The sequence below is a fragment of the Meriones unguiculatus genome, chromosome 20 (assembly GCF_030254825.1).
Source record: "Meriones unguiculatus strain TT.TT164.6M chromosome 20, Bangor_MerUng_6.1, whole genome shotgun sequence".
In the NCBI taxonomy this organism is placed as follows: domain Eukaryota; kingdom Metazoa; phylum Chordata; class Mammalia; order Rodentia; family Muridae; genus Meriones; species Meriones unguiculatus.
Window position 1 is genome coordinate 36,855,808 of NC_083367.1, and position 288,358 is coordinate 37,144,165.

Sequence of the window (288,358 nt, forward strand, 5' to 3'; positions counted from 1 at the left end):
ACTTTTTTTTTCTATAAGAATCAGGAGAGCAGGAGGAGGATTCAGAAAAAAACACTGTTCCATAGCACACTGAAAGCACAACCACTTTTTTAAAAGCTATGCAAAGCAATATTCTAAAAATTTTAAGCAGTTTCCTTCTTAAAGGTCTATGTATTTTGAATTTTCCATGATAAACATAGATGATACATTTATGATAGGAGTATAAAATAATTAAGCGGCAAGAGGTACACAAACACCAATTCAAGAAAGAAGAAATGTAATTTTCGTGGAGGAATGAATACTGTGCCCATGCAGAATCAAAACATAGGATGCTTTGGTATTGATATTCTCAAAGGATCAAAAGACAGCGATTTCTGCTTTGTTAGAATCAGTTGAACACAGAAGACTCTGACACAGAGGTTCTTCTCTAAATGATATTAGATCCTAGAAAATATTAGTATTTCTCTTAAAATAGACCATTAAAATCTGTAAAATATTTTAACTCTCTTAAGACATATAGACGCTTTATCCACTTGTTGTATTACTATAGCACTGGGATTCTGGTGGTAGATTCTCCACGTGTTCTCAATGCATTCTCCATCAATAAGGACAATAATATTATGAAATTAAATAGTTTTAATCGTGGTAAAACAAGTATTCATTGTGATGCCTCACTGCTATACCATCCTCCAGTATACACAGATATCTATTTTGGTTTTCATAATCATTTCAGTTGAAAGAAATCCCAGGTAGTTTCAGAAGAAGCTTTGTCTTCTGATCGCTAAGCCAACTCCTGTCTCTGATCATTTTGCTTACAAGCCTGCATACCACAATCAAGTTCCTCCTGGAAGCATCTTGATTACCATAATGTGGGAAGGTACAGTTAACAGGAGGTTTCCATGCATCAAAAATGTGACTGGCATTACTTGTCTATGCTTTATTTAATAAGGATAGGTGTACAGCATGGAAGCGATGCGCAGCTTTAAAGTACTCCCTTGCATTGACTATTCCACAAAGATATGCATTTCTCAATCTGAGAGAACGGTGATTTCTCCTGTCTGCGGAGATATTTCTTTACTTATTAGTTCTTGGACTGTGGCATGTAATTTCTCTATTTAGATATGTCATGGTTCTGAAGATTTTATAAGCCAGTTCTGAAAGAAAAATATTTTGAACTCTTACCGAACTACAATTCACATATAAACACCTTTCTAAAACTGAAGAGATGTTTTAACGTATTCACTGTCATCACTGTCCATGAATCCTTTCTTCCTTTAGTGCTGACGGGCCACCTTTCCATCCAGTCTGTCCTAGACACCCAGTCATTGACTTCCTATCCCTGTGTATGCCCGGATTCTAGGCATTTTCTGTGGTCTTTGTGAACAGCATCTGTTCTGTGGTATGGTCAAAGTACAACCTTGTTCTGTGTGTCACTACTGCAGTCCTTTTTTGCTGAATAACTTTTTCTTGTATGGATTTACATTTGTTTGTCCATTCATCAGTTAGTGGACATTTGTGCTGTTTCCACATTTTGCCTATCATGAATAAGGTTGCCATGAGCTTTCATACACAGACTTTTGTGTGCACATATATTTTCAGTTCTTTTGGCTGTATACCTAGGAGTAGAATTGCCAGATCATATGGTAACTCTATATTTATCTTTTTGAGGTGCTGCCAGACTGTTTTCCACAGCAGCTGCACCATTTTACATCCCTAAAGCATTTATAAAAGAAATGGAAATTATGAAGCCACATAAACTTAATAAAATTTGCTAATGACACACTATATGTAACTTTATAGTAACAGAAAACCTTCACATACAAGTGTTTCTTGCTTTTATCATAATTTATTCTATAATACCCATGTAATAAATAAAATTAGTTTAATAATTCTTTGTAATGCTAACTTTAACTATATTAATTAATTTCTTGCTGGATATACACATGGATTTTAATATTAACTATGCTAAATGAATGGCACTTAGGGGCACTTGATTATTTTCATTTCTTGTTGATTACTATTGAGTGCATCATAGTATTATAATAATAGAATGTATTATATCCATTTAATATGTGGGATAAACTTGAGTACTTAATGAGCTAATGAGTTATATTAATAATACAGTGATTTTAAGAAACTTATATATGAAACTTATATATGCCATTTCCAGCCAATTTAATCTATGAGACACATGGGTTATTTGAACTTCTTTCCTTTGCTTTTCCTATGGTAATCTCTCTCCCTTCCCCTCTCTCCTCTCTTTCCTTCCCTTCCTCCTACTCCCTCCTCCATTCCTCCATCCCCCGTTCCCATCATCATAGTGCAGAACAGTCTTCACTCTACCAAATGAATAGTTTACCAGCCACACATTCAGCAAGTACAATCTGCTCAGGCACCCACCTGCAACACACATGCACTTTGGCTTTATCTCTAAATGAATCTATATGTTGCAGAAGACAGGAATGAACCAAATGAACTTGAAAAATAAGCCGTAGCGGCAAAGAAGCACAAGCGAATTCCTAGTCACAGAACCCAGTCAAGGTTCTGTCTTCAAGGACAGTAAGAAAGACTGCACATGCTGTACAAACTGTTTATTTTGCAATGAAAGGAGGAAGCCAAGTGTTCTCATGTCATCTTTGTAGATAATTTCTTCAAAATAAGAACGGGCACATGTGCTTTCGTTTCATTTTAGTTCTTGAAAACATTTCAGTTGGACAGAATAATGTATCAAAAGTTACTTCATTTCTGAGTTTTATTTTTCTATTTTTTTTCTGGAACAGCATATGATCTTTTTCTGAAACAGACTGGAGTGAATGTTATTTTTAAAGAAAAACTATTTTAAAATATTTCTAATGTATGGAAAACTAAGAAAGGAAAAAATCATCTTTCTCTAGTCTTGGAGGAATACTTGTTCTTGTTTTGCTCTGTTAAAACAGTAAATTCTCAAATCAGAAAGTACAAGCATTTCATGAACAAGGGTCTGTAATGGTTGCTGTTAACATCCCCTATGAAGACTTTTCTGCCCTGAAATTAGTGCTAGGTTTAACACATTCTTCATAATGCCTACTTTAAGTACATTAATTTCTTGCTGGATATATACTTGGATTTTAATATTAACAATACCAGTGAATTCCATTTAGGGACACTTGATTGTTTTCATTTCTTGTTGATTACTATTGAGGGCATCATAGAATTATGATAATAGAATGCTTTATATCCATTTAATATGTGGGGTAAATTTGAGTACCTAATGAGTCCCTGATTTTAGACTCTTCAAGCACTGCCATGAATGTGATTTTGTTTAATTTGAGTCTTTCCCATCACTCACACTTTTTTAAGGTTTTTGAGAGTCTTAGAATTGCCCCTGCTTATACAAATAGTGGGGTGCTACTGTAGAGTGCTCTCCAAGGCACACCTGTGTGGAAGTGCCCATGGAAGTAATTCTTAGGATAGGAGTTGAAGAATGAAATATCCATACTGTCATTCGTCCCCAACACTTTGGATCTTCCCTGCAAGAATCCTACCGGTATCATTCTTTCACCACTCCTAACATTTAATTCCGTTATGAGGGAAAGGGAGAAATTTACTTAAACTCCTTGAATGCCTACTGTGCCAGATGCTACTTCAAACATTTTGCCTAAGATCCACAGCAATACTGCAGGTAAAATATGAGAATCACAGAACACAGGCAACTCATGTATCATGGTCACACACGAAGGGCATACAGTGTCATCTATAACACATTCCTCACTCAAACCCTTGCCCAGGCACTGGAGAGGCTTATTTCATTCAGACCCTTTGTTACTCTCTTAAAAACTACATCTGAGAACTTCCATACATCATTCTCACCCTGCAAGGTGCTTTAGAACTTCTCGGAGACTATCACTACATCTGTTGTTTCAAATTACTTTGGCTTCAAGCCCCAATTTCAAAATGAATGAAAACCTCTAATTTAATGCTACATTGACTATTGGCATTGCAACAGTATTTTACCTCAACACTTTAGACTTCTGCAGAGCCCTAGATCTTCATAGCCGAGACTGGTGAGACAAGTACCATTCACAACTTCCTTTCTATGGAGAATTCCAGGGGAAGTTCCTTAAAGCCAATTTGCAAATATTTGCACTACACAGTGTCTTAAAAGTGGGGCCTGCTGGTATCTACAAACAAGTGTTGAAAACAGAAACAGATGTCCCAACATGCCCCTGCAGGGTCAAGGTAGGCATAAGGAAGAATTCAACCCTGCATAGCTACTCCTTCTCTTCCTGTTTCCAAAAGCAATGGGATTTCTAAGAAAGTATTCTACTGCTCTAGACATCCCAAAGTAAATGTAGGGGAGGAAAAAACCCATGACATCACAAATAGACTATAGATTCCAGTTTAAGTACCGATATTACCGATAGTTTATTTTAAGCCTTTAATTAATTTCTTTGTTAAAGTTAATGTAAAATACAAGATTGTCCATTGAAGTATCAAAATGTCAAGATTAACAATCACAATAAATTATTCTTTTCATATTGCATTTCACTTTTAAATAGAAGCCAAGAGCCATTCCGACCTGGATTTGAAGTGAATTAGAAACTTTATTAATCAGGGATTCAACTTGTTATGAATATTCAGTAATTGTTATCTAGATTAAACTTACTTATTCATTGAGCTGTATTTTATTTTTAAACCCAAAATAAATATTAGTATCTTTAAAAGAAATCTGTCCTAGAATCCTAACTTAAAGATTGTAAATGCCCAAGAAAGGTTTTGGGGCTTTAAATTGTAAAAACTCAACAATTTTACCAACTTATTTGAAAAAAAAAAAAAAGAACCCTGGAATTCAAGCAGCCAAATTAATCAGAGATTGCTTTGACTGTTTTTAAAAATCTCGAAACACAAATATGTACAAATTGCTTAAGAAAGACACTGAAAAAAAAGTCTGAAAGGGGGATAAAGTGAGAATTACATTTATAGCCAAGTGGCCAACAGTACAAGGCAGCTGTACATCAGAAAAAAAAAATCGCTGATCAAATTAGGGAAAAAGAAAGAAAGAAAGAAAGAAAGAAAGAAAGAAAGAAAGAAAGAAAGAAAGAAAGAAAGAAAACGAAGCATGAGGAAGATAATCTCACAAAATGCTAAGGTTGCCAAGTTTATACTAGCCCGTTCTCAATGAGCAAACAGCAGTCCTGTCAAAACCACTCCATTCACAAAGATCAAGGCATTCCTTCAGATAGGTAAGCTGGAGCCTTCACTGAAGGGATGGATCTAGATTCATGGCTTGAAAAAACAAAACCAGTCACATTTATTTTCCATTTGCACATTATTTTTTTTTTCTTGAAGGAAATGATGAAGAGCTTGGAGTACTGAGTGCTGAGTACAGGGCACAGTGCCAGCCTGCCTCTGTATCGTGCTCATTCCTACCTGCTGTCTGTCCTGCTTCCTCCCTGGTTACCACACATACACGGGGCCTCGGGTGGCTATTTAAAGAGGTTTGCAAGGCAGATTTGATTAACATATGTCTTAAAATAACTTCTCTGTGAGTTTGTTTTAATCTTGCTATTGCCCAATATGGGTATTCCCATCACATTCTCAACGTGCTTCACAGATGGGCATCCTTGAACTTGGACTTATATTCCACCATACAAGTTAACTTTTCACTTAGCAAATTACCAAAACCAAAACTTGATTACAGTAAACCTGTGTCTAATGATAAACTGGGCAGGGGTGAAGAACCCTTAATGTAAGCTTCATAAAAGTGAACCAAAAAAAATTTTTTTAAAAAAACAGTCACTTAAAAAATTTAGAAATAACGTAATAACAACACACATCTCAAACTTAAATTTCTAAGGGGAAAATCAACCTTTAATTGTTATGCTAAAATTTTAATGCATCCGCTACAGGCAGTATCCTAAATGTCCAAATTAATTTGATGTTAAGATTAAAGAGTTTAGAAACAGAATTAGTTATCACCTCTCTGTCATATTCTAGTGCATGTACTTACAGGTGGATTTTGCTGTTTTCTGGAGTACATACTTACATCAATTTAAAAAGATGTTTCTATCAATTTAAAATAGGTATTTCTGTCTTTGTAGAAACGATTCCATTCTTAAAACATAGTCGGAAAAATAATGACCACCACAACCACCACCAAATGACTGGACAGCAAGCAATTGGGTTCTTCAGGAGTTAGCCCCAGTTGTCACGAGGTAGCTCGGTCTCAAGAGTCTGGTTGGGAATAAACACTGTTATTTCACGGTGATTACATTTTTTTCAGCCTACCCACAACCTGCAAATAGACTTTGAAATAAATTTACCTTTCCTTCATTAAAAGAAAACATTGTTGCTTTCATTTTTAGAGTGAAATCTATTACCCTGTTTGGATATGCTGCACTCTTCTGGGCATAGAATTTCATAGCAAGTATCAAAATAATCAAGTCTTGAAGTCAGATTTATCAAGCCACAGTTTCTTATTAGCCAGGACTTCAAACGTGTGACCGGCCCATTTTGAAAAAGAAAAAAAAATACACAACAAATAACGATGGCTAAAATTAATATTTAAGCGAAAACTGCCGCAGGATTTCTGACTTGGTTTTCTGTTTTTTTCACACAGCCCAACACCTGGAAACAACTGTAACGGTGGGCGCTCTCCTGGAAGGTGCCAACTATTTTCCTCTGGTTTAAGGCAACAAGTAGAGGGCAAACTAAAATCACGTTTCAGGAGAAGGCTGAGGGTGAACACCGCAGCTACAAAATCAGCTTCCAGGGGTGGGAAGTCAGTCACATTTTCCTCTCTGGCAACAGTTTCTTTGGGGAGCAACAGGGGATCCATAACACAGTTTGTGAAATGTTTTCTCGTCCCTTCACCCAGAGGCTGGGGGTTCCGGGCCAGGTCAAAATGTTGACTGTGTGCAGCCTGAGCAGGGCATTCCAAGCGCTGTCATGGGAGGTGGAGCCAGTCTCCATGACATTCCATGAGGCTGAACACTGCAAGGCTGTCTTGAAAGCAGTCTCGGTTGGACCAAGTCTTTCCTTTGCTGGGAGTTGTCGCATCCAAGACTTAATTTCAACAGGGTTCAATTTATTGCTTGGAGCTCTGGCAGCATAAAAAAAAACTGTCTTCTTCGGATGGAAAATTTGACCAACTGCGATGAGGTAAATGAATTTCGAAAGTGGGGGAGTGTGAGGGAGGCATACAACTTTTTTTTTGGGGGGGGGGAAGAAGGGGATGAAGGTGCATACTTAGAGCCCCAAGCGTCCCCTAAACCCCGAGTGTCCATGGATGTAGAAGGGTGCAAGCGAAGCAGAGCCGAGAGCCCAAAAGCTCTGTGGGGAGCCCAGAGACTCCGGGTTTGAGAGTTACTGGGCACCGGGGAATCCCTGTCTTAGGTAAGGAGAAGTGACTTGAGAAAAGACGCGATTCAGAACTATCCATTGCCCAGCGTTCTCCCCGGGATCGCCAATTGCGAGTGCTGGGGCACGCTCCCGCCTTAGTCGCGGTCACTCGAGGATCCACCACCTTCGGGGCTCCTGCCCGAGGGGGACTTGGGGCCGAGTAAACTCCAGGCTCTGGTCCTCAGGGCGAGTCAGACCCGGCTCCTAGGCACAGACCCAGCCCTCCCCGCGCCCTGGGGAGCCGCGACCTCCCCGCCTCTGCCGGGCCCCCGCGAGGCTGCGCTTCCCGTAAACTCCCCGCCCCGCGCGGCCCCCTCCCCGCCTCGGCTCCACCCCCGCGGGACCCTGGGAGGCGTGAGATTGGCCCGGACGCGCTGTCACTCTCCGGACGCGTCACCGCCCTCGTTTCCGACCGCCGGAGACCGGCAGTGCTATCAGTGCACCGCGGGGCCGCGGCGGAGGGCAGCACGGCGCCTGGTTAGCCGGAGCTCGCCTGCAGGTCAGCGCGCTCGCTCACCTGAGCCGGGTCCCGGGGCCGCAGAGCCGCCGGGCTGCGCGCGCGCCACCGCCCTCCCGGACGCGCTCGGAGATGGGCGGAGGGAGAAGTTGACGAGCCCCCGACTAACGCGGCGCCCTTGCTGCCCGGAGGTGCGCCGCCCCTGCCACCGAGGGGGTCCCGCAGCCCTGACCCAGATGTGCGCGGGACAGCCAGCCTCCGCGACTGGAAAAACTTCACCCCAAGTCCTAAGTGGGCTCCTAGGGAGGTGCCAGCCGCTGGACCGCGGGGCTGCCAGCCGGGGAACTGTCCTGCGGCTCCCGGGGCCAGGGGAGGGCGGGGACCAGCTGGAAACTTTCTCACCCTCTTCCTAACCACTGCGTTTTGCCGTCTCCTCTCCCCGCAGGGGCTGCCGCCAGCGGTGTGTCGCGCGTGCCTCTTTGCCAAAGGAGCTGCCCCGGCGAGGAGAGCCGGCGGGGAGCCGCTTGCGGCTCGGAGACCCGCCACCCAGACACGCGCTTTGGGCGGCCTGGATGCGCAAGAGCCGGCCCCGCAGCCGCTGACGACCGGCGGCGGCGAAGTTTGGCTGCTGAGCGGCTCGGCTCCCGGCCCCTGGACAGACAGCCGACCGGCGGCCGCAACGAGCGGAGCGATGCCTGTGGGGGGCCTGTTGCCGCTCTTCAGTAGCCCTGGGGGCGGCGGCCTGGGCGGTGGCCTGGGCGGGGGGCTTGGCGGCGGTAGGAAAGGGTCTGGTCCCGCCGCCTTCCGCCTCACCGAGAAGTTCGTGCTGCTGCTGGTGTTCAGCGCCTTCATCACGCTCTGCTTCGGGGCAATCTTCTTCCTGCCTGACTCCTCCAAGCTGCTCAGCGGGGTCCTGTTCCATTCCAATCCTGCCTTGCAGCCTCCGGCAGAGCACAAGCCCGGGCTCGGGGCGCGCGCCGAGGATGCCGCCGAGGGGAGAGTCAGACACCGCGAGGAAGGCGTGCCCGGGGACCCGGGGGCTGTACTGCAGGACAACTTAGCCAGGATCCGCGAAAACCATGAGCGGGCTCTCAGGGAAGCCAAGGAGACCCTGCAGAAGCTGCCGGAGGAGATCCAAAGAGACATTCTGTTGGAGAAAGAGAAGGTGGCTCAGGACCAGCTGCGTGACAAGGATCTGTTTGGGGGCCTGCCCAAGGTGGACTTCCTACCCCCTATCGGGGTAGAGAACCGGGAGCCCGCCGACGCCAGCATCCGTGAGAAGAGGGCAAAGATCAAAGAGGTGAGTAAACCCTGCCAGAAATCCGACCCACGCCGTTGTTTTCCAGGGAGGTTTGATAAACGGTTGGAACTTAGGGCTTCCACGTTATCACACAGAGGCAAAGGAGGTCTCCTCTCCCACCCTTTGCCAAGGGCTGCACGTTTTCCCTTTACTATCTTAGTAGTTAGGCTGTGAGGCTGAATCCGGTTGAACTTGGTTGCTGCCTTGGTGACCTTAAGCTGTGAGAGGCAGGTGTGAATGGGTACATGGGCAGATGGCTGAAGGGAGTCCACTCTGAAAACAGCCACCGTGCAGGTGTTGAGCAGCCCTCCTCGCGAAGGCTTGCAGGTGGTTTGGAGTGGAAGCTAACGGGAAACGCAGGGCATCAGCCACGCATGCCACAAGCGTTGTAACAGCTAACCAGTGCACCCTGGGTTCAGTCGTGTGGCCTTCTCCTGCCAGGTGGCGTTCTGTGTGTATGTAACAGGCTGTAAACTTGGAACTTGAGACTTCCTGTCATGGGCCACCTGCTGTCTTTTACTGCTTTAAAGCCTGAGAGCTACGCACACACACACACACACACACACACGCCTACTGCTTCTTGCATGTCTAGAACATTGTCAGAAAAGGGGTATTCTCTATGATGCAACAGGTCGACCTTCAAAGCGGTTCAATAATAAACTTGACCTAGAGCAAACATGGACTTTGATAAAAGTCCTGTGTAATTTCTTTCTGGTTATTTTCACTTGTAGCATGTGATTCTTCTCTGGCAAGCTTAAAGGTGAAGGGACCCTAGGAAATCCTTCCAGGCTATCATTTCAAAGGTGAAAGCTGAGGGCCTACAGCTCATGAGGCAGTTAGTGACCAAGTCGAGACCCTAATGAGGAAGCAGAAGCTTCCCAGTCACCAGGCCCTGGGGACATGTCTCCTTCCAGGCTGCTTCCCCGTGTTTTCCGGGAATCCAGACCTGTAGAGTTCTGGTAAAATCGTGGCATCCCAACTCTGGGGCCATCCTCTAAACTACTTTGTGAATGGATGTAATATTTTTTAGAAAATGTTGTTTTGATATTGGGCCCATTATGAGGAAAGGGTCATGATAGCATTTCCAGGGGGTAAACAGAATTTGGAGGCTGTAAAGAAATTTCAAGTGGTTGGAGAATGGAGGCAGGATGAACGTAAGACCATATGAAATGAGGTAAGATGTTATTGAACAAGTTTAAGGGGACTTAGGTCCCTTTCAGCCTTCTCTGAGAATAGTTCCTGTAGTGCTCCAGGCCCATGGCTTTTCTGCTTTACAAAAAAACCCCTCCTCAGGCATAGTGGGGGAATGGGTTCTGCTATCCCAAGCAACTTCCTCCAACAGTTTTTCTTCTCAGTGAAATCCCAACAGCACTGCCCTTCCTGGAGAACAGGACACACTTCTGCCTCTTAAACAACTTCCCAACCTTATGTATTAGGCTCCTGAATCATTACAGACCATTGGAAAATTTACTCTCGAATGATCGGTATCTGCTGCTGTAGCTGTTTGGAGAGAGGCTGTCGTACAGGGCATGCTCCTGAATCCATATGCACAGCCAGTTAATGTGAACTGTAGTTTTTAGAAGAAGAAACTGTAAACACTAAAGCATTAAGCCGACCATTAATAACTGAAAGTGGATTTAGAGTAGACACAGTGACTAGTACAGTTCTCTGAGAACAGCGTGTTAGCAGTATGTGTATCCATCAGCAATCAGACCCTCCTTCTCTATGTCTCTAAACCAAAGGAACTTCATTTACCAGGTCAAGGAAATGTATGTAGCCTCTGTCATGTTGTGCCAACATCTTTGAACCTAGTTCAAACTGTCCTGTTTTACATAAAATGTTAGAACTAGCATGTTCTTTACAATTCCCTGCTGTTATGAGAACCCCAAGTAGTCAGCGTGATTTGCTTCAATATTTAGTCAAAGACCACCAGGACTAGGGGAGAAATAGGGGAGAGATGAATTATGATTTTCCGTTAGAATAGTTCAAGTTCTTTGTAAACCAAAATCATGAATAACTCATGATATTCTCTTTTGCTACTCTTGGATAGCTTAATGCATGGATATAATAAATTTTAGTACCCCACCTCCAGCCCCTTATCCTTAACTGAAGTTGTTCTAAAGGACCTAGTGGTGTTTGCTCATGGAAAAGAACAGTGGTTGATGACTCATTAGGCTTCAACTTTTTACATTTATATTTTATTTCCTGCACTTTAGTCTACTCGCTGTGGCCTAGTAGCCCTTTGCTTTGGTTCTGTTGTTTTGTTTTTCTATATGTTCTAGTTAAGTTCTTTAACATACTTGAATGTACTAAAAGTTTTATAGTTAAAAGCTGGATGCTATAGAATTGAATTTGTAAGTTTGGTTCAAAGGGAATTCACATTGTTTTTATAACACTGGCATAATTGTGTTGTCGGTACCATACTGGACTTTTAATAACTTTGTTTCTTAGGGGAGGTAGGCTAATAATTGGAAACAGGACGCTACTTGAATGAGTGAATTGAATGAATTCTACCAGTTCCATAAATGATGGATTTGATGTAAACTTTCCTCTTTCCACCCATGTGAAAAGCTTGTGAAAACATTTATTCTGGAATTTTCCTGGCTTGTGATATATGCCAAACGCATATTATTGTCGTGAATTTGATACCCAGAAAATTGTACTGAAGTTACCCTGAGCTTTTAAGAAAGTGTTAGAAGTTAAATAGCCTCATGGAATTATTAGGAATGTACTCTATTTCCCCTTCCACTCTTCCTTTTTTTTTTTTTTAATAAGGTTTTTTTAGGAGTTGTTTTTTTTTAGGGGGGGATGGGAGCATTGTGGGCAAAGTGGTGAGCCTATGGTGTACCTTAGGATGAAGGCTCTAATTTACTTTGAACAATGAACATTTTATTTTTCATTCTCTGAAGTTATGGGGCATTGTGAGTGTCAAAAGAAGACAAAGTGACTCCTCTCATGCTGGAATCCCTCACAACATCAGAGCAGCATCGAGTGCTGCGAGCTGGCAGCCTTGGGTCTCTCAAATGGGGTCACCTATAGCTACAGTTGTCATGTTGGTTTCTAAAGAGAAGGCTTTTTCATTCCAGACCTATTTAATTATAGGCTCAAGCATATAAAGAAAGATGCATGTTGATGCTAATGATTAAAACACATTTTATTACACTTTACACTAGCACTAGTTGTGTGTGTGTGTGTGTGTGTGTGTGTGTGTGTTGTGCGAGTGTGCACAGGCATTTCAGTAGAGTTTACAGTTTATGTTAAATATTAACTATTTGCCCTTTGGCCAAAGATCAGATGTCAGAATAAGTTACCTTGACAAACTGAAACAAAAACACTTTTATTTTGAAACTTAACTTCCCAGGTGACTTTTATGGGTTTTAGTGTGGAAAAGAACATTTACAGTGTAATGAAGCTATCCTTTGAAGTCCTAGCCCAAGGGGCTGCTATACTTTTCAGTTGTTTTCCTGTCCAACAGCCCCTGCTCCTTTATTTTCTTTATTAAATAGATGCTAGTGTAAACTGCCCCATTCAGGGATCCCAAGGCAAGGAAGCTGTAGAGATGAATAAGTCCTGATTTCAACAGTGTAAATACTAGAGTAGGTGCTAACTGCTGAAGTTATATAAACAAGAAAATATTGTGGATAGAAATGAACCATCTTCAGTTTAATTTTCTGCAAGCCATTCTGTAAGTTTGATGAAGCGAATACCTTGGCTCCACTGTATCAGGCAGGTAGAGTCACATAAGGGAGTCCTGTGTAGGGCTTACATCCTTACATCCTTACCCTAGGAAAAGCTGCGCAAGACAGCTTGAAAATGTGCATCTTGCCTGGAAACCTCTGCAGCAGCCCTTAGGTGAGCTAATCAGCTAAACAGTCTTGAGAAATGGATCCTGGTGCTTCGAGTATGTAAAAATGCTTTTCTAAGAGAGCTTAGCTTCTTCAGATTTCCTGTGGAACTCACATACTTGAAGTATAATGTTTTTATAGCCTTGATGTATAGATTCTGTACTAAATGGGGCTTTTGGCATGTGTGTCAAGGGCACAAGGCATGAATATGTACAGATGTCTATGAGGGATGAAGGTTAAAATATAGAGAAGATGCGAAGTCCCTAGGACCTTATAATTTCTTTTATACCACATAGGAAGCCAAAATAGGATCCCAGAGGTAACAGAAATGATTGACACGATAACCTAAATAGATAAAAAAAAAAAAAAGGAAGAGAAGAGTGTGTTCCGTAGTGTAAAGATGCTTGATTATTTGTGTGCGGGGGGAAGGGGTGTCCAAACTTTCCCCCTTTGCTTTTCCTGGTGGTCAGTGCCTGAGCGACCGGAAATCACCTTCCTGCCTCATGCTCTCTAAAAGGAGGTTTGTACAGGCTCTAAAAGTTCTTTTTTGTTATTGTTGTTGTTATAAAAAATATGCCAGGAAAATGCTAGCCTCATGTTTTTGTTTTGTTTTTAACAAATTTTTAAACCTCAACATATATATTATATCATAAAATATCACAGCTGCATGGGATTTGAGTGGTGCCTTAGTTTGTGTTACTTTATGGTGGAGTGTGCAAAACACCAAGATTTTTTTTGGAAATCACCACTTAGTGGCAGAGTTGAATTGAGAATAGAATTCCTGGTATTGGCAGGCTGACCAGGTTTGTTCTCTACAGACCCTAAGACAGAAAGAGCAAAGAACAGATGTCACCTAGCTCTGCCCTATTATAGATTATACTTTATTGGTTTTTGAGTAAACTATAGTGAGGTTTTAAAACGTTACTGTGGATGTGACTCAGGAAATGGTTTTTAAAGCTACATAGGTTAAGTGTGATGTGATGTGGTTTTCTATGTTTATAAAGTTCTCTACGAGAGTAGACGTATTTGTAACCACCACACTGTACAGCTCTGTGTAGAGAAAAAGTGGCAATGGAGAACCAAAGAAGGTCGTAGTATATAAAAGGATGTGGGTGTCTAGAGAAGAGAGGTGCCATGATTCAGGAGCTCTTTGAACTATAAAGGTATGTGCTCTAAACCCATTGCATTGTAGACAGCAGAATTCACAGGCAGTGAGAACTATAAAGGTTTTGGGGGTATATATACATTAAACACACACATACACACTCATACACACATCTGTGGATCTTTCTGTCTCCTTGAGGAGGTCCTGGAAAGTCAACTTGGGTACCTTCCCCTCTTCTCTATCCACTTGCAGTGACTTGAGAGGTAAAACCCTGGGTACTGGACATAATTACCCAGTTCTGGGTCCGGTCATCACTACTCACTAGCTTTGTGACCTTTGCCAAGTTCCTTAATCTCTCAGAAGTTCATTTTCCTCATTTGTAGTGAAAGCTTTATATTAATACTTATGTTTTGGACGTTGAGGTTTAAAAGTGACCTTGTGTGTGCAGCTTAACATGGTGACAGGCATGTTACTTGTATACAGTAAATGATATTGCTTTATCACATTGCTGTTACTTCCAAGGGTACTTCATTTTATATGCTGAATAATAAGATACAGATATAGTGATAAAATTTCAAAAGACAGTTATAATAATAGTTAACAAAGAGATACTTGTATAGTTCACCCAAATGTTTTGTCCAGATAGGTGGTGGTTTTTTTTGTTTTTGTTTTTGTTTTTTTAATTGTGCTATGGTCAATTCTAATTCTCTTAGATTACTAAATTACAACAAACCTTTATTATCTTTGAACTTATTACTCAGTGCAAATACTTCTGTTTCTGTGCTTCAGAGCATGTGTGAAACATGAACTCATTTCTCACTGTCAGATCCACTTGCTCTCAAGTACAGTCTTCAGGGTTGTCATGGTTAAGCTGCCCCCTTAAGTACTGAAATCAGTCCTCAAGATAGAGTTAGTAAAGTGGGTTTTTACCTTGTCTGGTCCTTAGAGGGGTGTTATAAAGAAGTAAGAAGAAAATATATTTTAGATTTGGCAAAAAAAAAAAAATGTGTAATTATAATAAACTCTGTAATGAGAGTTTGTACAAATTAGTTAGATTTTGTAGCTCTTGGCCTTTTTCTTTTTTCTTTTTTCTTTCTTTTTTTTTTTTTGAGAATTTCGTATTGAATTTAGTTGTATCAGGTTTTAGATTCAAAAGGTCCTCAGGCAGCTTGAGGTCCATTTCTCACTTTACATATTACCCACAGGGCCCCATTGGATTTCATGAAATGTCCTTAGTGTCTGAAGGATGGGGTATGGCAGTGCAGATCAGTGCCTGACTGGGCCAGTTCGCATGGTGATACACGGACTCTAATGGGGACTGCACCCAGGAGACTGGTTGGTCCAGCTACGGCTCGCTTGCCTCCTCAGTCACGACTGGCAGGCCAGCATCCAGCAGCCCTGCTGAGAACATCTTGGAGGGAGATGGAACAGCTTCTGGTATACCCTGAAAAAGCAATGCTGGCTGATATTTGGCTCTTAAGACAGCAGAGGCCTCCCCACCACAACTCCACAGTGTCCTGATAAGGATTTCTGTGATCATTAGGTACCTGAAAGAAAACCAAATGAGATTAAGGCAGAAGAGCATTTAGGAGTCAGTGCTCATCTGTCAGGAATCCTCTACCAGCTGCTTGAGGTAGATCAGAGCCCGGCAGTCCTACATGTAACTCAGAGAGATAAAATTAAAAACCCTGAGTAACCTTTGTGTTTCCTTGGCATTTGTGATGAGAATAGCTAACTCCCCTTCCCCGCCCCTGCACTTGACAGTCTGTCTTCCTAGATTATAACTAAGCAAATACCCAGCCTCCATGTTGATGTAATGTTCTCTGATCTCGGGCAATATGATACTAACTTTTATTTGCATTTTAATGTATTGATGCATGAGTTTTTTTCCTATTAGATTGTCTAGTCTCCAGGCCCTCCTGTGAATGTTTATCAGGAGAACTTGGTGTGAAGGTAAGTTTGAAAAATGAGATGGAAACCAAATGAATAACACACAGTTAAGAAAGAATATGGTTTAATAATACAGTACAACATACTCTAAAATATTTTCTTGTTGCCACACTTCTGGGGAAGCCTGTTTGCATATGCCAAGAGTTTATGGGAAAGGGTGTGGCAGTAATTGATACACAGGCTTATGAATGACTGTGGTTGAGACACTGTGGCATGCAAACACCACAGGTCTTGCTGGAGCCTCTGTTTCTGTCAGATCCTTCCTCATTGAGTGATCTTTTCAAGCTGTCTCGAGGAACATTGGGTCTGAAGGGACAAGAGAACCTGGCAATTGACATCCAGAACTCCTGGCCCTTTCTGTGGGTAACAGTCTAGATTCCCTGAGCTGAACCTGACAGTCTGAATTTAGCTTTTCTTTCATATAAATATATATATGCCCGAGCTGTCAAATGCCTGTGCTTGTTCAAGGTTTTTGTTTTTGTTTTGGTTTGGTTTTGGCCAGGGCATAAGTGAAGACCACAGAGTTGTAGATGGTTAAGGTGTGGACCTCATCTCAGAGTCCTATTTCCAGCCGATCAAATTTTTCCTTTTTCAGATATGAAGCACGTAGATATCTACACCATTGAATGTGCTCAGTAGAAATTGTTGTTCTTTGAGGTTTGCTTTAACAAGGGAGAAAATGAGTTTTAGAAGCACTAGTCCTTTCCTACATGCTTTCTCATTGTAAGGCTAGGCCTCTGCTTTCAAAGACAGTTTAAGTGTAGGCCAATGTCGTAAGTAGATAGACCACCCCCATCTCTGACTAATATGTTAACTCATTCACAGTTTTGACTGTATTGTAGATAAATGTTTTTAATTATTTAATTTCTTTTCTGTTGTTTTATGAAAGCATATTTGGTCAGATAAAAGCATTATGATTTACCATTTCTTTGGACCTGAGCATTTACTTTTTTTTTCATATAAAAAATATTAAGCTCCCTCTGAAAGGCTCTACCCTGCAGGGCATCAAGGCAGATGCTGAGACTCATAGCCAAACTTTGGGCAGAGTGCAGGGAATCTTTTAAAAGAAGTGGGAGATAGTAAGACTGGGAGAAGACAGGAGGAGCAACAGATCCAAAAAGTCTGGGCACAGGCTTCTTTTCTGAGACTGATACTCCAGCCAAGGACCACTCATGGATGTGGCCTGGAACCCCTGCACAGAGGTAGCTCATGGCAGTTCAGTGTCCAAATGGGTTCCATAGTAATGGAGACAGGGACTGTCTCTGACAGGAACTGATTGGCCTGCTCTTTGATCACCTCTCCCTGAGGGGAACAGCCTTACCAGGCCACAGAAGAAGATAATGCAGCCACTCCTGATGAGACCTAATAGACTAGGGTCAGAGGGAAGGAGAGGAGGACCTCCCCTATCAGTGGACTGGGGTAAGGGCACAGGTGTGGAAAAGGGAGGGAAGATGGGATTGGGAGGGAGTGAATAAACTGTAATTAGTAAAAATAAAAATAATTTTAAAAAATACTAAGCTAAGCCTTTGCCTGGTAACTTTACCTCAGTTTTCCTGTAAGTAGGTTGGACTGAAAGATCATAGTACATTCTTGCAGCGTCCCCTGAACCAACTCTCCTTTCACCCATGGCACTGAAGGCATTCTACTTGATCATTATATTTCTGTAGGCGATGAGACTGTGATTGGCTTTGGATTTTTCCACTTTCCAAAAGCTGAGCCTCAGTTTATCAGCTGATCTTCACTTTTATATTGAAGTTTTGGAATTTCTTCATTAGTTCCCTGGTAGTATCCTTGCCCCTCTGCAGATCTGTGGGTGGTGGAAGAGAGCTTCTTTGGTTTAGATTCATTGGCATGTTAATATTTCAAATAATACTTGAAGGTTAAAAATAGTCCAAACACACTTAAGAAATGACTTGTTTGATACCCAAAATGGAAGGGCTTCCAGAGTTGAATTCTTAAGAAAACTTATCCAAAGGACACCTTTTATACCTTGTAACCACTTATCTTTTTATTTGTGAAAGAACAATCTAATCATTTTTGAGTTAGAGAAGTTTGGTGATGTAAACAGACATGTTTTTATCTAAGCTCGTTTCAAGTAAAAGGAAAGCCTGGTATTGATGGAGTTGGGGAAATCTGTGTTTTGATTTTTGGCTGATTCCTTCAAATCAAATGTTGTGTTTGCAGTATATAGGGTATTTAAGAACTGTGTACTTGAAAATGCATCTGTATTTGGACTTTGAATAGTCTGCTAGACACCAGGGCTATTGAAATTTGGCTGAGACTGTGTGAACATGATGAATAACAATTGATATAAATGTATATTATTTTTATAAATAGTGGGTTGAGATGGTGGTTATTTTATAATATTTAAGATGCTGATCTTTGAAACATGTTATTTTTGTAGTCAACTGGCAGTGTTGAATGTTATATCTCATCAACTATAGGTTTTCAGCTCATAATTAGAATGCCAGAATAGTCCATATTCTGACTTAAGAAGTTATTAACACAAGTCAGCAATTTTGTAAAGGATTCTTATTAAGAAATGTAAGGGAGGCCTTATGTAGTACGAAGGATGCTGTCTTTGATGGTTGGCTCAGAATTAATAAACTGTATGCATTCACTCATATTAAGCACTTTGGCTAGTCTTCATTATGTAATCCTCCTGGGTTTACTCAACATAGAATGTGTGTAGAAGAACTCAGTAGCTTTAAATGGGGAGGTCAGTGGATTTGAGGAGCAAAGAAATGAAGATGATTTATTAACTGCTATTGGAAACTGCATTAGCAGATAGAGTGAATAAAATTATGATTTATTAGGTATTGTGTGAGTAATAAGATGAAGTCAGTACAGGTTAGAATTACTTGTCTTTGTCTTCCTTTAAGAATACAGAATTTCTGTGGCATGGCTCTTTATGGTCATTAATATATTCTAGAACTATCATGCTGGGAGAAGGAAAAGATCCATTCCTTATTCTAACAAATGACAGCTGTGTCACCAACTCTACACCTTGCCCTAACTAGGACCCATCAAAGACTTGTTAATTGCACATATGTTTTTAAACAGTTATAGCAGCAGGAATAACTGGTTAATTGACCTCCTTTTAAGGAATCACACAAGTACTCCTGGGCAACCAGCCACTGTCTATTGAAGAGGACTTGAATTTTGCTTTGTTTTTCCCGTCAACGTATAAGAATCATATCTAGTGGATGAAGAGAATAATGAATATAGAAAATGACCTTTTCCAGTTTTAAAACTGTTTCTCAGAATGATTTATACAGTGAAAACTGTATTTGTTTTATTATGTGACTTGTAAACTAGCTGTGAAAGTGGTTCATTTAAAAAAATCCTTTAAGTAAATGTAACATCATTGGAATAAATGTAAATGACTGTGGGGTTCTGTTAAAGGTCAATTTTTTTTGGAGTAAAAAAGTTATAGTCTCTTGAAAAGTCACTCAGCCATCTGTTTTACCCTCAGACATTTTGTTTTTCAGGTGTGTGGCTCTCATGGGCTCCTCAGTCATTTCTGTTCATTGTTTTCTAAGGTAGTGACTGTATTTAGTAAGAGTTGTCATTTTCCTTATGTTTTGATTTTACACATGATACAGCTAATTAAAATCTTATTTTCCCTTCCTACAAAAGTTCTTGAGACAAAGGTATTTTAATAAGCAGTGCTTACAATATCACAGTGTTATTAAAACGAAAAAAAAGTTATAGGTGAGGGTTTTTTCCACCAGAGAAATCACAATTTCATCAGTGTGTTCTTCCTGTAAGAAAAGTGTAGAAGAGAAAGACTGTTGCTATTCTCCTTCCCAGAAAAAAAAAACAAAACGCTGTCTCATTTTCCCAAATGCATGACAGACCTCTGTGAAGTATACAGATTTGCAAATGGTTTCTTTTCTAATCTATTCTGCAAATTCATCTTTCTAAAATATCATTTCACTCCAGTTGCCCCACTAAGGATTCCAGTAACCCTTCGTTTTTCTTAGAGGAGTGATTCAGACTGACATACATCAGAATTCCTTGGAGAATGTGTGAAGGCAGGGTCGTATGACTGGGCTCTGTCTCCTGAGTTTCTTACTCAGGGGGACTGGGTAGGTAATTTTAGCATGATACCAGGGTAATGCTGTGACTTGAGTCTGAAAATATCATTCTTGAATGTTGCATTTTGTGTCTGGGTATCATGGTCACAGTTGCGCCTTTTCACTTCTTTGGTTACTAGGCAGGAGTCTGGCTTCATTGACCTAAGTTACTATCACCAGAATGTGCCTTATTTAAGATTTTGTTTTATTTCCTTCCTCTCATGAAGAGAGCATCCCTTCACTTGCTCAGACTCTGTTTTGTTAGGAAGCCCTTGCTCCAGTGTATTTAATAAGGTCTCCTATCTCCAAGTTGCCACATCATTTATTCCTTTTTTGCCTCGAGCCTTCAGATGACAACATCAGCTCTACAGCACTCACCCTCTTGTGGACTTCAGAACTCCCACAAGTGGAGACACCTTTTTCTCTTTCCAGTAGGTTCCTGGCCCTACTGGTGGGTGACAGAAAGCAGCTCATCACAAATGTAACCAGAATGAGGAACAACTTAAGCACAGGGCCAAAAATCTCCTCCATCTAGTGAGGCTATGTGCTGGAGGGAAAACCCCACATAGCCCTCCTTTCCCACACCTGTGAAATGAAGCTAATAGTTCTCTCTTACAGAATGGCTATGAGCACTAAAATAGAGAAATGTATGGCTCTCTCAGCATGATGCTTGTTATTTAATAAACGGTGTTTATTTGTCAGCAACTAGGAATTGCTGGGAGTAATCAGTGCGGACTTTCATTAGGAAAAATATTTAGAACCCAGGAGCATGACTCACACCTGGAATCCCAGCCTTCCAGGAGGCTATGGGAGGCCAGCTGTTAGGAGGTTGAGGGCAACCTGGACCTCAAAGTGATGCCTTGTTTCAACACACACATACAGGCACACAGAAACATACATATACACACACATAAACACATACACAGATACATAAACACACAGACACCATACATAGACACATATACACACACATAAGCACATACACACACACACACACATGCCCCTACTTAGTAAGGACATTGTAAATAGAAAGCTAATTATAAGATATAAATGCAACTTTTTGCTACCATGTTACTTTACTGACAGAAATCTTGGATCTTCCATTCTCACTTTCATTTTATTTGCCCTTGGCCAAACCCTTGCTTCCCATGGCAGGAAATGAAGGCACTGTTTGTCTTGATTCTGTTGCTATCCTACGGAAACGATGCTCATCCTCAGGAAAACCTGAGTGCTGAACTGAACAGTTCTCATCCGTTCATCAGTGTCCAGTCACCTCTAGTTCCTTGGCCTCATGTTCATGTCTGTAGACAGAAGAGAACGCTGGGAGAAGGGTGAATCTGGATGAAACTGTATGAGCACTGGAAGAAATATTTTGTGAACTGAAAAGCTGAGAGTATTTCAGCTCTGTGCATAAATTTAGCTCAGTAATTAGGTCTGTGTGCTTTCAGTTTAGGGTGTGTCTACAGCCTCGGTGATAATGCACATTGATTATTGGCGAGGCTGCAGCTTCAGCTGCACTGGCAGCAGAGGTTCCCGGTACCTTGAAAATAGGAGTTAAAGAGTAAAACGGAAAACTGCATTGATGATTTGGTTAGCCTTAATCTGCTCATTATTAACCTTGTGCTTTGTGCCTAACAGACTGGATTTGAAGACAGGGCATCAGCTAATACTCTCAAAGTTTACTTCTTCATGAGCTTTATACTCTTAAAGACTTTCTGAAGAACATTCAACTCCTTTGTGTCTTGACGTAAGGAGGGACATACACGTACTTCAGATTCAACCTAAAATAGCAGAGAGCTCTTAACCTATGGGATCATTTTGCTTTTTGTTTTGTTTTGTTTTTTGTTTTTGTTGTTTTTCAAAAATATTTGGTATGAAAACCCCAAGCAGGAATTTTAAAAATGAAGACTGACACAGAAAAGCAAAAGGTGTTGGTTGGTTGGCGACAACTGCATTTGCTCTCTCTCTCTCTCTCTCTCTCTCTCTCTCTCTCTCTCTCTCTTTCTTAGCTGTATTGGATCCCTCTACCCTGAGTGTATGTTTTGGAGGCTTAAAGCTTTGAATGTTTGTCCTCAACAGCAGGGGAAAGAATAAGAGCTGAAATCAAAGTATGTCTCTAGTTCCCTGTCCTTTGGTAGTGCTGAATTTTCATAAATTAAGGGAACAGTTTTGATTCTGAACGCAGCATGATAAGATGAAGTGAGACATGACGGTTTAGAAAGAGTTGCAAGGGGGAAGGGCAATGCCATCCCTGTCTCTCTCCATGTTTCCGGAAAGGCTGTCTACGCGAAGACCCTTGCCTACAGGTCTAGCACTCTGTGAATTCAGTTCTATGGTTATAGTTCTCCACCCGCCTGTGGTCAGGAGAATTGCACTGCAGGTTTCCTGAGGAAAACATTACAGTCTGGGGTCCACAAAGGATATTTTTTGAGGAGTAGCAACACACATTGCAAACTGACATACCATATACGGGTTTGAATTAACCAGTTGTAGATTCTTCATTAGGGAAGACACTCTGGATGTATGTGTTCCTGAAAAGTTTTCATCAAATCCCCAGCTTTTCAGTGATGTAAAGAGATCAAGGGTTTATAGCCCAATATAGGACAAATGATTATGCATTAGTTTTCGTTTCCCTAATGCTGTGTGATTTCATTCTAGCTTCCCTGATGTATCATGCTCTCCCCATGTTGTTCATTGCCTTCCATCCTTCTGCATTGTCTGTCAGAGAGAGGAGAGGAAATGGCTTGAACGCACAAGCCAGGAGTAGCAAGGATGAGATGTGTCTTTTACCCATGTCAGATGTCTGGTCACCTTAATAATAAAGGCCCCCCTCCAGTTCTCAGCGGGGGTTGAGCAGTGCTTTCCTTCCTGGAAGCCGGAGAGGGGAATTCCAGACATGAGATTTGTACAAAGACAGATCACCATTCCCTTGACCTGCAGGGCACTCTCTGTGCTTTAGAATTCCAGAGGGAGAAAGCTGTCAAGGTACATGATTGGTTAGCATAGCCGTCGGCCTTTTCCTTTCCATGCAGTCGCTTAAAGGCCGTTTTAGGAAGCAGTGCCTCTGATTGATTTCAGGTCTTAGGCATCACCATACTGTGCTTGGTGTTTCCCAACACACAGGGGGATTTTAGCAGATGGAATGTTCAAGGGCTGGTGTGAAAAGGCAAACAAAACTGGCAGGTAGGAAAGGGTTTGCTGTTTGTTTGTTTTGGGTTGGGTTGGGGTTTTTTGTCTACCTTGCGGGAAGCCTAAGACCTGTACTCCACTCTGAAGTGTTTCACAAGCCCCAGGGAGCACCAGGTACATTAGGGGCCATGAAAAAGAGTATCTGTGTATGTTTCCTGCATTCTAAAATTTTCTCATTGTTATAGAACAGGAATCCAAGTTGGATTTGTTTATTTTGAGGTAAAGGTTTATGCAGTCCAGGATGGCCTCACAATTAGTATGTAATCAAGGACAACCCTAAATTTCCTTGTTCCTGCTTTCATCTCCCAAGGGCTACCATCCAGTGTGGGGTACCATGCCTTATTAATGAGACGCTGGGGTTTGAACTGAAGGTTTTGCTCATGATTGGAAAGCACACCACCTGCAGAGCTCCATCCCTAGCATTACGCAGTTCTTTTTTTTAAATATTTTTTTAATTGGAACAGAATTCCATCACTTCCCCCTTCCCTTTCTTCCCTTTCAGCTATCCACCCTGAAACTCTGTGACATCACCCTTCAAGTTGATAGCCTCAATGTTATTACATAAATAAAGTTATGTATTTATGTATACACACACACATAGACACACACGTATATAAAACTTGCTGAGTCTATTTTTTTTGCAGTGTGTGTGTGTGTGTGTGTGTGTGTGTGTGTGTGTCTACTTCCAAGGCTAACCATATAAGAAGCTCATCCCTCACAGAGGCTCATTCTTCCTCTCCCAACTGTCATTAGTTGCTTTGTCTAGGGCTGGGACCCTGAGAAATTAAACATCTTGTCTTAATGTTCTAAAAGTATTTCTTACTCGACTGATAAACCTCAGCTTTTACTTTGTAGGCATGTTTGGTTTAAGAATCACAACAGCGGCATCGCCTGGCATCTCTGTGCCTGGTTAAAGAGCCAGGCAGCTGTTAGTACCACATACCTAATAAAAATGGCTTTTCCATCAGGCTCCCCAGCACGCTCCCTACTCTCCTAGCCAAATGTTCCTGTTTTCTTAACTGATGTTCTGTGTAGTATCATCTATATGCAATGAAAGCAGCTGGTGTGTAGATTTTAAATCTCATCTTTGAATAGACTTGTTTCCTTTATCTTCTGTCTGAGAAAGGAGGAAGGGAAGTCAGGCGTAGAGCGGCAGCACTGTCTCCACCCCATGTTTTAATTACAAAAGGAAAACCCATGTTTGGCCTGTCTGGAAAAGCCTCTCGAGAGTAATAACTTGTTCAATATCCAGCATTTTTATCGGTATGAATACATATATATGCATATTAGACCTTAATGATATGCATATACATAGTAGATATGTGGGCTACGTATGTGTGTAGTAAATGCATGCAGTCTAACTCTGCAGTGGTACAGATTAACCAGGTAATGGCTGGGTCCCATTTGTTGAATGTTTATGGAGGCGCTATGCCAGGCTCTTTACATTTCTCATTTCATTCTTAGAAAGCCCCATGAGTTTTGTAGTATGTTCCCCTTTTCACACAAAGGAAGTCAAAACTGAGGAAAGTCAAGCAAGTTGCACATGGTTACCTAACTCCTGTGTGCCTCACAGTATATTCGTCTGGCCCTGACGAATTCGTCTCTCCTAAGCACTGACTTCTGTTGTCTCCCCTCAGCACCAGGGCTTGGCTCTCTCCAGGATCTTATGTCAGTCACCTCTGCTTGAGAAGTGAGAAAGGGTAGTCAGACTGGGAGGAGTGGCACTATCTCCATGACATATGTTAATTATAAAAGGAAAACCTATGTTTGGTTTGTCTGTAAAAGCCTCTGTTGAGAGCAGCAGCTGCCTCATCCAGCATGTTTATTAGTGTGATACATATATATTTATATGCATGTGTATATCTTAATGATATGTATATGTATAATAAATACATGACTATGCATGCATATATTCATTTAAAGTAATGTTTTAGACATTAATGAAAGTAATTAAGTGCCCTGGAATGTTGTTTACATCAAAAGAAAGAGAGACAATAGGCACTGGAAGAAACATAATGGGACAACTATGATTCTTTAATTTTAAAAATATATAATCTGGTGATTATTGAAATTTCAACCATGAGAATCATTCTGTAAAGTATGATCATGTTAACCCAAAGTTCAAAGCTTAAATTTATAATGAGGTATGTTAGCTCCTACCTCTTAAAAAAAGTCTCCAAATTCAAGAGATAATGTTATGGGTTGGTGTTGCAGTTTTGAATACAGGTGGGCTGTTACTTGGTAGAGCATGTGTCTAGTGTGTGCTGTTTTGGGATCCATCCCTGGCATTTGCATAGAAGCAACAGCAAAGACCACATTCAGTTCCTCTTAAGAGACACACCCAGACATTATGGCACTTTTCAAAATGTGTATAGCAAGCAATATAGTAACCATTGTACTCCATTCTTTTTGTTTGTGTGTTTAAAATAAATCAGATTAGGAATCAGTGCCAATACTCATGCAAAGTTGAGAATTACCACTTCTCAAGTGCCACTCAAAGGCACTGGGAGTCTGTGGTAAACAAGAGCGAGGCTGCCGCTACCTCCATGGAGTGAAGAGGGCAGAGGGCACAAAGGCAGTGTAGGAAGTGCTGTGTTGGGGCAGGTAGATGATGCTGCGAGTACCCGCAATAAGGAGAGAGGAGTGAGATTTGTGTTCACTCTCCAAGGTCAGAGAGACTGGTGCCTAAGTTAAGTAAAGGACTGTAGAGCCCTGCGAGTGAAGAGGAGTTAGCCAGCGGCAGGCATGAGGAGTGTGTTAGGTGATGGAAGGGTGCTATGACATGGTCACAGCAGTTGAAGGGTCATTACCAGGTCTTCATCCTTTATCCTGAGAACAGTAAGAGCCCTAAGATGGTTCTAATGTGAGAATATCATGGCTTATTTTTTTTTTCCTATAAGACCTAGAGTCAAGGATGTGTTCAAAGATTTGGCATTGATACAGATGAATGTGACAATATATAACTGGGTGGTAGAGATTGAGAAAGTCACGTATTCTTGGACTATTTAAAAATCAAAATGCGTGGAACTTTGTGAACACTAAAATGAGAAAATGAAGTGTGTCAAGCTGACAACCAAGATGGTAGACATCATATATGGTCACCATTTAACCCCTATCCTATTTCTGTTTCATAATGGGCTGGAAAGTGTGAACTTTAATGGTGGACAGTTAATGAGAACATGAGGAGTTATGTGTGAATACCCACAGCCCTGTTTATTCCAACTTTACCAAATAATCACGCCTTATCACTCATATTCTGAAACCCTAATTGTCAGGATTAGATTTAAATCTCATCCGTTCCCATGAGTTTTTACCTGGGCTTTTCACCAGGGAATACGTTCTCTCTTTTTGTATTTTAGACTATTCTTTGTTTAAATACACATACACACACATATGAGTATACATACATACACACATACAAACATGCATCCATATTTGCCATTCTTACTATTCAAGGCAGCACTTGCACAGGCAGCGAGAAGCAAAGCTAATGCTTGACCTGGTCACTTTATTAGCACTCCAGCCTTGTCCACTTGAACGCTACTGAAGCTGGGTGTCTCGTCTGTGAAGTCATACTAATACCTGTTTCAGGAAATAGATCAAGGGTTTGGCAGATCAAGAATCTAAGCCCCTGTCTGCCATGTTGACCACATACATGAAATGGCAGCTGACGTGTCATTTACTTGCCTCTTGTCTTGAGCATGTTGTGCGGTATGACTGTTCTATCACTGAGGCAACAGTCATCAGAGCTACACTGGCTTTGAGCAGTATGAATTACTGCTCTGTGGAGCAGGAGTGGCTCATTTGCTTTCTCTGTACTAGTTCTCATAAAGCTCAAAGCAGGATGTCATTCGACATGACTTCTCAGCTGGAGCTTAGGGGGAAGACTCTGCTGAAAAGCACTTTTGGGCACGATCTATTTGTTTTTGTGTTGTGAGCAATGAAAAGGTGTTTTAGAAGTTTGTATGGACAGCACAATTGTTAATTAAAGTCATCATCCTGTACTATAAATCCCTTCAGAATAGTGGGATGCTCCACACATTTCTGTGTGTAGGGGCTGTGTTGCACCTCCATGCATTTTTCCACTCATGTGTAGGAGGTGCAGAAGTGAGCATTCCCCTTCTCTTTTCAAACCGCAGCCAGACCCCTTGGATTTTGCTTCCTCTCTGTCATGTATGTATCTGATACCCTGCATTCTCATCTATAAAACAGAAGAAAACATAGGTCTGAATTTATGCAGTGTATGTGTGCACCCACACAGTACTTAGGAGTGATTAGAACTGTGACGAGTGGTATATAGTGTGGGCTTATTATTGGAGTTGAACAGTTTGCTTTGTCTCTCAACAAGGGCTATTTTGACCTCCAGATTACATTTGACAATGCCTGTATGTAATAGTTGTCCACGGGATGAGATGGGATACAGGCATCTGTCGTCTACAGGCCGGGGAGGCTGCTAACAAGCCATCTGACATTACATAAGCCTGCTGCTCACCCTCAACACTGAATGCACTCACAAACAAAACAAGAAATCCCTCCCCCCCCTTCAAATCAAGCGTCAGTTGTGGTGAGAATGAAAAAGCCTATTATAATCTAGCAGATTATGATACTTTTAGTTATTAAAAGTATTTCACTTGCAAATAAAATTTTCAGGTATCCTGAGTGATTTTGAATAGTGCAGATGTTCCTACCTAAAGTCACAAGGTACCGAGACCTATGATAAAGTAAAATAGCAGAAAAAAATATTTTTGTGGCTAAAAGAGTAATTTCCTCTGTGTAGCTAATTTTGTGTATGACACAGATAGCATAGAACAAGAGTATTCAAGTATTCAAGTCTCTTGAATACACATATAGGGGTTAGAATATTCTGCTCCTGAGAGACATTGAGTGGAATGTCTGTTTTCCTTAATTTCCTAATCTTCCAGTGAGTTTTCTTCTGAGGATCGTAAGGAAGGAAATTCCTCGGACTTGAAAACTCGCTGTTACTCTGTGTTTTGTGCTATAGTCAAGGTAACTATCACAGCTAGGACAATAGTAACTTAGAGCTTAGGGTGTTGTTCATGATTTACGAGGTCTGAAGCATTTCGAAAAGTTCATTATTGCTTTTCAAATATTGTGTAAGGCTTGTGTTTGCTGTCTTCATGCCCTCTCAATCATGGGCTTATGTAATGAGTTAGAGGCATATTCAGCTATGCCTTTCTCCAAGCACCATCTTTCACTCCTGCCTTCCCTACCTGCTCCTTTGACTTCTCACCTTACCTCAGGCTTAGCTGTTCCTGCTACTCCATAATCTCCAGACTGTTCATCCATTCTTGTTCCCATAGCTCTGTCTTCTAGATGACTGGTCAGTTAATCATCAACACCTGCCATGACATAGAGTTCAGAGAACTGGTCCAGGCATGTCCATCCTGCCACCCATGAACCACATAGCTTTTTTTCTTCTCTATTTTTTCTCCTTTTTTTTTTTTGAATCCAGTTGTGAAGTGTGAGGTTTTTCATTTCTAAAGTGTAATCACTCTGTTGTGTCACAGTGCCAAAACTTTGAGTATGCCTGACAGACCAGTGTCTGAGGAGGGTGGGAGAAAGCCTAGCACATATCATTATCTCCCATGCAGTTGTCTACTTGAGGACACGAAAAACCACAAGATGCATACACCACAGTGACCTGCACTTCAGTATAGTTACGGATCCAAAAGAACCCTGATGTGCTAGGCATCAGTCACGTGATCAGGTATGCCCTGATAGTTGTGAGCTATCAATATACTATATAATTTTGTGGTTACAAAATAATAGACTTTTGTATTATGGTATTTAGCAAATTCTTGGCTTAAAAAAATATTCTCAGGAGGAAAGTGTTGTGACAATTGAGAAGACCAACATGTGGAACATTATTGCCAGTTTTGAATCTAGAGGCATAAAGGGTTACAGGCCACCCACTTAATTAAAAAATAAATAAAACATGTTTTTAATTTAAAACATTTCTATTGTGTTTTAATATCAGAGTTAGTTGAGAAAAACACTTAGAGCTTCATTTTGTGACAGGATCCTTGTTAAACCTCTTAAGCTTGGTTTTGTGACGCACTAGAATGATAATAGTGATAACTGCTTCCTGATGGAATGTATCATTATGAAGATTCAGGTGTAAATGTATCCAGCATCTTCCAAGGATTTTTGCCAAGTCTAGCTTGTTTCCTGTGATCTCAGGCTGTTACAGTGGAGATTTTCTTCTGTCAGTGGCCACCTTGCCACAGGTCCAGCTGCAAAGATCTGGCCACACAGAATCTGAAAACTAGTCAAGGCCCTCCTGCAGTCTGTATTCCAGTCTTGTTTCACTATGTCACCATTTAGCACTTGGTGAAAATAACTTGGCTTCCACAAATGCCACCATCCAGAATTGGTTGATTGGGGAGAAGAGGGGACTTCTATTGCAATGAGTTCACATCAAGTAAGCTCTGCTATAGTAGTAAGTTTTACAAGCAGGATGTATCTGGTGGCCAGCATCACAAAGCCTGGGTAACCTGCCTCCTCTAAGTGCGCTACTTAGTGACAGCCTGGGCCATTGGCTAGAGTGCCTAGAAAGAGACTGTGGTAGAGGGCTGGAGAGATGGCTCAGCCTTAAAGGCTAGGCTCACGACCCAAACTTTAAGAGACTGTGGTAGAAAGACAGACCTATTATAAGTGGTCACTTGTTACCAGTGGTTCTGGGATGAGACTTGAGATAAGGGTTTCAGTTATGACTATTCAGACATAGCATGTAATCATGAGTCTGTGCTGAGTGGAGCCCAATATCACCAGATGCTTGAAGTTGGGGAGCAGGAGAAGGAGGAAGCACATCTGAAGTTGCTTAGTAATGCTGAGAGATCTCAGACACACAGCTGTGCACCATAGGCCGGTGGGACAGGATCAAATGCCTGGTGCCTGTAGATGTTTTGAAGACACAGCAGAATGAATGGTGCACCTTGGCATCCCAGCAGAGATTTAATGTAGCCTAGAAAGTCTAGTACTAAGGTAGGTTTCACTGCCACAACTCAGTCTCTTTGGAGGTTTGCATTTGGCCTGGCTGATGACTATGTGGTCTGTTTCTTCTTAGAAGAGCGTGTTCTCCCAGCCTCTGTACTGGAGGGCAGAGGGCCCAGGAACAAAACAGCACCATGACTCAGCATAATCATCTCTGTGTCATGTATTTAATCCATTGTATTTCAGGACTTAGGTGACTGGTCAGTAAAATTCAGAGGTGAGGAGTTAGTTCCTGGGAGAGTGACCTCAGATGGAACCAAGAGAGTAGGAAGAATGGACAGGGCCCACATAGATTCTGAGAGTCTCCTGGTAAAAAACAAAAAAGACTGAACTGCTTCGAAGGAACATTTTAAACAAAGATATTTTAAGTCCAAGTCGGATTTCCTAAGCCAAGGACAATGTTTTTTATTCAGTGCTGGGAAGGGAGATTCTGTCAGTAGTAGAAGGTCATATTTCTCTATTTGGAACAACAGCACTGCTTCCAGAAATGAAGGATATGGAATTCAAATATCATTCAAACAATGAAAACACAAAGTCTAAGAGTATCGGCTTATATGGAAATCAACAGTGCGACATCGAAAGTCTACTGACCTACTTTGAATAAGACATAATGTGTTTATAATAAAATTTTGGAGAGAAAGTTTTTTTCCTTTCACACACACACACACACACACACACACACACACACACATATATATATATATATGAAGGAGAGAAGTTTTACATCTATGAGAAAGCAAAATTTTAACTCTGCTATGACATTCATAAGAGTAGATGACATTAAATATTTCAGCTAATGCTATCAGTTTTACTAGGAGAAATACAGTGCTTATAAAGGCACTGGGTTTGCTGTATGTGTGTGCTGCGGTGTGCTTACATGAACATATGTGTTTATATGTGTAGGTACGTGTGTGTGTGTGCAGGTGCACATGTATGTGTGGAAGCTTGAGGATTCCTCTAGGTGTCCTCAATTGCTCTTCCTCTATATATTGAGGTAGGGTCATTCTGCCCCATGGCTCCATTTTGACTAGTCTGGCTAGCCAGCTCTGGGGTTTCCCCATCTCCACTTCCATTACCGAGATCACAAGTAGGTCCCCATGTCCCCCTGCCTTTTCATGTGGGGTCTCGAGTTCTGAGCTTTCAACTTCACATGTCCACAGCAAGCCCTCTATGCACAGAGACATCTCCCCTGTTCTAGAAGTACTATTTTAAAAATTAGCTTGTCTTTTTTCCATGACGCTAAAGCTGTTTAACAAAACAGGATGCAATTAGGGGGTACTTCAGTTGTTACACCATCAGTGTGGGTAGATTTTAGTACAAAAAAAATGATTTAGTTAACATTTAAGGTTTTCATACCCAAAATATAACATAGGCTGCATCTTTGGTAAGAGGATTTTCTTCAGTAATTTATTCCATTTTGAATGTGTATTTTATTTTTTCCAACAAGGTAGAGGAAGACTGCTAAGCTTGTTCCATGATGATTACTGAGTGAATCCAACTCCATATCCCTTTATTAAATCATGTGCTTCCCCCAAGCCCCACACATCAGCCATTTAAAACTTGATCAGCCACCATGATTTCTTTGGCAAATCAGACTTTGTTGTTGTTGTTCTACAACCCAGACCTTAAAAGTAGCTCCAGAAATGTAGCAGAGAAAAATTTCCTATCTTTCCAAATAGGGGACATGGATAAAGTCCAAGTTTGACCTGGCCACTCAAATTTTACAGAAATCCAAAGGATTACTACTCAAGTTCAATAGTAACAAGTGAGCTTCCATTTGAAATTTTGATGTTGCCATTGCAATTCCTCTGGCTTTTTGCACCTTTTATGGGAGCTGAGTAGTCAGCGTGATGGCACATCTAATCTACATCAGTTTGATTCAAGGCAAAAGGGCAAATGAAATCAACACCTGAAGACCTTAGCTAATGGCCCACGGCTAGAACCTCTAGCACTAGAGAGGCCGAGAAGGAAAATTTTAGATGATACAGATTTTGTTCCATTCAAGGGATAACAAGGGATAGGGAGCCATAGGTGTAAAGTGACACAATCCTATTTGCAATAGGTGAATACACACACACACACACACACACATACACACACTCTTCCCATTTTATTATTATTATTTTACATATGGTGGAGCCTACTTGAGCAGTAAAATAATTTGGCCTCTCCTGACAAACTTGGCATATTTTCTTCTCCCTAAATTTCTGAGACCTCTGTCTGGTTTTAAAGCAGAACAAAACCGGAAGCTGCTGCACGCAGAGTTAATATGAAGCAATGCAGTCTATTCTAACAGGTCACTTACTATGGTGTACATTGAATGCTGGGTACATGTCACCCAGCAAAAGTGAAAGGAGGGGTGGTTTTCTCTTAGATAGGCTTTATCAGATTTTAAAGCTCTAACGGAATGTTTATAGTGCTGCATTTTTAGGCTCGGGCATGCTGTACACTCATGCAAAGAAGATCTCCTGTGAACTGTCATCCCAAGAAAACACCATTTATAAGGCAATAGCGACACAAGTGGATTGGTTATTAGTGCTTGCCTTAAAAAAATGATGCCATCAAAAATAATTAGCTACTTTCAGTAATCTCAATAACGGTAGATGTGTTAAAATACTGAAGTTTTAAAAGGTAGCCTAAATATGTAGTGTATTATTTTTAGGATCAATTTTAGACTGCTATTAACATGTAGTCTATCAGACAATGAGTCTCCCCCCCTTCCCCTAGGAAGGGGTTAGCAACAAAAATGAAAACATCAGGCTGTTATGTTGGTGATAAGATGTGACCTGTAAGAAATGAAGAATAAAGAGTATAAAATAACTGGGAAAGTTGTCTAAATACAGATAGAAAAATATATTTCAAGGGAGAAAAGTTTTCATTGTTGAAGTGGTATAATGAGAGTTCTTTTTTCAGTGTATGTGAGATGACCCACATTCTTTCCTTAGTCCATCAACAGGTTTAATGTTTCTCTATCCACAAAATTTTCAAAACAAAGAAGACCCGAAGCTACCTCCCCATGCCATGTCTCTGAAAGTCTCACTCTTAAATGTTACATTTCTTCCAGAATAACTAGAGTAACAAAAACACAAAACCATGTATAGCAACATCATGTCATCACTTCATCTGGGAGTTTCTTTGGAAGGCACAGGGTTAGTCTGGCTCAGGACAGTGAAGAAGTTGCAGGCTCAGGGTTCAGTCAGAATCCAGAGCCAACCTCCAAAAGTGCTAGTAGAGGTGCGGGCTTGATAAATCACTCAGCCTCTTGATTTCCTTCCTGGATGTGTTGTGTGAGACTGAGGGAAGAATGTTTCATATGCTTCCTGCCGTGTAATGTCAATAAGTGCTGGCCGTGTTTATTGTAAAGGGGATAAGGAAACCACATCAGGGAGTGCCAGCTAATAAGGGTGTTAAGTTTTATAGCACTATCCATTGCTACTCCAAGATCATACTTTGGAATCAGAATATCTAGTTATAATACTTTAATACTACATTCGGCAACTGATTTTTGAATACTTGCCTTTAATGCATTTTACTTTATATCCAAACAACAGTTTCTAAAACTGTTATATATAGATTATTGCCAGACTCTTACATGATATGGATTCTAGGAAAACAGTAAGTATTTTATTAATAATGAACAGTTTGGAGAATAATTATTTCATAAACTACAAAAACCAAGTTTTCTAGAATATGTGAGATTTTATAACTAATCTAGCTTAACATATTAGTGATAATTCATAATCCTTTGGTTTGGAGAATGCTGAATTCTGGTGTGAATTTGACAGAGAAATGCTTGTGCCCTGTGACTCTGCTTTTAATAACAACTCTATTTTTGTCTAACAAAACCAGGAAGCAACTAGGATATTGTTCAATAGGTATCTGGGGTAAAATATGGTTGATACAGACAGTGGAAGTTAGTCGTTTAGTAGCTATTCAATACTAAAAAGAAATGAGCCAGCCAGGCACTAAAAGCAATGGTGGAATCAAACATGTATTACAAGTGAAGGAAGGATCCCAAGGATATCATATTCTGAACAGAGCAACAATGAAGACAGTAAGATAAGTGGTGGCTTTAGAGTTTGGGAAGATGAGGAGATAACAGGCACAGTAAAGGGGATCTTAGGGTCAATGGAAATACTTATATACAGTAAACACATGCCATTGTAGGTGGCCAGAGGCCGTAAAATATTCTCAGAGGGAGTCCTAATGTAAACCACAGAGTTTGGGTGCTAATGGTATGTCACTGTAGGCGCATCACTTGTAATGAACGTGGTTGATGTTGCAGAGGTTGTATGCTTGTTGGTAAGGGGGACATATGGGAACTGTGTACTTTTCTTCTTAGTACTGCTATGACCATAAAACTGCTCTTAAAAAACCCTTCATTTAAATAAAACATAAAACATTGGAAAAAAATGAAATAAACACTTGTACCCTTCTTGAAAGCAAAAGAACAGAGTTTGGTTCTCTAGGGCTAGTTGTTTTTTGTTTGTTTCATTTTAATTAATTATAGGATTTTTTTAAAAAATGAATTCAAGTTATTTTTCTTGAATTTATTATGACTACTTTCATAACAAGTAACTTTATTGGAAATAACTGTTCTCAGTTGTATTTATGACATCACAGTATTTGTAAAGTTTAAAAAGGAATCTAAATGAACAGAAGTTTAGTCTCTTATGAACTTGACAAACCCATAAAATTTTTTCTTTAAAAATCGTATATTTCAGTGTGTGTGCCTATGTGCTCGAGTACCTTTGTGAGCAAGTGCATATATGTGTGCCCACACAGGAATGTGAGTATGTGTGTATTATCAGTCCCAGGTACTCAGAATCAAACCAGGGGCTTACACATGGCAAGCAAGAGCCCTACAATTGAGTAACATCCCTGACCTAAATATTTCAGTCTTGCAAAAAGTAATATGCCATTACTGGAAAAGACGGCGTCTTGATGGTTGCACAAGGTGTCGTGCATGCTAGACATGGTTGAGCTCATATTTACATGTGTATGCTTCAGTGTGCATGCATGTGAGTGAAGGTGTTTATGCACATTCATGCGGAGGACAGGAGTCCACAATGGGTGTCTTTCTAGATTACTCTCTACCTTATCTTTTGAAACAGGTTTTCTCACTTAAACCTGGTGTTTGCTGATTGGTTGGACTGGCTGGCAAGCAAGGTGGGATGTTCCTGCCTCACCATACTCCAGCCTCCAACCCTCATCCTCGGGTTATAGACATTCATGGTCTAAAGTGAGGTCTTCATGCTTGAGGGAAGACACCTTTCTGACTGAGCCATCTCGCCAACCCCAGACTTACATTTGCATTACAAATTCAAGAACTAAAAAATAGATTATCTTTTGCTATGAAACTAGTACATATAAAATAAGTTTTTAGAGCTTAGAATAAAAAAGGAGGACCATGGAATGGGAACAGAGGATACCAATTTCTATGGATTGATAAAAGAAAGGTCTTCAGTTACTGATACTTCCCACAAACCATCCTAGGTTTGGTTTAGGAAACAGATAACAAAGGTCAATTGGTACCCTAGCCCACGAATGGCCCCCTTCATTGACTATAGAAGTGTTAGCTTGGCTAATTTAATAAGCACACTTTTAGTGTTAATTAAAAATAAGCTAGATAAAATGACCAAAAGCCCTGAGGATGAACCATTAAACTCAAGTGACAAACTTTGTATAATGAGAGCAAGGTCATTAATCAGTAGGTAGGTGTCTTGACAGGAAATAGTGTGAGTGACAGCGGCTTCTCAGCTGATACAAGATTAGGTCATAGACACCAACTATTCTCAGCAGCAGTGCTTTGCTCCAAAATAATTTAGTAGACGTTCATAGGTGACCAAGAGGGTTGCTGGTCTCTAACTTTGAAGGTGCTAAATTATTATCCCTTGAATATATATATATATATATTTTTTTTTAATTTACTTGTATGGTACTAAAGTTTTTTTTTAATTCTTGTGTGTTTTGTTTGTTGTTTTGCTTTGCTTGTTTATTTATTTTGTTTATGCTTTGAAGTCTCTTAAACACTTTTAAAATAACTTTAGAATTTTATCACAAAGAGAGTTCTTCAGTATGCATAGCCCTTTTTTTATGCTAGAACTATAAATGTTGGCTTTTTCTTAGGAGATAGAGATATTTCTTAGAAACCACCAGGCAATCTGTCCTTCATAAGTAGTGATTACTAGAATTCTCTTTTTTTACCGGCTTTATCTGGCATTCTCTTTTTAAAGAAATTGCTGTTACTAACCCACTCTCCTTTCCCAAGGGGATTAATGCACGGTAACCCATTAAGATTCATGCAGTACCATTAAGTAATTATTCGTTTATACATTTCCTGCTGCCTTCCTAAGAAAATGTATATTAATGTTAGCTGGGAAAGTAGTCAGGATATAGAAATCTGAAGAAAATTCAAATGCACATAATTCAGCAAGTGCAGAGGCAGCCCAGGATAGTAAACAAATGGTGCCCATGGCAACAGAAAGAGGAAGTAGAGTTCTATAGGAAAAGTAAAGACAAACTAGTAGATGTTGGCCTGATGTTGGTGATTAAAGCTCAGGAAATACCATAGATGAAAGGAACTGTACTACAGCGGGCAGTCAGCAGCTTGGCAGGGAGACAGAGTCCTCACTTTCTTCAAATGCATTGCCAGGCATGCTGGTGTAGAGTGAAGCCATTTGGTATGTCTAAGTAGCATGAGGCCGGGTCAAGAGCTGGTTCCTGCTGGTGTGGAGCTGGAACCTTGAGCTAAAATGGAAGGAAGTGGAGCCTCCTAAGAGTTGAAAGCATCCAGACAGGAAGGGGAGGGTCATGGTACAAGTCTCTTTCCTCCAGCCTCAGCTTTCAAGCTGATATGGTATGGGTATTATGTTGCCAGTCTTGACAACAGTCCTCCAGGCCCTCCTCCTGTGTGGGAGCAGAGGGATTGCTCAGCAGCTGTGAAGGTTCTGAAAGAGGTCAGGGTTCACAGCCTTACTCTTCCTCTGTGCCATGCTGGGCCTCAGCTTCTGCAGCTGTAAGAAGTAAGATCCCACGGGATGTGGCGAGGCTTCTCTGTGCCAAATTCAGTCAAATGCCTCTCACAGTTCAATATGGTAGGTGTGTGACAAAGCTTATTCACTTCCTTTGCAGCTCTCCAACTCTAAAACCCACAGCGATGATGGCTCTTGCAGTTTTATTTGTAGAGCAGCCTGTTTTAAAACCCTAAATGCTATCTAAACTGTGAAACTGCTACTCATCCACAGAAAAGCGAGTTGCCGAGAAGTCTGTGCACAGTGCTGCACACACATCAGATCTTAGGGACTTTACGAATTTATAGCAAAGAGCCCACAGTAGGGCCAGAGCAGTCCAGGAAGCTGGCACCATGGACAGCCCAGGCGAGGAGCAGATGAAAGCTACTCCCTATGGGCATAGGTGTGTGGAAAGGTTCATGTATTTGTAGGTGTACACACAGATGCATGTATATGTGCACATGTATGTGGCAGTGTATGTGTGTTCAGGTAAGTAAGTATTCACTCTGTGCATTTGTGTGCAGAGGCCAGATCTTACCCACTTGTATTGCTCTCCGGGAACCTCTAACGTTGCTTTGCGTTTTGAGAGTAGGTGTCTCATTGGTATGGAGCTCACCCATTGGTTACTCTGGCCTGTCAGCTAGCTCCAGGGATCCTTCCACTTCTACCTTAAGATTACAAGATTGCAAGCATGCACCACATGCCTGACATGGATGCTGGGAATTTAACTTGAGTCCCCCTGCTTGTATGACAAGTATTTTAGTAACTGAGCCAGCCAGCCAGCCCGAGCATAGTGTGTTTAAGTGGCTTGAGCCTTTGCTCCCATTTTTGCTGCATTACCATCATTTATAGTTATTCTGGACCAGACCATTCTATCTTACCTGGTCCTTTGATTTTAGCATCTTTCTTGATCCAAAGCTGGGCAAGGGTAACAAGCCTTGGATCTTGAAGAAGAAACCAAGTTGGGTTTTATCCCTGGCCTCGGCAAAACACAGTCCTCTCAATTAAATTGAATTCTGATAAACATTTTTTTTTCCTTTTTTAGTGTGATATGTGTAAATTTGCCAGCAGTTACTGTGTTCCCCAACTCTGGCAACCCTCCATTTACAATTCTTGTCCTGGCGTCACTAGGTACTCAATAAGCTGAATTGTCATTGTAGTACTGGGAAACAGAACGTTGGAAATAGATTTTAGTAGCCTTAGGGAAAGGGAGAGACAGCTAATGTATTTCAGAATTTCAAAGAAGAACTGAACACAGCATATGAATAAGTGTTTTAATCTAATGCAAGGTTAAATTGGAAACTACCCTGGCCAGGAGGGGCCTTCCTCTGTACAGCATGATGATTACTAGAAAGTGACATGGGTGGGGCCTCTCTATTGGAGAGCCTTCTCAAGACTCATAGGCGGCATCTTGGTATCTGTTAAATGAGGGTGCTAAATGCTTCTGGATGTAACCATGATAGACTCCAGGCAACAGTGGCAGAATGCAGAGTCATACCATGCTCTGCATTCCATCACCTCCAAGCGACATTGGCCTCTTTTCTTTTCTGTCCCATTAATTTACTTCTCCTTCAATTGCCCTGACGGCCCTGGCTCTGAGCTTCCTAAATGCCTGCCTGCCTTTCCTGGACCTTTCTGTCTTATCTCTGCTCAGCTCCAGAAGCCTGGGAGGAGAGTAAGGAGCTGGGGTGAGTGGATAAAGGTGAGCATGCCCAGGGACTGTCGTCTACGAGTCAGGTCACTCCTACTTTTGATTCTCACCTATGCTCTCAAGGAGATTCATAGCTGCCCCCTATAAAATAGCAGCTTTAGATTCATAGCAGAATTGAGCAGAAGGCACAAAAAGTTCTCACTTTGACCTCTCCTACAGTCAACACCTTATACTACCCATCGCTTGTTATAATTGATTCTTCATTGTTTTTCTTTTTCCATTCAAGATCCCTATGTAGCCAGACTGGTCCCAACTTGTGATCCTCCTGCCTCAACCTCTCAAGCATTATAATTTTCAGCTTGCACCAAAACACCCAGACAGGATTACTCTTTTTTTTAAGAATGAGAAAGCTAAAAGGTTAAAGCCGTAGACAACAGGGCCCAGACTCACTGCTCAGGCCACTCTGGGTTTATCTGCGAAGGCTGTGCCTCTGCACCTGGTCTCCTGCTTGCCAGTGCCTCTTCTGTTTGATAAGTCTTGGCAGGTGAAAGGAGAAGGCGCAGAGGGGCTGGCTGGTTTGCTGCCTCTCGCTTCCTTATCTAGGATGTCCTTTCTGTGGAATAAGGAAGCTGAGAAAAGTTACGCACTCATGCCCTCCAGTTACTCTATAGATTGTTCTCTTTCATTTCCCTCATCTCGTTTTCACCAAAGGCTGAGAAGACGTTGACACAAGGTATTCTCTGAGCGTTCTATAAGTTATTTTTATAAGGCAGTTGAGTCATTTCTGGCAAAATCTGGGAGCAGCTACGGTCCTGATTTTATTTTACTTTATTTTATTTTTATTTTTCCTACTGGCAAGATTTTAAGTTATGTGTTTGTTTTTTTTTGTTTTTTTTTTTTTTCCAAAGAATCAAGCCTAAGCATAATTTAAAACAGGGCTTGAAAATAGCTCAGTCCACAGAGGCTTGCTGTGCAATCATGAGGACCGAGGTTCAGTCTCTGGAAAACTCACTCTAAAAGGCCTGTTGTGATGGTGTGCGTTTATAATTCCAGACAAAAGGATCTATGGGGCTCCCTGGTCAGCAAGTCTCCCCTACTCAGTGAACTCCAGATCCCAGCAAGATATCCTGCTCAAAACAAACAAACAAAACAACAACAAAAAACCCACCACCAACAAACATGCTTATTATCTGGTTTCTGCATGCCTGTGCATGCAGATAGCCACGTACGCTCTACCCACCTCATCCATGAGCGCACAGTGGCACATAGCTTTAGCTGTAACAATCGGGAAATTAAATAGATCTCTTACCCTCCACCTCACCTAAGCCACAGCCCTGTGTAGTTTCTAGAACAACGGGGACAGGAGTATCACCAGACTGCAGCACATTTCTTTACTGCCACACAGCCAGCTGACTTACAAGTCCGTGAGGGTGGCTTTGGAACCCATGCTGCTCTTCATTCACTGATAATGCTGACACCCATTATCTCAAGAGCCCACTGGCATGAAACAGGAATTTTTTACACATGTAATTATTTTCTAACTAGACCAAGCAATTTGAGCCCCTTGGACCCTGCTTGCTCCACATAGTCTGGGAAACTTTACCCAGCATCTGTTGGGTGTTGACAGACACAGCTGTTACTGCCTTTCTATGTTTTCTAGTTCAGAGATTACCACCCTTCTAATGGGCTCCCTTTCCTAGCCTTTCCTCAGAATCCCCTCTCCCGAAAGAGTTTATCTACTTGCTTCTTCTGGAAGGGCTCTAGCCCTAAGCCTCTGGATAGCCTCATGCTGTGAGAGTTGTTCTCTCCAGAAACCCTGTCCAAGTACATGTGGTCCCTTACCCAACTTGTGTTCATACCTTCTTCCTATATCAGCAGACAAAAAAAAAAAAAAAAAAAAAAAAAAAAAAAAAAACACCATCTCTTAGAACACGTGTCTTTCACAGGCTTACCTAGAACAATGAAGATTTCATGGAAACAAAGAGTTGGGACTTCCAAACTAAAGACTCTCCCATTGCCCTACTCTATAAAGGGCCATTTCCATTCTTTGTCATTCTTTTTGTCACCTTTTGGGTAGCAAATTGTTGTGTGCATTTTTAAATGTATATGTTTATAGAAAACTCAGGTGAAGTGCACATTTGCCTAGTTTCTGTTTATGTACTAGGAACAATTATGAAATTTTGAGTTTAACAAAAGTTTCTCTTTTTCATACAAATGATTGTATGAAATGCATCAGGTGCTCATGGTGTGCTGGCCTGTATGTTCTTTACATGTGTGATTTTATTTGATCAGCACAACCAATGAACTTTTGCTCACTCATGTCTGATGGGTACAGAAAGGGGGATCAGAGAGAGTAATTACCTTACCAGGAATACATCCGTGTTGTCAACGCTGGCATAAGAATCTAGTCTGTGAGATGCTTATGACCTGTTCTTATGTATCACTTCTGAACAGCCTTTGCTGTAAGGACACACAGGGAAGTAAGCAAACAGCCCAATTAGGCAAAAAAACAAAACAAAACAACAACAACAACAAAAAAAAACGGCCATGCCTCATAGAAGAGAGGAAGATGTTTTGTCAACATTCAAGGATCAACAGCATCATCTGTAACTCTAAAATTGCTCTGCACACAGGGCACCACACTTAGGACTGAACACTTCTGAACACTTACTACATTTTCCTCTCTCAGGTTCCTCTTCCTTTCTCTCAAGACCCTCTGTTTTACCCTGGGGTTTGACTGCTTTGTGACCCCATTTTATAACCTTTATGTGTGTGTGTGTGTGTGTGTGTGTGTGTGTGTGTGTGTGTGGATTGATACATCACTGCTTCAATACCAAGTATCTGCCCTCCAGATTCTCTCTCAGAGTGTCTCCCAATCAAACTTTCCCAAATAGAAATGTTCGGCTCAGCCTGGCTTCACCCATGAGTAGTGACAGTGACTTACTAGTGTACCTCACTTTAGAAGCTTGTGGCTTGCCCTCAGGTATATCTCTTTAGATCAAGCTCCAGACCCTGGATCACTTGGTGTGCCAGGATCAATGAGAATTTACAAAGTGATGCCAGGTATGATAGCACATACCAGATGCAGGCAGATCTCTGCGAGTTAGAGACCATCTTGGTATCCCTAGAAAGTTCCAGACCATCTAAGGCAACATAATTAGACCCTTCCTCAAAACAAACAACAAAAAGTAATGAACAAAATGGGGAGGGGGAGCAGCTTTAAGTGTGACTGAAATGACAAGTGTTGTAAAGGAACAGTGATAACTCAAAGTTTGTATAAGCCTGACTAACAAAAATGGGGAGATTTTTGAAAAGATAATTTTAATATGCCTATCATGAAAAATTTAAGACTTTATAAACAACAGAATTACTTGCTAAGGTAGTTCCGCCAACAAAAACACAGGTATGAAATCTACCTATTGCTCTGGGGAAATACAAGCTTATTTAATGTCTTTCTACTGTCCTTGGAAAGACATAGCCTTTAAAACAAATAATTAAGTACAGCTATAGAGCTGTACATGCCATTTTATTAGTCGCTTATTGTTCTGTATTTAAAAACTTTCATTGAGGATGTATATGGGACTGTTGAGCTTACACACATTATCTGTTAGATTATAGGAGAGATAGGCTTGTCTGTGCCCCTTTGAGTCCTTTAGCATCTTATTATTCATGGAGTAACAGACACTCAATAAATGACATTGGCTAATTACTCAGCTCTGATGCCAACTGAAAAGAATAGTACAAATTGAGAAATCCTTTTCAGAGCAGAGAGTCAAGGAGAAGTAAATGCTTTTTTGCATATCTTACACTTCAATTCCATCCTTTCTGGGTCAGGACAATGGATTGCTGTTGTGGATTTTTGTGTCCTTGCTTTGTTTCTATCTACACACTGTGTTAGCTCTGCTGTGCAGCAATGCAAATTCAAGTCTGGTTTGCTACGCACCCCTCTTGTGAGAGCTTCAGCACTGCATTTGAAGTCCTAATCAACCTTTGGTTTAGCCCAGTTTTAATCCTTCTTCTTAGACTGTCAAGCTATAGAACCCTAATTAAGTATATAAAAGGCTACAAAGGAAAATAAGAGGCCTGGGAAGAGGAGTGGGGGGATCAACTCTATTCATGGACTTCTCTGGTGACAATTAAATTTTAGAGGTGACTTTGTCTTGTCAGCATGCTTTAACACTGAGTCTGCGGAGATTGAATGTCTTTGTCGCCATGGTCCCAAAGCTGGCTGTGGCAATGCTATAGAATGACAAGTATTTTTGTGTTTCCCAATATCTATATAAGTCATGAATCTGAAAAAAAAAATGACAAGTTGATTTTACGTATGACTTGTGAATCCAGAAGCATGGTTATGCTATGCATGCACACCCCTTGCCCCCCATAATCTTACAACTTGCTGTATATGGCAGATCATTTCAAACTAAGATAAACAACCCTGGAGCCTGTCAACAACATGGTTGTCTCCCTTCACTTTATGGAACACTACAGAAAGCACTCATGCTGTTCCTTTCAGGACATTTGATCACATTATTATATTCTTCTTTTCTAACCTTAACTCATGGAAATCTCAAGAGATGCAAAACCCATGTTGGCAAACATGCAGCAACTTATGAAATATCAGCAGCTAAGCAATTAACATCAGATCTTCCCTTGGGGGAAAAGGATAAGGAAAGCTGGTAGGTAGGTAAATAGATAAGTAGATAGATAGGTAGATAGATAGATAGATAGATAGATAGATAGATAGATAGATAATGATGATGATGGATAGATAGAAAGATAGATAATGATAGATAGATAGATACATAGATACATAGATAGATACATAGATACATGGATAGATAGAGAGAGAGAGAGATAGGTAAAACTTACAGGGATTATGTGATACTGTACATTGTATAAATGGTAATTCTTCAAGGCAATAACTTCTGTAGCCAGTAGGCATCAAACTTATTATGTAACCAAGCATAACTCTGAACTTCTAATCTTCCTACCTGCACCTCCCTGTAATGCTGTTGGGATTACAGATATGTATCACCATGCCTGGTTTTCATAATTTTTGACAGGCAACATTGATTTCTGTGGGCAAGCTATATGCTGTTTTTAAGCCATTAATGGTATATAATATTAGTTTCCATTCAGATTCAAAGCTGAAACAATTATTAACTGTAACATGTTTTTGTTTTGTTTTTAATGAGGACTGTATTCAAAAGTTTTTGAAGTTCTAAAGTATATTTGGAAATGCACAAATTTGTAAATTCATAAAATGTAGAGTTTACCAAAATGCATTTGATATGGGGTCGGAGTGATGACAAAACAAGTAAAACTGGAGCACAATCTCAAAGTGTTTTATGGATTTCATATACCCATTCTTTCCAAAGCTCATTGGTTTATATTTTCTCTGATATGCACACAAATGGCTTTTGATATAGACTTAACATTTATAAACACATAAATATATATCATTTTCCAGGCACTATGCTAGGTACAAAGGCACAAGCCATGCTTCTAGAGTCCTACCATGAACCCTGTGAGAAACTGTGATCCTGACTTTCCAGATAAGCAATGGAAGCCTCACAGAAGCCAGCTCATTCATGCATCAGTTGGCAGCATGGGCAGAAGTCCAGTTACCTGACCTTAAGTCCATTGCATCTTCCTGTAAAGTTACTCTATACAAGGAAAACCTTGAAAAAATTACCACATTTCCCGACTGCAGACTTTTTAGAGGAAGGTGATGAACTGTGCTAGTTCCTGCCCGACCCAGCTTTGGAGCCAGCCACGTCACTGTGCGCATGCATGCTGCATCCTTGGCTGTAATGACACGATTCTGAGTCAAGTTTTATTTTGGTTTTAAGTTCTGAGTTTCAGTCTCCTCATCTACCAAACTAATATGAAGATATATTTTAGAGGGTTCTGGCAAAATTGGAGCACCATGCTGAAGGGAAACATTTAGTCAGTGTCCCCAGAAGCGCATATGGATTCTTGGTAGGTGGACGTAGTAACATGAGTGTGTATGAAAAATAAGAGAGAAGACAGTGAAATGAAGGTACTTGTTACTTTGCTCAGGGACAAGTATAGACTGTTTTAAGTCAGGCTGATCTTGGTAAAGATTTTTCATGAGAATTAGCTCTCAAAGAGTACCAGAAATTTTATGTATTACTGTATAAAAACATTTAGATTTATTTTATTTCATGTGGGTATTTTCCCTGAATGTATGTATGTCTGTTGTGTCCATGCATCCAATAAGGTCAAAAGAAGGCACTAGGTCCCCTGGAGGTAGAGCTGTGAATAGTTGTGATCAACTGTGTTGCTGCTGGATGCTGAGCCTGGCTTCTCTGTAAGAGTAATAAGTACTCTTAGCTGATAAGCTCTGTTTCTAGCCCTGTGTGTGACGTTTCTAATGATCTTATAAAATATGGAGCCAGATGGGAACATTTCTGTATCACATCTATATATTTATGACTGTTACTATAAGATAATGGTATATGTAATCTCTTGATAATTAAGGGGTCTTTAAAAATTCTGTATGAAAATAATTATAATCCAGGCCCAGTAGCCCAGGACTATAATCCTAACAATTTAAGAGGCTGAGTTGAAGGATCATGAACTCAGCCTGGCCTACATGGTAAGTTCAAGTTTAGTCCTGGCAACTTAGTGAGATCCTATTTCAGAATAAACATAAGAGATCTAAGAAAATGGATCAGTGAAGGAGTACTTGTCTGTAATGTGTGAAGCCCTGGATTCAGTTTTCAGTCCTTAAAATAGTAATTGTTACACATAGTCTTTGAGTCATAATTTTTTTTTTATTCAATCACTTTATGGGACAGCTGGTTGTATTTAAAATATTATTGGTCTTTAATTTCTGAATAAAGAGGCTCTATCTCTAGTTAGCAAATGTGTATACAAATACGCATTTTTCTTAAAGATTGATTATAATACATGAAAGGTTTTCAAACTCCTGGAATAACTATAGAGTTTCTTTTTCTTTCCTGTACCTACTTTTAAAATACTTTTTAATGTTTCTTAGTCAAAAAAACACTGAAGTATCTAAAAGGATAACCTTGAATATTTATTTATCTGCATAAACAAAATAGGAGGGACCTTGTGCAGAAATATGAATTTAAAGTTTCCAGATCTAATCTTCTATGAGAATGAAATAGATAAATATAGGAATGATTCATCACTATAGCTTAAAATTTCTGTTGTCAGGTACTGACTTTTGAAGCTCATCAGTATATCTATATATGGTTAAATGGACTCCAAAAAGGAATATTTGTATTTGTAAGCATAAAGAAATAATGCATGTGTTCTCTTCATAACTGCCCTAATTTATTCAGCCAAGTAATGCATGTGTTCTCTTCATATCTGCCCTAATTTATTCAGCCATCACCCTCTAAATAGTCAGCCTTTTCGACCGAGCACTGAACTTTAATGCTGTAACCTTCAAATCGGAAGTATATGATCTATCTCCTAACAAAAACATCCCAGTTCAAATTGTAATCTTGTTTTTTATCTCTTTTTAGATGATGAGCCATGCTTGGAATAATTATAAACGCTATGCCTGGGGCTTAAATGAACTAAAACCTATATCAAAAGAAGGCCATTCAAGCAGTTTGTTTGGTGAGTATGATGTGCTTTGATTTGAGGGTTTGGTTTTGGCCTGGCTTGGTTTGGTTTTGCTTTTGGTTTTTGAGATGAAGTCTCTCTCAGTTGTCCTTCCTGGCTTGGTCATGGTCTATTGCCCTGACCAAGGCAATTTATAGAATAACGCATTTAATGGAGGTTTACAGTTTCAGAAGCTGAGTCCATGACCATCATGGTGGAGAGCATAGCATAATGCAGGCAGCCATGGCATTGGGCAGGAGCTGAGAGATTATGTTCTTATCCAAAAATAGGAGGCAGAGAAAGACTAACTAGAAATGGCTTGGGTCTGGAAACCTCAAATCCAAACCCCTAGTGACAGATATACCTCATAATCCTTGCCACCCAGTTCTACCAACTGGAGTCCACAGATATACCTCATAATCCTTGCCACCCAGTTCTACCAACTGGAGTCCAAATATATGGGTCAGTAGGGGCCATTCTCATTCATACTACCATACCTTCCCAGAGATTATAGTTGTCAACAACTACTCCTGGCTTTTTATTGACAGGGCTTTTCTCTGAGTTGCCTTAACTTACTGATGGTCAAAAAGCATATGAGGTTCTGTGTTTCTCCAGGCCTTCTACATTGCTATGGAACATTGAACCCCTGCTGGCAATAGGGAAAGATTGCATATAATGTATCTTTTAGAAAGAACACCAACTCTATGTCAGAGATACCTGTATAACTGTTTTAAAAAAAATGCAGATGCCCAGGCTGACTTCCAGCAATGGAGTACATAGCAGGGTTTTTAGGTCTGGGGTGATTCCTGTAGAAGAGTATTTGATTACCTGCATTAAGGGATTCCTGCTGCATAAAAGCCAGTTCTTTATAGCTAGGCTGGCTGAGGTCACAGCCTCTGTGATCCCCTCTGTAACCCAGTTCTGGATATACCTTTCTGCTCTTTGTTCAGTGGAAGACAAGGCAAGTGGATTAGGTCAGCTGTTTGAATGTCCATCTATCTGCTATTTGCTGAATCACACTTGGTCCTCACAGCAACACTTTGTGACTGGAACTGTGAGCATTAATATTGTTCCTCCTGTGGAAAGAAGGGAATATTTGATGGATTCCTCTGAGCAAATACCTCCCCAGGGCCCACCTACTAGACTTGATTTCTTTTTCCAGCTTCCAAAACTGTAACTGTTTATAATGGGGGTAAAGGAAAAGAAGTATTCTGTGACTGCTGAGCTAACTTCCCATGCCTTAACTGAACACATTAAATGGTACAAATTCATATAGTGGGCAACAATTGCTGGTGACACTTATGGAGAAGTTATTGTATAATGGCTGTCTGCCACATATGATTTAATCTCATTCTTATGTACATTTGGGGGGAGGAGAAAAAAATGAAGCATAGAGAAGCATTTTCTCAGAGATAGGGACTCCGGCATGACTGACATCAGACTTCATGTCCCTACTACTGGTGGTTCCTCGCTTTTCTGTCTCTTTAGGGCTTTTGATGAACTCAGTTCCAGTTCTGACATTGGTGTTAAAGGAGATAATCCAAGTCCCTGTAAGAGTTGAAGGTCTAGTGCAGCCAACACATATGCAAACGGTGAATTGTCAAAGCATAACGTGGTTCAGTAGATACATGGAGTTCCAGAAACCATTGGGGTCTCCCCAAGAGAGAAGGGCCTTGCAGGCCAGTGTGTGGAAGGGGCTGTGCTGCCATGACGATGATTCGGTTCAGAGACAGAGAACTTAGGCTGGGAGTGCCTGTAGCAGTAGTGGCTTCAGACATAATTAAAGTAATGCTTCCAGAACTCAGTGACTAGGTCCCATGAAAGCAGAGGTACAAGGTTAAGAGAGAAACTGAAATTTCATGGTAAGTCAGAAGTCTTTACCTTTTTAATGTTTTACTGTTATAACATTAAAAAACAAAACAAACAACAAAAACTGATTGGGCTAGATGGCTCAGCAGTGATTGCACTTCTTTTGGAGAAGGCCTGTCTTCTTTTGGAGAAGGTTCCTGAAAAGGCAGTTCACAATTGTCTCTTACTCCAGTTCTAGAGGATCCGATGCCTCCTTCTGACCTCCACAGCCACTGCACACATATAGTTCACAGACACACATGAAGGCAAAACACCTGTACACATAAAATAAATAAGTAAATCTTTTTTTTAATTACCCGATTTTTACTATCCTCTTTGTGAAGGTTGATCAGAAAATTCTGTTATGTGTTAATTTGCCATAATTCTCATTGATAATAGATCAATAGTTTTAATAATAAACTAAAAACATACCAAGTCTTTTGTTTTGACACTTTCCACTGGATTTATTAGTTAAAAAATGATTTTTATAACCCAGAGAAGTACTTATTCTTTATCCAAAAAAGTATTAAATATTAATATAGCAAAATGAACTGTTAATAATTACCTGGTATCTGTCTCCATTTTCAAATTAGAATAGGCTACAGAGGATTTTCTTGTATAATAAAATCAATACCTGGGACTTACTGCAAAATTAAAACTTCTCATTTTTGAAGGTGAGGAAAACTTTGAATTGGCTTCTTTAGACATAGCTGAGCCAGATTCTTTGTTTGCAAGTAGTATGTCAACCTGTGTGTTCTTTCAGCAAACCACAGAAGAAAGGAAGATTTTTATCCCCTTCCCCTCTGGGTTTTCAGGGTACTTTTTGTTTGTAATGGCTTGTTCAGAAGTCAGTTGGTAAGCACAGCCTGTTTGTCAGGAGGACAGTCTTCTCTGTGAGCCTCGTTTTTATCAGCCATTAGCATCTGGGGAGCCCTTCAACACTGATGCCTCTTTCTCCTGTGCTATTTCTTCCCAGTTACCTGAAACTCACCTGTTTGCCAGGGAAAAGAAACCTGGCTCCCACCTTAGCTTAAACCGATGCTAATGAACATGAGAAGTGACCCTCAGTTCTTCACCTCCCATCGCACTTTAAAGAAGAAAGCAGAACTAGCGTTTTTGAAGAATTCCTCCTCAAAGAGAACCGTTTATGTTTGACAGGGATAAAGTACAAAAAAAAAAAAAAAAAAAAACAGCTCTCAGTGACTAAGAAATTAGAAATCAATGATCATTTAAAGCTGTTACCATGTATCCAAATGTGGCCTGAAAACATTCCCTCTAGTGTTTCCCTTGATTCCACAGTTTTGTCTCAAAAAAAGAAAACAAACAAGAAAAACAAAACAAACAGAATTTTTTTAGAACACTGGATTAGAAAGTACGAGGTTAAAAGTATTCTAACTTTCATGTCCTCACCATAAAGTAAGATTTAAATTTACTCTGCTTTAGAAAATTTAATATTTCAGCAGTCTCTTCTAGTTTCCTAATGATAATTTCTCCACTTACTAGCTGAACAGTGTGTTCATTGAAGTGTGTTCCCTTTCTATTTATGGTTCTGCATTGAATAATGTAGTTCCTAGTCTTTCAACAGCCATTCATTGACTATCACTACTATAGTCATACAAGGGCACCATGGAGCTTGTGAAATGAACAAAATGTAACCTCTCTCTGCTAAGAAGGTTTGTAGACTAAAGGATGGCAGAAAGTGATACATGCCTGAGAAATGTAAAATCCCCATGCAGTGGAATCTCAGAGAGAATAAACAGAACCCTGGGCCTAGCTGGGCAAAAGAAGGGAGTTGGAAGCAGTCACACTCTTACAGACTGTGGATTTCATGTCAGAGTACAGAACTCCTCCTATTTATCCATGCTTTCGATCTCTAGATTTTAGTCCTGTGGCCAGCTGCAGTCTGATAATGTTACGGAAGATTGTAAAAATAATCCTTATACTTTAGATGGTACACAATCCTGAGTAATGTCCTAAAATCATCATCACCTCTAGCCCTATCCTGCCCTGGGCATTACCATCCCAGCATCCACACTTCGTGTAACCCAGCTGTCAGTCGTTTCGTGGCCATTTCGCTCCATATCTCTTGGTGTTTCATTACTTGTATCCAAGTCACTGTTATTTCACTGATGGTCTGTAAGTGCAAGAGTACCATGCTGCCAATTTAGGCATATCAAAGAGAAACCCAAAAATATTTCCTTTAACAATAAAAGTACCTGATACTCAATTAATATGGAAAAGACAAGGAGACACATATGCCAAGGTCACTAAGAGCTATGATCAGATTATGATCTGTCCATGGAACTGGAAAAGAGAAAAAAGAAATCTGTGTTGGTTTTGTAGTTCCACATCAAACTTCAAAAATTATGGCCACAGTGCTTAAGCGTTAAGATGGGGAAGGCATAAAATGTATTTATGCTTAAGAAAAATGGTGGTACATATGAGGTTCAGTGCTATCTGCTATTGCAGGCATCTCCCAGGGTTCTTTGAACATATTGCCTGCTGCTAAAGGGCGACTACTGCAATGATTTAAAAGAACTGGCATGGTGATAATTCTACATCTAGCAAATTTCACACAGGTGCACTCTGGTGCAACTACACAAAATTTAATGACAACTTCCCCTTTGCTTCAGGCTTATTCTTTCTTTTCTTGTTAGAGAATGCAATCACAAACGAAGTTTTTAAGAGGCTTAGTTTATACAACTTGGAGCAAATGTTAAAGATGAGTGTTCATAGCCTGTAGCCTATAGAAAAAAAATTGGTGTGGTGTATTCTTTATATTTTATTTTTCTGGAAGAGGTTAATACTTTATTCAATGTTATTGTTTATTAATAAGTTGAGGATTACTCTCAGTTTTTCCTAGGTGTGGTCAATTTGTGTGTATATATGTGTGAGTGTATGTATATATGTGTTGAATAAATATGTATATATACATATATTGAAAAGATATATTCTGGTATTTTTCAGGCAACATCAAAGGAGCAACAATAGTAGATGCCCTGGATACCCTTTTCATTATGGGAATGACGACTGAATTTCAAGAGGCTAAATCATGGATTAAAAAATATTTAGATTTTAATGTGGTAAGTTAACATTCTTCATGAGTCCTTGAGTTTTAGCCCATCTAAACCCTGGATTGGACATATTATTTATTATAATCTGTGCCAGTAAAAACAAATTGATTTTTTTATGTATGTGTGGGTGCGTGTTGGTATGTGTACAGGTGTGTGTGTGTACACACAGGACCTAGAGGATTATGTCGTAACTCCTCTGGGGTCACCCACCTTTTTTTTGTCCTTTGTTTTTGAGGCAGGGTCTCTTACTACCTAGAGCTTGGCACCTTAGGCTAGTTAGCCAGAAGACCCAAAATTCTACCTATTCCCAGCTCTCCAGTTCTGGGTTTACACATTCAGGCCACCACATCGAGCTTTTTGATGTGGGTTGTAGGGATCACGCTCAGGTCCTCCTGCATGAGAGGCAGAACCTTTGAGAGTGATTCCTACCTCTCCAAATGTTGCAGCCTTAAATAGTAAAGGCGCTGTTGCGCTCCATCCTTGTTCACTTGTTGTACATGTGTATATGTGCTTTTTTGCCAAATTAAAGGTAACTCAAAAGAAATAAATATTTAAACTAGTCTGCACTATCAAGTCCTCTTGTTCAAAGTACCACAGCAACCCTGCAAGATGGATGTTGAAGCCCAAGGTTTATTCCTGAGCATACAGCTGGCTGTGTATTGGAGTCATGACTCTGTCACAGGGCTCTGTCCCCAGTGCATAGTCTTGACATTGTTCAAAGCAGGCAACATTGGCAGCCACTGCCACTTAACTAAGGCTTCAATTTCGTGGCTCGTGTACTCCTATTAGTTAAGGAAAAAAAAAAGAAAAAGAAAAAGAAATCACCTACATCTGGGTCTCTGTGCACAAATAACATAGTTTTCAGCTTTTTGTATATGTGCATTCTTGGCAAATAAGCAGATTCCCAGTGCACTCTCAGGGAACAGTGCGATTAGGGGAAACAGCTCCAGTGCTTGACTGTGTCTCCTTGGATCTAACCAGACAGGCATTGTTTTGCCTCATAAGGATGTTGGCAAGGAACTTACTCTAAGAAAAGGAAGCATGTCCTCCCTAACTTTTTAAAAGTCCTTGACTTCTGGCTGCATTTTTGGTATTCTTTTCCATCAGAGATTACTTTGCAGAAGTCTTTGTAAGCCTCTTGTCTAGCTAAGAAGCATTCAGAGTTATCTGTGACTCCCTCCCTCCTCCAGCCAAGGTAGAAGAAGCATACTTCATGCTGAAATGAGATGGAGGAAGAGAGTGTTCCTGCCTACCCTGCTGTGGTGTCACTTCTCTGTCCTTTGGAGAGTGGACAGCAGCATTAGCCAGAGCATTAAAGATTAGTACGAGCAAACCTTTGTCCATCACTTTGAATTTAAACAAGTTTAAAGACTTATAAAGTACAAGTCTTAATATTTTGTTCCTCCTTCTTTGATTAGTTGCTATCCATGCTCTATTTACTAGGTCTTACAGAGAGACTGAGGTTTATGCTCAATCTTCCTGATAACTGATTCTAGAATATGAGGGGGACAATAGGCTGACACTCCAGAACTTTGGGAATCAGTGTGCCAAACTCTTGTATTTGATTTTAAATTTATTTAGGTTTATTTATTTTCCTGTGTATGGATTTTTACTTACATGTAAATATGCTTATTGTGTATACATGCTTGGTGCCCAGAGATGGTCAAAGGAAGGTGTTGGATGCCTTGGAACTAGAGCTTAGATGTTTGTGACACATCATGTAAGTGGGAGGAACTAATCCTGGTTCCCCTGCAAGACCAAGTGCTTTTAACTGCTGAGCTACTCTCCAGCCCCAAGCTCTTTTAATTTAAATGTAGGGGGAAAAAGTGGGTATAAAGAGCTGGTGGCTCAAAATGTACAGAGCTGCTTGAAGGGACATTATGGGGTAGTTCCAACAATCCAATAGAACTAAACATAAAAAAATCAGAGTACAAAATTTTATCTTTTTATGTTTATTGCCTTAGTAATATTCAGTTTCCTTACTTGCTTTTGTGGTGCCAGAGATCAAATCCAGGGTCCCACATGTGCCCAGGAAACACAAATTTCGGATGCCTTAACAATGCGTGTTAGTAGGAATGACTCCGGCTGCCTACCCCAGCTACTCATCTTCCAGCTTTGGTGATATGTTTCCCATACCTACAAACCTTAATAACACTAGACCTGTGAGCAGTTCCAGGCTCCTTTTCTGCTTCTTGGGTTGATCTGTCTTTGTTGTCCCAAGCCTCCCCAAATCCCATAGCCATGCTTTGCTTTCATGATCAGGGTATCCCAAGCTCTGAACTTGAGGGGCAGAGAGACTTGGAGGATAGGAAGTGTTTCATTTTTCAACTCTAGGTACAGAGGCCTCTCAAGGTAAGAGAGAAAAAAAAATGTCGCTGGAGTAGCAGCTGGATTGGCTGGCCTCAGGCCACTAATTAGGTGAAAAGAGTATTTCTGTGGGCCACAGGAACCCCTGAGAAAGCAAAGTGAATCTAAATAAGTAATATAAACCTCTTAGAAGCTAAAAAAAAAAAAAGTGTTAGTTGGCCTCCTTACTCATGGGGTAAAGAAGTTAAGCTATCATTAAATGTTTGTTATGATGCTGAGTTTTTATAGTTTTAAATTTTATCTAAAAATATGCATTTTAGTACTATTGATAATCTATGCTTTTCTAAAAACTGTAGCAATGTGTCTAAATTTTCTGTTTATTGTGTTCTGTGTGTGTGTGTGTGTGTGTGTGTGTGTGTGTGTGTGTGTGTGAATGTGCATGTGTGTGTGCCTGTGTGTGTGGTGTTGTGGGTGGTGTTGTATATGTGAGGGGGAAGCTACACATGAGAAGCTACAGCAGGACATTGAGTGTTTTCCTCTATCACTTTCCACCTTATTGCCTTGAGACAGGGCCTCCATTGAATGGGCAGCTTGCCGTTTTGGCTAGGCTGCCTGACCAGCAAACTCCTAGGATCCTGGCCCTACCCCAGCCCACCCAGCCCTACACTCTGAATACGCTGCTAACAGGTGTGTGCATCAATGCCCAGATTTTTATATCGATGCTTGAGATTTGAACTCATGTCCTGATGGCTTGCAAAGCAAGTGCTTTCCCCACTGAGCCATCTCCCAGCCTTATTATACTATTCATAGCAGGAGCAGACTTGAAACATTTACTGAGACTCTATAAGCATATTTTTCCCATAAAAAATATGCTAACAGGTTGAAAATAATGCTCATTTGGTAGAGTGCTTGCTTAGCATGCAGAAAATCCTAGGTTCAATCCCCATCACCATACAAAAACGGGCTATGGTGGCATATGCCTGCTAATCCTAGCACTGCACACAGGAGGTAGAAGAAGGAGATCAGAAGTTCCAGGCCAGCTTCAGTTACATAAAGAATTCAGCTTGGGCCAAATGATGCTTTTTGTTTTGTTTTAACATATGTATGAATAGTATAGAAATAGAACTTCTCATTTTAAAAAGAGTAATACGTAAGTTCAGAAAAATTATATGGATCTTCTTCTTACTGCATGATACAGGTCTTTACTCTGTGTTTCTGGTTGGTTTTATAAACCGCATGAGAGACTTTGTCTTACATTTTCAGTCTACACTGAGCTTCAAGTGATTGTTTCAACAACTGCTTGATTTTCCTTCAAAAAGCTCTGAGAATTTACTTTTGCATTCACATATGGGGAGAAGACTAAGCTTTACCTAAAACAGAAAATAATGCATTTCATTTTTCGAGATAACACGTAATATTCTAGCCTAGAGGGGACATCATTGCCTCCATTTACATTAACACCTCTTCCTTATAAAGTATTTTAACAGAAAGGCCAACAATTCATTGTTTTGTTGTTGTTGTTATTGTTCTGTTTTTTAATTTTTAAAATTTATCTCTCTTTTATTAATTACAGTTTATTCACTTTGTATCCCAGCTATAGGACCCTCCCTCATTCCCTCCCACTCCCACCCTCCCTCCCTCATTTCCTTCCATGCCCCTCTCCCAGTCCGCTGATAGAGGAGGCTCTCCTCCCCTTCCATTTTTTTTAAGTTAATGCATATAAATGTTAATGTATCCAATGTTACTACAAGGGAAGAAGAAATAGAACTGAGATAGAAACACTATTGCTGGGAGTTTAATCCTAGCATTTCTAAGTGTAAATAAGTCCTAAAGTTGAGAATAAATATGTGTACATGCAAAATACTCAGTTTATATTACTTAAAATTTACTCCAGCAAATGCTCTTTGATAGGTTTATACTGCCATTCACCAAAGCATAACAAGTCGATTCATTTGGTACCACAAAACCCAAGTGCCTCTCAGGACCAGTTTTAAATAAATCATTGGGTTAATGTGATTTACAGAGTAACAGCTCCATGGATAGTGGTTAGCCCAGGTATCTGCAAAGGAATACAGGTGAGACAGAACACTCTCAGAATAGACTCTGATGAGCTTTCCGATTTCAATTCAGTGCGAGCCTAGGAAAAAGAATCTAGATTCTTATTTATTCATTATCCATTCATTCATATGCTAATTATTTACTAAGTTCTTTCTAAGGATCAGTGACTTACACTTCAGGTTCTTCTCTAGCCAGAAAAAAAGGACACTGAGGAAAAGGAGAAAGGCCAATGGGGTATAACAGGATAACACCTGATGATTGATTGATTGATGCTGGTTGGTGTTTGGTTACTCTAATCTTTGTGGAAGGGCAGGTGGTATTTTCTTTACTTTTATAGATGAACATACTTAATTAATCTTCCCAAGGTTATGCAGCAAACAAGAGCTATGCTGCACAGGGTTTACCTAATTCTTTCACCCTGTGTTTTAGTGGAGAGGAAATACAAAAAGTGAGAAATACATACACATCCTAGAAATCCAAGACTGTGATTTAGGCATGAAATCTTCCTATCATGGTGCTTATTAGAGGTGAATTAATTTAGTAAGAATTCAGTCAATGCTTGTGAAACGATGGGGCCTTCTATCTTGTCCTACTTCCCCACTGAGTGTAGGAAGAGTGAGCTTGAAGGTTCTGCCCATGGTGCAGACCAGTAGCTGTGCTAGGTCATTTTTATGGAATTGGAATGCAAGTACAGGTGATCTACATGTTCTGCCTCCACACTAGTTTGAGGTGGCTCCTGCTACAGGAAGTTGCTAACATGAGGGGATGCTAACAGCTTCTGAATGAGTGCTACTCAGTGCAACTCTGAGCTTCTCATTGGCGCTTTGAAAAAAAAAATACTGCATTAACTACAACTGTTGAAAATTATCTTCAGGAACAAATTTTATAGAAGATGTAGAAATTTTCCCCAGCTAACAATTCCGTACGAGAAGTCTCTGCAAACACGAAAGCTAGATGAAAGGTGCCCTTACAATATCTTTCAGCACCGCAGGAAAGTAGTAACTGGGCTTTCTTTTGGGAAAGACAAGAATGTTAGCTTGCTCCAGACACTAACATCGGTGCTGGAGAGGTTTGGCAAAAGTGCCAGGGTTGGGCCCCTGATGTAATGAATCTCCTACCTTTTATACGACAGAAGTGTTGGTGGCAAGGTGGGGTTTGTTTGTTTGTTTGTTTGTTTGTTTGACTTAAAGATGTATATTAAACATGTACCTAGGTTTCACATTAAGTATGCAAGCCAAACAAGCTATGGAAGTCCTCTGGGAAGATGTGAGTTGACTTCAGCCCCCAAACTGGCTGCATCTTCTCACATGTCTGAATGAGTACTTGGCTACCTGCCCTACAGTGCCATGCCATGAGACATGGAAAGAACTGACATTTTTCTTAACTTTGCTCCTAGAAAAGGTTTGTTTTTAAGCAGCATTACATCATGATTGGTATATATCACTAATTTATTTTACTGCTGAATGGAGACATGGGGTGTTTGCCCTCTGATGCTGAGGGGTCCCTGATCAAGAGTAACTATTTACTACTTACTTCATGGTCCTAAGAAGAACTTATCTCTCTGGTGGTGATTCCTGATAGATCTGAGCTGCTACTTGGATCGATTCTGGGCCTTCATAGTAAAACCAGCCTATTAACATAGACAGCATGGTTATTTGCCTGTCTTTGTGTCTTTAAGAGTTTAAACACTGGGTTGTTTCAGTTCCTCAGTTGAGGGACCAGCAGTGTATCAAAGCAGATGCTGAGGCTCATAGCCAAACTTTGGGCAGAGTGCAGGGAAACTTATGAAAAAAAAAAAAAAGAGAGAGAGAGATAGAAAGACCTGGAGGGGACAGGAGCTCAACAAGGAGAGCAACAGAACAAAAAAATCTGGACCCAGGGGTCTTTTCTGAGATTGACACTCCAACAAAGGACCATGTATGGAGATAACCTAGAACTCCTGCACAGATGTAGCCCATGGCAGCTCAGTCTCCAAGTGGGTTCCCTAGCAAGAGGAACAGGAACTATCTCTGACATGAACTCAGTGGCTGGCTCTTTGATCACCTCCCCCTGAGGGGGAAGCAGCCTGAACAGGCCACAGAGGAAGACAATGCAGCCAGTCCTGAGGAAACCTGATAGGCTAGGGGTCAGATGGAAGGGGAGGAGGACTTCCCCTATCAGTGGACTTGGAGAGGGGCATAGGAGGAGATGAGGAAAGGATGGATGATGGGATTGGGAGGGAATAAGGGACGGGCTACCACTGGGATACAAAGTGAATAAACTGTAATTAATATAAAATATTAAAATTAAAAAATTAAATTAAAAATTAAAACTAAAAGAGTTTAAACACTGTTAACAGTCCTAAGAAATTATTTACGAAAGTAAGAGCTACAGGGACATACACTAATAATAGACTTTTTGATACTCTTAATCTATGAAATGTAAGGCAACACACATTTTGAAGTAGTATTCTTTTTTAATTTATTTTTTATTAATTACAGTTTATTCATTTTGTATCTCAGCTCAAGCCCCCTTTCTCATCTCCTCCCAACCCCATCCTCTCTCCCTCTTCTCCCATACTCCTCTCCAAGTCCACTGATAGGGGAGGATCTCTTCCCCTTCCATCTGACCCTAACCTATCATATCTCATCAGGACTGGATGCATTGTCTTCCTCTGTGGCCTGGTAAGGCTGCTCCCACCTCAGGAGGAAGTGATCAAAGAGCAGGCCACTGAGTTCATGTCCTAGACAGTCCCTGTTCCCGTTACTACATTCTTTAAGGAGGTGTATATTGCCAGTAAACTCAGGCCAGACTTGTAGGCAATTCCTTTAACTAGAGGCCTTGCAAGGTTCCCTGTACATAAGGCAGTGTAGTTATCGTATGTGTGGGTACAGTAGCGCTGCTCATGGACATAATTACTAGAGTGGATTGTAGTGGGACGTTGTTATTAATCACAGTCATTGCACTGGTATGCAGCCGGGCAGCTGTTATTGAATCTTGTGTTTGCTGTGTATTATACCAGCCCAGAAATTCCACGCTTGAAGACCTCTGAGTAGACAGCTGACAGAGTTTGGTGGACTAGTGGTAAAAGAAGAGTGAATTCAGGGAGCGAATGTTCTCTTCCAAGATATCTTTCCAGCTCAATGAAAATATGCTGTGTAGAATCCTAATCATTAAAGTCCGAAGAAGCTTTATTATAAATAACTATCTTAAGGCCTGAAAACCCAAAGAAATAAATTACCTTCTCAGGGGAAGCTTATGGTTCTGGAGTTTCTCAGGCAACTGGGAGCTGGGGGGTGACTTTGTTCTAGAACTGTTGTATCTTTTTATTCTCCTGGCAAAGCCTGTGATTTTGCCGACTGGAGGCTAATAGGTACCATGCTATGGCTAATTTTTATGGATAAGTTGACTTTAAAAATGTAATGCTGTCTTGCCCAGTGAGTCTTTCAGACACTCTTTTGGGAAAAAAAAAAAAGAGGTTCTGAAGAGGGTCACGATTTTATCTTGAAATTAGTGTTAGAGTTTTCACAGCCCTGAGTTCATGGTATGTGGATTAGGATGAGGCTTTTCCCAACACAGGTATGGGCAACACGTTAATTTTAGGGGTTAGGAGAGGAGAACATGTGTGTGTGTTTCATTTTATCTCATAATTTTAGATGTTTTATGAATTGGAGAAGGAAAAAAAATATGAGAATTCCTGAGCTTGAAGTTGAACTTAATGGTCTAAGGGACCCAAGTTACAGGCACTGTCCTAGTGAGGGTTCCTGTTGCTGTGAGGAAACACCATGACCGAAAGCAACTTGGGGAGGGAAGAGCTAGTTTTGCTTATGTATCTTGAGTCACAGACCATTGAGGAAAGCCACAAAGGGTACCCCAACCGGGCAGGAGCCTGGAGATAGGAGCTGCTGCAGAGACCAAGGGTGCTTACTGCCTTCCTTGCTCCTCCTGTCTTGCTCAATCTGCTTTCTTACAGAAACCAGGACCCCCAACTTCAGGCTGGATGATACCATTCACAATGGGCAAGGCCCTCCCTTTGGGCTGGGCCCCCCTCATCAATCACTAATTAAGAAAATGCCCTCTAGACGTATCTACAATGTTATCTTATGAAGGTTATTTTTTTTTCAGCTGAGGTTCCCTCCTCTTGAATGGTTCTAGCCTTTGTCAAGTTGATGTAAAACTCATCCTTGTCAACTTGATAGACAAATATATCACTGTTAAGCCATAACCTTCCCTTCTTGTTCATACTTATAATCACATATTGATACCAACATTACAATATAAACATTCCAAATTATAAAGACCCACAGTGTAAAAATTTAAACACTCAAAAATTCAGTTTTTTTTAAATATCCAATATCTTTTTAAATACCAAATGTCTGTAAAACTCCAAAATCTTTTTTAAAAAGTTCAGAGTCTCTCAAATGTGTGCCCCTGTAAAATAAAATAAACAATTAATCAATTAATAATTTCTTATTTCAAGAGGGGGAAAACTAGGGCATGTTCACAATGTGAATAAAACAAAACCAACTCCAACAATGTAAATAATTCAATGTCCAATGTCCAGAACCCATTCACGATCTTTTGGGCTCCTCCAAAGCGCCAGGGTCATATTTCTGGCTCCATTCCCTTCAACCCACACAGACTGTCACCTAAGTTCAGGCTGGCGCCACTCCAAGGCGGCTGCTGTTCTTTGTGGCCATCCGGTGGAATGGGCATCTCCAAAGTGCTGGGGTCTCTTGCTGCACCTGGGCTGCACTTTCACCAATAGTCTGTCCTGGGCTCTGCTCAGGGGCCCCTGCCCTGCCACACAGTGCCAGGCCTCAGCTGCTCCTCATGACGCCTTAGCGCCTTCAAAACCAGCACCACCTGGGTGAACTTTACACCACAGAACAGCTGCCAGCACAAGGTATGGTCCTGGCTGCCTGCAGAATCCAGCATCTTTGTGATCACTCCCAGGAAACACCTCCCAAAAGATCTCACCCCAACAATGCTGGTCTCTCTCGTTCTCTCTTCTTAACACTAAAAGGTGTATTTTATGTTTGCACATTTTGTTGACAGTATGCCAGATAATCACAGACAGACTTGCTTTTGCTGTGTGTGTCTAGATGCTGACTGCTTGCAGGTATTTTTTTTAATTTATTTTTTATTTATTACAATTTATTCACTTTGTATTCTAGCTGTAGCCCCCTCCCAATCCTGCCCTCCCTCCCTCTTCTCCTCCAATGCCCCTCCCCAAGTCCACTGATAGGGGAGATCTTCTTCCCCTTCCCTCTGACCCTAGCCTATCAGGTTTCATCAGGACTGGCTGCATTGTCTTCCTCTGTGGCCTGGTCTGGCTGCTCCCCGATCAGGGGGAGTTGATCAAAGAGCCAGCCACTGAGTTCATGTCAGAGACAGTCCCTGTTCCCCTTGCTAGGGAAACACTTGGAGACTGAGCTGCCATGGGTTACATCTGTGCAGAAGTTCTAGGTTATCTCCATGAATGGTCCTTAATTGGAGTATCAGCCTCATAAAAGACCCCTGGGCCCAGATTTTTTTTTTTGTTCTGTTGCTCTCCTTGTTGAGCTCCTGTCCCCTCCAGGTCTTTCTATCATCCCCCTTCTTTTATAAGATTACCTGCACTCTGAGTTTGAAAAAATCATCCTGAGTGAGGTATCCGAGAAGCAGAAAGACACAGATGGCATATACTCACTTATAAATAGATATTAGACATATAATATAGGATAAATATACTAAAATCCGTACATCTAAAGAAGCTAAGCAAGAAGGAGGACCCTGGGTAAGATGCTGGCCTCTTTTTAATCACCACTAATTTCTTAGCTCCTGCTGACCAGCATCAACTGTCCCACCAAAGCAAAGGTTTCACTTTAGTGCTTCTGGTATCTTGTTAATCACAGCCACTTCCACAGCCCCAGCTAACCAGAACTACAGACTCTTAATTAAAAATATGCAAAAGTCCCAATAGAGTCTTTAAGTGAGTCTTAAAATTCCCTCTGGAATTTAACAAGCCAGGCCTTCATCATCTGCATTTCTTTGGACACTTATCTCCCATTGAACAGCTCACCAAGCTTTGGAACCTTCAATTGTTTGTTTTTTTTTTTGCAGGCTAGTCACATTTTATACTTATATAAAGTAGAAGGAGAACAGAAAAGGGGGCTCCTCTATATGCCCGATAGGAGCTCTACAAGGACCAAATATATCTGGGCACAGGGTCTTTCCTGAGACTGATTCTCCACCAAGGACCATCTATGGATATAACCTAGAACCTCTGCTGGGATGTGGCCCGCGGTAGCTCAGTAACCAAGGAGTTTCAATTGTTTTTATAGCCTCAAAGCTCTAAAGTCCTTCCACAATGGTCCCCAAAATGACATAGCCAGGTCTGCTACAGCAACAACCCACTGTCCTGCTGCTGATCTCCTCTGTCTTAGGGTTACTAATGCTGATTAAACACCATGACCAAAAGCAACTCGGGGAGGAAAAGGCTTATTTGGCTTACACTGAAGGAGGCCCATGCAGGAGAAAGGTACTAAGTGAGGCTCATAATCAAATTATACCCTGTCTAAGACCTGCTGTATTCCCCTCCTGATATTTTCATGTCAATTTAATTATACCGCTTATTTTATTAAACTTAGACATGAGTTTGTTTGAGTGTATTCTATGATTGCATAGCCATGGCAGAAGAAAAACAAAAGATCAGTTTCTAATTGAGATGTAATTAATGTAATTAAGAGTATAGTTTATCTGCAGACATGTCCAACCTATAGTTGCTAATCAGTCTGACATCAGTAGGCTGATTCGGGTTAAACAAAAGGCTGAATATACTGCTCAGACTGTGAGACCCTTAAGACTCTACACTAGATAATACAGGGGTAGATTATTGCAGTGCAATCTCCAGTGAACTATTTAAGAGGTAAGTTACTTTAATTTTACATGGAAAGTGCATGGCAAAATCATATCCTTTGTATGATAGGAGGTTTCAGTGTTATCAGTTGCTTCTTCTCATCTTTCCCATGTGCCTTCCACACTTCTGTCATTAGGGTAAGTGAGTGGAAAACTTTTAGAACAACTTGACATACAAATGCTGAGAGGAGAACTGTGACCTCCCACATGAGGGTCAAGAAGATTCTTAATAATAAAATTATTAGCATATTAATATCGGAATAATGGATATTTGAGTAAGCCCATGGGCGGCAGGACTTTGTTTAGGCTGAGCTGACATGAGTGCTAATGGCAGCAGCTGTCTACTGGGCTTGCACTTTTTCCAGGTGACTGCGTACTGCCTAACCTTCATGGGTTTAGAGTGTCTCCTAGGGAATGCATTCCAATCTTCCATCAGTGACAAACCTGACTCCAGAGAGAAAGAGCTCTCCAGGATCTCATACTCGAATCAGGCTTCAACCAAATCTTTCTAAATCACATCAGAATTATTAATTAATTAATTAGTTAATTAAGTAATCCATGTATGTGTGTACATAGCGGTGTGTGTTTTGCACATACACAAGTATGTGGCTGCCTTCTATTCCTCTCTGCATATCCCCTTGACAGGTCTCTCACTGAGTTCGAAACCAGCTCTTCTGGTTGGTCAGGGACAGGGAGCTCCCATGCTCTCCCTTCTGTGGCCCCCAGCTGCACTTACAGTCACACATGGCTGTACCCGCCCTTTTACATAAGTGCTGAGATTCAAACTCAGCCCCAGCTACTTATATAGCAAATACTGAGCCATCTCCTTAGGCCCCCAGGCCAGAATATTTGTAGCTGCTAACCATTTTGTTGTAATATGAAATGTTATGCCCCTCCCCGTTTTTTACCTAAGCTATAAGGAATGACCCAAATGGTGTCTACTTGTCAATATTCTGGCCAAAAAGGTAATCAACCCTAGAATATTTTGAGAGCTCAAAGTAAGTTTTGTAAATAATATAACTTTGCAAAAGATGAGGCTAAAGGAATTGTGTTGAGAATGGGGGGTAGGGAACATTGTTCCCATGAAGTTCTAGTCTCCAAGCGCAGGGAGATGGTAAGAGTTAAAAATTGTGATCAAAGAGCCAGCCACTGAGTTCATGTCAGAGACAGCTCCTGTTCCCCTTACTAGAGAACCCACTTGGAGGCTGGGGAAGGGGCATAGGAGGAGAAAAGGAAGGGAGGGCAGGATTGGGAGTGGATGAGGGAGAGGGATACAGCTGGGATACAAAGTGAATAAATCGTAATAAATAAAAAAAAATTTAAGTGAAACAGTTCAGATACTGAGAAAGGAAAACAGAAACAAATTTAAAAAGAAAGTGTGATCTGTGATATTTCTATGTGTTTCAAAGACAAGGACATTCTAATCACTGGAAACCTGCATGGCTTCAACTAACATCTCAGACTTTGCCTTGGGCTCCCTAGGTGATTCAGTCCCTGCAACTCCAATGTCATAGCCGCTGACCTTGAGCACTGCACTTTACAAGGTTATCTTTCAGTATCTCACAGCAGAGCAAGATAAATAGAATGCAGGTTCTGGAGTGCACACCGAGCTGGATCAATGGCTGCCTGAGTAACTGCATCCAATAAGTGATTGATGTCTAGATAGAGATATATTTCTGATGGCAATTGACATGGCTCAGTCCCCTACCTTGCAATAATTTTTATCAGATGTCTATAGAAAGGTCTCAGCTCTCCAAAGATTTCATAGGACGAATAGGAAAAGCATATGTAATGAGCCCAAATCCAGAATAAGGAAATAAAACCATCTCAACAGACTTGAGTAAGTGAAAACATGAGGACCCGTTTTCTGGTTTAAAAACTATAAAATATATATAAAAACTGAAGCAGATGTGGTTTAAGGACTTAAATTCATTAGTTTTTTATTAGACATTATTTCTCTTAAGTTGTATGAGCCAAACTAAATTAATAAATTTTCCCTTTTCATTATCAGAGGTTGTGTGAACTAACAACAGTGTTTAAATGATCCCCATTCAGAGTGATAAACTTTAGTGAATAAATTGCACAATATAGAGGGTGTTTAATCCAAATATATAAGTCGCAAATCATAAATTGTTTAGTATAATTAAACAAACTCACAGCATGATTTTATTTTATGATGGCTTCGTCTGACTGCAACAATTGTAACTTTTCTTTGTTTATTTTTATTTTTGTATATTAATTATGGGTTATTTACTTTGTATCCTAGCCATAGCCCCCTCCCTCATTACCTCCCAATCCCACCCTCCCTCTCTCATCTTCTCCCTGCCCTTTTTTCAAGTCCACTCTTAGGGAGGTCCTCCTCCCCTTCCATCTGATCCTAGCTTATCAGGTATCTTCATGGCCTCCATTTCCTCCTCTGTGGCCTAGCAAGACTGTTCCTCCCTTGGGGGGCAGGGAGGGAGTAAAGGAGCCAGTCATTGAGTTCATGTCAGAAATAGTTCCTATTCCCCTTACTGTGGAAACCCATTTGGATACTGAGCTACCATGGGCTACATCCAAGCAGGGGATCTAGGTTATATCCTTTCATGGTCCTTGGTTGGAGAAACAGTCTCATAGAGGGCCCCGTGCCCTCTATTTTGTCCTTGTGGAACTCCTGTCCTCTCTAGGTCATACCAACTCCCCCTCCTTTCATATGATTCTCTGCACTCTGCTCACATTTTGGTTATGAGTTTCTGCATCTGCCTTGATACACTGCTCAGTAGTCTTTCAGAGGCCCTCTGAGGTAGGCTTCCATCCTGTTACTTGTTTTCGCCTACTTCCCCTGTCCATCCCATTTGTCTTTCTAAGTGAGGATTGATCATCTTACTCTGGGTCCTCTTTCTTGTTTATCTTCTTTAGGTGCACATATTTTAGTATGTTTATCCTATCTTATAGGTCTATATAAATGAGTATATAACAGGTGTGTCATTCTGCTCCTGGGATACCTCACTCAAGGTGATCTTTTCTAGATCCCACCATTTGCCTGAAAATTTCATGATTTCATTTTTAATTGCTGAGTAGTATTCCATTATGTAAAAGTACCACAATTTCTGTATCCATTTCTCTGTTGATGGACATCTGGGTTGTTTCCAGAATCTGGCAATTATGGATAAAATTGCTACAAACATGGTTGAGCAAATGTCCTTGTGTGCTTGAGCTTCTTTGGATATATGTCTAAGAGTGGTATAGCTGGATCTTGAGGAAGCACTATTCCTAATTGTCTGGGAAAGCGCCAGATTGATTTCCAATGTGGATCCATCTCTTGTATTTTGTTGGTGATGCTTACTTTGGTGGCTCCTGATCTTTTCTCTAAGTTTTCTAGCTCCGGGGTTTTCTCTGTTTGTGTTTTCTTTATTGACTCTAATTCTATTTTTATGTCTTGCACCATTTCTTTCATGTGTTTGAATGTGGCTTCCTGTCTCTGTATGATGGCCTCTATTTTTTTGTTCATTTCTTCTCTCTATGCTATTAATTTTTCCTCTACTTGTCCCTCTGTTTGTTGGCTATATTTGCCTGTGTTTCTTTGAGAACTTCATTCAGTTCCTCTTTCTTAGCCTCCACCCGGGAGGTCAATTCTTGAGAGATTTGTTCGTTTCCTCTTTAACTGTCTGGATTTGCTTGGCTATTTCTCTGAGAGATTTGTTTGTTTCCTCTTTATGTGACTCAAATAACTGGATAAGCATATCTTTAAGTTCATTTTCCTGTGTTTCCAATGAATTGGAGTATCCATTGATTTTGAGAGTTGCTGGTGAAGCCATGATTTCCTGATTTTTGTTGGCTGTGTTCTTTCACCTGCCTCTGGCCATTTGCTTAACCATAACCTACACTGTTTGTTCTTGGGTTCTGCAGTTCAGATTGGTACTGTCTTTCTCTGGTGTCTGGAGAATTCCTCATCGAGATGAGAGAGGTCCAGTGGTTTCAGTGTGTGCGTTGGTGCTTCAGCTGTACCTGTGGGAGGAAAGTCCGTGGTTGCAGAAGGACAAATGCAGGCAGGCGTGTGCGTGTGCATGGATGTTTGCCTTGAGGGACAGGGTGCTAGAGAATGTAGAGGCCTTCAGTGTGAGGGAGGGGCGCCTTGCAGTCACCGAAGGGGTCGGGGACGCTGAAGTTATTGCATGCACTGGTGATGATCCTGTGCGCAAATTATCTGCACACATCAGTGGCCCACATGCTACTGGTAATCTTCTCTAACTGAGCTCCAGAAGTTATTTGCCTAAACTCCGCCTGTAGCTCCACAGAGCCAGGGCTTCCTTGTCCCAAGAAACCCTCTGTTTCCCACAGTGGGTGTGTGGGTGTAAGATTTCTGATATCTGGCTGCTAGCTTAGAAGCACCCTGGATTGGGGCTCTGCAGGCACTTGGAGGTGTATTCACTCTCTAGCAGGTCAAACTGAAATGCACAGGGCTTCCTCCTGTTCTCTACTGGCAGATTTGGACCAGCTGAGCCAAATATGCGCTCAGACAGCTCAGTGGTGTTGCAGCCTCTGTACCCAGGAATCCAGTTGTGGCTGCAGAACTGGGGTGTCTAGGTGCCTGCCAGGAAGTATTGTATAGCCACTACCGTAGCTTGGCGCTTGGTGCCCCTGGGTGGTTTTGCAGGTCCACCGGATTTTGGTGGCTGCACAGTCTGCTGTCCTGTCTGCCGCTGAGGGACTGAGTGGCTCGTCCAGTCAGGCTCTGTGGAGTTAGTAAGGCCGGTGCAGATCTGGGCTCAGAACACGGGTGATGCTGCCTCCTGAGGCTGAGGAGCTAGTATTCCAGCCCCTGCTGTCTCGCTTCTCAGGCAGTAAGATCTGGCACTGTGGTTCAGCTCCTCCGAGGGGGAGGGAGGCCCAAAGAAGGAAAGTGCCCCTATCCGTTCACAGAGAAGTCCGGGTCTGACCTGAATCAAAAAGTTCTCTGCTCCTGTGGTGAACCCCCTCCTTCAGGGAGCCATATGTCGACTTTCTGATTTCAGTTGCCCCTCCACTCACCAACTTCGGAGTTTCAAATCCTCTGCCTTTCATACCTTTCATAAAAGTAGTGTGCTGATTGCCGCCATCTTGGATCCCCCCTACCTTTTCATAAGGTTTCTTTTGCAGGAACTTTCTTGACTTCTGTCAGAGCTTCAATTATTATATCCTGAGATCCTTTGAGGGAGAGTGTGTAGGAATGAAATAGTCTACCTCTTCTTTGTTTCTGAAACGGTTTTCTGAAATGTAGACTCAGTAAACTCAAGGATCTTGTCAGTTTTCACTGCTGTGCTCATAGGGCCTATAACTGGGCCTGGCACATGGTAGCTGCTTAACAAATGATCCCTAGTGGTGATACTATCTCAGATGATTTTTTCTAGGCTCCTCTGCCAGATTCTGGCTCCATACATTCTCTTAGCCCTTGTCATTATCCATGAGTGGTCTGATGTTAAGCAGAAGTGACAGTTAGTTAGTAGACCCGATGAAGTATAACTTATATCTGTTGGGGGTCAGCTGTGCTAATAACCTCATTACAGAATACAAGACAGATGCACTTAGCAGTTAAATATTATAGAATCATAAAACTATTGGCAGTAACCACTGCTTATGTATCACAATTATCTGACAATTAATAAGCAGGCATGGAACATAGTTTGTGAGGTATCTGTGGAGTGCAGTATAGCCATGTTTTGACCATTAATAACCAGGCATGGTACACAGTTTGTGAAGTATCTATAGAGATCAGTACAGCCAGGTTTTGAACCACGAATAAACACACTTCCACTCAAATCCTAATTCTACTACTGTTGTGTGGACTTCAAAAGGTCACATTAATCACTCTAAGCCTGGCTTGTTTCTCCAGCTGTGGACTGAACATAGGAATGGTAATTAATTCCAAAGGTCTGCATCAGGTTTAAAAGACATAAAGAGATACGTAAAGCATGTGTCACATTATAAATAATGAAAGCAAGCTGATATAAATAAGAACCACTCCAGCAATGACAGCACACATTATTATCACCGCTGTGCGAAAGCAGAATGGCATCACAGAGTGGTGACTGTGGGAGGGCAAAGGCACAGAGCAGCATTGGAACTCAAGTCCCCCCGGCTTTAAATCCCATTAGCATTCTGACTGTGCCACTTTAACATAATGGGAAAAGATTGCTAGACTAATGCGGAACTAGCAGCCACACTATAGTCTGATTGGCCTTTCAGGAAGAAAAAGCAGGCAAATGAGTGAAATGATGAGAACACAGAATGGGGAAAAATAATAATAAAAGCCCTGATCCCGTTGCATGTGTGCAGACACAGAATATCAAGTGTTCGGTCTGCTCGTGCACACAGGAAAGAATTTCAGTCTGTGGTGTTTTTTAATTTTACTTTGAGTCAGAATTATTTCTTATCAGCTTGACCGTACTTTGACACCATTGGCAGGGGACTTCCTCTCTTCTGTTCAGAAGCCCCTGGGCAAGCCCACAGGTTTGAGCAGACTTTAAATGACAGAGGCTTATCGTGCCGTGTGCTTACACTGTGTTTGCTACCGTTATGTCTTAACCCCCTTTATTTTGTTTCCATAGAATGCCGAAGTTTCTGTTTTTGAAGTGAATATACGCTTCGTTGGTGGACTGCTGTCAGCCTACTACTTGTCTGGAGAGGAGGTAAGTTGCGAAGTAGTATAGACATGTGAATTGTGAAAAGTCTCCAAATTACTCTTTCTGTTAAATATGCCATTTGTGGTGTGGGTTTAGGAAAAAAATCCAGTAGTTTTTCACTTTCCGATGCTCAGCTTTATTTCTCAAAATATGTGTCAATTAAGTGAACAAGCTAGGGAAACTCCGGACAGTTCATATTGTCAGATTAAGGTGTTACCTTTAAAGAAGCATGGCTCCGTTTTGCTATGTATGTGTAATCAGAAGTACAAATTGCACATGTCTACAGGCATATGAAAGATGTTTAGCCTAATGGCAGGCTTTTGGGTGAATATTTGTCCTGAAATTTATTTTAATGTTACTATGTTAGCTTAGTAAAAACTTCTTCAGTGAAGAAGGCATGACAGATAAGCTATGAAAATTACAATACTTGTGGAACTGAGGGGTCGCAACTCTGAGCTTGGCAGCACAGCGTCCTGTGGGCCAGCATCCCTGTGAGACATGCTTTGTTCTCTTCCTGAGTCAAGGCTTAATGGATTATCTGCTGCTTGAGGCAAAGCAGGGATTTTTAATTTACTTTTCTGTTGTTGTTGTTGTTGTTAGATTAAAGACTTTCCTATCATGCTCACTGAAGGACACTGACGCTCTTTTCTTGAAAGCGTTCGGACAACTTTGTGAATTATGTTTAGTGTCCACTAAGAGTTTCAGGAGTGGACTCACCTGTAATCCTGACAGCCTTAAAAGCTGACATCAAGGAAACACAGTCACGTATTTCAGCTGCACGTCAGCCAGATTTACGGGTAGCCTCAGCATTCTGGCTGGGGGAGAGAAGATCTTAGCCTGTGTAGTATTTCATGTATTTCTGTGCTTCAAACAGATTTAAGCAGGGTAATAAATGTTTAATGAGAAAGGCTGCTTGACTTTGTTCCTGTCTCCAAGGTGCTTTTCTCATCAGAGCAAGGCAGCTCTCACACTCTCCTGTTCTCTCTCTCTCTGGATTTGATTCTATCTTTTTTTTTTAAGTATATAGATGGCCCTTGTATTCCCCTGTGTTATTTTTTCTAAAGTATCCTTCCAGCCTGGAAAACAAAGCCCTCTGCTGTTTGTCTTCCTCTTTTCCCCCCAGTTTTCCCTGCTCTGTTATTTGTACAGCCCAGCTCAGCCTCTCTAAGCTGGACCAGCTATATTTTATAAAAGCAGCGTTCAAATTAATGTTTTGCTTATGAATATCCCTGGGCATCCCAAGCATGTCATTGCTTTTGACATAGTGTGCTAGGATGACCTTGCTTTTACGTTCCTCCAAAATTTACACGTAGATGACACAATTTGGAAAAAGTAAGGAGTTCGTCTTACTGAGAGCTTGATGGGAATTATGGAAAATACAAAGAGAAACGAGTGTATATCTCTTCTAGAGATGCATCCTTTTTTTTTTTTTTTTTTTTTTTTTTTTTTTTTTGATGTTTCGAGACAGGCTTTCTTTGTGTAACAGCCCTGTCTATGCTGGACTCACCTTGTAGATCAGGCTGGCTTTGAATTCAGGGATCTGCCTGCCTCTGCCTCCTGAGTCCTGGGATCAAAGGTGTGTATCACCATACCCTGCTGATGTACCCCTTTTCATCAGTTTTTTTTTTTTAATTTTTACTTATGTTTCAGGATTCCATACATATGAGTGGTTCTGTTTCTATGAATATTTGATATGTATGTATGTGCTTATCTAAATGAGATGTTCGCAGATGGTGTCATTTGCCTATAAGTAATTCAGTAATTGAATTTTTATTCAATTTTTTTGAGATTATAAAATAATTGAGATTATAAAATAATCATTTCCCTTTCCTTTCCTCCTTCTGAATCCTCCCTTACTTTCCTGCTTTCTTGGTTTCAAATTCATAACCTCAGGTTTCATTATTGTTGTTACATACATATTTGTGTATATATGTGTCTATGTATACATACACATATACATAAATGCAACCTGTTCAGTCTGCACAATGTTACTTTTGTGCATATGGTTTTAGATCTGACCTTTTGATAGTGTATACCCAATTGGTGTGCTCTTTCCTGCAGAAAACCATTTCCCCCACTCTCCACATTTCTTAGATGCTTATAGATCTTTGCATAGGGTTGAGGCCTCCTAAGTTTTCTGTATTCATATTACAATGTTTACTAGTGTGGTCCTTCTTCAGCTCATGTATAAGAACTCATGTTAATTAAATGTAAGAGTAACTTTTGTTTGCCTGATTTAATTGTCATCTCAGAGGCCTCCATCTATTAACCTAAGCCTAGATCTAGAAGCTTCTAGATTTAATTGTCATCTCAGAGGCCTCCATCTATTAACCTAAGCCTAGATCTAGAAGCTTCTAGCCTCCTTACAGTGTAATCTATGCCTAGAATGTTTTCAGCCTCTCAGATTCACTGCTGAATAAGCTCACCATTTCTAGTTCTTTTGGAACTCTGGCTAGCTGGTTCAACTCAGCAGTTCTGGCTCAGGCTCCTCTCTCAGCTGACTTACTCAATCTGGCTTTTCTCTCAGCCTCTGAATTGTTCTGCTTGGCCTCAAACAAATTCCAGCAATCTATTCTATTCTAATTCTTTGGCTTCTTCTGTCTTTACCTGTGTCTAGCCTGTTACCTTTCCAACCTTTCTCTCTGTAAAATTGCCACCTCTCTCTCTCATTCTCTGTGCTGCTCCCTTAAGTAGCTGCCCTTCCCTCTCTCCTCTCCTGAGAGTTGGGTGTATCCTATTCTGTCAAATCTTCTCTGGCTCGTTACTTTCTTTTTCTGCTACTCAATTTGACATCACTTTCATACAAGGGTGCTCTACCTTCGTTGTTTGGGATTAAAGGTGTATACCACCACCCCTAAACCTAAGCTTTTCTTTACCCCAAACTTGCTCTATACCAGGATGTCCTTAATCTCAGAGATCTGCTTGCCTCTGTATTCTGAGATTAAAGGTGTGTCCCACCACTTCCCAGTGTGTCTGCATTCCAGTCAGATCACATAGACCTACATCTTTGGATATGATCTCTTGCCAGAGCAGCCGTGTTCTGAGTTAAAATTCAGAAGAAGCTCCCTAGGAAAAATGCTGAAATCTCATTCAGAAGGCAAATACAATAGATACTGGAAACACTGAAGAGAGGGAACAAGATGGGAGCCTACCATAGATGTCCTCTGAAAGACTCTACAGACCAGGGATTAAAAGCAGATGCTGAGACTGGCAGCCAAACTTTGGGCAGAGCACAGGGAGGAGTGGGGTGACATAAGGACCTGGAAGGGACAGGAGCTCCAAAAGGAGACCAACATAGCCAACAAATCTGGGCCCAGGAGGTGGGGGTGGGGCTTCAGAGTCCAATGCATCAACCAAGAACCATGCATAGAGCGGACTAAGACCCCCTGCTCAGATGTAGCAGAGAGGCAGCTCAGTCTCCATGTGAGTTCCCTAGTAAGGGGAGCAGGGACTGTTTCTGACATAGACTATGTTGCCTGTGCCCCATCACTTCCCCCTAGTGGGGCAGTCTTGCTAGGCTGCAGAGGGAGAGGATACACTGAGTCCCAATGACACTTGATAGGCTGGAGTCAGTTGGTAGTGGAGGAGGGCTCCCCCTTCCTGAGGACTAGGGGAGGGGAATAGAGAGGAAGAGGGAGGGAGGGTGGGACCAGGATGAGATGAGGGAGGCACCTATGATCGAGATGTAAAGTTAGTAAGTTTTTAAAAAATTAAATCAAAATAAATAAATAATAAAAAATAAGCTATGGTGTATTTCTTATAGATAACCGATAGATGGGGGTTTTGGTTTTTGATCCATTCATCCAGACTGTATCCTTTGCCTGGAGAACTAATACCATTAATTATTGAAAGTTATTTTTGAAATGTGTGTGCTCATCGAGATCATCATGTTGTTGATGTTTGGTATTATTGCTTGTGTTTTTAGTAGTACATTTGTGGTTTAGTAATTGTGGCTTCAGTTTCTTTCCATGGGCTCTCGGCTATGCTTATTTCTCTCTTCAGCCCAAAATATTGATTCCTGTATTTACTTGAGGTTTTATTTGTTGGATATAAATTTTCTTTTAGTATATTTATGTCTGGAATTTTTTTTTCATTCTCCTTCAACTATGGAAGGTAGTTTTGCTAGGTATATTAGTGTAGGTTGGTCATTCTGGTTTTTAGGACTTGTAAAGCAGTGTTCCAGGTTCCTCCGGCTTTCATAGTTTATGCTGATGATGTTCCTTTACATGTAACTCCTGTTTTGTTTTCTTGTTTATTTGGTTGGTTGGTTGGTTTGCAGCAACTTGAAGTATTCTTTTTTTGTTTTATTTTGTTTTTGGAGTTTTGGGGGTTTTGTTGTTGTTGTTTTGTTTTTCGAGACAGATTTTTTTTCCATGTAGCCTCGACTGTTCTGAACTCACTGGCCTTGAACTCACAGAGATCCACTTGCTTCTGCCTCCCCGAGTGCTGGGATTACAGGCATATGCCAGCTTTCAATACTCTGCTCATTCCATATACTTAGTGTTTTAAATGTGATATTCTGTAGGGGTATTGTTTTCTGGTTTTGTCTATTTGCAGTTCTGTGTTCTTTTCTGTGTGTGTGTGTGTGTGTGTGTGTGTGTGTGTGTGTGTGTTTCCTTAGTTTGGAGAAGTTTTCTATAACTTAGGATTTTTCTCCCTCATCGGTGCTATAACTTGAAGGTTTCGTCTTTTAGTGGTATCCCACATTCCCTGTATGTTATTTCCTTTATTTTTATATTTTTCCTTGTTCTTTTGCTCTAAATACTCTGCTTTATCTTTGAGTCCTGGTATTCTATTTTCTACTTGATCCATCCTACATGTAATATTTTCCTTTGAGTTTTCTAGTTGAATTGTTGGGTGTTTCAATTCCAGCTTCATTTCAGCTTGAGTCCTCTTCAATGTTTCTATCTCTTTATAGAATTCCATTTTAAAGTACTGGATTGTCTTTTTCATTTCAATCAGCCTTATGCTTCTATTTTCTTGGGCATCACTCAGGCACCTACTCTCCTTGAGTTCTTTCTCTTTAATTTCATTGAACTGTCTCTTTGTGTCTTCTTTAAATGCCTTGAATTCTTCGATAAAGTTTTTAATTGTCCTTTTAACTTCTGTGTCCTGTTTTCATCTATGTGATTCTCATTTGGCAAACAAGACTGCTAGATTTTTAGGGGAGATCATGGTTTTTATCTTTTACATTGTATTTTTTCAGGGAGATTTGTGCGGGTGGGTTTCTTTTATTAATTCTGTCTGATGTGGACAGAGCATATCAGGGCAGAGGAAAAGATGTGCAGGCTGGATTTGGCTTAGATGTTGGATATAGCTTAGGTGGAATGGAGTCAGGTAGGACACAGGGGACTGGGCTGATTTACATTATGTGTGTCCTGGCTCAAGCCAGGAAATATTTGGGAAAATATTTGGGGTTTTGGAATGGTTTGTGGCATAAATGCTCGGCAGACTCACGGGTTAGACCTTGGATAAGGATTTGCAGTCTCTGGGCTGGAAGATTGGATATGGTGTGGCAGGAGTCTGTGGGTCCTGGAAGAAGCCAATAGTTGCAGTACAGTCAGGGGTATCCAGACTAGGCTGGGCACTGGATGTGACATGGGAGAAACCTGTACGTCAAAACTATAAGGGTAGTTTTGGTGCTTTATTTGATTACCCATAACAGACAATGATAAATGCCTTCGTTGGAAATAACTATCACTTCTCCATATTTGGCTGTCAGTTTCACTGTATAAATTTAATTTGTTATGGAATTTTTTAAAAATATTTTGTCCTTTTAAGAGAAATTTAAGATTTTCTTCGTATATACTTTTCTGTTTTTAAATAATTTTTAAATGTTGGTTCATAAGGATTTATCTTCTTACCATATTTTTTGTTGAGTGTTCTACAAGCACTGAGGTTCAGGTCATTTGCAGCATTTCTGCCATGATCACTATGGTTATAATTTGTCAGCACATATTTACTTTCCAAAGTGTGGTTGCCCTGTGAGAAGTAGTTAGTACTAGGTTGGTTGAGCAGACCTCCTCTCTTCCTGTTCCTCCTGACCACTTCGTCACCTGAGAGTTGCTTTTTGTTTCTCCAATTTCTTCAGGAGAATTGCCTACCAAGAATTTGACCAGGAAACCTTATTCTGCCCCAGGCCAGTTATCTGACTTTGCTTCAAAGTGAAAAACATGCAGTCATTTCATAGAGATATCACCAACGTGGCTAACTTGTTCATAACTTAGGTTTAAATACCTACAGAGTTCTTTACATGCAAATGTATATCAAGAAATTTTCTAGAAAAATTCATCATCATAAATTATGTCACTGAAAAGTTGCCAAGCAGCCATAATTTTAGGATTCTGATTCCATCTCTGATGATGAGTAATATTTTAAAAATTACACATTACCATCAGATAAATGCATGTAGCCCCTACACTGACATCCATCTAAAAAATAATTCTCCAGTTTATGTTGTTAAGTTGAGGAAGTGGGCACCTCTGGGTTGAGCTTCACTCCATAGGACAGTTTCCATTAGAACCCTGAATCAGGAAGTGTGGGTGCAGGAGAGCACCTCTCTATCACTGTGTGAGCAGGACAGGAAACACCTGCAACAAACAAACTATGGACACACTCAGAAATGTAAAGTGTCTCAGCTCAATGAAGACAGTTTGTAGCAACACTGGGAAGTCAATCTAAAACTTTTTTCAGAGTCTGTGTAAGGAATTCAAACAAACATAATAGTTACACACAAGTAAGTTGAGATGAGAGGATTACTAGATAGGAATGATGTTTATTAACAGTAAAAGGTAGATGTGTGTTGTTCTGTAGTACACTCAAGGGGAATAAAATCTTTACTGGGGACAGTAACTGTACAAGCATTTAGAATGTACTCACTGAATCTTGGACATGGCAGAGTAAATCTGTAATTTTGTGTGTAATAGAAAGCTACAGTCTATATATTTTTTTGAAATCTCAATGTAAAGAAATAACACAATTTTTATTTTGTGCATTTAATTAACTATACCTCCCATCATGTGAATGTAACTTCTGATGACACTAAGATGGAATTATGCCCAGGAACAATTTTTAAGAGCCGGTGCTATAGAATAAGAGTAATTAAAGCAATTTTCAATGGTAATGGAAATTTGCAAATACAAATGAATAAAATAAACGTAAGAAAGGTATGTCAAAAAAAAGTGTTTTCCTATAGAAGAGAGCATATGAAATCACATGTCATGTCAGGTGGGATGACTCAGTGTGTAAACGAGCTCGCCAAGATCACAAAAAGGTAGGAGAGAACTGAGTCCACAAAGTTGTCTTCTGACCCTCACATACCCCATCGCATGCTCATGCACACATTTACACAATAATAATAAAGTGTTTTGATGTGTATGTTTTTTTTTTTTTTTGCATTCTTACCTGTATACCACATGCCATGTCTGGTACCTTTGAGGCTAGCCTGGGACATCAGATTCTCTGGAACTGGATTTACAGATGGTTGTGAGCCATCATGTGGGTGTTGGGAACCAAACCCAGTTCCCCTGTAAGAACTCCTGAGCCATCTCTTCATCCCCAGGTTTTTCAAATAGCATCTCACATTTGTTGGCAAGAAAATACCAACAACTGTATTGAACCAGAAGCAAATTTAATAGGACAGGGTAACACTGATGCTCTGAAAAACAATCTGGACAAAACATCTCTGGCTGCCTTAAAGGATTCCTATTGACTACCCTCTGAGGCATCACAAATTAGGAAATGGAGTACTTCTTCTGGTCTTGTCTTGCTATGCTCAAAACACAAGTCCTTGGAGGAATAAAAACCCAAAGAAATGAAAGAATTGAAGTGATAAAAGGAGTGCTATAGAAATCTTCAGTGGTTTTGTCAAAAACCTACAACATCAAACTATAATGAAGTGTAGATAATTGCTGAATAGAAGTTAAGGGACTATTAGAATAGAAACCGGTATTTAAATCCACTAATGTAACTAAAACTGAGAGAGGACACAGCCAAACAAACTATTAACTTAATGAAACACCTACCTGATTTTAAAACCTACTTTATTCTTTAAATTAAGGGATGACATTTAGAGGCATTTAACGCTGAAGGAAGCAGCCTGCTATTGAGTCTGAACTACAAAAATATAACCAAACTGATGGGAGGACTATCATTCCATGATGGGAGGGAGGACTATCCTCCCATGATGGGAGGAAGGATTATTCTTTCATGAAGGGAGGGAAAATTACCCTTCCATGATGGGAAGGAGGACTATCTTTCAGTGAGAAAAGGTAGAGTACTTGATCAAAGACTGAGGAAGCAGAGGGTGATCTTTATTTTATCTATATTTTATTCACCATGCCAAAATACCAGTATAAAATGTTGTTGAAGATGGAGTAAGAGGCATACCTTATGCCTCCAGGTCTAAAGGCTTCCAAGGAAAGGGGAAACATGGAGGAGGGTGAGATAGAAAAGCTGAGGAGAAAGACAGGAATGTGTGTTTATTCGTGGGAACCTTTCTGGCTTGATAAGATTCAGGCATTTGGAATGTTTGGAGGATTAGAAATTGTTTTTGGAATGTACTTCAGTGGTGGATAGTCACAAAATTATTTAGAAATCCCTTAGAAAATTAGGATATATTGATGTTGCTTTATTTCACACTCAGTCTGTCACAATCTGCTTGCAAGAGATGACTCTTAGAACATCCGTCTGTCTCCTGCCTCATTCTGCAAAGAATGAAAATGACTTACAGAAAATGTGCATGATCAAGCAGAGCTGTGGAAAGTCAGGACATATGATGGCTGCAGATAAGATTAGCACAGACTCTGCCAACTTGTTAATCATCTAAGCGTTGGGCAGAAATGTATCTGCAGGTTTCCTAGCGACCAGAGTAAAAGGAAGAGATTTAACAGCAATTTGATTGTTGTATCTTTTTTGAAACTAAAATTTGATAACATAAAATAACTCGTGTATGATTTTAAGCATCTATACACTAAACTTTCCACAAAACAAAGAAAAATCATATAAGCAAACAAAACCCAGTAATATAATTGGATCCACTTTAGCAACACTATTCAAGAATTGGGCTTAATTTATTCTTCTCTCTCAAATATATGAAAGGTATTTTAATTATAATCTCTAAATATATAATTTAAAAGCAAAAAATTCTAAAAGTGTCAACAGAGGGGCTGGCTCAGCACCTAAGAGCATTTGTTTTTGCAGAGGACCCAAGGTCAGTTCCCTGCACCCACGTGGTAGATCCCAGCCGTCTATAACTTCATTTCCATGGTTTTCAGTGTCCACTTCTGACTTTTATGGATACCAGGTACATACCTGGTACACATTCATATGTGCAGGCTAAACACTTACACAAAGAAAAATAAAACTGAAAGTGTTTAAATATCAACAAAAGGAATAAGTGTAAAAGGATGACAAAAACATGATCATAACACCATGAGATGAAAATGCAATGAATAAATAATCAGCTTATGTAATGCAATTAAGAGTAAGGATTAGCACAGTGCTAAGATATATAAAAAACATTAGTCCATCAAATTTTACAATATTTATCACATGGCAGGGTAAGAATATTTTAGTAATGCAATTATGCCACCAATCCTAATTTTAAAAATATGTACACTTTTAAGAAGAGAAAACAATTTGAATTTTTTTAAAATAACAGCTGTAGTGAAAACTATATCAGGGCATGAATCTATAATATAAATATTAAGTACCATGTTATATTTTGTAAAGCACTTTGTAAAGAAAAAATTATGTCATTCACTAAGTATCTCCGAATTAAGAAAAAAAAACGACCAAAAAAATGACGTAATGAAAAATAAGAGCATAGATTGTAAAATGAAATGCTGGAAGTCTGTTTTCCATCTCTTACATACATATCCTTATTGAGACAATTCCCTGGAAAAAGCTACAGCACAGTATGAATCAAATATTCACCCACTAGAAGAGTGGAAGATTGGAGGGGTCACCTCACAGGTATACTTTTAGGGCATTCCAACTCAGGTTCACCATGGTGTTCCTGGTTGAGCAAGACAGTGATTGGATGAAGCAGTGAGAGATGCGATGGAGGAACAGTCATGATGTAGGTGTTGTGTGACAAAACTTTTCCTTTACATACACACATCTACTTACCCCAGATCGAGAGGGAACCCAAATGATGACCAAAGGACTGATACCACCAAAGTCCCACTCGGTGAACCAATGAGTTTTACTGGAGTTATTTATAGAAGCAGAAATGACTCAAAGACAGCTGCATCACCAAAGCCCACCCCAGAATGGGTGACAGCTCCCAAAGCTGAGAACCAGGAGCACACTGCACAGCCTGCAGAGAGCTCAGTGTCCAGTGTGTCTAAACCTTTTCCAGGCAGCTCGTCTATTTTCTGCTTCTTTCAGGATCTTCTTTGCAGTTTTATTGCTTACTCAGAGATGGAGAGCCCTATTTAATCTTGTCAGTTTTAGGGATTTCCTGAAGCTATTTTGAATTGTTTGCTTTCCAGTTTAAGGAGTTTCCCTGCCAAATGGAATGCTTCAGTCATTCATAGATGAAACTGTCACACAACAATGGGAGAGGTCACATATCTCTTCAGCACACTGTGTCTGTGAGTGCCAGCACTGTGGACCTTCTGTTTTAATGAGAAAATATAACTTTAGGATCCCAAACTGGAAATTTTGAACAGGCTCATTAAAGAAATAATAATAATAAAAAGAAATTTTTAAAAAGGTCTGATTGAGTTTGGGTATGACAGGACAATAAGCCAAAACCTAATTGAAACAGTTCCATCTCAGACACTTCTTTACAAAAACAATGATGTGGTTTTGCCTGTCTTACATCAATTATCATTCAAGAAACTGTCCTACAGACATGCTTACTGGCCAATCCAATGGAAGCAGTTCCTGGTGTGTTTAGGTTTGTGTCAAGGTGACAAAAGCTAACCAACACACTCCTTGAACACAATTTCTTGAACATAATTCCAAAATAAAGATTAAGCTTCTGTGCTTTTGTATCCCTCTATTTAGTGCTCTGTGCCTGGTATTAGAAAACAATAAGTGGTCATTTACTGAGCCCCTCATTGGCTCTCCTGTGCTCTCTTTGCTCATTATGATCTGGACAGAAAATATTATCAATGGCTTTTCTAGTAAAATTTGTATGTTGATAACATGAATGAGCAGCAGGCCTAGAAAACTGGAGAAGTGAGAAAGAATATAATAAGGTGTTTGAAAATGTGCATGATCACTACTTCCCGTTTTTTATTTTCAATTATGACACCATTCTATTGTTCTATTTTTTCACACTTTTTAATTTTTTTAATTTTATTAATTACACTTTATTCACTTTGTATCCCCTGTAATTCCCTCACTCCTCCCCTTCAGGTCCCACCCCCCTTCCCCTTCTTCATGCATGCCCCTCCCCAAGTCTACTGATAGGGGAGGTCCTCCTCTCCTTCCTTCTGATCTTAGTCTATCAGATCACATCAGGAGTGGCTGCATTGTCATCTTCTGTGGCCTGGTAAGGCTGCTCCCCTCTTAGGAGGAGGTGATCAAAGAGCAGGCCAATCAGATTATGTCAGAGGCAGTCCCTCTTCCCATTACTATGTAACCCCCTTGGACACTAAACTGCCATGGGCTACATCTGTGCAGGGGTTCTAGGTTATCTCCATACCTGGTACTTGGTTGGAGTATGGGTCTCTGGGAAGACCCCTGTGTTCAAATTTTCTGGTTCTGTTGCTCGACTTGTGGAGTTCCTGTCCTCTTCAGATCTTACTATTTCCCACTTCTTACATAAGATTGCATGCACTCTGCTCAACAGTTGGCCATAAGTCTCAGTGTCTGCTTTGATAGTCTGCAGGGGAGAGCCTTTCAGAAGCCCTCTGTGGCAGGTTCCTAGGTTGTTTTCTTCTTCTTTTGATGTCCATCCACTTTGCCTTTTGGGATGGGGATTGAGCATTTTAGTCAGGGTCCTCTCTCTTGATTACTTTCTTTAGATGTACAGATTTTACTAGGTTTATCCTATGTTATATGTCTATATGAATGAGTATATACCATGTGTGTCTTTATGCTTCTGGGACAGCTCACTCAGGATGATCCTTTCCAAGTCCGACCATTTACTTGCAAATTTCATGATTTCCTTGTTTTTCATTGCTGAGTAATACTCCATTGTGTAGATGTACGAAAATTTCTGCATCCATTCCTCAGAGGGGCATCTGGGCTGTTTACAGCTTCTGGTTATTACAAATAAAGTTGCTATAAACATGGTTGAGCAAAAAAAGTCAAATTATCACTGTTTGCAGATGATATGATAGTATATGTGAGTGACCTCAAAAACTCTACCAGGGAACTCCTACAGCTGATAAACACCTTCAGCAAAGTGGCCAGATACAAAATTAACTCAAAAAATCAGTAGCCCTCCTGTATACAAAAGACAAAAGGGCTGAGAAAGAAATTAGGGAAATAACACCCTTCATAATAGCCACAAATGACATAAAGTACCTTGGTATAACCCTAACCAAGCAAGTCAAAGACTTGTATGAAAAAAATTTCAAGTCTCTGAAGAAAGAATTAGAAGATATCAGAAGATGGAAAGATCTCCCATGCTCATGGCTTGGCAGGATTAACATACTAAAAATGGCCATTTTACCAAAAGCAATCTACAGATTCAATGTAATTCCCATCAAATTACCAACACAATTCTTTACAGACCTGGAAATAAAAATTCTCAACTTCATATGAAATAACAAAAAACCCAGAATTGCTAAAACAATCCTCTACAATAAAAGATCTTCTGGAAGTAGTCTCCATTCCAGATCTTAAGCTGTACTATAGATCAACAGTAATAAAAACTACATGGTACTGGCATAGAAATAGAATGGTGGATCAATGGAACCGAACAGAGGACCCAGAAATAAACCCACACACTTATGGACACCTGATCTTTGACAAAGATGCCAAAACCATACAATGGGAAAAAAGATAGCATCTTCAACAAATGGTGCTGGTCTAACTGGATGTCTACATGTAGAAAAGTGCAAATAGATCCATACTTATCACCCTGCACAAAACTAAAGTCCAAGTGGATCAAAGATCTCAACATAAAACCAGACACATTAAATCAGTTAGAAGAAAGAATGGGGAATACCCTTGAACTCATTGGTACAGGAGACAACTTCCTGAACAGAACACCAACAGCACAGGCTCTAAGGGCAACAATCAATAAATGGGACCTCATGAAACTGAAAAGCTTCTGTAAAGCAAAGGACACTATCATCAAAACAAAATGACTGCCTACAGATTGGGAAAGAATCTTCACCAACCCTTTATCTGACAGAGGGCTAATATCCAGTATATATAAAGAACTAAAGAAGCTGAAAAGCAGCAAACCAATTAATCCAATTAAAAAATGGAGAACAGAGCTAAACAGAGAACTCTCTGTAGAGGAGAAACACTTAAAGAAATGCACAACCTCATTAGCCATTAGGGAAATGCAAATCAAAATTACCCTGAGATTTCACCTTACACCCTTACATCAGAATGGCCAAGATGAAAAACTCAAGAGACAACACATGCTGGAGAGGTTGTGGAGAAAGGGGAACCCTCCTCCACTGCTGGTGGGAATGTAAACTTGTACAACCACTCTAGAAATCAATCTGGTGCTTTCTCAGACAACTAGGAAGAGTGCTTCCTCATGATACAGCCATTCCATTCCTAGGCATATATCCAAAAGAGGCTCAAGTACAGTACCTCCCTTTTAACAGTGGTTCTCAACCTTCCTAATGCTCTGACCCCTTAATATGGTTCCTCCTGTAGTGGTGACCCCCCCCAACCACAGAATTATTTTTGTTGCTACTTCATTATAGTAATTTTGTTACTGATATGAATCATAATGTAAATATCTATGTTTTCCAATGGTCTTGGCAGCCCTTTTGAAAGGGTCGTTCAACCCCTAGAAGGGTCATGACCCAGAGGTTGACCACCACTACCTTATAAGTCTCTGTGGCTCCACCTACCCTCCCCTACCCAGCCTACATCTCCCTTTTTATCTGTTGTGTGCCTGCTGCTTCTCTGGAAGAGATGAGTTCTGAAAACCAGTGAGCTAGAGACTCTATCTAAATTAAATCATTATTAAATATACTAGGTCATTTATTGTGGACCTTTTAAATTGAATTGACATTGTTGGGGCATTTTCTGAAATTACAAGCCTAGGAGGAAATGATAAAGAGCAAATGTGAAAGAGATTCTGCAGTTTTCTTCCATCTGAGGGAACTATTCGATCCAGACAAAATTTTCTAAACCATTTAATGTCACATTTATGCTAATTTCCTCGAAAGGAACAATTTTAATCCCATTTATTGAATGATGCTCTTTCTTTGTTATTTTGTAGTAATGTGTTTAGCCTTATAATTTGGAAGATAGTTAGATTGGTCTCTGAGTATACTTTATTAGCTTAATATTTGACACTCATTGCTGAAATTTTTACAAAAATAGCTAATATTTTCATATAGAAAGGTTTAGTTTAGCAAAACATATTAGCAAGTAGTCACTTTGCTTATATTTATAATTAAATTTTCATGGCTGATGAGTTATAGCTGTCACACATTGAATATCTCATTATAATTGGTAAGTTTAATTTGTAATTTAAAAGAGATGTGCCAGTATATAGAATTGACTCTGAAATAGCATGCATTTTATTCAAAATGAAATTACTACTTTTTCTTGCCCTAAATTACAGAAATCATACCTATTTCTTACTGCCCTATGTTGTATTTCATACTGTATAAACCTTACTCTTGTATTTATGATTATTTTGAAAAGCTTAGAAGTTCTATCATTGTGAGCATTTTGCCTCAGCAATTTGTGAATCATTCTGGATCCAGTTCATTAGTAATTCCACCTGTAAAACTTACTGATACTAATCTGTAAATAATACAAGTTGGCCCAGCTTCTGGCCTGGTTGCCAAGTGAGTACTTGACACCTTAAGGAGTGAGTTTGTGACTTGATAAACTGCTTCTGACCCTTTAGTTAGCACAGTTCCTTTAACATGGGACTTCAGATTTAGATTAATGGTTATGGTGCAGTGTCTCCCTCACAATCTACCTGAATTGTGACAGTCTGCTAGGAAAATAGCCCATTGACTTTTAATGCTTCCATCTGAAAGACAGCTCATGAACTCCTTGGTGAGAGCAAGTCACATGGTCAGTGTTAAAGGATTGAAGAAATACAGTTATTACCAGCAAATCCTCAGCGATGCATTGAGCAGCATTTACAAGAAGACTTAGGTTAAGGTTATAAGTACAGAGTTCTCCTTCTGCCAAATAGGATGAAGAATCACTGTTATTTCAGAGAAATAGTGTAAACAGTTCCCAAACTTGAATCAGTCAGTTGGCTAGAGGAGGCATCCATAGAGGAACACAAACAAGTAAGAGTGGAAGGGATTCTGAGACTGATACTCCAGCCAAGGACCACTCATAGAGATGGCCTGGAACCCCTGCACAGAGGTAGCCTATGGCAGTTCAGTATCCAAGTGGCCTCCATAGTAATGGGGACAGGGACTGTCTCTGATAGGAACTGATTGGCCTGCCCTTTGATCACCTCCCCCTGAGGGGGGAGCAGACTTACCAGGTCACAGAAGAAGACAATGTAGCCACTCCCCATGAGACATGATAGAAGAGGATCAGAGGGAAGGGGAGGAGGACCTCCCTTATCAGTGGACTGGGAGAGGGACACAGGTGTGGAAGAGGGAGGGTGGGATTGGGAGGGGAGGAGGGAGAGAGGTACAAGGGGGATACAAAATGAATAAATTGTAAATAATAAAAATAAAAATAATTAAATTAAAAAAAAGTGGAAGGGAAAGTAATGGTTTGGCATAGAAATGTCATCCACACAAACAGTGAAATAAAACGCTGCTCCTGGAGCCTATGCTGGCAAAGTTCTGCTTCTCCAAGTAGGACCTTCTTCTCTGTAGGCCTCTCCATCAGCTTTTCAGATTTTAAATAGTAAAGTTGCCAATGTTTTTCTCTGATATACCCTATAAAAGAGGAATTTCAGTACCACTGTGGTCAAATTTCACATTTCAGTTATGTTGAATGACTTTATAGTTCATAAATACTGTTGAAACCAATATTTCAAATAATTTTCATTTGTTTTATTTACCTAAATCATTTTGATTTCCAATCATGTGTTATTTTTCCTATGAGTATGTTTTTAGTAGAAGTTGTTTCCCGGAAATACCATGGCAATATGAAAGCATTTAAAATTTAACAAGCCCGGAGGAAATGGCTGAGAAATGTGATTGCCTACTCTTCTGCATTCTTCTCCTGTAATTCCTGAGCCTGGGGAGAAGGTGGTGTGGTATATGTACCACACCATAGAGGAGAACCCACTGAAGTATTCTGAGTCTTTTTGAGAGAACATTGGGACACAATTCAATCTGATTCAAGTGGAGTGAAGGTGGAGGGAGATGAAGGTTCGTTTAAATGAAGATTCTTTCTTTTTTTTTTTTTGCTTTTATAGTTCTATTGTTGAACTTTATTTGTTTCATATATTTTTAAATTTAATTGTATTTATATATTTATTTATTACAATTTATTCACTTTGTATCCCCACTGCAGACTCCTTCCTTGTCTCCTCTCAGTCCAACCCACTCTCCCTCTTCTCTCCCTATGCCCCTGATAGGGGAGGACCTCTTCCCCTTCTGTCTGACTCTAGCCTGCCAGGTCTCATCAAGGCTAGCTGCATCATCTTACTCTGTAGCCTGGCACAACTGCACCCCCCAGTGATCAGAGAACTGGCCACTAAGTTCATGTCAGAGGCAGCCCCTGTGCCCCTTAATAGGGAACCCTCTTGGAAACTGAGCAGCCTATGGGCTTCATCTGAGCAGGAGGTTAGGTCCTCTCCATGCATCATCCTTGGTAGGAGTATCGGTCTCTGCCGGAACCCCTGGGCCCAGGTATTTTGGTTCTGTTGTTCTCCTTGTGGAGTTTCTGTCCCCTCTAGTTCTTTCTATCTCCCTCTTCTTCCACAAGGTACTCTGCCCAAAGTTTGACTATGAGTCTCAGTATCTCCTTCAATATTTTGGTGGGTAGAGTCTTTCAGAGGTCCTCTGTGGAAGGCTCCTATTGTGTTCCTTGTCTTTCCCTACTTCCAATGCCTATCCTGTGTGTGCCCTTCAGAATGAGGACTAAGCATCTTGCCTAGGGTCCTCCAGGTAAACATACTAAAATATGTAGTCCTAAAGAAGATTTATTCTTTAAGGAGAAACGGAATGTGGGCTCCAGAGGACAGATGTCCTGGGGAAAGGGCCCTCTTCATCTGCAGTGTAAGAAAGTAGAGTAGAAAAAAGACAGAGTTAGTGGTAAAGTTATTATGTAATTACTGCCTTGAGGGCCCTGTTTACCGTTCAAAGAATTACCTGACAAAGCTATCTCCTGAGGCTCATGGAGGAGGAGATGGATGTTTGAGGTGAACATGTGAGGTGAGGATGCTCTTCTGGTGACAGAAGCATAGAAGTGTTTCTGAGTGCTATCTAGAGTAGCCTCTTTCTCAATCACTGCTCAGTACTTCAGAAACAAGCATGAAAAAGGCAATTTTGGTTGAGTTTTGGGTGAATTTTAGGGTATTGACAGTTTATCATAATTATAGACTATGAAGGACAAGATTCATACAGAGCTTTGGGGATAAGGTAAGCTGGTTAGTCGTTATTAAAATATGGACTATTTCTCTGGCCTGAAGTAGCCTAGGAAGATTGGGATCATTTTAGGTGACTGGAGGTATATATGCCTAGGTTAGAAGGTAAGATGTGTAGATTAGAAGACAGAAAAGAAAAGAAGAGAAAAAAAAGGACAGTTTCAGTAATTCAAAATTCAAGACAGAAACATGAGACCATTTATTTACAGGAGATTTCTATCAAAATCTATCTGCATGGCTGATTAAGAAATATATTTAATTGAAAAAATGTTATCTATTATTATTTTGTTATTATTATTACCAAAAAACTACAGATTGAAATTTTCTCAGCTATAAGTGCTGTTTAAATACAATTTATAAATCTGTTGGAAATATATTTTGGTCAAAGTTACCACTGAAACAAAAGCATGGAAAATAGTCATGCAGAATAAAACTTAAATAAATGGCTATTGGACAAGCATTCATGATACTGGGGCCTTACAAAGTTAGTACAGATGATTAGAGTTGGCAGAGGAAGGTAGGCAAAATGCATATCTGCTAATGAGCTGGATTTAATACAAGCATGCTGATCCAGGGTTCTTTATTTCAAATTGTTACTACTGGAATTTTACCTACATGGATGATTCTATAAAATGTGGTGGTGATGCCAATTTGTTTTGGTTATCCTCTACAAATTCAGCCTTACCTAATTGATAAAAAGTATCTATAAAATTTTGCTTTGGTTAAAATCTTTATATTTGGGAATTAGTTTCCTTTTAACTACGTCTTCTAAATGTTTTGTTTGCAAAACATCTTATGATTTTATGGCACATTCCTAGTTCGTGTGTTTTTAATTAGTTTCAAAACATTTTGGAATATGGATCATCAGCAGACCTTAGGGTTAATCATCTTATTAACTGAATCCATGTCTGGTACATTGTGATATGTTTCTGTGAGAGGCTTGCTGCTATATCAGAGTAAGCCAAACAGTTCTGCTCTTACAATTTAGCTGAAAATTAATTTGCAATGATACCAAAGTAAACATAAGTGTGGAGGGAAATGTTTAGTTTGAAACATAAGAAGTTGTGTTTATCTTAACTTGAAGTACCCTGCTCTTCTAAAATAGCACAGTTAGTGACTGACTCTAGAGTCCCACCAAGAGCTCTAATGGGCAAGCATAGGAAAACATGCACATTTTCTACAGCTTCCCACTCTCAATGTGTTTGGTTTTTATGCTTGCCATTCGGTAGAAAGGAAGAGCAGAAGAGACTGTCTCATTGGCTGTCCATGCACTACTTAGACTCATATATTTGCTTGATTAACCTTATGTCGCCAGATTGGTGTGTACTCTTAGAGTCAAGGCTGCTGCGAACCTGCTGCCAGATTTCTGTGTTTTAATATTTGGTTGCAACTTGGCATTGCAGTTATTAAACAGTGATCTCTTTAGGGACACCAAGTGTAGGCCAGCAGCACAGGGTATACTCAGGTGTGTGATGCCCTGGATTCGATCCTGATCACCAAAGATGAATCATAAACAATTTCATCTCTTTAATTTTCTCTCATGTGCTTCTTCCAGTGAGATAGAAAGCACACTGTCCAGCCTTCCCTATCATTTCACACAGCCACTCCAAAACTTGTGTTACGAGTTTTTTGTTTTTCCATCTTACACCCACCCTAGGCTATAAAACTCAAGTTGAAGCCTAAAGAGTTAAATGTGGTTGACTTTATCTGATCAGATCCTGTAATTAGCCTGATTATGCCTTTTTGACTTATTATTTAGCAAGTATGTACATATTTATTGTATCTGCTGTATGCTAGGCTGTGACCTAGACTCGGGATGATTCAGCAATGAACAAATTAGCCAGAGTCCTTGCTTTGCTTTCGTGAAATTTTTATGGAAGTACAAACAATAAATATTAAATATGTTCACATGATAAATTTAGACACTGGTATGTGCTATGAAGAAAATACCATAGAACTATGTGGTGAAGAGGGATGAGGGGAGAATCAGGGAGGGGATGAACTTCAACCTGAGGTGAAACTAGAGTCACAGCCTGAATGACATGGATCTGGCCTTGGGAGATTTGGAGGATATCACTCTCTAAACAGAGGCACACAGAGTCCTCAGTTTAAGAGATGATTTTTTTTTTCAAATATGGGCTGAAGAATAGGAGAAAGGAAGGTAGTCATACTGGTGGCAATAAATCTATGTATTGTGAGGTAACTGTGTGTGTGTGTGTGTGTGCATTTGTGAGCACATATGTATGTGTGTTGAGTGTGTGTGTGTGCACATGCTTGTGCATCTGTACCTGCACTCACATAGCACATGCACCTTATTTACAGTGTAAGTACTAGGAAAGCATATAATCCCTGGGTAGATGCACTGAAACTTATTTCATATCCATATAATGACAGTGACCTGGGATTAGATCAGCTCTGAAGCTCAAAGCCCTGAGCACGAATCATGACCAAAACCAGTGCTGGCTGCGTTTGATGCCACAAGTTTTCTTTACTAACTCATATGCCTTCTATAAGAGAGCAGAAATCCAGAGCCAATCAAATCCAGTTTCTCATCAACAAAGAAGTAAGCTATGAAAACTAAACCATGGCATGGTCAAAACACTTCAGAGGTAGCGTGCTAACTTAGAGGTAGTGTGCATACTTTTTATTTCAGTTGCATCTGAAGTTATTTGTTGATGTTACTTTAGCCTGTTTCAAAACAGAGATAGAGGTCTTTTTGGATTTTTCACCAATCTGTGAAGATTCTCATTTTCCTTCTCAGTGTTTTTGTTCTTCATCCGATTCTTCACTAAAGTGCTTTCATTGTTCAGTAAGTACATGTAGCAAAAAGCTTACAATATGTAATTGTGGTTTCAGTATGTAAATGTGATTTCAATATGTAAATGTGATTTTAGTATGTAAATATGATTTTAGCTTTGCAGCTGCCTTTTTTCTGTGAATTAAGGATCAAGCACAATTCAAAATGTCAGCAAAAATTATATCTACACTGTCAAAATTAAAGTATACATTCAACCTTTTCTTCATAAGTAGGGCATATTGAGAATGAAAATAGTTGTGAGCAATAAATGATATGGACATAAACACTTTAGAATTATATCAGTGTTTGGGTTGTATATTCTGTAAAAAGAATATGAAGGGGAAGTAGTAGTACTTTTGCATTTCAGATGAAAATAAAATAGTTTGCCTTTATCAACAGACATAAATACAAGCAGAATGCTTTTATGTAATTAAAGAGTTCCAGAAAGCATTTAAAAATAGCTTGTAAATCTACCATATGTTGACAGCACTTTCAAAAATATCTCCAGACTGTGAGTAAAAATGTGGAGTCCAGTTACCTATTTGCTTTTTGTATTATTTTCACCAAGAAAAAGCGAGAAAGGAAAACTCATATTTAGTGTCATTTTAGAAAAGTCACTGCCAAAAAATGACCAAATGTCTGCTCCTTTTAGCTTGAAAGATTTACAGTCCACATTTAATGCAGTATGCTGTTCATGTACTGGAAAGAGAAGTTTCAAACTGGTGTGCCTGTGGTCAAGCTAAGTAGACGCTCCGATTTGGCATCTCCTGTTGGTTCTCACAGATGTGCACCCAGGGGTGGGATTTCTCAAACAGTGGCACTTGGTAGGCACTAGGATGAGTGGTCAGTCCCACACTTCCAGGTTCCATCCACTTCCTCTTATTGAACTTCCCACTGTTTTTATTTATCCATCCATTGCTCTATCTATCCATCGGATAGATTCAGCTTCATTATTACATACCTACTTTACAGATATTTAAAATAAAACTCAACACTTCAGACTGCCATCCCTCCTACCTTTTATTCTTACTGATTTAACAAAAATAAAACTACGTACTTTCAAAGCACAAACATATTGTTTAAAATAATATATTAGGAAAATTAAATATGGTAATCACCAAGTTTGGCAAGAGCAGAGCAGACTTACTGTCAGTCATATCTGGGAGAAATAGAATTTGCTACGTTGTTCTAAACTAGTGGTTCTTAACCTGTGGGTCACAGCCCCATAAGGATCAAATGACCCTTTCACAGTGGTCACCTAAGAACATCAGAAAACACAGATATTTACACTATGATTCATAACAGTAGAAAAATAACAGTTATGAAGTAACAACAAAAATAATTCTAGAGCCCAGGGTTACCATAACATGGTTTTAAAGCATCGCAGCATTAGCGAGGTTGAGAACCACTATTCTAAACTGTCGACATCCTTGGTAAAAGTATTTACTTAGGTTTATCTATTCAACACTGAGGAATATCTTTCATTGTAAGTACTCAAGATGTCAAGCAGTTAATGAGTGTGTGTTTGTGTGTGTGTGTGTGTGTGTGTGTGTGTGTGTACGTGCTTACCTGTGCGTACACACACACTTAAATAGAAAAGCGTCCAAGATATTAAGTAGAAAAAGAAAGGAAGAGCAAGCAGATCAGGGAATGCTAAACAACCCATAAAATGTATACTTGGTAATTTACTTAAAGGCATGGCAAATATTGATGTGCTAAACAAAGGTATGAAACTCCATGTATAGTATGATTTCAGTATGGAAGACAAAAGAATGCACAGGATGCCAGGCTAAACTGTTAGCACTACTAACTTCTGTGTTTCTGTGATCTTCCCCCACATCTTTATTTTCTATATCTGAATGATTATAGTGAAGCTGTAATAATCTTATGGACATTGAAATAGTAGAAATCGCAACAGTCTTGGAGGGGGAAAACTCATTCATAAACTTTGACTTCAGTCTTACTGAGGATTCCATTGTCCTCTCCTTTTCTACGATTTCAATTTTTAAACCCTCCACATATGTAACAGATGTGCAGCTTGTTCTTCATGTGGGTCCCCTAACAGTTGGAATGGGGGTTATCTCTGTCTCTGTTGCCTGCCTTTAGGTCTCTTTCCCGTAGCTGAGTTCCCTTCTCTGGCCTCAGTGGGAGAGAATGCACTTAATCCTGCCACAACTGGATGAGCCAGGGCAGGTTGGCAGTCATGGGGAGCCTTCCCTTCTCTAAGGAAAAAGGGAAGGGGGAATAGAGAAATGGGAATGTAAAGGTGGGACCAGGAGGGGAGAAAGGAAGGTGCTACGATCAGGTTGTAAATTGCCTTAATTAATTAATAAAAGAAAAAAAAACTTTTTCTGATATAAACCACAAAGTCTTGAAACTCAGTCACCCTTTCCCCCCTTTCTGATATCAGGTTTCCATAAAAAAAAAAAAAAAAAAAAAAAGGACTTTACTTAACAATGATTGAATTTCATTTCCTTCTTTATGGCCACTTTATAGGTTTCCATTTCAGGAGGTTATTTATCTATAACAATGTCTAGTATCTGCTAATACTATCCTCAGCTCACATGAAAACAGATACAAAGCTTAAGCAAACAGACTGGTCATGACTCCTTGGCCAATCTCAATCAAATCTCAGATCAAATTACTTGAGCTTTGCATTAAGAAAAGCAGCTTGAGCTTTTATTCCAACATCTTAGTGAGGCTGCAGGGGTCGTCACCACTCTCTGAGCTTCACCATGCCTTCCAAGGATGACAAGAAGAAGAAGGACGCTGGAAAGTCAGCCAAAAAAGACAAAGACCCAGTAAATAAGTCTGGTGGAAAGGCCAAAAAGAAGAAGTGATCCAAAGGTAAATTTCAGGACAAGCTCAAAAATCTAGTCCTGTTTGACAAAGCCACATATGACAAACTATGTAAGGAAGATCTCAACTATAAGCTTATTACTCTAACTGTGATCTCTGAGAGACAGAAGATTCAGCGTTCTTTGGCCAGGGCAGCCCTTCAGGAAATACTTAGTAAAGGACTTCTCAAGCTGCTTTCAGAGCACAGAGATCAAGTAATTTACACCAGAAACACAAAGGGTGGAGATGCCCCAGCTGCTAGTGGAGATGCATGAACAGGTTCAGTCAGCTGTGCATTTGGGGAAAAAAAAAAAAAAAACCTTTATTAAATAAAAAAAGAAAAAAGAAAAGCAGCTTAAAAAGACAGAGGTGGCATGGTCACATGACTCCCCTGTTTCACATGCATAGTGTTTGAGCATATGCCAATCCCAGATATGATGTAAGGTGTGGTGCACATTATATTCTTAGTATGGCGTTGACGTCTCTTTGCATTTTCCATTATCTACTTAAAAGTTTAAAGAGTAGAATTATTTATAAAGAGGGCTTAGACTCCAATAATATCAAAGTCATTATTCATTGCTACTGTAGAAGGATTTGGGGTAAACTGAGGCATCTGGGGTCATCTGCAGCTTTGTCTTTCCCTGCAGAATCTAATTGGAAGGGGAGGGTTAGGGAAGACATAATGGTGAGCCTTTTTCCTTTTGCTACAAGCAGCAAATATTCCTTTAAGAAACTTCAAAAGTAATGCATGCTTGCTTGAGGAGGAAGACAGTGGGAGAAAAGCTGTTCAGTAATAAGCCAGGGAGAAAAAGAAGCCTGGCCTGAGAGATAAAGGAGGTGCCTGTGAAAGGAGAGGACACAGGCTACCAGAAACTGGTGAGGCTTCACAAATCAAAACCTAGACTTGCTTCGCAATGGAAACTCAAGGTAATTAGAAAGTTTTTTTTTTCAAGCCTGTAAGATTTATTTTTTAAATGCAAAGCGAATTTCTAACTATAAGACTTGAGTGTGAATTGGTAGAGCCTGACTATGGGTATAAAGACATTGGATTTTTTTTTTTTTTTGGTTATTTTTGAAATATTTAGATGTGTTTTAGGGAATCCAGAAAACTGACTTTAAAAAGGGCAGCATCCTTGTCTTTCACTGTGCTTCCCCCACTGTGCTATAGCATATTAACCACTTGAGAGTTTGTAACTGAAATAGAAGTTTAAAGAATGAACTGGGTTGTTTCCAGATTCTGGCTATTACAAATAAAGCTGCTATGAACATAGTTGAGCAAATGTCCTTATTGAATGGTGGGACATCTTTTTGGTATATGCCTAGGAGTGGTATAGCTGGGTCTTGAGGTAGCACTAGTCCTAATTTTCTGAGAAAGCACCAGATTGATTTCCAAATTGGTTGTACAAGGTTACATGCCCAACAGCAATGGTGGAGGGTTCACCTTTCTCCATATCCTTTCCAGCATCCACCATCCCTTTGTTTTTTATCTTAGCCACTCTGATAGGTGTGAGGTGAAATCTCAGGGTTGTTTTGAGTTGCACTTCCTGAATGGCTAAGGATGTTGAGCATTTATTTGTTTCTCTGCCATTTGATATTCCTCTGTTAAGAATTTTCTGTTTAGCTCTGAACCCCATTATTAAATTGGATACTTGGTTTGTTGGTGTTTAACTTCTTCAGTTCCTAATATATTCTGAATATTAGGATGTCAGGATGTGAAGATGTTTTCCAAGTCTGCAAGCTGTCATTTTGTTCTGATGACAGAATCCTCTCCTTTGCTTTACAGAAGCTTTTCAGTTTCAAGAGGTTCCATTTATTAATTGTTGATCTTACAGCCTGTGCTGTTGGTATTCTAAACCTAGATGTCCCTCAATGGAAATTATACATAAAGTGTGGTACATTTACAAAATGGAATACTACTCAGCAATTAAAAACAAGGAAATCATGAAATTTGCAGGCAAATGGTGGGATCTAGAATAGATCATTCTGAGTGAGGTAAACCCAGAAGCAGAAAGACACATATGATATATACTCACTTATAAGTGGATATTAGCCATATAATATAGGATAAGCATACTAAAATCTATAGTCCTAAGGAAGCTAAACAACAGGGAGGACCCTAGGGAAGATGCTTAATCCTCATTCAGAAGGGCAAACAGGATAGACTTTGGAAATAGGAGAAGACAAGGAACACAACAGGAGCCTTCCACAGAGGACGCCTGAAAGACTACCCACCAAGATATTGAAAGAGATACTGAGACTCATAGCCAAACTTTGGGCAGAGTATCAGAATCCATATGGAAGAAGAGGGAGATAGAAAGACCTGGAAGGGACAGGAGCTCCACAAGGTGACCAACAGAGCCAAAATACCTGGGCCCAGGGGGTCCCACAGAGACTGATACTCCAACCAAGGACCATACATGGAGAGGATCTAAACCCCCTGGTCAAAGAAAGCACATTGGCTGCTCTGATCCCAATGGGTTTCCTAATAAGGAGTACAGCCTCTAATATGAACAAAGTGGCTGCTCTTTGATCACCTCCCCCTGGGGGGGTGGGGTGCAGTCTTGCCAGGCCACAGAGGAATATGATGCAACCAGCCTTGATGAGACCTGATAACCAAGGGTCACATAGAAGAGGAAGAGGTCCTCCCCTATCAAGGAACTAGGGAAAGGGCATAGGGGGAGAAGAGGGAGGGTGGGTGGGACTTGGAGGAGACAAGGGAGGGGCCTGGAGCAGGGATACAAAGTAAATAAATTGTAATGAATAAATATATAAATTAAATTAAATTTTTAAAAATAATGATCTAAAGCTCTTTCTACTTCTAATTGTATTTCTAAAGGAAATTGCCAAACTTTTGCCTATAGATAAAACATTTGTAATTAGAGGGCTTCTTAAAATAGACATTATATGAGAAACAGCCACCTAATGAACAAAGAACATCTCATTTGAATAGGATGAGCATCTCGGGCTAGAGGCTGGTTCCCCAGGTCCTGTTGGTTTACTGACTCACTGTGTCCCCTAGAACAAACCTTTTATTCACAGTAAGATCTTTTTCACTGATGTAAAATAATGGAAGAGGAAATCATTGTTCTGTAAATACCATCTTAAATCTGTTGCTCCAAAACTGTGATAACAGTGATTTTCAAGTTCTTATGATGTTATTATGGATATGGTAGGAGAAATATTCTTCCTGTACTTAAAACTTTATAACCTATTTTGCTGCTATAAATATATACTTGGAAATGAAAAAGTAAAAAGTTGACCATTCAAAGAACCTGGCTAGTTAACAAAATGGAGCTGAAAAAACAAAACAAAACAAAAAACAAACAAAACACTTGAAGGAAAAAAAATCATGAATTGATTGTCCTGCCAGTTGTTAAGACTTCTTTCTTATCATAATTACAATTATCAGTACAGATTGCATTCCATTACAAACACATTTCCCATTGTAATTAGCACCTGAAAGGGAACTCTAATGGTTGTGAAACCAGGAATTTTATACCCAGTAAAACTGACTTTCTGGTGTAGAGAGTATTATAAACATGGAGAGATTCTTCTTTCAACTCATCTTTCAGGTGTTCCTACCAAAGATATGCTTTAATTAACCAGCACATGCCCACTGTGAGCGCGTACGTGTATGTGTGTGTGTGTGTGTGTGTGTGTGTGTGTGTGTGTATGTGTGTAATCGAATTTCTTCGTGAGTCATAGATTCCTAAATAGGGTCTATTGATAGTGACAGGCTGTAGAGCAGCAATTGTATAGGCTGGGATGGTTGATTGTAACTAAGGAGTGAATTCTCATAAATAACGATTCTTCGCTAAGACTAATTTTAGTGGCTCAGTTTAGTATGAATATACTAAATGCACCAAGATATTAACTTTCAGTGGGCAAATAGTATGGTAAAGGTATAAATATTTGTTAACATACTTCTGAATAGAAGTGAAAATTTGATTATAAATGTGTGAGGTATTTTATCTAAAGTTATACAAGTATGTATACATATGCATTTGTGTGTACTTGTCTTCCAAAAACGAAAAAAACCTAGAAAAAGATGGTAAACTGAGGATATAAGAATTCTCTAACATGTAGATTCTTGTTTGAATTTGCATTCACATTAACCAGCATCTCTTGGAGCAGTGACTGAAACTAAAAATGTACAAGTTTGTTGTAAAAGAGCTCCACAAGCCAGGTAGCAGAACAGCCAATGGAGAAGAACTAGAGTTGTGTCAAAAAACTCAGGGCTCAACTGGAAGATGCCAGAGATAACAATTTGGGATTCCTTACAATCTAGATATGTAGTAGATTAAATGCATTCAGTCTCTTTAAATTGAATTGAAATGATATTGAAAAGTAAATTAATCAATCTTTCTTTTTTAATTTAATTTTATTTATATATTTATTTATTACAATTTATTCACTTTGTATCCCCGATGCAGCCCCTCCCTGTCTCCTCCCAGTCCCACCCATGCTCCCTCTTCTCCCTCTATGCCTTTTCCCTAGTCCCCTGATAGGGGAGAACTTCCTCCCCTTCTATCTGACCTTAGGTTATCAGGTCTCATCAAGGCTCATTGCATCATCTTCCTCTGTAGACTGGCAAACCTGTACCCCCAGGGGGAGGTGATCAAAGAACCTGCCACTGAGTTTATGTCAGAGACAGCCCCTGTACTCCTTACTAGGATACCCATCGATCACTTTCAAGGAAGAACTGAGAAGAAAATTGCTATCTTGAAAACAAGTCAGGTTTTTTTTTCCCTTTCTAAATCAACTATGTCCCTGATAACCAAACAGTAGATGATAAGCAAACTGTCTCTTAATTACCCCTATTCATTAGTGAATGTGAACCATGAAAATAAGAACTTACTCATTTTTATAACGCATGATGAATAGCTACTGATGTCTTCAAAAGACAATAAACCACTAAGATGCCTTCTAATGGTCTTGTTACTAGATGAGTCTTTGATTGGTCATCTTTTTTTTTTCTTTTGTTATATTAATTACAGTTTTTTCACTTTGTATCCCAGCTATAGCCCCCTCCCTCATTTCTTCCCCATCCCACCCTCCCTCCCTCTTCTCTTCTCAGGCCCCTCCCCAAGTCCACTGATAGGGGAGGTCCTCCTCCCCTTCCATCTTACCCTAGCCTATCAGGTCTCATCAGGACTGGCTGCATTGTCTTCTTCTATGGGCTGGTAAGGCTGCTCACTCTGTCAGAGGGAGGTGATCAAAGAGCCAGCCACTGGGTTCATGTCAGAGACAGATCCTATTCCCCTTACTAGGAAACCTACTTTGACACTGAGCTGCCATGGGCTACATCTGTGCAGAGCTTCTAGCTTATCTCATGCATGGTCCTTGATTGGAGTCTCAGTCTCAGAAAAGACACCTGGGCCCAGATTTGGTTCTCCTTGTGGAACTCCTGTCCCCTCCAGGTCTTTCTATCTCCCCCTTATTTCACAAGACTCCCTGCATTCCGCCCAAAGTTTGGCTGTGAGCCTCATTGTCTGCTTTGATACCCTGCTGTGTAGACTCTTTCAGAGGCCCTCTGTGTTAGGCTCCTATCCTGTTCCCTGTTTTCTCCTCTTCTGATGTCTCTCCCATTTGCCTTTCTGAGTAAGCACTGATCATCTTACCCAATGTCCTCCTTCTTGATTAGCTTCTTTAGTTGTACAGATTTTAGTATGATTATCTTATATTATATGTCTAATATACATTTATAAGTGGGTATATACCATGGGTGTCTTTCTGCTTCTTGGATACATCACTCAGGGTGATCTTTTCTAGTTCCCAGCATTTGCCTGCAAATTTCATGATTTCCTTGTTTTTAATTGCTGAGTAGTATTCCATTATGTAACTGTACCACAATTTCTGTACCCATTCTTCAATGGAGAGACATCTGGGTCATTTTCAGATTCTGGCTATAACAAATAAAGTGGCTATGAACATGGTTGAGCAGATGTCCTTGTTGTATACTTGAGCATATTTTGGACATATGCCTAGGAGTTGTATAGCTGGATCTTGAGGAAGCACTATCTCTAATTGTCTAAGAAAGCACCAGATTGATTTCCAAAGTGGTTGTATAAGTTTACCTTCCCTGCATGGTAGGTCATCTTCTACTGTGCATGTGCAACCAGGATAACACGGGTTGTGTTTCTTGTAATTCAAATGATCCTTTCCAGATGAACTGTAAGTAAAAGAATAGGTAAACAAGGAGCAGTGATTTAAAAGGGTATTAAAAGTTATTTGTTTGTTTGTTTGTTTGTTGAGTGTGACAATGTCTAATAATCTGCCTACTAGGTAGGATTAGCTGGTAAAACTTTATACTTTATATAAAGACAATAAATGCCAGAACGTGAATTCTGAAGAGTAAGAAGGAACTGTGATTGGGAGAGAGCCATTGACATCTGGTATTGATTTTGGCTCTATGTCTGTCTGTCTGAGAAAATGTAATTAATTTATGCATATAAATCAGATTTATGTGTTTAGCTAATTTGATGTATATAAATCATATTATATTTCAGATATAAAACTTAATCTAAATATAACATGTCAGTACTATGTATGTCATAAAAATACATCTTATAAACATTTGTGTGTAAATTTCAGTGGGTGTAAATTTTCAGCTCCTGGAGGTAAATGCTAAAGAGGATGACAGCCAAAATGGTTTGTTAAGATTACGTTTGATTTTATAAGCCATTATCAAACCAACTCCGAAAGTAGCTGTGCCATTTAGAGGCCCAATAACAAAGAAGATAGGTTGATAGCCAAGTAGTCAGTGTGGTCATTGCTATAGATTCAGGCCACTCTAATCAGTATGCATTGGTATCTCAGTTGGTTGTTTTAATTTTCATCTTTCTGATGATCTGGAGAGCATGTTTTTATTTGCTTATTTGTCCTTCCTCTTTCTTGTCTGTGGACATTCAATACTATGGTCTTTGTCCGACTTTCAAAGTTGGGATGTTTTGTTTTGTATTTATGGTATAAATTGATCACAAAGAAATATAAAGTAACATGAAGGTCACTAGAGCTTACTACGGGGAGAGCAAAAAGATATTGAGAGATGAGTAATGGATACCAAAATATAATTAAAATGAAGAAATTTAATTTTCTGTTATTGACAATATCATAGGGCAGTGAAAGACATGAGTGAATTGGGCATCTCAGAATGACTGAAAGGGAAAATTTGGAAGGTCCCCAGCGTGGCACATAATATTTGAGGAGATGTTCATGACCCTGATTCTGCTATTATGCATTGGATACATGTATCTAAATACATTATTGATGGAAGTTATGTCTCCTTTTATAAATGTTTCCTAATTACATTGTTCTTAATCTACAATGTTGTCATAGCTCTTATGGAAATGGTTTTATTTAAAAAATATTTTAAACCTGTATGACTAGTACTATGCTATAATAGAATTCTTTTTACCTACGAATTGTCACAAATAGATAAAATAGCTACTTTACATGCAAATAGCCTTTTAAAACCAGAGACTATTATATGCTGATTCGCAGCATAGTCCGCCAGAAGTGAGAAAAAGACTAATAAATGCTGTGTTGCAAACCAATAATTAGATTCTCATTGTGGGATAAAGAAGGGTTTTCCCAAGAAGTGTTTACCTTCTTGGCCTTGTAAATCTGACCATATCTTTTCATTCTAATGCAATGAAGTGATTTAGAGGCATAACTTAACAATAAAATAAATGCCTGAACCTCAATGGCCAGCACATAAAACCAGAGATTTCAGGATGGTGACGTGCCATTCATTTAGGAAGTAGCTGTCCCATTTGCATTAAATACAACAGCTCGTGGCTGAGCTACAAATTCAGCATCACTTGGCTCCCTCCTCTTGTGCTATTTGCTAAACTTAAGGATCGTTAATACTATTGCTCTGTAGCTGCAGAAGCAGACTGGTAGTAATATGCTGGACAAGCTATATTAAGGTGTGGTTTCCAGCCTGTGGATTTGCCGCGCTTGGTGGAAGGCCTAAGTGTGCAGATTGTGCAGCTCTCCAGCTGTGGTCTCTATCACCATCCAAGAGAAAAGGTAGAGGTGTCCAGAGAGGAGTAGTGGGTACCAAAACATAGTACAGGAAAGAATTGTTTTTCTCTCATTTTACCTCAGGAAGAGACACAGGTGAACTGCACATCTCAAAATGACAGAAATTGGGGAACATGTGGCTATGGCTTGTTAAAGCAGAGATTTGTAATCTTCATGTGTATTCTCCTGACTTGTATACCTGCTGGAGTATGACATTGATGTGTTCTTATATTCCAAGTAATGCCAGTGCTGCCTTCCTTAGGACCACATGTTGAGGGCCACTGACTCAATACAGCAAAATTTCCTGTGTTCAATTACCATATGTATTTTCCAAAAAAGAGCTGAGAAAATATTTATCAGAATTTAGCTATCGCCATTATAGAGGAAACCATGTACTCATTTACTAAACCAAGAATTAAGAAAATCATTTCTTGTCTAGGATATTGCATAAATATGCTAAAATCTAAGGAACAACAATCTGTTAATAAAATAAACTATTAGAGGTTTTATTTACATTTGGGAAAATGCCAGTTAGCAAATAAATCAGATAACAAAAATCCTCTCAAAAACCCAGAAGAGTTCGTGACATAAGTTTCTGTCATCATTAATGTGTCATGAATAGCTTTTTTTTTTTTCCTCAGAGTTTTTTAGTAATTTTCCCCAAGAGTAACTGGCTGGCTTAGAATAACTAAATTTAGTGCCTGAATGACAGTGACCTGATTTTATTCTGTTTTATAGTAGGTGGAACTTCCAGCCTCCGTACTGAGTCTTTCACTCATGCATTCACAGTTGTTTAACATGAAAATCACTGACCTCTGTAAAAGTATTTTCACCTTGATCCAATGGGGTTGATGTGAAGTTTCTGTACTTTTGATCTTTAAAAAGTGATTTTCTTCCTATCTTCCTAAATTCCTCCAACCCTCCCATCCCTCCATCCCTCTCCCTCTTTATCTTTCATTTGAGCTGGAGATAAAATCCAGGTTCTTCCAGGGTTTTAAGCACTTTTAAGGTTCTGGGGTGATAGTTGTATGAAGGATAGCCTTCAAGATGCTGACCAGAGAGAGCAGCAGAAAAGGTGGATATATTCTGTGCATTAGTCATATTGGTAGGAGTTGGCTTGGTCCAAAACTGAATTTGAGACCTTTAGATACATCTAAATGATAACTTTCTCTGTGATTTTTAATAGAGTTATTGTTCTTTAAGTCTGTGACATATTTGGCAGCTTTCTGTGGTAAAACCGAGGATGAGGATTTGCCTGATTACTGCAAGAGGTGCCCAGTGTTTATCTTCATTTGCTTTTGAAGAAATGGAGGCTGTTTTTGATCCTTTCCTGTGCATCATGAAATTCTACAAATACTACTCCTTGGGCTTTTTTCTGTGTTGCTGGGAGTCCCTGACCACAGCTGTTCTGGTTACTTCTATATTCCTCATGTCTTGTGCAGCCTGCGAGGCAGCTCTTAGGCACTCAATAAATATTTGCCAAGTAAATGAATTGACATTTTTAAAAGGTCAGAGTTGTAAAAGAGGCTCCTCTTTGAAAGTTTATAATTTAGAAAATATAAATTATGTTGAAATGGTGTGTGTGATAGTTTGAAAGGGCATTCCAAAAAAACAAAACAACATTTTTAGTGGGTGCATGAGTGGCTGCAGAATTGTATTTCCTTTGGTTTTTATTCACTCTAAAGAGGTAACGTCTTCTTAAACACTTTAATTTGATATTTTTGAAGCTTTTCTAGCAAAAAAAAAAATCCATTGAATTGGAGGTTATTTGGATGTTTTGGGGATGGTTGCTGTTAATTCAGGGCATTGTCTCGCTGAACCAAGTGGAATATTAATAGAACATGCTGCCAGTCACTTAATAGCATATGCAGGGTTGTCATGAAATAGGATAGGTGAAAATGTCATGAGACCTTGTAATCTAAATGAGACATTTTAAGACACTTTCAAGTAAGCTAACTTCATTCAGGCACTGGCAAAGTTCAGGCCTTTTACCTGTGCACTTTGACATTGCCTGAACTCTTTTACTTTGCCAATACACTGAGTAAATGAGTTGCTTAAAGTCCTCTATCCAGAAACTCCACATTCAAACAATCTCGAGGAAACAGTTATGTTGGCAAAGTGCACACGTATAAGTATCTGTGGAGACTTTCATTCACAGCCATTTTTATAATCAAAATCTAGTTATGAGTTAGTGACACATAAACTTCCTAATTTCTGTTGTGTCAGTTCTTTTTTGGTCTGCTGTGTGTGGACCATTAACAGCTACTGTAGACTCAGGGGTAGAGCTCAATGGTACAGCTGTTGCCGAGCATGCTCAGGACTTGGGCTTGACCCCTGGCACTTGCAAGAGAAGGTGGGGCCTTACAGAAACATGTCTGTGGGCTTAAAACCAAAGGCTCTCAACAAGTCAGCCTCAGACTTGTTTTTGCCAGCAGAACTAATGGTTTTTCATTATAATTATAAAAGAAAACAAACATGAGACGGTAAGACCATTTGATTGCCAAAGCCCAAAAGATTTACCAGGTAAGTCTTGATTCTTTAATATAGAATGCTGTTGGGGGTAGGGGACTACCTTAGCTAAGTTGATGAGGACAAACTGAAGCATACAGGATAGTACATGTGTAACGGTACCACTTAAAAATGCGTTCAGTACTCTTCAGGGTAGACATTTTAGGTATTAAAATGCTTGTGTCAGGGAAGACGAGATTAATGGCATCCTATTTGGGGGGTCTCCTTCATTTTGTGATTTTTTTTTGCAATAATGAAAATGTATTTATTATGTGATGGAAAACTTAAATTTTTAATTTTGTGTGGAGGAAAAAGGAGCTTGTCTAAGTTGTAAGGTGACCCATTGCATCTCTCTGTTTCTGAAATGAGGGAGTGGAACTGGGAGAGGTACAATTAGCATGAACAGACACACGAACTTGAGGCAAAAAATGGCATTACTTCCCAGTTTTCTTTGTAGTAGCATCACCACTTAATAAATCAAAATATTCATCCATCTTCTGCACGAAATTATAAACTTAATGCCCCAAAGAAATCTACAGCTATTACATATATGACGAATGAAACCACAACCATATAACTATTGTGCCACAACCACACAAGTGAGTGTCTTCTTAGGGGGGATGGAAAATGAGTAGCTTAAAGCTGTGCATTTAAAAACGTGATCGTGCCTGGGGAGATGATCCCTTTAGTGATGTACCAAGGGCACAAGCATGAGGACCTGTGCTGTGGTCCTCAGAACTTGGCCATGACAGCACACACCTGTAGTTTCAGTGCTGTTGCGGGAGCTTTGCTGTCCAGGCAGTCTGGCCAAATTGGTGAGCTCTGGGTTCAGTGAGAGAGACTGTCAAGATAGATAGATAGATAGATAGATAGATAGATAGATAGATACTATTGTAATAATTAATTAATTAATTAATTAATTACTAAGGCACCAGCCTTGACCACTGACTTGTACACATACATGTCTAACCTCTATTCACATGTGCACATACAAACATACTTTTACACACAAGCACAAGTCAAACAAACAAAAAAAAAAAACTGTGCTCATAGATATTCCGCTTAGAAATTTCAAACTGTTACTACCAATAAGTACAGTTACTCATTGTCTTTTATACTTGCAGAATTAAGAGTTTAAATTGTGGCATGAGCTCAGAATGTCACAAGCTCCCGTCTGCCCTTCAGTATAATGGAGATACAAAAGAGACAATTGACTTATCCCCAGGCCCTCATACAGACAACTGCTCACAGAAGAAATGTGCAACTCAAAGGAGAGCCAGTAAATACACTGCCACATGAGAAGTCTTTATTGTAATGAACTGATAGCTAATAGCAGAAAGAATAATCAGGGCCATAGAAAACAGACAGAAAAGCTCAGCAGTTTTTGGACCATTTAGTATGTGTACAAAAAGCCTAAAACCCTTCTATTATTCCTGAGGGAACAACTATCGTACAGCAAAGAAAGATGATTGTAACTATTATTGCCCTTTTAAAAGCTCTCGTGCATCTAATCCCAGCCATCTTATGATTTGGGGAAGTGATTCCTCATCCACACACGTAGAAACTGAGGCACCAAGGGGTTTAGATGAGCAGTAAGTATCATACAGACCATTCAGGTGAGAAAACTACATCAGCTGATCGGGGCTTAGGATCTAAACAGGACGGCAATGCTGAGTCACCAAGCTAGGATCGCTGGATGTCTCATTAAATCAAGAAGAGCAGAGAGACTGGCTTTTAAAACTGATATAAATAAAAAGGTGAGGTTCAGTTAACTGGAAAAATTCACTGGCGTGGAATGCCTCATAACTCAAAAGTGTCAGGGACTGCAGAGATGAGGTTCTTGGTTTTCTATCTCATTTTATCAAATAAGTATTTACAAGCTAGATATATATATCTATATTTCAAATAGCTTGTGATGTCTACTGGAAAAGCATTGGCAAATAAACCAGTGGGCATTTCCATGCTAATGCATCAGGTAATGATCTCTATAGGGTGGATTCCACAAAAGTATTGGAAGTTACCACTAAATAAAATATGATGTTTCATTGCTCTTTGTTGTAGCAGGCATTATAGTTTTTGAAACAAAGGTGTTTTCTTTTGATGTGTGGCCAGAAACTATTTGGCATATTTTAAAGTATTAAATACAATTCCTTGTATACTGTGTATTTTTCCAAACCGTGTTGATTATTTGCCCATCTTTAAAACCTCAATTGAGATGGAATGAGCAACTTGACAGCCCATCTTGAGAAGCTGCATAATGATGTTGCTTCTCATGCCAATGTTCATTGTTCTTTTGTTCTTTATTATTCATTACTCTTGGAAATATTTGGGGGAGTTGAAAGTCTAAGATAATGCAATGTGAAGTCCATATAGTAATGCTAAAAACTTCATAGTTCCTTTGCCTTTTCTATGCATTTGTTACTTCCATATTGAATACAGATTTGAAGGACAGAATACATTCACTATATGGCCTTCCCAGCCTCCTTTTCAGTAAATGCTTCTTTAAAGGATCCTAATTGAGGCCAGTGAGATGAGTCAGAAGGTAATAGTACTTGCCACACATCCTGAGAATCTGAGTTCAATCTTCAGAACCCACATAAAGGTGGCAGGAGAGAGCTCAACATGCACACCTGTATACACACAGCAGATATACATACACATACAGAGAGAGAGAGAGAGAGAGAGAGAGAGAGAGAGAGAGAGCAAAAAAAAGGATCAGAATTATTTCTCAGGACTCACTTCTATCAGATAGCCAAGAATTTTCTTGGTATTTTCACTGATATATGTTTTACTCTTATAACTAAGAAAAATTCCATAGGTGATTAAAACAGCAGACTTCCTTTCTTTTTGCCCTGCTCTCAATCTCAGTGCACTAGACCTCTACTTGCTGTAACTAGAAGACTTTGAGGTAGAAAGTGAACTTTCAAGACACATAACATCATCTTTTTACCATCCATTCACTTCCTTCCCTTGATTTAAGGACATTGACTTGTTTTACCTACTCTGTTCCTTATTGACCTGTTATTCATGTTCTCTATATGTTCCATAATGTAATGATCTATGTGTGCCTTCTCCTCCACATCTGCTCTATTGTATGTCCTCCCCATAAACTAAAGAAGTGTGTACATCCATCCCAAGTAATGATGTCTCTCTCTCTGTGTCTGTCTCTGTCTCTATCGCTGTCTCCTCCCCCACATCCTCTTTTATTTCCACAGTAAAGTCTGTACCATTTAATGTGTCCGTGTCTTATATTTGGGTTTACATTCTATCTTATGCTGTATACTAATACATACATGATTTTGTGTTAATCATCAGGCTTATCCTCCTGCAAATGAATTCCATGGAATTAGGATCTTCTTTTGTTTTCATACTATCTCTCTAAAGAGCCTTCACCACAGCAGTAGTCAGGGGTATGTGCTTACTGTACCTCAAAACCATGTCCAAGGCAACAGGAAAATAATTCCACTGACCTCATTTTACAACAAGGGAAAAGCAGCAAACTGACCCCTCTTCGTTCTAATTGAATGGGTGACTAGCAAATTCTGAACTCCAGCCCAGAGTGCCTGATTCCCAGTTCAGTGTGCCTGTTTCCAGGCAACCTTGACATGGCGCACTCAAGGCACCCAGAGGACTTGTTCTGGGAGGAAGCAGCAGGGGCCACTGCCCACTTGGTGCAGTGGGAACAGAAGACAGACTTCTCACCAGCATTTCTCCCCTTTTCCACCTTGCCACCCTGACTTTAAATCCTCCCCACGTAAGTGCTAGGCAATGAAATCATCCTCTCTGAGAAAAAAAAAATCAATATCAAATGCAATTTTATTCATTTATCAACATTTATTCATTTTGACTGCAGGAAAGTCTAAAAGCAACTTTAAAAACAACTTCACTAGGTATTAAATATTTTATGAAAAAAGTATCTTTTCTAGATCAGGTTAAGGAAATGGCTAAATGGTAGGGGACTTGCCTAGAGTGCACAATGCCTTCGATTGATCCCCACTACTGAACAAAATCTAAGAGGTGGGCCACCCTAAAATGCCTCTCACTGCAGTGTCTGCATTTGTATTCTAAATTAAAAACTGAAGTTTCCTATTTCACCTAAAACCTTGTTCTTTCAGACATGAGAAACATGAGTCTGGGGGGGTTCCGATGGAGTCTCTTTGGCTGTGACTCAAGGTAATGGGCTGAATAACATCACACCATTGCTGTGGAATGTAGAAGAGATTTTAATGCTTAAATTTTTCAGGAAAAGGAGCAACACCCTGTTCATCTAGTTATTTAAAGGCTGAAAGTTGAATTATGGCATAGAAAATTACAGGGAAGCATAACAGAATGATTGACAAAAGCAGTCGTATGATTTTTAAATGAAATCATAATACAGTTTAATATATACAGGAAAGCTTTCGGTGTGAAGAAAAATCTTCCAGCTCTAGGTTTTGATCAACCAATGGAAAGATACAAGCACATTTGGGGCATACATGGTATAGTCCCTCTGGGTCAAAATAATCATGTGAGGGCTGGGGAGGTGGTACTTGCAGGTCAAGTATACCATGCAAGTATAAAGATGGGCATTCAGCTGCTCAACATAAATGCTAGGCAGGTGTGATGGCCTGCCTGTTTTCTCAGAGCCCGTGAGGAAAGTGCTGAGGATTCCCATTTTAATGCAAGTTAGTTACCTCACTTAACTCATTTTAATGCAAGTTAGTTACCTCACTTAAAGATGTATCAGCTAATTTATTTTCTGCTAGACGTTTATCATGGATATGATGCCAGCTCTCATTGAAGGCTGTACAATGTAAAAATGAATAACAGGTAAACTTTGTTTATGCTAATGGAAAATTAGTGCTTGATCTTTTGACAGTGAAGTTTGCAGCCTGAGCAGTTTAAGAAAGGCTTTGATATCGAGTGTACATTTTAGACTGGGGCATATTGCTGTGAAAGTGTTCCCTTCCGCAGCCATCTGTTCTTATTCATTTCTTCTTCCCTTACTCTTTGCTCCGGAGTGTATATTACACTCATACAGTTCTTTGGGGAACTGTAAACTAGAAAGACAAGGAAAGCGATACATCTTGTTTATAGCCTTGTCTGATCCTATCGGCAAGGGTAGAGTAAGGAGGTGAGTGTTTTACTTGGTAGAGTTTAACTTTCGAAGTTTTTAAAACTTTGAGCCAAAACTCAATGAGACCACGGCAATGTTACTTAAACATAATGAAATGATGCAGTTTTGATGTGCTTGTTCTGAGATTCTTAGCTTTGGGCCATTAAAGTTCTTATTTAAAGATGTTTGTTAGTTACGCGCATGGAAGATTGCTTGAGAAGCCATTTCATCATATTGATGCCTTTCTTTCAGAAAACTGTATTAGTTTTGACTTTTGCCATGAAGATAGTCAGAATCTTTGTAATGCAAAATGTTTTTGAAATCTCTTGTGGGATCGTAAACTGTCTGCCCATCTCAGACTGATGGGTAGTTATTAAAAACTGTTCTCTTTTTAGTGGCCTTTAGGAAAGGGATGAAGGAAGGAATAGAAAGTCCTCGGTTTTAAGCAGGGTTACATTTTACGAGCTGTCCTCTTGCCCTCTCGTTTTAAATCTTCCCTGACAAGTTTAGTGCCAACAAACCTTGGAAACCAAGATTGACTCAGAATCGGGTGGTACATGAGCAGAGCCTTTAAAGAAGAGAGTGACATTAGGTTTGTTTCTGTTTCGTTGTTGTTGTTATTCACACACATACACACATGGTCAGGTATACTTCAGTGTTGGTTTTGTGACTTCTGTGTAATAGTTTCTCCCAGTGATAAAGCAAAAGCACAAATTGTCAGCCAACTCTCTGGTGACACTGGGGAAAGCAAGTTAGACAGTTGCCACCAAGCCTGCACTGAAGGACCAGGACAAGCCCTGGACCCCAGGTGCTTGCAGCATCCCCTTCTCCTGCCACCATGCTGTGCCCCTTGAAGGGGCACTGAAGTTCCTTCTAGTGTGCTTTTGTCATAATTTGATGTTTAGCACACCATCCAAGATGGGCCACTTAGAGCTTAATTGCCTTTTAGAATGATTTGTGATGTGTCTCCTTCACTCTTTTAACAGTGTTAATTTTATAAGCTACTTTTATTATGTGCTCATAGTGATATGGGGAAAGCTGTTCCTCGTTGAAGTACCTTTTCTTTAAATAGGAGGAGGACTGGAGAGATGACTTAGCAGTCATCTCTTGGCTGCTCTTCCAGAGGACCTGGGTTTGATTCCCAGCACCCACACGGCAACCCACAATTGTCTTATAATTCCAGGTCCAGGGGATCTGACACCTTCTTCTACTTCCCAGCAGCATTGCCCACATGTGGGACACATACCAAATGAAAGCAAAATACCCATGCACACACACACAAAAAAATAAATTTTAAATTAAAAAAAAATTAAATAGTAGGAAATAACAATAAGAATTGAAATTGAGTATCATTTATTATTTAAAGCATCAATGGGATAATTAATGCTTTTCTACAAAACTCTTTTGTAACTTTCCTCTGGTTACTTCCAGAGCTGAGACTCCAGAATTCCTGAGATAATTATTTGATGACAATAGCAAAGGGGTAGAATGTGTTGAACCACGTTGCAAACAGTGTATAGTCATCGGTGTCTTTTCACTGTGCCTCAGGCATTAAATCAGCCTTTGATTTATTCATTCATCTATTAAATGGACATTTTGGAATCCAGCTCCTGTGTTGCTGGTGTGGTGGTATGGTGTGTGTGTGTGTGTGTGTGTGTGTGTGTGTGTGTGTGTGTGTGTTTTCGGCCCGTGCTCTTCTTCTGCTGATGTCTAGTGGGGTTGTCAAAACAATAAACAAGAAAGCAGATAAGTAATTATAATGTTAAGTAGTGGAGCAGAAGAATGCAAGGTAGTGAGATAAGCGATGAAGAAAGATGGGCAAGTTTGGGCGGGCTGTTTGGAACAAGTCTCTTGAGAGGGATATTTAAACAAAGATGAGAATAAGTTGGGCTTGCAGCAAGGAAACACCATGAAGGTCAGCATCTGAGCTGGCAGGTCACCACTTTCCTACCCACTAAATGAGAACGAAACTACCTTTCTACCTACTAACCCAAACAAATTCTGTGCTGATGTCAACAAGTCTAAATGCAAAATGATGAATATGGACTGACTAGAAAACAAGAAGTGAAGGAAAATTGAAATCTCTCTACTTTCAGACAAAAGAGGAAATCATTAGGTGACATGAAAGCAGAAGAAAGTGTTTAGAGATCCACACCACACGTTTGCAAACACTGCGTTGTGTGACACAAGCTGTCAGACTTGGCATTCATGGAAGGCAGAGACCTTGGAGCTGAGAAATGACTTGAGCCTTAGAGAATGAGTGGATCTGATGAGCTCAAAGGAGGCAGTAAAATGAGAGAAACTCTGTTCAGATCCCGAACAGAATTCAAGACTATGAAGTCTCGCAAGTGACAGCCAGAGCAACCTTTGAGGAAACAAAGATGATAGACAGGCCTGATTCATGGGAGTTATTAAAAAGATTAGTAGAACAGCCAAAATCATTATGGTTTCTTAAACAAAAATGATAAAATTATACAGCTTAATGGAAATGAGAAAAACTGATGGCTGAGGTAGGTAACTTTTGTTAATCATCCATTTTATTTTACCTGACTGTGAGGGCATGGCCTATGCTCATCTTCAAGAGAGCTGTGCACAGGACACTTTAGAATTAACCATAGTACACCTTGTGGTGACGGAAGGTAATTAATCAAACTCCAAGTCCAACGGACTCCCTAAACATTATCACTGATGAAACTGGGGAAGTTTAACTGGGATATTCAATTATTAACTCAGTATGGGACAGATTAAGTTTCAGAAAGCAGCAAGTTATGCAACTTGTAATGTCTTCTAAGGAGTCAATGGAAAGAGCTAAAGAAAAGAATGGGAAGAGCACAAAAATGCGATTAGGTAATGAGAACTGAGGACTTGGCTCTTGAGCTCATAATTGAGCCTTGGAGGTGAGGAAATATATTTCTGACCAAAACAGAATTATCTGAAGGAACAGCCTCAGACAGTAACTGTGGTAAGGCCTTGAGGATATATGTCATCATGATCATCAAAACTACACTTTTTTATGAGCACTATTTTTTTCTAAGGCTCATAAATACAATAACTTGTTTACTTCTTTCCACAACTTTCCAAAAGCAAATCCTGCTGTTATCTGCATTTTCTCAGCAAGAAATCTTGGGCACAGAGAGATTAAGCAATTGGGCCAAGATGAATCAACTTAAAACAGTACAGCAGAGATTCAAACACAGGCATTGTGCCTTCAAAGCCTGAGCCTTTAGCTCACACACCATATGCTTATATCCAAGATGGTGTTTTAATTGCATAGTTTGACTTCTATCTTACGTAACTGTCTGAAAAAGAGTTAATTAACAGTTTTAAAAGTTGGGTAGAAACCAGAAAGTCCGCACATGGCCGGGAAGTAGTAGCATAAATCCTTACTATAGAAGACAGCCTGTAATTCTAAGGATAAAACAGAACAGAAAGAAAGAATGAAGCCATGGGTCTATTTTATTATTATTATTCTTTTCTTTCCATGCACTATTGTTGCAAGAAATTGTGTCTTTTGATGAGAATTGATAATTTGTGGGGGAAATGACTCTATTTTTTACTTCTATATAATATATATGCCTCAGTTGATTGCCAGAGTTTCCATTTGAAACTCATTTCTTTCTAACTTCCATTATTAAATGAGAGTCTGAAAGAGTAGAGTTTGTGTGGTGGTCTCCATGTTAGCATGAATCACTGTCCTCTGTGGAGCCCAACTCCTTGGGTCTTTCTTTAGGGAGGCTCAGGTCCTGGAATAAGAATTGTGAGGAGCCGTTCTGTCTGGGGAAGACATAGAGGGTTTCCTTGTCAAGCCCTGTGGCCAGTGCTCAGCCATTGTTGGAGGGAGGACCTGGTCATCATTCTCTGCTGTTTGTCCAGCCTTTTCCATGTTTGAGGAGAAAGTAGGAGGGGATGGTACTGCAGACTAAGTCATACAGTTTGAAGATGAGGGGGCAAGGTGCCAATTTGGTGCCATAGCTGCTACAAGGAAGGTGGGTAGCTACCCTTTGTTCAGTGACTCTACCCTACTTCAATTTTAAACTACTGGCTAAACAGACGTCATATGAGCAGTCTACCTAAAGCACAATTCAGCCCAATTGAATTTGCTTCCTAACACTTCATTGTTTTAATTTAACAAAAACAATTCTTACTCTCACACACTCAAGATTATTCACGATTTTGACCTAGACTATGGACACCAACCTGTCTGCCTATGTATTCATTTGATCACACAAGCTCTTTATCCTCTTTATCATGCATCCATCTGTGCTAGACTGTTCCCTCAGGGAAGGACCACATCCACTCCTGACACCTCTCCCCATTCTCTTTTTGGGTCGTGTTGTGTCCATTCAACTAAAGGCCACCTCCACAGTAGGGCTGGTCACACTGACCACCTATAAGATTTGGTCATGCCCCACTTTATTTTATCCACGTCCTAAGTATTTACATGGATCATCTTTCTACTACACCCTGGGTTAGGATATGTACCTAGTTTAATTTTTACATATTTCATTTAATATCATCAACAGTTAAAACTGCAAGGGCTTAGGTGATATATGAATTGTGTCTCTCTAAACCTTTTTTTTTTTTTAATCTGTGTCCCACTAAGTAACTGTCTTCTACTAGTCAATCTAAGAAATGTTGTCCAAAAACAGTGAATTCCTCTCCTGGTATGCATGTAGAAATTCCCTGGGTTGTCTATAGTGTTTCAAAATGCTTGCAACCACTGACTCAAACTGGAAATTGAGATTGAGGAAGTGAGACCCATGTGTCTGAATTGTACTACCTTCACTCCCTCATGGTATAAGCAAGGTTGGGCATAAGAGCACCATAGTGCAATGACCCCTGGATCAACTTTACTAGTTGCTGTTTCAGATTGAGTTGAAAAGTGCTAAATATGAATAATAGTGGAGAGCATTGTGTTTTACTTGCAATAGCAGCTTACTTAATTGTTTAACTTTTCAGATATTTCGAAAGAAAGCAGTGGAACTTGGGGTAAAATTGCTACCCGCATTCCATACTCCCTCTGGAATACCTTGGGCATTGCTGAATATGAAAAGGTAAAAGTCTTCATTTTCAACAACATACTTTAAGGTGGAATATCTGAGATTGTGGCCTCATGAGATGGTTGATTAAATGTGCAATGCTGACAGGGCACCTTAATTGAGTGTCTTAGATCTGTGTTGGAAGCTCTTAGCCCCACAGTTTTGTATGGCCTCAGATGGGCTCCTGCCATGAGCTAATATAGTCCTAACAGAATCATGGAAAGCGGACTGGACCTGAAGTTTTCTCTGTTTTATAATGCTCTTGTTTTAGTGATACTGTCCCACTCCATAAATACCAAAAGTATCTCATCTTTTTAGTTATCAGGAAAGCATTTCTCTTAAGCAAACCCTTGGGGTTGCTTACTCTGGTTAAATGATTGGAGAGGGAGCTGTTGCAGAGAAATAAAACTTAGACTAATCAGACCTTTAAAGAAAAAAGGTGGGGGGGGCTGATATATCTGAATATCTGAGGCTGGCAGCAGCTGAGACTTACAGGCCCACAGTCCATTGACAGATCAACCAGCCTATTTACTTAGAGAAAACTGGCAAGCTAAAACCTTAAGATCCTCTCTCAATTAATAACAAACAAGTAACCAAAAACCAAACCAAAAACAAGCCACCCAGATACTTTCTAGTATTCTCCCAGGGAGTGAGTTGAATTTTCATGGTAGTTTTACTATTTTGTCAATTGAATAACTTTGTTTTAAGCTTTCCTTCTTAACACTGTTACCCACAAGCTACTGATAGCACATGGGCTTTTTTTGGCTAACGATGTGAAGGCGGTGATCACTGTTATGCTCAACATGAAGTGTGATAGGTTCTTTACAGATGTTACACATATAATTCTGAGACAAGTCCAATATAGTCATTCCTATTGATTCTCCATTGTATTCATAAGGAATTAGAGTCACAGAGAGATTAGGAATCTCTCAGGCCAGATGTTAAGTAAACGGCAGTGCTATGTTATGGTATGTACCGAGATGTATATATGCACAGTGATACATGTCCTTGCCTTATCTGAAAAACACTAGAGAGTCACACAGGGGTCTGACAAAACTAGAACACATAATTACTTATTTTGCTGATATCTTATTCCCAAGTTAGTCATGAAAAATCATGGAAATTAATCATCATTTGATTGTTTTCTTTTTTTTCCTTTAGTGAAAAAAAAAATCCTCAAAACTTTGTATTTTCTTTTCATGTCTAAATTACCTTTATAAACCTTGAAATTACATGTAAACTGTTGATGAGTGAATCTGTGTTTCTGTATATGGAGTAGGTTGGGTATATTGAGGCAGAAAGACGGGAAAGTCAGCCTATAGGCCTGTATTAATTGAGCTACTTTTTCTACCAAACACTGTGAAATCTCAGGGTTTATTTACCCCACAAGGGTTCCTGAGGCCTTATCTGTGAGCTTCCTTTATCTTTCCATGTTCTACAGGATCTACAGGCAGGCTGCCTCTGAGCTTAGCCTGCACTAGCTAGATTAATTAATTAATTAATCTTGATGTCTTTTGCATTTGGCTCATGTAGACTGTCTCTACTACCTCCCATATCCTCAGATTTGGTGTTTATAAGAAACCTTCAGTAAGATCTGGTCCCCAAAACACTGTACAATTAGCTCATTTCTCCTCCCCCTGCCCTCCGAGCTGATATGAGCATTATGGTATAATAGCTGCTTACCAAGAGACCTGTTTCTACATTTTCTCCACCTTCATCAGGGTGTTGTGTGGAGCCATCTCTTTAAATTTTGCAAGCTTGTTTATGAACCGCAAAGTGGGCTAGCTCAGGAGTTCTTTGGTGATACTTCCCAGGTTCACAGACAAAGACTTTGATCAGCCTGGACCTCTCCTGGTAAAATGTATATTCCTTAGAGAAACCGATATATCCAGTTTCCAAAACTCTAATGTGCTGTGCAGTTCCACCTAGCACCTGCAGGCTGTGTTTAAAGAACCAAGAGTAGACAAGGGCTCTAAATGTTAAATCCATGATTCATTGGAGCCACTACGGGTGACTTTCTGCAGTTGAACAAAGACTTCTTAACAGTAGGAAGAAAATGGGCCTACTTCTTTGCATATGTTGAGTGTTGTAGGTGGCAATTAATATTTACTATTGGTTTATCTTCTATTAAAGCTGCTGTTAGTCCTAAACAGCTGTATACCCAAATCACCACACAGACACTGGAATTCATTTAATTAACCTAGAACTTATACTGGGCAATAGTTGTTCCATCCTAAAGCTCCAAGCCCTCATAGTTTCCTAACATTTAGATTTCCCACATTATACTTGCTTTTTGTGGTATATTAGGTCCAGTCTATCTCTCCACACCATTCCAAGATCTCTGCCCCTGCCTCTGTTCTCCCAGCTAGCTCTCTCCTGCCCTTCTCTCCTCCTCTACCTCCCACCTTCCTGTCCTCTGGCTCCTCCTTCTCTTCCTGCTTCCTTTTCATTGCTCAACATTGTGGCTAGTTGCTTTATTTTGGCATGTTTACACAAAGTTGAGACAGGTGATGCTTAGAATAAGTATCACAATGCAATGTCCGGATTGAAACCAGAGAGTGGGGGAGAGAAATCAGCATTTGAATGAACAAGGGTAAAGTGTATACATTCCAAAAGAACATTAACCAACATTTCCTCCTTTAAGTCCAATAAAAGGCTCCTTTTCTTTCAATACAATGATAATTATGAAAACTGTTATGTAAAATTTACTTGTGCAATGTCCATGTGTATTTTAGCAATTTAGGAGAAAGTATCTGATTATCCTATCTATCTTGACCTAAATTAACTTTTATCTTTATTGGTATTACCTATCTGAAAGGATTTCTTAACCTCTAAACAAGTTAAGCTTAATTGTGGCACTATTACTATTTAGTCTTCAACCCCCTCAGAGACTTGAGAAGGAATAAAATTAGTTATTAGAGTAAATAAGAAGTGCATGTTAGCAGCTTCCAAAAAATTAAAAATTGACAGAAAGAGTTTGCTGTCTGAACAGTCACCCATCACTCTCTATAACATTGGAGCATCATCTTCAGCCTTCTGGCTCAGATTATTTGACAGACATATATGTGAAGCAGGAACTATTTAGGACTTGCTTACCCTGTCTTGGCAGAGTTCAGCAGTGAACTTGTCCTGTATGTAAGTTTGCCCAATTTTGGCAAAATTTGTCTGTTGTAAAGCAAGGGTATTTTCTTTACCCAAGTGGCTCGTTTGCCACATTTGAGGCCATCTCCATATGGAGTTTCTTCATTGCTCATTATCTTCTTTCAGGTAGGTGGGGTGCTTCGAGGAGATGATTCGTCTCATTGTCAAAGAATCATTACAATAATAAAGATACTTTTAAATGCCATATTTTGTAGGTCTTTGAAGTTTTTGTATCTTTATATAATAGATCTGTCTACAAAAATCAAATCTGTTAAACTGGGATGTATATTCCTGTGATAAATTAGACTAATGTCTGACATGACTATGAGTTGTATAACTAGCAATTAACTTGTATTACCTAATATCCTAACCAGTTTTTAATAGCAGTTTAAAAGTATTGGAAGTAACCTTGACTTTCTATTAGTATACTAAAGCTTATACCAATGTATGAAAAATACTTATTTTTGCATCAGTATGCAAAATCCTATACCAGAGTTAAAATTAACCTTATTTGAGAACAAATAAAACCCTAAGCAGAGTAGATATCCCTGTATATTCCTTTTTTCACTCTGAATAAGACCATTAATAATTTATAAACATCTCCCAATGACAATAAAAATTCGTAGCCATAGAAAACAACCAAAAACATACCCAACCCCCTTTAAGGAAAAATGGACGTCATTCTCATGGAATTCTTCTAGCTGACATTTTGGACACATAGAAATCCTGTTAGGGAGCCCAAAGAAAATTGGGGAAAATTGGTTAATTAAGCAAGCAATAACATTTGTGGTACAGTCTTTGAATGTTGAGAAATTTCAGGCTTAATAAAAGTCCTCTTTGGAACAATCTAAAATGCTGGACCAATTAAGATTAGTAGCTTTCTTCAAAGTTCTTTTGGGAACAGGCTTTGATCAAAAACATCAATTGAAGCAATTGAGCAGGAGCAAGTAGAATGTTGGAACATGCAAGATACTGGAACATATGTGTCAATGACTCAGCATGCTGAAGAATGAATCTTATCAGGTTTGATCCAGCATCTTTGGTGTTCAGTTCTTTTGTTCTGTAAATATATAATTTCTCACAAGCATTATAGAGTTCTAAAATTATAAATGTATGAGATGTGCAGGATGAAACTAAACTTTAAGCCAATTTTATCTATGCAATTAAAAGATTAGCATAATACATTTTGAGGATATCATAGCCAAGGCTTTATTGGCCAAGTATTGTTGGAGTTCTGGAGACATATTTTATGTCTCAGTCAGTTTTAGAGTTGTTCCCATGTAAAGCGATCAGCAATATAAGTTACCATTATTATTGAACATACGATCATCATGTTGAAATCAAAAGAAGGTTGGATAGATCAAAATATCTTTTTGGGCTCTTGCATGCCTGTTGTATTAGGCCAAGCTACTACCTTTTTAGAGAAGCCTCCCATTAGAGAGACAAGCTGGTTGCCCTGAGCAATAGAAAATGCAGGTTTTAAGTAAACTTTATATAAACTCCTTTTTAATTTAGAATATAAGCATACCGCAGGTATCTTGTACCTGTTTTGAGGTTTATCCCTAGATTTTTATATATGTTGTAGCTATTTGTCCTATCCCTTTTTTATATAGAATGGGTAGTTATGCCCATATAGCCAAACTTTATTTAAACTCTCTCTTACCTTTAGCATTTAAGCATACCCTAGACATCTTGTACCTGGGCTTTACATTGATAGTGCTTATTTTTTGGCTTGCCCCTTTTTTTATACAGGATGGAAGGTAATGCCTTTATAGCTGAACTTTATATAAACTCTCTTAGCATTAGCATATAAACTATCTTACCCTTAGCATTTAAGTATATCCTAGGCATCTTGTACATGGGTTTTTACATTGGTTTTGGCTATTCTTTGGCTTGCCCTCTTTTTGATATGGGATGGACAGTTTTGTTTTTTAAACATATAATTTTTGAGTTTTTAGGACTAAACTAGGCTGGTGTGTACTTTTCCATCTGTAAGCCTCTCGTGTCTTTTTTACATAAGTATAACCAACATTTTTCCCCCGTGAAGATGTCTCATGTTTAAAAGGATAAGGCAGTTTCCAGAGCAGTGTGACATTATCTCTCTTTACATAAACCTAAAATATATGTGAATCCAATCTTTGGAGCAGTAAGGACATAACATCTATTTTTTTTTTTATTTTGTTTTTTCTTTTTCTTTTCTCTATTTATTTTTATAAATTATAATTTTTTTTACACTTTATTCACTTTGTATCCCCCCATAAGCCCCTCCCTTCCTCCTCTCCCGATCCCACCCTCCCTTCCCCTTCTTCATGCATGCCCCTCCCCAAGTCCACTGATAGGGGAAGTCCTCTTCTCCTTCCTTCTGATCTTAGTCTATCAGATCATATCAGGAGTGTCATCTTCTGTGGCCTGGTAAGACTGCTCTCCCCTCAGGGGGAGGTGATCAAAGAGCAAGCCAATCAGATTGTGTCTGAGGCAGTCCCTCTTCCCATTACTATGTAACCCACTTAGACACTAAACTGCCATGGATTACATCTGTGTAGGGGTTCTAGGTTATCTCCATGCCTGGTACTTGGTTGGAGTATGGATCTCTGGGAAGACCCCTGTGTTCAAATCTTCTGGTAAGAAAAAATAATTTACATGGTAATCTTAAGGAAAATTTTGTCATTTTGAATCTTAGATTATCTCTGGAGGTGGCTAAACAGCAGGAGTTGCCATCCTGGCTTTTATTGTGTAAATTAGCTTGATCCTGAACTCAGAGACTTTCCTGTTTCTTTTTACTTTGTGTTGGGAAGAAAGGCATGTGCCTTCCCCAACTTGTTCAAATATATATACATTTTTTTTTTCAAATCAATATCATTGTAACTCAAAGCCCTTAAATGAAAATCAAGCAAGCAAAAAGACAAGAAAAATTTAAGTTTCGGGTCAGTTGTGTCAATTTTCACTGTGCCAATTTACGCTGTAACAAACAAAGCCCAGTTGGTTATTTTTTGTTGATGTTTCAGTATATTGGTGGACTCTTACCAGAAAGAGCTGATAAGTTTCTTGCAGCCAGACAGCTTTGAATTTTAGCTGTCATTAATCTACTTATTAGGAAGAGTGCCCTTTTTCTTCTCTGTAACTTAGTATTCCAGTCCTTGGCTTTTTCCCCATTTTCTCCTTGAACTTTATTAGAGAAGGCATGGAGAAGAACCATCATCATTAAACATATTGCAACCAGATCCATGACTATGACAGCCAAAAGGAAGCCAAAGGGGATTAAAACACCCTCTGCCATCACTTTTCTTTTTTTGTTTTAATTTTAGATGCAGTTTAGGCCAAACTCTGTCTAGAGGCTTGTCTGCCTCCAGTCCCTTTCTTTCCTGCCATGGCTGTAGAGCTGAGCCAGTTGAGCCAGCCACACTATAAAGGAGCCATGCTTGTGTACCCCTCAGTTAGACTGCAGCAGCAGCCAGTTTTGTTAGGTTAAGTCTCAGGTCTGCCCAAAGGAGTCTGTCACTCTAGAGCTTGTTTAAGAATTTCTCTTAAAGAGACAGTAATTTATCTGGGAGTTTTTAGGTTTTAAGTTTGGGTTTTATCACTCAGAGCTTATTCCCCCCACCAAATTATGATAAAGTATGATTTAAGGGGTGTGGATACTTAGATTAGTTGGGTGCCATTTGTTGTAGGCGGCAATTAATATTTACTATTGGTTTATCTTCTATTAAAGCTGCTGTTAGTCCTAAACAGCTGTATAGCCAAATCACCACACAGACACTGGGATTCATTTAATTAACCTAGAACTTATACTGGGCAATAGTTGTTCCATCCTAAAGCTCCAAGCCCTCATAGTTTCCTAACATTTAGATTTCCCACATTATACTTGCTTTTTGTGGTATATTAGGTCCAGTCTATCTCTCCACATCATTCCAAGATCTCTGCTCCTGCTTCTGTTCTCCCAGCTAGCTCTCTCCTGCCCTTCTCTCCTCCTCTACCTCCCACTTTCCTGTCCACTGGCTCCTCCCTCTCTTCCTGCTTCCTTTTCATTGCTCAATATTGTGGCTAGTTGCTTTATTTTGGCATGTTTACACAAAGTTGAGACAGGTGATGCTTAGAATAAGTATCACAATGCAGTGTCTGGATTGAAACCAGAGAGTGGGGGAGAGAAATCAGCATTTGAATGAACAAGGGTAAGGTGTATACATTCCAAAAGAACATTATACCAACAGTTGAGCTGCAGATATTATAATTTGTAAAATTATATATAATTTCATGTTATAATATTTAATTGGTTATGATTTGTCTTGAAATAATTATAAATATTATTAACTTTATTTCATGTTTATTTCTAAGAGTAAAGTGGATTTTTCTTCACTGAAGAAAAATTTTTAGTTTATCTGCAAATATTTTTCAGTACACAAAGGAATATTTATTATATTTTGAATCTCTGTGTGTTTGTGCTGGTCAAGAATTCTTTAAGTGGGGCATTCAGAATTTTCATAAAACTATTCTTATTTTGAACAGTATTTTGCATTAGGACATTGCTTCAAAGATTATAAAACAACTATATACGGTTTTAAAAAAATGTTTGTTTTCGTTCATATATTTCCAATGTTTTCTTTTAAACTAAAGGAAATTATGTAACCATCTGGCAGCTGATAGGAACATCTTTTTGTTTGTTTGTTTTTCTGATTTTTTGCCAACTTAGATGAGTGTTGCTGTTTTCACCATTAAGTGTTTTATCCACTCTCATTCCTTTTTCCCAATAGCAATGACATATACCAAATTTATAAAATAAGCATTGGCAAAATTATAGTCTAGATAAGCACATTAATAGAACCCAATCTCTTTCCACCTGAAAAGCTTGAGTTATCATAGTAAAACTTTTCCGGAAAATGGCACTTTGAATATACCTATAGCACACTTTCACAGCATTGTTGCTGTAATTTTACAAGCGTGCTATTTCCTTTGAATCTGTATTCTCACAGTGAGACCCAAGGAAAGGGTGTAGCTGGCATGGAGCTTTTCTGCCTTTTAAAGGCTGTTTCTAGTAAATGTTTTAAAGGAGAAACAGGGAATTGAGTCCAGCAAAATCATATTTTCTCACGACAAAAAAAAATGTTTGTAGAATTTGTAGAATGCACAAGGTATGTGGATGGGGGAGTGGCTGGTGTGAGGAGATTGAAGACACCTTGTAGAAAAGAATGGGTAGTCGTTGCTGACTGGCTTTGAAACTCAGCAAGAGCTATGCTGAAGGGCGCAGTAAATGAAGGCTGTGTTGTTATAATGCCGCATTTCCTTCTCCACTTTGGAACAGGTATACTACTCTTTGCAAACATCCACAGAAATGTAAACTTATTGCTGTTGCTCGTGCACATTCCTCTAATATCCAGGTTATCACCTACAGATAATTGGTTTTCTTTACTTTTCCCTTGTCAAAAATAAGCATTTCTTTGTGTCTCTGCTGTGATGTTGTTCCATTCCAAATCTTGGGAAGATTTTCCACTTCTGCTCACTGGGTTTTACTGAAGATGATGATAGGCAGGCCCATTCCCTCAGGATTCACAGCCTAGCTGTTAAAGCAGAAAATATATTTTGTATGTGGTGTTGCATGCTCACATTTGTAATTTACAAATATAGTTTTTGCCAAGCCGAGATAACTGCTTACAGGGTTGAATTTAAAACAAGCAGTATTTTTAATTGGGGAGTTTTATATATTTGGAGCCAAAATGCCAATAGGACAAATTAGATTTCATTATTTATGTAAGCTGAAAAATATGTGGAGAACCTAATTTACCTGTATGCTATCTTGGGAGCTGTGTCCCAGACTGTACTGGGGTGGGTAGGGAGGGCCTTTCCATGCACCTGCAACAGATTTTTAATTCAAGAGCTTCACTTTTAAGTTGTGAGTTAGTTGGAATTGTGGTTTCATAGCTAGTAGCCATTAGATAGCTTAGGTGTTACAAGTGTTGATGAGACTAACTTGCCTGTCTCCCCAGTACCTTTGTGGAAAGAAGCTATGTAAGTTACACAGTGTCTCTGCCAAAAAAAAAAAAAAAAAAGTCTTGCTAGCAGATTAGATTTTTCTATAACCCAATTTCTTTAATGACAAAAATGTCAAAGTTTGATGTCTGATCTCGTTACTACTATTAGCAAGGGGCCCTGCACATTTATTTTTCTCCAGCTTGTCACAGGAAACTCACCTCGGTGGTTTGTGAAATCAAGCATTTTACCTTTTCTTTATTTCTAGGCATAATTCAAGCTTAGGTGTTGAGAAGACTTTTATTAGATTTTTTTGGTTTTCTAAAGTGTGTTCTTAATTTAAAATAATGTAGTTAATGTGCCCATTATTCATTTCTATCACCAGACATACAGTCTGAGCATTCCTAATAATTATTCTGTCTCTATTGATAAATGAGTTAGTTTTAGCTATATTGCATTATCACTCCTTTTTTCTGTGATTTTCTGAACCAACACCTTAAAGGTGGGTGTATTAAGTTAGAGGGATTCTCGGCAATGTGTGTTTTTATTGGTGATCAGGGGATGTACTGAGACCTGACTATTCTCTGTTTAGAATTTCATTAATCAGAAAAGTGTTGAATGAACCACTGCTCCCTCACCGGTTTGTTTGTTTGGGTTTTTTGTTTGTTTGTTTGTTTTTTAATCCCTTGCTTGGTAAAGCTTTGTGTGCCCACTATTTTAATTATCTGACAAAGCACATACTGTATTATGAGTTGCATTGTAGTTTATATTCTTATAACTAAGTTATAAATTTCTTAGCCTGAAACTGGATCTTAATTAGGAATAATACCTACCATACTGTTTTCTTACAAAGAAATATTATCTGTATCAATGCTGATAACCCCCTTACTGAGTTACTGTGTAATACTTAAGTGATATAAAAATGCTTACACATTATAGTTGGGAGTTTCACCATACAAACTAGAGGTGACTGCTTACTGACCTAAATAATTTTAAACTTGTTTTAATGTCTCACAATGAGTTTACTTGGCAGTTGACGTGTACATATTTCAACATTGTTATATTTGAATACCATGTTTTAAAGCTTCTGGTTTCAGACTTGAAGAAAGTGAATTGTCTTTGAAATGAGGCAGAATGCAGTTCCATACATTAACTTCGTAGGGGTAATATTAAGAATATCAGTAAACATTTTCTGAGCAGAAGGAGAGCAAGCTGATTTAATGATTTCCTAGTATCGTACCAGACAACATACTTCTTAATTATCCTGTGGTATTTAACACCAGTGATCTAAGCACACACATAAACTCAGAACTTCGTCTTACAGTTCATGCCTTATTCTTGTTTCATGAATCCTTTAATTCTACCAACTCGAGAAGAATGAGTTTTTCTAAGTATTTTAAGCGGACCTCCTTTTGAGTTTATCTTTTCCCCCACTGGATACTAGTTTTCTATCTTTTATCTATCGAATTTACTTAGCCATTGCTACTCTCCAGAAAGTGTAAACCAACCTTACTTGAAGATCTTAAAAGCAATATGCATAGTACAACTTTGTACCACCAAGGGTTAATCCTGCACCCCACACAGTTGCCAGTGCACAGAAGGAGAGGGGGACAGGGAGGAAATCAGTAAGCTATTGGTCAGGAAAATGACCAGTTTTCTCCTACCCTTGTCACAGAACTCAGATATGTGAAAGGGTGTCTCCGGGGAGGAATGGAAGTAAGAAGTAAGGTGATGGGCAGGAAGGCTGCCCGTGAGTGGGACACCTCAGAGGCTGTTTGTCTTTCTCTTAGTGGGACTTTTTGGAGGATTATACCTAGCTTCAGCTGCTGGGTCTTCCTTTAATCCTTCTGAATACTTTGTTCCCAAGCAAGTTGGACATGCTTCTTTTAATTTGACAATAGGATCAGCAAGTCTTTGGTCCATACTTTGATATCATTTGAAGTGAACCACATATTCCAAGGCTCTGAAAAAAAAAAAAAAAAAACAAAAAAAACAAACCCTAAAGGTCTCTAATTAACGAGGCCCCTTTCCTGGAATAGTTGATTATAGTAGTTAGTGTATCAGCCACTTAAAGGGATTCTTTTCTTCTCCTGTAGTTGAGACAGAGTTTCATGTATGAAGCCAGCCTCAAACTAACTGCCCATTTGGCCAAGGGTGACCTTGAACTTCTGATCCTCCCAGCTTCCCACATGCCCCACCCCTCAGGAATGAAATTACAGCTCAGCAGCAGCAGCACACCTGGTTTACTTAGGGAGGGTTTTACTCAGGGCTTTGTGCATGCTAAGCAAGCACCGTCCTAGCCGAGCTGCATTCCCAGCAAAAGAATACTTTTCTTCTTTTAGAAATTACAACTCTAAGCAGCGAATTGCTTTGCTGGGGACGATTTTGTAAAAATAAAAGTAATCTCTCAAAGGGAAAAAAATAGTGGCCACCTCTTTCTAGCTGCCACTTGGTCATATTTATTGGCACTATCTCCATGGCCATTTTCTTAACTCTCTTAAGTTTGTCTCCTCATAACTAAATCTAAAATAACAGCAAGAATGATGAACTCAAAAGATCTTTGTGGAAATCCAATTTGCACGTGAGTGAAATATTGCGGAGTAATATGAAAGAGAAGCACACTGGACTCATTCCTAATGTATAGCCTTGCTCTCGTATCGAGGATCCTGGTATTCATAAAAATGGTATATATAAAGTGAGGTAGTCAAGGACATACCATTTCAAATAATACCCAATTGGCATCTTAATTATTTCGAGCTGAACTTACCAAGAAACAGTTGCCAGCAGATTGGCCACTTGGCCTGATTTTTTTCTTACGTGCAACAACCTACAATAATTCTTTGGGGAGAAGTACCCTCCATATACAAAGGGAAAAGAACAGCATTAAACACCAGAGAATGGAATTCAGTGCTGGAATGAGCCTCAACCCTTTACCCCCAAATAGTATTTCTCATGCTCCTTAACATCTCAGTGAATCCCTGAAATTGTCTTCCAGACATCCATTTGTCCTGCATCCTAACTGTTCTCTCTGAAAGGTATGAAGCATCTTGGTCATTGTGTTGGACTTATCTTTATGCACAAATAAATAAAATAAATAGAAGATTAATTAAAACTTTGATATTCTTTTTCCTGTTTGTTGCTCTTCTATTAGTAGAGTTCCTATGTCTAGCCAAAAAAGCCCACACAAGCACTAAGATGAAGGGCAGAAGGACTCGCAGTCACATAATGTAGAGCCAGAATTAAATTGGTGGTGATGAGCCTTTACGATAGTCTTTAGCTTCTCAAGCATCCAGTGCCCCTTTGTGTATCAGATTCTCCTTTCCTTACCAGCAAAGGGCCTGGTGTAGACCTGAGAGGAAATACAGAGTATCTGTGTGGTCCATGGACCTGATACATAGCTCCATGCTCAAGCTCTTAATATTTTTATTGTTATTTTAGGTCTAGTATATGATGCCCAGGCTGAATTTATTACCTAAATTCTTATTTATTTTTTAATTGTCTCTATTAATTAGTATTGCTAATTTAAAGTGAGTTTGAGGTAATAAATGTTATGTTCTTTTTCCAGGCCCAGCACACTACCTCTTACCTTATTACTGTGCTACAAATCTAATTGCTGAAAAGCTGTGTGTTCCAGCCATAAATACTCACTAGACCTATTTCCTACTTACTAGGTTATGCTAATTCTGCTATCTAATGCAGTCACATTATGTTAGTGATTCTCAACTTCCCCAGTGTTTTAGAATGACTTGAGAAACTTTTTAAATCTGCCTCCATCATCCAGTCTCCCATCTGTAGATTTAGGATAGGGTCCCTGTGCTTAAGGGCAGGAAATCTCAGCTAAGGTTGAAGATAACTTTGTTTCCTATCTTATCTGCCTTTAAAGTCTTTTCTCTATTCATGGACAGTTAATTCAACTATTGAAATATACAGATACCAAAAAATGAGCGCATAAAAACCCAGCTTCAGCAGAAACAAACTTTTCACATTTCACAGTGTGTGAGGCTCCAGGAGCTTGTTGAAGCACTGCCTTCCATAAGCCCGGCTTGTGGTCCTGTGGCTTTTTAGTGAGGTTCTGTAATCCGCTTTTCTAACCAGGTTCAGACTGATTCAGAAGCTGCTGATGTTGGTCCAGGACCACTATGATGCGAAATGTCTACAGATGTTGGAAACCAACATCTGATTGCTGCTCAGCAAGACTGCCATTTCCAGTATTTGGGGAGAGGGAAGCATAGTCTGTGGCCGTGATTAATAGACTTCCATTAATACTTAGGCAAAGTTTCCATTCACCTCTAGGCAGTTTGCTACTTTGTTTAAAAAGCAGTTAATTCCAAATACTGATTTTTCCCCAAAAAGATTTTTACTTGTCATGTATCCCTTCCATACACTGTTTTGTTTCTGTTGTTTTTTTTTAATTCAGTGTGCAGACAACACAAATTTTGACCCACTCCTAGCACAGAGAAAAAAGAAAGTTATTTTTAATTAAATTTAATTAAGAACTCCACAGTAACCATTTAAAAGCAAAGCCACTTTCAGAAAAACTTAGTTGGAGCTTCAGGCTCACAAACAGGACCTTATTGTGAGCAGCAAGGAACCTGGGAGAAAGGACCAAAACAGAGGCAAGGCCCTTCCTCCCTCCAGATGAGAAAGAAGGAGACAACCTTCTGTGGTGTCAGCTAGCCCTCTCACTGATCTTTGGGTCATTACATCTCTACCATAAGTTATTACATTCAGATCCTTAACCAGAATACAGGCATTTATTTATTACACGTGGACATAAGGAGGCTGATGCCTGATTTCTTTGGACTTTGTGGGGAGCCTCCTGAACGGAGAGGAACATACAGGCTGAGCACAGGGTGTTTTTTGATGTTCCTAGTAACAGTGTGAAGCAGTCAGGATGTGTTTCCCTTCTTTCCACCTCTGTAATAATTGAAGGTAACACCCCAGTAAATGGATTTTAAAGTGACTTTTAGTCTCTAGAGGAAAGAGCAGACCCCGTCTTCCTCTGAGCACAGGCTTAGGGGTCCTCATTTCTTCTGCAACTCAGCTTCTCTCTTCCCCTACAGACACTTGGTAGTATTCTAGGGCCATGGGGGCAGAAAATTGACATAACGAAAGCAGTGGCTTTGTTAGTGATGTACTCAGCCAAGAATTAGGTGTTTTTAAATATTTTATGTGCTTCTAAAAGGTCCTATACTTTAAGGATAAATATGAGTACTTAAGTGTAAAAATTTATCAGAAGTAGCATGTAGACCATTTGGGCACAGTTCATGTCAAGCTTACTTAAACCCCTATAAAAGGCTCTCAATTGAAAAGCCAGAAATTGACTAAAGAAACCTTTTTTACTTTTCAGTTTTAGGCACATAGAGCCATGGTTTAAAACACAGGGGACAGGATTGTTGAGTGTGGCCACTTCTTTAGTTATAGTAGTTAAATATGCACATATATTTAATGATATTTATATTTTATCATTAAATATAAGTTATATATAAATACTTATATATTTAAATGTAATAAATATATGTTTATATATAACTTATTGTATATATCACCAGGAAATGTTATATAATAACAGTCAAGTGTGCTTGAGTTCCAGAAACTCAACAGTATTCATTTTTATTTATAATATCTATATATTACATACCTATGTAGAGAGCTAGTGTTTCATAGCTTCACCTTAATCACTCTGTTCACACATTCATACAGTTGCTAGCAAATCAGCCTTGGCACGTTTAAATTTATGCTGTGTGTAGAACTTAGATTAGATACAAGCCACAACACATAAATTCATACAGCACCTTTGCAGACCAGCAATGGAATCAGCTTTTCAAAGGAATTGACTTCCCCAGGTTTTTAATGAGCTAGCAGTCAATTTTCCTGAAATTGATCTCAAGACCAGATTGTTAGTGTAAGGCAAGCCTTTCAAATATCCAATTAATAAAATGTAAAAGTTTATGAAGTAGTTCGAAAAGATATTTGAAAATTACACCGGGCATATAGCTACTATACCAGCCCTTATGATTGTTAATCATTGTAAATATTCAACTGAATGAATGCGTTGAATCCTTGAGTGGAAGTTGAAAGTGTGATATAAAATACTTAGACTTCAGCCAATAATTTCTAAAGGCCTCTCTGTCTCGCTGGTGCGTTAACTGCACAGTGTCTCCTGCCTGTGCAGTAAAACCTTCAGTTGATCTGGTCTGGAAAATGGGATAAAGGATAATTGATTGAAGTCTCTTATTAAGTAGAGAAGGAAAAGTGATGGGGCAATCCGAAGAATTAATTGTAATTTATGAATCTGAACATCGGAATGCAGCTGGCCATGGGCACAGGCTGTACGATTTGGTGATTTTGCGATCATGACGCATTCTCTTCATCTGTGAGGCAGAGAGTTGCTCATGTTCCTCTCTGCAGTTTTGAGTAGCCAGCCTCGTCAAGGAAGACTCTATGAATCCTTATGTTGCCCTTTTATCCTGAAAATGTCAACGGGAGTTTAACATTATTAATTAAACAGCACTCTCCCTCTTTGTCATGCCATGCCATAGTTTTTATGGAACATTTGTACAAAACAGTGATTACTGGTAATTGACCTGCATGTGTTGAATAATTTTAAGATGCAACTGAGAGTTTAATGTACCTTGTAAATTGAGAGGCTTCCAATTAAGTCGAGTTCTTAAGATAATCACTTTCAAAACTAATCAAGTAATAGGACATTAGTAAAGCTCGTATTGACTTAATTGTGACAAATTAATAAACAGATCCAGTGCAATTACTGTAATGACTTTATCAGTGAACAGTTGTCCAAAATTTAGGGATAAATGTCCTGCCCCCCACACACAGTCCTGGAAGTACAGTAAAAATTACATAAGCCAACTTTAGGTACGTGCCATTTCTAATAGCTGTGATGGGGAAATCACACAAGTATCTTGGATTTTGTTTGTTTGTTTGTTTGTTTGTTTCTCTCCAGCTCTGATTACATGTGTTTAATTTAAAAGTCATAATATCTCCCCACTCACCTCTTTGTAAAAGATCCTCCTTGCTCCTTGAAAACTAGTCCATGGTCCTAGGAGTGTTCTTAGTCTCTGCTTTTTTTGTGTGCTCTATATTGTCCTCTCTTACTCTGTCCCCAAGATATGTCAATTCAGTACCTGGCAGGCTGCAAGTGGACATTGGAAAATTAATGACTTCTCTATTACAGATTTTCCATAATTTTAAAATATTTGACCATGCCAATTCTTATAATGGTGCTGATTGTATTTGAGGAAGATCAGCAGAAAGAAAGGGCAGCAGAAAGGGCAGCGATATAAATCAAGACACACTAAACCATATGGAAGATGCTGTTTCCTTTAATATCACTCTTTTAAATGTGTCATCACAGGCCTTTCTCTAAGGTGCAGTTTTCTTCTTTGTGGGCATAGGATTGATAAGTCCTGTCAGTTTGACTGGAAGAATATTTACAACAGGACCATGAATTTTAACATGTGGAGAGCCAGCAGGGTGTGTGAAGGGTGCTCTTTGAGACCCAACAGGACAGTTTCACAGAAAAAATGGCAGGCCTCCAGGTAGTCGTGGCCAACTTAGCATCCTTTGAGCTTTCCCAGAAACATGGTGGGGTCACCTTTGCCTTTGCCCTTTATGTGAGGCAAAGTGTGTGATATCTACACACATAATTCTAGCAGTTCTCTGTGTACTCAGGTTATAATGCACAGTCCTCCACAAATCAGGCAGCATTCTAGTCTGGGGAGTAACTGTTATCATCTGGGACAACAAAGGGGCATGAATAATGAAACCACCCAGCTGAAGAAGGATTGTTATAAGTTATTGAAAAACTGTGAGGCTGGACTAGGGAAAAATGTGACAATGTCCATAATTGAGAGGTATTAAGTTGTGTTTCTTAGTAGGGGGATTTTAGGGAATAGTAGGGAAATTTAGTAGGGGGAAATTGTTTAGAACTGTATTAAGGAGAGCACATTTAGCTAACTATGTGTGAGTTGTTGTAAGCTGGTTGCATGATACAGGGCTTGTCACTCCACAAATACATCGAGACCCTGAACAGTCGACTTTAAACTCTTCCAGTTGCTCACTTAGCAGTGAAGTATTTTTGTGTGCTCAACCAAAAATACAAGCATGCCTTTATATTTATGAATTATGTATAAATACTGTTGTTAGTGTGCCATGATCACCTTCAAACTTTCAAAAGCTAAAACTGTAAAAGGGTAACCAGTAGCTGAAAAAACAGATATTGATAAACTATATTGAGAATAACTTTTAGTGTTGGGCCTTTTAAGTTGAGAATGAATTTATAGAGGAGTTGGGAATGAACTTTTGGTTATGCTAGCAGGTGATCTAAAGCTTTTATTCACAACAGGGCTTTAACAGCTGTCCCAAGTAGAAGAGATGCAAGGGTATGTTGGTAAAAGCAGCTATTTTGCCTTTATACATGGTGAAAATTCAAACAAGGACTGAGGATAAGATGGGGTGGCTGTTTTATATTTTAAGCTGCTCGGTTCACCTCCTCTTTACTGCTCTGTCTTCTTGACTTTCTGGAATAGCTAGGCTGATGAGCCTGAATCTCTTTTTAAAGGAGTGTGGAGTGAAGAGTTGAGGGGTGGTTTAATAGATAAAATGCTTGCCGTACAACCATGAGTATTTGAATTTGAATCCCCAGCAACCAGGTGCAGCAGCACAGACTTGTAATCCCAGCATTTGGGGAGGTGGGGACAGACTGATCTCTGGACCTTGCTGGCCAAGCAATCTAACCAAATCAGTAAGGACAGACTCTGGCTCAGAAAATAAGGCAGAAAGCAATTAAAGAAGATGCACCTACTGCCCACCTCTGGCCAGTGTGTGCACGTGCGCGCACGTGCATGCTCACCCACATATGTACACACACTCACACACAAATGCACAAGAAAAATGGAGTGCTGCCAGACTTTTCTAAAACTCATATTTTTCAAATGATTATTTTTTTCTATTTACACAAAGAATATTCTTGGAAGTTATGCTAGAAAGATTTGTTCCTGATTACCGTTTATTCTGTAAATTAATAGGTAAATAGTTTGTGTATGTATAATTATAATAAATGCATATGTATAGACACAGTTTTTAGCAATGAATTCAGACACCCTTGAAACACTGCCTCTGAGAGCACAAGGTAGAAATTTCTATTTTCGAGTCTAATGCAATTATGGGTTTTAAAAAGATGAACTACCTCACAAACATTTCTGCAAGCACCTGGTTTGAAAGTATTCTTTCCTTCCACCAGTTTCCTCAGTGGCCATTTATTTTATTCATATAAAATTACAGCGTCTATTTTGAAAGGATTGGTGTATTTTCCTCCTTTTTCTCCTCTTCAAACTAAACTGCCTACCAGCAGTCAAAGAAAACATGAGCAAAACCTGTGGATTTTTTTTTTTTTTTTTATGATGTGGCCGTTTTCCTTTCAGTATTTTTCCTCACAGTGTTCAGAAAGTACCCAGTTCATGCAGAGGATTATCTTCCTGGCCAGCCTCCTGCCCTTTGCTACTCACGGGGACCTGCCATTGTTCTGCTGTTTGTTGGTTTAGGAAGAACTCGGAGATACAGAAGTCCTCGAAAGCTGGAGCCTGTTGCCCACATCCCATCCTGGCGGCTCTTTATGTTGCCTCTCACAGACTCACCCAGGGACAAGAGCAGTGCGTGTCCGAATATTTAATTTAACAAAGCTTTCTTTTAAATTTTTTCTTACTTTTAGATAAAAAATTTAAGAATAGCAGCTTTGATAGTTTCTCCTTGTACTGTAATTAAAAGTCTTGCACTTGCCTTCAAAGGCTGCTGCCTTAAACAGTAAATATCCAAGTGTCATTTACCTTTAAGCCCAGACCAATTTCTCATCACTTGGCAGCCTATAATGGCCACATTGTCTCATTATGTTAAGTGGCCTTTGATCTTGTTTAGATTACTCTTGAGCACTTTCTTTTTAATTGGCTTGGAGGAAAGTCCTAAATAACTTTTAACTAGATGTAAATATTACAAGACTAAATAATCTGATACCACATTCACTTTTACTTGTCTTGATTTTATCCGCTTAGAAGTGGGTCCTCCGTGGTGGTGCGCTCACAGAGGTTGTCGGTTAGACCGTCTTTCTGGGTTGTGATCACTGATTAGTTTTTTTAATATATTTATTTACCTATTCACTTCACATCCCACTTGTAACTCCCTCCCTCTTCTCCTTCCGGTCCCACCCCTCTTCCTTGTTTCCTCTCCCCTACCCCTCAGAAAAGGGGAGCCCCTCACCCACCTACCTACCCAATCCAGCACATCAAGTCCTATCAGGACTGCGCTCATCCATTACCATGGTGGCCTGGCCAGGCAGCCCCTCCAAGGGGAAGTGATCAGAATGCATGCAAGAGAACTCTTGTCACAAACATCTCCAGCTCCCCTTGCTAGGGGACCCAGACGAAGACCAAGCTGTCTATCATGTACATATATGTAGGGGGCCTAGGTCCAGTCCATACATGGTCCTTAGTTGGTGTTTCGGTGTCTGCAAGCCCCCCTGAGCCCAGGTTAGTTGGCTCTGTTGTGATGTTTTTAAAAGAAGAGGGAAGTTGGTGCTAGTGTCCAAGGTTTTTGCTGTAGTTACAGTATAAAAATCCTACTCTGAATTGTAAGAACAAACTTCATGTTTGTATTTGAATAGAAGTTTAAAAAAATAGAATTTGCATAATGAGCATAGCTCTGTAGAGAATAATCTTTACGAATTATGTATTTATTTTGCATGTTTTACTAAAAGATGGTAGTAGTGCCTAGGTTCCTTTCTAATATAAAGGTGCAATAAATACATTTTTTACTCTATTGACCCTAAGACAATGAGTGTAAATGGTAAACAATGATAAGTGTACAAGCCACAGGCAGCTAGTACTAATGCCTTATGTTTCTATTATTCTCTACAGTTTTCAAAGGCTTTCCACATATTTATTAAGGTCCTGTTGATTTAATTTTATATAATCTGGTGCAGAAATAAATATCTGAGCTGGAGAGATGGCTTTATAGTTAAGAGCACTGTGTGTTCTTCCAGAGGTCCTGAGTTCAATTCTCAGCAACCACATGGTGGCTCACAACTATCTATAATGAGATCTGGTGCCCTCTTCTGGCATGCAGGTATACATGCAGTTAGAGCACTCATATACATAAAATAAATAAATAAAACTTTTCAAAAAGGATTATAAATATCCAAATCTGGAAGTGTGGGAAATAAGTTCATTTTATGACTTGATATCCCACTGTGTGGGGAAAGATGTGAGAAAAACATTCTCTGGGTTTCCCTGGGACTGTGGACTTTCCTGGTGTCTGTTTGCATGTACTATACTCACAGTTAAGCACTTCACTAATTATAAAAACTTTGCACATATCCAGAGCAAGTCTATATAACTCCAAGAGGTAAGTTTCATCAGCAACACTAAGGGTTGCTGTTATGCCCATCAGCTTTGGTTGTGCCCACTCTCTCTCACTGTTTAAAGCTAAATGCAAATATAAATTTACAGTCTCTAACTGAATTTAAAATGTGTGCTGGAGATGGCTCAGAAGTTAAAACAGTGCACTACGCTTGCACAGGGACAAAGTTCAGTGCCTATCACCCACATCACTCCAGCTCCAGGGAGATCCAGTACCTCTGATCTCTATGGCACCTGCACTTCTGTGGCAACACACAGGCATATGCATACACAAAAATAAAATCAGTCTTTTTTTAAGTTAAGAATGGGAAATTTTTTCTAGCATCTTTTATCTTAATATAAATGATAAAACTATAAAAATCTCTTTGATCCCTCTTCTAGAATAATAGGCCTGAGTCTTTGTATATGTCTTCTATAGAGCTAGTTTCCCTCCCTCCACGCACTATCCATAACTTCCTTACTTTTCTCCTTCCTCCCCTTTGTGAGATATGAACACATATTGAAACTGTGGTAAGCAGGAACCTTTATGATGGAGGGAAGTAATTTCCCTATACTTTCATCACTTCTCCTCTCTGGAGTGTGCATGTGTTCAGCTGATACTGTCCCTATTCTGCCCACTCCTCAAGGTCCTTTTTCTCTTCTTATAGTTTCTCCTACCTTTGGAGGGGACTGATGAGAACTGAAGAAAAAAGAGGTGTGGGGACTAGTGAGAAACAACAGAGAACCAGCAAGAAAGGAAAGGGGTATGGTGGGAGAAGGAAACACAAAAACACAATGTAAGCTTTGGGGATGACAAGCGGGGGACCTCTCTCAGACAAACAGGGTTGGCAGTAAAAGCCTTCCTTAATGTCAGTGGAGAGAAAGGAAGTGATTCCTGTGCAACTCAACACTCATGCAGCAATGTTGCTGAGATGTTTCTCCAACCGCTCACAGAAGGGTGCGTATAGAAGGTGAGGGTGAGGTGGTGATGAGTGATTTGTTTTAAGGAGGCCCGTGAGGAAAAGAACTTTGAGGAGTGGGCAGAGTAGGGACAGGGACCAGCTGTATCCCACTCCCTGATTCCTTCCCAATCCCACCTTCCCTCCCTTATCTCCTCCCTGCCCTTTCCAAGTCCACTGATTGGGGAAGGCCTCCTTCCCTTTCATCTGACCCTGTTTTATCAGGTTCAGGAATGGCTGCAAAGTCCTCCTCTGTGGCTTAGTAGTACTGCTCCTCCCTTGGCGGATGGGGAGGTCAAAGAGCCTGCCATTGAGTTCCTGTCAGAAATAGTCCCTGTTCCCCTTACTAGGGAAAACCAACTGGTTACGGAGCTACCATGGCCTACATCCGAGCAGAGGTTCTAGGTTTTATCCATACATGGTCCTTGGTGGAGTATCAGTCTCAGAAAAGACCCCTGTGCCCAGATATATCTGGTCCTTGTGGAGCTCCTATTCTGTCCACATCATACTAACTCCCTCTTCTTTCATATGATGGTTATGAGTCTTAGTATCTGCTTTGATAGACTGCTAGGTAGAGTCTTTCAGAGGCCCTCTGAGATAGGCTCCTGTATTTTATGATTTGTTATCATGCATGCATTTTAATTAAATGATTGGGTGGGAATTATGGTTTTTAATCATGAGTCTTTGGTCCAGCCATATACCTGGAATGAAAAAAGTGGAGGATCCTCATGGAACAATATGGGAATGTTCCTCTGAATCACAACCATATGCTTTCCCTTTTGCTAACAGTGTATGTCACTGCGTTTGTTTCTAAGCTGTAAGTAAATTTCTTTGTATGAAAAATCTGGGTTCCCAAAAGTACAGTTTTAATGCAGGAGAAATTTAATCCAACCATTATCTTCTATTCCTTAATGTGCTAAGAGGCCTCAAGTATTCACACAGATAAGAAACCTGCATGAACTCAGTGTCAGCCGCTTTGGACCCAGAGAAGAGCATGTCTGATTGCATGCGGGTTGATACCCCAGGTCCCGCCTCTGAGAAAAAGGTATCGGTCGGGTCTGATGCTCTTTGGGTGGATGACACCTAAATGAACATCGGTACAAAGTCCCAATTTATTTCTAATATCAGAGATCAGACCTCTACTCTTGCCTGATGCGTCTAAAACAAAAAGGGGGAACTGTAGAGAGCTGCGGAATGCTATGCCTTAAAGATGGAGCTGGTTTCCGCCTTTCACCTTCCCGATGGTGAGTGCTCTCTATCACGAACAATTCCACATTTGGCTAAGGCTGAGGATCTGGCTTGCTTCCATGTATGTGGACCTATCTGCATTGCCCACATGGCACGCCTGGGTTGGCTACCCAGAGGCTATTTAAGCTGTGGGCTGGCTTTCCCCAGGGTCAGATGATTGTTCAAGGTTCCTGAATAAACTGTATTGAAAAAAAAAAAAAAAAGAAACCTGCATGAGTAAAAATCACGGGAGCAAGAGGAGCTTTGCCCAGGGTACATTCTTGGGACTGTTATCTGGAATTTGGTGTTTTGAGTCGTGCATGCTACAGTTAGGGTGTGGTTGGCTATTCTTTGGTTGAGCTTAGTTTAGTACTTAGGTTTTTGCTTTGGGGATAGAGTCTCACTATATATCCCAGTCTCTGAGAAATTACAGTTTCTCTGCTAATCTCTGAGATGGGCCTTGCCAAGCTGCTTTCCCTGTGAAAACTTTTTATCCAGAACAGCAGATAGTGTTCTGATCAGCATTTCCTGACTCCTGGATGCACTTTGATAATCATTAATTTGGATGAGTGCTGTTCTATGTCCTTCCAAACAGTCATCTTAGTGAGTATATTATCCTAAGAATAAAGGTCTTGTCCAAATGTATTTAGAAGTGATTTGGAGATAAGTCATTTATATTACATGCTAATGATAATTCTATATACTAAGTAATATAGGATAATGGGATAATCTTAGCATTCCCTCTGCGGACATTTGTGGTTTTGTTTATCTTGAAGTTTCTTTTTTTAATTTTATTTTATTTTTATATTTATTTATTTATTACAGTTTGTATCCCTGCTGCAGCCCCCTCCCTCATCTCCTCTTGATCCCACTCACCCTCCTTCTTCTGCCCTATGCCCTTCCCATAGTCCCCTGATAGACCCTAGCCTATCAGGTCTCATCAAGGCTGGCTGTATCATCTTCCTCTGTGGCCTGGCAAGGCTGCACCCTCCAGGGGAAAGTGATCAAAAAGCCAGCCACTGAGTTCATGTCAGAGACAGACTCTGTACCTCTTACTAGGGACCCACTTGGAAACTGAGCAGCCAAAGGGCTTCCTTTGAACAGGGGGGTCTAGGTCCTCTCCATGCATGGTCCTTGGTTGGGGTAGCGGTCTCTGCAGGGACTCCTGGGCCCGGGGAATTTTGGCTCTGTTGTTCTCCTTGTGGAGATCCTGACCCCTTCAGGTCTTTCTATCTCCCTCTTCTTCCATAAGGAGAAACACCAGGTTTATAGTTGGCAGATGTAAAAGCATTGAACATGGGACAGTGGTACAGTTACACATACTTAACACATACAGTAAGTGTTTATGTACTTATTCTGCCCTGTTTTGTTCTCTTTAAGAGGTTTACAGTTTATAAAGCCTTAAAGCCATCTTTATTGATGAATAGGTTTAGCATTTGTATCTAATTTCATCTTCATTGATGAGTATGTACATCCCTTGTATCTATATAAGGAGTTTACAGTTATCTTTTGGTTTTGCAAGTTATTTAGATTTTAGGGCTTTAGTAACTTTGTGACTGAGAAAGTGAGAGGTTTTTGGTTTTTGCTTTTTTTTTTTAGCAATTTCTTTTTTTCTACTTTCTTGGATAGATTTATCCCATGATTTTTAAAAATTTCATGTGTGTGTACTGTATTTACTTAATTCCCCTTCCTTGAGCTCTCCATGGCCTCTTTCAAATCCATGATCTCCTTTTCAATTATTATTGCTTTATGTGTATATGAATAAATATTACATGCTAAGTCTTACAGTTAGTGTTACTTGTATATATATATATATATATGTTCTTGGGGTTGACCATTTGGTATTAGATAACCCATTAGAGGGCTTATTCCTGTTTTCCTTAGCCCTTCATCTAGGAGTGGGGCCTTGTGAGATTCCCCCATGAACATTGTGATGAACTGGTGTTGTCATTATTTGGGTTTTGTTTAAGCAACCATATTGCTAAGAGTGCATGAGTGCATCACCTTTCATGAATAGTTGACACAATCTCATAGAAGATGTCTTGGCCCCCTGCCTCTTAAAGTCTTTCTGCTCCCTCCCCCACCATGTTCCCTGGGCCTTAGGTGTAAAGATTGTATTGTAGGTTCTCCAGGTGGGGCTGAGCTCCCCATAGTTGGTAACCCTTTGCCTTTTGACCAGTTGTGTCTTTCTGTAGTGATGTGTATCTGCTGCAAAAAGGATCTTCTTTGATAGGGGGTAGGAGTTACACTTATGAAGGTGTAAGGATGAGTATCAAGAATGCAGTTAGAGATGACACTCATTTGGGGAAGTGGCCTTAATGGGTTCTTGTCTAGGTTCAATGGCCTAGGCAGCTACAGGTAGCTGGTTACATTTACAGTACCAGTCATGAATTCCCTCCTAATGGTCGGGCTTTACATCAATTATCTAGCTGTTGGTTTCTGCCATGTTTTCAGTGCCATCATTGCACTTTGAGGGAAATCATTTTGGCCATTGTTGTGATTTATAAGTGTCACAGCTAGGTAGGACTATTAATTACTTTTTTCCTTGGCAGTTTGCATGGTACCTTCTGATACTGTGAGAGACAATCCTCAGAGAGACTTACTGTTCAGCTCCAACTCATTTCCTCCAACCATGTGTCCTACATGTGTGGTGTCTTCAGCAATAGGGAATTAACTTCAATTTTTGATAAGCAAGCAAAGGCACTGGCAGTATTGCTCTGCCATCTCTTGGGTTCTCCTGACTAACTGAAAGAGTTCTCATGCCTAGTACTAGCATATTTGTTAGATAGACTGTGTCTTCAAATGGTGCATTGTCACCCCTGGTATCATACCTGTGTTTAATACATAGCACACACATACATGTTATGTAATTTTAGTTAAACATTATGATTCCTGCAACTGTTTTAGCATCCTCAGTGTTCCTTTAAAAATCTAACCAGTGAGACAAATGTGAGGTATTCATTCATAGATCTCTGTTGTCCTGACTAACAAGAGCCTTATGTATTCTAATTACATATTCCATGATTCACCTTTAAATGACAAATCTAGGTGGTTTAATTAAAAAAAAACAGCAAAAAAAGGTAATAATGTTTAAGAATAATCGATATATGTTAATAAAGGAAACTCTTGCGTCGATACCATAGTGTCATGGTATTTTCAGTACGATCATTTGTATTGACTGGAGTTTTGACTTTCTTGTAAACATGTGAAACACCAGTAGGTTAGAATGAAGCTCATCAGATTCTTTCTCTTAAAGTAAAGGTAAAACTTTCTTCAATTAAGTTAACAAGGAATAAATATGCTGGTGAACAATCGATAGGTAATTACAAAGAAGCTGTATTACAGCAGTGCCACTGAACCGCATCTTTTCACAAGTTTATACATCAACATTGTTTAACTTTTAGTTAAATGCATTAAGTTAAATTCTAAAGAATCAGACCTTTTCATAGCCTTTTCAGGTATAATTTACATAAAAAAATGTGCCTATCTGAAATATAAATTTCAGTGAAATTTGAAAAGCTCTAGTACATCAAGATATGTAATTTTTCATTGTCCACAAAACTTTGCCCTCTGTTTCTCCAACCCTGGGAACTACACAAAGGAAACTATTTACTATGTATCTTTTCTATCTGGTTTCTGTTTACAGGATAGCTTTTAAGATTCATGAATGTTACTATGTGTTTAATAGTTCTTTTTTGTTGCCGAATAGTATTTCATTGTATATATGTATCATCATTTCTTTACGCATTTGCCTTTGTATGCACATTCATACTATTTCCAGTTTTGGGTGATCATTATAATGGTTCTTCAGAAAGTTCATTTTTATATCTCAATGTGAACATTTCATGTATTCATTTCTCTTAGGTAAATGCATAGGTGTAGAATTCTTGAATTATGTCTTTTTTTTAACTATCTTTTCATTGTTAATTATACAGTAAATAGCTTTAGAAGATGATGTGTCTTAAATGCCTTGGGGTAGTGGGCAGGGTTTTATTGTTGTTGTTGACAGTGTTTTCTTCTAGCCCAGTGGTTCTGAACCTTCCTAATGATATGATTCTTTAAAGCAGTTTCTCATATTGTGGTGGCCCCCAAACATAAAATTATGTTAATTGATACTTCACAACTGAAATTTTGCTACTGTTACAAATTGTAATATAAAAATGTGTTTTCAAGTGATCTTAGGTGACCCCTGTGAAAGGGTCATTAAAATCCCAAAAGGGTGACAACCCACAGGTTGAGACAGAGATTGGCTGGTCTACTGGCAAGCGCTGAAAAGATTTAAAGAACAGGCCAACTATAAACACAGCAGCGGCTCTACAACAGACAGCTGTGGGATGCAAGAGACAAAGGAAGCTGAAATGAACAGAAGTTTAACCCCCTACAGCTCCCTCTTTTCTTCTTTCCCATATTTATATAATGTTAGTCAAATAATTTTACTCTTCTGTTTTTTAACTTATCTTTTGATGTACTAATTGTAAGAGTGTCCTTGTGTGTATGTGTGTCTGTATGTGTCTGTATGTGTGTACGCATATATTAATTAACTGAACTAAACTAAGGAAGGGCTGGGGTACCAAATCTATGTTTACTGTAGAGTTGCAGCCTACTTAGAGGCAAAATTGAATTTTAGATAAGTTAGGGGACCTTTGTAATAGGTTAATATCATTTAGAAAGGAAAAATTTAGAAACATTAAGTAGACAGATACAAGGAAGGAAAAAAGAAAGAAAAAGATAGATGGGTGATAGATTAATACCTAGAAGATAGACAGACAGATAGATAGACTGACTGACTTCATGTTCACTAATATAATTTACCATTACCACCGTCCATAATGTCTTCCTCTAAATGTGTCACCACTTACAGCTGTCCCTGCCATCCTATATTCATCTAGTCTTTGTTGTACTGCATATTTGCTGGTGATGTATAATCTGATGTTTTTACTTATCTTAAAACCCTTTCTTTCTCTCCCTTTTAGATGGAAGTATCTTTGTAATTTGAGTTCCTTGTTTTCAGATTTTAAAATTATTTTTTAATGTGTAAGTGTGTATGTATGTCTGCTTGTCTGTATATACACCGTGTGTGTTCAATACCCACAGAGGTCAGAAGAGCCTTCCAGCTCAATGGACCTGGTGTTACATGTGGTTGTCAGCCACCTGATAATAGGTTCTGGAAAAAATGAACCTGAATCCTCTATAAGAGCAATCAGTGCTCTTAACCCCAGAGCCATCCCTCCAGCCCCTCAGATTTGCTTTTTAATCACCATTCTGAAGATGTTATTACTATCTTCTAGCCTCCAGTGTTTTCTGCTAAGAATAACTTAATCTTGTCAGTTTCCTGTGGGTAACATGTTATTCGTTTTCTGGCTACCTCCAGAATTTTCTTTGGCTATCAACAGCTAAGTGGGGTTGTCTTTGTTTTCACTTTGCTTGAGCTTTCTGGGGTTTTAGGTAGTAAAACAGGAGATAGAATTTTTCACCATTATGTGTTCAGGTTTTTTTTTTTTCAATGCTTCCTTTTCTTTCTCCTCTCCCAGGAGTACAGTCATACTTTCACAGGTCTCTTAAGCACTGCTCATTTATATTTAATCCCTTCTCTATTTTTCATAATCATTTTTATTGATTTCTTTTAATTCTGTTGCTTCTGCCCCTTCCTTTAGTATATTTTCTTTATTTCTTCAAAAGTATTTAAAGAATCACTTTGAAGTCCTTTGTAAATATGACAACCTGACATGTCTCAATGACATCAGGTTCAGTTAAATATCCATCTGCCCAGCATACGTCATATCTTCCTATTTCCTTGCATAGGATCTGAGTATTATGAATATGTGTAGCAGCAATTCATGTGTTCCTCTCAGGTTGGTTTGATAGCTGTGTAGCGGGCAGCTAGCTTTTTGTGCCAACCATCAGCTCTGCCCTGTGGTATGCAGAAGCAGCAGCAGCAGATACCTGTAAACACTTAGTCCTTTCCCTTTACAGCTGCCATTGTTTCAGAACCTGGCATCCTGCAGGTCCTCACTGTACTGTAAGGCTAAGTGTTCAGTCAAGGATCTGAGCAGGGTTTGTCCTCTGACATTTCACATCACTTAGGGTTTAGCCCTTTGCCGTCAGGAGTGTCAGCAGTCAGAAAAACAACACATGCATACTTTTCATCTGGTGTAGTTTGGTCTTTTGCAAGTAAATGTTCCTCTGTTTCTGTCAGCTGTTTCCCTGGAAACCACTGGTGCCACCTGGGTGCACATCTTATTGAGTGCCCACATGAAGACTGCGCTCACATTGTTATTGCCGCCCATTCTGTGGCCCACTTATTTCTGGGATCTTACCCCATGCCCCTTTGCCATCTTAAATCAGGAAAAAAGAAAGCCTTTCTAAATTCATATTTACTGCAGTTGCTGTCTCTCAGTGGCTAATGCTCTGTGCTCTATGCTCTGCCCTGGGTCACTTTCCAATACTTTAAATAGTGGTAGGGAAGCAGGCACATCTGTCATCCACATGCACTTTTCCATGAGAACAGAAGTTGTTCCCTTTTTGTCTAACATTATACAAGAAATTCTTTCTTAGAAGATTATCTGCAATGCTTATATTCTATTAGGTCTTCTATATGGGTCAACAGCCCTTAATGATAAAAGTCTTGGAGTGGTCAGGAGTACAGGCCCATACTTAAAACATAATGAAGTCTACACAAGCAAGCCAATAGCCAACATCAAACTAAGTGGAGAGAAACTCAAAGCAATCCCACTAAAATGAGGGGAAAGACAGGTTGCCAACTCTCTCCATATTTCTTCAGTATAGTACTAGAAGATCTAGCTACAACAATAAGACAACTAAAGAATATCAAAGAGATACAAATCAGAAAGGAAGAAATTGAAGTATTGTTATTCCCTTATACATAAGGAACCCCAAAAATTTCACCAGAGTTTTTTTAATTAATCCACAAGATTAATTCAAAAAAATCAGTAGCCCTACTTTATAAAATGGCAAACAGGCTGAGAAAAAAATTAGGAAAACAACACCTTTCACAATAGCCACAAGTAATATAAAATGTCTAGGGGTGAGACTACCCAAGGAAGTCGAAGACAAGAACTTCAAGTCCCTAAAGAAAAAAATTAAAGAAGATACCGGAAAATGGAAAGATCTCCCTTGTTCATGGATTGGTAGGATTAACATAGTAAAAATGACCATCTTACCAAAGGCAATCTACAGATTCAATGCAGTCCCCATCAAAATACCAACACAAATTTTCAAGAACCTTGAAAGAACAATTCTAAACTTCATATAGAAAAATAAAAAAACCTGAATAGCAAAAAGAAAAAAAAATCCTATACAATAATAGAACTTCTGGAGGTATCTCCATACCTGACCTCAAACTATACTACACAACAATAGTAATAAAAACTGCATGGTACTGGCACAGAAATATGCTGGTTAATCAATGGAATCAAATCAGAGACACAAAAATAAATCCACCTACCTATGCACACCTGAGTTTTAACAAAAAAGCCAAAACCATACAATGGAAGAAAGACAGCATCTTCAACAAATGGTGCTGGTCTAACTGGATGTTTGCATGTAGAAAAATGCAAATAAATCCATATTTATCACCCTGCACAAAACTCAAGTCCAGATGAATCAAAGACCTCAACATAAAACCAGACACACTAAATCTGGTAGAGGGGAAATTGGGTAAGAGCCTCAAACTCATTGGCACAGGAAACAACTTCCTGAGCAGAACACCAACAGCTCAGTCTCTAAGATCTACAATTATTACGTGGGACTTCTTGAAACTGAAAAGCTTCTGTAACACAAAGGACACTGTCAATACAACGAAATGGCAGTCCACAAAATGGGAAAAGGTCTTTACCAATCCTACATCTGACAAAGGGAATATAGAAAGAACTCAAGAAGTTAAATACCAACAAACCAAATAATCCAATTAAAAAATGGGATACAGAGCTAAACAGAATTCTCAACAGAGGAATATCGAATGATGGAGAAGCACTTAAAAGCTCACCACCCTTGGTCATCAGGGAAATACAAATCAAAACAACTATGACTCCATCTTACACCTGTCAGAATGACCAAGATAAAAAGATAAAAAAACTCAAATGACAATACATGCTGGAAAGGATGTGGAGAAAGGGAAATACTCCTCCATTGCTAGTGGGAGTGCAAACTTTGTACAATCACTTTGGAAATCAATCTGGCACTTTCTCAAATAACTGGGAATAGCCATGCCGCAAGACCCAGCTATCCCATTCCTGGGCATACACCTGAAAGATGGTCCACCATGCAGCAAGGACATTTGTTCAACCATGCTCATAGCAGCTTTAGTTGCAACAGCCAGAAACTTGAAACAACCTAGATTTCCCTCAAACAAAGAATGGATAAAGAAACTGGTACATTTACACAATGGAATGCTACTCAGCCATTAGAAACAAGGAAATCATGAAATCTTCAGACAAATAGATGGAACTAGAAAAGATCATCCTGAGTGAGGTAACAAAGACCCAGAATGACGCACATGGTATATACTCACTTATAAGCAGATTTTAGTCATATAGTACAGCATAGACATACTACAATGCACAGACCCCAAGAAGATAAGAAGGGCATCATAGGCTTCATGTGGGCCCACTAGTTGGAGGATATCTCTGATACAGACTTTGTTGCCTGCTTTCTGATCACTTTCCCCTGATGGGACTTCCTACGAGGCCACAGGGGAGGAAGAGGAATTCAGTCCTCATATAAATAAATGTACTGGGTGTCCAGAAGCATGCTAGAAAGATGAAGGAGTGAGGAGTGATGTTCCTGCAACAGTGGGAACTGGATTGTTTTCCTGGGTTCTTTCCTGCCCTCTCTCTAGCTCTGCCCATGAGTTTATCTATGATTCATAAGTAGCACTTTAAGGCAAATTTGTACACGCTAAACTAGAAGGCACTGATCATGGCAAATATTTCCTACCTTAGTACAGAAGTGGAATTGAGAAAATAGGATTTCTTTTTTTAAGGGAAACTGGCAAAGGACACACACACACATTGTAAGGCAAACTTCTAAGGTTAGTTAAGATGCAATGTTTATCATACACAACTACAAGAAAATGAGCTCTGTAAAGATTACTGCTCACATTTTGAGGTGTGTGAGGAAGATGCGAACTTGAACCAAGCATCTCATAATACGGGGAAACTGTTGTGACGGCTCCTGTTTGCCGTATGTTATCATGACTACAGAAAATGTGCCTTCTTTGGGGAAATGCCTGTTGAAATATTTAGTGACTTCATGTCTGGAATTTCTTCAAAATAATTTCCCAAGACAATATTAATATTTTTACGGGCACATAGGCAAAGAAATCACAACAAATATACCTATTACTATTTGTGAGGTCCTAGTGGTATTTGTAGATGCATTTAAGTATTTATGCTCATGTTGCTATGCCTTCTCTGAATATCTGAAATTTTTAAAGTTTTCAAAAATAAAATTGAATAGACTAGAGAAGAAATAAGAATATTATCTTGGTGGCATATTTAGTCTTCTGGTATTTGCATAAAGGGGTATTTACTCATTTATTATTTTAGACGTATGAATATCTTTAGAATGATTTTCAAGAAGTAAGTTACAGTGATTGTGTGGAGAGTAAGAATAGAAAATGTGGATGAGTCCAGGACTGGAAGTAAAACAGTTTTACTATTTATGGGTTTTGTTTTGTTTTTTCATATTTTGAAACTTTTTTTCTGATAAAAATACACACTGATGACAGTAATGAGCAGGTGGGTAGACAATGTATGGATGAATGAGAGAGTGATGTCACAAAGTTCCATTAAGGACTAGAAAAGTAGGAAAAGACTGTTTTATGCTCCAGAGACTTTTCAGGTGTTGAGGGTATCGATACTGGGGATGTGGATCTAGTAACCATTTTTAACTTGATGACAGTCTATTTAAAATTTGCATCAAGAGTGCTTTATTTTTAATTAATTTCTTTTTATTTTTTTACATTAATTACATTTTATTCACTTTGTATCCCAGTTGTAGCCCCCTCCCTCATTTCCTCCCAATTTTACCCTCCCTCCCTCATCTCCTCCCTGCCCCTCTCCAAGTCCACCGATAGGGGAGGTCCTCCTCCCCTTCCATCTGACCCTAGCTTATCAGGTTCAAGGGTGCTTTAAAAATGGACATATTTCACTTCATTACTACATGTCAACATTTTTGCCTGTTACTACCCCTTCATAGCATTTCTCATTGGATGGTTTTATTTTAAAGGAAGCTACATTGTGAGCCCATTTTGTGTTATTTTCTTTGGGAAAAAAAATGTCATCCTGACTTGTTCCTTCTTTTCTCCTTCTGATGTCCATCCTCTTTGCCTTTCTGGATAAGAATGAAGCATTTTAGCAAGAGTCCTCCCTCTTGATTAGTTTCTTTAGATGTACAGATTTTAGTAGGTTTATCCTATGTTACATGTCTATATGAGTGAGTATATACCGTGTGTATCTTTCTGCTTCTGGAATAGCTCACTCAGGATGATCTTGTCCAGATCCCACCATTTACCTGCAAATTTCATGATTTCCTTGTGGAGCCTGACACAGAGGACCTCTGAAAGTCTCTGCCCTGCAGACTATCAATGCAGATGCTGAGACTTATTGGCAACCTTTGGGCAGAGTGCAGGAATCTTATGAAAGAAGTGGGAAACAGTAAGATCTGGAGAGGACAGGAACTCCACAAGGAGAGCAACAGAACCAAAAAATCTGAGCACAGGGGTCTTTCCTGAGACTGATATTCCAACCAAGGACTATGCATGGAGATAACCTAAGACCCCTGCACAGATGTAGCCCATGGAAGTTCAGTATCCAAGTGGGTTCCATTGTAATAGGAACAGGGACTGTCTCTGACATGAACTGATTGGCCTGCTCTTTAATTACCTCCCCCTGAGGGGGAAGCAGCATTACTGGGCCACAGAAGAAGACACTGCAGCCACTCCTGATGAGACGTAATTGACTAGGATCAGAAGGAAGGAGAAGAAGACCTCCCCTATCAGTGGACTTGGGGAGAGGCATGCATGCAGAGGGTGGAGGAAGGAAGGGATTGGGATGGGAGAAGGAAGAGAACCACAGGGGGGATACAAAGTGAATAAAGTGTAATTAATAAAGAATTTAAAAAATGTCATCCTTTCTCAAATAAATAAATAAATAAATGCAGATTTGTGATATCTTAATTTTCAGTGCTAATGAAGTCCCTTTGCTCTCTTAGAGCCACGAATTTAACTACTAATTTTCTAATGTAACTGTCAACCTAGATACGAGCAGGAAAAATGGCACCACGTAGTATCTGAAAAGAGCAGAAAACAAGTTGCAGTACTTACATGGAAACCCACCCTGCCCTTACCATTTAATAACTGGAACGAGCCACTTGACCCTGCTGAGTCCCAGTTTTCTGCGGTGTTAATTAAGACTGCCTACATGGGCGTCGTGAGGAGGAAAGGAATTACATAAATGAACTCTCATTTATCGTGACCTCCTTTAAAGGCACTGGTTATTTATCTTTTGTTACGGTTTCTGGTGGTGGTGATGATGATGATGTTTATCTTTAAAATGTTGGTTACCAACAAATCTTAAAAGGAGCGAGAATTTGTTAACCCATTGTTATGTTTTTATTTATTTATCAGCAGTCCATAGTCTGATTTGTTTTCCTTCTTTTCATACAGTTCTGGAAAATGAGTCCCGGAGCCTCCCATATTCTAGGCCAGTGATCTTCTGTATTATGTCACTATCCCTATTTATAGGCAAATTAAACGCAAATCTAACTTAATTCATTTTACATGCAAATAGGATATTTTGTTGAAAGTGATTCTAATTAAATTAAAATTTAATCAGCATCTTCAAAGTTGCCAAATTTAAAAAAATTCTTTGTCTATTAAATTTTTTTTCTTTAGAGTTAAGCTTTGATTTTTTTTTCTACTGTATTTAATTCATTTATTCACTGGTGATTGGTTTAGAAAGTCTGAAAATCAAAGTGTTCTTTAGAAACATATATTACCTATAGGAAAATAGTTGTCATAATGAAATGGCTTGGACCTAAAAGGATTTATGTGGTAAGGTTATGAAAGTTACTCTAAATTGAATATTTTGGTAAAAGTATTTTCTAATAGGGAATAATTTAAGAAAATATTTTCTTTCCTGATTATATAGATATTATACAAGACATAGATTTTTAACAACATTTTTGTTAATTCTTTGAGAATTTTATACATTGCATTTTGAGCATGTCATCCAGTTTCCCAACTCCTCCTATCCTCTCCCACCCAACTGAAGTTTCTTCTTTTGTTGTTATTTCTTTCTTTATCGAGTACAGTTTGTGTTGCCCAGCAAGTCTTGGGAGTAAGGCCTGCCCCAGCATGTGGTAGACCCCCAGCAAGAGATCAGATCATTAAAGAAAGCTGACTCCCCCCTCTCCCAGAAGCTATTAAATATCAATAACGCCTCACATGCACAGCTGCCCTATTGTGTCTGGAAAATGCTTTTCTTTGATGTTACCCTGTCAGCCATCACTGGCTCTTATAATCTTGCCATCCACCCTTCTACAAAGATCCTTGAGTCTTGGAAGAGGGGTGTGGTGTGCTGTAGATGTTTCGCTGTGGGCTGAGCATTCCAGTCTCGGGAATTTTCAGATCAGAACATCTCTCATCAGAGAATCTTCTTGCAGTAAATGAGAGCTAACACAAAGACACAGCCCCTCGAAGCTGGTCAATGTACAAAGCGAGATTTTTTTTTCAATTTTTTCATTTATTACAGTTTGTTCACTTTGTATCCCACCTTTGTATCCACTTTGTATTCCCCCCGCCCCCATCCCTTCCCAATCCCACCCTCTCTCCCTCTTCTCCTCTCATGCCCCTTCCCCAGTCCACTAATAGGGGAAGTCCTCCTCCCCTTCCACCTGACCCTAGCCTATCAGGTCTCATCAAGACTGTCTGCATTGTCTTTCTCTGTGGCCTGGCAAGGCTGCCCCCCCTCCAAAATCAGGAGTTGGTGATCAAAGAGCCAACCACTAATTTTACCTTACACCCCTCAGAATGGCCAAGATCAAAAACTCAAGTGGCAACACATGCTAGAGAGAATGTGGAGAAAGGGGGAACCATCCTCCACTGCTGGTGGGAATGTAAACTTGAACAACCACTTTGTTCAATCTGATGCTTTCTCAGACAACTAGGAATAGCGCTTCCTCAAGATCCTGATATACCACTCCTAGGCATATATTCAAAGGATGCTCAAGTATACAACAAGGACATTTGCTCAACCATGTTCATAGCAGCTTTATTTGTAATAGCCAGAACCTGGAAACAACCCAGATGCCCCTCAACGGAGGAATGGATACAGAAATTGTGGTACTTTTACACAATGGAATACTACTCAGCAATTGAAAACAAGGAAATCATGAAATTTTCAGGCAAGTGGTGGGACCTAGACAAGGAACAGGTTTTGAAATCATGTTTCTTTAAGTACTTATCAAGATTATTTGGCTCTCTTTGACAAAGAATATGCCTGGACAGGATAAGATTTGTTTTAAACTTTGAAGAGAAAAATCTCTGAACAAGATTTCTCTAGCTCTTTCTTTTAAATCAGTTGATGTATCTATAGTACCTATAGGTCTCTATCACACTTTGAAGTATTTTAATTACCTTTTTCTAAACACAAGACATTTGAGTTTTCTTAAAAGCCTGGATATTGGTGGTTGTATACCAATTAAATTGTTTTACGAAAATTGGCTGTTAACAGTAAAAAAATTGTTACATTTTTGAATCTTGGGAATGCCTATCATTATTTCATTACTACTTGACTGTAGTTTCTGTCTCCAAGTGAACATTTGGTGAATTTCTTTCTTTCTTTTTTTCTGAGTAGACATCTCTAAAATTGAAAAGGAAAAACAAAAAAAATTTTTTTTTGGTTTAGCTAAATGTCAGTTGCTTAATCTGAAAAGATAAAAATATTTCTCTGGGCCAAACCATATGAGTTTCAAGGCATTTTTGTTTGTATCATATCACTTGATTTCTACAAGGGACACTGAAACCCTGCAGAATCGGGTAGGCAGGTACAACATTGTTTTATACACTAGGAAATAACTTCTTTGTAGAGTTTAAGGACTTACCCAACCTCACTCCTGAGATGTGCTAGATGCATAAATAGCATTAAATGGTGATCTGCCTGTTCCCTGATTGACTACCCACCTCTTCGCTGCCCTTCTTCTGGATACAATATTCTGCGCTGTTAAATGCATCTTGGTTTTGGTTTTCTCTCTACTATGGGGAAATGTTGATGAAACTATTAAATCTCAAGAAAGAAAAATCAATCAGTAAACTTCTTTAGTAAAATCTAAATGAAAAAAGAATGCCAAAAATAAATTAACCTTAAAATACATAAACTGTTCAGTATCCAAAATTAGCAAGAGTATGGAACAGGTAAGCATAATACATTTAAATGATTTACAGAAAACAAAGGACATATAGTTATAAAATATAAATGTTTGCATATTCTTGTTGTACTACTACAGTTTTTTACTTTGGAACCTAACTGAAAAGAGAATTGTTTCCCAGACTTTCAGGATTTTTTTCAAAGAATAATTTTGAGTGTAGATAAAATGTTTTCTAACTGAAGGTAAGAACTCTGAACATAAATAGTGCAGGGGGAAGATCTCAGAAAATTTTGCCAACTAAAAATTAGTAACAACAAAGATAAACCTAAGGTTGAAAGACAACACATTTATAAAATACCCACAAATCATAGGATGGCCAAAAGAGGAGGGTTTTTTTTTTTTAAATATCAGATGCTCTTTATGAGAGGATTACAATAAATATTCATGGTTAATGGAGCATGATTGTAACATTTGTTTTTTTTAATGAGAAAAGGTCTACCTGCCTATCAGTAGATGATGGGTTTAATAAAATTTGATTATGAACTTTATAGAATGTTATTATATAGCTATTAAAAGTGATTATTCCAGAAAAATATCTGTGAAGAGCACTAATGGGAAAAGGCATGTTAGTAAGTAATATACATAATATAATCCTGTTTTATTGAGGATGACAAACCCTGTATGTGAGAGAGACTTTCATCTCTGTGACAAAAACATGAGGGAAAAAATTCTTAGGAGAATAAGAGAACTGATGTTTGGCCCAATGTTTCAAATGGTCCAGGCCAGCATAAGCTGACTGTCTTACTGTTAGCCTGTGATGAGACACATCATGGTGACAGATCACAGTAACAAAGGCCACTGAGAAACAGAGAGGTAAGTAGCACAGACAGCATGTACTTTCTAGTGGCATATTCCCAGTCACCTGCTTCCTCCACCAACTCCTGAACGACTAGTTTCCAACAACATCCCCTTAAGTAACATAAAATTATAAATTCATCAGATTAATTTTTAATTAGGTCAATGGCCTTCTTATCCAATAATTTACTCAAACCTATACCTTGAAACAATGCATTAGGGACCAAACCTTCAACATATGAGCTTTTTTTTAATTAATGAATTAATTATGAATTATTCATTTTACATTCTGATCATAAACCCCTCTCTCCTCTTCTCCTGGTCCCATCTTCCCTCCCTTTTCCCTTTATTCTTCTCCCCTTTCCCTTTATTCTTCTCCCCTTTCTCAGAAACCAGGAGCCACCCCCCCTTACAAACCTACCCTGGCTCATCAAATAGCATCAGGACTTAGTATACCCTCTTCCACTGAGGCTGGACAAAGCAGCCCAGCTAGGGGAAAGTGATCCAAAAGCAGGTAACTGAGTCCATGTAAGATACAACCCATGGTCCCCTTGTTGAAGACCCACATGAAGATCAAGCTGCCCATCAGTTACTTATGTGTTGTGGCCATGCATGCTCTTTGGTTGATGCTTCAGTTTTTGTAAGACCCTATGGGCCTAGGTTAGTTGACATTGTTGGTCTTCTTGAGGGGTTCTTATCCACTCTGGCACCTTCTGTCCTTCTCCACACTTCCCCACAAGACTCTTCTAGCTCTGCCTAATGTTTGGCTGTGGGTCTCAGCATCTGTTTCCTTCTGCTGTAGCATGTAGCCTCTCAAAGGACAGTCATGCTAGGCTCCTATCTGCAAGAATAGCAGGGTATCATTAATAATGTCAGGGGTTGGCTCTCTCCTCTGGGGTGTGTCTCAGGTTGGGCCAGTCATTGGCTGGCCATTCCTTTGTTCTCTGTTCCATCTTTATTCCTACACATCCAGGGTAAACTTTGGATCAAAGGTTTTGTGGGTTGGTTGATGTCCCCTCCCCGTCACTGGAAGTCCTGCCTTGCTAAGAGGTGCCCCTTCAGTCTCTATGCCCTCCACAGCTGGGGTCTCAATTAGAGTAACCCCTATAACCTCCTAGGAACCCACTCTGTCACAGGTCTCCAGCTTGTCTCAGGAGCCTTTTTGTGAGAATATGTGATGTTTAAACCATAACATTCTGCACTACTGGGCCTTTATGATCATCTCAGAATGAAAGGTGTCATTTAGTCCATCTACAAAGTGCCTCAGATCTCAGCATTGCTCCAAAGGTCAAGTCCAGAGTGTCCTCTGAGACTCAAGGCAAACTCTGCTGCAAACCCTAGTCAGAAAAAAAAAAAAAAAGGAAAAGAAAAGAAAAAGTTATATACTTCAAACATACAATATGGTACAAATATTTCCATTTTTAAGTGGAGAGAAATGGGACATAGAAAGTAACAAGCCTGAACCTATGAGAACAAGCATTAAATCCAGCAGTTCCGTGTGTGGCACGGCAGGCATGCAAATAGACCTACTAGCTTCAACCCACATGACGACTGCCCTACACAGGCTTTCCTTACGCCCTTGTTTTTCCCTTGGAGACACTCTGCATTATGGACATGTAACTTCTGGGAGGGGGCTGTGTCCATTGCTGCCTCATTATCATTCTCATAGCTTCAGCCTCTTAGGAGATGGCCACAAAGCACTGAGCCTCACAGGCCTTCTTATGAAGTCTGGTGGAAGTTTCCATGGAGCCTTTTGTATTATATATGCCCACCAACACAGAAACATATGGCCAATTCTGTGATCTGCCACCACCTCGAGATATAGTCAAGCTCCCTTGGAACCTTCACTATAGTGGCCTGTGAGTAGCTGGGTACCATGAAATGAATCCCAGAAAACAAAATCCTAAGCATCCTAAGTAGTGGCACTCTCCCTATTACAAGAAAGTCTTTCAGTTAATTTATGTTCCAGACCTTTGAGGGGGTGGAAGCTATAAAGAATTCCTCAGGTATCACCTAAGCATCCTTCCTACTAGTCTGTTGAAAAGTATGAGCCTTTTTAGTGGCATGAATGTCTTTGGCTGAGATACTTTCATTGACACTTATTTTGCAGCCAAATAATTAAAATGTTCTCACTCTGTTGTTTGTTTATGATTCTCACTGCAAATCTGGCTAAAAGCAGTCAATACTATGCATGTTGTAGCCTTGAATGCTGGTTGAAACTTTGTACATTAGATTTAAGAGCCCACAACTTTGCCAGATGCTGGTGGTGCACACCTATAATTCCAGCACTTGGGAGGCAGAGGCAGGTAGATCTCTGAGTTCAAGACCAGCCTGGTCTACAAAGCGGAGTTCAAAACATCCAGGGCTATTACACAGAAAAAAAAAAAAAAAAAAAAAAAAAAAAAGGCTGGTTTCCGCCTTCCACCTTCCCGATGGTGAGTGCTCTCTGTCACGAACAACTCCACATTTGGCTAAGGCTGAGGATCTGGCTTGCTTCCATGTATGTGGACCTATCTGCATTGCCCACGTGGCACGCTGGGGTTGGCTACCCAGAGGCTATTTAAGCTGTGGGCTGGCTTTCCCCAGCGTCAGATGATTGTTCAAGGTTCCTGAATAAACTGCATTGAAAAAATAAAAAATAAAAAACAACAACAACAACAACAAAAAAGAGTCCACCCCCTTTACATGTAGGCAAAGTATTGGGGTATGGGCAAAGTATACATAAGTTTTGTTTTGTTTTGTTGTTTTGTTTTCCAGAACATAACTCGAATGCTCTGTAGTTTGAGTTTATTCCCAGTAAATTTTGCATTGCCATGTAAAATAGCATGAATATTTTTGTCAGTGTTTTGGTTTGGGTTTTGGTTTTGTTTTGAGACAGGATCCCATGTAATCCAAGCTGACTCATACTTATTAGCTAAGAATGACCTCGAAGTCCTGATTCTCCATTAGCCAGAACTCACATGATCCAGTCATTGCCCACAAAACAGACCTTACATTGGAGGCCAAGCATACTTGAGCCTGTTTTAGTGGGAACCATCTAGCCAAACAGATTAACATAACAGGATATGTTAATCTATTGGTCTGAAAAGTCAATAGAAATATTGTTAGGTAGAATTGCCTAGTGGAGGTACAGGGCTAAATACAGATAAAGAAGAATACAATATTGCTCTCTTCCAAAAATCATTTATTCATTGCCTTCCTCACTAAAATGAGCATTTTTAATTTATTCCAAATTAAAATAAAAGTAAAGGAGACAATACCACCTATAGGAAAAAAGTTCTAAACATACTTCTCAAAAAAAAGTGAACTGTTCATTAAACATTGGAAGGATATAATAAAGAAATACAAGTGAGGAACACACTTGGTGTTGCTTTCTAGCCTACAAGACCGAGGAAGTTTTTAAAATTAGACAAATTCCCGACTAATGACCAGCTGGGCCATTCTATTGCATATGTAGATTATGTGGGGAGAAGCTTTAGAAGAAAGTTATTGGTTAGGAATCACTTAATTTTAAATGCATTCTCTGTGCCCTGCAATTCCACTTATGGGACCTTATTTCTGAAGACCTACTCACTAGCAACATTATCTATGAGAGCAAAACTTGAAATGAAAAATGTCAAGGTTGGGAAGCTCAGTCAATAAAGTGCTTCCCACACAAGCATGAGGGTCAGAGTTGGATCCCAGAACCCACATTAAGAAGTTGAGCATAGTGCCACATGCTTGTAATCCCAGCTCAAGAGATGCAGAAAGAGGTGGCTCACTGGAGCTTGCTGGCCAGCCAGTGTAGCTTAATTGGCAAATTCTGGGCCAGTGGGAGTCCCAGTACTATAAAACAGGATGTATGGAACATTAGGAATGACACCCAAGGTCGATATCAAACAGACACATGCACAACTGCAAAGGCAGGCACATCCACAAACACATACACATCCACAAGCACACACAGAGTGTATCTGCACACTGGACTATGATGTGGCTGTGATGAGCTAGAATGGGAAAATAGTTCACCTTTCCCCTGAAACATGGTGTACTGTACACAGTCAACATACAATACATTTTAATTTGTCACTGTTGTTACATGACCATGCAGTAGGAAACTGAGAGGGAGGAATTTTGTTAAGCTGTGTTGGCATTTACTCAGAAGTGACAACAGGATCTACTGTATGAGGGAGATGCAGTTCTGTTACATATTTTTTATATCTTTTTCAGTTTTCTGCCATATGCATATTATTTTCATTATCCTTAAATAATTTCTGAAAAGCTGTTGCCAAACAAGGGTCCTTCCAACTGAATAAATTCATCTATATAAGAAAACTAAAAAGGGAAAATTTCAAGTGCCCAAACTTGATTTTATACTCATAATTGCAATGAACTTTTGTAGAAAATCTAACTCACAGAATGGTTTGTTCTACTGGTGTCTACCTCAATCTTCCTTTTTATTAATATTTTGTTTTTCTGTATTGGACATTGGACCTAGAGGCCTGTAGATGCCATCAAAGCACTCTCCCTCTAACCTATCGCCTCCCTTGTTTTGCTTTGTGTTTTTTTTAGCTGGAGGTCTTAGTGAGTTGTCCAACCTGGCCTTGAACTTGTAATCTACTTTCTAAATGTCTCAGGTAGTAGCCAGGATGACAAATATATATAATCAACCCAGAATTTTCCATCTTCTTAAATGGTGTCATGTTAGCCCACCAGCTAGAGCCAGAATAGAAGAAAGCTTCCCTTCGCACCAGATCTACTTCTTCCTGGAAACTGGTAACCCCAATTTTCTTATCTATCTCTGGCTTTAGCTACTAATCCAGGCCCCCATCCTCTGCTACCTGCATAATTTTCTCTTTTTTTAATAATTTTTATTTCTTATATTAATCACAGTTTATTTACTTTGTATCCCAGCTCTAATCCCTCACTCATTCCCTCCCAATCTCACCCTCCCTTCCGTATCTCCCGTGCCCTGATATAGTTTGTCCTTGTAGAGCTCCTGTCCTCTCCCAATCACATTAACTCCCCCTTTTATCGTATGATTCCCTGCATTCTGCTGAAGGTGTGGTTATGAGTCTCAGCATGTGCTTTGATACACTGCTAGGTAGAGTCTTTCAGAGGCCTGCCGTGGTAGACTCCTGTCCTGTGACTTGTTTTCTCCTACTTCCAATGTCCATCCCATTTGTCTAAGTGAGGATTGATCATCTAACCCCAGGTCCTCTTTCTTGTTTACTTCTTTAGGTGTGTAGATTTTACTATGTTTATCCCATCTTATAGGTCTAGTACCCACTTATAAGTGAGTATATATCATGTGTGTCTTTCTGCTCCCAGGATACCTAACTCAGGATGATCTTTTCTAAATCCCACCATTTGCCTGCAGATTTCATGATTGCCTTGTTTTTAATTGCTGAGTAGTATTCCATTGTGTGAAAGTACCACAATTTCTGTATCCATTTCTCAACTGAGGGAAATCTGGGTTGTTTCCAGGTTCTGGCTATTACAAATAAAGCTGCTACAAACATGGTTGAGCAGATGTCCTTGTTGTATACTTGATCCTCTTTTGGATATATGCCTAGGAGTGGTATAGCTGGATCTTGAGGAAGCACTATTCCTAGTTGTCTGAGAAAGTGCCAGATTGATTTCCAAAGTAGTTGTACAAATTTACATTCCCACCAGCCATGGAGGAGGGTTTCCCTTTCTCCACAATCTTTCCAGCCTGTGTTGTCACATGAGTTTTTGATCTTAGCCCTTCTGATGAGTGTAAGGTGAAATCTCAGGGTCGTTTTGATTTGCAACTCTCTGATGGCTAAGGACGTTGAACATTTAAGTGATTCTCTGCCATTCTGTATTCTTCTACAGATAATTCTCTGTTTAGCTCCATACCCCATTTTTTAAATTGGATTGCTTGATTTATATAGCTGGAGGTCTTAGTGAGTTGTCCAACCTGGCCTTGAACTTGTAATCTACTTTCTAAATGTCTCAGGTAGTAGCCAGGATGACAAATATATATAATCAACCCAGAATTTTCCATCTTCTTAAATGGTGTCATGTTAGCCCACCAGCTAGAGCCAGAATAGAAGAAAGCCTTTTAGCTTCTTGAGTTCTTTATATATTCTGGATATCAGCCCTCTGTCAGATATAGGGTTGGTGAAGATCCTTTCCCAGTCTGTAGGCTATCATTTTGTTCTGATGACAGTGCCCTTTGCTTTACAGAAGCTTTTTGGTTTCATGGGGTGCCATTTATTGATTGTTGTTCTTAGAGCCTTTGCTGTTGGTTTTCTGTTCAGGAATTTGTCTCCAGGCTCTTCTCCACTTTTTCTTCTAACCGATTTAGTGTATTTGTTTTTGTTTTTTTTAACTTTTATTAATTGTGTATTTGGTTTTATGTTGAGGTTTTTGATCCACTTGGATTTTAGTTTTGTGCAGGGTGTTAAATATGGATCTATTTTTATTTTTCTGCATGTAGGCATCCAGTTGGACCAGCACCATTTGTTGAAGATGCTGTCTTTTTTCCAATGAATGGTTTTGGTTTCTTTGTCAAAAATCACGTGTTCATAGGTGTGTGGATTCATTTCTGGGTCTTCTATTTGGTTCCATTGATCCACCTTTCTGCTTCTATGCCAATACCATGCAGTTTTTATTACTGTTGCTCTGTAATACAGCTTGAGATCAGGGATGGAGATACCTCCAGATGCTCTGCTTGTTGTACAGGATCATTTTGGAAATTCTGAGTTTTTTGTTTCTCCATATAAAGTTAAGAATCTTTCTTTCAAGGTCTGTGAAGAATTGTGTTGGCATTTTGATGGAAATTGTGTTGAATCTGTAGATTTTTTGGCATAATTTTCATATTTATTTCCCATCTTGTTTTCATTCAGCCCCTTCTTTCTGCAGTCCATGAGGTGGGCTTTTAAATGCAGATCTGATTTCATCCCCCACTAAAAATGACTTCCCATTGTACTTAGAATAAATGCAAGATCTTGCCCTGGACTCTGGGCTCTGTGTGATATGCCTGTTTATCAGCTCTCGAAGATCCCTGGTGCTGGATGCCTTCACTGCCCATCTTCGTTCCATACATCCAGCAGTGTGGTGTTATGTTTTGCGTTTGTGCCCATCTGAGGACATGGGGAGAAACATGCCTGTGGTCTGTAACAGCAGGCCCATCCAATGACCAGGATGGAAGTGTTCCCTACCATGGGCTCTCTCCAGAAAACCGCCCACAGAAGCTGCCCACCGGCCTCCATCCCATCATCTTACTTTATTTTCTTCTTAGCATTTCACATTATAAGATAATTGTGCTATTTTTCACATTGGCATTCTGCTATTAACTGAAGTAGGTAATCTGAAATTCTAAGAATGTACATTTTCCTCATGGGATCTAAGAAAGCATTCTCATTTTGAATGAAGGAAAAAATAGCCCATAAACACCGTTTTTGTTCTTAAATTGACATTCAAGGAAAAAAATCAGGCATTTACCGCAATCATAAGATATGTTGTACCAGGAATAGACCCAGAAGCCCAGGGTTCCTCCATTTTATTTCACAGTAGTCTTTCTCAAGCCAGATCTATGTACAAAAGTCATGTTGGCTTGTTAGAACCAACATGTCTGGAGTTCATGCTTGCATTTCCACACTCCTTAGAACTCTGTGCCTGTAACTAGTCCACATCCAAAGGTTAAAGGTCACAGTGTGAGAATTCCCACAGGCTTTGCAATGCGCCTTCACCTGCTGTCACATGAAGACATATCTCCATTCACAGGAAATACAGGAAGAAGGCTTTGCTTGTTTCCTTCTATTTTTCTTCTCTTATCAAAAATTAAGCACATAAAAATATTTCGATGATTCTTCCTTTATTCAAGTTGCTGAAGCTTAACTGCATTTTCATTATTTTCCCAATAATATAAAGAATCTTTAATCACTGGAAATATGAAAACTTGTAAATTAAATGTGTAGGTTGCCAATATATAGGAAAAATGTTTTCTGTGAGTAGTACATCTTGATTGAAGTACTTCCTAACTTTGATAGAAAACATTAAGGATTATTATGTTAGACATGGATTAATGGCTGCCATATAGAAATGCAACAATTGTTATGCAGAGGAGAAATGGGGTTAAAGAAAACAGATGTGTCCTCCTGTCTTTGATCTTTGTCTCCAGTTAGGAGGTAAACTAAGCATGAAAAATTAAACACACAAGGTGTCACAAAACTGTTTTGTGTTATGATACATGGCAGACTGTCCTGAGGCAATGACTCTAAGTTATATACAGAAGTTCCTGGGGGCAAAGCAGGGCTGCCATTGGTTGTATGCTGGTAATTCTTATTCTGTTGAGAAGAATACCTTTCTTTATGGTTGGGCTCTGCAGTCTTCATTGACCTCTTTACTCTTTGTCATAACTCTTGTCTAATTTACCAAACTATTTCAAAATGTACTAACAGCCTCCAAAGTGCAAGCTGTGGACAGTTTTCATTATCTCTACTCCCCACCCTTTGTGTGTGTGTGTGTGTGTGTGTGTGTGTGTGTGTGTGTGTGTGTGCGTGCGTGCAGGGGGAGGGTCAGAAGACAACCTCAGGGGTCACTCCTCACGTGAGTTCTACCTTGTGTCTGAGACAAGTCTCTCATTGGCCTGGAATTTCAAGTACACTAGACTGGGTGGACTGGACAGCGATCTTTCTGGAATACACCTGTCTCCACTTCCCATGTGGTCAAGGCTGGGGTTAAGGCATGAATCACAACACCCACCTTTTTGTACACTTTTAAGGGACCCAGACCTAGGTCTTCACACCTGGAAGGTAAGCACTTTACCAACCAAGTCCTGCCCCAGATCTTTTTGTTCCCACCATATACCGGGCCCATACTGAGTATTCTTTCCACATAAAAATTCAAATATAAGGAAAGCTACCAATTTAAATTATAAGATGGTTTAATTAATAGTTCTGTTTCTTCTCTTTGTTATATTTACTTTCTATGTTAACAGAAATGGGTAAGCTTGTATAACACAGCTTAAAAAGAACACTCTAATTACTAGTGCTGATTATCTAAACAGCATCTGTTTTCTTGAACCGTTTTTGCAATTAGTTCATCATTTGTGAATTTAAAGAACAATTGCAGTATTTTTATTTTCTCACTATAGATTCTTCAACATTCAGTTTGCTGATCTTGTCTTAAAAATAGGCATCAAAGAAGGAATTCCCCTCCACTTACTCCCAAAAGTCTAATATCTGTAAATAAACCAACAATGGGGATCTACTGAGTTCAGTAATAAGGTATCAGATATTGTCTTACAGAAAAGCATACTTTTATAAAAATATAATTAGAACCCATTTGATTTCTCAAATAAAGATCTCAAGGAATGCTTATAGGAAAGATGGAAATGGTTCCCCCAAAACTGTGTTTTCAGCTTAGTTGACTGGACAAAAACTTAATTGAATTGCAGCTGAGACTTCAGCCCTCAACATTTTCTGTGAAGGCCAGACTGACTTTAAAAAGACTAGGCCTATTTTCCATAGAGTTTGCTGTGTATCACACATTGGTTGGCAGGGAGTGAGCTCTCAATAAGTTAGAGTTGACTGACTGGCTCAGCCCCACTCCCTGGGTTTGGCAAAGGCTATCTGGAAGCATTTATTTTATTTTATTTTATTTTATTTTATTTTATTTTATTTTATTTTATTTTATTTTATTTTATTTTATTTGCCTGTTGAACAAAGTCATTTAATAGTATCATGATAGATCAAGTTTTTCTGCCAAAGACTAACATTAATTTTGGCAAAAGTGATAGCAATTTATTCTTTCCAATAGCAATTGCTCCATTGCTATACCTGTCCTAGGTGAATGATGCAGACCTTCAACTCTTCATGGAATAAGTAAAACACCCCTAATTATTAAAAGTGGGGGTAGACATAATGGAAGAGTATCTTATGCACTTATAGAAATAGAAAAGTGAAGCTCATGCATGTTTACCATTGATATGATTCATAATTACAAGGACCACATGCCCCAGCAAAAGTTATTAAGTATTTTCAAGAAATCAGTTAACTAGTATTTTTGTTTACTTGACCATATGCTTGTTTGCTTTGTGTCATTGTTTTTATTGCATTTTTATTTATCGTGCGTGTGTCTGTGTCTGTATGTACGTGTCTACGTGTGATTGCAAATGCACAAATGAGTAACTCAGTGCATGAGTACAGGACAGAAGCCAAATTGTGATTCGGTTCTCTCCTTCCTAGGGATTGAACTCCACACAACACACTAGTCTGCAGATACCTTTACCCATTGATCCATCCCGCTGACCTCTAGTTTGTACTTTAACTGATTGTCAGAGCATACCTATATAGTAACAACAGATACAGTATTACATCATTTAAAATCAACTTTGTGGTGGAAACCAACAGCATAACATTTTGTTTTGTTTTGTTTAAAAAATTATTCTTTGGGCACCTCTGTTTCTTGGCAGCGTAGTAAACTAGGATTATGCTCATGCTGTAGATCAGAAATTTCTGTCTCTGAAGATCTTGACAGCTAGTAGGAGTAAGAGGTACTGGCTACATCCCCTCTGTAGCAGCAAGAGACAGTGCTACAGAAATTGGGGAATTGTTAGAAGCCTGGAATCTCTACTGACTTAACTCTTTATCCCGTGGGTGACTCTCAGGTAAACAAGTACTGTCTTGAAGTGGTAGTATGGGTAAACCAGAGTAATGGAACGATTGAAAAGCTAAGTGTGGGAGAATTTTAAGGGTCAGACTGGAGACCCACTTGAGCAGGAGGCTGTTTCCAAAGGATGGGCTGTAGCATGCTTCTGTTCCATTGTGAAGTGTCTGGACAAATGAACAGGGTAGTTAATCTGCTTCAATTTCAAGGACTTAATGCCATGCTTTACAACAGATGATGGGAAGAAATCCCATGAGTTCTAGATGCCTGTGTTTATGACAAGACATCAGAATGACCATTCACAACTTTGTTTTACATTCCCAAATCAGTCATCTTTATCAGTTTAAATAATTAAACTAACATCTTCCAGGTAGAGACTGTGTAGTCATTAATATATGAAAATGAGTTCATTTTAAAAGGTCCAACTGGACATATCATTGAACTAGTGATAGTGACAAGAAATCATTGTATTTATTTGTTTTGAAATAATAGAAAATTAAAAATATGAATATACAGAAGTAGAAAAATACAAAATAGAAAATAAAGAGATAAATAATGTCCATCAATAGTGTGGGTTTTAAGTCAGCCATACAAGACAAAAGTAGCAGCCTTTAGTATCAGGAGTTGAAGAGGTATTGGCAGGTGGGTCTGCCTTAAAGACCAACTTGATCTACTTATTGAGTTCCAGGCCAGCCAAACCTATACAAAGAGTCCTTGTTGCAGAAAATTAAACTAATGACAGGATATTCTTTCAGTAAGAAACCGCACTCTACAAAAATGAGTATGTGCATCATTTGGCATAGAAATTGAAAGGAATACAACAGGTACTTAATGATCCTATTTTTCCTTAAAGTAAAATAGAGAACACTTGCACACCCATACATCCAACATGCACTAGAATATCTTCTTGTGAGTTCTTCTAGCCCCTTTGGTAATGTTTTTTGAACCCAGTAATAGGGTATACCAGTTCACTCAAGAATCTAGAGAAAGCTGAACTCACCTGATCTGTTGTCCCTTGACAGCAGTTAGCAAAGAGATCCTACCCAAGGGATAAGCGGAAAAAAAAAAAAAAGACTTATGGCCTCTTGGGATCACAGAAGAAGGTTCTTTGAGAGGTGTTTCTTAGCACCTCCATCTTTGTAACTTCCAGCTCCCAACCCCAAATTTAGATAACAAAACACAAAGAAGAATATTAGGAATCAGAATAAATTAAAATAATCTCAAGTAATTATCTATGATGAAATTGGGTAGAATATAACAGATTTCAAGTGTTATGTTGGACATTGTGAAAAGTCTTGCCCGGAAACTCTTGAGAGGTTTAAGCACCCTCTTGCTGCTACTTAGAGGTAGCAGCTGCGTTTATGAGTGGTTTAGTCAAATGGCTGCCCTGAATCAGCCACTCTTCCCTGAGGATTTGGTCCTCTCCATTGGATTTTCTATGATGGACTTTGGGAGAGTCTTGACCTGTGGGATGCAGCTTTTGCTGAGCTCTCAGCACTCTGCAGACCTTGGCAGGAAGTAGGCATCAGTCCATGTAGCTGAAATTGCCACATCTCTAAATCGATTAGCTTTGAGGATACAGCTAAATGAAACAATTATTGATGAAATTTCTAATTTTTCTTTCCTAATTTGTGCTAAAAATCTAAAAGGAATAATGTCAGATTAATTTCCCCTGTTTTATTCATTTATTCCCTGTTGGCCATGCCATTTGCATTCATAAAACTTTAGAGTAATATGTAGGATCTGGTGAAGTTTTCTTCCCAAGACTGATGACTCCATCACCCCAAGGAGTAAGCTGCATTGTAGACTGTTAATTTAAAGAAAGTTGATTCTTTGCTCAGCGAATCAGAAATCACTCAGACAAGAATACTCACAAAGTTTTTATTTTATTCTTTTTTTAAAAAATGAAAATTGCTTTGTTTTCCATTTTGTGTAGAATAAGAAGCCACAGGAAGGCTAAATTGAAAGTCATAGCTAATGGACACTGTATAGCTGTTTAATGCTTTTTATATATTTGTTTATATTTCTGCTCTCTAAATTCTGCATTTGTTATATGTGATCGCACTACATTGCCAACAATATGTGTTACCGACCCAATTTTATCTGGGTAGTGACTATAAAATGTAGTTCCCTGAGATTACCTGCATTTAACATGATTTTGAAAAGATGAACCATAAATCCAGAATGATCCTCCAGCCAGTTAGATCATTACAGGCTCTAGGAAGACTTAGCATATCTCCGTGGGATTCAGCCATGAGTAGAAGGGGGTCATTAGTGATGTGGGTCTTTCCTCTGCTTCTATTAACTATGATTCACAGGCAATAAAAAGGATGTGAAGTCCACTGTACTTCAGAGCTATGAGGTCAGTAAATAATCACCCCTTAATGCTTTGAGTACAATAGGATCAGGATGTATTGCCACTGCTAATAAACTATATAAACTCTATAGGAAAAAAATAGTATTATATTCAATATTTTTCAAAAGACCCATTCTTTTTTAAAGAGTTTCTTATTTTCACTTACTGAGATCAACTATTTTTGCTATAAGTTTTATTTTCAAATACCGATGACCTTAGTAGAATATTGGAAAGTGAAGCCAAGTAAAAGTTGAAATATGCATATTAAATAATACTCTTGCTTAAAGTGGAAGAAACAGAAGTATGTGAAACTGGAGGGACACAGCAGTCTAAAGTTCTGTTCCAGGATTCTTTGAACCAAACCTTTGGCAGCTGCCCAGATCATGTAAATTGCCTTTTGTGTACACATTTCTATATGCCGACTCATCATTTTTGGCTTAAAATGCAGACATTATAACAAGGTTGGGAATATTTAAATGGCCCTCCCTTTCAGGCTTGACTTGCAAAGCTAATAGTTTTTTAACAAAAGCTATTATTTTGTCTGTAACATATTTTCTAGAATATTATTCATGTTTGTAAAAACAGACTAGATAAAGAACACAACTGAGCCTTTAAAACACCCTCATAATGTAACAACATTAAGGGCATTTTAAATACCCTATTCCTATAGATAAGAGTAATTTTGGATTGAAGAACTAGAATGTTAGGCTTAAATAGCAAGATACCCAAGATACCCTAAATCAAGAAAGCAGACCTCTCCTTGGCCTCGTTTTCCCTGTCACAGTCCCCCCTATTTTAATGATAAATGCCCATGTTCCATGTAGGAATTTTAGCTTTATGAATGCATAGATTCATCACTACACTCAGAATTTGGAGTGAGGGGGACCTTGCAACTAGGCATGGTGGTACGAATCTATAGCCCAGTCATTTGGGGAACAGGGGTCACAGTTCAAGGTCAGCCTAATCTTCAAAGTGAGTTCCATGTCACTGTAGGCTAGGCCCTGTCTTTTTTGAAATGCTAAGTAAAACAGTCTTAGAAAGTTTTCTACTCATCCCTCTCTGAGTGACCAAAATTTGAGTTTCAGTTACATGGTCACCAGAGTGGAAGCGAGCATATCCCTGGGTCACACAGGTCCTCATCACACGGTGTGCAATCCATTCTCTCTCCAGGTCAATCTGCTGGTCTTTATGGTTCTCTATGAGATCTAGATTGAGCTGTGTCCTCTCCAACTTCTTCAGTTACTTCCCAGTTGCATATTTAAGAACCAGCACAGAGATCTATCTTATAAATACTTTTTACTGAAATACATTAATTCTATGGGCTGAGAGATAACCAAAGCTGTTCTTTCATATACACGTTAATCCTAAACCCAGTTGCCTTTCTTTTAGCATGATGTGTGCTTCCTATGTTCTTGTTCCTCACATAATTCAGCATAAATAGAAACGAATGTGGTTTTCCTTCTCATGTGAATACCAGAAAAAGCATGTAACATATGAAGAAATGGTTAGTTTTCTCTTGACCCATCACATAAATTTTAAGGAACATATGTCTGGATACTAAATAAATTTGAGTTTGATTTAGCGCATTTAGATTATTTTAAGTGGTACTTCGGAGTATGCCTCCACATGTTCTAATCCCCTGCAGTGAGGAAAAAAACAAGAAAAGTTCCTTAGATTCTGGGAAGTGGACTGGACTTCTTCACTCTATCCTCTTTTCTTCCTTCTCCAGGATGATGCTCTCCATGTATCTTATCCTGATATGGCCTTATGTTACAAATTAGTTTTTAACGTTTCTCCTCAACCAAGGATTTTGTAGTATTGCTTAATAGATTTGGCTTTGTTTAGGGATGACATGTAGAATAAAAATGTTGCTATGTCATAATAACAAATGGCCAATTGCTACACGCATTTACCATGCGTTAACAAAATTTGAAGGTTGCTTTCCATTCCATTTGGGCAATTTGACATCCCTTTTATTAAACTAACTATAAAGTAAGAATAGCTAATATTCTAAAAGAACTGAAAATTTAGGACATTGTCTAAAACAAATGAATTTAAGGTTTTTATTCTCCGTTTTCCATTTTATTGGGTCATCCCAATAAAACAAGATGGCATCAACCATCTTGTGAACTTTAAAACAAAGCCTGAATTTGCCTCTAAATGGAGAGAGAATAAGCGTGAGGCTGGAGCAGGGTTTCCCTTGCCCAGCTTCTTCATCATGTAGTTTCCGTATTCTTCAGTGGTCTAGCACTAGAGGCAGTGACAGGGTTAGCAAGGTGTACCCATGTAAAAAAGGGGAGCTTAGAAGTTTGGGGGCATCACAAAGAACACTTAGAAAGGATCTCTGTTCAAAAGAGGAAAACCAGCCTTCCAGCAGACCTTCAGGCTCAGGTGTGACAGCCATTGTGCCTGCCACCTCTGTCCCCACATCCTTGCCCTACATACCTTCTGTGAGCACATGCCCAGTTTGTCTTTCTCACTGCTCTTTCCTCCCCAGCTCGTACTCTTTCAGATTCAACTCTGGGTTCAGAGGAGGCTTCCTGTAATGCCTATGGTGTTGCACTGTACACTCTTATGCAAGACACTCCAGGAACCCTTCTCACATTTACCTCAGCATTTGCAAACACTACTGGAATTTTTTTTCTGCTCAAATACTTGCTTCCTAATGTTCTCTGAAGTCTTTGAGGAACGTGATTTGTTGTCTTAGCATGCTAATAAGCCAGAGCCATTCATATTAGCTATTTTGTATCAAATAATGTGCAACAAATATCAGCCTGAACCAAAACCAGGATGTGCATTTGCAGGTATAGAAATTAGAATTATCAATGAGGAATATATTTAACTGTATTTGAATTATCATATGTGTCTTGAAGTGTTTCTCCAGAAACAAACCATACCCAAGAGTCTGATCATATCTCAAGAGTCCCTTCATCCTTGGGGCTGGGATGACATCTCAGTGGATAAGAATACATGGTGCACAAATCCCACCACCTATATAAAAAGCCTACATATGGTTGTGACTCCATAGTTCCATGAACGCAGCACTGTGGGGAAGAAAGGCAAGGGGATCTCTGCCTTCCTCCAGGTTTAGCAGAAGATCCTGTCCCCAAGGCAGTAAGGCACAGTAATTGATAGGGAAAAGTACCAAGTGTCCCAAGGGCCTCTGCATTTGCACTTAGGGATAGATGCACTAGTACTGCACACATAAACTATTCACAACACACATTAAAGGGGGAAAAAATCTCTTTTCAAAATTTATTTTTTTGAGATAAACCATCAAACCACATATTTGCAGCTCATGCCTTTCAGATTTCTATTACGATTTTATATTCGCAAGCATAGATTAGGTACGACAGGCAAGTGAGTCAGTGCCTTCGAAAATAGATAAAATATAATGTGAAGATACACATAAGAAAGTCTAGTAATTGGAGGGAGGATTTGGAAAAGGACTCAGAGTGCTTAAGTAAGGAATCTTTGAAACTTATCTCCTATTCAAACAGATTTTTATGTATGATGTGAATATCAAAATCTCATGCAATCTCAATTAAAATGTTGAAGAGCTGTATGTGGCATCAGGACATGTGTGCTACAGAGAACCTGAACCTTCCAAACTATGCCAAGTGGAACATACAGTGACTTTCTGATTTAAGTCAACACTGAGGTTTCAGTGGAAGATAGGAGTCTAAGCTTAAAACTGGTAGTCAGAAAAAAAAGCAACATGTGATATGTTACCTGGAGTCGACTGTTACAGAGATTCCATAATAAAAGTGTGAGCTTTCCAACTTCTGCCATTTAGAACCTTGGGAAATGGAACTTCCCTGGCGTAATTCCTCAATGTCTTCTCTTCCTTAGTGGGATCGGGCGGAACTGGCCCTGGGCCTCCGGAGGCAGCAGTATTCTGGCAGAATTTGGAACTCTGCATTTGGAGTTCATGCACTTGAGCCACTTGTCAGGAAACCCCATCTTTGCTGAAAAGGTGAGTCTTGGTAACAGGGGTGCAGAGCGTGGGGAAAGCAACAAGGTTTGTGCAACTGTAAGAAACTTTGTAACATGCCTATGTCACTCATCAGCCTGTCGACCTAGTCTTTCCATGACACTGTGTAACTCATGGTAAGAGAGCCTGCCTTCCCCGTGAGGCTTGCTGTACACTAAGCAAGTTATTTGCCTGTCTGAAAATGTTTCCATCTAAAAATAGTCAGTACTGCATACACCGAATGAAGCACATATGTGAAAGGTTATACAAACATGAAGTGACCATGGAATAGATTCGATTTCAAGAAGCAAACCTGTCCATTACTGCAGCACCTCACCACTTGGCTTTTCACTTTTACCTCCTTGAAGAAAGCAAAATTCCCTGACAGACTTTTCTTTCACTTTGTCGAAATTCTCCTTGGACATATATCACTGTCCCCAGACCACATTACCCCCTTTCCCATTCACCTCATCCTTAGTGAACTCATGCTTCCTCTTGTGGTGGTGGGGGGAGCTAGAGGAGTGGCCCATAGCATCACAACAGAACCTTATTTCTCATATTGTGGCCACCGGGAGGTCTACAGGTAGGATTTAGACCAGGAAGACTTCATTCCTAGGTCTCTTGGCCTGTAAGTGTTCCCATGACCTCTAATGTGTGCCTCTGCACAAGGAGACCTGGGGGAGCCAGAAGCCTCTACCCTCCTGAATATCCCTCAGTGCCTCAGCTCCCAATATCCTTGCCCTGAGGGGTGGAGCTCGATGTGGGATTTGCATAATTCTTTTCCTTCTTATTTTCCATAGCATTTGTCTTCTCTTGACCTACTATTTAGACTTGTTTATTTTCCATATCATCCTATTCAAGTGCAAAATATAGAAAGAGTAGTTTTATACACTGATAGAGCCTTAAAATACAGATAGGGGAGTCTTGATCTGGGGCCTGGGTTCTAGATATGTCTGACTATATGCACTGATTCCTATTAATTTTGTCATAACAAAATTCTGAAGCATTCACTTTCATTTTCTACCCTTGCCAAGAAAAAAACATTTCAAGAGAGAAAGAATGGCATGTGAACTTTTTCTTAGATTTTTTCACATTAATTCCTTTTCTTTTATAGGTAATGAATATTCGAACAGTGCTGAACAAACTGGAAAAGCCAGAAGGCCTCTATCCTAACTATCTGAACCCCAGTAGCGGACAGTGGGGCCAACGTAAGTCCAAAAGCTGAGCATTCACTCTCTCCTTGGTGCCCAGCACTGTGCAAGCAGTGGAGGGCAAGCATGGCTCTTGTTGAGAAATGTTGAGAACCAGCCTTAGACAGAGCGCTGCTGGGAAACCACACAACCTCTCTTCTGCCGACAGCTGAAAAATCTGATGACTTTGTTATAAGCATATTTGAAACCACCAGTCAGAAAAGGAAGATCTGGCCAGTGCTGTGGCTTATCTCAGGCTCGCTGTGTGGATAGAAGAAAAGCAGGTCCTTGATGCTTTTGCCCAGGGTAGTAGCTGGACCACCCCATTTCTACTGTTTTCCACTTTGAGTTAGGAAATTAGAAGCACAGACAGAGGTCTTTCTCCTCATAATTTACGTCACCTGATAAAGATGTTTTGTGAGTAACTTGCCTTTAGTATAGAAATGAGTGTCAAACGGGGTCTTTGGATGCCAGAAGCCCTAACTTCAGATCATTTTCAACAGAGGTATAATAAAGACTTGGGATTTGTTAAAAACAAACGTTCTCGAGCCAATTCGGAAAGACTGTGATAGGTTAAGTAGCAATTGAAAGCAGGTAAGATGCCTAGTTGTGTTGAAGGCATTAAATTTGTACTGTAATTTTGGCTTTTTTTTTCTTTACATTAAATAACATATTCTTAGGTAATTATACCTCACTATTCTTTTATAAGTACTTCTTTTTAAAGAACAAGTTAGTAGGGGAAAAAAGCATGCTAACCCCCATGTCTGCTGTTGGTAATAAGTAGGAACGGCCTGGATATGGAAGCCTTACACCTAAAAAGAATCCTCCCACTCAGTGTGGTCTACAGACCACTGGATGTCCTGGACACCTTTCATTTGTCCACAAAGTCAAAAGTATATGGATACTGGCAAATCTTGTCTTTTCCCTGTGCACACTTGCACTTGCGCTGAGTGCTGGTCATTCAGCAAAACTGGTAAGATTCAAGGCAAGTACACCAACGAGTACTAATGCTCACCGTCATTTCTACTACAATTTAAAACATACCAGTTGCACTTAGGAGTGTTTTGATGACGCAGAGGGATGACTTTTGATTTAGGGCACACCAACACGTGCAGGTATGGCACTGTGATCCTGTGAATGACTTGCTGAAATAAAATATTTGGCAAAAGCAGCTTAATGAGAACAGGGTGCATTTGGGCTCATAGTTCAGTTGAAGAGTCCATCATGGGGGCAAGAGCTTGAGGCAGTGTTGGGAGCAGGGAGATGCTCAGCTTGCTTTGTCTTTCTGTTCAGTATAGAACCCTAGCCCACAGGATGGTGCCATTCACACTTAGAATGGGACTTCGCACTTCAGTGAACCCCATCTAGAAACTCCATCACAGACATGCTGAGAGGTCCGTCTCCTTAGTGATTCTTGCTTGCTGAGCTCACCGTCAACACTAACCAGCACCATAAGGATCTGTGTGAGGATATGAATGTGTCAGAAGCGTTTCTGACATGGGATGGAAGAGAACAGTTGTATGAGAGAAATCTTGTGTTTCAAGGTTGTGTTTTTACTGATATAACTGCTTGCTCTAGGGTCATTGTGAATATTCTTTCATGAGCCATCATCTTTATAAATGGTTATTTGGACCTGGGTAGCTGGTTCCTAAAGATGAAAAAATGGTATTTTTACCAGTGATGGTAAATTTTGAGTTTCTAAATAAAAATTAGAATTTTAGAAAACTTTTATGTAATACCATGAGCTTGAGTCCATAAGTTTCCTGATAATATTGGTGACTTTAACAAAGGTGTTTTTTTCATTTTTATTGTGTATTGAAATGTGTCAACATGGCATATCTACATAACTCAGAAAAAAATCAGTATTTTACAAACAAGCAGCGGATGCTAGCATGAAGTCACAGATAACAAAAAGATCTAATGAACGTACAAGATACTCAATAGACTTTAATGTACCTGAGTATAAAGTTTTAATGAGGGGTGGGAGAAATGACTCCTTGGTTAAGAGAACTTGAGAGAACTTGGTTAAGAGAACTTGAGAGACAGAGGATCCAGGCTCAGCTCCTAACCGCCACCGGATGGCTCACACTGCCTACAATTCCAGTCCCAGGGGATCTTTCTCTTCTAGCCAGTGAGGACACTGGGCAAGCATATGATTTGCATTACATACATGCCACTGCTCACATGTATGGAATAAACACATAAAAATAAACACATAAAATAGTTTTTCAGTTTGCTGGTATAATTTGTAACCCTGAATTGTAGCTAGTTAAAAAAACAAAACAAAACAAAACAAAAACACTTTTAACCTTTTAAACACCACTTGTTTTGTTGCTATATCAAAAGATATATTAAGGTGTACAAGACATTCAATAGACTTTAATGTAGCCGGGGTGTATGCTTCTGGGGGGGGGTGCAGCTGGGGGCGCTGCGCGCCCGTGTGCACACAGGCACACAAGTGTAAAGGCCAGAGATTAACCTCGAGAGCAGTGCCTCAGTACCATCCAGCTTGTTCTCTGAGATAAGGATTCTCACTGGCCTGCAATTTCAGCTAGCCAGGAATGTGTTTGACTCTGCCTTCCTAGTTGCTATTACAAGTGTGTGACACCAGGCCCATCGTTGTTTTTTTGTTTTTTGGTTTTTTTCAAAGTTTATTTTGTGCTTTGTTTTTTTTTTTTTAATTGCTAATGTGGGTAAGCTCTCCAGTTGGTTTTTTTTTTTTTTAACATTAATTACATTTTATTCACTTTGCATCCCAGCTGTAGTCCCCTCCTTCATTCCCTCCCAAACCCACCCTATCTCCTTCATCTCCTCCCATGGCTGTCTCTAAGTCCACTGATAGGGGAGGTCCCCATTGTCTTTTATGTGGGATCAGAGCCATAGACTCAGGTCCTCATGCTTGTGTAATGAGCTGATGAGCATTTAGACCCACTGAACCCCATCACCAGCGCCTGGATACATGATTAAGATACGCTTCCTTTTGCCTGCTGTACAACTGCCTGAGACAGATATTTCTTTGTATACTTTAGCCAAAGTAATGTATACTCATGGATCAAAGCTGGATCAGACATGAGAATCTAGCCAGGAAAGCAAACATTAAAGACATTGGAACTGGAAGGGGGGTGAATCAAATAAAATAGTGTCAGTCCTAATTCTGCTTAATCTACAAAGTGCCATTTTTATGATAAATACTACTTTTGATGAATCAGCATAAATGTGTTCTGTTTCAGTTTTCTAATATGTTTAATATTGATAGATACTCCTCAAATAAGCACCTTCAAGACATTTCATTGATTTTTAAGAGTGTGAGGGGTAGCCGGGCATGGTGGTAAATCCCTTTAATCCCAGCACTCAGGAAAACAGAGGCAGGCAGATCTCCGTCACTTTGAGGCCAGCCTGGTCTACAGAGTAAGTTCCAGGACACCTAGGGCTGTTACACAGAGAAACCTTGCCTTGCAACAGAAAAAAAAAAAAAAAGTGTGAGATTGGCACTGACCCTGAGACTAATGAAATGTCTGAGGCCTACCAGAGTATTGGCATACAAGACAATTAGATATAATTTTCCAAACGAGTGACCAGTGTTAGAGTTCTTCTCTCAGATACTTTGAAAGGCAAAGAAAAGTCTCTGATTTCCAGCTTCCTTTCTTTACTCTAGGCTCTAGAAGAAGGACACTGAGAGGCAGTTACACCAGGGCATTCTGGCTTCACCTTCTTAGTCACCCATATACTATACCTTTGGCTCTGTTTTCCAGTACAAAGAACCTTTTATATTTGGACTGCTTTTCAGCCAATTTTCTGGTGGAAAAATAAACAGGATTGATGCTCTCGCCCACCTTCCAGCCTGCGTTCCCGCCATACAGAAGAACTACTTCTGTTTTTATTTCTTAACCATGGCATATGTAGCGGTATCTAGGATTGGTTTTTCTGTTTGTTTTTGTTTTAACTGTTTTTTTTTTTCTTATACTATTTCCTCAGCTCTTTTATCTGACTCCTCCACTAGGTTCCAGATCACATGCCTTTCCTTCCAGACGCTTCCTTCTGCAGGGGTATGGTTGGAATTTGTTACCATCCACTACACCTCTATTTCTTCCTCTCCAGATGAACAGCTTGAGTTATTTCTACCCACAGTCTCCTTCCTGATACTCATGCTCATCCATCTTGCTAGAGATTCAAAGCTTTAAAGGCTGGTAAACATGCCATGGGCGTGTTTGCTAACCCAGAACACAGTACTTTGTACTTTTCTTTTTTTGTACTCTGTGTGTTGTCTCTACCTTTCGTTCCTTCTGCAATGGTCCTGTCTACCCTTTCTGTAAAACTTGTCCCTGCTTCCTAGCTACAGCTAAAGAGCATCCCAGCCTAGCCATGGAAGAAAAACAGGCTTTGTGATCATTGCTGCCAGACGTGTGGAGTGTGTGTGTGTGTGTCCGTCCAATGCATGTGTTATGACTCACTTGTTATACTCAAACAATGCTTTGGACAGATAAATTCAGGTTCATATGAAGTCTATTAAAATTATGGAAAAATAATTATTTTGATACTCCTGTATCTTGATTCTTTTACTATTCTGTTGTCATTTTTTTTGTTTTGTTTTGTTTTGTTTTTAGATGTTAGGAATATTTATATGGGACCTATTCCTGGCAAGAAAGAAAAATCAAAGTTTACCCCTTTAGAGAAGAACATAAGATTTGAGTGACAATTCCTTTAGAACTGTTGGGCATGAAAATACCGCATTTTAGTTTTTCTGGAGTTGGTGGCCCTGTCCTTCTGAAAAGTCTTCTCTCCTGCACCCATAAACAATTTGCACACAGTACTCTGCTACCACACAAGTTGCCACCCAGACCTAGGAAAGCTCAAAGAATGGAATGCTAAATTATCAAAGCCATGGTCTACCCCTGTGTTCCTTTATTTTGTTTTGTGGTAGCTAGAAAATTTTTGAATAAACTAACACCAAAACTAACTGAAATCAATGTATTATTGTATGACCCCCTTTTCTTTAAAATAATCCCTGGATGCCCAAGCTTTGCTTCCATCATTCTGGAATCATCACCCAAGGGGGCAACATCAAGCTGCTGCTGTCTGTGGGTTTCCCACTCTCGTTACTGACTCTGAGGCCGTGTCTGGATCGTGGCCATCATTCCCTCTAACTTCATTTGGCTCTTGTTATCTTGACAATAACCGGATAGGGATTTGCTTTGCCATGCCTCACTTGCGTTTGTCTCCTACAGTCATGCTTACAACAGCACGGCTTATTATTGATGACATCCTACTTACTCTGCTTACTTTGTAAATGTCAGAGGTTTCTGCCGTAATGTGTTTAGGAAACTGTAAAGGTCATATGCGGCTATTTTAAGAAATCAGACTTACAACTTTAAAGACATATTTTTCCTCAAAATTTAACTTGGATGATTCTGAACTGTCCGTTATTTCTTTAAAATGCATATTTAAATACTTAAAATCAGGCTTTACAAGTTGGAATAGGTGCAATCCCTATTAGCATTGACATACAAGACATTGTAAGATTGACATCACTTAGTTTTGATGGAAAGAGGCTTTTCAGGGGCTGGTGTACACATAAGGACCTGTCTCTGCTCTCATGAATCATGATTTGGTAAAGAGGCAAGGGACTTCCACCACCTTCTGGAAGTAAAAGGGTGGCAAAGGTGTGCTTTCCAAAAGCTTATGGAGGAGGGTGGGGGACCTTGTGAGGATTTCAGGGAAGGTCTTCATGAGATCCTGGGTATAAGTATGTCCACTTTACTCAGTGGAAAGGCCTACAAAAGCCCTGAGGGAGATATAAGCTGATAATGTGAAGGACTCAGAAAGTCTATATGAGAAGTGAGCAGAGTCCAAGCGCCTGATGGCATGGAGAAAACTGAAACTGTGACCATCCTTTCTGGTTCCTGAAGAGCCAGGGTTGAAGGGCTTTGGGTTAGCACTGATGAGACTCTCCTGTGAAGGGAGAGGCTGGGTGGCAGGAGAGTGGAGAGAGGCTGACCCTGGAGCTTCTGGCAGTGAAGGACATGCTGACTTCCCTGTTGAGTGCAATAGGCCAGACGGCATGGAGCTGCTGAGTACCGTGACAGTTGAGGAACTGACCTCGCTGTTCAGTTTTACAGAATTTAAATAGAAATAGCACATCCTACGGGAGTGAAAGCAGGAAATGAGCTTATTGGCCGCTTCAGTGACAAGCAGGAGCTGTACTTGTGTCCTTCCTGTTGCTGTGATGAATCACTATGACCTAAAGTAACTTATAAGAAAAAAGGCTTTGTTCGGCTCACACTTCCAGGTCACAGTCTGTCACTGAGGATGGGCCAGAACATGAAGCAGAGACCACAGAGCCAGCTACACTTGCTGGCTTGCTCCCAGGCTTGAGCTCGACTAACTTTCTCAAGCAGCCTACCGCTACCTGCCTAGGCTGGGAACTCCTACATCAGTAGTGAAAACAATCTTCCATGGATACGCCTAGAAGTCAGCCTGATTCAGTCTCTCTGTCTCTCATTTGGGAGCAGTTTCTAGGTGACCGGATCAAGCTGTCAGTTAAAGCTAAATGGAAGTAGTGGTGGCTTGAGCCAGGATCACAGTGGTAAGAACCCAGATGAGTGGGGGAGGGGCTCAAAAGATATAAGAGAGGTACATTTCATTTTAGATTTAGCTCTGTGTTGTGAAACTTTGAAAGGCCATTTTGTTGATGTTCAAGTTCTCCCAATTCTGGGCACGGTATTCCAAATCGATTGTGATTGTGGTTTTGGAAGCAAATGTGCTTTAAAAATGAAGATTCATTCAATTTATACTTGGTACTTTATGATGACAGGCAAACATCTAAATGAGGGACCCTATTTGGATGGTGGGGTCAGGTGACTCTCAGCCACACTATGCTCTCTTCTAGCTTCAGTGACTAGTTTCCTTGTTGTAAAGATGAGGAAACCTGGCTGCAGGTACACACAGCTAGGTGATCTTTGGCATAGACCAAACACAGTCAATAGTCAAAGTGCAGGTATATTGCAGGATCAACGTGTTAGAAGACAAACAGTTCTGCTTGCTTTCTTTCTTTTTTTTTTTCCAAGACAGAGTTTCTCTGTGTAGCAGAGCTCTGGCTGTCCTGACACTCACTTCAGGCTGGCCTCAGACTCAGAGATTCACCAGACTCTGCTCCTGAGTGCTGAGATTAAAGACATGTGCCACCACTTCCAAGCTGCTCTCTTTCTTTAATGGTTTATTTATTTTCATTCTGTGTGCATTGGTTTTTGTATGTCTCTGTGAGGGTATCAGATCACTTGGAGCTGGATTACAGAGTTGTGAGCTGCCATGTGGGTGCCGGGAATTGAACTCTGGAGCCAGCACTCCAGCTCTGCTTTTGCTTTCTTCCTTCTTAAGACACTGCCCATCATCTTTCTCCCCTCAGACTTAAAACAATAGAAACATTACAGAGATGTGAAGCCAAGGAACTTCTTGCTTCCTAACAGCTCTTTAATTCCTAAAACCTTGACAGAGTTTTGTGTTACTCAGATCTAAACTAAATTTAAAATATCTAAATATAGACTTTGGAATAATTTGCTGCTTTTTTTTTTTCCTTGTGGCCAGGTTTTTAGAATTATAGGTGACCTCACGTAATTTCTCATCATGTTTGCAGGAGTAGCCTGGTGACCATTGAGGGTACATCCCATGAGTTCATTTCTGTCCATCTGTTCGTTTCAGAAGATCTTTCCGAAACAGGGGATTTGTTGGGATTCACATGTCCCATTGAGCTGCAGCTGATGGGTTTTGAATCCTAGCCACTAATATGATTTTGCTGCATTATCTGAATTAAAAGCTGAGTTACTGTGAAATTCATTTCCCTCTCTTTTTCAGATCATGTGTCAGTTGGAGGACTTGGAGACAGCTTTTATGAATATTTGCTCAAGGCATGGTTAATGTCTGATAAGACAGATCTGGAAGCCAAGAAGATGTATTTTGATGCTGTTCAGGTAACTCAATATTTAAATCATCCTTGCTAGTCAGTTCTACCTTAGATCTTGCATATTAATGAGGCTTTAATAAGAAATGGAGTACTACATGAGTGGCTTATAAAGTATTTTCAGTTAGGGAGGGCTCAGTACCTGCAGTGTAATTTCAACAATAGTAACCATGCTTACAATTTTACTTCTAACGGAGCAGTGAAATGTTGTTATGTGGTTCAAACCTCACTTAAGAGTCATATATCTAGCCAGGCATAGTGGTATTCCCCTGTACCTCCAGCATTTGGCAGGACTGGGGTAGGAGGACTGCTTTGAGTTTAAAGTGAGATTGGGCTACATTGTGAGTTTCAGGCCAACCTGAGCTACAGGTACCTGTCTGAAGACCCGATATAGACCCGATATCATAGATCAGAGATTCTAGTCAACAACACATCACATGGAAGACAGTGTTCCCTGAGGATGATACTGTCTGTTAACATCATAGTGGTGTCCCTGTTGTCCACACAATGACAGTGCCTAATGCACATTGCTTGGAATATTTGGAATATACCCCTTTCCCTGAGCAACATGACTATGTCCTTTTCTTTTGGCTACATTTTACATTATGGGAAAGGAATGTTGGCTTTCTAATCTGAAAATTGACTAAAGTTAAAATTACTGAAGATCGCCAACAGTCCAATGCTGCTGCTATTTGAACTCATCTCCAGATATTTAATAAAATTATATAAATAAAAAAATTAAACTTCTTCTTGAATGCTCAGAATATTTTTATATTCAATACTATTAATTTATAGGGAAAAATCCTTTTTCTTGGGGATGGAAAGTTGAAATGGGCTTTCATCTCTGCCAGAATGACCTGGAACCTTACATTGCTAGGATGACATTGAACTGGTCCTCTTGCTTCCACCTCCCAAGTGCTAAGATTTCAGGCCCAAATTATCACACCTGGCCTTGGAAGCTTTCAATTGCACTTATTTTAAGTCTCTTTCCTAAATGCATTATCCTCTCTAAGAGATCTGTGTGATCTGTTCGTTGAAATATAATGCAGCTTGCTTTGACCTTGCTAGCTGGACTGAGTATTTTGTGGTTTTCCTCTATCAATGAGTTGAGGGCTTCATCAAAAAAAAAAAAAAAAACAACAACAACCCTTTCCCCTCACATACAGGCATCAGAAATTCCTTGTACGGAGGCGTGTATTGGACAGCTTTTATTACAGCTTGCAGTGAACATCAAAGGCAACCTAGGTCCCTGTGTGGTCCCCGTGGTCTTGCTCTCATTTGCTAGCATAAGAGAGTTCATTCCTATGAGGGCTACTTTTCCTCTTCCCAGTGTGGTTTTGTGTATTAATCTTGAGAATTTGTTTTTCAATATAATTTGGTTTGCACATGGCATCTAATTATCATCCTAGCAGACATTTCAACTGTATTGATTTTAAAGTGGCCCTTAAGGCCTTGATATTCCTGGAAAAGCCCTTTTGAAGTATTGTTTGAATTACCTTCCCCCAGTTTCTAAAACTGTACCCATGTAACTGTTAGTGTATTCTGTTTAGACAAACAGTTGGCAGGAAAAACCTTTAATAACAAATGGTGCAAAGTGTTTCCTATGACTCTTAATTGTAAAACAAACAAAACAAAAACAAAAACAAAGTAAAAAAAAATAGCATTTTCAGTCCATTGCATATTTTCATTGCACAGTTAGGAAAAGCAAAGTTCTGAGCTTGAAAGCAGCATTGTCTTCACACACACACAGCGAAGTTTCTTTTTAGCCAAGTTGTACTTTTTAATGCACAAGATTAAGACACTCAGCATTCCAGCATGGACTGGAAGGGGCACACAAGGCTTCCATCCCTGGCCAAAGAGCTTTGGACAGTTGGTGGCTGCCAGGGAAGGGGAGTCAGTTTTCTTTGGGGCTGTGGCTTCTGGGAGGGTCCTCATGCCTCGTGGAATGACTTCACACCCAGGTGCCCAAGGGCAACACTAATTAGACTCTGGGTTTTTGAGGGTTTTTTGTTTTGTTTTGTTTTGTTTTGTTTTATTTCCTTAAAGAGTCCATGAAGTAAGGAAGGAAGGGAGAGAGGGTCTGGAAAGAGTTGGGGAAGGGCTTGAGGAGTGAATACAACCAGAATACATTGCATACATGTATAAAATTTTAAAGAAGAAATTAAAACATTTTTAAGACTATTATGAGTCAGGAGCAGTGGAACACACCTGAGGTATAAGGCCCAGTTGACTCCAGGAGTTCAAGACCAGCCCTGAAGAACATAGCAAATACAAAAAAGAAAAAGGAAGACAGGAAGAAAGAAAAGAAAGAAAGAAAGAAAGAAAGAAAGAAAGAAAGAAAGAAAGAAAGAAAGGAAGGAAGGAAGGAAGGAAGGAAGGAAGGAAGGAAGGAAAAGAAAAACCAAGAGCAGGATAATGTACAATATTGTTCTGCACTGTTGAGTCACTGGTTGTATGGACACTCTTCTTTAGCTTCAGGTGAACTCAGGTAGTATTTTTTGCAGTGTGCTCTCACTATGCAATACTTTGACCTCTCAGCTGGTTTTTATGGCCCTCCATGAACACACACTAAGAATTTATAGTGGGGCAAGATATATGGGCAGGTGACTTATTTAAGAGTTCAGAGGCTCCATCAGCTTAATACAAATATTGAAGAATTAAACCACATGCTCTTTTTTCCAATCAATTCCGTATATATTTGACACACAAAAAAAGTATTCATTAGAGTCATAGTAGGATATGTTTACATTTCTCCATTTCCTCACAAAACCATTGCTTTGGGCACAGAACTTCATCATAGTTTATTTTAGGAGTCAGCAAGTTGGTCACAATCGTGCAAAAATAATACAGTAGTTTATTCACTCTCCATAACAGGGTAATAATGTTTCTCTAATCTGTGCTCAAAAGCTATTACTCTTGCCATGTAGAAAGAATAATTTCTTGGGTGATGAACAAGTATCTGCTTGAAGGACTTTATTGCAATTTGTGTTATGAGAAGTGTAAATGGCTAAGATGTTCAGTTGCATTAAATGAGAATGAAATATTAATGTAATAACTAAACCATCAATAAAATTAGCTTCACCGCAGCTAATGAGCCCAGCGGTGTTCATTTATTTCTTACTATCTTGCATTTATTTGTTTGTTCACTTTCAGTCAGTCTTCTCTGTCTTCCCAAATGTGCTTCCTGAAAACCTTCCTTTTTCTGACAGCAGTGATCACTCCAGATCCTATCAGAGCCCTTTGCTTCCTGTGTCAGAGTGTGGGGACGATTTTACATCAGAAAAAGAAATGGAAATTAGTAATATTAGTAATTCCAACATACTTTATACTTTTTGATTTTTTAAATACAAGGTTTATTTTATTTCTAACCTAGTTTTTTATATATGATATTAACAGTCTAAGGACATAAATAAAATGCATTGTATAAATCATTTTTGTAAATATTATGTTTTTAACCATAGATTTTAACTATACAGTAATAGGTTTTTTAACAGAATAAACAGGGGAAGAGTTTGACTTAATTTTTCTGTGTACTTGTAGATGCACATTGGCCCATGTGGCCAGAGGTCAACTCAGGTCATTCCACCGGGTCCTTCCTCCTTGTTTTTCTGTGTATGGCATGGTCTCTCGCTGCCCTGGAGCTCACTGATGAGGCAACACTGGCTGGCCAGCAAGACCCAGGCCTCTGCCTTTCTCCTCCCCAACACTGTGATTACAGCAAGTGCCACCATTCCCAGCTTTTTTCTATGCTTTACTGACTGAGCCATTTCCCCAACCACATAAGAGAAGTAAATAATTGGCTTACCAGGGCTAGTTTCTATACTGACTTCTTTTAAACAAAATGGCTGCAGAGTCTTCACAGTAGGTAGTGCTGTTTCTATTTTATGGATGAGAATTACACTAAGACCTATAGATACACTAAGCACACTGCAGCATTCTTCAACAATATGAGAGCTATAACTTGATCCATATAATCTGACTTGAACAGCCCATCTTTGCCATTCTCTTTTGCTCCTTAAACCATCCTGGATCTTAGGCTCTAGCACTTTATGTTCTTCATCTACAGAAGGACCTGGGCTTTGTACTGACTCAACTCAGACATGGCATTGTGTCCTGTCTTTGAGAAGGAAATGACATTTAGAGAATGAGAATGGCAAGTGTTTGGTCATGGAGGAAAACAAAGCCAATGGTGCTGGGCCAATAGAGAAAAGTCTAGCCAGATGAGTAAGCGAAGCATAGAGCATAGACTAGAAGAAAGAATACAGAAAGTGGTAACATTTCAGATCAAATCAGATTAATGGCAACAAACTCAAATTGCAAATAATGTGTTAAATGTGGAGGAGTGTGGGTATGTGGGTGTGAATATGTGTGTTATAAGCCTTTAATTATAGTATGAAACTGAGAGTGTTGTTGGCACATGCCTATAATCCCAGCACTAAAGAAGCTGTGGCAGCGTATCATACCGCTATGGGCAGCCAGCCTGCTCTGTGAGTGAGTTCATGGCAGTCTGTCATCTACAGCAAAACTATGTCACAAAAAGAGGAAAGAAAATGAAGTAACTGATTATACAATAATAATATAGAATTTATTACGCAGTTGAGAAAAATTACAGACTATTAAAAATGTCCAATTTTCAGGCCATTGAGACTCACTTGATCCGCAAGTCTAGCGGGGGACTAACATACATCGCAGAGTGGAAAGGGGGCCTCCTGGAACACAAGATGGGCCACCTCACGTGCTTTGCAGGGGGCATGTTTGCACTTGGGGCAGATGGAGCTCCAGAAACCCTGGCCCAACACTACCTTGAACTCGGAGCTGAAATTGCCCGTACCTGTCATGAATCTTACAACCGCACCTGTGAGTACATGGGCCTCTTCATTCATACTCAATTCCCTCAAGCTTTGATCTCATCCAGTAAAGGGCTTCTCCATAGTCTTCATCCAGAAGGGGGAAGAGAAGGAGGGAGGGAGGGAAAAGAAAACCACCATGAAATTTGATTATACTAATATCCTGAAAGGAATTTATGCCTTTACTTAAAAGTCACAGCTTTTATACAAAAGAGACATCTTACTGTGTCAAGTAACAAAAAAGAAAGTAGGTCACATAAGTTTAAGCCAGCCTTATTTACTTACTTTTGATTTTCCTCAGTAATACTGAGTAAGGGTCTCTGACTCTTACCATAAAGAAACTTCGCCAAAGCCCCATAAGGAGATTTTATGTCTGTATTCCTATTTATAAAATAAGCAATTTAAACACAAGGATTAAATAACTGGCCTTTTGTGACATAGTAAGAGATTCTCAACCACCAAGCTTCCAGCTACCTAGCAAATGGCCACAGTACCTTAGAAACACCTGGTGAAGTGCTCAGTAAATTGGAGTTAAATGATTGAAAGGAGGAAAAAAAATGTCATTTTTCTATACTGGATCCTTTTAGATGACACAAATTTAGAAGTATATTGAGTATCGTGTATTGTATGGTGTGTATAACTGGCCCTTAAACGGGTCACACTGGCGTCTGTCTCAGGATTGCTAAGTACTTTCCAATTTTGTCAAGGTTATGTACCCTTACTCAGGAGGTAACCCTTGTTAACTGATTGCATATGCTTTAGTCATGAAACTGGGACCTGAAGCTTTCCGATTTGACGGCGGCGTGGAAGCCATCGCCACAAGGCAAAACGAAAAGTACTACATCTTACGGCCAGAGGTTGTCGAGACATACATGTACATGTGGCGACTGACTCATGATCCCAAGTACAGGAGCTGGGCTTGGGAGGCCGTAGAGGTGAGGCTTTCTTTAATCTGCACATTTCTTATAGATCAGTTTCTTAGTGCAAAATGGACAGCCACGGAGCAAATCTGTCGTGGCAACTTTTCGGAGATTTCCATAGCTCTGTCAAGTGCAGGACTGGCTGTTTCCAGTTCATTTACTGTGTACTGTGGGCTTTCGCTGTATTATAGGAAGCTTTGAATGCCGAAGGATATGGATCTGAAAGACCTGGAGAGGCATAAAGTTAACCGAAAGTTAAACAGAAAGACCTGGAGAGGCATAAAGTTAACCGTAACTATAGAAAGAATGGTTACTTTGTTCCGCTGGGGATACTGGGCAGCTTCTGGATGCTCGACACTGTCTGTTGTCTACTTGAAGTCACTTCAGAATCCATGCTTTCCTGCTGGCCCCTGGACTTTAATGATACCCTGTGCGTTTACCTAGGGCAGAGGTTCTTAGTCTATGGGCCGCAGCCCCTTTGGGGTAGCACATCAGATAGCCTGCCTATTAGATGTTTACATTACAATTCGTAGCAGCAGCAAGCTTACAGTTATGAAGGAGCAATGAAAATAATTTTATGGTTGGGGGCCGCCACAGCATGAGAAACTATGTAAACAGCTCAACATTAGGAAGCGTGAGACCCACTGGCCAGGAGTGAGCTATCTGCTTAGCACTGGGGAGAACTTACAGAACGGTTTCCTATGGACAAGGGTTACCCACCAGTCAGATTTCTCTAGTCTGTTTCAATATTAGTGCTTTAACTGTTCTTCCTTGATTCTCTTCCTACCAAACACGGAGTGAATCTGTTGTGCTAGGCACCAAAGGAGGTGCCTTCAGCTACTTACATCAAACTATGTCTAGTCTCTAGGGCTGTTATGCTAAAAGGAGTGGGAGAAAATTCGGAAAATATGAACAAGCAAATGCTTTAATTGCTTTGTTCTCCCCAGATCCTTGGTGGAAAGCTAGCTGCCTTAAACATTGATCTTAGAGAGCATTTTTCTCAGAAGTCTCAGGAAGTTCATGTAAACTTAACTAACACCTTAGGAATCCGTTGATTCGCCCTCTTTCTGCCCTCTCTCTCAGTGTGTCTGCCGTCACCAATCATCAGTCAGTTTAGGTAAAACATTCCATTTCCTAATTATATTAAATCAGTAGTGGTTCCACTTGTTCAAATCTACACTTTCTCCCTCTGGAAGAAAATGTGTTAAAAGTGAGTTTCATCTAAGCCTCAGTGGTATGGAGCTGTCTACGACAAGGCCTACAAAGGAACTGTGAGCTTAAATTGCAAATACTGATTTAAATAGAAAACATCAGGAATAACATATTTCATCAGATCTAATGCCAGGGCTTAGGGTGTGATTCAGTTGCTAGAATGCTTCCATTGCAACACATAGGCTCGGAGTCTGGCTGTTGCACCAATACACCAGGTGCACACCTAGATTCCAGCACTCAGGAAACAACAGGATCAAAGCTCAAGGTCATGTTCAGCTCTATACGTAGTGTGAAACCACCTCTAGCTACATGAGATGCTGTATCAAAAAAGAGATGGCTTACTTTGCAAGCATGAGGACCTGAGTTCGTTCCCCCAAACCCATGTAGAAGCCAGACATGACTGTGCAAGCATGAAGACCCCAAAAATGCTGAGAGTGCCAGAGGCAAGCAGATTCTCAACTGGCCAAGCAGTCAAGCCACAGAAATGAGCTACTTCAAAATACAAAGTGGTGGCAGAGGTTAGCCAACATTGTTGACCTCTGTCCTCCACGTGTACTCACACAGGTAAGCATACTTACTTGCACACACACATACATACAAACCCAATTCAAAAAAAAAAAAAACTAACAAGGCGTAATTTTGTAGGAGGCATCTTTATTTCCTGTACCGCTAGAGCAACACTTCATGCCAATATTATAGATATTAAGTGTAAAAAGAAAAAAAAATGTGTTCCAAGGGTACAGTCCATAGTGGGTGGAGGAGGGGTAGAGTCAAGAGAGCTGGAGTTTGAAGCAGCTGGTTGCTCTGCTGAGAAATGCAGTTGCTCAGTGACCTTTCTCCACTTAAGTAGTTCAGAATCCCATCCAGGGAACGGTGCTTCCAACAGCGGGCAGGTCTTCCCACCTAGTGAAAACAAAATAACCCCTAGAGGCATGTCCACCTCCTGGGTGATTATAAAGTAGATCATGGCGACAACACTGTCTCTCTCTCTTTCACACACACACACATGCATGCAAGGACACCCACACAAAGGTTTTCTTTTTAAAGACAACATCTGTCGCCTTATTTTTGCTATGGACATCAATTCAAAAACTTTGTGTTAAAGGAGAAAAAAAATATTAACTATAAAGTTGTCCGATCCATGTTTGAATGAGGGGAAGTTGTTAGAAAGTCAGTCTTTGTTGTTCTGTCTTCTGAATGTCAGTATCTCGATTATCTGGAGATGGCAAATTCCACCAGCTCAGGCTGACATGGTTTCCAGCTGTGGGCTTTCACAGATTGCCAGTGTCACTCAGAAACCGCCCTGTAGTGTGATTTCCCAGCTCACTTAGTTGATTCATGAAACCTCTGGCTTACACTGGAATTACAGTCAAGCAATATTGGTTACCTGTGATGAGTCAGGCTGTTTCAACCCCACACTTTTTTCACTTCTGCTTTCAGTTTGTAAAGTATTTCCAAGCCGTCATCTTGCCTCATAAAAGCAAAGTGAAACAAAAAAAACCCACACTTTTTCCAGCATTCCTTCACTGACACGCTCAGTAAAACTGATATCCGTGTCTTCATTAAATAGGATACTTATTTTCAATAAGTTAGGGCAGTGTATATGCCACAGTAGAGCACTGGAGCCCGCCTTCAGTAAATAGCAGTCCAGTAATCATAGTCATTTGGACACTTGTGAACACACCTAACAGAAGTTACTTTGAGCTGCTACTTAATTTGCTATCTGTCAGCAATAGTAAGAACTGTATTGGCTTTGTCCCAATTGAATAGGTGACAGCTGGCAGTTAAGATGTATTTGAATAATAGTTGTGCCTGTTTGTTCGCACAGATTAGGTAATATCTCAACTGATTCACAGAAGACAAGGCCTCATGGGACTTTTTTCTTTCTTTATAGTTTCCTTTGATGTCTTGGACCTCACGCTTTCCACAGCAATATTCTGAATCTGAGAGAATAGTGTTTCCTTCCTGTTCCTGCTCCTGCTTCCCCAGACTTGATCCTTCTTTCCAAGCACTCTTTCATGCGTTTGTGTTGCCTGGGCCTTTGTTATTTTCTTTGAGACCAGAGAAGTCTCAAGCAGACAGCTTTAGTGGCACAGTTGCTTGGAGGATGACTCTTGCAAATCTCCACGGATCAGCTAGTCAATTCCTATTCACACATCAGTGCTTCCTGACTTGAGTCTAACTGGTCTAACTTGAGTCACTGGTTATATATAGGCTTACTTGGCCCAACCCCAAGTTCTAATCACTCAGGGTCAAGTTTGTCTTCCATGCACTGGTTCGAGCCACAGTCGCTGTAACCAGCCTTAACGTCCTGTGCCCTGCTAGCCCGTTGCAGCACGTTTGGTCCCTAATAAGATAAGCCATTACCCAAAATGCCCAGAGGCTAAGCAACTGCCAGAACAGACAGATGAAATGATCTGCTCAAGATGTGACTGCTTCCACTGACGAGAAACTGTGAGGATCAGTCATGGAGGCCCAGGAAACCTGTTGTTCCCAGCTTCACGCTCCTCATATCTTAACATGTAGACTTCTGCTTGGGGATTTTGTTATTAGCACATATCAATTATACAAATAAGAGAAAGTGTGATAGCGGTTCCAGCCTGTGCATTCAAGTGTTTCGTTCATGCATTTAGACTTGGACATGGGTTAGTTAGTTTTAGGAGAGTAAAAAGGCTCTTCCACATTATCCTCATTTGTAAATTATTTTTAATTTACCTAAAGCCTTAAAGACTGGAAAATAGCTAGGCTGCTGAAAGGCCTTTTTCACTGTGGTAAGTATCCCCTTGCCCTGCTTTTACTCTCAGGGCGACTCTGTGTTAAAGGCACTGCCCATCTTAAGGGATTTCAAGAGCCACAATTAGGAAATCTAGACTTGAGGTCAGTGGGCCACTCTCCCCAACTTTGTATTTTTGTCTTAGTTACGGTTTCTATTGCTGTTATGAAATAGCATAACCAAAAGCAAACTGGCTAGGAAAGGACTTATTTTGTTTACACTTCTAGAGCACCATTCAACATTGGAAAAAGTAAGCACAAGAACGCAAATGGGCCAGGAACCTGGAGGCAGGAGCTAATGCAGGGGCAAAGGAAGGGTGTTGCTCACTGGCTTGCTCCTTGTGGCTTGCTCGGCCTACTTTGTTACAGAACCCAGAACCAGCAGACCATGATGGTGCCACCCACAATGAGCTAGATCCTCCCATATCAATCACTACTTAAGAAAATGCTCTACAGGCTTGCCTACAGCCTGATCTTATGGAGGCATTTTCTCCTTTGGGGTTCTCTCCTGTCAGATGACTATAACTTGTGTCAAGATGACATAAACTAGCCAGCACAACTATTATACTTATTACCCAATGAGGTCTTATGGAAGATAAGAATGAGTGGGTGTGAATTGAAAAGAAAGATGACTATATGTTGTTTGTCTCTTTTCTTTTTCTAATTTCTTTGGTTGGTTGGTTGGTTGGTTGGTTGCTTGATGAAAGATGGCTGGTCACTGGATTTTTGTTGTTTACTGCACAAAGGGTATCATTAGCTAATCCATGCTGCCTTCGAACTCACAGTTCTCCTGCCTGAACCTCACACATGCTGAGATTAGAGGCCTGTGCCACTATGTTCTTCTGCCAGCTTTTTATCAGATAGATGAAATCATAAAATTGTCCGTGGACAGGAAAGGTTAGCTAATCACCATGCCTGGCCTCCTCGGCTTATTATCACTGAAACAGTGTCCAGGGAATGGTTGACTAGGAGGAGATTTTGGGATTCTGACAGTTTTAAGGAAATACCTGGAAATTTGGTTTCATTACATTCCAGAGTAACATCACCTGTTACTTTTTTCTTTTGTTTTTTTTTTATGCTAACCACTTTTTCCCTCTTTACAAACAAATTTTGGGGTACTCCATGCATCTGATATTTGGCAGCTTATCAAAAAAGAAAAAAAAATAATAGGAATTGGAAGTTGCCTCCCTGAATTTTCTTGTTATATAGTATTTAGAATTTAATTGAAGCATCTTTTTAAGCTTATTTCATTTTCCCAAGGTTTTCTTTTAAGTACTAAATCGTGGGGAACTTTTCTTTGTTCATGTAGCATGCTGGCTAGATTTTCTTTAACCTAGCTATTAAGTGCTTCTCCTCATGGTCACTACTGCTCTCTTTAATTCTGCCCTCTGTCTCTAATATGAAAGTCCAATGGCCCCATTATCAGTATCTGCTGATTGAGGCTGAGCACTAGGTGAACTGTCTCTGCTTGCTCATGAGCCATCATGGCTGCTACATGCCCTCTCTTTCTTCTTTTTGAGCTCCATTTTCAAAGTAGAATTTTTCTTCAGACCCCTTTTCTAGCTAGTGAAAGTTTTTCTCAACTAACATGAAAATGCCTATAATTTCCAAGAGGGAAAAACGAAGTATGATTTTAAGTTTAAGAAGAAAGAATAGCCATGCAATGGCTTAGGTAGTAAAGTACTTGCTTTATAATCATGAGGACCTGAGTTCAAGCCCCAACACCTACACAAAAAGCCAATCTCAGCAGCATGCACCTGTAATCCCAGCATTAGGGGGTAGAGACAAGAGAATCCCTGGGGATGGATAGCCAATCAGTCTAGCCTAATTGATGAGCTTCAGGTAAGTGATAGGAGGTGCTTGTTTTCACGAGATTGATATTCGAGGCTGTTCTCCACGCTCCATACACACATGTACCCACCTCTAGTTGAGTACACATGTGTACACATATTTAAAAGACAGGCAGAATTGTGCTTCCTAAGAGAAAACAAAGAGAAATCAAAGTAATAGAAATTAGAATGGGAAATGGAATTACTTTACCTTGTTTATATTTTCTACTTTCCACTATTACTCATAGGGTATTATGATTTTAATCTCAATCTTTGCCTTTTGTGTATACAGTTCTATTAGTTAATTGTCTTGCTGCTTTGCAAAATAGCCAACATAAGCAACTTAATAAAGATTTTTTTGAGGCTATATCCATCATCATGGGGACAGCATGGTAAAGGGAACCTGGAGTGTTTATGTCTGCAAACATTATTCAGAGAGAAATCAATGCTTTTTCCTGGTTATTCAGTCTTGGACCTGTATCCATGGTGTGGGCTTGACAGTGGGGCTTCCCTCCTCAGTTAAGACCTCTCAAAACACCCTCACAGATATACTCAGATATGTCTCTCATAGATGACTCTCAGTCCAATCAATACACAGTGAGCTCACAGGTCCAACATTTGACAACTCAGCTTGATACTCAGACATACTCTAATCCATAACATTCTTCCCCTGTCCCCTGAGACGGCTCATGGCCATTTCACAATGCAAAGTGATTAGTTACCTCAAGAATCTATCCAGTAGATTTTAACAATTTTAGCTTTGTTCAAAAGCAGAAGTGTAAAATCACCTGAGAATTGAGGCAATTTTTTAGCCATCAGGCTCTCTAAAATCAAAATTCCATGTTATATGCCTCCAATATACAATGACATTGAGTAATTTCTCCAGTTCTACATAGTGCAGCCAGCACATGTACTCACCTTTTGGCTGTTCCACATGAAGCCTACTGGTATCCTCAACAGATGGCCAACAGCCATGGCAACTCCCACATCCTGGTATCTTTATTGCAACTTAGGCCTTACCCTCACAGCTCTATGTAATGGCCTCTCAGAGCCTGTTAGTAGAGAATAACAACCCTGCCAAACACTGCTGGTAGCAGCACTTTTTGGAACCTTGGTGTCAGACTTAGTTACCCAGGAATTCTGGCATCTTGCATGCCTGCAACCTGGCCACCATGTGGACAATAAAGCTGAGTTCTGCTGCCAGCTCAAGACCAACCTAGCTCCCCTCTGCTTTAGCAGCAGCGGCCTCTGTGTATGATGGTGGCCAAACACGGGGAAACTCCTTCCAAGCCACCTCTTTTCCAGCAGAGGACTCCTCTAGCAGCGTTAGCAACTCAGGCTTTTTCCTTCTAAATTAATTCTTCAAATTCCAGCTTTGGATGGTTGGGTCTTCTTCCCCTCAGGGAACCTTCTCAAAAGACTCAGGGCAACAGATAAGTGTCTTAGTTATGCTAATCTCTTTAACACCTTTAGGGTCTTTCTGCTGAACAGCCCGTCCTTTCTTACTGAAAGTATGGATACATGCACTAAGAAATATTCACGCCACAGTCTGCATGCTGTGCTGTCTTGAAATGTCCTCCACAGAACAATTTAGCCCATTGTTCTTGAACTCTAAAACAGGACACAAGAACAGTGGCAGCCAGATTCTTTACCAGATTATAACACAAATATCCTCAAGTCTCATTCCCAATAGAACTTTTGCTTCTTTCTACAATATCATGAATTGGGCCTCCGCTGTCTGCACTTTTCTCAGAAGGGCTCGTTAATTATGGCCCTGTAGGGCTTATCTATCTAAACTCTTCCATAGCCCTCCCACCAACCAGTTCAAACAGCCTACAAGCTATAGATCAGGCTTATCATAGCACTGGCCCCACTCCTCAATAACAAGATTCTCTTCTAGTTACTGAACTTGCTGCTGTGACATATTTGTGTGTGACATATATATGTAACTTAATACAGGAAGATTTATTTGTGCTCCCAGTTGTAAGCAGAATTTTTCATGGAGAGGAAGTCAGGACAGCAGAAACATACGGTAGTTGGTCACACTGCATCCAAAGTCGAGAGTCAGAGCAGTGAATGTTGGTGCTCATCCTTTCTCCTGTTTTCCTTTGTCTCAGTCTGGGACCCCTACCAAAGGCTTGGCCCTACCCATATTCATAAATGAACATTCCTCTTCAGTTAAACTTCTCTGGAAACACCTTCAGGGGCATGTCCAGGGATGTGTTTACTAAGTGATTGATTTTAAATCTAGTCAAGTTGATAATAAAAAGATGAACTATGTCAGCTTTCTATGAATCAGGGCAGGGTTTCAGATAACCAGTTTTTATTTTGCCATATACTTAATAGGATTGCTATAGTGTGGTAATAAAAAAATAATAACTTGGCTAGAATATGCTTGGTGAGTAGACAAGCAACCTGTATAATCTTAAAATACATACACTGCACAAAAACAAAGATTCATTAAAGGGTTAAATATAAGATCTGAAATAAATAAATAAAACTCATAGAAGAAAATGTTGAGGAAAATTTCTTGACATTGGCCTGATAGTGACTTTATTTGATTGGAAATTCAAACAGCAGCCACAAAAGTAAAATAAAACTCACAGGACCACATCAGTCTACAGCATTTCTGCACAGAAGAGGGAGCAATCAACTACAATAATGTATCAGGACATAGAAATTATTTTCAACCATTTGCAGTTACATAACCTCGTTTCTCCATGACCACAAGTATGATGGCATTACTACAAGATGGTCTTGCATAATAATGTTGTAGCTATCTTCTTTGTGTAAGTACTTTCTGTAGGCTATGTCTTATAAGGAGTTAATATCCAAAATGGTGAATTAATACAACTCAGTGATGAGAGATAAACCATTTTAAAAATGGGCAAAGAATCTCAATGGACTTTTTTTTTTTTTTTTTTTTTTGGCAAAGAAGACATATGAGTAGCCAAAAACTATATGAAAAACTATGGAAAAGGGCCCAGTATCTCTCATCATCGGGAATGTAAAGCAAATCCATGATGAGATCACCTCACTTCTATGAAAATGACTATTATCAAAAAATCAAGGCATTACCAGCGGTGGAGGATATGAAGAAAAGGGGACCTTTGTACATGTTGGTGGCAATATACTCTGGTGTGGCCATCATAAGATACAATATGGAGGTTACTTTAAAAATTAAAAATAAAGCTTCATAAGGTGAAGCAGTCCCGTTTCTGGTCTGATTTTATATATACCAATGCCCAAGGAAATGCCATAAGTTCTATGGATTCTCATTAATCTCACACTGGTCACACCATGATTCACAGTAACCGACATATAGAAACATGCCAAGTGCTCCTCAGTAGATGAAGAAGTAAAGATGTGGAATGCATATTCAAAAATTTCAAAACAGCCTTTCACAATTAAAAAAAAAAAATCCGCCCTTCACAACAGGGGTGAACCTGGAGGACATTATTCTAAACAGAACACGCCATACACAGAAAGACGCTGTGTGATCGCACTTTCATATAGAGCTTAGGATAATTAAAGATCTTAACAGCAGCAGAGAGTGGCAGTTACCAGGAACTGGGGAGGAGTAAGGGGAGGACATGTACAGTAAAAAGATTTGAAAATTTCAGCTAAAAGATGAAAGCATGCCAGCCAGGTGGTGGTGGCATGTGTCTTTAATCCCAGTACTTGGGAGGCAGAGACAGGTGGATCTCTGTGGATTTGAGGCCAGCCTGATCTGCATAGCTAGTTCTAGGCAGCCAGGGCTGTTATACACCGAGAATCCTTGTCTCCGTGGAGACAAGGAGAATCCTTAAAGGGAACCCACATGGACTTTCTGACATCGACCCTGTTGCCTGCTCTTTGATCACTTTCCCCAGGTGGGGTAGCCTTTGCCAGGCCACAAAGGAAGAAGATGCAGCTAGTCCTAATGAGACTTGATAGGCTGGGGTCAGATGATAGGGGAGGAGGGCTCCCCATTTCTGAGGACTAGGGGAGGAGGATCGGGGGAAGAGGGAAGGGGTTGGAACCAGGAGGAGATGAGGGAGGACACTACAATCAGAATATAAAGTTGATAAATTATAAAAAAATAAAATAAAAATAAATTACAAAAATAATCACAAAAATATGAAAGCCTTTTGGAGGCTTACTATACTATGCAGCATGGCAACTATGGTGAATACCAGTGTATGAATAGATATCACGGAGTCTCAGCACAAAAAAAAAAAAAAAAGTAGCACCCGTGATGGTATGGAGACATTTATTAGTCATTCCACCATCTGAATATAAAGCAGCACATTTATCCATGTTAAATACATATATGATGTTTTTCTTTGTCAACAATATATAGCAAAACTGAAAAGTATGAAAGAGAAATAAGAATTCTGGCTTCTGGGGGGAAAATCTACTAGCAGTAGTCAATGTATTGACAGATAACAGAATGGAAGGGCTTTTAAGTTTTTACATACATTTTCATCCCCACGCTGCTCAGCCCGTCTCCCTTCCAAACGGCCATTCTGTTCACGGAGCTGCAGACCATTTCTCTCTGAGCTTCTAGAGTCATGGGTGAACTCATCACACTTTCTTCTCTGTCACACTCAAGAAAAGACAAAACTAGTTTTTGCAACGGATTCCAGACTCACTCTTCTCACCGCCTTCCATTTCTTCAGTTCCATCACTGGCACCATTAATAGTTCACGATCTCTATTTTTTTTTAAGAATCCACAAGACTTACCTGGAAAGATAGAGAGTTGCTGCATTCTAATGGAAGTGGAGGCTTTGGGGGCCCAGCACACTTGCTTGACAGAGGCTCACAACCCAGTTGACACAAAGAACATGCGTAGTCAGAGATCAGCACGCTTGCTTGATGAAGGCCATGTAGAGCAATACAGTCTCCACCACCACTACACATCATGGTGGTGCAAAAACAGCCACAGACGCTGTACAAACAAATGAGGGAGGTCTAGCCATAGTTTAATAAGACTTTATTTACCAAAATAAACAGTGGGCTAGACATAGCCTGGGGTCTTTGCTCTTCCAAAACTTTACTCTGGACCAAAAGTGGAAAACTTAGGAGTACCAGACTCTTCCAAAACTGCATGTCGAAGGGTTTCCTTGGACGCAAGATATGTAGCCCCAATGTCCTGTACTTTTCCCCTTTATTTGCCTTTCTACTTTATAGTTTGTAAATTTTCTATCAAAAACTCTTTTAAGCTCTCATTCCCCTTGATACCGTGTCTTATCTGAATTTGACCATCTAATAAAAAATAACTGATAATAACTTTACTGATTTCCCCCCTCTTCTTGGCAATTCAGGCCCTAGAAAAGCACTGCAGAGTGGGCGGAGGCTACTCAGGCCTGCGGGATGTCTACATTGCTAATGAGAGTTATGACAATGTCCAGCAAAGTTTCTTCCTGGCAGAGACACTAAAGTAAGTAAAATTATCCTCAAAGTGTGTGGCCGAGTCCCCTAAGATCTTCTCTACAGATATCTTCTTGATACACATGGTCATAGTATACCAATGTGGCTGATGTGTGTCGTGTTCAACCCAGTTCAGGTGTGTTCCCAACTCAGTCTCTGTGCAGGTGTTTCCAGCCATTGCTGGGACTAATGACCTAGAACGACTACTCTGTGTGGTCATACACTAGCACCCAAAGCGTGAGTGGCACCATGTTAAAGACTATGGTTGTTAGAATTGACTTCTGTCCTTGGTTCTCCACAAATGTACAGAGATATAAACTTGTCTTGGTGGCATGCTTTCCTGTACTTCCTATGCTCATTTCTTTCCTCTCCAGGTATTTGTACTTGATATTTTCCGATGACGACCTTCTTCCACTAGAGCATTGGATCTTCAATACTGAGGCCCACCCTTTCCCTGTACTCCGTGAACTGAAAGAGGAAGTTGATGTCAAAGAGAAATGAAAGACAGTTTCTATTTTACTCTGCTTCATTCTTCACTGCATACCTTAATAATTCCTTTTTTGGTAATAAGGCATATGATGAACTTTTATTGACTGATAAAAGTCTGTGATTATCCTAAGTTCTAAAATTGTTTTGCAGTCTTTTAGGTTTATTATCATAAGCCTAAGTGGACCTCAGGTCCTTATTTCTTTATTTTTCAGCTAATGAATCTACAGATTTTGTCTGGCTTTTTTTTTTTTTAAGGAATCTATTGTTTCTGAAGTTCATGAAGTCATGACAGCATTTTCATGAAATGGAATAGAACAGTCTACCAGTGACCTCTTAATTATGATTTGATTTGACTGCAAAACTTTTTCCTCCTCTGTGAGGAGATGCTGTCTGCTTTGAGCTGTAATGTTTTGCCATGTTGCAAAAAGCCATAATAATAAATTAAGTATTAAAATAAAAAGCTTTTTTTTTCCTTTTCAAGTTCATGTTAATCCAGTTTGTCTGTCCACCAGAGACAGATCTTATAACTGTGACACCCTCGTAGCAGGTCTATCATTATTTGATAGAATGTCTTCTAAAGTACTCCACTCACATTGCAATTCAAATGAGAAAATCATCCCAGGAGAGTAAGCCACGCTGCCCTCATTTCATCACAAGTGCAGTTATGTTTTTGTTGGGAGATTATGTTAGCGTTCCCTCACTTTCAAATTTGTTCTCTACTTTTACTTGAAATGCCCTGTGTCATCTCTCTATCACGTACTGCTTAATTTCCTCCATTCCCCACGTCACAGCAGTGTGAGCTCTTGAGTTCTGCAGGGCGCCCTGTTACTGAATTACATTTTTGAAAGGGAAACGATGTAACTTTTAATGAGCCAGGTTTTCCTTTTAGCTGAACCCATTCCGAAACAAAAAGAGAGTGAGAATTTCATATGACTAGCTCATGTATTTGCATTAAATCTCTGATTTTCTTTAAGCAAAGAACGCACTTGGTTCAGATTTGAAAGGGGCTCTTCCCAGATGTAGCTAATCATTTCCCCTTAGTTTGTGGAAGTGAGCTTTTACCCAGTGAAAGAAACTTTGCCAATTTATCTATCCATGTTCAACTTTAAAAAGAAAACCTAATTAGCTCTTAAGCACACCGTGTGTTAAGCGTGGTTACATTCAGCATAAAAATCTTAACTTAGAAATAATTTATAGGAATGGGCACACTCCCTCAATAGTTTGATCTGTAGCAGATCAAAATGTTTATGATTCTTCTAAACCTCACATTTTACATTCGTATTTTGAAATATGAATGTTTTTTCCAAGAACAGATTTTGTGATAGCTGTGTTACCACACCTGTTCTTTACATGAAAGATCGAATGTGATTATGTATGTACCAAGGGACAAAGATGCTAACCATCTGAATTTCAACCTACTATGGTCAATAACAGCAACAAAACAAATAATACAACCCCATTTAACCTAATTAAATATACACTTTAATTAGGCTAAACCATATACTTATATTCTTCAAACTTTCTGATTTTATCAGTTTCATGTTATTCAATACATTTTTTGAGACATTTACTTTCTTAAATCTCAGTAGACAATATTTTTACCCATTTCAGCTTTGGGGGAGGGGTTCAAAAGATGTCATTTAGGATCACCACCTTGTGTGTCCTAGTAGTTTCCAGTACTGTACATTAGAACACGTCAAAAATAAAACTGCAAAATTAGTAAATGAAAACGGTCCCTCTGTATATTCTTATGGCTGTGTCAGGGTGTCTCCGTGACCCAGAGTAACTTCTGCCTGTCATCTCTTTAATCTCTGGAGTTCATGAACCCGTGACCTCATATTCATGAAAATGAATCGAATAGTTTTGACCTCTTAATAACAACATGATTTGACTGCAAAACTTTTCCCTCCCCTGGGAAGAATGAGCAAATGACAAATCTCTCTTCCCCAGAGCTCAGAGGTAAAAACATTAAAATTTGCTGCCAAAATCTGGCCATATGTATTTTGATTATGACTTTCCCGCTGTCCGTAGATTAACTGTTTAATTTGTTTTCTTTGCATTTTAATTTGAAGGAGCACGAAAAGCTGATGACTGTTTCTGCAGCAGGTGGGGTCTGAAAGCCAGGTCGTGTGTGGCTACCACACCATAGCGTAGTTTGTGTGTTCCAGCATAAGCAGGCAAGAAGCTGAAACATGTGTTGCTCTGCCAATGGCAAGAACCGTTTTTCAGTTTTATTTAAAACCTGGATTTCTTTTTTTTTAATGCTAGATCCCAGAATACCAAAAATGTAAACAAGAGATTAATATTATAGTAATGTAATTGAATTACGCTTATATTTTTTTTTGTTAATTTTAAACAACTGAAGTCTCCAAAGAGACGCCGATTCATTCATTTTCAACAAAACTGTGCAGTTTAATTTACATGTGTAATCCACATCCATGAAGGTGAACAGCTAAAATAGCACCCAATTTGTGTCTCTGGAATATATTTTGCTACACTTTGTGCAGTTAATATTATACACATAAGTTGTATGCCAATTTATAGAACTCGGTGACTTCTCTATCATGTGTATTATCCAGTTTTACGCTCAACATTTCTCATTTGCTCGTGTTTCTCCTTTGTTCATAAGTACACTCTGTCATTTACAACTTTATATAAATCTCTGATGTTATGGAAAACATAATAGATTGACACATAATTTTTAAAATTATATTTGTAAAATTTCTCTATTGTGAATAAAGTCTTTTAATATATCTGCTCCTGCGTCATATTTTTCTGACTTTTAGGAAGCTTCTGCATGTGTAAATGAGTGTGTAAGGTTGCAAATGGAAATAACAAATCCTACTAACCATCATGTACCTTGACAAGGAGACATTTCCCATTAAAAGCCTCACATTGAAAATGATTTTGCACACACAGCCTTTGGGTTCCCTTGTTGGGTTCCCTTGCCAGGGATCTAACCTACATTCACTGCCAGGGCATGCAAGGCAGAGATAGGAAACTGATATCAGAAAAGGCGCAGAACATGTGGTGTGTGTTCTTACATTTGCGACCCAGTCAAAAAGAGCGGACTAGCCACTCCCCATTCACCCTAAAACAAAATGACGTGTAATTGTGTTTACTACAGATTAAATTCCTAATTGTCCTTTAGTTCATGGGTGGCAGGGGCAGGATTGGGGTCTCAGAAAGGCTGAGTAGAGAAGAGAATTTAGCTGTTCATGGAAAAGCCTGGATTTGAAACCTCATGCGGTGCTTATCTTGGCTAATGTGGCCAGCCATCTTGCTACACGGAACTCTTAACTCTTTATGTAACTCGTTTCTCACCCATGTCATGTTTCCACTCAACTCCCACTGTACAAAACAAATATAGCATTCCCATCAGCCTCTGTCCCTTACTCCATTTTCTAAACATTTTCTCATGGTCCTCGCCTCATACAGACAAAAAATTTAATGTCATTTTGAGTGGCATCCACCACAGTTTATATCTAACGTAGTCAAATGGGAGCCTTCGAAGATAGTGTATTTTTAACATACATAGATAGCATCAGTTCTGATTATTTTATGGCAGCAGATTTATCAAATTATTGTTCTAAGCATAGTTTTTAGGGGTCACTTTTTAAATTTTATTTACCTTTATTTTATGTGCATTGGTGTTTTGTCTGCATGTATGTCTATGTGAGGGTGTCAGATCATGGAGTTACAGATAGTTGTGAGCTGCCATATGGGTGCTGGGATTTGAACCTGGGTCCTCTGTAATAGCAAACATTGCCCTTAACCTGTGAGGCATCTCTCCAGCCAGCCCGCCTTTTTAAATCGTTACTTCTTTTTTAAGAGTTATTTATTATGTATACAACATTCTGCCTGAATGTATGCCTGCATGCCAGAAGAGGGCACCAGATCTCATTATACATGGTTGTGAGCCACCATGTGGTTGATGGGAATTGAACTCAAGACCTTTGGAAGAGCAGCCTATGCTCTGTACTGAATGTCAGCCATAACGTTTCTGACGATGTGTGCGCAGTAGCTTACACATTTTTTAACACATTTTGATAAAAGTAAACAAGATAAATCTTTTCATTAAAGCATAGAATTTGGATGTCTATTTGTCATTCTAGCTTCCTGGATGACACCTGAAATTAAAAGTCACATAGGAACCTTATTAGAACTCCTTAACTGATTTAATGGTCCAAAGGTCAATGTCCACTTTTCCCAAACTCATTGCATCCACACTATCCCACATGTAAGTCATGATTTTCGAGAAATGTTTGCCAAACATCTGATGTGCATTTAAAGTATTAAAACAACATGGGAGTCTAGACAGAGGTTCATCCAACCTTGTTATTTTAAAGATGACTTACAGAGGGTTTTCTACCACCAGGAACTATTTTCTAACCTGATCTGTGCTACAAGACATAAGGGGCTGATAAGATTTTATGCCAAAGAGAAAAACAGCAGATGAGCATCCAACCAACCACTCCAAAAATTAGGTGTTAACTCAGAGTTCACACTAAATATGTCTATCAAGATGAGGGCTACAGTTCACCGATAGCTGAATCTCATGGAAAATGCAGACTCCAGTCTTCACCCACTTTTAACAAAATTGTGATGTTCCGGATTATCTGCCTTCAACTAGCTTTTTGTTATCCCTTTGTGTACAAATCCTGAGGACCAAAGAGTGGCAGAAAAGCCAAGGAAATTTTGATTTATGACAAGCACATAGCCTGCTGCTTGACACTTAAGTATAATTTGACAATTCCAATCACTTTGGAAAATGTGCATTCTTTTTACCAAAGCATTTCTGAGCAATGAATGATGCAGCTAAATCTTTTAAGCAGAGTCACACCAGATTTTTAAACAATTCTTCTTAGAAGAAATCTGTATAAAGTATTAGCTTCAGTTACCTCTGGTTTTATTAAGTGATCAGTCTGTTAGCTTTCTTCTCCAATGGCTGCTTTTAAAGTCATTTCTCAAATTGTTTCTCTGTTGTTGATTTTAACATGACTCACTTTCACAGAGTCCATGGAACTCCTGAGATTGTTTCAGTGCCATGTATGGGGTGTTTCTGGGTGTGAACCCTGAATACCGCCTTCATTTCCCACCCCCTCCATCTTGCCAACTTCTCATACATTCATTTCCAGACTGATCATTAAAAGTTTGTTCGTGTGCCATTATTTTGCTCACTTTGAATCCCCTTAAAACATGTCATTACTTGCTGAATAAATTAACTTGAATTTCTGTCACAGATCCATTTAATTCCACAGTGAACTCAAATTACCATTAAACATTTGAAAACAATGATAGATGTATAAGGCTTTAAAAGACTTTTCCACGTACTGGGATATTTTGTCCTTAGGCTATGCACACATATTAATTCACAGTCCTACAAAAAGGGCCATAAAATGTACTGTGCTGCAAATAGCCTTTTCCAAAATGACTGGCACCTGGGAGTTTTGTTTTCTTTCTAAACTCCTAGAAGAAACAAATGCACACTCACTCATCGATTCTGTGGGATCTTTACGCTTGATCTCACAATGCTTGGAAGGTTGTATGGAAAACAGTAAAGCATGGCTTGCAACCACCTTTTGGGGCCAGCTCATTGGGGCAAGTAGGTTCCATTCCAAGAATGACACAGCTCTGGTTGGTTGTAATTCAGGGGCACATTTAGTAAGTGGCGAAAGGAAAAACAAGCTAATTCTTTCTTCCTATGCAAACCTCTTAATGTGCTTCTAAATAAAACCTTAGCATCCTGTTAAATAAACCCTAAGAGCATTTCACTTCTAGTCATTTTCCTTTTCCATCTTGCATTTGCTACTTGATAACTTCAACATTTACAGTCTTTTCCAGGAGCTACAAAGTATATACATCCTAAAGTCCCCTATTTAAAAATATATACATTAGGTCCCCTAGTCTCTTTTCTTTGTGTTATTTAGTATAAAAGAGAGAGAAAGTAGTCACATTTGGGGCTGTGGGAAACTATTTCCTCAAGTAACCAAAACAGCTGGGTCCCAAACAGTGGTGGCAGATAACATTTCAAGGCAAGTGCTCTTCCTGAAGGGAAAGTAGAAGTGTACAGGGGTAGGGGGGACTTGGAGGAGAAGAGGGAGGGGAAACTGTAGTCAGAATGTAATGTATAAGAGAAAAAGAAGTTTTAAAGATTTCAAAAACCATAGGACACAGATGCTGTGAAGGGGAAAAGGAGAATAAGGAGCAGGAAGATTTAAATGGGGTGCAGAATTAACAGGCAGGCTAGAGGAGTGAGTAGAGGAAGAGACAGCCAAGGCTACAGACCTTTGAAAATAGTCTAGAGAAACCTACTGTAGAAGTTTCCTGAAATATAGAAATATATAAAAGGAGTTTAAGTGACATTTCCATTTAAGGAAGACCATGCCTTTCCTAGGCACAGGCAGTATCAGTTGTGGGTTACCTTTTTTCAAATTGTTGGCCAATGTGGTCCCATGGACAGTCACAAGTGTTACAGGCTATTGCCAATGCTCTTGGTTACCTTCTAAGCATGATGGTAAGACAGCACATTGAAGACAACACATATGTGGGGAAATTAGGCATCATCCTTCCTGGGTAGCTTTCATGGTGCTAGAAGGTTCGATGCCCTAGGTTCTGTGCACCCCAAAGCTCTGAAATTGAGGGTGCTGAAAAGAGGAGCGCAGGTATCTGTGGTCTCTGCTGAAAGATCACTGGTGGGGAAAAAAAAAAAAACACATAATCTAGGCAGTCCATGCAAAGCAGGCTCAGGACTTTGGAGCAAGCTAAATGAGAGGGAGATGGGTAAAGGATCTCAGGTAGCCAGCTGTGTCTCCTTTATAAGTTTTAAATTGTGCACCATTTAAATTGAGCTGTAAAATGTAATCTTGCGTGGTCCAGTCCTGGGCTTCATACTGATCACCTGTTCTTTCAGGCAGGCACTACCATATTTATTTCTGACTCAGTAGCATGCACTTGACCTTCACATAGGAGGCCCCATGATGACTTGAAGAGTGAACAAATTATTAAGAAATAAAGAGAAACTCCCAAGCTTTTGTCCAAAACACAATCATAATCTTCATATACCTACACTAGGACACAGCTCTTGCAAGGGTTTACTAACTCAGTGAGATATTTCAGGCTGCAACATTGAATACAGACTATTTTTAGCGAATAATCTTACGCTTACCTTAACTATGAGATACCTAATTATAAGCTGTCATGGGGGAAAATTCATTACTGTATTTGCAAGAACAAACTTAATCAAAAATAGGACAGTGTCTTAGTTAGGGTTCCCATTGCTGTGAAGAGACACCATGACCAAAGCAACTCTTAGAAAGAACAACATTTAGTTGGGGCTGGCTTACAGTTGCAGAGGTTTAGACCATTATTGTAATGACAGGAAGCATGGCATCGTGCAGGCTGACACGGTGCTGGGGAAGTTGCTGAGAGCGCTACGTCTTGATCTGCAGAAGAAGAAGACTGTGTCTGGAAAACCCTTGAGCCTGGGAGACATCACAGCCCCACAGTGACACACATCCTCCAACAAAGCCACACCGACTCCAAGAAGGCCACACCTCCTAATAGTGCCACTCCCTGAGCCAAGCATTCAAACACGTGAGTAAATGGGGACTGTACCTATTCAAACCCCTACAGACAGTTTTCCCATCTTTTTGTGTTTTCCAAGCCTATCAGGTGTCTTCAGGAAGACCTGAAGGATTCCAAGCTGCCTTCCGCTGCTGTAACTGACCAGGGAATTCCCATTGTTACAAACATGTCAGACACCCTCCACTTCTTTGGTGTCTCGCTTGATCATGCGATGAGGGTGGGGACAATGACTGCATCTGGCCTTGCCAGACGGAGTACTTGAAGGACAGTATCAATGATGAGAATAACAAATGGCATCTATAGAGCGATTGTTACATTTTTTTAATCCTCCCTAATAAGGGGGAAAAGAATTCTAGCACTAAAGGAAAGCCAATTAATAATTACGTTGTTACACTTTCTTTTTTTAAGTAAGTTAAGCTTCCTTTCCCCAAGCTAGCCTTTCCTCAGACATTCTAAATGGTGACACAAATGACTGATTAGAATTTTACCCTCAGCTACCTTATCTTTTTGTCTCCAACCTCCAGAGCAGGTACTAATATAAATGAGTAAAGAACAAAGAGGGAAGAAAAAAAAAACAAAAAAACAAAGGATTTTTGAGGTATTAATCAGTCCCTACAGAAATCTGAAAGCGACTTTTGTCACTACTATAAATCAATATACAGAATTTCTTTAAACACCAGACAAAAACAATATAGTATGTCAAAATCATGATTAAAAGATAGATAAATGTAATGAATTTTAACAAGGTCATCGCTTTCTTTGGCTTCGTTAAGAAAAGTGGGATAGATCCCTTTCTTCTTTCTGGTCTCCTTCACACAATGATGAGCACATTAAGAGACGTTTCAAACTTTCCACATTGTATATTTGGGCTTTTAACCTCTCCCAAAGATCAGATAAAAACCGCAAAACCAAAAAGCATTTTTGGCTCACGTACTCCGCTCATTCTTTAAAGAGGAGTTTCGGCATGTTCAGGCAGGAGAGATGTCTTCAACGTTTTTATCTATTGATTAACTGTACAGGGCATTCTGTTTGAAACTAAACTTGAATGCCTGTTAAAGTAAATGTTTTGTTCTGCTTTGAGGTAAAGGGCATGAAGGGAAAGTGAAACACATCCATCCCTCCCTCACCCTGGAGATATAGCTCGTGTACATTTTCACCTATGAAAATGTGGAAATGTGGACGCAGGGGTGGGAAAAATTCGCTTAGCAATAAACTGTCTGTTTTTCTCCTGAGATGAAAAACCAAAACCAAGTGGCAATTCCCACTGCCCTGAGCAGAAGTCACTAGATGGCTCCCCAGTGACCTTTTTGTAAAATATTCATAGGCCTTGTAACTAAAAAGAAGCCAGAAAAATCTTTCGTTCTCTGTGATGATATGTGCACTAAGATTCCCAGCTAAAAACCGGACAAGCGACAGGATTAGCTGGAAGTAGGGATTCCTCCAGTGTTATTTATATTCATCGCCTTTGTAACTCTCACAGAAAGCCTGACATTACTCAAACTCAAAGGAAAAAAAAAAGACTAACCAAGGGAATTTTCCACAGGTGAGGAAGGGACTGAGCAGCTACCCCCCCGCACCCCCCTCCCCGTAGTAGGCTGGAACCAAGGCGGAAGTTGTCTTAGCACACATCAAAAACAAGAGCCAAAACATGAGTCAGACTTCTAGTAGCTGAATTCTCAGAGTGACTGTCACCACAGAGGAAAGAAAAGGTCCAACAGGGCTGTATCCATGAAGAACATACAGCAAATAGGGGAAACAGACAGGTCTCCTTCTCCCTGTCCATTGCCCAGTCATCTTCTACCAGGGCCTTCCTTTGTTCAAGACCCACCAGGAGGGCACAACAAGGGATTCTGGGAAATGTAGTTCCTTCCTTGTGTAGTCCGTCTAAGAACGTTTACCAAGTAGAAATGAGGGGAAACAGATAAATAAATGTCCGACAAACTGCACAGAGCTAGCCATTGTTTACCATTTAGGTCCTCTGCTTAGCTTGAGAGGCCTTAAGCAAGATAAACAACCCTCAAGTCCCCAGCCGCTGGAGCCTGATAAATTTAGCAATTGTATTGCGATGATCTATGAGTCTTTTCTGAGCTACAGAACAAAACTGGACATACTGTTGAGCCAGTATCTTTCATATCTCAACATCAGCTTAGCAGTGAGAAGGTACACCCATGTACCTTGGAAAGTTCAAAGAGGATATTTAACAACTGTTTTCAAGGAACAGGCTTCCGAGAAGGAAATTTATGAGCCCATAAAGCACTTGTTCTCAAGTTAGAAGGACAGATGGGAGTAAAATAAAGCCTGAAGATGCTATGGCTATCAAAATGACCACCTTTGATGCCCGCGATAAAACGTTGACCCTTTGCTTTGAATCTCAACTGATCCTAACTCCCAGTTTTCTTGCAAATGATAGCAGTACTTTGCTAAGTCTCCCTCTGCCAGGCCAGACACTTGTGTAGTCAAGCATGGAAAGGGTGAAAGCTAAATGATCATGCCATTAGGAGAATTTATATGCTTAAGGATGATGTCCTTATTAATTTGATACTATTCAGCAAACATGCATTCCTGCATTTTTGTTTTCATTGAATTACTTTTCAAAGAAACGTGTTGGGAAATTGGTTCTATAACCCTAAATGAACTGAAATGGCAAGGTGTAATCTTTCAAGGCCAGCCAGCTGTTTCTTTGGAAGCTCTCTCTGCACTCCTCCCTTCTGCTCTGTCACGTCTAAGGTAAGCATTTGCACGTGTTTAGTGCATGCCACTGCGGTTATTAATTGCTAGGCTATCTCTCTCTCCTACTGAAGAGAAAATGACAACCAAAACAAGTAATCAAAAACAATTTAACTCTACAAATTGGAAAGCTATACGTCAGTCAGCACTACAAACTGATGCAAAGTGAATCACCCTGGTCACTATTGATAAGCTTAATAATTTGGATGCAGAATGGGGCTATTTAATGACAGTCTGAGAGTACAGAATTTAAGTATTTTTTTGTCTTTAAAAGAAAATAATTGAGGCATTTTCTAATGTTTTACTACTACACTTTCAGACAGAGATAAGTAGCAACTGAAATACCCAACTCAGGACAACAGTTGAAATAACTGTTCAGGAAAGAAATTACAGAAAGTTTTAAAATACAAAAGGAATTAGCTGAGAAATAATATGTAAGTTATATTTTCCTTTTATGAAAAAATAATTATACCTATTTGTCTTCAACTTTATTTAGATCAAAACACAGAACAAACATCTAATAAACCAGTAAAAACATAACTTTTTGTTCTTTTTTTCTTCTCACTCTGTATCAACACATAGCTCTCCGTATTTTAAGCATTTTATAGATGTGTTGTGGCCCTTGGCTGGCCAAGGGTCTTTATCAATGTGCTTAGGTTCTAGATCAGTGGTTCTCGACGTTCCTAATGCTGCGACCCTTTTTTGTGGTGACCCCCAACCATAAAATACTACTTTATAACTGTATTACAACTTTATAACTGTAATTTTGCTACTGTTATGAATAATAATATAACTGTCTAATATGCAGGAGGTCTTGGGCAACACCTGTGAAAGGGTCATTTGACCCCATAAGGGGTCACAACCCACAGGTTGAGAACCACTGTTCTAAATGAACATATTAGTTCAAGCTTGACTCTTGGCTATTTTTCAGTCCAGGCGATCTATGTTGTCCCTTGGCTACCATCCTCCAAGACTCCTGTCTGTTTCTTCCACTTCCATTTGTCCTCACTACCTTCCTCTTCCTCTCCAAATGTTCCACAGAAGTCTCACTGTCCATAAACCCAGTGCCAAAACAGTTCTCACTTCATAATTTTCTCACTTCATAATTTTCTCTAAGAATTAGTTCCCAGCACTCTTGGGAGCTCTTCACATCTGAGTTGTACATCATCGCAAAAAGCTCTTGAATAGTTACATGCTTCCAAAGCTTTGTGACAAACATCCTTTATAGCTGTTCCTCGCAAAGTGTTCACTGGTTGTTTCCAGTGTATGCTGCAGGAGATGTGAAGCCTAATTTGGTATATAATGAACATTAATGGTCTATAATCAGTTTATAATAAGAAATCAGCAAAATAAACAAGTGCTTGGCTTGCCTAACATGTAATTAATAAGATGATTAATTCTGGTCTGAGTGTAATTAATTTTGACAAGACCTTGGTGGCTTTAATAGGAATAAGTTGCTCAGAGTGTTAGGGAGCAATGTCTTCTTCCACATTATGCGAAGGGCCTCACACCAAGTGTGATATATAAACATATATATATATATATATATATATATATAACCATTTCTTTCCTGCAAAAGCAGATAATGCAATGCTTTTTAAGGTGTATCATTTGGCTGAAACAAGAACAAAAGGTATTTGGGTGTTTTAGGCATGGAAATGTCATATGTGACAATAGTCTCCATAAAATGAGTTATCTGCCCCAACATCACCCAGAGGTTCAGGGCTGGATGTTTTAAAGTTTATGTTTATTATTATTATTATTATTAATATTATTATTATTGATGTGAGTCTTTCTTGTTTGAGTGTGCGTCTGTGTGTCTGTGTCTGTGTGTGTGTGTCTGTGTCTATATCTGTTTCTATACATGTCTATGTCTGTGTATGTCTGTTTGTGTCTGTGTGTGTGTGTCTGTGTGTCTGTGCCTGTGTATGTGTTTGTGTGTCTGTGTCTCTGTGTGTCTATGTCTGTGCTTATGTCTGTGTCTATGTCTATGTATAGGTGTTTGTGTATCTGTGTCTGTCTGTGCCTGTGCATGCGTATTTGTGTCTGTGTGTCTGTGTACCTGTGTCTGCACCAGTATGTGTGTGTATGCATTTTTGTTTGTGTATCTGTGTGTGTGTCTGTATCTGCATCTGTGTGAGTATGTCTCATGTGTATGGGTACCCTCAGAGGACAGAGGAGGACACCAGGTCCCCTGGAGCTGAAGTTGCAGATAGTTGTGTTAGCACCAGCATGGAGCTAAGAATTAGGTCAGGTCCTCTGCAAGAGTAGCAAGCACAAGGCTACCCCGACTTCATGGCATGGGTGGTGAGCACCATAAACAAATGTGTGATGGAGAGATGGGAAAGATAGAAAAATGAAGCAGGACTCAATGTGGAGAGAAGTGGGACTATAGATGACAGCAAGGCTGATGTGACCGGCCTGTGCTGCCACCTGAGGCCATGGTAATGTCTGGATCCAGGCTGCCTCCAACCGCCATGTCTGGGACTAAGGTCCTACTGCAGCAGGATCTGCGTTGGTGTCAGTGGCCCATGTTACCACCGAAGGTCATGCAGAGGTCTGTGATCTGTGCTGCCTCCTAAAGCCAGGTTTATGTCCATGAGCCACACTACCACCAAGGGCCGCACTGGTCTAAGTGGTCTGCACTGACACTTGAGTCCATGTTGATGTCTAAGCCCCTGCTGCCCCATATCTCAGCCCATGGTCCCACTACAGCTGGGGTCTCTGTTGATGTTCATGGCCTGTGTTACCACCAAAGGCCACATGGATAACTGTGGTCCGTACTGCAGCCTGAAACCATGTTGATGTCTGTGAGCCGTGCCTCCACTGGGGACCATAATGACTTGAGTCGTCTGGGCTGCCACCTGAAGCCATGGTAATACAGCCTGTGGCACAGACCACTTCTGAGGGCCTTGTCCGCATCCATGGGTCTGCTGAAAAAGAGGGCCATGTTCATGGCCTGAGCTGTCACCAGAAACCATGTGGAAGCCCATGACTCATGCTCCAGCTGACTATAAAGTGCAAGGCAGCTAATATGCAGTGATATTGATGACTGAAGATGCATAGCTGAGATAGAGGGACATGGAAAGCTCCTGTGGCAACCCCCACCCCACACCAACTTCCTTCCCACAAAGAATGTAGCAGCCTAACCAGGAAGCCATCAAAGAGGACTCTTAAAAAGTGTGATAAGGATGGTGAAGTTAGCCACAATTGATGGCTTCTGGTCAGGACACTGGAGAAGGATGACTCAGTTCTACTTAAGGAGCAGGCCACTGAGGTTTGGCCATGCTCCAGCAGATATATATACATACACACACACACACACACACACACACACACACACACACACACATATATATATATATATATATAATACAAATTAGACTTGGGTATTTTGAGGTTTTTTTGTTTTAAAATTTTTATTTTATTTGGCGGGGAGTGGGTATCGCCAGGTTGAGGGGCAGATATGGAAGGACTGGGAAATGAGTGAGATCAGGGTGCATGATGTGAAATTCCCAAAGAATCAATAAAAAATATTATTTAAAATAAATAGATAAAAAGAGTAGCAAGCACGCTTAACCATTGATCCATCAATCAAGCCCCTAATGTTTGAGTTTTAAATGTCAGTGCAAATAATAATATCAACATTCTCGTGCGTGACTTTTTGTGACCTGTCTTCACACATCTTACTTCACTTATTCACTTTAGTAGGGTTATATACCCTTCATGTATGTATGTAGGGTGTGTATAGGTTTAAGAATAAGCAATTTAATTGTGGTGTACTTCTAAAGTACATGCCAGTTTATAAAGATAAGGTGTTTCTGTCGGGGTGTCTTAGTTACTTTCTCTAGAGGAGTACAGTACACCGTGGTGAAGAAGAAAAAAGAAGGGAGGGGTAGAAAGACATGTTGGCAGGAGCAGGAGGCTGGCTTGTCACATTGCAACCATGCTCAGGAAACATAGCGTGAACAGGAAGCACAGCCAGGCGAGTAAACCTCAGGGCTCACACCTGGTGACCCACTTCTCACATGAGCCTCCACTTCACAACCTTGCCAAATGTCCCAAGGTACTCATTTGGCATTCAAACCACAATGCCTAGTGTCAGAGGAGTGGATTATCACAAAGATCTGTGGATGGAACCTCAGAAACCGAAGCTGTTGTAAGTAATTCTTCAAGAGTAAGGAAGCAAAACTTGAATCGGACTCTTAAAAGGGTAATGTGCCATTAAAAATGATGTAAAACTGCTGTTGAAAGTAAACACACCCTTTAAGAAGTAAATACAGAGACCTTATCGTCTCATCAGGACTGCCTGGATGCTTTTGCTCAGTGGCCTGGCACGGTGGCATTGCCAGGGGCAAGGGAATAAAGAGCAGACAATCAAGTTCATGACAGAGGCAGCCCCTGCTCCCCTCACTCAGAGACCCACAGGGAGACTGAGCTGCCAATCGGCCACATCTGAGCAGAGGGTCTAGGTACTCTCCATGCATGGTTCTTGGTTGATGCATCAGTCTCTGCTGGAGCCACTGGGCTCAGGTTTTAGAAGAACTCCACCTTTCAGTGGACTAGAAAAAGGGGATACTACGGAAAAGGAAGGGAGAATGAGACTGGGAGGCTTCAATGGGGGTAAATATTGAATGAATTGTAAAAAAAAAAAAAAAAAAAAAAAAAAGACTATGTCATCAGAGTAAAACTTTATGGAATAGTCACTATAAAAAGACAGTATAATTTTGTGTTTAATAAAAACAGTTCTTTTAATTAAAAGACAAAGAAGAAGGAAAGGAAGAAGAAGGAGGAGGAGGAGGAGGAGAAGAAGAAGAAAAAGAAGAAGAAGAAGGAGAAGAAGAAGAAGAAGAAGAAGAAAAAGAAGAAGAAGAAGAAGAAGAAGAAGAAGAAGAAGAAGAAGAAGAAGAAGAAGAAGAAGAAGAAGAAGGAGAAGAAGGAGAAGAAGAAGTAAGTGCAAACACTTCCATAGACACTTCCAGTAGCCCGGGAGTGTCCTGCACGGAACTTCGCTGCACTGTTCAGATCTGCAGACTTTGGCTAACGTTGCTCATTTTTCTTTCATACTCTCAGTTCACATTCAGCGAGCTCTGTGAGCCTCCTCTTTCTGGATTCAGGAGCTTTTATTGGAAACAGGAAAAAGGAAATTGCTACTGTGTAGACTACCCAGTGAATTCTCCACTAATCCAGGTGAGTTCATCAATACCATTACGAAGGACCATGGACTGGAAACTCTGTATGCAAAATACAGTATAGGATTCGCTCACTGTGTCCATTTTTGCTTTATGGTGATACACACAAAAAAAAATAATGCATGCAGTAGAAACTACACTTTGAATTTTGAATTCTGATGCTTCCCTGGGTAGTGGTGTGTAGTATGATGCCTCACAGGCCAAAGGATCGCAGCAGAGGATATACCTCCACGCATCACAGCACCACAAGGGAAACAATCACTCCACCATAGTTTACGTAAATCGTTATGTTCATGGGGTAAGGGGTGTGAAATGCATTTTCATGCAACTTATGATGGGATTTGGAGGCCTTGGCCCCGACATAGTTCAAAATGCACTTAAATATGCTCTTGTCCCACTATAGTTTCATGTGCATTTTAGAAGACCAAAAAATAACAACTTAAATCTGGGCACATCTTAAGATCTTCCATTACAAGGCAATTTGTGGAGGGACAATGTCTGCGCAACAGGTACAAAACTAAGAGACTCATCTACAATTAACTAAAATAATGCCACGCTAGTTGCAAGCACTGAGACACTTGCAGACATCGACCACTGGAGGTGGGAGATGATATTGAAAGCATCTGTTTCCATTAGGTCCGTTTTCAGAGCACTGTTTGCAGGAGCATATATTGGTTTCCTGTTTGTCATCAGCCCAGGCCTGATTTGTGCTTGTGTTCTGATTTTTTCTCATCATAATATTCCCCCAAATACTTTGCTTTATAGTTATATGTGCAATCGATCTTCATACCAAGATTTATGTCCAAATAGATGCCACAAGCTAGGAAACGCTAAATTAATCCCATTACTCTCTTTTGTGGGGAAGAAATGCTTGCTGTTGACTGAATACCAGCCTAACTGGCTGCGCACTGACTGGGTTAATATGCTCCAGAATGCTATTCCTGAGTATTTGGACTCTTCATTAAAACATTAATTCCCAAACTATCCTAGAAACTAACCTTGATCCAGGAAGTATGAGAAGAAATTGGGCATTCTCACCTAGCAACCACGCAAAGTGTAACATGTTTATTATCAAGGTATTGAGAGTACAATGAAAATTATTCTTAGTGCTAACATAAATGAGGCTAGCTAATAACAAGAACGAAAGCAAGAAGCAACAGAAGCCAGAACCATAAGCAAAATAAGGAAGGGTCAGGTGAATAGAATTCAGGAGGGACTCTATACAAGGAACCTGACTTAGAGACAAATAGCTAAGTGCTTACATTCTTAAGCCTGGTGAAACAGCAAATGGTCCAATTCTACCTTCATAGCATCGGGTTCCTTTATCTCAAATCACTTGCATCCCAGACTCTAATAAGGGGGGAAAAAAAGGCAGAAGGGCTAGAGAAATGTCTCAGCAGTTGTTCTTGAAGATGACCCTGGCTCAGTTCCCAGCACCCACAATCAGGTGCCTAAAAACCACCTGTGACTCCGTTTTTCAAGGGAATCTGACATCTCTGGCCTCTAAAGGCATCTGCACACACACACATACATAAACAAACACATACATGAACACACATTCACACACCTTAAAATTAAATCTTAAAAAAATAATAAATTAATAAATAGCAGGAAAAAAATCCCACTACAGTAGCCCAGCCCCAAATCAATACATTCCCATCCAGAGAAGCACCTCCCAGGAGAACAGCCACCTAGGGAAGGTGTAGGTTGCTTCTCCAACTGGTTTTTCCAGCTCTCTCAGCTCCTGTCCCCTCCACTTTACATATAAGACCCAGCTGTTTCCTTCTGTCATTTCCTAGGGAGCAAATCCTTGGAGCTAAGTCCAAGAACCAACCCTACATTTAACAGTATCTGACTTGGCAGAGTCTAAATCATGGGACTTGCGTATCCTGTGTGAACCTGATGGCTGACGTGCTGTTTTCAGAAAGGGCTTGTTTGGAACATTTCCAGGAACCATAGGGTTTGATACCCTGTGACTAGAAGCATGCTCTTTCAGAGCAACAGGATGCTGGCAGCGGACGGGCCCATGGAGCAAACCGGTCACCCAAAAAGGAACAAGGTAAAGCCTTGTTTCCACTCTGATGCAAGAAAGTAGTCTCATACTCCAACCAAGGACTATTCATGGAGATAACCTAGAACCCCTGCACAGATGTAGCCCATGGCAGTTCAGTGTCCAAGTGGGTTACATAGTAATGGGAAGAGGGACTGCCTCTGACATAATCTGATTGGCCTGCTCTTTGATCACCTCCCCCTGAGGGGGGAGCAGCCTTACCAGGCCACAGAAGATGAGAATGCAGCCACTTCTGATGAGAACTGATAGACTAAGATCAGAAAGAAAGAGAGGAGGACCCCCCTATCAGTGGACTTGGGGAGGGGCATGCATGCAGAAAGGGGAGGGAGGGTGGGGTCGGGAGGGGAGGAGGGAGGGGCTTATGGGGGGGATACAAAATGAATAAAGTGTAATTAATAAAAGTTAAATAAAAAATTTAAAAAGAAAAATTATGTAAAAAAGAAAGTAGTAAAATGGAGAACAGCCAATGGGGCTTTTTCTATTGGGCCAGGTCATGGGTTCTGTGCTGAGAAGACAAGCTATGGAGTCTAAGTCCAGCTCTGCCTCTTATGGGGTCAGAGTAATGGTGATATTTTATTCATTTAATTGATTCTTCAGCTGTTTATTCAGCACCTTTCTCCATGGTTGGAAAACATCAGTAGAGAAAAGAGATCAAGTTCTCTGCTCCTGAGAACCTTACATTCTGGAAGACAACCTAATGGGTGTGTGTTAAGAGTTGACAAGAACTATAGCAAAACTTCAAAGTAGAGTAAGGAAAGACAATCAAGAATAGCAGGACTGTAGACACTGTACCGGGTAAAGAATTAACAGATCTCATGGATAATGTGAGATTGGAGAAAGGGCATGAAGGATAGAAAGAATTAGCCAAGAGGTTGTTCAAAATGCCCAGAGGAAAGTGCTGTAAGCAGAGAGGTGTCTAGATGGGGTGAGATATGGAAAAATCAAAGAGCAGCAAGAAGAACGGGCAGCAGAGGGCTGACTGAGGGCATAAACATGACAGTGGGGAGCAGGGATGAGGGCAGCCCTGTCAGGGTCAAGCACCTCTCTCTTGCCCCTTCCTCTTCTTCTAGGAGCTGTGAGAAGCTGGTAGTGGGTGAAGGGATGATGTAACACACAGTGAGGCCTCCATAAGTGTTAATGGTTTTCTTCCACCTCTTTCCCCGGAAACTATAATCAGTTCAAATGAGTCCAAAATCCAGGAGGCTGAATAAGAGAAGAGCAGAGTGCAAACATTCTTTAAGAACACGCTTAAAGATTTCTTTCAACAAATTTAGGATTAACCTTGAGTGTTGTTCTTCCAGAGCCTTCCTTTTTCTTTTTTCTTTCTTTCTTTTTTTTTTTTTTTTAATACAGGGCCTCTCATTGGGAGCTGAGCCTCACCAATTAACTACGGAGTGAATCCCAGGTGGCTGCCTGTCTCTGCCTTCCCACCTTAGGCTTAAAGGACACAGCTTAAAGGACACAGACAGTACCGTGGACAGCTTTTTTTTTTTTTTTTTCCAAGACAGGGTTTTTCTGCGTAGCCCTGGCTGTCTAGGCTGGCCCCAAACTCACAGAGATCCACCCATCTATGCCTCCCTGAGTGCTGAGATTATAAGCATGCGCTACTGCGCCCGGATCCTGCCCAGCTTTTTATCTAGTGCTGCATATTGAACTCAAGACCTCATGCTGCACAGCAAGCGCACCACCAACAAAGCTCATTCCTCAGCCACAACCAACCTGAGATTCTCCCTTGCTCCACACTCACTCCCACCTCCAGGCAGCAGTCCACACTCAAGGCAGTGTTAATTCTCCTCCGTGGGTGGAGAGGGGGCAGGCTAGAGAACCAAGATCGAAGAGGGAGTCCAGGGTGGAGAAACGGTGGTTCACAAGTGGTTCCTCTCACCAACCCCCTGTCCCTTCACCTTCCAGCCCCCATGGAAGCCCTTCCGTCTTTCGGCATAGGGTTGATCACGTGATCCGTCCTCATAGTGGACAGCTGTCTGCTGCTGAGAGCTCTCCACTTCCTCCTTTGAGAAAGAAAGCAAGTGTGAGCCAGCACATTCTTGGGAACTGTGATGGCACACCCAACCAAAGTAAGAGAGCAGATAAGAAATCTCCCTGAAAGAGCAACATGCCCTCTGGGATCTGGAGCGCTGCACCCTCCAGGCTTCATGGGAGAAAAGAAGCTATTGCAGCCTTCCAGCCCTTCTATTTTATGAGCTGAAAGAGGAAGACAAGAGAAAGAAAAGTCCTGCCTTCCCACCTTGGAAAAAAATGCAGGTGATTCTTGAACAAGAGCCTAATCAAAATCACAATTTCTAGGGGAAATATCCCTCTTCACACAACTCATATCCCTAGAGAGTCCAACACAGAACAAAGACAGGTGTTGTGAACTCTTTCCTGGAAGATCATTTGGCTATGGTTTCCTTTCCAACCTGATTTCGGGACGAAGTGCAACCCCAAATACAGCCTCAAAGGGAACAGAAGGCCATGGCACAAGGAAAGGGCCAGTCCCTGTTGTATCTCGTGAAGCCTGCTATTCCTGTCTGTAGATGAATTCTAGGAATAGACCAACCTTCCTGTTGCCAGCCAGCAGCTGCCCTGTTTCACTTCCTTTTGGAAGAACTAGCTGCCTTGCCTCTCTCCACTGAAAGCAAGTGACAGTTAAGAGCCTGGGTCTTCTACAGGGGGGAAACACTTTCCCGAGGAAAGTTCCAAGCTTTGTGTCTCTTTATTGTTGCTTATATTGTTGCTTTGTTTCTTTGGTTTGGCTTTATAAGCTCCCATCACTCTACCATGCCAGAGAGCACTAGAACTTAATCTTTTTATTTAACCATGTTTTGGTATAACTGTTATCTGACTTTTCTCTTTACTCCACATGCCCCGCCTTAGCCTCTGGTGGCCACTCTTCTACAAAATCAAACTTTTAGCTTCTGCAAATGAGGGAAGTCATCAAATATGTTTCTATTCCTGGTTTATTTCACTGACTACAATAACCTCTAGTACCATATATGCTGCTACAAATGACAGGGCTTTATCCTTCTTTGTGAATGAATAATATTCTATACTATAGACGTACCATAATCTATCCACTCATCCCCCAAAAGTCTCTTTAGTTGTTTCCATATCATTGAATATTGTGAACAATACCATAATAAACATGGAGGTGCCGATACCCTTTTGATACACCGATGTTTCTTACCTGTGTTTACTAAGATGAGGATTCAGGAGAATAGGCACCCTAACTTCAACACAATTTTTAGGCTGGGGGAAAACAAAGCTGTCATGATAAAGCAGGGTGAACTTTGGGGAGAGGAGGCAGGTGATTGATTTCTACTGATGATCCTAAGGGATGAGGATCAGGAGACCTAGAGGAATCTATGGAAGATGAGAGATTTAATAATGAGGCCACTAGGATCTGGCTGAGGAGGGGTTGTTGGGGACAAGTGAAAAACAACTTGCATAAGGAGGGTGAGGCCAGGGTGAGCAGGATGGGGAAATCTAGAGAAACACAAGAATTCTTCATCTAAGAAACCAGCCATTAAGAAACTCGGGGTCACTGGAGGTTTCCTCTGCTATGCTGATGTTGATGGTGAAATAACAGCTGTACAGCTCCCTCAGCTCTGCATCACACACACAGCCAATGGCATCCACCCAGCTCATCACCAATGGGCTGTGGTTTTCTTTCCAACCTGGATTGGGGACAAAGAGAAGCCCTATATACAGCAAAGGCAGCCAGGATCCCACTGAGTGGGCTGCCACAGAAAATGGTCTTCCTGAGTGGGTCAGATCTCAGGGGAAGCTTCTAAGCTAGTTTTAAAAAAAGTTGCCAGGTCATGGGGATTTCTGCATATAAAAGTAATGTCAGCCACCGGAGGGGAGGTTGGAAGAAAAATCACTGCAAAAACGCACATATGGCAAGTACAGGCTGCATCGTTTGGCACCTCACACTCTTGCTCTTTCATTTTACATCACGGTGGCTTCAGAAACATCTCATGCTGGAGACCTGGGGTAGATGGAGGAGAGGGATAGAAGGATCAGAAGGACAGCCTCTTGAGGCCATTGCCTACACCTCCTGCAATGTCTACCAGCAGCCACCAGAAACTCACAGCCACCCCTTTGCCCTCTACTCCATCTCCCCCTTCATTTTTACCCCATCCCACAAAGGAAGAAATAGTTTCCTTTCACTGTTTATTGAGTTGTCCTCTTCCTTCTCTACAGTTTGGAGTGGCTTTGTCTCAATAAGTAAGCCAAAGCAAAAATGAAAGAGGACAAAACAAACAGTAAATGCATATCTGTTATGTTATCCATGATGCTATATTACCCATGATTCATCCTTTCAGAGGGCAGACATGGGGTAGGGTGGAAAGAAAGGCCACTCCTGTAAAAGACTACTAGTCTTTTAGTAGTGCACACTCTAGTGCACAAAATTCTTTGTCCCCCATCTTTCTCCTCCACCTCCCCCCCCCTCCAAACAGGGTTTCTCTGTGTAACCTTGGCTGTCCTGGACTCACTTTGTTGACTAGGTTGGCCTCAAACTCACAGAGATCTGAGGCTAAGACTTGCCTCTGCCTCCCTGAATGCTGGGATTACAATCACGTGCTTCTCTCAAAGTGTTCTTGGCAGTAGAAATCACTAGCTACTTTTTAAGTAGTTACCATGTTCTCATTCTATGTTACTGGATTATGCTGATGACCATTTGAGTTGCTGTACTCCAGTATCTTCCAATGCCTCTACCCAACATCCCTCCACCCATCTCCTTTAGCAGTATGGTAGATCATGTCCTACTCCAAGTTCTTGAAGAAGCTGTGGAAAAAAGCCATTTGGAAAGAACCCATCATCACCCAACAATAATAGCTCTACTCAGGTTTTGCCTTCTACTCGTCTCAACCAAATTCCCAACCCTCTGCATCTCCGAACACAAACTAAAGCACTGTTTCACAAACTATGCAATTTGGCTGAATGTCAGGGAATTAAGAGGGGCTGCAGCCTATATGAAGTCCCACTGGAAGAGGTGGGAAGCAGTGCTGGCCAAAATAGCATCAATCATGGCAGGCAGCAGGCCTGGTCTGGCCACGAATGCAGTGAGCATTTGGTGAAAGCTGGATGATAGTGCTGTGTGGAGGTCAATGCTCTCAAGGAGATCTGCTCCAGGCTCTTGCAAGCTGAGTTCCTGCCTGTGCTGAGTTTGCCTCTTAGGAGGAAAAATCATTGGCATCTATTAAGGCAAAGGTTAGACTGGGAGAATTTCCCAGCTGTACTTTTGAAATATATTCTTAGGGTTTTAAAGACAGGGCCCTCAGGTCTTGGCTTCTCTGATTCCCAAGCAGCCTAACTCTACTTCTGCAGGATGCCAAAGGTACAGCTGTTATACCTTCAGCATGGAGGAGCTGCCTCTTCCTGGCATTCCAGATCTCCCTAATACTTATACTAGCTGTAAGGATTGTTCCCAATATCTTCAGTCTTTCACAAAAACATGGTGTTGTGCTATGTACCACAATATCCCAGAGTAATTTGGCTCAGTATCACAGAGTGTTGGCACTATTTTACAGCCTTGTAAAAATATATTGGCAAGGATTGTTGGCTATGTGACTATTATTTTTAAAGCATAGTATTCCGGCTACAGCTAAGTTGGATATCACTTATTTAAAATTTGTGTTATTAATAAATGCCTGATTTAACACTACCTATCACCTAATTCCAAGTAGTTTCTTTTATTGTCAAACACAAAGATCTCAGAGTAGCAAAACAAACTTGTTGGCTATGAACTTGAGGACCTTGGCCATTACTGTCAGCCTCTGCTTCTCTTGTCTCTCTTCACCCCACCTGTCAGTTGGGCACCTTCAGCATGCCACTCTGATTTCCACCAACTCCCTAAGGACTCCTTTCTGGTGGACAAGCCAGTCTCGCAGGGAACTGGAAGAATCATCAAAGGAAACATCGTCAACAGAAAAGTGAGTGTTTGGCATTCCAACTCTCTTGACCCTCTTGTGAGTCTCAAGATCCTCTTGAACTCCATCCTGCACCATGGGCTGTGTCTCCATATTGTCACTCGCCCCTATCGTGGTGTCAACCAGGCCAGTGGAAGAGAGATTTACACATGTGTCAGTGTGTGTCCCATAACCAGTCTTGAACTTTTAATTCATGGAAATTTCTCTCTGGCTAAGTTTAAAATCGAGAGTCATAAGTCTTATCTGGGAAAGGACTACTTTCATTCCAACAGTGTCCCTCCTGCTATGGAAGTTAGAGTAAATTCAATAACCTATTGGGTTAAGATGTGTCCATCACTTCTTTTCATGGGCTATTTTCGATGGTGAGAAGGGGGATGAGCCACTGCCCTGCCCTGGGTTTATACAATCAACCTGTCCTTGAGTCTCTTAGACTCCGAGTAGAAACTCTTAGATGAGAATACAAAGTCCTTTTGGTGGGGGTTTCCAGGGCATAAACTCAGGGAGTTGGTTACGTCAATAGGTGTTCAGGGTGACTGAAAGCTATCATAAAAATCCACTTACCTTTTATCCTTTCCACCTAAACAGCAGACTCCTGAATGGACCCCATCAATCTCAGCGTTTGCAGAGCCTTTCCTGGGCTGTCATAGAATGTCTGGAGTGCCCAGACTTGGGAGCTAGGGCATGTGTATTTTAAACCTAGCTGAAATAAAGATTCAATTCTGAAGGTGTCCCTAAACTACAGAAGTAGGAGTTGTTGGGTCATTACATTAAAAAGGAACAACCCGCATATTAATAGTTAGAAACTATGTTTAGCTTTATCCAAGGTCACTAATGGCAGGCACAAAATAGCAATGTTTCACTCAGATAAACTGACCTCAACAGCGTGGAGAAAAGAGAAAAAAAAAAAAAAAAAGACGTCTAGAAATCCAAATACACAATCAGAGATAATTTTTTTCTTTCTATTTATTTATTTATTATTTTTATTACAGTTTATTCAGTTGTATCCTGGCTGTATCCCCCTCCCTCATTTCCTCCCAGTCCCACCCTCTGTCCCTCTTCTCTTCTTGTGCCCCTCCCCTAGTCCACTGATAGGGGAGGTCCTTCTTCCCTACTATCTGACCCTAGCCTATCATGTCTCATCAAGACTGGCTGTATTGTTTTCCTCTGTGGCCTGACAAGGCTGCCCCCCCTCACCAGGGGGAGGTAATCAAAGAGCCAGCCACTGAGTTCATGCCAGAGACAGACCCTGTTCCCCTTACTAGGGAATTCCACTTGGACACTGAGCTGCCATGGGCTACATCTGAGCAGGTGGTCTATGTCCTCTCCATGCGTGGTCCTTGGTTGGCGCATGAGTCTCTGCAGGACCCCCTGAGCCCAGATATTTTTGTTCTCTTGGTCTCTTTGTAAAGCTCCTGCCCCTTCCAGGTCTTTCTATCTCCCCCTTTTCTGTAAAATTCCCTGCACTCTGCCCAAGTTTGACTGAGTCTCAGCACAGAGATAAAATTTTCAATCAAAGTTTTCACCTCTATATTATTTATATTTGTAAAAAAAATTTAAAATCCTATCAGTAATAAACTCAAATTATAGCACATCATCAATAGTTAATAGCTGGAATATGTAAGGAACGTAAAAGCTGAATTCCAATAATAATAACAATCTGTTCTTTATCCTAAAAAATGAAATATATACTTCTTTCAAGTCCCACATGTGGAGAAGTATGTGAAATAAATTATCCAGTCTCACTAATCATTAGTAAAATACAAACCAAAACTACAATGGCTTATTCCAGCCAGAAGGCTATCATCAAAAAAAGCAAAAAATAACAAGTGTTGCCAAGGATGCAGAAAAGACAGAAGTCTTTCATGCTGCTGCTGGGAGTGTAAATTAGTACAGTCTTAATGAAAGTGCTAAGGAGGTTCCTAAAATAATTAAAAATAGAACGACCACATGATCCAGTAATTCTGCTACTGAGTATATATTGAAAGGAAATAGACCTCATAACAAGAAACATACTGGCAGTTCCTTGTTTACTGCAGCGCTAGTCACTAAAATACAGAATCAGTTGATTTGTTCATTGATGAATATATATATATACACATAAACATATAAATATACATGAATGTTATTCAGTGACATAAAAAGATCATGTCCTATTATTTCCAGTAACAGTAATGTAGCCAGAGGTCATTATATTAAGTGAAATAAAAAGAGACACAGAAAGACAAATATCACTGCCAGGCATGGTGGCACATGCCTTTGATCTCAGCACTCAGGAGGCAGAGGCAGGAGGATCACTGTGAGGTCGAAGCCAGCCTGGTCTACAAAGCGAGTCCAGGACAGCCAAGATTACACAGACAAATCCACAAACAACAACAACAAAAACCCTGTCTCAAGAAAGACAAATACCACATTTTCAGTCATTAGCGGAAACTAAAAAGTCAGTCCCACAGAAGAAACAAATGAAAGAGTGATCAATGGAAAACGAGAAGGGTGGGATCAGAGTGAGAAAGCAGTTCGATAAGGGGCACTAAAACACAATGAGAGATCAAAAACTAATCCTACTTTCTCCAGAGTGCAGCAGGGCAAATCCTTATTAGAACCATCTATGTTATATTTCAAAACTAATTAGAAAAACATGACAACACAAAAAAAAATTAGTGTTGAACAAATAGATGTGTTTGTGGCTCTGGTTTCATTATTACATAATATTCACATCTGTAGAATTACTATAAGCTACCCCATAGTGATATATAGTTGTTGCCACTAAATTTTCTATTAAGTCAGAATATTGAACAGCCATTGGAAAGAATGTAGAGGGTAGATGAAGGGAGAGTAGAACACATATGATATGAAAGTAGAGGAAGGAATACCAGAGGTGATAAGTTTGAAGCGTAGATAGAGGCAGGAGGATGGTGGAGAGGGGGAGGTGGGAGGGAAGAATACAGAGGGTAAAAAGGTTTAAGCAGGTGTGGGAGCAGAAGGCTAAGGAAGTGCTACCCTAAACTGAGGATGTTTGAAAGCCTTATAGAAACCACTACCATGAAAGCTGAATTTTAAAATATAATTTAACAGAAAGAGAGGTTGAAAAGGTATCTGTGTGGGTAGGTAATGCTGCTACCAAAGTCATGGTTATTAAATGAAAATTCTAGGGCCAGACATGGGTTCCTTTCCTATTGGTCAGGATGTTCCCAGTAGCCCCCAAAACAATATAGGCTATTGCCATTGCACTTGATTTTTCCACCCAAGCTAAATGGTAAGCCCCTGTTACTGAAGATTCTATGCATTTTGGTTATAGTATATAAAGAAATCAAGCTGGAACTAGCCTGGAAATTTCTTCAGTGCTGCCAAGATTTCATGGTGCTGGGGGATGCTTTCTGGGCCACCAGGAGAGAAAAGCCCATAGCACTGTCCAACACTGCATGCTACAATATCTTGACCTTCCAGGAAAGATGCGCCTGCTGGTGAAATAATGCATGAATGTCATAGGGATAACCAACCACTTTCTAATTGTATTTGCATCCCACTCAATGGGAAGGAATTCATGCAGGGTACTGAAAATCTAGTATAAAGGCCATGACTAGGAGAGACATAGGTGGGACTGATGTTTTGCTAAATGGAGATATTATCAAACTGCCTTCTAATATTTATGCTTATGCATGTAGATTGGTGCTGCTGCCAGTCTTGACCATGGAAGCTGCTTTTGGATGTAGGCAACCGTCACTGCAAAGACTCACAACTAGTCCAAGTGTTAAGAATAAGTAACTAACTACTTAATACTCAGCCCTAAATGAGACATCTATTTCAGCCTCTTTTTCATTGTCTCAGAGAACATTGCAAAAGAGGGAACTGAAAGAATGGAAGAACTGAAGGATGGGGAGGACATGGTATGGTTATTACATTTAGTAAGTCAGGTTGGCTGTGGTTGCTTGTATAAGATCTCCATGAGATCAAGCCAGTCAACATTCTAGCATAGATTAAAAAAAAGGGGGGGGCTTATGAAGCCCCAATTTAAGCTGAAGAAGAGACGGAGAATCATTTTCACTCAGGATATAGCCACTGTTAAACTGTCCACAATCCAATAAATAATCTTACATCCAGGAACGTACAAGGAATCCTAACTAAACTCACTGGAATAAAGAGAGAGATTATATTTGTATGTGTGTGTGTGAATGAATGATTAGAGAGAAACCTGCTAGAAAGAAGAAAAATAAGGTTCCACAGTGAGTGAGAAGTGGACAAGAAATAGAAGAAAGGATGGATATTGTCAAAAATACATTATATTTGTGGATAAAATTACTGACACATGTGTTGAATATCTCCCAGAGATCGAGCAATAGGGACAAAAATAACCAATAGTATCCCCTACCCTCTTGATGCAAGAATCTGCTGGGAACTGGTAACAAGAAACAAAAGCCCCCACCCCCATGTAAGCCAGCAAAAAAGGTAGACACACTAACAAAAAAAAAAAAGAAAGACAGGAAGGAAGGAAGGAAGGAAGGAAGGAAGGAAGGAAGGAAGGAAGGAAGGAAGGACCATAGCCAAAAAGCTAATTCTTGGCTTAAGAAAGGTTGAAGAATCGGCTCAGGAGAGCTACAAAGCAATAAGAAAAACAGAAACGAGCTGCTGGCTGGAGCCTCCGCAAGTGCAGGTCAACTCCTTAGGGTTTTTCTTCTTTGGGCTCATACTAGCTGTATGACTAATCATCCTACCCAAGAGCTTCCAGCTGCATTCAAAATAGGTTAAGTTCAGAAGGGCTCTGTTTTTTCTTGAAAATAAACAAAAAAAAGATTGAGTTTTCCCTGATCAGACTGGCCCAACTCTGAGGCAGAGAATCCCACAACTTTCACTTGACAACACTGAAGAAACCTGGCTTAACATAACCACAAGAAAAGGAAAACAAAACAACAACAACAACAAACAAACAGCATTTGGACTCCAGGCAAAGAACACCTCCCTGGTGATATCGGTCTTCTGTCTGCCTCCTCTTTCCACCTCCTACGTGAATTTTAAGTATCTTAAGTGACACATGCTTAAAGGACTTGACACAGCACAGTACTGAGGGAGAAGATCCCAGAAAGCCCAACTAAGACTCCAAATATGAGTTTGTATTCTTGGTCAAACCAAGAGACTCTTGCCTCCCTATATCTGCGAGCATAAATTGGTGTCTGAGGGAGCTCATTCTTGCTTGCTGACTGCTGTAGCTGTCGGTGGTGCTTCTGTCATAGCTGGAAGAAGTGAGGTGCATTAGTTACTTTTCTCATCGCTGTGACAAAATATCTGATAGAAAACAAAGGAAGACAGGTTGGTTGGGGCTCACAGCTTCAGGGTAAATTCCTTCACCACAGAGAAGGTACAGCTGAAGGTGGCTGCTTGCTCAGGATGTAGACAGAGATGAAGGCTGGTGCTCAGCCAGCTTTGTGGTTTCCCCTTTTTATTCAGCCTGTGAGCACAGCCCATGCTGCCTGTGTTCATAGTGGATCTTCCTTCCTCTGTTTCCATTCCGGAAGCACATTCGAAGAAACACCCAAAGCTTTGCCTCCTCAAAGACCTAAGTATTGCTTAACTCAATCGAAGTGACAATCAAAATTAGCCATCTGACATGGAGACGTGGGGAGGAGGGAATGGAGAATAAGGGTCTAAGATTGACAGGTCAAGACTGACAGTAGAGGACAGTGTAGTAGCTGTGAAAGTGCCCCTCGCTGTACTCGTGCTGCAAGGGACTCACCACACAAGGGACTCATCATGTCTTAGAAGGTTCACTCTTCCTTTCTGATCATAACCTTGTGATTTAACCATTGGCCTTTGAGATTTCAAGCCTTTCAAAGTCGAACTTAAAGCTGAATTATGAAAAAAAAAAAACTCTGAAAATATTTTTCCTTTTTTTTTCCTTTCTATGCACTATCAGCTATTATGTATAATTTCCTGATTCTTGCCATGCACGGTACCCGTGGTCAACTGGTCAAAACCCTGTTTGCTGGGAATCCGATTATCAACAAATACATTAAATGTTGTACTTAAAGGTGGGAAGCAGGGTGCTGTTAGAACAGCTAGCTGTTGTGTGATAGACTTTTCTTGGGCAGAAAAAAAAAATAAATACATGACTATTCACTCCACAAAGGAAGCCGATGACCAACCAAATTAACCATTACACCAAAGTGCAACTCAGGAGACCAATGTGTGTTTACTGGAGATATGAACAGGTCTGTGGATTGAGGTTTGCTTACAGGAGCAGCAATGGGAAATAAGAACAAACAGCTGCATCCCTGAGAAGTCCATCTCAGTGATGAGCACTCCCAGCTCTGCCAGCCAGTCTCCCCTCTCCCCACCCAGCAGCTGCTGACTACTTTTAAGAAGTCACAGAGATGCCTTCTAGAAACTTCCAGGTTTCCTGTTTCCAGACAGGAGACATGGAAACTTCGTGTTTGCCTTGTGAGCCTCCTTCCCCTTTCCTGGAGAGACTGTTTCTATTTGGAGGAAGTTGCTAGACCACACTGGCCCACCTGGCATCTCTACCTTCCTGTGACAAATTGGATAAAGCTGTGTTCCTCAGTATTTGAGTGTTAAGTGTTAAGTAGTCGGTGGTACTTGCCAAGAAAACCCCTGACACACACATGCACACACACACACACACACACACACACACACACACACACACACACACGTGGCGAAGAGAACTTTATTTTTTTCATACACCTGTAACCCTGGGCTAGTCATACCACATCCTTTTTACTAAAACACGATCTAACTAGTTAAGTGAGCAAAAAAGAAAGAAAGAACAAAAGAAAGAAAGGAAGGAAGGAAGGAAGGAAGGAAGGAAGGAAAAAAGAAAGGAGGAAAGAAAGGAAGGAAGGAAGGAAGGAAGGAAGGAAGAAAGAATGAAGGAAAGAAAGAAGGAAGGAAAAAAGAAAGGAGGAAAGGAAGGAAGGAAGGAAGGAAGGAAGGAAGAAAGAAAGAAAGAAAGAAAGAAAGAAAGAAAGAAAGAAAGAAAGAAAGAAAGAAAGAAAGAAAGAAAGAGAAAGAAAAGAGAAAAAAGATGGGAAAATTGTCAGGTGATAAAGTAGTGTTTGGTTCCCTTGGGCAAGATAAGGACACTGGTAAGAGGTTAGTGTGTATAGAAAAGGGGAGAGGGTGGATGGTACCAAGAAGTTTCGAATGAAAAATTAATGTTTAGACCTAATTTAAAGCAAAATATATCAGCAGCTGTGGAAGGAGTTGAAATGCCTCCTTGGCTTACATCTCCTAAACTTCCCTGTACTTTCACTTAGCCCAGATTTCATCCCATTTATAGCAATTAGTGAAACTTGGTCAACAAGAAGTAAGAGACTCCAGACAATTCATTTCAGGATTATTTGTACACAAAATGTATGAGAAGGAAATATAACTTTCTTTTTACAGAAAGGCCACCAATGCCTCCTGCTCCCATTTTCAATGCCTGTTTTTTCTGGTAGGTTTGCCCTAAAGATCTTTATGCCCCAGAATAGAGTAGATCAAAATACGTATTTACTTTTGCAGCAATTATTCTTACTACAGATATTCATTCCATTCGTTTGGAACTGAACTACCTTCCCTGATGGGTGGGTGCTTTTCAAGATTTCATGGGCTTAGAGACCATTCAAACACCAAAATACAAACCCAGCTGACAAGCTGGATCAGTTAGTCACAAGATGTCTATGTTGTCAACGGTGAGACAATTCATATGAAGAACTTAGGGAACAAAACTGTTCAGTGTGAACTGTACAATGTGAAAACTGTAGCCATGGAGAAGCCCAACTATGTATATGGTGCTTTGCTTCTTTTATATTTTTTAGTTAAAATTCAATTATATAATTTTCCTCTTCCTTTTGCTCCCTCCAACTCCTTCCATGTACCCTCCCCCTCAAAATAATGGGCTCTTTTTCTTTTGTATACACACACAGCCACACAAATATACACACACACTCAGCCCACTTGATTTCAAGGCTGACCAGTTGGTATCAGATAACCCATACCCCAGTTATCAATAACATCTCTCCAATGGGTGCTTTTCTTGAGGTTATTGCCCACACCCGGGAGGTATGTGAGCAGCAAATCAGGATGCCATCCCAACCCTGCTGGTCTGTTTTATGTCAACCATGGCCTGACACCTGCTAAAACTTGCGATTTAATCACAGTGGTGCCTGGTTGCTCCTTCAGCTTGTATATAGCCATACTTCACGTGATGGGATTTCTCTTTAATGATCTCTGCTCAAGGTGCTTCAGTTTTGTGAGACTCTAAGAACAGCTCCATTGGAATCTGCTCCTGTATATTTCTCTGTGTGTATGTGAACATCATAAGAAAAAGCAAGTTCTGGTAACCAGGCAAGAGAAGTTGAATGGAGATATTCCTGTGGAGAGGAGCTGATGATAGGGGGAAAAATGAGCAAGATCACTAGCTAACATGACCAGAGATCATTTGAGCACTTGCTAGGGAATTTCTGGGTGTCAAGTGTGTCATAACTACACCTGTTTGCCAAGGCTTCCATAAATTTCCTCCAACTGAATGGCTTCAACGTGAGAATTTCCTTGCCCCAGTTTGGAAGGCTAGAAGTTGCCCGGCCTCTGAAGAGACCACCCCTGGCTTCCTGGGCAGCTTCCTTGAGCCTCTAGTCCTGGGCACACCAGGAGCCTTCTCTTTTTCCACTGTAACAGTCCCCACTCATCTGTCTGGATACATACATATATATGAACATATATTATATATATTCATATGAATATGTATTCATTACCTGCTGCTGCTACATATATAAATGTATATTAAATGTACCCTGCTCACCTGTATAATGTTATTTGTGTGTATGTTTTTATGGATGACCATTTGGTATTAGTACGCTCTTCCCTTGGAAGACTGTAGTTCTTTGTGTAGGGCTGAGGCCTCGTGGGCTTTCCCCCCTGCAGTTTCACCTGTCTACTGTTGTTGTCCTTGTTTAGCTCATGTTTAGGCAGTCATGATGGGAAGACTTCATGATATTACTAGGAGACAAATCTCACAGCAACTCCCTAATGGTCTGGCTCTTAAATCTTTCCACCCTCTCTTCTACAATGTTCCCTGAGCCTTAGGTGCTGGAATTGTTTTGTAGATGTATCCATTCGGACTGGGCTCCAGACTCTGCATTTTGATGATTAGCTGTGGTTTCCTGTAATGGTCTCTGTCTGTTGTAAAGGGAAGTTGCCTTGATGAGGGGTAAGGACTGCACTTATCTTTAAGTATAAGAACTAACATTTAGAGGGGAGTTAGGGGTTATATGGGTTCAGGAAAGTGGCAGTGGTAGGTTCTCCTCCAAGATCCGTGGCTTTACTAGCCAGGGTAGCTGGCTAGGTTCCAGTACCAGGCACGATTTCGCTCTTGTTAATGAAGTCGTAAGTCCAATTAGACAGCTGCTAATCAAGGCCACACTACAGGCTTAGTCTTCTAAATAAGAGAGACAGCTCCTTCTGAGCTGTGAGAGCTTCTCTGCTGAATTCTGGGTCGGGTTTGTTTGTTTGTTTGTTTATGTTTAAGTGTTTGGCCTTTGTGGCTCAAAGATGCATCATCCTAGCTGAGCCCTCATCTTTATAGTTTTCTATATTCAGATGCCTTTCTCAGTTCAATGTTTTTCTTTTCCCAGGCATTCATCTTATTCACTGAGCCCCACAGGCAGGGCTGAGTGACTATCAGCTGAGACACTGAGGTTTTGAAAGCTGTGCTCGCCTTGTCTAAATCAATTACATAAATTGTCTCACCAGGTTTGGGCTACAAATCCAAACTGTCTTATTTGCTACCCCGTATTTCTAAAGGAGCCTGAGGACTGTCCATACTCCCTGCTCATCCACTTTAATGGAGGAACTAGCTATCCATCTCTAAGCACCTATTGGGCATATTATCTCATTTAATCACCCAAACAACTTAGAAAGCAACACATTTTATCTCGGCTCACAGAGAAGCAAATTGAGGAATAAAGAAATGGAGAACACTTTGGCCAAGGTCACAACACAAGTACAGATTGAAACGGGATTTAAATTGTCCCCCTGATACATCCACCTCTACTTGACCCTGAAGATCTATTTTTCCCACTGCCATAAGCTGCTTTTCATATAGAGCTTTGGGACCTTCAGGCTGTCATGAGGGTACATTAAGAAATAAGGAGTGCAGATAAATCCCCCAGTGCTCTGTTCCTAAAAGCATGCACAAAACAAAGCTCAAACCCAAAGACTTCACATCAGCCAAGAGAAGGTGGAGGGAATTATCAAATGTTTCTATGATTACCTGGGCAACCTCACCCAGAGCCCTATCAATGCAAAATGACTAATCAGCGGGGGCAGAAGAAGGAGTTTTCTATATATGGGCATTTTTTTTTCATTTGCACCTGTGATTTGCTCAGCTTGGTATGTGGACAGGGAAAGGGATTCTACCTAGTTGTCGAAATGATGGAACAAGAAATAAAAATCATTTAGCTCATGCTTAGGTAAGACTTTTTAAACTTTCTTCAGTCTAGGTGTATCTATTTCTGTGTCTGTAGCACCTGGGAGAACAGGACAGGAATTCTCATGTGTTGAGAAAAAAGGGACTGTCTGTTTGAGGTACTAGGATGCTTCTGAAGAGGTAGAGTTGATGCCTGACAGATGTCAAACATAAATGGCTATTGATTAGCGGGATCTTTGCCCAGATAATATTAAGACTTTCAAGGGACCACTCACCATTACCAGTTTTCACTTTTTGCTATTTAGGGGGGGGGGGTGGGGAGGGAGGAGAGCAAATGCAGATCCTGGCTCCCTGGGGTTTGGCAGTTTAAAGCTTTGTAAGGGCATCTGTAGTTGTATAGTGCCATCATGTGGTCGCTTCTCAATTTGTTCGAAAACCCTGCCAGAGCCTACATACATGATTCAGATATCATCCTGCTAAAAAGGCTAGGGAAGCATTTCTGACTGAGGGCACATCTGACATACAGTGACAGAGTGTGTGCTGAGGAGGAAAGGAATTACCGAGGACCTCCCCAGAAACAGAGGAGGAGGCCCGAGACAAATGCAGATCCTAGGATTTGATCATGTAGCCAGGAAGCAGGTTGAGAGGAAATGTATGCACTTGGATTATGGCCACACTGATGGCCCAGAACTCAAGACACAGCTTTAATCCCTGAAAAGAAAGATTCAACAAAGTATGAGCGAGCTGCAGCCATTGTATCATGAAAGTGAAATGAAGAAGGAACCTAAGCTGAAATCCAGCTACTAGCCTGGTCACTGGCTCTTAAGAGAATCTGCTGTCCCTTTGTACCCAAGACTTCAGAGCCCCACCTGCATGCTCAACCAGGACAAGGCTCCTGCTGACACCTCCTGCGGTGCCCTTTACTTCCAGCAGGGAACAAAATCTTCTACGCTGGAGACAATGAGGTCTAGAGTTACATCTTCCTGGGCCCCAAGACAGAATGTGAAGAAGGATGAGCAGGTCACAGACTCTGTGGAAACAAAGCCCAAGTGAATGAGTAAAGTAAAGCTCTTACATTTGAGCCTGCTAGACAGAGGGCGTCATTCACCATTCTGTGTTGGCCAACACCTGGATACAGATGTGGGTCACTTTGTAGAAGAAATGGAAATTCCGATGTCCTGGCGTGAATGTGACCTGAGTAGAGGCCAGAAGTGGGGCATTCTGTGACTGGTGAGGAAGTGAGTGTGTATTTGCTCTCTCTTGGTGATTCTTCCTCATTTGGACGTGAGGACCAAACTGGGAGAATCGAGAATATTACTCAAGCCCTCACCATGTGAGGCTTATTGTGGAAGTATTGCTTGCTTTCTGATTGTCGGGAGAGATAGACCCTTGGCCTTCTGCAAGTCTGCCTTTACAAAGGGTCTGGTCCATTCTTTTAGTCAGTCTTTTAGTTCTGAGGGGCTATGACTCAATAATCTGCCTGTAGTCAGTGTTAGGAGACCTCCTTCTGAGTCAGAGTTGAAATTGCCACAAGTCTCCAATTCTGTTCATTGCCATTGTTGTGACAAACTACCTTACACAGAAAAAAAAAGGGGGGGTGTATTTTAGCTAACAGTTTCAGACAATGGTTACTTAGATTTATTGCTTTGGTCCTGAGGCAATATTGCAGTAGCTGGGTCTGCTGTCCTAAGGCAGGAAGCAGAAGGGAGAAAGAAAATGGAGAAAGTGCCATTGAGGTTGGTGAGAGTAGTGTAAGAGTAGCACGTTTCGTGAGCAGCTGGGGAAGATGGAAGACATGAAGGGAGGTTGCCAGTGACTTGTTGGAGTTTTCGTGCTAGCCTGATCCAGGTAAGAAGCTCTATTTGATTTTCTAGAGATGACACAATCTGGAAAGAGCTGAGATGTATGCACACAAGGCTAGTGCCACACATCTCTGAAGGGAAAACTTTTCATTTCTTTTGCATTGCAAGGAATTGAACACCTGTCAATGCCATGGACATCCAGAGCCCACTGGAGTAAGGTAGGCCTCCATTGAGTAAAGTCCCAAGCAGGCTTAAACAGTATTCTTGAGTGAAAAAAGCAAGACAAGGCTATATTATGTAAATGCAGGTTTGTTAGAAGCAGTGCAGGAGGAGAAGGAGGGGGGGAAGCTCTCGCAGGGAGAAAGAGGGAGAGACACAAGAAAAAGACAGAAAGGAGAACAGTGGAGAGAGGGGAAGGCAGAGGACAAAAGGGCAGGAGGAACCAAAATGTCTGGATTATATAGTAAAGGGCCTCTGGGAGAGGGGAAGCCCCACCCCTATGTAGAGAGCAGGGTGTGCCAGCCACACCCTGAAGCAAGAAGGTAATACCTAACATCACTGTCTGTGTTGATAATAAATGGATAACGGGAAAAGAATCTTCTTTGGCCACTTCTGGCTGACATTGAAGGTGTTGATTTTTAGGGGTGGGGCCAAAAAGCTGGAATGTTGACCAAGCTGATCAGAGCAGGCTGTTGTATTTGCTGTCCAGAACCTGCGAGAGCATCTGCGGCTAGGAAACTGCAGATCCAGCTGAAGCCCTTTGTGGGGTTTAGGCCAGAGTACCTGAGTTCTGGATGCAACACTTGAGGAAACAGGATGGCTGGAACATATATACATACTGGGGGCAAAATACACATTTGAGACTTTTAGGCCCATGGTCTTGGTAGTTGGAGGAGAGAAGTCCAAAACCCAGGGGAGGAATCACACCCTCAGCAATATTTGGTAGACTGGGAAATCTACTGGCAGGTTGTTGATTGGCAGTAATTATCTGCAGTGTGACCTGTGGATTCCAATGAGTCTCCTGAAGCTTACAAGAATCTTTTTCAGTTTTCAAAAAGTGGCAAATTGGCTTGGGAGACAATTTAAAATCTGATTAATGTTAAAACTCTAAACAGTCTTAATAGAACAGTAGCATAGTGGGGGGGGGGGTATAGACCTAAAATTACTTTTTTTAAAACCAACTTTAAAACACCTTCTCAAACCCTCAAACCTTTTCTTAGATCCTAAGTCCTTACATAAACTTTATACTTCTCTGAGATGGCAGCTGAAGCCTTGTTTCTGCTGTAAAACTGATCTTCAAACCCATCAGAGACCTGAGAAGGATAAATTACTGCAAGAAGCATAATCCAAGTGGTCTATGTATTGATTAATATAACAGAGGCTTACCCATTATCCAGACAGCCTTTCCATTAGTCTCCCGTGGTGTTGATGTCTTTTGTGGGCACAAGTCCTAGGGCAGCATCACAGAATCAGTCTTCAGGTGCTGGATACAGCAAATCTTTTTTTTTTTTTTTTATGGAGGAAGAATTTGGAAGAATGACTGACTTTATTTTTTCCAGGCCAAATGGGGCAGTCAACTCTCCAGGTGTCATGTTTGTGCACAGTTCTGGCAGGGCCTTAGCAGCAGGCAAGTTGGAGTAGACTTGCCCGGTAGCACAGTCATGGTGGAGTCATCTGTCGTGACCAAATCTTGGAGGCCTTGGGTCACTGCTAGAAGCTGGGGTTTCTGTCATATTAAGCTTTCTTATTAGGCATTTAAATGTACTATTCTGCAGATTCTCTGACAGGGTTGAAGAACATGATCTATTAAGCATAGCTGAGCCAAACAAACTTTGCTTAGTTTTAGTTACCCATCCTAGGCTTAATCTTGAAAACATAAAACAAGAAATTAGGTAAAGCTTAATCAGTTCTTATCATGACTGTAAATATATTTCTGAACTAGTATCAAAGCGAAACTTTCCGTCATAGATATAGTTCATAGAGAGCATTACAGGCTGAACAACAAAAGCTTAAAAGGTAGAAGGTAAAAGGCAAGCTCTTCAACACCCCCCCCCCCAAAGGGAGGAGCAGCCTTGCTAGGCCACAGAAGAAGACATTGCAGCCAGGCCTGAAGAGACTTGATAAGCTAGGGTCAGATGGAAGGGTAAGAGGTCTTCCCCTATTAGTGGACTTGGAAAGGGGCAGGGAGAAGATGAGGAAGGGAGGGTGGGGTTGGGAGGGAAGGACGGAGGGGGCTACGGCTGGATACAAAGTAAATAACCTGTGATTAATATAAAAAAAAAATAAATTTTAAAAACTGTTAAAGATCAAAAAAAAAAAAAGGTAGAAGGGGTAATTGCGGCCCTCAACAAAGATGGTGATAAAGCCACAGCTTTCCTACAACCAAGATGGCTGCCAGTCATGTGACTGTCCTCAGTCAAGATAAGGAAGGCATGCTTCCATCCCCTTTATCCCAAAATCAACATGGCAATCAACCACATGTTTTAGGCAGCTGACTACCATCACTGGTGCTGCATCACTCAGTCCTACGCCTGCCTGCCTCCACCACCTGCCAAGACCATCCATAGCTGTGGAGTAGAGGGGGGTAGGTGTGACCTGGAGAGTGCAGATGCAGGAAGGGGAGGGGGGGAGGGGTGAGAGTGCGCTCATCCCAAAAACCTGGGTAGATGCAGTTTGGAAATTTTCTCACAGACACCCAGCGGGAACTATATGTCCAGCCTTTGTTGGAACCCCAAGAATATAGAAGTGGTGTCCCAGGTCCATAATCTGGGGTTGGCAGTTTTGAGCGCATGGGGGTAGGGGGGGTGTGGGTAGCCTACAATAAGACATCTCCAAGCTGGATTTTTGTTCCAGACGGACTCACTCTCAAGTGGCCAAAGCTTTAGAGAGATATCCGAGGAGTCCTGGACTACGGGAGAGGCAACCTGGTACTTCTTGACAGTCAGTTGTCAGACAGGACTCACCAAGTGCAAAGTTGCATCAGGCAGAGAGGGAGGTGGGAGGAGAGAAGAGGTCCACACCTTGTCCTGAGACGCCAGGCTTCCCTCAGGTTCTATCAGGTTTGAAAATGATCTGATCAGAGCAGGCAGAGAATGATGAGGTATAGGGAGTAACCCCATGATGTCCAGCTTGTGGCGCTCAACTTTCCCCTAGCCATAGCATCCGATGATTGATTAAATAAAACGAAATGAGCTAATGGCTAATGGTGAGCTGAAGTTATATTATATAAATGCAAGTTTATTGAAGGTAGTACAGGAGGAGCAGGGGGAGGTAGAAAGTGGGGAAACTCTCACAGAAAGAAAGAGAAACACAAAAAAAGAGGAGGGGGCAGAAGAGACAAGGGGTGGAGGAAAAGGAAGGGCAGAGAAAGTAGGAAGGGCAGAGGACAAAGGGAGGGAGGAATCAAAATATCTGGATTATATAGTGAAGTCCTCTGGGAGAAGGAAACCCTGCCCCTTGGTAGAGGGCAGAATATGTCAGCCATACCTGCAACAGGTAGAGACATAACAGTTCTGTCTTGCTACTTTCTCACAGCAAGACCAAGCTAACAAGCCCATTATCAGAGCAAGCCCTATCTATACCTCTCTCAAGCTCATTATTAGCTGTGGTAAAATGCACATAAAATGTGCCATCTTAATCATTTTTAAGTGTACAGTTGAGTAGTGTTAAGAACATTCTCATTGTTGTAAAACCAACCTCCAGAACCCCTTCATCTTGGAGAATGGACATTCTATGCTCATTAAGCAATTTCTGTATCCATCTGGCTTTGATTTCTCGACACCACTCATATAAATGGCTTCATATGTTATTTTTGTGATTGGCTCATCTTACTTAGCATAATGTTCCAATGGGTCATTAAAGTTGTCACCGGTTTCCAAATTTTGTTCATTTTTAAGACTGAGCAATATTTCTAAACAAGATTGATTATATCTTGTTTATCTGTTCACCTGTTGTCATATACTCAGGTAGTTACCAATTCTTGGTCATCATTCATAATGTGTTGAATATATATATATATATATATATACAACTATCTCTCAAAAAATACTGCTTTCATTTCTTTTGAGTATGCTCATAAATTGAATAACTGTTATTTGAACTCTTTATTCATTTACATTCTGTATCTATACATTACTTGATTTTTCTGAATAGGACAATGTGAGTTCTTTCTGTATTCCCAAAAACAAGGTTGCGTGGAGGGAAGGATCTAAGACTTGACATCATAGCCTTGGGTTTTCAGATGCCATTTTGTGGCTGGGAATATGTCTTCATGATAGAACATTTGCCTAGCATGTGTGAAGCCTTGGGATAATTCCAAGTACAGGCAGAGGAGGAGGCAGGGGTTGCTGTGAGTGGAGAAACAGAAAGCAAACCCATTTTAACAGGGTAAAGGCTATGTACTCTTGGTCATGTTCCTTAACATTCCAAAAGCCTGTGTTTTCTCCCAAGAGTGGACTACTCAGATGATTGGTCTCCCAGGAGTGTCGTAGAAAAGCACCAACTGTGAGTGTTGGGCACTTGGAACGTACTTTTCACATATCTGAATACTAAAAATCCTTAATCAAGATCTAAGAAAGAAAGAGTTCTCAGGCTCCCACCATTTCCCAGGACACACCCTGACCTGAGACCAGCATGGATCAGGATCAGGAAGGAACAGGTGAGTACTCTCCCCCAGCTCCTGGCCTGCCAGAGACCGCTAGCACCAGCAGTCAAAGTATCACTTTTTGCAGATAATATAATAGTATGTATTCGTGACCCCCAATATTCTACCAGAGAACTCCTACAGCTGATAAACAACTTCAACAAAGTGTCTGAATACAAAACTAACTCAAAAAAATTAGTAGCCCTTCTTTATACAAGCAACAAAAGGGCTGAGAAATAAATTAAGGAAACGGCACACTTTACAATAGCCACAAATAATATAAAATATCTTGGTGTAACTCTAACCAAGCAAGTGAAAGACCTATATTACAAGAACATCAAGTCTTTTTTTTGAACTTCAAGTCTTTGAAGAAAGAAACTGAAAAAGATTTTAGAGGACAGAAAGCTTTCCCGTGCTCATAGATCTGTAGGATTAACATAGGAAAAATGGCCATCTTACCAAAAGCAATCTATAGATACAATGCAATTCCCATCAAAATTCCAACACAATTCTGTACAGACCCGGAAACCATTAACTTCACGTGGAAAAATAAAAGACCCAAACTAGCAAAACCAATGTTGTGCAATAAAAGAACTTCTGGTGCTATCAACATCCCTGATTTCAAGCTACAATACAGAGCAAGTAATAATAATAAAAAGAAAAAACTGTATTGTATTGGCATAGAAACAGACAGGTTGATCAATGGAACCAAACTGAAGACCCAGAAATAAACTCACACTCCAATGGGCACTTGATTTTCAACAAAGGAGACAAAACCATACAATGGAAAAAAAAAGAAAACATCTTCAACAAATGGTGCTAAACTGAATGGATGTCTGCATGTAGAAAACTGCAAATAGATCCATATTTATCACCCTGCACAAAACTCAAGTCCAAGTGGATCAAAGACCTTGACATAAAACCAGATGCTCTAAATCTATTAGAAAACAAAGTGGGGAAAAGTCTAGAAATCATTGGAATAGGAGACAACTTCCTGGACAGAACACCAACAGCACAGGCTCTGAGATTAACAATTAATAAATGGGACCTCATGAAAAACTTTTGTAAGTCAAAGGATATTATTAATAGAACAAAATGGCAGTCTACAGAGTGGAAAAAGATCTTCACCAACCCTACATCAGACAGAGGGCTAATATCCAAAATAAACAAAGGACTTAAGAAATGAAACACCAACAAATCCAATAATCCAATTAAAAATGTGGTACAGAGCTAAACTCATAATTTACAACAGAGGAATCTCTAATGGCTGAGGGCAATTTAAAAAATGTTCAACGTTTTTAGTCATCAGAGAAATGCAAATCAAAATTACTCTGAGATTCCATCTTACACCATCAGAATAGCTAAGATCAAAAACTGAAGTGACAGCACATGCTGGTGAGGATTTGGAGGAAGGGGAACCCTTCTCCATTGCTGGTGATAGTGGAAACTTGTACAACCATCCTGAAAATCTATCTGGTGCTTTCTCAGAAAACTGGGAATAGTTCTACCTTAAGATCCAGCTATACCATTCCCAAAAGATGCTCCACACACTGCAAGAACCTTTGCTCAACTATGTTCATAGCAACTTAATTCATAATAGCCAGAAACTGGAAACAACCTAGATGTCCCTCATTTAAAGAATGGACAAAGAAACTGTGCTTCATTTACACAGTGGAATACTACTGAGATATTAAAAACAATGACTTCATGCAGTTTGTGGCAATTGTATGGAATTAGAAAATATCATCCTAAGTGTGGTAACCCAGACCCAATACACGTGGTATGCACTCACTTCTAAACAGATATTAGACATATACTACAGGATATACTACAATCCACAGACCAAAAGATGCTAAGTAGCAAGGAGTGCCCAAGGGAGACTGCCTGAATGTCACTCAGAGGGGGAAATAGAATAGACATTGGAAATTGATGAAGAGAGGAAACTAGGTAAGAGATGGAATTGGGAAAGAAATGAGGGTGGGATCAGATGTAGGAAGACGGGGTGGGAGGTGAGAAGCCTGAGAGAGAGATAGGAAACTGAGTAGGGTCATCTTTTTGATAAGCTGCAACAGGGTAGGTCCCTGGGAGGATATGGGTGTGACTCTAGCAGAAAGTCCTAGCACGGAGGACATGAAGGCTGAAGTGACCACCTACAAACCAGGCAGGACTGCTAGTGGAGGGAGGGGAACAGCAACCTACCCACAAAACCTATAACCCAAAATTTACCCTGCCTACAAGAAGTACAAAGATAAAAATGCAGGGGAACATAGGTAACAGAGATTGAGGGAACATCCAACCAATGACTGGCCCAAACAGAAACCCACCCCATGGTAGAGTGCCAGCCTGTGATACTATTAATGATATTCTGCTGTACTTGTCTAGCATGACTGTCCTCTTAGAGGCTCCACCCAGCAGCAGAATGAGACAGATGATGGACTCTCAGCAAAACATGGGGCAGAGCTCCAGGTGTCTTTGGAAGTGTGTGGGGGCAGGGGGAGCTGGAAGGACCTAGAGGGTACAGGAACCCCACAAGAGGACCAACAGAGATACCTAACCCAGACCCATGGGGACTTACAGAGACTGAGACACCAACTAAGAAGCACGCACAGTCAGGACCTAGGCCCCCTGCACATATGTGGCCAGTGGGCACCTTGGTCTTCATATGGGGCACCTGCTGAGTGGAGCAAAGTGGGGGGAGGGTGTTGGATCATTTCACCCTGGCTGGCCTCAATAAAAGAGGATTGCTCAGTCCTGATGTGAATTGATGTGCAGGGGAGGGTTGATAGAGGGGAGGGGGCTCCCCTTTCCTGGGAGAAAGGGAGAGAGGAGAAGAGAAGAGGAGGGAGAGTGCTGAGCTCGGGATATAAAGTAAATAAATAAACTTGATAAATAAATATTATAATGAAAAAGATGTCACAAGATTGGTTCCTTTTGGAGAACTCAGGGAAAAAACTATGTCACACTTCCTTTTCCTGTTTCCTGTGGCCATTTCTAAGAGCCTTTGAGCCCTTGGAATGCACCTCCATGACTCCAAAGTCTTCCTCTTCCTCTTGTGTGTCTGGGTGTTCATGAGGCATTCTTTTTTCTAGGGAGACCTAAATTCCTCTCATCATACAAGGACACCAGTAATTGAATAAAAGCTATACTATGATAAAAGTTCTAGAGAGACAAGGGATAACAAGTGACATAATACAACATAATAAAGGCTATTTACAGCAATCCTGTAGCTAACATCAACTTAAATGGAGAGAAACTCAAAACAATTCCACTAAAATCAAGACAAGGCTATCCTCTCTCCATACTTCCATACATATTCACTCTAGTACTTGGAGTTTTAGCTAAAGCAATGAGACAACTAAAAGAGATCAAGGAGATACAAATTGGAAAGGATGAAGTCAAAGGATCTTTATTTTCAGTTGATATGACAGAATGCATAAGTGACCTGAAAAATTCCACCAGGAAGATCCTATAGCTGATAAACACTTTCAGCAAAGTAGTTGGATACAAAATTAACTCATAAAAATCAATAGCTATCTTACATACAAATGACAAATGTGCTGAAAAAAATCAGGGTAACAACATCTTTCATAATATTCTCAAATAATATAAAATATCTTGGAGTAACTCTAGCCTAGCAAGTGAAAAACTTATACAATAAAAATTTTAAGACATTTAAGAAAGGAATTGAAAAAATATCAGAAGATAGAAAGATCTCAAATGCTCATGGATCCAATATTAGTATAGTAAAAGTGGCCATCATACCAAAAGTAAACTATAGGTTCAATACAATCCCCATCAAAATTTCAACACAGTTCTTCACAGAACTTAAAAGAACAATTCTCAGTTTCATATAGAAACATAAAAAATCCAGGATAGCTAAAATAACCATGAATAATAAAAGACCTGTCAGAAATATCATCATCCAGATTTCAAGTAGTACAACAGAGCTGAAGTAATAAAAGCAGCATGGTATTGACACAACAAAATAGACACATTGATCAGTAGAATTAAAATAAAGACTAAGACATAAATCCACACACAGAGAAAGGCATGATTTTTAATTTAAAAAAAAAGCCATAAATACACAGCAGGGGGGGAAGATGTCTTCAACAAATGGTGCTAGTCAAACTAGGTGTCTGCATGTAGAAGAATGCAGATAGATCAATATTTATCAACCTGCCCAAACTCAACTTCAAATGAAGCAAAAAGACTTCAGCATAAATCCAGACTCACTGAACCTGGTCACAGAAAAAGTGAAGAATAGCTTTGAAACCATTGGCACGGGAAATGGCTTTCTGAACAGAACTCCATTAGAATGGTCAGCGAGATCAACAATGAATACATGAGACGTCGAGAAACTGAAAAGCTTCTGGATGGCAAAGGCACTGTCCTTTGAATAGAACAGCAGCCTGCAGTGGGAAAAGATTCTTACCAACTACACGTCTGATAGAGGGGTAATGTCCAAACTATGTAAAGAACTGAAAAAACTGGATATCAAGAAAACAAACAACCCAGTTTTAAAATGAAGGACAACTTGAACAGAGAATTCTCAAAAGAGGAACCTAAAGTGTCTAAGAAACACTTTTTTAAAATGTTCAACAACCAGGCGGTAGTAACACACGCTTTTAATCACAGCATTCAAGGAGGCAGAAACAGGCAGATCTCTGTGAGTTCAAGGCCAGCCTGCTCTACAGAGTGAGTTCCAGGACAGCCAAGGCTACACAGAGAAACCCTATCTCAAATATATATATATATATATATATCAACATCCTTAGCCATCAGAGTAAAACTAACTTGAGATTACATCTTATACTCATCAGAGGAGAAAAATGACAGCTCATACAAGGATATGCAGTAAGAGAAACATGCCACCATGTTGGCGGGAGTGCAAACTTGTACAGCCATTATAAAAACCATCTTCTCAGGAAGATGGGACCTCAAGCTACCTCAAATTCCAGCTATATCGCTCTGGAGGATACACTCAAATATCACTTCATCTCATCAAAAGATAGTTGTTCATTGCTGCTTTATTCCTGCTAGCCAGACACTGGCAACAACCTAGATGTCCCTCAACAGAAGAATGGACAAAGAAAATGTGGTACATTTACCAAATGGACTCAGCCATTTAAAGCAATGAAATCACAAAATTCACAGATAAATTGGTGGAACTAGAAAAAAAAACTCATCCTCATGAGGTAAATCAGAACATTAACATTAGCTGTTAAGTAATGATAACCAAACTACAATCCACAGAACCACAGAGGCTAGGTATAAAGTAAATAACTAGAGAGGGACAGATAGATCTCCCTAGGAAATGGAAATGGGATAAATAGTTACAGATAAATGAGGGTAGCAGACTGGAACATGAAGATCAAGCGGAGTGGGGGAAGAAAAGGAAGGAAATATGTAAAGAGATGGTTAAAATTAAGGGTCATCTGAAGGACAGTATGCAAATCTAACACAGTAGAACCTTTGATATACATGTTTGTGTATATGGAAGAGGCAATCTAAATGAAATGGCCAAATAATGGGCCAGACAGGGCCCCAAATGGTTATCTTTTGTCACTAAATGAAGCTCCCAATGCTGGAATTGAGTTACATCTAAATAGACATGTGGGCCAAATGGGTCCCATGGAAACCTCCAAACAACTTACACGTTTCCAAACTATAGGTTGCTCTCCACAAACTGAAGGCAGGCCCCCAATGCTACAGGCAACAAATACACAACTCATTGAATATGAAGTTGAGCTGGTGCCTGCATAAGCCTTCATGCCTATGCTTGGTGCAGGAAGGTGCTCTGCATTCTACCAAAAAAAGAAAGTAGTGTAAAAAATAACCCAGCCACAAACCTTTTCATCTGCAGCGGTGTCCCACCTGTAAGATAGGCTAGTGCAGCTGTGGCATAGCATCTGAGGGAATGACCAACCAATATCTGATTTGATTCAAGACCCACTCCAAGAGATGGGGACCCGCACTAGCTAGACACTGCTTGGGTGACCAAAAACCTGAGACCAGACAGCCCTAGGGCAAAATCAAATAGCTCTGTTCAAAGAGAGAGACAGAGACACAGGGAGACAGAGAGATTTAAAGTAGCAATAAAATAATTCCTAACCACTTCCATCTATACACATAGATCAGTGCCTTGCTCAGCCATCACTGGAGAAGCTTTCTCTTGAAGTAGATGGCAGCAAACACAGAGACCCACAGCCAGGCAATTTACAGAGAGTGAGAGACCTCTCAACACTTAGCCCTAAATGGTATGGCTCCATGAAATCCCTCACCTCAGGGCTCAGGAAAGTAGACAGAAGAGTAGACAGAGTGTCAGAGCCAGAGGGCATGGAGGACTCTGCAAAACTAAGGCCCTCCAAGTCAACATGATCAATACCTACTTGGACTCACAGAAAACGAGGCGGCAGGCCTGGGGCCTACACAGAGCTGCACCAGTTGAGGTTGAAGAGCTGAAAGGAGAAATGAACACCTGACCGCATTCCTAACCCGGAAGCTATCTCCAACTGATAAGCACTCACTCAAAGGGAGTCTCACGGGGGAAACAAGCTACTCTTATGGGTAAGTGCCAGCAGCAAATGGCCAGCAGAAAACAAACTCAACGGCATCTTTGGAGCCTCCTTATCTTGTAAAGTTGTGTCAGGGCTCTTCCTTTTCTTAATTATTATTATTTATAATAAATTAGTATTATTATTGAGATTTATAATAATAAATATTATTATTTTATTTATATATTTAAAAAAATTTTTTTACCCTGCAGGTCTTTTGCAGTTTAATATTATGGCTTCCAGTTTAACGTTTTTACAAGATTCCTGAGTGTGTGAATGAGCTGGGCTATGTTTCTTGTCCTTTCTCTTGGACTTCCATTTGTTTCTCTTGTCCAATTCCAAGGTGCTGGTTTTTGTTTTACCCTACTATATTGTATTTTATATTATAAAATAGTATGTTAATTATATTATAACCCCAGAGAGGCCTATTTGTTTTCTAATGAGAGACAGAAAGGAGGTGCCTCCAGATGGGAGAAGAGGTGGGGATGAGCTTGGAGGAGGGAAGAAAAATCATTATCAGAATATATCATGTGAGAGAAAAAAATGTATTTTCAATAAAAGAAGAAAAGAATAAGTAGAGTAAAAAAAAAATCTTCCAATGGCTCTACTTTTCAATGATGAGATAAGGTATTCCTCAAAATTATTTAATTTATGTATTGCCTGAGAATTGTTTGGGATCATTGAAATGTATAATTTATTGTCAGTTTGTGTAAATGTTTAATAATTCGTTTTAATCAAAGTACTTTGACATATAAGAAAAAGAAAAGAAAAGGAGACATCCTAATCTAGTGTGAACTCATCTTAACTCAGCTATACCTGCAAAGACTATTTCGAAGTGAAATCCCATTCAACGTGTTCATTTGGGAGGCATGACTGAAGCTGCAACATTTGCCATCCAGAATGTCTATGGGAATCCAATGACCTTCTAAGTGCTACTGTACCACACTGGGTGGGAGTCGTGGTCACAGCGGAGCTGACATTTAGTCTGCGTGTCTACATTCAGTCTGTGTATCTTCTGCACGCAGCAGGTCAATCCCCCATACTGGCTGTGGAGCAATCTGTCCATTCCTATTGACCGGGTGCCACTTTGATGCCCACCGGGACTGCAGTAACAGTGGCTGGAGTGTGGACTTTGGTTATTAAGTGTGGCCTTTACACTTTCTGTGATTTGCTGGACTCTGAAGAGCACAGGGCTGCTGTTTGGTATTCTCCCCCTTGTCCTAGAAGACACAATATTCCAAGGATCAAGACCACAAGATCTGCAGGGCCATTATATCCTTCCACTCCATACTCAACAGTGATCATATTCAGAAATACCAGGCACCAGACAGGCACAGGCTGCCTAAGTGATATATTGTCTTCAGATGCTCATCCATGTCCTGCATAGTGTTCTGCAAGCTGGGAAACACAGAACAGATTTACTAGGACTAGGGGCGAAAGTGTCTAACTCTTAACAGTTTAACCACATTGCCAATAAATGACATATTTTCCCGTGTGCCCTGCACACTAGAGGATAATCATTTTCCGGCATATGCCCATTTTCAGCATCCATAGAAGAGATAGAATTAGAAAATGATCATTTGTGCCTAAAAGATGTTCATTATTTAATTCCTGTAAGGAAATGCTATAACCATAATAATAGCAATTTAAGATTTTATTTATAAATTTCCTGCACTTTATCTATAGAAGGGGGGATAGCTGAACCCCACTTGGCTCGTTTTCAGAAAATATGACCATAGGACTGTGAGATGAACTTCTAATGGAATTCAGCAAGGGCCTTCCACTACTCCATCATTCAATAACTCAGCTACCATGTGGCCTGGCTGCCCAGGTAGTGCCAAGGCTTCACTGACCACAGAATGCAGGTGAAGAGAAGGCATAAGTACAAACTCAGCACCGAAGACTTCTAGAGCCTGGACAAACCCACCCAGTGGTTTATTTACAGAGACATCTTTTCTTTAATATCAAAACCAGGGGAATTTGGCTGGGCAGGTAGCTAAACTCTAAGGCAATATCAGAGTATTATTGCTGTCACTTTATATTCTGTGTCTAGTTGGTTTTCATGAGCTATGGCTTTGCTTTCTAGGGAAAGAAAGAAAGCATAATTCTATGTGTGCAAATATATGTGATGTGTGTGTGTGCATTCATCTGCAACTGTGGACATGGGCCTTCCACAGTGTGCATATGGAGGTCGGAGGCCAACCTCGGTTGTCCATCAGCTCGTTTGAGACAGGGCACCTTGTTCACTGCTGCGTGTGCCAAGTTAGATGGCCTGCAAGCTTCTTGGGAATCCCGTCTCTGTCCCTCATCTTGCCATGGAGCATTAGTATCATTGACAAATGCTGCGGTCCCTGGCTTTTATGTAGGTTCTAGAGGGTCCTGTTCAGATCCCTGTGCTTGTATAGCAAATGCTTTATCTACCTGTGACTCCTAAAGAGCAATTCTTAATATATACAAACCTAAGCAAGTGATCCAGTGGCCACATACTCAGTTGGTGCCACCAATCCTCTGCTATGTAACGTCAACCTGGCTTACCCAGGTCCTGGCAGGCAGAACATTAGGGTGGCTGATATCCCATTGTAAAAGCCTGCTAGATGCTACTCAATAGCATAAGGAATTCTGCTGCAAAGCCCAGGGAGGATTTTTTCATTTATTTCCTAGTGAAATCAATTCTGGCTTTAACAGATAATGGGTTCTCTGTAGTCTACACTGCAGTGCACAATAAAAAGCCATGTGTAAATCCTAACAGTGCCTTGACGCCAAGATTCTGAAAGGGAGTCTCTTTCCTACCTTTCACCCATTTTTCTTCCAGCATGTGGGAAAGGAGGCTCAAAGCTTCTAGCAGAAACGAGCCCCTCTTCTTCTGCTAGTGCCCTTGAGACTTGAGCCAGCAAAGCAGGGAGGAAGGGAGGAAACCAGGCCATGTGCATTGTTGCCGGTGGCCAAATAGTGCGGATGAGATGATGCTGATTACAGGAACTGAAAGAAAATGGAGATCATGGATCTGGGGGTGGCTCACAAAGGGAGAAACAAATGACCTATGAGATTCCAGAAAGGGGATATTGCCTGCTGGGTGTCTTACAACTGCCCTTCAAGGAGGGGCCTAGCCTACCTTACAGGGCTCTCTGACTAACAGGGGTAATGGGGAGTCATTTTACTGGGAAAGCAGCTCTCCTGGGAAATGACCCACTTCCTCTAGATGCATTTGGACAAGCATTCCTTCTCCTGCCACCTTTCTCTGCACACCTCTCCACATCAACACATTCTACCTTCACTCCCAAGGCAACAACGAGGGCAGGTCCGTCCCAGTCACCTTGTCTTCTTGAACAGTTTAGCCTCTCACCTCCCTCTCAAGCAAATTTCCATGTGCACGCGTTTTTCAGCCTTGCCATTTGTCCCAGGCTTAAGCCCTCTACTGCACAGAGAGTCCAACAGCCCTGGTCGATCTATTTCAAATACAGCCGTCAGAACTGAAGAGCCAGTACCCAAATTCAGGCTCCTTCTCATGCAGCTGTGCTGCTAAAGGGCTCATTTTTCACCTGTCTGACTCAGCCACAGGGCTTACAGTGACCCAAGAAGCCCGTATCATCTATTTAAAGGAGAAGGGAGAGCCCAGACAACAACGGTCTGTTTCTTTTTCATAGCTGCTCCCCTTCAGGGGCTAGGAGAAGAAAGTTTTAAAACTGCAGGCCCTGATGGTGAAGTGCCAGTCAATTTCATTTTAAATGGGTCACTGAATATCCCCAGTGGTGGTGGGTTTTTTTTTTCATATCTTAAATTTGCTGTATTATGAAAAAGCATAATATTGTAAAGGCAGAGTTTAGAATCTTTTCCCCCAGAAGGCAAGCGGTTTCATATTTCCTCTTACTTAACTGAATCTTTTTCTCGGCTATAAACTGTGTCCGAGATATTTTTTAAAGGGCCTGTCTCTCTTTTTTTTTTTTTTCACCAGTACCCAGTGGGCAGGAATTTTTCTCCACAGAGCACGTGTGGGTAAAGACTTCCAGAATACATATATATATATATATGTATGTATATACACACACACACACACACACATATATATATATATAGAGAGAGAGAGAGAGAGAGAGAGCAGTTAGCTGAGTATAATAATCTGAAGCAACTTACTGGGCCCCCATCCCCACCAGCACTAGGAAATCCTGAAGGCTTGACTCATGACTCCTTAATGAGGAGGAACATTCTGGAGTCTCCTTGAAGCCTCTTGGGCACAGGAATGGAGACAATGATGTAGCTTTTGTCACCTGGATTCCAGTCGCTTTATTTCTCAGCTATACACTATGAAGAAAACTGAAAGAAAAGAGAAGGCTTGCTTCTGGTTTATCACCCAAGTGTGCTGAAGATGTGTGGAGAGAACAGAATGAGAGTGTCTTCCAGAGAGATCCCCATCCCAAACCACCCTCAGAGCCTCGGATTATGTCATCATACCTCACATGAGGGATTCTGTCAATGGGATGAAGGATCTTAAGGAGGAAAGGAGCTCTTCATTGTCTGAGAGGGCCCAACATAATCTCAAGAATCCTCACCTGTGGGAAAGAAGAGAGAGTCCTAGTGCCTTAGTATTTGCCTGAACATGCAGGCTGTGAAGAAGGAAAATGTCCTAAGCCAAAAATACAGGTGACCACCAGAAGCTGAAATAGGTTTTGTTTGTTTGCTTGCTTGTTTTTTAAATAACCTCTTCCCCAAGAGCCCCCAGAAGTTCCAAACCAACGCTGGAATTTTAGCTCACTGAGGACCAATTTAGACTTCAGACCTTCAAACTTGAAAACAATATGTTTATGTCCTTGTAAGCTTCATTTTAGGAAGCTGTTACAGCAGCAATAGAGAACTAATACACGGAAGAAGTAGAAATCCCCATTCTCTAAAAGTCACCAAAGGTGCAGATCCCGAAGTAACCATTCGCACTGTGGGTGCTTGCGCACCAAACTTGACTCTCCAGCAAACATCAGCATGGAAGCTACGTTGCTAAACAGTAAGCCTCTTCATGGGCGGAGTCTTCATTTTTGTCCTAGGGACCGCTGAATCCTCAGTACCTACGAACATGTGGCATGTGTTGGTTGGTTAATGCAAATTGTTTACTACAATTGTTTAATACAAGTTGTTGACAGCATTGGTCAGCTAAAGCAGTTGCAATACAATGCTCAGGTGCAGGAAGGCCTTTGTGAAAACTACATAGCACATTTATGAATTTCTCTTCGTCCAACACTGGCCCCAGCTTCTTACCTAGGCATGTCACGGAGCTGGCCACAGTCACCTCTATGCCTCTCCAGTACACCTCTATGTTCTAGTCTGGGTGATCTTTTTAAAAAACACAATGGAGCACACCTCTGTCTCGGTCCTGCCACAGGAGCTAAGACAGAGAACAAATTACAAGGCCTGCCAGAAGTATGTCCCTTCGTGCCTTTGCCTGCCTTCCTGCAGAGCTTCAACCTCCATCACCATTCCCAAATCCCTCCTACCCAAGGCCTTTGTTCATGTCATTCCCTTTCTCATGAATGTGTATTCTTTCTTTACTGCCAAAACTGTTTCTCTTGGGTGATTCTAGTTCATCCTTTATTTTGCTTTCAAGAGTTACTTCCTGAGCTGGAGGTGCATCTCAGTGGTAAAACACTTATCTAGCATGAACAGGGCCATAAGTTTGATTCGTGTGTGTGTGTGTGTGTGTGTGTGTGTGTGTGTGTGTGTGTTTCAGAAAAGACGTCTGCCCCCAAGAGCCTCCAGGATGCAGTCCTACTGGTACCTAGCTCACAGCTTGAGGACAAGCTGTGGAAGTTTGAAAGAGAATGGTCCTCACATACTTGAATATCGGTCCCCAGTTGGTAGACTGTTGGGAGAGGACTAGGAGGTGTGGCCCTGCTGGAGGAGGTGTGTTACTGAAGATGGACTTTGGGGTTTCAAAAGACTGGCACCATACCCAGACTCTCTCTTCATCTTGCCCCTAACCAACAACCTCCTACTCTCAGATAAGGATGTAGGGCCTTGGGTACTATCTCAATGCCATGCCTGTCTGCCTGCTGCTATGCTCCTTGCCAAGATGATCATGGACTCTAATACTCTGGCACTATGAGCCCCAAATTAAACATTTTTTTATAAGTTGCCTTCATCATGACATTTTATCACAGCAAAAGTAACCAAGATACCAGCTTACATTTTTTACCTCCAACCTTCCAGGAGGATGCCCACTCCACCCCCACACTCTCATATACTGCAAGCATATATCCCCGACTTTCCCAATACAAAACATGGTGGTAACAAAGCAGTGGTGGTATAAATGAACTCGGTGAGGCCAAAATGTTTTCCCTCAAGTCACAGAGCTCATAAGTGATAGAGCTAGGAATAGAACACAGATGTCCTCACGCCTTCCCACTACTCTGTGTCACTCCTCTTTGTGACTATGGGCAAGGAAAGAGGAAACACTATGAAGACTGCAACAGGGACTTCTGAGAACTCAACGTGGCTCATGGGCACTGAAGATGGAGCTTGGCTTTAAGCACAGTGTCATTTTGTCCGGGGGGGAGAGGAGGGAGGAACAAGGCTGCCAGTAACAGTGAACCCCAAAGAGCATGGCAAACCCCTGACAGATGTCTCAGGAAGCAGCTGGTATTGCATGGAAACGTTGCAGACATATCTGTGCATAGGGACAGGAAGATGACCAAAAGGGACTCATCAAGTCATGAGTCAGAGTGCAGACCATAAAGGACTAAATTGTGCCCATCCCCAGTATATTTCCTGAAACTGACTTCATTACAGTGTATTTAGGAAGACAGCACAGACTAAATAAGGTACAATGGGACTGCATTTGGAGACAGCACTTTCAGGAGATAGTGTTCAATAAAGATGTTCATATCTATTGTCCTAAAAGAAGTGAAGGAGAGTGAAATCTATCCACAGACTGGCATTGAGGAAAGGCTACACAAGGAGCAAGACAAGGAAAGGCCAATACCTGCAGCCCAGGAAGGAAGCCCTCACATAGCCCTGCTATAATGTCGGCACAGGATCTGACTGTGAGTTGGCAGAACTGTGAGAAAATCAGTATCTGCTCTTTAAGATGGAGCAAGCCACAGTATTTCGTTATGAAAAACAGAGGCCAAGTGTTTGCAGTACTCGTTTGTCTTATGCAATGTTTCTGAATAAGAACAGTACAGAAAAATTAATGTCTGCTAGTGGATTCCAGCAGATGTCAGCTTTTCATCAGCCGTAGCAAATACCCCCAGCTCTTAGTGATGGCTCATTGATTTTCACTTGAAAAAGTCTCTCTCACCACTGACACACAGCCCTGTTGTGAAAGAACTCTGAAGATCACAAGGGCAGTTTTGTGCTGCTTTTTCATACACAAAGGAATTGTTTTTACCTAAGTATGCAAATTAGAATCAATATACATTATTGAAAGCCAGTTATGATTTGGCCAGAATTTTACAATATAAGAAGTTTAATGATTAACTGGAAATGGCGGTACATGTCTGTGACTCCAGCATTCAGAAGAGGGAGGCAGGGGGACTATGAGTTTAAGAATAGCTAGGTCATGTACTGATACCCTATCTCAAACACAAACACACAAAAATCAAGTTTAGAAAAAAAAGAATTGCTTTGATTAAAATATATTATATAAAATTTTGAAAAAAATAAAGTTTTCTTTTAAGAAAACAAAAAAAAATGCTTTGTTTCTGTAGATATTCTTTCCAATAATGTTTTGGGTATACAAAAACCTTACTATTTTGGCTCCTCATCAACAATGGAATTGATGTCATTTCTATGCTAAAACATTGAATAATGAGAATCAAGAGGACAGTATATGTTTTAAAATTATAATCATGGTGTTTCTGGCAAGGAAGACAGTAGAATTCACCTAGTAAATCAATTTCAGAATTCAGTCTTTCTCTTGCATGCAGTTTGAATAGGGACTTACTTTATTATTCTCAGTCTCCATTTTTTTAGCTCTTCTAAAAAACCCATATCAGAGACCTGGAGCCAGTGACTGAAAGAGTGCCAATGGCAAATCAGCGGGACTTTTACAGTAACGTTCGTGAGTTGAGACAACTCGGCTCTGTTTTCCAGTCAGGGAACATTTATACTTTTCTGTTTTGATGGGGAAATGGAGAATAGAAGGATGCTTACGGCATAATGAATATTTAAGAACATTCCTTTGCTTATTGAAATAGATCTGACATTTTAAACTACGTGGTTTTCTTTTTTAATGAACACTTATTTTTTATGTTTTCTCATTGTGAAGCATATCATTTTTACAAAATAATGCACTGTGTGAGTTTGGCTGTGCACAGAAGGAATACTTAGAAGCTCTCATGGCATTATAGGAGTAAAGTGCGATTAGCCCTTTGGAGCTTTTCCTGTCTCCTTCTTCAAATGCTTCCTGATTCTTCTCTCAAAGAAATGACTACCAACCATCCTGTGTTTTTGTATTGGTCATTTTTGTACTCTTCACTGGAGTTCCATGTCATATACATGGCTTTTAAGGAATATATTGTGTGTAATTCTTAGTGACTTTAATCTTCTGTTCACCATGGCTTTTAGGTTACCTAAGGTCGATACCTAAGGTGTACCTGAAGTTCAGTGATTTTGGCATAATTATATAGTATTATGCTTTATGAGTGCATTTTATGAATGAAATTAGTTTTACCACAATCAAATACCTGATGCAACTATCTTCAGAAAAATAAAATTTTTATTTAGTTGACTATTTAGTAGGTTAGAGGTCATGATGACTATATCAAGTCAGTCCTGTAAAGACCACCTCACCTTGTGTTAGAAAGCAATGGGAGTGTCAGCAGCAGCATAGAAGATGCTATCTGACCACATTCTGAGCAGGAGCAGAAAGGAAATAAAAAGATGAGTCTGGCTTACTCTTTTAAAACATTCTCCCCTCCCCCCCCAAAAAAAAAAAAAAACCCAAACATTCTTCCCAAAGAGCTTAAGGGTCACATGAGAGACACATCATGCCCACTATCTCTCACTCTGCCCCACCTCCCAAAGGTACCTCTACCTCCCTGTAGCTCTATTTGGAGACCAAGCCTTCAATTGTAAGGGGTCCTTAGGGAACTCAAACCATATTTAAACCACCACATATACCACAGTTAATCTCCTTCCTATGGATTCTTTTTGAATTGTTTTCTCAGAACAGACAGCCTTCTGTGAATACAACATCCAGTGCACATATACAAGGTTTCTTTAAACTACATCCTGAGTGGAATTTTTGAGTCACAAGTTATGCACAAGTGCAACTTTCCTAGAAAGTACAAATTTTTTTTTAATATGGCTGTGATGGCTTATAGTTCCTCAAATAGAAAATAGTGTTGCAATAACTCCATGTTTTCAGGCCAAGGAAAGACACATGACTTAATGGCCCTGATGCTTTCTTTCTCCCCCATTCCCACCCCAAAATGGCAGAAGGATGGAGGATCTGTAGAGCATAGTAACTCTTCTGCCTTTGTGATCCTAGTGAGTGTAATTGTGTCCCTTTTGTAGTCGGAAAAGAGATTTCTTATTTTATCATTTTGTTAAGTGTGTGAGAGAGAGAAGGAGGGAGGTACACACAAACATTTGTCTATGTATGTGTGGAGACCAGAGAACAACCTCATCTGTCATTCCTCAAGAAATGTCAGGACCTGGAATTTACCACACAGGTTAAGCTGGCTGGCCAGAGAACTACAGGGATCTGGCGTCTGCCTCTACCTTCCCTGTGCTGGGATTATAAGAATATACCACGCCTCGCTCTTCCCCCTCCCCTCACTTTCTATAAATAGGTTCTGGGGACCAAGATGAGCTTTCATGCTCACATATCAAGCCCTCTACTGATCAAGCCAATCATTCAGCTAAGCGGCCCTCAGATTCCTGTCCAAAAACCAAGAGTAAGAAGTAGTGCGTACTTACTGTGTTTTGAGCTAATAGCTGACCTTGCTCTGTAGTTCAGCTTGTATTTCTCTGATAACTAATCACGTTGATGCTTTCCTGTGGTTGTAGGCCCTGAACTCCACCACATCTTATTCACATGTTTTCCTCCAGTTTATACTCACTTTTCTCATGATTCTCCCAAAGTTCTATATTCCAACGATGCTAATAATCTCCTGTCAGTAACACAAACTGTGAATATGTTCTTCCATTTTTTAAACTTTTTTTTATTCTCATCATTGTATCTTTTGATGACCTGAATTTTTCATCTTAATGAGCTTGAGTCTGTCACTCTTTCTCTGTGTGGCTTTCTCTTTGGGTCTTCTATAAAAAATCACACACTTATCTACGTTTTGAAAATATTCACTCACAGATTGATTTGGGGTTATGGTCTAGGATATGACCCTGTTTTCAGCATGATTTTGTAAAAGATATGTGTGTATAGCTACAGATGTATGGAGGGAGGAATAGGTAGTTAGGTAGGTAGATAGATAGATAGATAGATAGATAGATAGATAGATAGATAGATGAACTAAATTATCAATTAGGAACTTAAGCCATTTATGAAATAGACTGGTTCCTCCCTGCTGATCTGTGCAAATAAGTTTCTGTACACTAATGGACTTTTCTGGTTCCTTCTGTTCTGCTCTGTCGCACTTGCTTATTTATTCCGGCCTCGTGTTTTTAATTACACAGTCTGGTGAGTTTTCGTGTCCACTAGTGCAGCTCTCCCACCAATCTCCTTCTCCCTGATCCTTCCACATAGATGTTCAAGTCAGCTTGTCAAATTCCAAGAAAAAAAAATACAGCGTAGGTTTTGATTTTAATGGAATTTCATCAAATTTATAGGTCAACTTCATATAACCTTTGCAAAGGAGTCCCCTCAGTAAGCACTGTATTTTCATTTATTTAGGCATTCTTTCACATTTTAATTTTCATCATTTTACTCATATGTGGATTGTACATTTTATTTGTATTGTCAGTTACATCTATTTATTGGCATTTTCATAAGAGCTTTCTATGTAATAATTGCTTGTTTATGAAAACTTTACTGGATATAAGTATATATTCTTTGCTTCCAACAATTTTTACAAATGTTTTCATTTCAATTGTTCATAAGTTAACTTCTTCATAGACAATCACATCTCATGAAAATCATCATTTTACTTTCTCCTCTCAGTCCATAAATATTTTTTTTCATGACTAGTACAAATTGCTGAATTGAAGTGGTGAGGATGGACCTTCTTGTCTTGTTTTTATGATCTTAAGAATAATTGAGCTCCCTTCCCTCTCCCCATCCCCTAAGCTGCTAAGAGTGGGGGGCTGACAGCCTCTTTCAGCTAAAGAGAACTACTGTGTTCATATCTCGCATACTTCTTGGGGCAGTGCACCTCAGGTAACCAGTTAGCCTCAGGGATGAAGCCCAATTCCAAAGCCCCAGTCAATTTTGGAACTCTGTGAAGGATTGACTGAGTTCTTCCTCAGGCTACCCTGTAGCCAGTCATCTCCTTTCCCCACTCTTCCCTGTCACAGGCGCAGATCTCAAGAACACAAACACTTGCAATATGCTCCTGGTTTTAATCTCCACCGCAGGGAAGCCCAAGTTGTGGCAGTGCCTGTCATCAGTTTGCCAAGAATTTTTGAATCTCGATGAATACTGAGTTTTTACAATTTGTTCCCTGCATAATTTGGAACAACCATATGTTTTTCTCTTTTAATGTTTTTATGTGTCAGTAAACAAAAATAACCCCAAATTGTACTGATGATCTAAACACTTAGAACAATAAGAGAACTGATGGAGATCAAGGGGATACAAATTGGAAAGGAAGAAGCCAAAATATTTTTATTTGCAGATGATATTATAGAATCTATAAGCAGCCCTAAAAATTTCACCAGGAAACTCCTACATCTCATAAACACTTTCAAGAAAGTAACTGGATACAATATTAAATCATAAAAATAAATAGCCATCCTAGACACAAATAACAGAATTAGAAAAAAATCAAGGTAGCCACACCTTTTACAGTACCCTCAAATATCGAATATCTTGGGGGTAACTCTAACCCAGCAAATGAAATACATGTACAATAAAACATTGAAGAAGGAAACTGAAGAAGATATCAGAAGACAGAAAGATCACACATGCTCATGGATCAATAGGATTAATATAGTAAAGGTGGCCATTCTACCAAAGCAATCTATAGATTCAATGCATTCCCCATCAAAATGTTAACATAATTCTTCATAGAACTTAAAAGGAAAATTCTCAGCCTCACATGGAAACATAAAGAAAACACAAACACAAAAACAGAATAGCTAAAACATGAATAATAAAAGAACTGCTGGGGATGTCACCATCCCAATTCCAAGTTATACTACAAGGTTTAATAATAAAATATAATATTATTTTATGTATTATATACAAAATTTATATAATTTATACTACCTGTAATTTATATATTAATAATTATATATGATTATATTATAATATAGCATAATTTTATGATATGTGTTATGTTTTATTACAATATATATTGTTTATAAAATAGTAAAATATAATAAAACAGCACAGTAAAATAAAACACAGTAATCAATAGAATTGAAGTGAAGAATACGACATAAATCCACCCAACTAAGGACACATGATTTTTGATAAAGAAGCCAGAAACACACACTAGAAATAGACAACATCTTCAACAAGTGGTTCTGGTCAACCTGGAAGCTTGCATGTAGAAGAATACAAACAGACCCATACCTATCACCCTGCACAAAATTCAACTTCAAATACATCAAAAACAAAACAAGATAACCTGACGCTGAATGAAGACAAAGTGAGAAATAGTCTTGAACTCATTGGCACGTGAAAGGACTTTCTGAACCAGATACCAATAGTGCAGACAACAATCTGCATGGCAAATCACACTGTCATTCAGACAGAGTGGCAGGCTACAGAATGGGAAAAGACTTTTACCAACTACATATGTGATAGGGGTAGCTAAACCTACAAAAAAATAAAAACTGTACACCGAGAAAACAAAAAACCCAGTTAAAGGTGAGGTAAGAATGAAAGAGAGACAGGCCCTGTTCCCCTCACTAGGGAACCCACTCAGACACTGAGCTGCCATGGGCAACATCTGTGCAGGGGTTCTAGGTTATCTCCATGAATGGTCCTTGGTTGAAGTATCAGTCTCAGAAAAGACCCCTAGGCCCAGATTTTTTAGTTCTGTCTCTGACATGAACTCAGTGGCTGGTTCTTTGATCACATCGCCCTCAGGGGGGAGAAGCCTTACCAGGCCACAGAGGAAGACAATGCAGACAGTCCTGATGAGACCTGGTAGGCTAGGGTCAGATGGAAGGGGAGGAGGACCTTCCCTATCAGTGGACTGGGGGAAGGGCATGGGAGGAGAAGAGGGAGAGAGGACAGGATTGAGAGGGGGCTACAGCTGGGATACAAAGTGAATAAATTGTAATAAATTTTTTAAAAGTTTAAAAAAATAAAAAGAATAAAAAGAAAGTCTGAAAAAAAGAATTAAAGAGTTCTCAAAAAATGAAACACAAAGGCTGTGAAACACGTAAAGTTTCAACATTCTTAATCAATGGGAAATGCAATCCAAAACAAATTCGAGATTTCCTCTTACACCAGTCAGAATGGCCAAGATCAATAAGATAAATAACAGATCATGCTGGTAAGGAGGTGGGATAAGGGAGAATACTCATCTATTGGTGGTGGGAGTGCAAATTTGTCTAGTAACTATGGAAATCAGTGTTGTAGCTCCTTGGGAAGCTGGGAATAGATCTACCTCAAGATCCACCTATGCTAATCTTGGGCATATACTCAAAGGACTCTATACCCTACTTCAGAAACAATTGCTCATTCAGGTTCATTGCTGCTGTATTCACAGTAGCCAGAAATGGATGCAACTAAAAAAATTAATCATCCTGAGTGATATAACCTAGACTTCAAAAAGACAAATATATATTTCCTTATATGTAGACATTAGCTTTTAAACCTTCAACAGAAACGCTGCAATACATATAACCACAAGGTTAGGCATAGAATAAGGGACTGGGGTGAGGGAGGGATCCCGCAAGAATTGGTAAATAGAATAGATTTATGAAGATACAGTGGTGGGAGGAAGAGACTGGAATGGGGGGGTTAAACAGAGAGGGAGAAGAAAGGGTGGGTAAGGGAAGGAATTAGGGAGGGACAGCTAAAACTAAGGGCCCTCTGAAGGGTCTATGGAAACTTCTACAGCAGAAACTCCTTAAAATATACACATACATGAAAGAAATCTAAGCAGAGTCACGAAATAATAGGGAAACCAAAGCCCCAACTTTTCTTACTATCAGGAGAAACCTCCAGTACACAGAATAAGTTACACCTCATTGTGTTGTTGGCCAAAGGCGTCCCCTGGAAACCCCCATCCTATTCAATCTATTGCCAAGGCTCTTGGTTGCTTTCCACAAACTAACAGTAAGGCCCTATTGCTGAAGACAATACCTACATATCTCACAAACAAGAAAAATCCAGCTGGTACCTCACTAGAGCCTTCACTTCAACTGACTAGTGTTCGTGATACTGGAAGGTACTCTGCCTGCTACCATGGGAGAAAAGTAAACCCAACCCAGCTTCAAGCCCTTCAGTCTACAATGGGGATGTGCCTACATGATACACTGGTGCAATATTGGCACAAAAGTGGTTAGAGTGCCCAACCACTGCCTGGTTGAATTTAAGGCCCACTCCATGAGATGGCACACATGCCTTACATCTTGGGTGAGCAAGTACCTAAGACTGAAGAGCCAATGGACCCAGGGGAGAAACAAATACAAATGTTTTGCTCAAGGAACGTAGCAATAAAATGACTCCTGAGGACATTCTGCTATACCCATAAATCAGTGTCTCATTTAGCCTTCATCAGAGAAGCTTCCTCCTGAAGTAGATGGAAACTAACAAATACAGTTGGCCACAAGTGCAGAGGGTGGGAAAATTAGGAACAGTCAGTTTTAAATAGTAGATATTAATTAAATCCTGGAGCCTTCAGGGCTCAAGAATCTGTGAGGAAGTGAAGGTAGAAAGATTGAAGGAGCCAGAGAGGATGGATGATACCAAAGAAACAGCATCTTCCAGACACAACAGAACCGATGAACTCACAGAGATGGTGGCAGCGCACAAAAGAGTCAGACTCAGTTCTTATGCTGAGATGGGGAAGTAGGCCCAGATTCTATCCCCAACCAAGAGGCTACCTCCAAATAACAACTACTCACAAAGGAAAACTTAGTTTCTACAGGGGAGTCTTACTGATATATAAACTACACTTAGGGGTGGGTCCTACTCCCACATTAGATGCCTAACACAAAACAAATTCAAGCGTATTTTTGGAGTTTTGTTGTTTTGGTTTTGATTTTGTTTCCAGTTTTGTTTGTGTCTCTGTGCGTATGTGTTTTTTGTGTATTCTTTGTTTTCATTTTTGTTTGTTTGTTTGGATGTTCCTTTTTGTTTTAGTATTTCTTGTCTTTTTTACTTGTCTATTTGTTTTATTCAACAAAAAAGAAAGAAAGCTGGATTTGGAAGATGGGGGATGGAGAGAATCTGGGTGGAGATAAGGGAAAGGAAACTGTGTTTTAAAAACTTTTTCAATTAAAAAAAATGTGTCAGGTTAAACATACACACACCCTCCAGCTTAATGATGTCATCAAGAAGAGGATGATAGGGATCAAACATGAATTACAAGCAAACTGCTACAAGGAGATCAAGGACCATTGTGCCCTGGCAGAAAAACGAGGCAACAGTTAGGTCATCTTTCTGCAGGCCAAGCCTTTGTTGCTGCCTCCAACCCCTGTCTAGACTTGCTCCTGCCTGATGCAGGCTGCTCCTGTCCTGTGAGACTAAGGGAGCCCAGGAGATCCCAGCAGGGGAGGGCAGTCCTTTCTTCCCAGTTACCAAATACCTGCCCCACCTCCTGGATGGTCTTCCTGCCTCTGTTGCTGATAGTTCCAAGTTGATGTTGATCCTCTCCTCCGGAGTTGGAACAGACCAAGTTCCTCTCCAGGCACCCAGTTCAGGGAGGAGCCTGCAGTTTTTTTTAAATACACCCCCTACTCCCCATCCCAACTTCTAACTGCAAAATTGCCTCTGTGCTTATATGTTTAGTTCTGTGTGTAAATGGAATGTTGTGGAAATGACCCTCCCTGCACAAGCTGATTGCCCTCCCTTTTTTCTTGATCTTGGCCAATCAAGAAAGCAGGAATAAAAAGGGACTTTCAAATTAAAACAGAAAGAGAGAGAGGGAGAGAGAGAGAAAGAAAGAAAGAAAGAGAGAGAGAGAGAGAGAGAAAGAGAAAGAAAGAAAGAAAGAAAGAAAGAAAGAAAGAAAGGAAGGAAGGAAGGAAGGAAGGAAGGAAGGAAGGAAGGAAGGAAGGAAGGAAGGAAGGAAAAGAAAAGAAAATAAATAGCAAATGCGGTTTTCTTGGCATCAAAGTGTGGAATCTGTGTGGCTTACTTTCTCTATCCCCACCCCCTTAGCTTTCACGCCCAAATAAGTGAGGCTTGTTTTGTTTTTCCCATTCCATTTCCTCGTCTATTTTTGTCACACTATTTCTAGCCTTTTAATGGCAAACCAAGCTATTTTAACATACTTACTTTAAAAACTTCAATTAATCAATATCTTTCTTCCCATCCTAAATAAAGCTAGAAAATATTTAATTCTTTGAAAGGACCCGAATCAGCACAAGACACCCCAAAACCAAGTTCTCAGCACAAGGGAGATCTGTTTGCCCCTGAGGGACAAAAGGCATGGAATAAGAGGCAAAAACAAAAGGTAAAGGACAGAGAGAAAGGAAAAAGAACAAGGAAGATGGGGAAAAGGATATTTGCCCTGGAGGAAAAAAGAACTGCCACTGGATAGAAAGGAGACGAAGTGGCCCAGAGGCAAATGGCAGTTTATAAAAAAATAAAATAAAACAACAACAACAAAACAGTTAGAATGAGGTGTTTAATTTTAATCAGATATGTTAATTAGGGAAGCCAAAAGGGGGCTTTTGTTTGTTGGACTCCAATACTTTTTGATAGCTGGACCTTGGTGGTCAGCCTCGGGAGGAGGAAGTGACCAAGTGGCTAGCTTTAGGACAGTGAGTAATCCAGCAGTTTAGCAAGGCAGAGGGAATGCAGGAAGGGAAAGGCCTGCAGAGTCATGTTTGCCATTTTCAGGCAGACCAGAGTCCTTCACTCTGTATCACACACACACGCACACACACACACACACACACACACACACACACACACACTAAGCTGTGTGGTATTTAATTCCACCTTACTTTTCTTCCACAAATAAAATAGTGGTGTTTTATTCAAAATGTGTCTATACATGCCCCCCATATTTAGCAATATTCTGCTTTTTATCCCCTGTAGCACAGGCCTTCCAAGTGGAATCATTTTACCTTGCCTCATGGTAAGTAGAAAGTGCAAAGTTTCTCTTCATGAAGATCATTTAAGGAAAACTCTCTCCATTTTTATTTGTTTGAATCCACTGGTATGTCAGTCACCCAGGGGCACTACAAAGCTGGAACCTCTTTGAATGATGATGTTTTACACACACACATACACACACACACACACTAGGGATTTGGGCCACGTGGACATCATGAGTTCAGAGTATCACCCAGAGAAAAGAGTAACAGGTTGTGAAATCTCCAGAGAGTTCTTAGCTCTACACTGGGTTCTACCCAGAAGTCTTGCTTCCTGTCACCTGAGACTCAGTCCAGCCCTTTGTGGTATCCTTTGGTGGAAATGCCTCAGATGGCTTTGTGCTCTAGTCCCTGCTTTTAACTCAGTCTGTTGAGCTCTCATCGCTTCCCTCTCCTCTCTGAGAACCACTGTACCAGAAGAGAAATGTTTTCAAGCACTTAGCCAATGACTCAGTGTTGAGAGAAGGAAAGCTGCTGGAGGGAACTTACCTACATTGTTACGTCTTCCATTTGAAAATCAGTTAAGATAATCGCAAACTAGCAAAACAACCTAGAAGAAAAAAAAAAAACTTACCTGAAAGGGGCTACATGGGAGTTGCACTGGAGAAGGCAACTGGCAACTAATGATTAACAAAGGCTGTTTGTGTGCCCAGCGCTTTGGGGAGATTTTTCTTATAAAGAGGTGCCTCCTCCAGGGAATGTACTAATTCTCAAACCTCTAATGAGACGATCACTCATTGGCTACACAAAGTACCCACAATTGAGTGCAAATGAGAGGAACCAAAGAAGATTTACTGTGCCCCAGTTTCTCAACTCAACAAGAAGTCTCCAGCCAATAGTTTATGGGCTAATTTTGTCTTCACTGTGTTGGAGTTGGCTGTTTGTCCTGTTTTGTTTTGTTTCAACTCCAAGCACTGATGGAAACAAGGGTAATACTCTATGAACATGTGCATGCCAGTTCAGCCCATTCTCTGAACTCCTCCTCCCCAAGGGTTCCCCGAAAGGCAGAACTTAAATCCAGGGTAATAAATAGATTTTGCCTCAAGTGCTAACTTCCAATGAAGTTACGTCAAATACTTAGATCTATCTATTGGAAGAATTACAGGATTTTTCCCGATTTATCTCTCCCTCATTAGAGGTGTTCCTCACAGGTAGGATTGGCAGAGCAAAAGCAGGAAGTGCCTTAACAGTGTAAGTAAACTGAGGGTTGAGTGAATAAGAGAAGAGAAAGGAGAGGAGAATGACATGATTTCACCTTTCTTTCTATAACTGGAGGGTTGGTAGGCAGGAGTTAGGAGCCTGGCATCCAGACATCTGCTATCTCACCAGACAGCAACAGCTGTAACAGTCTCATGGAATTGAGGCCATATCCCAGCCTTAAACAAAAGCTCTTGCTCTCCAGCCAAGTCAGTTTAGTGGGAGTTACCCAGGTTCTCTGCCAAAAGCATCTCCAGCAGCATTGCATATGCAGTCACGAGCTAATAGGGGACAAATAGCCAGCATTCTGGAAGGAATGGGTAACTAAGATTATTTTGCATTTTTAGGAGTTGTTCAATGATGTAAACCCATTCTTTATTATGAAAGCAATGACATATTCTGATACTCAGTGTCACTGAAACCTATGCAGAATTAGGCATTTGTTATTTCTTTTTAAATTTTTTCTTTATTATTATTATTTATTACAACTTATTCACATTGTGTCTAGACAGGAGGCCCCTCTCTCATCTCCTCCCTGTCCCACCCTTCCTCCTTCTCCCTGTCCCCAATGTCCTTCCCCTAGTCCACTGATTGAGGAGGTCTTACTCCTCTACTATCTGACCCTAGCCTAGGACTGCCTGGATCTTCTTTCTCTGTAGCCTAGTTAGGCCATCTCCCCAGGGGGAGGTGATCAAAGAGCCTTCCACTGACTCTATGTCAGAGACAGCCCCCACTCCCCTAACTAGGGAACCCACATGGAGACTGAGCTGCCTATGGGCTATATCCGAGCAGTGGGTCTAGGTCCTCTCCATGCATATTCTTTAGTTGATTCCTCAGTCTCTGCAGGACCCCCTGAGCCCAGATTTTTTGGTTCTGTTGGTCTCCTTGTGGAACTCCTGTCCCCTTCAGGTCTTTCTATTTCCCCCTTCTTCCACAAGATTCCCTGCACTCTGCCCAAAGTTTGGCTATGAGTCTCAGCATCTGCTTTGATAACCTGCTGGGTAGAATCTTTCAGAAGCCCCCTGTGGAAGGATCCTGTCCTATTCCCTGTCTTCTCCTACTTTTGCTGTCTATCCCATTTGCCCTTCTGAATGAGGATTAAGCCTCTTCCCTAGGGTCTTCCTTGTTGTTTAGCTTCTTTAGAACTATAGATATTAGAATGTTTAACCTACATTATATGGCTAATATCCACTTATAAGTGAGTATATGCCACGTGTGTCTTTCTCCTTCTGGGATACCCAAAATTTGCCTACAGATTTCATGATTTCCTTGTTTTTAATTGCTGAGTAGTATTCCATTATGTAAATGTACCACAATTTCTGTACCCATTCTCCAACTGAGGGACATCTAGGTTGTTTCCAGATTCTGGCTGTTATGAATACAGCTGCTACGAACATAAGTGACCAAATATCCTTGTTGTATAGTTGAGCCTCTTTTGGATATATGCCTAGGAGTGGTATAGCTGGATCTTGAGGTAGCCGTATTCTTCTTCTCAGAAAGTGCCAGATTGATTTCCAAAGTTGTTGTACAAGTTTATGTTTCCACCAGCAATGGAGGAGGGTTCCCCTTTCTCCACATCCTCTCCAGCATGTGTCGTCCCTTGAGTTTTTTTATCTTAGCCATTCTGACAGGTGTAAGGTGAAATCTCAGGGTCATATTGAATTGCATTTCCTGGATGATTAAGGACATTGAACATTTCTTTAAGTACTTCTCTGCTGTTCAATGTTCCTCTGTTGAGAATTGTTTATTTAGTTCTGTACCCCATTTTTAAGTTGGATTGCTTAGTTTGTAGCATTTGTTATTTCAAAGCACATATTAATAGCTAACGTGTTGGTTATCTAATGGTAAATATTTTCATACTGATGTGTGATTATGCAAGAAAGGAAACATCATCAGGTAAGCCAAAATTTTGTTCATTTCTTAGGGCTTACTTGGAAGATTTAAATGTAGAAATATCTATATTGCTATTCTCTGTAACACAGCCTCCCTTCTAAATGGTAGCTCAGTGGAATTTTTAAAAGCACCTTTTTCCTTTTCACTGTCTATTCCGATTGTTTTTTATCACCGTGATGAAAAACACCAACGAATACTGAGGGAGGAAAAGGTTTATTTTACTTGCTGGTCACAGTAACAGAACATCAAGCAAAGGCAAAGCAGGAACCTGGAGGCAGAAACTGAAGCAGAAACTAGAGGAACTGCCTACTGTCCTGTTCCCCATGTCTTGCTCAGTTTGCTTTCTTATACAACACAACCACCTGCCAGTGGTGACGCCTCCCACAGTGGACTGTCCGTGTATCAATCACTAATCAATAAAATGTCCCCCAGAATTACCTAACCAGGCCTCTCTAATGGAGAAATCTCAATTTCCTCTTCCAAGATGGCTCTAGTTTGTGTCAGGTTGACAAAAACTGCCCTTGCCTCATCTCTCTAACACTCTGCTTTGTAACTGTGGGTTTTTCTGTGGGTACTCTTGCTCTGAATGGAGACCTTTTCATTTATTATAAGCCTTAGACAATATAGATGGGCAGATATTCAGCTAGTCTAATCTGACAATACTGGCCTGGCCTAGCCTATGTCCTGCCATCTTACTTTCACCCTAGCACCTGTCCTTTTGGCGATCATGATCTCTCTCTCTCTCTCTTTCTCTCTCTCTAGCTCTCTCTCTCTCTCCTGCGTGTGCTCAGACGTCTCTCTCACTCTCACGCTCTTTCACATGCTCTCTCTCACACAGGCGTGCTCTCTCTCCTTGTATCTCCCACTCTCGCTCTCATAAGTAACCCATCAGAAGGTGATGGAAAACAATGTTTACAAAATACTGAGGCAGAAGATGCTTCATAATAATTACAATACCTAAGTCCAGGCCTGTAATCAGATCTCCGCACAGAAGCCAGCATTTGAATAATACAGAGACAATCTTTACACAGTGCACAAAGACACACGACTGTTTTACCTAGTAAAATGTATCCTAGCACAAAGCATAATACAGAATTGCACGTTATGAACTGGTGGATTTGGCTATGCAAGAACTCTCCATATGTTGCAATCAAACCTTTGAAGAAACATTAAGGAGGAATGCTGATTCCTTTAAGTCTGCCAGCATTCCTCAGGCAACAGCTTGAATGGAATAGTCTGATACACTCATTCGTCAGGATCTGTTGAGTCTTCTGGGACTGAAAGTATTTCATAAATTATTATTTAATTTAAATTTGGAGTAATCTTTTTGGAGGAAATCTTTAAATCTGACTAGATCCAAATCCTTATTTCAGTCTTTAGTGAAGTAAGTGCACTAGACATTCCCTTCCATCTTTGGTTTACAAAAATACAGTGACATCAAGAAACATCATTCTGAGTATGAGATTTTTCCAAATACCCAACTGAGTTGGACATGAACTCTGAAGAGAGAAGAGCATTGTCTTGAATTTGGTTTGTTTGGGTTTTTTTAAGAACTAAGAAGAATATCTACTAATTGCTGCAAGTAGAGAAAGGATAGCAATGATTTCTAACGCCATCCTCAAACAGCACAGTCGTTTAATCTGGGGAACCTGCGAATAGTCATAGAGTAAAGCATTTTAGGGAAAAAGCACATTTCTGAGCATGCTCAGTTAGGGACTGTGCTCTTAAGCACGCTCAGTTTAAGGTGAAAGTTCAGGAGAGAAAGAAGGCAGTTGCATACCACAAAATGCTTGGTCCAAGCCTGTGGAACACATGGAAAGTTACAGCATGAACAGGAACCCATGGATCTCATCATAAAGACTAATGGCAGTGCTTCTGAGGATACAGTCTGTTTTATAAAAACACAAGACAGGGACATGTTTAGCTTTCTCTAAGAGTGTTTAGATGGATAAAGGAAACAATGTGTTGAAGTTGCATGAGGCTGGGAATCTGCTCACAAGCGTACCTAGACATAGTCTGCTCTTCAGGCTTCCGGTGGGAGGCAGCAGTCTCTAGTAACCCTGCCTTGTGGCTGGGTCATCCCAACCTCTGTGGCTATCTTCAACCCATCAGTCCACATTTAACCCCCATTGAGGGTACAGAGACCTCTTATGAAGACTGGCCTATATAGTATAGATTTTGGTTATTTGGTGTTTGTTTAAATAAATAAGTTTGTAAGTTTCTACAGTGCTACAAGATTTATACATGGAGATAGTCCCGTGTTTCTTAAACTAGACTGAATATATGTATGTGTGTGTGCATTTATGCATGTGTACATATGTGTATATATATTGAATTTTTATTATCAAATAAACTTTCCAATACATCAATGTTTCCATTTTTGCTGCCTTTTACAAAAATTGAATGTGTTAAGCTCTCCCTTGTGACAACCCTGTGGCCTCCTTTCTTCGTGTAATTCCAGTTCTTGTCTCTGGGCCAGTTTACCAGATGTCTCTGAGACCAGGGAAACATCTGTGTCCAGCGGTAGCTGGATTGAGGGCATTTATTTTTGTTCCCTGCAAAAGATACCACAGAACTCACTGGATCTCTTGTGAGATGCTTGTTTCAGAAATTATTGACCCATTTTCTGATTTAGGGGTTCCCTAACATTTTACTTGTAGAGCCGGAAGTGTTCTTCAAAAGATAGTTTTGGATTTTTCTCTGAGTAAATCACATGGATTCTATTTAGTAGTTGGGGTTGTTCATCTGGAAAAACTCATGACTCATTTTCCAAATACTGACAATCTCCAGGTGTTGCTGGTTAGGCTGAACCCCTGTGAGCATTTGTTCTCACTTGTGACAATCCTGTGGCCTTCAAAACATTCAGTTAAAATGTTAAGATGTTAAAATCTTCAGCTGTTTCTGCCCTTGTTGGGCTTCCCACTTACCTGCCTGAGCGGCTCTTCACCAAGAACAAAGGCTCCGCTAACATTTACAATAAGGAGCTCCAGGCTTTATCCCCAAAGCTGTAGATTTTATGGACCGCCGTCAGGTCCTAGAAATTTACGTATTTTACAACCCTTTCCTGTTTATTTTTTTTCTATAAGCACAAAACTTCTCTAAAAATAGTTAACTTTTAATGAAAATAAGTTATAAGACAAAAAGTACTCTCCCAGGGTTTTCGGGGTCAGCCCACTTTGAGAACTCCTGGGAGCTTCACTGCAACAGCAAATAAATCTTGTTGGCTCCAATGTCTAGTGCCTCTGGTTCCCTCTAGTGGACAAGAATAAAATAAACTTTCTACACTTGGAGCCAGTCCGTGGGAAATTAGCATCAAACACAAAACCAGTAGCGTTCCAAAAACACAGCAATGCTCCTTCCAGAAAAATCACTCTAGACCCAGAATTTGTGGTCTGCTTTCTGAGTAGGGCACAGAGAATGTCAGCCATAGACAGAACTGTCCTCTCTGTCCCCTGCAGACTGCTATCTGCCCAGCTGCAGAATCACCCTAGTAATTGTACTGTCTGAGCGTGGAGCAAACGAGCCTCAGAACACATTGCATTTTATGTCGAATCCGTACCATTGGCTGTACTCACATCTCCCATAGACAGGAGAAACTGAAAGGACATTGAACCTGTTTGAATGTTTCTTGTTTCCAGGTCAAATGACATTAGGTTGTGAAAATTCTAGAGAGAGCATGGTGGAGAGCCTGCATTTGTGGCAAGGACATTTGCTGTTTTTTTACCTGCTTTACTCTGGGATGGTTCAGCAATCTTCTGTGGGGGAGCCTTGGTCAGAATAATAGTGCACTCAGGGGCCAGTGTCAAGTCTTCTACTACAGAGGCAGGCAGCTCAGGGCTGCCTGAGAAGAAAGCAGCCTTAGCGCGGTGCCTCTGTATATTTTCCATGAGCTGTGGAAGGTCAGCCTCAGAATCAACCATTACATTTCCAGTTTGGGAACTTCTTTGGCAGAGAAGGAAACAAGACACTGGGAAACAGATGTGTCTTGTTTGAGAAGTTTATTCCCAGTGGACTATTCCATCCCAAAGAAGCAAGCACTCTAGGGCGATACAATGGACAGACCTTGAGAATGGAGAAGCAGCGAGGAACACAAAGGGACAGCTGTCTGTGTGTTCAAGATGCAGCCTCATTCTGCAGCACAGCACCTGGTACCCAGTGTTGATTCTAGTCTCTACATCGCTTTCAAATCTGCCTCCCCTCCAAGACCACAGGCAACATTCTGGTCCTGGCCTTTGGGAATAGTTTATTAGACTCTAAAACAAGCACTTTCCCGAACTATAACGAGTGTAACAAATTCTTCAAGTCACTCAAACTTAAGTATCGTTTGATCTTCAATGAATGTAAGAAAATAAGCCTGAAGGAAAGGGTAATGTTTATATACTATTAATAATATAATCATAAATAATAAAATAATAATATTGCATGCAAATTGTACTTGCTCAAAAGAAAAACACAGTAATTATTAACAATGCTTGTGTTGGTGACTGATTAATGAACCCAGCTCATCTCAGACTAGAATAGTGAGCAAATTTTTTGAAGACATAACATATGCAAGTTATTCATAGACATATAACCACTTGATATGAATTTATATGTCTTAATGCCAAGATCTAAGAACATTTATTAAAAAAAAATTTATAGGCTCAGAATGTAAAAGTTGGTAGAGTACTTGCTTGGCATTTGTGAAGCCATAAGTTCGATCCTGAGCATTTCATAAACTAAGGATGATGTTCACTCCTGTAACCCTAGCCATTGGGAGATGAAGACGGGAAGATCAGAAGTTCAAAATCACTGTCAGCTGCATGGCAAGTTCAAGGCCGGACTGGGACTCCTGAGACCCTGCAAAGAAAAATATTAATATAAAAAGTGATTTGTAGACAACATTCTTCAAAGCATAGGAAAATTTACTTAATTACAGTAATTTTTTTTCTATTTGTAACTAAACAGGAGTTCTAAAGAGGTATGCAACCCTGGAACTTTACATAGAATTATATATACACTCATGCCTTTTCCTAGAGACAGGGGCTTATTATTCCCTTCAGATTCATAACCACAAGAAAGCTAAATCCAATTGTTATGCTGTGAAATTTCTGTGGTTGTAACCATTTGGAATGGATGAATTGATAATGGTTACCAAAAGTACTTTTAAGACGTAAAGTAAACCATTAGGAGCATAGTTTACTTGAGTGCATACTTGGGCTATTAGTGTGTTCATGACATAAGATCTCTTCAAGTATTATTAGACTTGCCAGATGGAAAAAAAGACCTCTGCTATAAGCATAACTTTATTCCTACATCTATCATCATCTAGATGAACCCTAGTAAGCAATTATTTCAGTATGGCTCATTTTACTTGTACAAAAACCATCATCATTTTAATGGAGCAATGTGAATGCTTTTATACCCCCAGGTAAATTTTTTGAAATAAACATAATAATTACAATTAGTGGCATAAAGTTAAAGCCGGTGGGCTAGTTACAATCATTACTACCTTGAGTTAAACATTTAAAAGATGCCACCATCACTTTCAGCAGAGACTAATTTCTAAAATTACCTAAAATATTGCCAGTCAGTTGGAGCTGTTGAACTTATGAGATGAACTTTGGCACCATAAACTTCTTTGCGTAGTTCACATGTTTCTTCAATATGAATGGAGCACAGGAATAATTTAAGTGGTCACAGGTCAGAAAAGTAGCCCAAATGAACTGAAAAGATAAAAATCTTTTCAACTAGACTATTTATTTGGTTATCATCTTCAGTTTTATAAAACACCTATCAACTAACATAGCCAATGGTATTTGCCAATTAAAAAGAGATGAAAACTATCATTTGCAAGGCCAGTGCCATGGCTATAAATAGGAGGTTGCATGAGTAGTCTTAGATGGTGCCTGTGTGGGTAGAATGTATAAACTGTATTTTGAGGCTTCTATAGATCAGATCTTGGCAATCCCCCAAGGTCTCTGTGCTAAAGGCCTGGTCCCTAGTGTGGCACTATGAGGAGGTGCTATAGCCTTTAGGAGGTAAGAGTGTGGAAGAGGCCTTTGGAAGGTTGGGAGTATAACCCTGAAAGGAACTGTATGGCTCTTGTCTCCTCCTTTGTCTCTCTTTTTGATATCTGAGCCATCAGATGAGATGTTTTCTGTTCTACCTTAGGTTCTCAGAATGTGTTGCCATGTGTCCAAAATAATGGCGCCAACCTATTTCAGACATGATCTCCAAAACTGTGAGGCAAGATCAACTTTCCACAATTGACATTGATCAAGTATCTCCAACAGTAACAGAATGCTAGCACACACTGGGATGTACTTTGTAAATGTTGATTTCTGGAGATTTGGCTAAATTTACATATTTCTGTGATGTAATCTCACTGTAAGCCTGAGCATGTGGATAATAAGATGGCATCAAAAATGGAGAGTTGGAGTACACCTGTGTGGTTGACTGCTTCCCCAGCATTTTCAGGGCTCTAACTTCCAACCCAGATCGTCAACAAAAACAGTCTAAACAGCGTCCATAGCAATCAAGTTGTTGGCATCAACAGCAGAATTCTGGAAGGTGAGCTTAACCCACACTGGTCAGACAACAATTGAATTCCCAGCAGCCCTTCTATGTAAGGCAAGCCCTTTGGAGTCTTTCCTGGCTTCTGTGTAGCCAACAAGACAGCAACTTCAGGGGCCTGGAGGATTGCACCTCCAGTGGGTCTAGAGAGATGACGAGAGCGCACACAACAAAAATAGGGGATGGTGTACAAGTTCACATTTGGAAAAGCATTGTGCCAAAATAGTCTACATTGTGCCAAGCAGTCTACTTAGAAAGTCTTGTGAATAGAACCAGGCTAGCTGAGCTCTGCTTTACCAGTGTGAATAATGAAGGGTCTGACAGTTCATTGGCAGCTGAGGTCTTAATGCCTTTTTTAAGAAATTACTTTTATCTTATTCTCAATCCACTTACTCTTCCAATCCTTTTTAGTGATGCGGTGGATGGCTAATTTACACGTAAATACTGAAGAATCACTTGACTGAAAACAAATATCTCACAGTTCTACACTAGAATGTTGGCACTGTTAAATGTTTATGAACACATACATGTTCCTTCAGATCTTCCCACATCACAGAATTTTCTTAATCTCTGAATCATGCAGTTTCAAGGACTATTTCAAATGATTAAATATGGCATGCAAAGTGAAATTCACGTGCTAGTTATGTGTTTAAAACACTGTGTGTGTGTGTGCCAGTATAAAGATTAATGCATGTCAAATGGTGGAAACTAAAAAAGATCACCTTGAGTGAGGTAACCCAGAAACAGAAAGACACACATAGTATACACTCACTCATAAGTGGTTATTAGACATATAATATAGAATAAACATACTAAAATCTTTAGTCCTAAAGAAGCTAAACAACAAGGAAGACCCTAGGGAAGATGCTCAGTCCTCATTCAGAAGGGCAAAAGAGATAGACATTAGAAGCAGGAGAAGACAGGGAACAGGACAGGAGTCTACCACAGAAGGCCTCTGAAAGACTCTACTGATGGAGGTACCGAAGCAGAGGCTGAGACTCATAGCCAAACTTTGGGCAGAGTGCATGAAATTTTATGAAAGAAGAGAGAGAAACAAAGACCTGGAAGGGACAGGAACTCCAAAAGGAGACCAACAGAACCAAAAACTGGGCCCTGGGGGGCCCTGCAGAGACTGATACCCCAACCAAGGACCATTCATGGAGAAGACCTAAAACCCCTGCTCAGATGTAGCCCATAGACTCAAGTCTCCAAGTGGTTTCCCTAGTAAGGGGAGCAGGGACCGTCTCTGGCATGAACTCAGTGGCAGGCTGTCTGATCACCTCCTCCTGGGGGTGCAGCCTTGCCAGGCCACAGAGGAAGACAATGCAGCCAGTCCTGATGAGACTGGATAGGCTAGTGTCAGATAGAAGGGGAGGAGGACCTCCCCTCTCAGTGAACTAGGGGAGGAGCATAGGAAAAGAAGAAGGAGGGAGGGAGGAATTAGGAAGAGACTAGGGAGGAGGGCCACAGCCAGGATCCAAAGTGAATAAATTGTAATAAATAATTAAATTTAAAAAAAAGACTCATGCCTGCAATCCACAGAACTCAAGAGGCTGAGGCAAGAGGATTGCCATGAGTTTGAGGCAAGCCTGGGTTACATAGTGAATGAGTCCTTGTTGTGGGGGGGAGTGAGAAAAAAAGAACAAGAACAGGAAGAGGAGGAAAGAAACATTAATTAACTAAATGAAACCTTGGTGTTCGTAATCGCACTTACGTAGCAATTTTTTTTTTTTTTTTTAGATGGGGTCTCCTCTAGCCAGCCTGGAACTCCCTATGTAAACCAAGCTGCCCTGGAACTCAGAGATCCACCTGTCTGTCTCTACCTCCTGAGTGCTGGGATTAAAGGAGTGCACCACAATGCCTGATCCCACAAACTCATAGAATGTTGAAGAAATGTTGTCTTGTTCTGTATCTTTTATAGTTGACATTATATCACGTTTACATATTTAAAGTTTTAAGATTTCCCAGTCTTATTACAAACATCAAAATATAAATGTAAGGGCTGTGCAAATACTATCTTAACATCATTTATCATGATAAAAAAATTTTTACTGAGAACTTAATACACTGATGCACATCACTTTAAGCCCTTTGTGTATATCACTAATGTTAATCTAATAACTTTACAAGGTAGGGATTTTAGTTTCACCTTTCACCTAGGTGAAACTAACTTTTGAGGTGAGATCAATCTTATGGTTCATGAGTAGTCAAGACAGTTTCCAGTTTGCTGCTACTACAAAGCAGTGAGAATTATCTTTGATTGATTGAAGGCCACAATTCCTTTGCTTCCATAGAAAAGTCTGGGCTTAATTAAGACCTTCAAAATGAACCACCTGTTCCCCAAAATTTGTCTGAAATGGGAAGAGAGCACGGACTTTGTGTCGGGGTCTGATTCATCTTTGGTGCCACCAGTGTGCTCTGTGTGACCAACAATATAGACACTGCCTGTTGGGCCCTCTGCCTCCTGTCCCCTCTCTTTCCTTTTATCCATCCCTAGTGTTCTGCTTCTCTCAACCCTTTATTACATAAACCTTCACACTGAGCAGATCCCATACAGAAAGCTAAATATCCCAGTTTTAGAAACCCTAAACCATTGAAAGTGAAGAATTATTTTCCAAGAGGTAAAGTCTAAATGTTTAGCATAAAACCCAGAACATCTATGACCTCATCAAATCCTAACTATCCTTCCAAAACCCCCATCTCCAAATTCCATCACACAGTGAGCAGGGCTTCAATATATGCATTTGTTTCCTACCGTTGAAGACTCAAGAAGCTCACTCTCCCATCAGCAGCCCATTTCTGCTCTGGGCAGTGAGAGGTGTCAACCACACCCATACAGGGCACTGTGCAAAGCAACAGCTAGTTGAGAAGCTCAGTGAGGGTGGGGTCACACACTACCCTGTTTGTGTTCTCTAGACCTGTGGGGGTCTTCTGATACAGAGAGACACTGAAAAGAGAAAAATGAATGCATGAACCATCTCAAAATAAAATATCTGGAGAACCAAAGATGTTCCAAGGTATCACTGGATGGGTTTCAGAGTCACCTAGGAGACCATCTCTGGGAATGCCTAAAAGGGATTACCTTTATTAAGTTAAACTCTAGGCCTGGCTGAGAGGGATATTGCTATTAGGTTGGTAGAGGGGTGAAGATTCGCCTTAACTATGTGCTGCACTATTCCATGGCTGGAGCCCTCCACTGAATAAAAGGGGAAAGTGAGCTAAGCGAAAGGTCCACACTCCGCTTCCTGACTGGGTATGCAATGGGGGGGGGGGGGAATCTCTGTCACGGACTGTCTCTCAAACCACGAGCCAAAGTAAGTCCTTCAGCTTCCATAAGATGCTTTAGTCAGGTATTGTTTATCACTGAAGTGAGACAGGTAACTGATATGCCTTATGGTGTCCTTAGGGATGTTTCATTTAAACAAACATTTAAACAAAATATATAGAGCTCTGTGGTGGAAATTCAACGTGCTGTGGTGGGTGACTGGAGAATCGACCTTTTGCTTCACTTGAGAAAGCTGAACTTCGGGTGAGAGCTGAAGAAGAAGCAGAGCCAGCCGTGCAAACACCTAAACAGAGGATGCTGCAGGCAGAGGAGACTATAAGAGCAGAGGCAATGGGCTGCACCAGGCTTAGTCCAAGGAACTCCGGGCAGCTAGCAGCCTCTAGCACAAGGCCAAATAGAAGACTGACCTCTTCTGACTAAGGCAGAAGAGGTCTTCCATCATGAGGGGTGATGGAAAACCTGCAAAGCCAAACTTTGCTCCCTTGACCCTTGTTGCTCAGCATTCACAGCCTTGCCACCTCTCAGCTTAAACACCCCATGCCAGCGCTTTTCTTTGTATGGATTTGTCACCAGAGAAAAAGTCTATTCCCTCCATATCCAAACCACATAAGGCTTTATGTGTCCCTTCTTCTGTCTGAGAATGTCATCCCCCTTATTTCTGAGATTCCACAGTCTCTCTTTAATCAAACTCCTAAACAGTCTACCAGTCTGGGATGTTTCTTCTTGTCGTCTCAAACTGACCGGAACTGGACCATGTCCCAAACATACCAATTTCTCTGCATCCCTTTCGGGTGGACTATTTTCTCTCACAGCCCACAGCCTACAGGGCCTGGAGCTGAAGTTGGCTCTTACTGTTGTTTTTAGGCTACTCTTCTTTCTTCACCTACACAACCCATACACTGAGCTTCTTGTTATCAGCTCTTACCACTCGCTACCTGTCATTATGGGTGCCATTCACCAACTTCCAGCTCATCTACCTGGTTTTCCAATGGATTATGGATCCATACATTCTTCCTCATGCCTGCTGCACCAGCCTCGTCTGTCTCAGCCAATGATAGCTCTTTCTGGATCCTCCAGATAAAACCCTTGGCATTTTCACTCCCATGTGCCTCGTCCAATCCACCGAGAATGGCTATTACCACCACCCTCATGCATCCTGCAGAATGTGTTCCTCCCTCTACTCCACAGTTGCCTTCCCTCTCTCCCTAGGTTATTGCAAGGGCCTCAGAATAGATCTTTCTACTTAAATATTAGCTTCCAACAGGGACTCCCTTTAAAATGCTGTTCCCTTATAACTAACTCATGAGCTGAAATGACAGCACAAGCTTTCTTTCTATTTTACTGAGTGAAAAATCTAAAATCCCAGGGCTGGCCTACTTAACTTGAGACTTCCTGGCTCCAGGCTACTCACAGCAACATTCATTAGGCTCCCTCCTACACAGAGTCCTTTCTTGATTCTTGGAAACCAGATACATTTCTGCCTTGGAGCACCTAAGCTGCCCAGAGGCTCTCCTCACAGATCTTCCCACAGCAAATCCTCCTTTCCTTTAATGTACTAACCAACTGTCAGCTCATTCCAAACGTAAGTACAAAATTGAACCATTCCTGCCCTCCCCAGCATTCCCCAGCCGCTCCTACCCTACTCCAATTTTCATTTTATATACACACCAATTTGATGCTGTTATTGAATTTATAGTGCCTTAACTTCTGTATGACTGAGGTCTAGAATGTCCCCCAAAGACCCACATGTTAAATGCTTGGTTAACCAGAGTGATATTACTAAAAGATGATTGAACCTTCATTGAGTGGGGAATAGAAGAAAGGTGCTTGCCCTTGAAGGGGATAAGGTAGCCCTAGCTCCTTTCTCCTCCTCTGATCCCCAATTGTGTGAGGTGATGGGTCTTCCTCTGCCACATAGTCCTGTCATGAAGTATGGTGGCTCCACATGTCCAAAACAGCAGGGTGAAGCAATTATGGATGGAAATCTCTAAGACCCTGAGCTAAAGGTAAACATTTCTTCTTCTTGAGTTGTTTATTTCTGCTGTTTTCTATGGTGACAAAAATATGACTAAGGCTATTTCCTTCTGTTAGTAAAATATAAATCCCATGAGGCAAAGATTATTTTCTGTTCTGGTTGTTTCTGTTGCCTCCTTCCCCATTGACAACCTCATGTCTGCAATCACATCACATGGTGAAGCATCATGGTTACATCGAGAGACATTAAAGCCATTGAGAGTTCTAAGTAGGTACTTGATGAGCTCCAATTAGCTCTTCTAAAGGTGGCTTTGGTTGTTCTGTGGCCCCGGTTACAGGGTAAGCTCCCAGGAGACATGGAAAATAGATTCAGTGTGTGGCTTGGAGATGTTCCTGATGGAACATTATTGAATGAGCCATCTGAAAGAATAGAAACACTCAAGAGGGCTCTATACTTGGAGTGTTCAGGAAGAGTGCTTGAATGACATATAGATCCCTTTAAAAAAGAACAAACTGAGACAATCCAATAGGCCCTCCCTAACTCCCCTGGGCTGCCTCACCTCCTAAGCTGCTGGTACCCTTTCCCAACTAAGCCACCACTATCTGCCACTGAGTTGACCAACGGGCCACACTACCCAGGATTCTGGCTTCTGTTGTGATCTTGGTGATGGAAAACAGGAGCTGTGAGGGACTGGGCAGATTCTGTGCCTTCCCAGTTTTCCACAGGATGACTTCTTCTTGGCATGATTTCACCACCAGGCTTACCCAAAGAGGTCACCTGTGCTCAAGCTTTTCTTCATGGCTTTTGGAAGTATGTCTGGCCAGGAGGCATAGTAAGAATATGGCAGGAGAAGCAATGACTCAGGACATAGTTGGGCTTCCTTTAAAACAGTGCAAGGGAAAGATACTGAGCATGTGAAGAAATGTGGAATGGGAGGCAAGCTTGAGCATGTAAGAGACAATGGTAGTTAGAGGACCAGCATCTCAAAACCTCTCTGAAAGCATTTAAAAGGAAGAACCCAGGGCTGGGAGATGGTTCAGTCAGTAAGGTAAGGTACTTTCAATGCAAGCATGAGGGCCTGTTTTCAGAGCCCCAGTGCACATGTAAATGCCAGGCACTGTGGCTGGAATCCTAGGATGAGGAATAGAATACAAAGATAGGCAGAGCAAAGGAGCTTGCTGCCCAGCCAGGCTAGTCAAAATGGTGGACTCCAGGTTCAGTGAAAGACCTTTTCTTAAAAACTGAGGTAGAATGATGGAGAAAGTCTCCACTGAGGCTTTAACTTCTGACCTCCATATTCACACATATGCACATATATCTACATCTATACATGTACACACACACATAGGCCCTATACAATGATACTGGGGCATCTAACAGGAGTTACCCATGTCAACAGCACCGCATGCAGCAGGCATGGGCTGGTACTCAAATACTTGTCATACTGTCATTGGTGAAGCAGCCCTAGGGCATTATGGGTCCAGAGAGTCCAGGGCTGGTAGTCAACTTTGCTCTCCTCAGTGTTGAGAGGCAAGAAATATCACTTCTCTCTTTCCTCTCTTACTGAGCTCCAGTTAGCACTGGGCATGAGATCATCTGTATGACAACTGCCCATTGATGGAAGCTGGCAATGTTTGCTACTGTTCTTTGCAGAAACATCCGTCATCTCACTCAGGCAAGTCTTTGATGGATGCCTTGGAGTCCATGTCTACCATTTTAGTCTCTACCGTTCCCTTGTGTGTTTCTTTCTTTTTAACTGTTTTGAGAAAGGATTGCAGTCAATTTTCTAAAATACTGAAATTCAGTTTCTTCTTAGAGCGACACCTTTCGTATGGATCCATCCGCAGGGCAGGTACATGCTGCAGTTAGCAACAGCCACCGACCCTGCCCCATCCCAGTGCTGGAGTGAAAGCCAATTAAATTTTAAACTGCATGGAGGAAAAGAGAAAAAACGGCTCTACTTGAAAAGCCATTATATTTTCAATGGCCAGGAATCTAAAAATATCACCTCAGGATTGCTCCTAAGAGGATCTAAACATATCTGGATAGAAGTCATTACACACAAGGTGTTCAACTTGAAAGAGGATCATTCAGCAATCCTGTGTGATCAGCCAGTCATGGACACAGAAAGTCACTGTCTGCTTTCTTTCCAAAATAAATAAAATGTATAGATCATAAAATCTTAAACAGTTAAAATAACATACCCATATAAACGACCTTGTTATTTCATTCTATTCTAAAACTACTAAGAGACCGTGGAAATTATTTCTTAAAGAATTTCTCCAGGGCTGTTAAACAATCCAAAAACCATTTCTTGTAATGAAAATATTCAGCTCCAGCTACCAAGAAATTGCTTTTATAGAGAGAAATGTGAGTTGCCCAAATTGCCCTTATTTGCCTATTTCCTGCAACTGAAAATACTATGTGCTTCTTTCGTAGCACATTAAATTCTCATATCCTTGATACTGCCAAAAAAATTGTCATAGCAATTTAAACATGACAATATGTTCACCCAAGGCATCAAACCTACTCTTTCGTGAGTTGGGAAGTGCCAAAAGAGTTGGCACCAACTTATTAGGGCATGGTAATCTAAGAGCATCTAGCTTCTGTGTTCTATAGAATCAGCTTACTTCCCTGGAAATTCAATTCGGAATGCATTATCATTGAGGTAAACATATATACCACGAAATTTACCACCTTGGCCATTGGTAACTGTCTGGTTCTATGACACTAAGCACGGTCATGTTGTGTTACTATCATCAACCTTCTCAAGATCTTCATCCCCTTCCCCAGGAGAAACTCTGGAGCATTCGATGCTAATTCTGCATTCCCATCCCACCCCCCACCATCTTCCTCATCCCCTGACAGTCTCCACTCTGCTTCTTGCCTTATACATATGAATGTTACAAGACCCTCACAGATCAGGAATCCTGCAGTATTTGTTCTTTTATGACTGGTATATTGCACTTAGCGTAGTGACTTCTTGATTCATCTCTCTATAGTGTATGTCAAAACATCATTTTTAAGGTTTACTAATGCCCTATTGTATAGTTTATATATCCACTTATCTATCAGCAGATACTTTAGGAGCTTCTGCATCTAGATTTTTGGAAATGGTGGTGCTGTGAGTGTGGATTTACAAATAGCGAACTCAACTTCAAGAAGGTGAAAAGGGGAGGCTGAAGAAATGGCTCAGGAGTTAAGAGCACTTGCTATGCCATCATGGTGACTAGAGTGCAGATCCCAGCACCCACATAACAAGCAAAACAGCATACACACACACACACACAGACACACACATGCATGCAGCACACACACTTATAACCTCCACTCTGAGGGAGGTAGAAGGGAAATAGAGACAGGATTAGGGGGACTTACTGGCTTACAGCTTAATTAAGAGAATACAATCCATGTATTCAGGGAGAGACCATGCCAGAAAGGAATAGGAGAAGATAACACGAACACTTCCTGGCCTCTACACAGGCCCAGGCACATGCACCCTCTCCCACACACAAACACAGACATATGTGCATATACTCATACTGCTGTATGCATATATATATATATGTATATGTATATGAATAAATATTCTTTATAAAGATTACAAAAGGTAACAATTGTGAACACTCAAAGCATTCTTTTTAAATTTTTTATTTTTATTTATTTATTCATTTTACATCCTGGTCATAGGCCTCCTTTCCTCCCAGTCCCATCCTCCTTCCATATTCCCGAATCTCCCACCCCTTACTCCTCAGAGAAGGGGAGGCCCCTTACCCACCCACCACAGATATCAAGTCACATCAGGACTGAGCACATCCTCTTCCCCTATGGCCTACTGAGGCATCCCCACCAGGGGTAAGTGATCAAAAAGCAGGCAACAGAGTCCATGTCAGAGTCAACCCTCATTCCCCTTACTAGGGAACCCATATGAGGACTGAGCTTCCCATCAGCTACTTCTGTGTAGGGGTCCTTGGCCCAGTCCATGCATGGTCCTTGGTTGGTGCTTCAGGATCTGCAGGCCCCCATAAGCCCTGGTTAGTTGGCTATTTTCCTTCTAGTGGAGCTCCTTGTCTTCTCTGGGTCCTTCAATCCTTTTCCCCACTCTTCCACAAGACTCCCTGAGCTCCACCCAACATTTGGCTGTGGCTCTCTGCATCTGTTTCCATAAGCTTCTGGGTTGAGCCTCTCAGAGGACAGTTATGCTAGGCTCCTATCTGCAATCATAACAGAGTATCGTTAATAGTGTCAGAGGTTGGCTGTCTCTCGTAGTGTGGATCTTAGGTTGGGCCAAGCTTTGGTTGGTCATTCCTTCAATCTCTGATTTATTTTTGTCCCTGTACATCTTGTAGGCAGAGTAAATTTGGGGTCGAAGTTTTGTAGGTGGGTTGGTGTTCCCTTCCCTCCACTAGGAGTCTTGTCTAGTTAGAGGGCCCCAAACACAAGGGCACCCACATTTGTTAAAAAAAAAAAAAAACATTATTAAATGCTTAAATCACACACCGATTCCTACACATTAATAGTGGGAGACTTCAATACCTCTCTCTCACCAATGGACAAATCATCAAGACAGAAAGTAAATAGAGAAATAATAAAACTAACAGAGGTCATGAACCAAATATCTATAGAACTTTTCACCCAAACACAAAAGAATATCCCTTCTTCCTGTACCTCACAGACCTTTTCCAAAAATCAACTCTATAGTCGGTCACAAACCAAGCTTCAACTGATACAAGAAAATTTAATTAACCCCTTGTATCTTAACAGATCATTGTGGATTAAAGCTTGACTTCAATAACAACAGAAATAACAGAAAAAGTACACACTCACGGAAACTGAACAACTCAATGACCACCAGGTCAGGGATGAAATAAAGAAAAAACATTAAAGGTTTCCTAAATTTCAAGAAAATGAAAGCACAACATGCCCAAACTTACGGGACACAATGAAAGCAGTGCTAATAAGAAAGTTCATAAAGAAACTGTAAAGCATCCTTTTCCTCTTCTAGCTCATTTTGCCTCTTACTCAAGCTAATGACCAGAGTAATATCCAGTTTGAGCTGCAGGTGGCAGCAAATATCCAATAAGCTAAATATAATATTGGGCAGAGGAATTGCAGTTTTGTTTTTGTCTTTTAAATTGTGCTCAATTCTGCCTCTTCAGGATTGAATTGGCATTCTTCTCCAGCTTCTGCTGAGGTTTGATGGTTTAACACGGTTCTCCCAAATGTTCATGTAGTTAAATTTGATCCTTATTGTGAGTTATTAAAAGGGATGGAGACTTAGCCCATGATTGTTTAGAGGCAGGTGTTTGGGGGTGAATAGCATAGGCTAAGGCCATTGTGTGAAGCCCTGTGACCAACTACCGAGACCATAAAAGGGAGTGGAGCCCCGAAGATGTCTATGCCCCTGATCTTTGTCCTGAGATTATCTAGGTTTGCTTTTGGACTCCACCAGCATGAAAATATCACCAGTTAATGGTCGTTTGGTTTGGGGTCACCAGACCAGGAGCCATTTTTGTTCGTTTGTTTGTTTGTTTGTTTGTTTTGTTAGTTCTTTTTTATTCATTTTGAAACAGGATTTGACACCCACAGTGTAGCTAAGGCTAGCCTCGAGCTCGGAATTCTTCTGCCTCGGTTTCCTGGGTGTGAAAGCTGTAGGCACATGCTCTAATATCTTGCTTCATTGAAACATACCCAGTCTGTGGTGTGTTATTAGCATCTGGAAAACAACTAGCATTATGTCCTATCTTCACTATGTGGAACGCTTACACCTGAGGCATCTATTTGCAACAAAATATTTGAATTTTAAAAGGGAGTAAATCTGAGAAGTAGAGTCTGAGTGCTTGGAGTTCTACTCAGACTTTTCCCAGCCCCACTCAAATGACTCAGGCAGCCGAAGGGTTTTAACCTTGCCACATCTTAGAACTCTGAAGTAAGTGTCCATGATTCACGGGGCTTTGCTTCTGGCTCTTCTATGTGACAGACACTACTAGCTGTCTAGCCGCCATCGTTCACACTTCCTAAGGGAAAAAAAAAAAAACTAATTTTTGATAGAGCTAGAGCACACCCCATTCAAATTAATTGCGTTTTATCTGCATTACAGCCAGCTATGACCATACAACACAATTCTGTTCTTGAGATGGCAGCTCAAGTGTGTAGGAAATGAAAGTATACTTGCTCAGTGAGCTCAGACCCCACTCTGTTTCATGTTTTCTCTTCTTCTACCTAAAACTCAGGTGACCAAAGAGAGAGGCCTCTATATTGAAACATGAAGGATACCAAAAATATTAAAAACCACTTAACAAGCATTGCAAAATAGAAAAAAAAATACACATGAAGCAATAATGACCAGATAAAGCGTCCCTCCATTCCTGGACCCCACTTTAAGCTGGGATCCTTAATTCTGAGTAGATCTTTTAACTCCTTTTATGTGAGAAAATTACACTGCGTGGATTTACATTTGATGACTCAGAACTCAATTCTTAAATGAGACAATGTCCCTGAGACAGGTAGCCAAATGAAACTCATGTTTAGAGAAAGAACCAATAAATATACTAGATTTTTTAAAACTGAGAATGGTAGATAAAACTGTGTAAAACCATAGTTTTTAAAATCAGGCATGAGTCCATAAATACAAAAGCAGACAGTATATGTACAATATTTAAAGTAATAAGCTAAGAGACTTATAGATAAATGGAGGAATAATATCTAGAAGTGGGACAAGCAGAATAGGATGGACTTTTTGTTTTACTTATTACTTATATATTATTTAGTATAATATATATTACTTATATGTTATATTAATTATATAGTACTTATAATATTGTGTACATGTGCCTATGTGAACTAACATGTACCATGCGAAGATAATTTTTTAACAACAAGAGTGGATCTACAGTTCCTAAAATGTCTTTTAAAATTTCCATAAATAAGGAAGACCTTATTCACTAGTAGGTACAATTTGTCCAGTTCTACCATGATGCTACTTACCTCTGAAATGCCGCAGTCAAGATAATCCATGGCCTATTATATTTTATAAGAATGTTTGGGCCAGGCAGTGGTGTCCCATGCCTTTAATCCCAGCACTTAGGAGGCAGAGGCAAGTAGATCTCTAGGTTCGAGGCCAGCCTGATCTACAAAGAGAATTCCAGGAAGGCTGGGGCTACAAGGAGAAATCCTGTCTCAAACAAACAAACAGAACTTTTGGAGGTTTGGAGGTCCATGCACTCAGGTAAAATATTCATCTAGTACTAGTCTCTAATGAAATGAACCCGTGTCAACATCTGAGACAGAGAATAGTAGGAAAGAAGAGAGAGAGATTCACAGAAAAGAAAGGAAAGAAAAATTGGAGAAAACATTTTCAGATCAGAGCACCCAACCAATCTTGGCAGAAAAACAAAGTGCGGGTGAGAGAGGCCCAGGCTCCTGCGCTGCATTCAAGTCTAAGCCTATGGCCCTAATTTCTCTTCTATACTTAGAGCAGGTCTCTCATCACTTGTGAAGTAAGAGATGTAGAATATCTCATGATGCTTATAATTTAGCCACAGGGAGAGAAAAAACAAGACACACTGACAAAGAAAATGGTGTGCTGCAGTGTATAATTAATGGCTAAATTATATGGTTTGTTTTTGAGAACAGCTACAGAAATTCAGAGTGCAGAGAGAGCTGTAAGACCAGGAATTGTTGGAAAGGGTTTCAAGGAGGAGATGGGAACAGAGAAAATTCACATAGAGAAAACTGAGACAGAACTTCTAAGTAGGAAGAAGTGAATCAAGAATGGCTGCAAATGGGCTTGTTGGTGGAAAGGAAGGAAGGCACACTTTGCAAAATAGCAGGGATAGATTTAGATATGCAGTGTTGGGTTAATCCATAGACGTTCTCAAAACCTTGGAAGAAGAGGTTTGAAAGGATGAGAAATAAATCCTGCTTCTTAGAGAACAGAGATAATTCTCTATGACATTCCCAGTGCACCCCCAGATAACCCAGCTGCATCCCGAGGACCCAGGTTGTGGCAAGTTTTGGCTCCTGGGCCAGCAGCTCCCTTCATCGTCCACCACACTCCATTATAAAGGCCTGGAGAACCGGGGGCAAGATGGCGGCGCCGGGAGGACTCTCATTCTGAGCAGCAGCACAGCAGGATCAGCACAGTGAACAGCAATCAGAACTCTCGGCCATAAAACACAGTCATTGTGTTTCCCAGGTGAGAGGATACCCCACGGTGGGGGATTCAATCAGCTTTTAACTCACCCGGCTAAACCGCGGAAGAGATCCCGGTTCCGCCAGACGCTTGGCTGCCGGCCGCCAGCCCCAGCCCCAGCCCAGAGCCACAAGCCAGTGTCTCTGGTCACGGTCCCAGACTGAACCTTGGGCACCACACTATCAGAGACTGGAATTTTCAGTCGAGAGATAACCCCAGGGTACAGGAAACGATTGGGACCGGCCTTAGGTCACCCAGACATCCCCTGGAAAAGACTCGGGCGGGTTCCACGGGCACCCCAGGAGCCAGCCCGGAGCCAGAGCCTGGGACTGAGGTTCCCGCACAGAGCCCTGCCTGCCTGCGCGCCTGATTCGCCGCCAGAGATAGAAACGGCGGGTCTGATCTCAGAGCACTCAGCTCACCCCCAACCTGAAAAGGTCCCCGGAAAATTACCCAGCTTAGGGAGCCATTCAGACTCCCAAAAGCCACAAAGGCAGACACAGGCAGTTTCTGTGCAACAGACAGCTGGCAGAGACTGAGCCGCCATCACATAGCTGTGCTCCAGGCACAGGCAAATTTCTGTGGCCAGCCAGCTGGCGGACACTGAGCAGTGTGCACCAGGGCAAAAAAAGACACTAGGAGTCCGTGTCTCCAGAGAATCCACGGGGAAGGAAGGAAACTGTACTGATCTAAATCACCCAATCCTTCCCTAGAAAAAGTCTAGCAGTCTAGTGGGGCCGAGGCGCCAGCACTCAGCTGTGCTCCAGACACAAGCACAAACAGTTGAGGCGCGCCTGATGTCCAACTGGGTCACAGCAGCTGATCATTAAATTTGCAACAAGAAACCCAGAAACAGGGCAGCTGCCCTCAGGACTTCCCTGGGTGAGAGGAGAACCCTCTCGACTAACAAAGACCACAGTTACCACTCAGGTCTATATCCCTGAGGTGAGCAACTCCTGAAAAAACACCAGCCATCCAGGGACTATACCCAAAAAGCTGAGAAGACATCCTTCAGGAAAATCCAGCTTTCTGCAAAGGGGATTCTCTCCACCACAGGATCCCCAGGAACCACCAGAAAATAACCCCAAACTCCTAAGATAACACAATGGGTAGAGGCCAGCGTAAAAGCTCAAGCAACAAAAGACAGAGCAATATGGCATCTCCAGAACCCAGTTACCCAGGGGCAAGTAGCCCTGGACACCCCACCATAACTGAAATCCAAGAAGATGACCTAACAAGTATGCTCATGAAGATGATAACAGAGGAAACAAATAAGATTCGTAAAGACATAGAGGAAGATAAACTCAAACAGAATATTGCCATCCGTAAAGAAATAGAGGAAGCTGCAGCCAAACAGTTTATGGCCTTTAGAAAGGAAATGCTTAAAACACTGAATGAAATGAAAGAAACAGAGTTGAAGGAACTAAAAGAAAAACAGGAAAGTACAATCAGACAGGTGAAGGAAGTAAACAAAACAACTCAAGACCTGAAGATAGAATTGGAAAAATTAAAGAAAACACAAATGGAAGAAATAATGGAAAGGAAGAATCTAGGGAAGAAAACAGGAACTACAGAGGTAAGCATAACCAACAGACTACAAGAGATGGAAGAAAGAATCTCAGGTGTAGAAGATACAATGGAAGAAATCGATGTATCTGTCAAAGAAAATGTTAAATCTGAAAAATTCCTGACACAGACCGTCCAAGAAATGCAAGACAATATGAAAAGACAAAACCTAAGAATAATAGGTATAGAGGAAAAAGAAGACTCCCTTCTCCAAGGCCCAGAAAATATTTTCAACAAAATCATTGAAGAAAATTTCCCCAAGCTAAAGGAGAGGCCAATTAGAATACATGAGGCCTACAGAACACCCAGTAAATTTGACCAGAAAAGAAAATCCTCCCGCCACATAATAATCAAAACAGTAAGTATACAGAACAAAGAAAAAATACTAAAAGCTGCAAGGGAAAAAGGCCAAGTAACATATAATGGCAAACCCATTAGAATCACACCTGACTTTTCAACAGAGACTATGAAAGCCAGAAGGGCCTGGACAGATATCATGCAGACCCTAAGAGAACACAGATGTCAGCCCAGGCTACTATACCCAGCAAAACTCTCAGTCCTCATAGATGGAGAAAACAAGATATTCAATGACAAAAACAAATTTCAACAATACCTACAAACAAATCCAGCATTACAGAAGACACTGGAAGGGAAAATACAACCCAAGAAAGCTAGCTACATTCAAGAAAACACAGGAAATAAATAACCTCACTTCAGTAAAACAAAAAGCAACCAAGCACACAACCGTATGACCACAGCCAACATCAAAATCAAGAGATCTAACAGCCACTGGTCATTAATCTCTCTCAACATCAATGGACTCAACTCTCCAATAAAAAGACACAGATTAACAGAATGGATACGTAAACAAAACCCAGCAATCTGTTGCATACAAGAAACACACCTAAGACACAAAGATAGACATTACCTGAGGGTAAAGGGTTGGAAGACAACTTTCCAAGCAAACGGACCCAAGAAGCAAGCAGGAGTAGCCATTCTAATATCTGATAAAATAGACTTTCAACCAAAATTAATCAAAAGAGATGGGGAAGGACACTTCATACTCATCAAGGGAAAATTCCACCAGGAAGACATCACAATCGTGAACATCTATGCCCCAAATACAAGGGCACCCACATTTGTGAAAGAAACATTGATAAAATTTAAAGCACATATAGATCCACACACATTAATAGTGGGAGACTTCAACACCCCACTCTCAACAAAGGACAGGTCAACCAAACAGAAATTAAACAAAGAAACAATGTCTCTGACAGAGGTCATGAATCAAATGGACCTAACAGACATTTACAGAACTTTACACCCAAACACAAAAGAATTTACCTTCTTCTCAGCACCTCATGGAACTTTCTCCAAAATAGACCACATAGTGGGTCACAAAGCGAGCCTCAACAGATACAAGAAGATTGAAATAATCCCATGTATCTTGTCTGATCACCATGGAATAAAGCTGGACCTCAACAATAACAGAAATAACAAAAAGCCTACACACACATGGAAACTGAACAACTTGTTACTAAATGACAGCTGGGTCAGGGAAGAAATAAAGAAAGAAATTAAAGACTTTCTAGAAATCAATGAAAATGAAGACACAACATACCCGAACTTGTGGGACACAATGAAAGCAGTGCTAAGAGGAAAGTTCATAGCACTAAGTGCCTTCAAGAAGAAATTCGAGACAGCTCATTCAAGCACCCTAATGGCTCACTTAAAAACCCTAGAAAAAGAAGAAGCAGACACACCAAGAAGGAGTAGACGGCTGGAAATAATCAAACTCAGGGCTGAAATCAATCAATTGGAAACAAATAAAACAATTCAAAGAATCAATGAAACCAAGAGCTGGTTCTTTGAGAGAATCAACAAGATCGACAAACCCTTAGCCAGGCTAACTAAAAGGCAGAGAGACACCACCCAAATCAACAAAATCAGAAATGAAAAGGGGGATATAACTACAGACACTGAGGAAATCCAAACAATCATTAGGACTTACTTCAAAAGTCTATATGCCACAAAATTTGAAAATCTAAATGAAATGGACAATTTTCTTGATCGATTTGACTTACCAAAGCTGAACCAGGACCAGGTAAATCAACTAAATAGACCTATATCCCCCAAAGAAATAGAAGCGGTCATCAAAAGTCTCCCATCCAAAAAAAGCCCAGGACCAGATGGCTTCAGCGCAGAATTCTACCAGACCTTCAAAGAAGAGCTAACACCAATTCTCTTCAAACTATTCCACAAAATAGAAACAGAAGGAATATTACCAAATTCATTCTATGAAGCCACAGTCACCTTGGTACCTAAACCTCACAAAGACTCAACAAAGAAAGAGAATTTCCGGCCAATCTCCCTTATGAACATTGATGCAAAAATACTTAATAAAATACTTGCAAACCGAATCCAAGAACACATCAAAGATATTATCCATTATGACCAAGTAGGCTTCATCCCAGGTATGCAGGGGTGGTTCAATATACGGAAATCCATCAATGTGATCCACCATATTAACAAACTGAAAGAAAAAAACCACATGATAATCTCCCTAGATGCTGAAAAAGCCTTTGACAAAATCCAACATCCATTCATGTTCAAAGTATTGGAGAGATCAGGGATACAAGACACATATCTAAACATAGTAAAGGCGATATACAGCAAGCCTATAGCCAACATCAAACTGAATGGAGAGAAACTTAAAGCAATTCCACTGAAATCAGGGACAAGACAAGGCTGCCCACTCTCTCCATATCTCTTCAACATAGTGTTGGAAGTCCTTGCTAGAGCAATAAGACAGTTGAAGGAGATCAAGGGGATACAAATTGGAAAGGAAGAAGTCAAATTATCACTATTTGCAGATGATATGATAGTATATGTGAGTGACCCCAAAAACTCTACCAGGGAACTCCTACAGCTGATAAACACCTTCAGCAAAGTGGCAGGATACAAAATTAACTCAAAAAAATCAGTAGCCCTCCTGTATACAAAAGACAAAAGGGCTGAGAAAGAAATTAAGGAAACAACACCCTTCACAATAGCCACAAATGACATAAGGTACCTCGGAGTAACCCTAACCAAGGAAGTCAAAGACTTGTATGAAAAAAATTTCAAATCTCTGAAGAAAGAATTAGAAGAAGATATGAGAAGATGGAAAGATCTCCCATGCTCATGGCTTGGTAGGATTAACATAGTAAAAATGGCCATCTTACCAAAAGCAATCTACAGATTCAATGCAATTCCAATCAAATTACCAACACAATTCTTTACAGACCTGGAAAGGAAAATTCTCAACTTCATATGGAATAACAAGAAACCCAGAATTGCTAAAACAATCCTCTACAATAAAAGATCTTCTGGAGGTATCTCCATCCCTGATCTTAAGTTGTACTATAGAGCAACAGTTTTAAAAACTGCATGGTACTGGCATAGAAACAGAATGGTGGATCAATGGAACCGAACAGAGGACCCAGAAATAAACCCACACACTTATGGACACCTGATCTTTGACAAAGACGCCAATAGCATCTTCAACAAATGGTGCTGGTCTAACTGGATGTCTACATGTAGAAAAATGAAAATAGATCCATACTTGTCACCCTGCACAAAACTGAAGTCCAAGTGGATCAAAGACCTCAACATAAAACCAGACACATTAAATCGGCTTGAAAAAAAAGTGGGAAATACCCTAGAACTCATTGGTACAGGGGGAAACTTCCTGAACAGAACACCAACAGCACAGGCTCTAAGAGCAACAACCAATAAATGGGACCTCATGAAACTGAAAAGCTTCTGTAAAGCAAAGGACACCGTCACCAAAACAAAGCGACCACCTACAGATTGGGAAAGAATCTTCACCAACCCTTTATCTGACAGAGGACTCATATCCAGTATATATAAAGAACTAAAGAAGCTGAAAAGCAGCAAACCAAGTAATCCACTTAAAAAATGGGGAACAGAGCTAAACAGAGAATTCTCTGTAGAGGAATACCGAATGGCAGAGAAGCACTTAAAGAAATGCTCAACCTCATTAGCCATTAGGGAAATGCAAATCAAAACAACCCTGAGATTTCACCTTACACCCATGAGAATGGCCAAGATCAAAAACTCAAGTGACAACACATGCTGGAGAGGTTGTGGAGAAAGGGGAACCCTTCTCCACTGCTGGTGGGAATGTAAACTTGTACAACCACTCTGGAAATCAATCTGGCGCCTTCTCAGACAACTAGGAATAGCGCTTCCTCAAGATCCAGCCATACCACTCCTGGGCATATATCCAAAAGAGGCTCAAGTACACAAAAAGGACATTTGCTCAACCATGTTTGTAGCAGCTTTATTTGTAATAGCCAGAAGCTGGAAACAACCCAGATGCCCCTCAATTGAAGAATGGATGCAGAAATTGTGGTACATCTACACAATGGAATATTACTCAGCAATGAAAAATAAGGAAATCATGAAATTTGCAGGTAAATGGTGGGATCTGGAAAGGATCATCCTGAG

General features: G+C 40.3%; 1 protein-coding gene and 1 pseudogene across 4 annotated transcripts; both read left to right on the plus strand.

The window, feature by feature from the left end:
- The first annotated feature begins 6,958 nt into the window (after window positions 1-6,958).
- On the plus strand, window positions 6,959-197,620 carry Man1a1 (mannosidase alpha class 1A member 1). Of its 4 annotated transcripts, none has more exons than XM_060373417.1 (13): window positions 6,959-7,119; window positions 8,262-9,116; window positions 46,483-46,579; window positions 51,380-51,495; window positions 69,297-69,377; window positions 113,274-113,368; window positions 168,121-168,244; window positions 169,356-169,449; window positions 177,280-177,395; window positions 182,023-182,242; window positions 182,995-183,167; window positions 194,273-194,388; window positions 194,753-197,620. In XM_060373417.1, the coding sequence occupies exons 1-13, from the start codon at window positions 7,093-7,095 to the stop codon at window positions 194,877-194,879; spliced, it is 2,241 nt and encodes a 746-aa protein (XP_060229400.1). In that variant the 5' UTR covers window positions 6,959-7,092; the 3' UTR covers window positions 194,880-197,620. The 4 variants fall into 4 exon arrangements, with proteins under 4 accessions (XP_060229400.1, XP_060229402.1, XP_060229401.1 ...); XM_060373419.1 differs by lacking the exon at window positions 6,959-7,119 and adding an exon at window positions 7,760-7,858; XM_060373418.1 differs by lacking the exon at window positions 6,959-7,119 and adding an exon at window positions 7,793-8,007.
- LOC132649488 (small ribosomal subunit protein eS25-like) lies at window positions 89,922-95,295 on the plus strand (annotated as a pseudogene).
- Window positions 197,621-288,358: the final 90,738 nt, after the last annotated feature.

Excerpts from the sequence above, each read along its gene's own strand:
- Man1a1 (XM_060373417.1), top strand. The coding sequence starts at position 7,093 with ATGGAAAATTTGACCAACTGCGATGAG. Across the intron at positions 113,369-168,120 it reads GCATTGCTGAATATGAAAAG|TGGGATCGGGCGGAACTGGC; the intron begins GTAAAAGTCTTC and ends TCTCTTCCTTAG. Across the intron at positions 169,450-177,279 it reads TAGCGGACAGTGGGGCCAAC|ATCATGTGTCAGTTGGAGGA; the intron begins GTAAGTCCAAAA and ends TCTCTTTTTCAG.